The 240,940-nt window shown below is 37.6% G+C and overlaps 17 protein-coding genes across 54 annotated transcripts in view; 8 read left to right on the top strand and 9 right to left on the bottom strand.

The window, feature by feature from the left end:
* Positions 1-2,094: 2,094 nt before the first annotated feature.
* LOC104598976 (uncharacterized) lies at positions 2,095-10,107 on the bottom strand. 7 transcript variants are annotated; one of them, XM_088900048.1, is made up of 6 exons: positions 9,828-10,102; positions 9,349-9,603; positions 9,217-9,264; positions 6,271-6,420; positions 5,920-6,164; positions 2,095-2,271 (listed from the first exon to the last, which is right to left on the bottom strand). In XM_088900048.1, exons 4-6 carry the CDS (start codon positions 6,410-6,412, stop codon positions 2,224-2,226), a joined length of 435 nt encoding a protein of 144 aa, XP_088756174.1. In that variant the 5' UTR covers positions 6,413-6,420; positions 9,217-9,264; positions 9,349-9,603; positions 9,828-10,102; the 3' UTR covers positions 2,095-2,223. The 7 variants fall into 7 exon arrangements, 4 of the variants coding, with proteins under 4 accessions (XP_088756174.1, XP_088756173.1, XP_088756172.1 ...); XM_088900047.1 differs by lacking the exon at positions 2,095-2,271 and adding an exon at positions 2,280-4,611 and having other exon boundaries at positions 9,867-10,107; XM_088900046.1 differs by lacking the exon at positions 2,095-2,271 and adding an exon at positions 2,280-4,611 and having other exon boundaries at positions 9,349-9,529; positions 9,828-10,106.
* Positions 10,108-22,400: 12,293 nt separating this feature from the next.
* LOC104598977 (2-oxoglutarate (2OG) and Fe(II)-dependent oxygenase superfamily protein) lies at positions 22,401-35,336 on the top strand. 14 transcript variants are annotated; one of them, XM_088900841.1, is made up of 7 exons: positions 22,401-22,757; positions 23,280-23,311; positions 25,624-25,830; positions 33,462-33,551; positions 33,654-33,778; positions 34,012-34,110; positions 34,601-35,336. In XM_088900841.1, exons 1-6 carry the CDS (start codon positions 22,532-22,534, stop codon positions 34,085-34,087), a joined length of 756 nt encoding a protein of 251 aa, XP_088756967.1. In that variant the 5' UTR covers positions 22,401-22,531; the 3' UTR covers positions 34,088-34,110; positions 34,601-35,336. The 14 variants fall into 14 exon arrangements, with proteins under 14 accessions (XP_088756967.1, XP_088756965.1, XP_088756964.1 ...); XM_088900839.1 differs by having other exon boundaries at positions 33,462-33,778; positions 34,995-35,336; XM_088900838.1 differs by having other exon boundaries at positions 33,462-33,778; positions 34,810-35,336.
* Positions 35,337-40,055: 4,719 nt separating this feature from the next.
* LOC104598978 (xyloglucan 6-xylosyltransferase 2) lies at positions 40,056-41,959 on the bottom strand. Its single transcript, XM_010261317.3, has one exon. The coding sequence runs from the start codon at positions 41,584-41,586 to the stop codon at positions 40,237-40,239; it is 1,350 nt and encodes a 449-aa protein (XP_010259619.1). The 5' UTR covers positions 41,587-41,959; the 3' UTR covers positions 40,056-40,236.
* Positions 41,960-48,333: 6,374 nt separating this feature from the next.
* LOC104598979 (small ribosomal subunit protein eS21y-like) lies at positions 48,334-50,898 on the top strand. 5 transcript variants are annotated; one of them, XM_010261320.3, is made up of 5 exons: positions 48,334-48,517; positions 49,170-49,262; positions 49,408-49,540; positions 49,690-49,786; positions 50,198-50,898. In XM_010261320.3, exons 2-4 carry the CDS (start codon positions 49,213-49,215, stop codon positions 49,747-49,749), a joined length of 243 nt encoding a protein of 80 aa, XP_010259622.1. In that variant the 5' UTR covers positions 48,334-48,517; positions 49,170-49,212; the 3' UTR covers positions 49,750-49,786; positions 50,198-50,898. The 5 variants fall into 5 exon arrangements, 4 of the variants coding, with proteins under 4 accessions (XP_010259622.1, XP_010259621.1, XP_010259620.1 ...); XR_735455.3 differs by having other exon boundaries at positions 48,341-48,517; positions 49,690-49,945; XM_010261319.3 differs by having other exon boundaries at positions 48,341-48,517; positions 49,690-50,898.
* Positions 50,899-60,033: 9,135 nt separating this feature from the next.
* LOC104598980 (uncharacterized protein At4g15970-like) lies at positions 60,034-70,646 on the top strand. 2 transcript variants are annotated; one of them, XM_010261325.3, is made up of 5 exons: positions 60,034-60,429; positions 64,629-64,994; positions 66,175-66,656; positions 67,635-67,739; positions 70,242-70,646. In XM_010261325.3, exons 1-4 carry the CDS (start codon positions 60,178-60,180, stop codon positions 67,687-67,689), a joined length of 1,155 nt encoding a protein of 384 aa, XP_010259627.1. In that variant the 5' UTR covers positions 60,034-60,177; the 3' UTR covers positions 67,690-67,739; positions 70,242-70,646. The 2 variants fall into 2 exon arrangements, with proteins under 2 accessions (XP_010259627.1, XP_019053558.1); XM_019198013.2 differs by having other exon boundaries at positions 70,301-70,438.
* Positions 70,647-73,992: 3,346 nt separating this feature from the next.
* Positions 73,993-79,111, top strand: LOC104598982 (heat shock factor-binding protein-like). Its single transcript, XM_010261326.3, has 5 exons — positions 73,993-74,130; positions 76,691-76,744; positions 77,392-77,415; positions 77,505-77,547; positions 78,714-79,111. The coding sequence occupies exons 1-5, from the start codon at positions 74,008-74,010 to the stop codon at positions 78,857-78,859; spliced, it is 390 nt and encodes a 129-aa protein (XP_010259628.2). The 5' UTR covers positions 73,993-74,007; the 3' UTR covers positions 78,860-79,111.
* Positions 79,112-80,965: 1,854 nt separating this feature from the next.
* On the bottom strand, positions 80,966-81,655 carry LOC148801789 (rapid alkalinization factor-like). Its single transcript, XM_088902304.1, has one exon. It carries the CDS (start codon positions 81,534-81,536, stop codon positions 81,186-81,188), a length of 351 nt encoding a protein of 116 aa, XP_088758430.1. The 5' UTR covers positions 81,537-81,655; the 3' UTR covers positions 80,966-81,185.
* A 10,252-nt stretch (positions 81,656-91,907) lies between these two features.
* RAD9 (cell cycle checkpoint control protein family) lies at positions 91,908-104,878 on the bottom strand. Of its 6 annotated transcripts, none has more exons than XR_016084656.1 (11): positions 104,529-104,877; positions 103,867-103,986; positions 103,677-103,785; positions 101,861-102,112; positions 101,655-101,770; positions 101,333-101,397; positions 100,668-100,924; positions 100,437-100,587; positions 94,807-94,850; positions 94,471-94,717; positions 91,908-92,368 (listed from the first exon to the last, which is right to left on the bottom strand). XR_016084656.1 is itself a non-coding variant. In XM_010261329.3 (10 exons), the coding sequence occupies exons 1-10, from the start codon at positions 104,631-104,633 to the stop codon at positions 94,593-94,595; spliced, it is 1,344 nt and encodes a 447-aa protein (XP_010259631.1). In that variant the 5' UTR covers positions 104,634-104,878; the 3' UTR covers positions 94,367-94,592. The 6 variants fall into 6 exon arrangements, 2 of the variants coding, with proteins under 2 accessions (XP_010259631.1, XP_010259632.1); XR_016084657.1 differs by having other exon boundaries at positions 100,668-100,918; positions 104,529-104,870; XR_016084658.1 differs by having other exon boundaries at positions 103,867-104,151; positions 104,529-104,672.
* Positions 104,879-113,752: 8,874 nt separating this feature from the next.
* LOC104598985 (threonyl and alanyl tRNA synthetase second additional domain-containing protein) lies at positions 113,753-131,033 on the top strand. Of its 4 annotated transcripts, none has more exons than XR_735456.3 (8): positions 113,754-113,969; positions 114,067-114,213; positions 114,364-114,476; positions 115,810-115,902; positions 116,134-116,236; positions 116,352-116,426; positions 124,690-124,780; positions 130,671-131,033. XR_735456.3 is itself a non-coding variant. In XM_010261331.3 (8 exons), exons 1-8 carry the CDS (start codon positions 113,886-113,888, stop codon positions 130,728-130,730), a joined length of 771 nt encoding a protein of 256 aa, XP_010259633.1. In that variant the 5' UTR covers positions 113,756-113,885; the 3' UTR covers positions 130,731-131,033. The 4 variants fall into 4 exon arrangements, 3 of the variants coding, with proteins under 3 accessions (XP_010259635.1, XP_010259634.1, XP_010259633.1); XM_010261331.3 differs by having other exon boundaries at positions 113,756-113,969; positions 124,685-124,780; XM_010261333.3 differs by lacking the exon at positions 124,690-124,780 and having other exon boundaries at positions 113,753-113,969.
* A 9,015-nt stretch (positions 131,034-140,048) lies between these two features.
* LOC104598986 (extracellular ribonuclease LE-like) lies at positions 140,049-142,501 on the top strand. The gene is made up of 4 exons (XM_010261334.3): positions 140,049-140,252; positions 140,663-140,821; positions 141,669-141,861; positions 141,968-142,501. Exons 1-4 carry the CDS (start codon positions 140,145-140,147, stop codon positions 142,255-142,257), a joined length of 750 nt encoding a protein of 249 aa, XP_010259636.1. The 5' UTR covers positions 140,049-140,144; the 3' UTR covers positions 142,258-142,501.
* Positions 142,502-147,938: 5,437 nt separating this feature from the next.
* LOC104598987 (heavy metal-associated isoprenylated plant protein 35-like) lies at positions 147,939-149,967 on the bottom strand. The gene is made up of 3 exons (XM_010261335.3): positions 149,778-149,967; positions 149,600-149,675; positions 147,939-149,373 (listed from the first exon to the last, which is right to left on the bottom strand). The coding sequence occupies exons 1-3, from the start codon at positions 149,823-149,825 to the stop codon at positions 148,466-148,468; spliced, it is 1,032 nt and encodes a 343-aa protein (XP_010259637.1). The 5' UTR covers positions 149,826-149,967; the 3' UTR covers positions 147,939-148,465.
* Positions 149,968-157,532: 7,565 nt separating this feature from the next.
* Positions 157,533-165,573, bottom strand: LOC104598988 (uncharacterized). 5 transcript variants are annotated; one of them, XM_010261337.3, is made up of 7 exons: positions 165,299-165,573; positions 165,096-165,134; positions 164,957-165,010; positions 164,806-164,859; positions 158,309-158,362; positions 158,049-158,120; positions 157,533-157,884 (listed from the first exon to the last, which is right to left on the bottom strand). In XM_010261337.3, the coding sequence occupies exons 1-7, from the start codon at positions 165,356-165,358 to the stop codon at positions 157,771-157,773; spliced, it is 447 nt and encodes a 148-aa protein (XP_010259639.1). In that variant the 5' UTR covers positions 165,359-165,573; the 3' UTR covers positions 157,533-157,770. The 5 variants fall into 5 exon arrangements, with proteins under 5 accessions (XP_010259639.1, XP_010259641.1, XP_010259640.1 ...); XM_010261339.3 differs by having other exon boundaries at positions 157,533-157,878; positions 165,299-165,504; XM_010261338.3 differs by having other exon boundaries at positions 165,096-165,131; positions 165,299-165,504.
* Positions 165,574-170,272: 4,699 nt separating this feature from the next.
* Positions 170,273-175,096, bottom strand: LOC104598989 (respiratory burst oxidase homolog protein B-like). 2 transcript variants are annotated; one of them, XM_010261342.3, is made up of 12 exons: positions 174,957-175,096; positions 174,062-174,627; positions 173,806-173,965; positions 173,494-173,542; positions 173,099-173,212; positions 172,163-172,981; positions 171,975-172,070; positions 171,745-171,860; positions 171,529-171,631; positions 171,349-171,422; positions 170,742-171,256; positions 170,273-170,627 (listed from the first exon to the last, which is right to left on the bottom strand). In XM_010261342.3, exons 2-12 carry the CDS (start codon positions 174,576-174,578, stop codon positions 170,518-170,520), a joined length of 2,673 nt encoding a protein of 890 aa, XP_010259644.1. In that variant the 5' UTR covers positions 174,579-174,627; positions 174,957-175,096; the 3' UTR covers positions 170,273-170,517. The 2 variants fall into 2 exon arrangements, with proteins under 2 accessions (XP_010259644.1, XP_088757628.1); XM_088901502.1 differs by lacking the exon at positions 174,957-175,096 and adding an exon at positions 174,815-174,955.
* A 12,489-nt stretch (positions 175,097-187,585) lies between these two features.
* On the bottom strand, positions 187,586-192,150 carry LOC104598990 (putative xyloglucan endotransglucosylase/hydrolase protein). The gene is made up of 5 exons (XM_010261344.3): positions 192,017-192,150; positions 191,731-191,922; positions 191,517-191,617; positions 189,777-189,970; positions 187,586-188,099 (listed from the first exon to the last, which is right to left on the bottom strand). Exons 2-5 carry the CDS (start codon positions 191,918-191,920, stop codon positions 187,694-187,696), a joined length of 891 nt encoding a protein of 296 aa, XP_010259646.1. The 5' UTR covers positions 191,921-191,922; positions 192,017-192,150; the 3' UTR covers positions 187,586-187,693.
* An 8,058-nt stretch (positions 192,151-200,208) lies between these two features.
* On the top strand, positions 200,209-203,788 carry LOC104598991 (Actin-binding FH2 (formin homology 2) family protein). The gene is made up of 4 exons (XM_010261345.3): positions 200,209-202,260; positions 202,353-202,543; positions 202,643-202,878; positions 202,967-203,788. Exons 1-4 carry the CDS (start codon positions 200,507-200,509, stop codon positions 203,693-203,695), a joined length of 2,910 nt encoding a protein of 969 aa, XP_010259647.1. The 5' UTR covers positions 200,209-200,506; the 3' UTR covers positions 203,696-203,788.
* A 7,668-nt stretch (positions 203,789-211,456) lies between these two features.
* On the bottom strand, positions 211,457-214,389 carry LOC148801788 (uncharacterized). The gene is made up of 4 exons (XM_088900423.1): positions 213,897-214,389; positions 213,135-213,568; positions 212,966-212,996; positions 211,457-212,250 (listed from the first exon to the last, which is right to left on the bottom strand). Exons 1-4 carry the CDS (start codon positions 214,387-214,389, stop codon positions 211,457-211,459), a joined length of 1,752 nt encoding a protein of 583 aa, XP_088756549.1.
* Positions 214,390-238,330: 23,941 nt separating this feature from the next.
* The window catches only part of LOC104598993 (luminal-binding protein 4-like), a 2,956-nt gene continuing 346 nt past the window's right edge, over positions 238,331-240,940 (top strand). Inside the window, exons 1-7 of the mRNA XM_010261347.3 lie at positions 238,331-238,521; positions 238,640-238,907; positions 239,010-239,224; positions 239,362-240,084; positions 240,191-240,345; positions 240,456-240,538; positions 240,632-240,940. The exon at positions 240,632-240,940 is cut by the window's right edge and continues 346 nt beyond it. Of these exons, the coding sequence (XP_010259649.1) occupies positions 238,473-238,521; positions 238,640-238,907; positions 239,010-239,224; positions 239,362-240,084; positions 240,191-240,345; positions 240,456-240,538; positions 240,632-240,940 (1,802 nt within the window). The 5' untranslated portion in view covers positions 238,331-238,472. The remainder of the gene's footprint in view (positions 238,522-238,639; positions 238,908-239,009; positions 239,225-239,361; positions 240,085-240,190; positions 240,346-240,455; positions 240,539-240,631) is intronic.

Here is a 240,940-nt window from a genome sequence, read left to right as displayed (position 1 = left end):
ACATTTTTCTCATCCCATCATTCTATTTCCCTCAAAACAAATGAGAGAAAAAAGGAATATTCCTTTTTCTCATCCCCATCCCACAAACCAAACGGAGCCTAGCCGAAAAAATCACTAGGAACTCTGGAACTCTGGAACTCTTCCTCGAGTGGAAAAATCATCAAAGAACTCTAGAACTCTAAAACTCTAGCAAAAAAATCACCGGGAACTCTATAACTCTTCCTTAAGAGAAAAATCACTGGTAACTCTGGAACTCTAGTAGAAAAATCACCATAAAACTTATTAGGAACTCTGGAACTCTAGCAAAAAAATCTCAGGGTGGACAGATCCCATTGTTCTCCGTCTCTAGCTCCATGAGGTCCCACCCTAGGTGCTCTGCGATGGTGGAAATGTCGGTCGAACCCAGTTTACCACTGCATTGTTGGGAAAAGGTGCGAGTTCCAATTCGTTGTCATTTGGTACCAACCTGGGTGAAGGAGGTACAAATCTACAACACCAGTGAAGATGCTTGCGGCATGGAGGCTGAGCAGAGTACCCAAGTTGAAGATTGATCGGAGAAGGGGGAAAGTTAAAGACCGATGATAGGTACGAATAGATGAGAATGAAACTAGGAGGGAGAAGAACAAGGAGAGAGAAGGAGAAGGAGAAGAAGAAGAATAAGAGAGAAGGAGAAGAGAGAGAATAATGAGCGATGTATTTATTACATCGATAATTTCGATGTATTTATTACATTGATTATCGATGTAAATAAAATTATGAAATTTTACACCGATTTTCAGTGTAAAATTACATGTTTACCAAACGCATGTAAAATCGAACCAGGGTGTAAAGTTTACCCTAGTTCGGTTTTCCACCCCAAACAAACGTAGCCTTTGGCTCAATTTGGAAGGAGTACAAACACAAATATGTAATGTACAAAAAAAAATACAAAATACAAGGTTTTGCACTCTACATTTTTGTATTTGTACTCCTTCCAAATGGAGCCTTAAGATAAATGTCTCTTAGTTCTTTCATAAACTTCCAAAATAACTTTGATTCAGCTGTTTAAATTTCTTTTTAGTAGATATAAATTTAGCTTTTGCTTAGTTTTTTTTATTTATTGGAAAAATGAGTGGATAATTTTTATACTTTGATATGAAGAGAGACATTGATGTTAGTGAAATGAATAAATAATTAAAAAAACTTTTTTATCGTGAAACGATTCGTGTTATTTTAGCTGGTCTCATTGGGAGAAAATGGAGGTATTTTTAGTTAAATATGGGGTTAAGAGAAAAAAAAGTCAAGGAAATAAAAAATAAGGAAAGTTGAGGTGGACATTTTGTCATTGACCCCATAGTACACAAAGGGTATTTATAATTTACCTATTTTTTAGAGGACAATCACTAGTAAAACGCCACAACCCGGATGGGGCGGAGATCGGACTACAAGAAAAGTAATGCCACTAAAGATAGAAAAAAATGCCACTAAAGGCTATTGCGGCGTTTTCAAATTATGCCACCAATACCTGAGTTGGTAAAAGTTTTAGTGGCGTTTATCCTATTTTTAGCGGCACTTAAATAAATGCCAATAAAACTTACTTTCAGTAGCGTTTACCCAAATTTTAATGGCACTTTATGTAAACGCCAATAAAAACTATTTTTAGTGGTGCTTTATTCATCCTTTAGTGGCAGTTTCAAATGCTATTTTTAAATTTAATAATAGCATTTATTGACACATTTAGTGGCAATTCATAGTGCCACTAAATAGCAACCGCTATAGTGGCAATTATAAGTGCCATTATAAGGGTACCATAAAAGCGGCATTTTTAAATGTCATAAAATATTTATCTGTATAATGGCATTTATAATTGCCACTAAAAAGTTTTAATCATTCAATTCATTTACGATTTGTGGCATTTACAAGCGACACTAAATGTTTAAACATATTCATACATGCATGCTAAAAAATAATAAAAATGAAGCAATAAAAAAGATGTTGCTATGGTAATTGGACCTGTATCAATAAATATTAATTTCATCATGCCCTTTAAATCAAATGCATATTATATATTTAATTAAAAAATCAAATAATTATGAAATTTAACCAAATAAACCATTTTCATATAAAACAAATTTATCATAAAATGTTTATATATACAACTGCCACTTTCAAATCATAGATCCACAATGGATAGTCCAAAAACCAACAAAAAATAATTTCGCTCTATAATGTCCAAAATCTTCATCAAAATCCCAAGTATACATCTTCAATACCCTCCATGTTAAGAATTTCCTGAAAAAACAAATGCATCTTGTTAATAAAAACTAGATATAATATTATACCTTTGGATCTAATAATAGATGGCATAGAGATAGATAAACCGTTTGGCAAACATGCTTATCGGTTCTTCTTACATACGTGTTAATATTATGTGTGGGACCTAATAACACATTCAAATATGCAGATATTACTTGTGGGTCCCACTTACATCCTCCCATGTATGCCCTTCCTCTTTCTGTTTATAATGCAAGTTATCTTAAAAAAATAAACATTTATTGAGGTTGTTAGAATCCAATCTTTAAAAATAAATAAATAAACAGGATATCATCGAGAGCAACATAATTATCGAGCTATTAAACATTTACTGAGAGAAGAAAGGTTGGTAGAATCCAATCTGATTATCTAGTTCTATTGGATATTAGAATCTGCTAATGTCCTTGTTGTTGTCTGTTGACTGCCTTACCAGGTAAGAGGTTACTAGAGGAGAACTAGATTTTTTTTTTTTTTTTTTGGGCTGGGAGTTTATCTTGTCATGTTCTCAACCATTTAATCTCTCCTGGTTGTCCTCCCTCAATCTATAAACTGATTGGCGGATTTTGGCCTTTTGGGCTAATGTCCTTGTTGTTGTCTGTTGACTGCCTTACCAGGTGAGAGGTTACTAGAGGAGAACTAGATTTTTTTTTTTTTTTTTTTTGGGCTGGGAGTTTATCTTGTCATGTTCTCAACCATTTAATCTCTCCTGGTTGTCCTCCCTCAATCTATAAACTGATTGGCAGATTTTGGCCTTTTGGCCTTTGTTTTTCTACCTTTTGGCCTCTATTTTTCTGCCCTTTCTGCCTCTATTTATACAATAACAGACCAACACTGGGTAATGGCCTTTTGGCCTTACAGAGAAGACAGAAGGTCAAGGGCAATGTAGCAAATTAGCATTGGTGGAGGTTCCATGAAGCCAAGCAAATCATAGGGAACTTTTCTTTTTCTTTTCCTCTCTCTCTCTCTCTCTCTCACACACACACACTTTTGTGGTACTAAGTACTATGTACAGACTACAGAGTAAATCCACATGTTACCAAGTGCCAATAAGATGCCATCTCTCTAGTAAGGTGGTATCAAAGTTGTTCTTGTACACCAGATCAAACTAGGAGGCATGGTGACTGTGGTGAGCCAGCAGATCAAGTTCCAATTTTACTCACTTTTTCAGAGGAAAGCCTGCTGATTCTTGGCAAACCTACTAAAGATTATGGCAGTGTAAGCAGTTCAAATAATGCTCCCCTTATGATTGATATGAACACGATATGGGTCATCAATCAGAATTTGTTTCAAGCTTACCCTTCCTTAATCAGTCAACCCTGAAATGTCTACGAGGGTCTCAATAAAATGTATTTTTTCCCTAGATTGTGGTTGAACAGTTCCTTGCAATCATGCATTCTTTGCAATTCTGAAACCACCTTATCATGCATTCTTTGCAATCATGAAGTTGAACGGTTCCTTAATCAGTCAACCCTGAAACCACCTACTCAACCCACCACCATTGTGGTTGGACACAATTCTGATATAAATTTAAACCAACATAAATATCTAACAGAAAATTAATTAAGATCAAACTCGACCGACCCAGTATTTAGGGCTGCTGAGCTAATTTATATGGTTATAATGCAACCAGCAATGCATGGCTCAATAATTAATAAATATACCAGATTTGTTGACCTCTTGGTGTGAGGGTACCCTTTGTATTTTAACCTGTTCGACCAAACTCCTTATCCAAGTCTTTATTCAAAGAGTACTAGATGTAATTGCTCTACGCCTCTATCTCTACCTCACTCGAAAGGAATTAAAAACATAAGAGCTATTTATCTTATTGACAGAGGACAATTGTTAATGGAGAATACTGTTGTAAACCAGCACAATGACCACCATCCCTAAAAGCCAGCTGCAACTAATAAATAAAGCATGCATGTGGTGGGCTTTTGGCTTTTGCCTTTGAGATGTTAAATACATGTGATCAAATAAATCAAATTCACCAATCAAATCAAAACCTCTCCTAACAGCTAAAACTGACAAGAGTGTCTTTTCTTTAGGAATTGCCTTGTTCAAGTAGTGCACCCCACCACACCCTCCACTTCATACTACCAAAATGTGAATTTATGCTAACATTCAAATTAATGCCTTAAATGGTTTCAAACTAGCCATGTCTACAAATAGCACAAGGCAGCAGTTGCCTCTCTCACCACACTCTCCTGCACTCATCATCAACTATCCCAGCATCTACAGTCTCTGTGCAGTTTCATGGAAGTGCAGATTACTTCTAGATGAGGGACTAACTACTTTGATACCAAGTAATGCAGGATTGATCTGCAAAATAAGAAAAAGAAAATAAGACTATGAATCAGCAGCACCTAGGCTTCTCTAGGAGTCGGCACTTAGAGATACTATTAGGAATCATCAACTAATAGCTTTTAGAAGGAAGGTTGGCCAGTCCTTATATATATTTATAGGCAAAGATAGGAAGGTTGGCCAGTCCTTCTCCCTTATTTTCCTACTCCAAAATCAACTAAGAAATGCTACTAAGGCACTAACTAGGAATAGAACCAATCCTAGTTGGCTAAGGACTGGGGCTTTGACTTAAGACAAATCCTTGTTGGCTTAGGACTAGGAATAAAACAAATCCAGCTTGAATTGTGACCATGATCATGACCTACTAACATAACTCTGACTGACTGTTTACCCCCAAAAAAATATAAGAATTCAGACTGACTAAAATAACTCTGAACCAGTTAGGAAAACTATTAATGACTCGAAAAAAAACTTCAAAACATTTACAGAAATAATCCCACTACCCATCAATATATATTTAGAAAATCTCAGATCTGACATGTTAGCTCCTATATCACTTCCTTTCAGAAAAAATAATATATCTAAAAATAAACAATTATCAATATTTTTGGCATATGAAAGTATGAATATGAAGAATACACCCTCAATCTCTGGATATCAACAAAATGTCTAGGCCAAACGGATCAATAACCATGAAATATACAGGGGAATTTCTTGCTAGCTTCAGCCCTGAACACGACAAATAACATCACCTGTGCTCAGGATGAAGTTTTGAGGGTCTCAGTACCTCCTTTCTCAGGGGACCTCCCTCTGCAAGCACTCTACAGCAGCAATGGAGGTGATACTTATGCTTGGGCATTCAAGGCCACTTCTAACAATATCTATCTTGACATTGACTTGTGGGCAGGCCCTTGCAACAAATATAGAGCTAGAAGCTTAGGAATAAGGCCACAGTCAGGGCTAGGAGCAATAGCTTGATCATAAAATTAAAAAGTTGGTGAATATAAGCTTTTAACATTGCAAATTTAACCAAAATATAAACTATTTTGGGCTGTATTGTAATTTTATTATTGGGACATTGTTGTATTATATCTTCTTGGGTGAATGGATACCCAAGCTGCTGTAACTTTTTCAACTATCAGTGCTGCAACAATCTTTTGAATAATTATATCAGAGACACAAGACACACTAGATTTTATTGCCCAAAATTTACTACTGTCATCGACATCAAACTTCTGCATCATATGTATTTATTAATTAATTGCATGTGTCAAAATATTCATAAAAAATACTTATAACTTGATTGTAGCTTTTAAATTAGCATACCTTGATAATTTTCCATATTTCTTCCTTTTTGTCCTTAGGCATGGATCTCCAATCATTATATGTTATTGGTGCTAAACTTCCATTTCTTGTCATCGTGCCCATAAAGGTAATCAATTTCTGACTTGTATCTCCAATAACTTGTGTATATTTGTTTGATTCAATAGGAATTTGTTTTCCTTCAAACAATGTCCACACATCCAAACACCTTGTAGGTCCTCGAATTCTTTTATGTGAGGTATTATTGTCTAGTAAAAGTAAAAGAAATAACAACATGAAAAATACATTTATTTAAAATTAGGAAAAACAAGCATAAAATATATATAAAAAAAGCATGAATATAAATATATATACCTACTACACCACTATCACTTGAAGAATCTCGAGAGCCAGCTGATTGGGACTCAATTCGATGGCTAGAGCTCGGTTGGGATTGATTACTACCCCTAGTAGGAGTGCTCATAGGATGCCTAGCACAATTTTTGCCTTTTCTCATGGTAATATCTAAATGGCATGATGCAAAATACAAACCCAATATATATTATCTTGATAAGTGACAAATGCCTAAAAGCCATAGACAATTATACATGAAAATACCAAAAAAAGCATGAAAATACCTGAAATTTTACAGAAATTACAATAATTTTGCAAAAAAAATACATGAAAATACTAGAAGCTTGTTACCTTTGCCAACCAATCAAACCACTCCAACTAATATGGTTTTATCTTGGTTGTTGATCATATGTGTATATATAGGGAAGGGTGTCTATTCTACTAGTCGGGTTATCTAGTGAAGACAACAGAACAGCTAAGGATTTTCCACATGGAATGTTTTGGTTTGGGGTTCAAAATGGCCCCATATGGCCCTCTGTCCGGCCTCTGCTAATGGTCAATTTTAATCTTAAAACCCCTTGCTTTGTTCCCAGAATTGTTTGTAGGCAAATTTTCCTGGCAAAAGAACTAATAGAAGGTGGGTACGGGAATGACTTTCCCCATGCAGTGAATGGTAGGGCAGCAAACAGAACAGATGTTGTTACTAGATATTACATCATTCAGATTCAAATTTTGGATTCAAATCAGACTCAGATTGGATTCAGACATTGTATACCAATAATAAATTAAATTAAAATAATCAATACATTATATATAGTAATAATTTGAACTAGAAATGACTTTGATATTCTATATGATGAATAAGATGACTTAAAAATTACTTGTATGAGACTTTAACCTATGACGTTTTAGTAAACTTACAACATCCAAACCAATTTTACTACTAGATGCATATTGGTTCAAGGTGTGTAAGATAGTATTTGATCCAATTATAAATGAGTCAAATTCAGTTCACTTAATTGCATTATGTTTCGATTTGAATTTTGTACAAATGGATACTGTTACAGCACTAGTGAATGCCTCAAATGGCAAGGTCATCTATTCACATGGAAACTTATGAAGTTTGAGGCTCAAAACTTGTCTCCATATTCCTTCCCATCCTTTATTCATAGGAAAAATTTTGGCACAGTAGACCTTGCCCTGTATTCAAAATAGACAATCTTTTACAGACAACTACTCTATTGAAATGGTAATGTATGGCTGTTAATGATTGGGCAAAACTCTAATACGGGTTCGGTATATGGGGCTGATATGTACTATGGGATTGAAGACATGGCTGACCCAGACAGTCCCTCATCCAACTGATGGTCCTGATTGGTCACATCATCCTTTCAATAGCATGTCAGATATGGATTTAGAACTGCTTTTCCTGCTTGGCATAATACTGTTATGTTATTTCCAAGTTACTTAGGCCATGTTTGGTGTATTCCATGGTCAAGACATACAATCAAAATTAAAAGGGATGGTTATAAATGCTCCTATGCTTTGGGAGCAGATTGTTAGCAATTAAAAAGCAAAATGAACTTAAAATCAGTTTATTAGTGATAGGAATGTTTTGAGATATCTAATGTTAATTCTAGAAGTGACCATATTAAATTCAGTGTGGCTGGTGAAGCTAAGAGTGACACTGACTGACAACAGTCAAGAGAGAAGTTGGATATCCTAAAAAGGAACAACGAGTGGTCTAACATAATTATTTCCATGTTGTATCTTGTCTTAAGAACAAAATGAAAGATGGGATTCCTGCTACAGAGCAAGCAATACTTGGAGATGGAAATCTAATTAAGTTCTGAACTGATCTGTAATGGGAGACTCAACCCTTTAGCGTGTCCTTCCCCAATCTCTTTCCCCTTGTCTTGGACAAGCAAGCTTTGGTTTCTTGTACCCTCATTAGAGAAAAAAATGGCTTAGCCCATAATTTCAATTACTGTAGAGCCCTTACAGAACCTGAATTGGCTGAGCTATCCTCCTTAACATCCCTAATGGGAAGTTCACTACTAAATCCTACTATGAAAGGATGATTGCTGGATCTATGCCCTCTTTCCCCTTGTCTTAGACTAAATTGCTGTAGAGCCCTCTTTCCCCTTGTTAGCAATTAAAAAGCAAAATGAACTTAAAATCAGTTTATTAGTGATAGGAATGTTTTGAGATATCTAATGTTAATTCTAGAAGTGACCATATTAAATTCAGTGTGGCTGGTGAAGTTAAGAGTGACACTGACTGACAACAGTCAAGAGGGAAGTTGGATATCCTAAAAAGGAACAACGAGTGGTCTAACATAATTATTTCCATGTTGTATCTTGTCTTAAGAACAAAATGAAAGATGGGATTCCTGCTACAGAGCAAGCAATACTTGGAGATGGAAATCTAATTAAGTTCTGGATTGATCTGTAATGGGAGACTCAACTCTTTAGTGTGTCCTTCCCCAATCTCTTTCCCCTTGTCTTGGACAAGCAAGCTTTGGTTTCTTGTACCCTCATTAGAGAAAAAAATGGCTTAGCCCATAATTTCAATTACTGTAGAGCCCTTACAGAACCTGAATTGGCTGAGCTATCCTCCTTAACATCCCTAATGGGAAGTTCACTACTAAATCCTACTATGAAAGGATGATTGCTGGATCTATGTCCTCTTTCCTGGACAGAAAGATCTGGTTCTCTTCTGCCCCTCCCAGAGAGAGAGAGAGAGAGAGAGATCACCTTATTGCAGTAAGCTGAATAGGACCCCACAACTAAACCAAATACCAACATCAACAACTAAACCAATATATTTTCTGATGTATCAAATTGACAGTTAATACCTTCCCAATCCATCCCAATATCAACAACTAAATCAAATACCAACAAAGTTAACCATCTAATGCATGAAAATGCAGTTTGTGCAGGTAGAGTAGATAGACCAAATACGCACCTTCCTTCCCTCACTCAACTTTTGCCTTACTATTTGTCCTAGCGTTGGCTGAAAAACAGAGAACAAAGGAGATCAGACTTCAATCTCTATTAACAAAACACTTATTCAAGCATAAAAGGACTCATTTAATACCTTTACTGGTTGAGAGAACTCATCAATCACATTCTGAGCTCTTGAATCCTCGGAAGAGCAAATTCCAGGAGAAACTGGAGCTCCATCTGAACGAGTATTCACACCAGAAGTATTGGAGCCAACCGCTTAGGTTGTCTTCTTTGATGCCTGGGTGGAGTTCTGAACAATCTCCAGGTAAATACTATTGCAATAGCAAGCCCGGCAAGAGCCCCACGAGAACGAGAATTTTGATTTTGAAATCAAAGCAGCAAGAAACTCCAATAAGAAAAACAGAAGCTTGTGTTTAGGGGCTTATGCAACGAGAGAAGATAAAAAATAGAAAAACAAGTTATTCAATAACTGTTACAAGAAGAATGCCCAAATGTGAGACATACAGATTCGATTTGGCAATGACAAAAATAGGTTCTTCTCTGAACCCAAAGAAGCAAAATGATACCCAAAGAAAAAAGATATAAAATAGAAAAACAAAAAAAAAATACCTAAACTGAAAATGCCCAAATGTGAAAGAGATTGTTCACCAGTGTGATGGGAGACTTCGAGTTGAGAGAGTTGAATCGGCAAAGAAAAGTTAAGGTGCGGCTTTGAGAACGAGAATGTGCAAGTAGAGAGACTTCAACTCTGAGAGAGTTGAATCGGCAGAGTGAAGGTCCAGAACTCACTCATTGAGTTCTCGTTCGTTCCAGAAAGCGGGTAGAGAGAAAAGGCGCGCGGGAGGAAGAAATTGCATGCCCGCCTTTTTTTCTTTCCTCTGATTATTAGATTTTCCGGTTACATTCTCAACCATTGATTTTAATTCAAATCAATGGTTCCAATAAAATGATATATATCTTAAAAGTCTAAAATCACACTGGTGGCGCTTTAAAAGTATTTTTAATGGTAAGTTCATAAAAGCCCCTTAAAACAAAGATGTAGTGGCGTTTTATACATGCATTTTTATGACAATTTAAAATCAGACGCTAAGCGATTTTTCTGCATATATAATGGCAATTCTTAAAATCGCCACTAATAGTAGTGTTTAGTGGCACTTGAATAGATGTTACTATAGAAAACGCCTCTAAAAATGATTTTCTTGTAGTGTGGATTCCGTTAAGGCAAATTCGTACTTATATCGTTCCAACAATCTTTTGCAACCTTATATTGGGAATATCTCTCCATGAAGTAAAACACATAAGTACGAAGATATTTTCAATGCAAGGCAGTAAAGGCTGTTTGAATGGGTTTTGCCCTGATTAAAGCCAAACTCGATGGGGAGGGGTGGTGTCGGGGAGACCCAAAAGATTGTCAAATCCTTAACAACTAGTTTGCTTCATGGGGTATAAAAGGGAAGAAAAATACCTAATGAATTATGGGCCTTGGTAAATTTACAAATTGGTCCATATTTGCTAGCCAACTAGCGTTGAATTTTCCTTCTAGGTCATTTTCCCAAATCTATTGCATTCCAAATTATACAATTAGTTATGATTCATGGCCTCCTTGTGTGTGTGTGATACAGATATAATTCAATAAAACAGTCTGAACCAAATGAAAAGAAAAATCATTCCATGGTATGGGCTACTCTATTTGCACTCCTTTAAGGTGGAAATAAATTTGCTCTTGGAAAAGTTTGCTCTTAGTGATATGATCCACTTTGGATCCAGTGCATTTGGACTTGAAGGGATTTTTTCTTCAAGTCCAATTACATATTGACACATCACCATATGCTGAATTGGAGTAAACATGCAACATGTTGAAATGACAACTCTCTAAAAGCATTTTTCTTTGTTATTATAGCTGATAAGGGCAATTTTTTAGCCCTAATATCAATAACAATAATATTTTTTATATAACTTCTAAAGTATGTTAACTTTTTTAATATATAAAAAAGGGCAAAAACAATGTTCATCTTCTTCCTCCTTCAAACCACTGAATAAATCTATCTCAAGCATAGATCTCTACTTTTTTGTTCACCCTTATAAAAAGAAACACTGAATATCCATAAGTTCTGATTCACACTTTCACATGCCTCGCTTGTTGTATTGTTCCCCCTCTGATTATAAAACTTGAAACAGCTACGAACTACACAAAAAATCTCTACTACAAGACTATAAGCTACAGCTCTTAATATAATCGTACAAGAACAAGATTACAAGAAGAAAAATGCTTCTTCTTTTTTTCCGATTTTATTCAAAATTTCCCGGTTAGTTTTTCTTATAGGAAAAATTAATCCAAACCCACCACACCAAGCTCATATATGAATAAAAAAATAGAGAGTACAGAAAATAGTGAGGATTGCATAGTAGGGAATGATTCTAATCTTATAGACCAGTCTATCAGACTGTAGTCATAAATTTGAACTTCTATTTTTTGTGTGGCTATATTGAACGGTTTTATTTTGGTACTAGTAATTACGCACATGTGTTGCATGTGAAATTTTTTTCTTCATATTAATTACTTGAATTTTAGATATATCATAGTTAATATAGAAATTGAAAATTAACAAAAGTAATAGTATGATTAAAAATAAACTTAAATATTTATTATTTAATTATGACACAATGGGTTTCTTTTAAAAGTTTGATCATTTACCCACCATCTATATAAGAAAATATATTTGTTTTTTTATTAGTTTTAAATTAAGAAAAATTTATAGTCGGAGTCGGTCGTACATTTAAAATTAGGCTACAAGTTAGTCCATACACCAACAAAACTCTAACAACTAGCTCTACATTTCAAATTATAAAAATCATCACCATGTCATTAGAGGTTTATTTGGTTGTTGCCAACATGGGATTCTTAATCCATGTTGAACACGACAAAAATATTATATTGAAATTGCCCTTTAATGTTGGTTGATTGGAAAATAAAAAAAGGCTTTTTAGTCTCTCTCTCTCTCTCTCTCAATCTCTTACTATCTCACTCACAGTCGTCTTTATCTGCTCAACGACTATGTGATTTGAAAATAAATAAAAACGGTTTTTGCTTTATGTATTACGTTATCTTATCAATTTCTCTCACTATCTCTATTTGCCTATCGTTCTTCCTCAATCTCTCCCATTATCTTTCTCGATCGATCTCTCATTCTCCCTTAAATTATATCGTTCACCCTCAGTTTCTCTCCCGCTCCCCCTCTCATTCTTTTTTAATTTTCTTACACACTTATATGGCATTAATCAGATCGTATAAAAAAATGAGACCAACTTGGTATAGTTAAAAAATCATTACACCAATTTGATAAAAATTCACAATAAGCTCTTGGTTATGAAATTTACACCAATTGGAGAACGATAGAGATTGATGGAGAATGAGATATTGACCGAGAGGGAGAGTGAAGGAGAAGAATGAGAAAGATTGAGGGAGAACAATAAAGAGAGAGAGAGAGAGGGAGGGAGGGAGAGGTTTTGATTTGACTACAGACTGAAGTTGAGATAGTGGGAGAGACAGAGTGAGAGAAAAGGGAGTGAGATCGAGAGATAAAAGGAGTGGAAGAGAAACTAAAAACTATTTTCAGTATAGTTTTTTTGCTATGTCCAACATGGACTAAGAGTCCCATGTTGGCAACAACCACATAAGCATTTGATGACATGGCAAAGGTTTTTATGGACCAACGTACAACATAATTTTAAATATACAACCGACTTTGACTATAATTTTCCCTTTAAATTATATATTTCATTTACATTATATAAAATATTTTTTACTCATCACACTTAATTTTTGTTAGTCCATGGTATCATTTGACTCAAACCACTAACCCTCCATCTAAAAATAAAAATTGTTTGATTTTTAGGCTGACATTGAATTTTGTATTACATTTCCATCATTGATAACTTCATTTCTTATGTACAAAACTTACTTTTGTTCAATATAATGAATGCACAATATTAGAGATGTACCCAATATTTTTTTTATAAATATATAACATTAGATATGTGCCCAATTTTTTTCTATCTTTTTATTTTTGTGATTCTTTGTATTTTCTATTATTAAAAATTTTATTATTTGACTATGACATCATTTCATTTATAGGTAGATTTTGACATTGGCATTCCATTTTCATCATTAATAAAAATACTTTTTACATTTCATAATTATTTATTTTAATTTTTTATTATTTAATTTTGACATTATTTATTAATCCATTTGACCTTAAAGGGTCAAATTTCTTACCCACCACCGGGAGGGAAGAAAATAGTTTTGTTTTCAAATTACTTTTCAAAATATTTATTTTTATACTATTAAAATTAATATTGTGAATTTAATTACAAGAATTTAGTGGAGGAAAATATATCTTAAATATAGGATTTAATGAGAGAGAATAGGAAAACATTTTTATTTCCAATTGGTTTTAAATTTTACACTCCATTTCCATCATTAATAAAAATATTTTTTATTTATCATACTTATTATTGTTTAATATATATGTTAAAAATGTTTCAAACTTTTTTAATTTATATATTTTTTTCATTTTATTTATTTTATTTAATTGTGGAAACATGGATTAACCCATTTGACCCAAAATGATTTAATTTCTTACCATCACTTAAATGAAACCACTATTTTTTCTAGGTAGATTTTAAAAGTATAAGCTTTTATGTTATTGGAATTATTAATATATTAAGTATGGATTTAACTAATAGAACTTAATGATGAGAAGAAACGAAAATGACTTAAAAATATGATTCAATGAACATGAATGCAATCTAATAACTTAAATGTTAAGAGTTAATGAGTGAGAATTTAATGCATTGAATATTTTTAAACTCATTTAATATCAAGATCCCATTACCCTATTTGCCATCATTTTTTTTATCAATAAATTTAAATATAGAGGGATAAATTTTATCCTTAGAAAATTCCAGGAATATTATTAAGGCCATTTGTGCTTTTTAAAGTAGTATAGATATGTTGATGAACAAATGGGTTAGTAATTAATCTAAGAATCTAAACAATACTGAGAGAAACCATAAAGGAAATATGAGGATGCATCAATCAATCTTTAATTTAATTCCTCTAGGCATAAATCAACAAACAAAACCCAACCCACTCCATTCACCGAAGAGCTACACCTAGACGAAGCTGACGACATTGATGACGATGACAATCTCCTCATCATCTTCGGTCCTTGTGTTATTCAAAAAGCCTCTATTTATTCTCTACCACTCGAACGTACTCGTTAAATGTGATTTTTTCCTATATGTTGAGCCCTTATTTCAAGGAAACCCGTAAATCTAGAGTTGTCTCTCAAGATCTATAGTTGAGAGATAGAGAATCAGATGTTGGTCCGATCGCCTCATTAAATGCGAGAAAATTTATTTTGGAATGTAGGTCATAGGCGACTATGTTGATTTATTCTCTTCGTTAAATGTGTGGAAAATTATTCTGGAAACCAGATATTGGACCAACATCTGAGAAAATTTATTCTAGAACGAGTATAGAGATTGGGGGTATACCCCAAGAGGAAGAGAAAATTTATTCTCTTGTTTCCGCATTTGGTTGATTTATTTCCCATATTGTTTCTGCCTCTTGGGGTATACCCCCAATCTCTGGTTTTCAGAAATAATGACTCAGATCTTGACTTATTCTAGAACGAGTGCAGAGAAACAATTCAGATCTTGAGTTGGAAGAAATCACATTTAATGGAAGAAATTACACCCATAAACTCACATTGTGGGGCTGAGCCGAAGCAAGATGGAAAACATATTTATTAATCTTGAGAGATATTTATTCGGTGGTTTGGAGGAGGAAGAAGATGAACAATATTTTTGCACTTATTTGATATATTTTTTAAAAAGTTAACCAAATTTAGAATTTATTTTTATTGATATTAGGACGGGAAAGATAGGGAAACCAACACAAGGTTTGTAAAGGTTTCCCTACCTTTCCTTTTCTTTCCCTACATTTTCCTTCCAACCAAACATAGCATAAGAAAATTCAAAGCAAGGAGAAACTCAATGTTTGTTTCTCCAAATGTAGGACTGGGCTATTCAAGAAAGCTGAAAAACTAGGCCATCTCGGCCATCATCATTCTTCTTCATAATCAAAACCAGTAGCGCCCCGAGCCAAAATCATTTTCTCTCTGACGTTGATTTGGATGGTTTTGAATGCGATGAGACGCGTATGGGAGCACCAACAACAATAGAAAGAATCCATTGTCCCTTCTTGGTCTTTTCTTATGGATGAAAATTTAGTTGGAATTCTGCCTTCCTCTAGAGTTTGCAATATGTTGATATCAGTTCGAATAATTTTAGCGAAAGCAGTTGGTTGGGCTTTTCAAGACTATGAGAGTTTTTGGTGTTTAAGAATAGCTAGGAATGGTGACGGGGCGGAGCACCCCCTCCCCGTCCTCACCCCGAAGTCACGATACCTTGCCCCATATCTTTCCCGTCTCCGATGGCTGGGTGGGGCATCCATTCCCCATGGGGGACGGGGAATTTCCGGATTTTCTCCGCTTCAAGGCAATTACTTAAAAATTATCTATTTTATAGACAATTTATACATAGGATAAAGGAATTTGAGGGTATTTTATAATTGAATTATAATACTTTTGAGGTAATTGAAAAATAAAATTATGGGATCCTACGATTTTAAAAATTTAGGGAAAACTTAGAGATATTTTAAATATCAATATTAAACCTAGAGATATTTTACTAATTTACCTTAAAGTTTGGGATGGGTTCAAGGAATTATATTCAAAACCCATCCCTGCCCCATACCCGCTTCGGGGAAAATTTATTTTCCCCGTCGCTGCCCCGTCCTTGTTTAGGGTCGGGGAAAACCCGCCCCGTTCGAGGTGGGGCCCCGGTTTTATGGGGGAAATTGCCATCCCTAGGAATAACTTGAGTGGAGAAGTCTTTCCATCCATATTCACTGGGATGGGCCAAAGAATGCATCGTCGATGGCTTCTGCATTCATGAACGCTGGTGGATGTTGTTGGGCTAGGGTTCAATGGAGGAAAATAAAAAATGGGAGGGAGTTCTAAATGAGGAAGACTGGTGAACTCACTTAGAGTGTTTTGTCCTTTTATGTCTGGCTCAACAAGATGCCTTAAGTTGATGTGTTCAAATCATCCCCCACAAGATTGCCCCCCACAACGTCCCACAGCACATATCTGCCATATATTGGGAACATCTTCCAATGATAATACCAGAAATGATGATGTTATCATCGAGAGATGTTCTTGATACACGGCCGGAATGTGCTGTGGGACATTGTGGGGTGCTGATTTGATCTCTCACATTTGATGGCCAAAGGCCCTTTAACATTACATTCTACTCGGCTACTGGCCATTTCTGGTTGGTGGATTCACGCATTCCAATAAACCCACGGCTTCACAGAATGCGGATTCAAGAACCCACATCGGAAGAAGATGGATCAGACGAGAAAGAAGAAGGAGGTCCGACAGAACCACGAGCACAGCTCCAACGTACATTCCAAAGCATCGCTCAAATGTTACCCAAGAAAGGGATTTAGTGGCCCTAGAGTTACACCACATATCTTGCACGCACTCTCTGCCGCAAAACATGGCAGCACAAACTGGGGAACAGCGTTAGGATCTCCAATGATCTCTATGTTGTGTTTCTTTTCTTTCAACTGAGTTGACTATTGAATGATTCCTAAGGCTCAATTCAAAAAGAGTATAAATGCAAATATGTACAGTACAAATACATATAAAATACAAGGTTTTACGGTTTACATATTTGTATCTGTACACCTTCCAAACTGAGCCTAACAAACTAATACTAATACTCACCCATCACATATGACTCCATCGTTGAGTGTCGATGGAGGAGAGTCACCAGACTTTTACAAGAAACAATTTGTGTTCAGTTTATCCTACACCTATATCGATTATTGGACCAGTTGGTGAATGTCTCATATACTTTCTCAATTTGTCTTAAATGTAACATTTCCGAAACATTTCGGAAAAGCTGATAAGTATCCCCATGGCTACACCCATATATAAAGTAGCAGAAAAGTCACCCAGAAAATTCTCTGTTTTTTATCTCTTCTATAATTCAGTAATTGCATCCGGCTATTTGTAATTTTGTATTTTTAATGAGTCTATAGCCCTCGAACCCATATACTCATCCCGAAAAACCTGATCAAGAAGAACCCATATACGCTGTTTGTAAACAACATAGAGTGTTCTTCATCCTTAGCACTCCATTTTCAAGGGAGGTTATTTTACTGTATTTTCGTCAGAAAACCACAATCATTAGGTCCTTCCTAGCAAATGCATGATTTCTAAAAAAGAGAGTTCGGGTTTTAAAAGAGGGTTGATATAGAATAGAGAAGGTTTTCAAATTCAAAGGTTGGAAGCTTTTCATTTATATTTAGGGTAAAATACAAAAACCTCCCTTATAATTTCATTATAACAAATACCTCCCCTTAATATTTGAGAAATTTAACAAAAATCTCCCTTCTGTCATTAACCCAAATAGAGAATGTATACATTTACGAAATTACCTCTAATGTATCATTTAAAGATACTATATTTGCCCTCAATCAAGCAACATCTTGTTCAGATGCCTGGCTGCTACAAATCCCCTCAATCTTGAGTTTACATCTCCGCCTCACACCACATCCCCGCCGTGTATTGAGAACATCTTCTGATGATATACCAGAACCGATGATGAGATGTTCCCAATACACAGCAGAGATGTAGTGTGGCTCTCTGTGGGGCGGAGATATGAACTCCTCAATCTTCTACGATAATGTGGCTCTTTTCCTGTATCTCTGTAGCTAAAATCTGTAGTGTTTGTATTTTCGTCTTGAAGGTTGATAAATCCAGAAACCAACTCCTATCTCTGTGGGTTCTCCATTGTCTCTGGGACGTATTTGGAAAGACAGAGAATTTGTTGTTCGTGAAATGAAATCTGGAATTGCTTGAAATTTGATCATTGTTAGCATATAGTGCATGACATCTCTACCACATGAACCACAAATGGTGTCTCACTTTACCTACTTTCTCCTAAACAAAAAAAAAAGGCGTCTCACTTCTCCACTGACGTAAGTTTCAGCGGTGAAATAAGCAAAGGTGGTTCATTTCACCGGAAGAATCAATGGTGAAAGAATCACTGCAAAGCAACGTTTTCGAACTGTCGTTGATCTGGATGGTTGGACCGTTTGGTCCGGGAACATTCAGGTAACTGGTTCTGTTTTATCTCAAACCCGAAATTTGGTTAAAAACCATTAAAAAAATCAACAAACCATTGACCCAAGCGGTCGACCCATTCAACGTTTTTTGACCGTTTATTTATTTATTTTTAATTTTGCTATCAGAACGGACCGTTCATTCGAACTAGATGATTGAACCATCGACCCAGAAACCGGTGGCCAGAACGGTTCCATTTATGGGTTGTTTTTTAAAATGTTGCTACAACAAGTAGAAATATGTTATTCTCTTCCTTAGTCAATGGATTAGGGTTTCAAGGGTTAGAAGATTGAAAGAGTTGATGTTCTTTTGGGGTTTCTCTCTTTTGATGGATTTCGAGTAGAACTCCTCTCTTAGAATCGATGAAGTTTCCGAACAGGGTTTCTCTATCTTGGCATCGATGGAGTTTAGGGATGGGAATTCAAAGGGAGAGGATAAAAATCGAAAGGGGGTGTTTGTTGAATTTAAATGGGGTTATTTAAGTAATTTTGTATGTTAAATAATTTATAAAAGGGTAAAACTGGTATTGAAAACAAATGATGCATCAATCTAATGTTTTTCGTCTGGTCATCAGTAACAAAAGGGAGGTTTTTGTCAAATTTTTTAAAAGTTTAGGGGAAATATTTATTACAATGAAACTATAGGGGAGGTTTTTATTATTGTTAGAAACTTTAGGGAAAGTTTTTATATTTTATCCTTATATTTATTTTATTTAACCATGAAACAAGCTTTTAGAGAGTTGTCATCTCAGCTAAATTCCGTAATGTGTTGAAATAATGTAATTGGACTTAAAGATAATTCCTTAAGTCCAAACGCACTGGATTTGAAGTAATGTAATGAGTTGTCATAAAATACTAACAACAACACTAGGCATGCCTATCATGCTACACACATGATTAGTGATATTTCCTGAAAGTTTGCAGCAAACTTTCCTCATATCATGGAGAATGGCTATACCTAACAACATGCATGGGACCACACATATACATTTAGTCTTGTAGTGAAGCCTATAATAATTTGCATCTATTGCCACTTCAATGGGCTGGTCTGGTCGGTTCATCAATTAGATGTTCATAATGTACTTCTCCTTAGTACTCTTCATTAGACTATCTACAAACATCATCCCCTGATATTCCGGTTTTTCTGGTTCGACCGTTTGATCCAATCCAATTTTGAAAACAGTGGTCTAAAATTACAAATGGCCCTTTATAGACTTAAACAGCCCCATGAACATGATTATATAAATTATACACATATTTGTCGCGGCTTGATTTCAATGGCTCTAATTCTGATGGTTCATTAATTCTTTGTGTTACACATCTGTCCTATGTTATAATTAATGTATGTTGATGACATAATAATTATCGGAAGCATCCGTGTCACCATTTCTAAGCTCTTAGCTGATCTATTTGTTGCATTTGCCTTAAAGAGGTCTTGGTAGCTTTCATTTCTTTCCTGGGGTCCAGGATGAGCATACAACCTCTTCCATGCTTATCTATCACCAGCAATATGTCATTGATGTTCTCAAATGGTGTAATATGACGGAGTGAAATTTGTCTCTACTCCACTTCCCAACAACTATCGATTATTTTGAGAGGATGGTGAGCCTCCCTCGAATTTGTTTCTGTATAGAAGTCTTGTTGGGAGCATCCATTATATCACCTTTATTCACCTGGATGTGGCTTATGTTACGAATGAGTTCACATCCGCACCCCACAATGTCCTACAGTGCATCTCCGCCGTGTATTAAGAATATCTCCCAATGATAATATCAGACCTGATGATGTCATCATCAGGAGATGTTCCCAATACAAAGTGGAGATGCACTGTGGGATGTTGTGGGGTGCAGACCTGAACTCGCCATGAACAGGGTGACTCAGTTGATGCATTGTCCTACTATCTCTCATATGGCAGTAGCCAAGTGCATCTACACTATTAAAGGCACCCTCACTTTTTGGAAGTTCACCTCTCTTCATCATGTGGTTTACTCCGACTTTGATTGGGTTGGGTGTTTAGAGATCATAAGTCAATGGGAGATTTTGGTCTCTTTCCAGGCAACAATTTAATATCTTGGAGTACTAAGAAGCAATCCTCGGTGGTTCATTCCAGCATTGAAATGAAGTTCTGAGCGCTTGCCACTATGATTGTTGAGTTTATTTGGGTTTAATAATTGCTCTATGACCCCCGGCCGGGGTATGATAATGTTGGAGCACTTTTCTTGGTTTATAATTCAATTTTCCATGCTCGCACCAAACATGTTTAGGTATACTTCCTTGTATGATTGTAAATAAAGTTCTTGATGTTTGTTATATGTCAAATAATCAACAATTGCCCCATGCAATTTGGATCATATATAGGCATGACATTATAAGCACATTTAAAGCAATTGAAAAAAAAAGATTAATATCTACTTTTTATAATTGTCAAAATATTTATCAAAATTTTAATCCGGTTCCCGCTCGATGTATCCACCAAACCCCTTCCATCAGCTCGTTTTCGGTTGCTTAGGTACAGGCTTTACGTCATTGATCGAGCATTTACTTGTGGGAGTATTAAGGATACGCGTGTGAATGACTAATTCATTGGCTGTGTCATCAGTGTTTCAACCTTTTATGCCCTTTATATTTATCTAATTGTTATCATAAGTTGTAACCTCACATGTAACGTGTTAATCCCATATTCTATAACTCTATAAATATAGTTATGTACCTGAGTATTATACACGGTGAATGCATATACTTCAATCCTAAGATTATATTCTTATACAATTTAATATTTATAAAGGTTTTAAAATTGATTCGGAATTGGAATCGTTTTGGTCACTAGTTTTTAGGCCAGTGATTCAACCTCTTGGTTTGAATGAACAGTTTGTTCCAATTTAAAAAAAATAAAAAATAAAAAGGTAAAAAATTATTGAATAGGTCGAATGAATCGATGGTTCGACCACTTAAATCAGTGGGTTATTGACAAAATTAATAGTTTTTGGCTAAAGACTGGGTTAAGGATGAAATAGATCCGGTTACCTGGACAGTTTTCATGATGAAAGGTCTGATCGTCCGGGTTAACAACAATTAAAAAACATTGATATTTATAATTTTTATTAAGGTTTATATTATAAATAACAAAGTTTCAGGCTGTAATTATTATAGCTAGTTATAGATGTCAAGTATAAGCACGTCAGATCCAATTCTCCTAATTGGTTCACTTTTGGATTTATATTATTGATATTGGTCCAACCTATCATGAACCAGACCCGACCCATTGACAACTCTAGATTAATGGGTGGGGACAGAGCGTAATGCACATGAGGCCCACTAACCTTATTCACCTCATGGTCCCCACCTCTATGTTAGGAGACGCTGAAAAAGAAAAAAAGCCTACAAAAATGTTACATAACAGAGATAAACATCACAATATTAAATAAACATATATTAAAAACGTCTCCCATGAATAACAAATACAAGGACGGACGAAAGATGTTTCCAATACAAAGTGGGATGGGGCTGTGAGGTGCATTCTGTGGGAATAGATCTAGACTCGTTGAAGGAGGAATTGGAGTCTGTTCCTCACACTGACCTCACAGCCACATCTCATCTGCATTGAGAATATCTCCGCATGAACAATAAATATAATTACAGGAGATGTTTGCATCTCCCACTGTGAGGCCAAAAGATGCTGTGAGGTCGATGAGAGGCAAGCTCTGTGAGGAGAAGATTTGGACTCTTTAAGGAGGGGTAAAAGTGTACTTTACTAAATATGTTAAACACAATGGTTGGACAGTATATTTAAGTCAATTTATGTTTTAAATCAATTTTAGAAAATTCAGGATATGTTTAAGCCTTTCACCCAAATTATTAACATTAACGGTAGTTTGGGGTTAAAAAAATGTAAACCTGCACATACTTGTTAAGTGGCCGTGTGCTCCCTCCAGCTGGGCCTCGGCCTTTCGGCCCGAGCTTGTGAAAGAGGGGGGAAAGCAAGGGCTATTTCTTGCCTCGTGGCTCGCGCGTATTTTTTCCCTCCTTGTTTCGCGGACTCAGTGCACTGCAAATGGAAGACCAGAAGCAAATTTTAGAAGAAGTATTTGGCGAATCTTCAGATAAAGAAGGTGAAGGAGAACAGCAGTCAGGAGATTCCTTCGACGAGGAACAATCAGTGAACCAGAGCGAGAAAAATCCTATTTGGGAACGAATTGAAGAGATTAGTGGGCTATGGTTGTATAGAGACTTCCTCTCTCTTGAGCGCCAATCTTCGCTGCTGTCTGCAATCGAAAAAGGTTCCCCGTCGTGCTCTCTTTTCTCCATTTTCATGTTTAGTTACTTGTTATCCAGTTCATTTCTATGTACTGTCTCTTTGTGTAGTCGTGTGGTACTATGCTTTTGTGCCCTTCCATCTATCTCATGCTTATTTGGATTGGCTTGGACTCACAAATCAATGAATGTTTCATTGTTATTCTCAGCTCTCAGGTCATTTTTTTTAGAGGATATGCTATTTGAAATATTGGACGTACTGTCCCAATTCCCAAACACTCTTGGACGTTATCGTGTTTTTCTTTTCCTGTAAACTTATTATACACCCAACTCGGGAAACAGGAAAGATCTGCAGTCTTTGTTTGGAACGTTATTGCTCTAAGAAATATCAACTATATGTCGAACCACATGTTCGGTGTACTTATTCCTCATTTATCGTTTTAAGTTACATAGGTTTTTATTTTTGAAGTGAATCAAAGGAGTACGAGTTCACGGGTTGGTTTGAAATGCCAAATTCTAACATAGTTAGCTATCTTATGTATTTGCAGAAGGATGGTTCACTGAAGCTTCCCATAATCAGGTAATATTTTCTCTTTTTATGCTTATATAGTGCACATTTTTCTTGTGAGACTGTCCTTTGACAGTCTATTATAATATTATCTATGTTCACTGACAGAGATTTCTACAATAATTATAATACCACAAACAAGTGCAAGGGACATTCATTTTGTTTTTCCATCTTTTTGATCTTCATTCAATGACTTGATTTATATGCATGCATATCTACTGACTCAGTTATGACAACATAAGTTAAGAGACAAGACTGCATTACAGGCTTCCTAATTCAGTGATATAGTAATATAGTTTAGCAAATCCCTTAGATGTCTCAGTTTGGAAATAAACCACTCCAGTTGCCAAAACATATAAGTATTGTCATTTCTTTAAAATGACTTTTGGTCATGCCATATGAAGGTCTAATCACCCACTATCTTATTATCCTTAACCAACCACTACTGTTGGGCCTCAAGGAGCTTATTCTTGTGGAGGATTCCAAATAGAAAAACGTTAGGTGGTTGAAATTTAATTATTAGCAAATTTATCCTTCTGTCCTTTGGTTCTTCATTTATACGTACACCAAAGACAAATTACCAACTATACATGCTATTTTTTGTTTCCTTGAGGGTTAACATGATTCTATTTTATGACATATTGTTGCTTATGGGATGCACTTCTATGTGGCTACATTTAACTAGATATAATCTAGACTTTATTCATTCTCCTCTTCCCTCATTCCCAATACACAATTTCACTAAATATTGAACTAGTAAGGACTTGAAACTGAGTTAATTGGACTGACACAACCTCTGTAATTCATGATATAAAATGAGAGCTGTATATCTTCTGAAGTTGTTTGTGTTCTTAAACATCATATATCCTACTGCCTTTTGTCAATTTGATGAGTGTTTTAAAAGTGCAAGGCCAAAGAAAAGCACAAGAGCCTTCTAGTGTGAGGCACAAGGCAAGGCGTGTGCCTTTTTGAGGCATGGTGCAATTTTTTGAAAAATATCTTTTAAAAGTAGTGACACATTAAAAAATGCAAACCTTAATTCCAGAAGAAACAAAATGTTTTAAAAAGCCTATTGGCTCAAATTGAAATGAATAACCATAACATATAAAACCTATTCAAAGTGAAAATGTGGAAGCGAAGGCAAACATTTGTGGATTTTAGTTGTACCTAAGTGATTCAAGCACTAACATTTGGTGGGGTGTGGAACCCAATCTGCCTTTCCAAGACAAACTTTCTTGTTTGGGTTTTGACTCTAAACAAGGGTCTCTCAAGAGTCAACTTGGATAGGAGAGGGCTGCTGGCTGCATATCCCTGATCTGAACTGTGGCTTGTGTGGATTAGCACCAGAGACAATTGACCACATTTTTATCCACTGCCACATTGCTTTGAAGATTTGGGTTGGGTTGACTGGGTCATGCCTAGCTCTGTCAAGGACCTGTTTTACTGCTGGAAGCTGTCTAACCTGAAGAGAAGGGGAAAAAGCTGATCTGGAGCACCATACCTGCGGCTATTCTTGTGACCATTTGGTCTGAGAGAAACAGTCGTATTTTCTGTAACAAAGCAAGAAACTTAGACGATTTGATACAGATATCTGTTTGTAAGCTTGCATCTCGGTTGTCAGTTAGACCTGAGTTTAAGCATCAAAATGTATTTCAGATGCTTTACTCTCAGTCAGTTTGGAGTCTGTAATGAGTTTTCCCCTCTTTCTTCAGTGAGGTGTATTGGTGGGAAGTTGTTGTAAGGCTTGTAACCTTTACTTTTTTAATCAATAAATTCTTACTTACCTTCCAAAAAAAAAAAAAAATCAAGCACTAACAATTCAAGAACGTGAAACTTACAGTCTATGCGTAGAGGCCACTTGAGATCCTTTTTGCAAGAACTAAGGTTTCATGTATTTGATTTTTTTTTTTTTTGTTTTTGTTTATTCTAAAAGTAATAAACCATGACTAGTGTACACACATCAATAAAAGGTAATTTAGAAGTTGATCAATCATTATAAAGTTGTAAAACACATAGGATCTACAAAAAGAAAGGCATATTTAAATAAGGTGCATATCTGGGTTGAGGCGCAAGGTGCACCCGATGCAGTAGGCTTGTGACTTTCAAAAGGGGCTGTGCTTGGATTCAAGGGAGGATTTTAACCCATAAAGTCATTGATCAAATTATAAGAAAAATCATTACAACTAGGGACACGTGTATTTTGGCATGTGAGTTTCATGTTGTAGAGCAGGTTGTCATTACTGCTTGATGTGCTTAACAGATTAATTCTTTTAGTTTTTTTTTTTTGTTTTAAATTAACTGTGCTTAATCTACTTTACCTGTAGGCTATGAGGTTTGGAGATCTTCCTGCATGGGCAATTGAGCTTTCTGAATCTATTCGTAAAGCAGTTTGGTTTTGTGATATTTCTGAGTGTGGAGATTCATCAACATGTGATCAGGATAAGGAAGAAGTTTGCCCTTTGCCATCAGATTTATTGTGGAGAGAGCCCCTCTTTGATCAACTAATTGTAAATGTATACCAGCCAGGTGAGGTGCGCATTACCTACTCTATGATGAATTTATGACAACAATGACGTTGACAATCTGAATGCTCCACAGATCCCTCTGCACATATACATAACTTGTTAATCCATATTATACATCTATTGTGACTTTAGTAGTAATGCTCCACAGATACCTCTTATATGTTATGTGGTTATATACTTATATCTACAATGTTGTATTACTAATAAAGAACTACAATTATGTCACTGATCAAAAAAGAACTAGAGTTATGTCCATAGTAGAAAAACTGGATTACAACTCTATATATTACCTCCCTTAGCAACAATTTTAACCTTACATGGAGAAAAAGTCCAAACCATGTGCATATCTTAAACCATGGAAATCCTTCTTGGTAAATGTCCAAAAAACCAGCTTCCTCTTGATCTTCCCTATCACGACAAAGTTGATCTGACGTCTGACCAGCCATGAAGGACCAGAGCTAAAAAGTTCATAGGGATGAATTCATTCCTATTAAACAGAATGATAAAATGGATCATGATCACATGTGAGAAGGAAATGAGAGATTAGCTCCTCCTCTACACAAGGAATGTCTGGATGAGGTGACTGATGGTTGGTATGTTGTCTATATTTCTATCTATATAAAGAATGTGATTTATTTTTTATTGAGCAACAAAATTACCCTTGAACAAACAAATTTTGCTTTGGGCCCAGGGCTTTGCCCCCTCGCTTTGCTCACTTGCCTCCGGTCCAACAGCACCCCCCTTTTACTAGTTTTTGTTTTTCATCATTTACATTTATAAATTATATTATATTAAAAAATCTAATATATATATATTAAGTAAAGCAATTTTTTTTTTGATCAGCAAAGGAGAATTTTATTTGAAATTAGAGTTAAAAATTTTTACAACTTTGTGTATGGGATTAGAGCTCCCACACTATTACATATTTCTGTCCCTCTTTACATTGCAGCCCAAAACAATTGTTGTCTCAAAGCCCCTTGTTTAGCAAGATAATCAGCTAGCCCATTTGCACTCCTTCTAACCCATTTGAATTCAGCCTTTACCTCCCTTGCGACCTTTTCCACTTCCCTTATCACTTGTTTGAAAGTCCACGGAGTAGTTCTTTTGTTTTTAGCTCAAGAGATGATCACCTTGGAGTCCCCTTCAACCTCAATATGCCTCATTCATAGTTGCTTAGCTATCTTCAGTCCTTGTAGCAATGCCATTAACTCAGCTTTTAGAGAGTTGCCCAAGATCTTGAAAGATATGCAAAGATCTTACCCAATGAGCTACTTTAACTTTAATTGTTTCGATCACCTCCTTCATTGTTCTACTCTTGTCCAAGAATATTCTGTTATTCCTTTCTTCCCAAATCACCCAACAAATAGCTGCCTTTGTAGCTTTCCACATAGCCTTCCCTCTTTTCTTTGGTTGCCTCAAAAAGTCTCGGTTGAAAAGTCCTGCCACATCTTAAGTAAAGCTATTTTTACCGTACTGTTGCACAATTTAAACCATTCAAAATACCCTCTTTGGCACCAGAAGCAGCAGCCACCTGAGCTAAAAGTCCTGATAGATTCCAGACCTATATCTTGATCCTTGCATTTTTGACTTTCCAATCTGCCCAAAACTTTTGAGGAGCTTAGAGTTTGTTTGCCTTTTTTTTTTATCAGAAATGATAACTTTCATTAGAGATAAATTAACTTGAAATACAGAATTCAACCCTTATTAGAAAAGGTTGATCCAATAAACATCAAACATTACAGCACTGCCCAAAAAAGACTCTCCCTTGCAGTCCCTTGTTTTGCTAGGGCGTCAGCAAAACCATTTGCTGATCTCCTTACCCACTTGAACCAAACACCCACCTCCCTTGTTATGCTAAGAATTTCCCTTATCAGCTGTCTATATTGCCAAATTCCCAGCTGCTCTGATTGCATCCACCCAATTACCAATTTGGAGTCTCCCTCTATCTCAATCTGCTGTAGCCCCAATTGTTTGGCCAGTTTTACACCTTGATGTAGTGCCAAGATTTCCGCTCTTAAGGAATCTCCAACTCCTATTGAACCTGAAAACAAAGCCATTATCTTGCCTTCATTATCTCTGAAAACACCTCCTATACCAGATGGGCCTAGATTACCTATAGAGCTTCCATGAAAGTTCAGTTTCACCCTTTGTTGTGCCGGTGGGGGACCAAACTTCCTATAATACAGCTTTGGAAGTAGTAGTAGATGCCACAATACCCCAACTTCTATAAATGTCTTCAACTGAGAAATCCTTAAAAAGATCACAGGATTTCAACCAATGGATAACCTTAGTAGTTATTCCTTCTACAACCTCTTCCTTGGATCTACATTCAACTGAGAAATCCTTTAAAGATCCTATTGTTTCTTTCCTCCCACACTGACCACAATACAACGGCTCTAGTGGCTCTCCACATAATTCTTCCACGAACCGTTGGTTGCCTGTAAAAAGTTGGATCAAAGAGGTTCACCACGCTTGAGGAGGGAGTCCACCTTAAAAAGTTTGTTTGCCTATTTGTATGAAATTTTTAACTTTCTCTAGATTCCCCAACCCCACGCTGCCAAGCAAGAACTATTCTTCTATCCTCTCATCTCCTTCCTGCTGAGCCTCCCTGCATAGATAGGGGTGAGCATTATCCGGTCAAAACCGAAAAATTGAACCAGAAACTTTGGTTTTGGTTTTTTTGGTTCGGTAATTTCGGTTTTTGGTTCATTCAGTTCGGTTATTTTGTTTTTTTGGTTAATTCGGTTCGGTTATTTCAGTTTCAGTTATGTTTTTTGAATTAGAAATTTGGTTAACAAAAAAAAAACTGAATTAACTGAACATTTCTATATAACATGTAATATATAATATATAATGTTAATATATAATATAATGAAATTTGATATATATATATATATATATATATATATATATATATATATATATATATATATATATATGTAAAGAACACTGATGTGGACCCCACAGTATTCGTATGGCAGCAATATTTCTGTTAGATATGACAGTGTTAGTTGGTAGTTATTTCAACTTTATTATTAGTTATTTCTTATTCTATTTTCCATGTAAGCAATAAGGGCAATTCAGCCCTTTTACAGTTAGCCAATAGTTATAAATACTAAGAGAGGGTCGGCAGAAATTATGACCTACTCTCTCTCTCTTTTCTGAAACTCTCTTCGTGTACTTCTTTTCTTCCTCTCTTCTCTTCTTATTTTCAAATTTTCATCCTTTTTTCTTTTTAATTCAAGACTGATTGTAGTCTAGATCGACTACTTGGTATCAGAGCCGACCTAGGAGCTCTTATGCTAGTCTGATTAGGCCGACTACATGAGAACCACCTAGGTTTGGAAGTTTTTCAACAAGGAAGGAGGATCGGCTAATTCTTGGAGGTTGTTGGTAGTGTGCGGCTGCTACTAAAGAGATTGTAGAAGTCTGGGAGAGTTCCAACAGCCAGGAGGAATCAGAAGAAGCTTCGGATCCTCAAGATTAGGGTTTTGCATCAACCAGAAGGTGGCGGCCAGAGATTTTTTCATAAAGTAAGCTTTTTCTTGTGATTCTATTCAGAAAAGATAATCTTGGTTTAGTCTGAGAGGTGCGACTTCAGAGTTTTTGTGTTTTCTTTAGGGTTTTGAGAGAAAACCCTAAAATTCAGAACTGCTATTTGTTTCAGATCAGAATTTGAACTGGTTTCGTTCAGAATTTTGTTTCCTGTGTTCTTTGGAAGAACTAGGCCGGCTGTTATAAGTTGTTTGGGTGCTGTTTCTCCTATTATAGTAATTAACAAGTTTTTCTTATTAGTTCTTGATCAAGAATGGAGTTCAAGAGTCAAGGGGAAGGTGTTTCTGGGACTAGCAATTCTGGTACAATGTTTGAGAATACCTTTCAGATTACAACATTTAAGTTTGATGGATCAAACTACCTAGAATGGGCTCAATCGACCATGATGGCCATTGGGGGTAGGGGAAAACTGAGCTACTTGTTGGGAGATGTGAAAGAACCAACTAAGGAGGACCAAACCTATACCAAATGGGTTCAGGGGAACTATTTGGTTATGACATGGCTGTGCAACTCTATGCAGCCACATATCAGTCGGAACTATTTGTGGGCGAAAACAGCTAAGGAAATCTAGGATGCCATGAAAGAGACCTATTCCCAACCCCTTAATGTTGCTAGGGCTTATGAACTGAAATGTGAGGTTAACAACCTTAAGCAAGGAGAGAAACCAGTCTTGGTTTACTTCTCTACACTGAAATCTTTGTGGCATGAAATTGACCACCTAGAAACACTTGAGTGGGAAAGCCAGAAGGATGCACAAACTCATAGAAAGCAGGTTGAGACTAATAGGGTTTTTGAGTTCCTAGCTGGTCTGAATCCTAAGTATGATATTGTGAGACAACAACTACTGACAAGAGACAGTGTGACCCTATCACAAGTCTACTCCTTAGTGCACAGTGAAGAGACTAGGAGAAAGGTTATGATGCAGCATTAGTCCTTCCCATCAGCCTTGGCAGCAGTCAAACCTAAGTCCGGGGGTGATACGGAGAGGGATATAAAGAAGGAAGACAAACAAGATCTAGTATGTGAACATTGCAAGAAACCCAAGCATACTAAAGACACCTGTTGGAAGCTGCACCCTCATTTAGTCCTAGCAAAACTCTGAAACAAAAGGGGTAATGGTAATATGGCTGTTAATACTGATTGTGCCTCCTCATTGGACACAAAAGGCACACCCCTAGACACCCTAGCTGCTGTCTGGGCTGCCTTGACTCAGTTGGAAAAGGAAGTTGGCAATTCAGCTCAATCATCTCAGCCACCATCAGCTCCCACATCAACTTTTGCTCATTCAGGTACTCGGGCCTCAGCTTATCATGCTTCAGCTCCAGGTAACACTGAACATTGTTGGGTAATAGACTCAGGTGCATCTGACCATATGACTGGCTTGCCATCATTGTTCACTACCTATCACTTATCTTCTGGCAGAGATAAGGTGTCCATTGCTGATGGTTCCCTTGTTCCCATTTCTGGCAAGGGAGACATCAAGTTGTCTAATGCCATATCCTTATCTTCAGTTCTGCATGTTCCTAAGCATAATACTGATTTACTTTCAGTTAGTAGCATTATAAAACATCAGAATTGTTCAGTAACCTTTTTCCCTGACTGATGTGTTTTTTTAGGATTTGGAAACAAGGAAGGTGATTGGGCCTGGCCGTGAGACGAATGGGATCTATCTGCTTGGAGAGAGTTCACATTGGGAAGATAGTGAAGATAGGAAGTCTTTTGTTTCTCAGTCTGTTAGCCAGGTTATGCTTTGGCATAATCGGTTGGGTCATTTATCTTTTCGGTCTTTGAAGAGTTTGTTTCCTGATTTATTTGAGTCTGTTCAGATGTCCAATTTGAGATGTGAGAGTTGTGATCTTGCAAAGCATTGTAGAACATCTTATTCATTGAGTAATAAAAGAAGTAATAATCCTTTTGATATTGTGCATACCGATGTTTGGGGTCCTTATCACATCACTGCTATGGGGCGTACAAATATTTATTGTTGTTTGCTGATGATTATACCCGCTTTTCTTGGGTTTACCTTATGCATTCTCGAGATGAGGTTCCTACTTTGACCCAGATCTTTCATCAGATGATTTTAACCCAATTTGGGGTCAAAATCAAAATCTTCAGATCCGATAATGTGAAAGAATACTTTGCCAACCAATTAGCCTCCTATTTGCTTGACCATGGGATTATCGACCAAAGTACTTGTCCTCATACACCACAACAGAATGGGGTTGCTGAGAGGAAGAATAGGCACATATTGGAGGTGGCCAGAAGCATCATGTTTAACTCCAATGTGCCTATTCATTTCTGGGGAGATGCTATTTTTATAGCAGTGTATCTCATTAACCGAGTTCCTTCACAGGTTTTTGACATGAAGCCTCCATTTACCCTCCTATACCCTGATAAAGACTTGTTTACTGTTCCCCTTAAAACCTTTGGTTGTACTTGCTTTGTTCAGATTCTTGGACCTCATCGTTCTAATTTTGATCCTAAGGCCTCCAAATGTATTTTTCTCGGTTACGCACAAATTCAAAAGGGATATTGCTGCCAAGGGTGTTAGTATAAATGTACTCTTCAGCTTCAACTTACCCATCAACAGATCAGCAACCTTTCTCCACTCCACAATTGGCTTCTTGGCTTCAACCACCAGCACAGTATCTCAATGTTCTTTCCTGTAGTTAACCGTCAGAGTTGGATTGCTTTGACTGTGTGCCAGAGCGAAAAAACCTTGCTTAGGAACCTCATCATACTGATCAGGCTTGACTGATATTTCTTCTTCTTCAAGTGTCTCTCCTTTTCTTAAGTTCTTTTGATTTAGGAAGATCTTCAAAACTTCAGCAACCCCTTTCCATCCTTGGCTATTTTTTCCTTCAAGGAATCACACCATCTGTTTTATTCCTTAAGCAAAAAAGCTCTTAGAGAGCAATGAAGGACCCCTTGGCGTTCCTTTTACAGTCCTCCACATACCTTCTTCGTTCTTCCTGTACTTGTAGACCTTTCCTTGCAACTAACCTACTTCCCTTTAGTTGCTGCCTTAGACACAAAATCTCTCACCCATTCAAGCATCCATAAGCCTTCCACCAGTACTTTTGCCATCTTTCTTTTTTTCACCTCTAATGTAGTTGAATATAAATATAAAAATTGCTATAAAATAAACAAATTGTGCTCTTTAATGCATAAAATATTAGAAGTTATTTTAGTATGATAAACAGAGTTATAAACATAAAATAAAATAGAAAATAAAATTTAAAAAAACATAAGTCTCATATCAAAAGAATATATATGTAATAAAAAGAAAATATGTAAGTTGGCTATAAAATAAAATAAATTTTGTGTACCTACATACATAAAAATTTAAAAATAATATTTATACTTTGAGGCTTATGCCTCAAACCGCCTTGAGGCTTACACCTCGCCTCTTCAGCACCCAACACCTCACCTCCGCCTTTAGCCTTTTAAAATCTTGAATAGGACCAATCAACAGATGAACACTCCAACTCTTTCATAAAAAAGTTATAGCATTCCTTCCTTCCCATAACTCCATAAAGAATGAGATCATAGGTGGCAATATTAGCTTCCCATATCCAATACCACTAGAAAATCTATAACTGTGTAAAAGGACTTCACAGAGAAACAACCATCCAACCCTACTTTCCTAACTCTTGTATCCTGTCCAAGGCACAAAGAGGTTCTCTGAAGGCAAACTAAGAATTCAATTAGTAAATTTATTTCCCAATCTACTACATGATGCCAGAAGCAAGACGCCCAAATCATCTGCCCATTTGCTCTGCCATGAATAAATACTAATTAGAAATTTAAAATTATAGTAGAAATATAAAATTTGAGGAAACAAATCTGGAAAATCCGTGTTCCTCCCAATTTATTGAATGTGTCCTTTCTTACAATGAGTTTTTGGAATGTTTTTTTGCTGACCTAGCAGCATCATCAGTATACTACAGCAGTGTTGTACGAAGTGAATAGTGTTGCCTGTTGGCAGTTGGAATGGTGTCCCAAATATTAGCATGACTAATTTGACTAATTTGAGGTGTCCTTGTAATATCGGGAAACTAATATACTTTGAATTTATGCAGGGAATATGTGGACATGTGGACCTCATGCGTTTTGAAGATGGGATTGCCATTGTCTCTCTTGAATCAGCGTGTGTGATGCACTTTACACGAGTTAAGAATGAAACTAGCAACATTGGATATGATGGGAAAGAAGATACTCTTATGGTGAAGATCCCTGTTTATCTGACCCCAGGATCTCTGGTTATCATGCAGGGCGAAGCTCGCTACCTTTGGAAGCATGAGATAAACCGCAAGCCGGGGTTTCAGATCTGGGAAGGGCAAGAGATCTGTCAGAAGAAGAGAACGTCAATTACATTGAGGAAGCTCTGCCATGCCAAGTAAGCCTCTTTATGCGCCAAGTAGATGACATTTAGTGCATTGCTTGTATCAGTGTGTAAGCCTTAGGGTCTGGTTACAATATTGCTTTTCCCACCTTTTCTCTTCAAATATGTGTTTATTTTTGGCGGCTTGTTTTTACTCATAATGCTGGGTTCATGCAAATACAACTCAATTGAAAATAATTTTTTGGCTGAGGCTGATTACTCTACATGTTACATACATCAATGCACAGAAAAGCAAAGGTAAGAGAAAGAAAGGAAAAATTTCTCCTTCTACTGTCTTATGTGGATCATCAATCATGCGAATAGATCTTACATAACTTCGCTCTAAGGTGTGTCCTTTGGTCCATTTAGTTATTATTTATAAATTTATTTGAGCATAACCCAATGCACGAAATATGCGATGCTATGAGGATCCATAGCTCTTGACATGACTCATCTTCTGTTTCTGTACTTGCAGTAGTAGAGGGACTTGTCTCTTGTTAGAATACTGATGATTATTCCACCTTGCTGAAGTGTTTTACCTCGTAATCATAGCCATGTCTATTGTGAACCTATATAGTTCATTTTACCTCACTATCCAATGTATCCAGTCATCCAGTGATGATTTCACTGGGACACAAGAGTGTTCTATGAGGCCATCTGTATAATTTTCCGACTGTATGAAAGGATGCAATACATGCAAAATCAAATTGCTTGTATACCATATTCACGGTCTCCATCACCCATAATCAATCAAATTACTGCATCTTATTTAAAGTAGTGCTCAAAGTCCAATTGGTAGTTCCTCCTTACTGTTAGAATATGTGTGTGTTTGCCTAGGTGAGTGAGACCATATGACCGAGAAGGGTTGAGCGCAGGCAGATAAGTATGTGTAGCCAAAGGTTTTAGATGATCTGGCATAAGATGAAAAATTACTTCGATCTTCTATCAAGGTTTCAGTGCAATGGATCCCTGGGATGTGGCAAAATAGAAGGCATATATTTTAGCATAATCTTGAATTACTGTTGGAGTCTAATCTTGCTTTCCAGAAAATAGATCCGGATGACTTTCCTGAGGAGGTGGCAACTCAATATGTTTCTCTATGTGGCAAGTGCTGAAATAACTTCACACGTAGAAAACTGGAATGGGCAAAATATGCAGTAAATGCTGGGAGAAAAAGATTGTATTAAACAGATATGGAGACAAACTATCTGATATTTGTATTCTCTTGCAGGGGATGGTATTAAATTAATGAAAGCCAGAAACAGAAACAGGTTGAGCAGCATATATTTTTCCTTTAGTTAAGATAGTTTTTTATTACTTAGACCTGAGAGCAATGTTGTAAGACTCAACCGTTCACAAAACCAGAACAGGTTGTCAGGTCATGGGTCAAATGGTCTGACAGCAGGGTCAACCCAGTGACCTATATTTATAAAATATAAAAATATATCCATGTTATGACGTGTATAAGAAAATAAGTTGTGGTCAGATGGTGTGTGTATGTATACATATTTGAATCAATTTTCTAGATATACATATTTATTTGATGAATATCAATAAGTTAAAAAGACAAAAATAGACACAAATACCAATAAATTATAGTGTGTTAATCTATGCAAGGGAGAGAGATCACAGGTTCAAATCTCGTCATTTCCATTTTTATGATCTATAATAAACCAGCGTGACCTGGGTTGGTTGTTAAAACCCGGTTAGTTTTCAACAGTTCCTGGCCGGTTTTCAATGGTTCTCCTGGATTTTTGGCAGGGGAACTGTTTTTTCAGAAATTTGATTTGAAAAACTAGTGTTCCAAAAAACTGGAATGGCAACTGGTTTCTGGTTTTCATGGTCCGAACATCCAGTCTTGTCTGGTCGAAGTCTTACAGCATTGTCTGAGAGTTTGATCTAGTAGAGATGGATGGTCAGTATGTATTAAGTCTATGTTTAGGAGTGCTTCTGTTAAAAATAATTGCTTAAAAACAAGTACTTATTCAAGTAAGTACTTATTTGCATTTGGCACCCAACTTTTTTAAATGGTTATTTAAAAAAATAAGCGCTTATTTTATATTGGGTGTTTGGTAGTCTTTTTCTCCAATAAGCATTTGTGACCAATGTTTTAAAAAATGACCCGGAATTGGAACTGTTTTGGCCACCAGTTTCCAGGTTGACGGTTCGATTGTCCAGTTCGAATGAATGACTTGTTTTGACAAAAAAAAAATAATAATTAAAATAAAATGTCAAAAACCGTTGAATGGGTCAAATGAGTTAATGGTTTGACCGCCTGGGTCAATGGGTTGTTGATCGATTCAATGGTTTATTGTCAAGGATTGGGTTGGGGTAAAATTGAACCGGTTGCTTGGATGGTTCCTGGGCCGAACAATCCGACTGTTCAGGTCAATGGTGGTTTGAAAACCATGGTTGTGACTATTTTGCCCATTTTTTTTTTAAATTTTACAAAAGCACTTTTATGAAAGCATTTTTATAAAAGCACTTATAAAATTATTTTTACAAAAGCACTTTTACGAAAGTGCTTTAATAAACACTTTTACGAAAAAGTAATTTTATGAAAGCACTTTAATAAAAACATTTTTATGAAAGTATGTTTATAGAAGCATTTTTATGGAATTATTTTTATAAAAGCACTTTTATGGAAGTACTTTTATAAAATTCAATTAGATATAATTTTGGAAGAAAAAAATTGAATAAGTGCTTATTGTACAAGCACTTAAAAAAGTTAAAAATTTGAGTTTAAAAGTGAGTCATTATTTTTAAAATAAGCAATTATTTCGGATTTATTTTTCAAATATCAATAAGTACTTAATGGTGTGATCCCAACCCAAATAATCATTAGCACTCCAATTGAATATCAATTAGGTGTATGAGGCAGCCTCTACGTTCTCCACGTACAGAAGAGGAATGGGAATGTTAGTATTGTTTATTAGAAACCTTTTAAAACGATTTGGAGCTCAAATAAATGGGACAAGTCTTCGATGATGGATGATGATGAAATGGAGCTTGAAAAGAAATAAGGCAGAAATATAGTAAGACGACTTGGATTACATAACCTTGGTGTGGTTTTTGGCGGGCAAGCTGAGTTTATCCACTATTCTTTTTTGTTCCCTTTTCTATTGGAAATAGCCTTTCGAGCCATTTCATTGAAATAATGGAATTGTTGTAATATAGATTTTATATATCTATAGAATATAGAATGAAGAAAGACTTTATCAATCTTTACTTCATAGTAATTCTCCTCAGATGGCTGAATCTGTGATATGAGATTTTTAACAATAAAGTATATGTTTGGCATCGATGCTTGGTGCTGTTGATGTGTAGGTTGGAAGTACCGTTTTCTCAGAAAATGGTCTTTTTTTTGGTTTGAAAATGCTGCTGCCAGGTGACGTTTCTTGAAGCAACAACGACGTTTTCTATTCGGTACCAATGTTTCAGGAACCGTTTTCAGCACTGGTACCTATTATCCAGTGCTAAGGGTGATCATTTCAGCTCGGCTCGGCCCGAAAATTTCGGGCTTGGACCTGGGTTTTGTGTTCAGGCCCGAGCCCATATCAGACCCGAAAATAAACTTACACATTTTGTGTATAATGTATACATGTTATTTTACATTATATTATATATTTTATATATAAATTTAACATGACGTGTATAATTTATATTATATAATATATAAAATAAAAGTTTATATGCATGATATGTCATTTAATATAAAATATTATATATATGTAATGTTTTATATATAAAAGACATTGGCCCAGAATCGGGCCGGCCGGCCGGGCCCGGGCCTAAGCTATAGCCCGTATCATAAGTGAAAAGCCCCGGCCCGGCCCGGTCCATGATCACTCCTATCCAATGCCACGTCATGTCCCTATTGGTAGCAACGAGCTGCAGCTTCAGGAAACGCCAAATTCAGCGTTGCTCTAAGCCATGCCTTCTCGATTTCCAAGGTGTGGCTTGGAGTACCATTTTTCCATGAAAAATGGTTCCAAACAAACAAATGTTTCTTAGAGCACTATTTTTTCCGATATAACACTGATGTGTTGCCATTTTCTGGAATAGCGTGTTGATGCCAAACAGACACTAAAAATCAAGCAAGTATTCAGCGGTAGAGAGCTTTACCGTTCTTCTAGTTGAGTGGCCGTACTGCATAAACAATGCTGGAAAAATAAACAAAAAAGAAAGGTTTGCCTTTAGTGTATGATAGGGATAGTGGAGATTGGAGATCCTTAAATTATTAATATAAAATATTTATCTCTGCTCTTAACTCTTTAACTTTCTATAACAGTCTGGTTGTTGAGAAGGGATGGGATGGGAAAGGATGAGAAGAGAAGGAAAATTTTATTTTCTCATTTTGGCATTTTGATGTTTGATTGCTGAGAAGGGAAAATTATTGTTCATCGTCTTCCTTCGAACTCAAACCAGTGGTGTGGACGAGGTGAGTTCCAATCTCCCCCTCATTAGTAAAAGAAGAATGCCCAGAAAAAAAAATAACAAATAATAATATATTTATAAATTAATACTTCAACAGCATGTAGGAAGGGTTTGTCACCTTCAAAGTTGCAGAGGATACAAGGGCGAAGCAAGATCTGGGGTTGTTCTCATTGCCTCCGATCTTCACCCCAATGAGAAAACGTATAAAAATAAATTAAGAAAAAATTAAAAAGAATAATTGGGACCTGGTTTAACAAATCTGATGGAAGAGAAACATATCTCATGGGCAAAACTGATATGAGGGAAGAAAACTCTTACCTTGAAGCGGGTTTGAACCCAGAAAAAGGCATAAACACCTTGGCACGTTTTAACGGGAAAACAATGTTTTTTAGCTGACGAACGACTATGTTTGTTCAAGGTTCTACAAGCACAAGTATAGATCTGTAAAACATCTACCTCTATACCGCCGGAAACAATGGATTTTAGCTGACGAACAACCATGTTTTCCCGACGGCATGAGAAGATCGATGATGCCAAAAACGTGAAGAATATAGTCGCCTGAATTCTATAGTCATGAATCTGGTCTTATCTTGGCCGGATATCATCGGGAATGCTGTCGGAGACTTGATTGCTGTAGACGCAGGGAGACGGTGAGAAGATGGCTGCGGAGCTTCAGTCGAAAGTCTTGACAATTTTTTCTCACAACTTTCTCTTCTCACCGGGGTCGCACCATTTCAGCATGACCCCACATCCTTGGTTTTGAGAACCAACATCCCACGGTTTCCCATCCCATCACAGCGAACAAACACGTGAAAATTAAAATCTAATGAGAATATTCTCATTTTCCCATCCTAATCGCAGCAACCAAACGTACCATAAGATTAGCGCATCACTTCCGGGGGGAGGGTTGTCTCGGTCATGCATGGGAATGGGATTCGCTGTTTGAAATATGACATCACTTGTGTGTCGTGCTGTCTCTAATCCGCACTACACGCTAATGCCGTCTGTAATGCACATGGGCTCAAGAGTGAAGACGACAGGATCATGTTGATTTTTGGAACACGACGGCTGTTTTCTCACCCGAAAAGGGTTCGACTATGATATTGAAAAGATATGACATCTGAAAAACTTCTTACAAGTAGACTAAACTATAGTCAATCAGCAATCAAGTGTTATTTATCATGGGTGGATTTTGATTGATCAAAACTCTTTCTATACCATATCTTTTTCACATCATAAATTTTCCCTAAAAAATATATCTCTATTCTCTACTTTTCGCTTATAACACGGTATCCCCTTTGACTGACAATGAAATATTTCCCCCAACACTAACACTACAATAATTCTCATTAGGGCTGTTCATGAATAGATTAAATCGATCAAACCAATCAACCCAATCCAATTCGACCTGAATCGGGCCATGTGTAAATCAATCAAAACTGATCCGAGCCAACTATATTTTTTTTTCTGAGTGAAAACCTTCTTTCACATAAAACCATTTATATATTTTTTATAGGATTTTTATCTATTAAAAACATAGTGAAAAATTACTTCTGGGCTGTCTTTTAAACCGGTTGACAAAACCAATAAATTAACCCAAATCGATTCTTTACAGTAGGCTTAATTTTCACTAATATTGGACCAGTTTTGGATGACTAATTTATAATTTCAATTTGATTAGCCAAACAACTTGAAACCGAACAAAACCGACCCGACCCGTGAACACTCCCCCTTCTCTCGGTGATTTATTTTGGGGCCGGTGGCCAAATTAAGTCATCCGCATAAATAGAACATGGTTTCAACAGGTAGCATGCCGACCGAAAAATTTATGATTTAGAACACTGAGATCATCAAATTGGGGGTAAAAATAATTATAAGTAATGATAATGGTGATAACCATTGATTCAATTCCCATACCTACCATAACAAAAAATTAGCAACAAACATCAAATTGTACTATGATTTGATAACGAACAAAATCAGATGGGAAGCATCCCAACTCTAACCTGATCAACTAATGGCGCAGCAGCAGGTCGTCAAGAAGACGATACCTTGACAGCTTTGAATGCAGGATGAAGCAACCCAAGCTCATCCTTTACCTCAAGAGGATTGTCTGTCTCGTTTCGAGTCCTCTTGACCCTCCTGCTAGCCAAGGATTTGTGGGTGAACCCATAAATCTGTAGTATCTGATTGTCCCCGAAATTGAAAGCTCTGTCCATCTGCTTCAAGCATCTCTCCACTGGGTAATCCCCAAACTTCCCACATGGCTTGCAACCGACGAAATGGGTGACGAGAGGCCAACGGTGATCGCCGAGCCCCGGGTGGTAGTTCTCGATCATCTCCTCGTACCGATCGACCAGAATCCCCCAGTAGCCGTGTAAGTAGTAAGCGCTCTCGAGGTACACCTTGTCGCCCCACTTGTCTCTCTGTGTGACCAGAAGGTAAACCATGGCGGACTGATCATCAGCCTCGAAGACGGGTCGATCCTTGAGCTCCCTCGTGAGGATTTTCCCTGCCTCGGTCCTTATCTTTCCCTTGGGTCCCATTGGAGCCCAGGCATCCAGAATGTCTAGCGACCATTGACAGTTCCTGAGCAGAAAGCTACCAGTGTTCAGACCAATCCAGTTCTTTTGATCGTAGACCATCTCATTCCACCCGTGCATCACGAAATTGTGGTCTTTGTATCGCTGCCACGGGACCTCGAATGCCATGTCTGTGAACATGGCGTCACTGTCCATCCACCACAGGAATTCAACCTCCGGATGGGATAGCAGGAGCTTCCGAATGAGCGGAAGCTTCGCCCAGAACCCAGCCATCTCTGCGTCGAGGAGTGCCATGTTATAGAAGATCTCGATGCCGTGCAGCCGGCAGTAATCGATCTTGTTCTTGATTGATTTCACAAGGTAATGGTCACCGACTGGATTCTCACACGGTTTCGGGGAAGACCCGGTGACCAAGAGAACCCTAGGCTTGTTGGGGCCAATGAAATTCGGAAAATCAGGATTCTTCTCGAGCCAATTCGCTCGCTGCTCGTCCCAACCTGATATCTTCGGCCCAAGGCTATAAGGCTTGTTGGGATCGGGCTTTTCGTCTTCCTCCTCGTCAACCATCAGTTTGGATGGATCGAACGTGTTGTAGTTGTTGATATTCGTCGCATCCGTTGTCTGAGCTTCTTCAAGGACACGGCGAGGCTCGGCCCGCCTGCGGAAGTGGAGATGGTCTCGGATCTCATCGAAATCCTGCTCGGGAGTACCGGATTTTTCGGCACCAATGGTGCTGCGGAGAACGATAATAGTCACAAACAGGCAGAGGAGGGCAACCTTACCATGGCGAAGAGCTCTGTGGATCTGTCGAACAGGACGAGCCTCCAAGCAGCGTTCCAGCATCTTTGTTTTCGCTTAGATTTTCTTTCTTCTACTTGGCGTCACTCGATCAGATCAGAAATCCTAATTCTGAAACCCCAGATGGGTGGAAGATAGAGCTAGGATCTGAAGATGAGAGACTACAACCTTTGCTTCATGGGGAACTTGATAGATTCCCCTGCGATCTGTTCAAAAACATGAAAATCTGAAACTTGAAGGATTTATGGATTGGCTTTACTGGGTCTCAGTCTTTCTGTGTGCGTGTTTCGGGTGTGCCTATCCCACTCTCACAGAAGGGGCGAAGGTCGGTGGGTGGAGAAAGAAAGATTGCAGTTGCAGAGATGGGGGGAGAATGAAACAGAGGGAGCATTCAGACAAATTCCAGTGAGTTTGTTTTTCTTCATTTATATATATATAACGGGTTAGGGCCCCACCTCGTGTACTAGAACCCAGTTGTCCCATGGGAACACTTGGTGCAGTAGGACTGTAGGAGCTTACTGCTTACTAACAGGGTAATCATGGGTAGGACATCATAAATCATTGATCTCTTACTCTACTGCGATAACCATAACCTTTGCTTTTGCTTATGGTACGTTCTCACGTAAGAAGGGTATTTGCGTCTTTTCATCACTAACTTCATGCGAGTAGGAATGTAGGTGGATCACTCCTGATCTATAGCTATTAGCTAATGCATTTTGACTCGGAGGGAGTTCAGATTTTGCATTACCTCCAGCTTAGGGCCCCGTTTGGGAGGGCTTCAGCCTTCAACATTCATTGAGCTGTGCTGTCTCAGCTGCTTCGAAGCTTGAAGGACCTACCGAAATTAGCTTTATTGAAAAGTTGATTCTTTTTTTAGATCAATGTAAGTTTTCTTTTTGGTTTTATGGGTTTTCATCAAATATAGTTTCAATAGCTTTTAGTTTGATGCCTAACTTTACAGTGTTAGAAACCAAAATCCTCCCAAGATGTTTGGCATCGATGATGATTTTTTAAAAATCACAGCGTTAGAAGAATCAGCATATAAATTTCTGTTTGGTTAGTCGATTTTGATATTTTTAAGAAATTGGTCAAATATGATTGTTGAAGTCAGCCCTTTTCAGAGATTAACTTTCCTGATTACTAGCTGAATGACGTGGCACTGAATAATAACTCTAATCGATACTCAAAATTGATTTCTCAAAATTGACTTACATGACAGAAATGATAATATCAATTAACAAAATTTATCGATTTAAAAAAAAGGCACTGTGATTTTTGAAAAATTGATAAGAAAACATCAGCAATGATGTCAAACACCACCTTAATTTGCATTATTTGTCATTTCTAAAGAAAAAAAAAAAAAAGTTAATACATCAACGCCATGTAAATGTTTTGACCTTGCCTCACCAAAATCTTATTTAGTTGAGTTGATTTAGGTTGTGATTATTGGTGCCATCGCCATTTCCGTCTAAAACAATTGAAAGGAGCTTCCAGTTGTTCTATCCCACTGGTTGGTTGTCGGTGCCCCCGATACAATTGAAAGAGCACGTCACATGTTCATACCGACAAAAATAGAAGTTCACGCGGATGGTAAGCGTGTCAATTATTAGGATAGATTACATGGGGTTAAGGAGAAAAGTAGGAGACACACGATGCAGAATTCTGAATTCCAGCCCCCCGTGAATTTGGCATCAATTCACAAATCAGGATGCAGAATGCATTCCTCCGGTACTTTGGGCCTAATAAATTCTGAGCTGGGCTGATTTGTACTTCTCCCAATTTTTTATTGGGCAATTGACACCGGTGGATGTTCCTTCATGTCTTGTCGTTCATGATTGAGTTGATTCGCGACTCTCTGGCAAATGTAGTTCATGGCGCAGTTTTTTCGGCGAAGACAGTTACATTTTCTGGTAGTGGTTGTAATGTGTGGGGCTTTGCCGTGTTTTGTGGATTGGAGACCTCGGTTACAGTCTTTTTTTGAAATGTAATGTAATGGATTGGAGCTGTGCTTGTTTAGTTCTGTTGGTAATTTTAATTCACATTTATTTATATTTTGTTCTTGAAAAATTGTATTTTTGGATTTTTGAAAGACCTTATTGGCATTTTTTTGTATTGATTTCTTCAAGGAATGAAATATGCTTTTAAGTCCTAAAAAATTTCATTTTTAGTTATTCAATCCATAACAAAGTGGGGTTTGAAGAGAAGAAGGGTAATTCTTGCCATTGTCAAGAAGACAATCCAATTAAAATGGACCAATGGTTTTAAAAATATTGAAAAGGTAGTTTTATCATTTTCAAAAATTTAACTTGTAATAGAGATAACCAACGGATTTGCTAATGACGAGTATTAAACTGGAAGTTTTTGAGAATTCAGGCACCGTAGTGGCATGTTTTGAAGTTTAGGTACTAAAGTTAGACTAGCCCTAAATACTAAAGTATAGGGCATGGTTTTTAAAATTGACCCAGAGACCGAACTGGTCAGGGGTCCGGTTACCGGGTCAGATGGTCCAACTATTTGAATTGAACGTTCGACCCATTTTAACAAAAAAAAAAGAGGTCAAAACCATTCAAATGGTTAACCACCCGGTTCAGCGGTTCGCTGACCAAAATCAACGGTTTTGAGGAAAAATCTGGTTTTTGGGGAAAACGGAACCGATCACCTGACCGATTCCTGGTTTCTCTGGTTCGACCGCCCGATCCGATCCGGTTTTAAAAACCATGGTACAGGGTTCTAATCTACAATTTACCCTTAACCTGACATTGAATTAGACCTGATCCAAAATGGTCCGAGTATTATCATCAGATTGGATTGAACTTGCTCCATCTATAGTGAGCTCATATTGGAACAGATCGGATTGGACCAAATTCAGTCCAATTGACAATGGGTTTGGGGGATGGGCCATGTATAACCCAACGGAGAGAGAAAAAAGAATCTGTTTGCATAATAAATCACTTTCATTTGTAGCATTTTGAACCCATGGTTGCAATTAAAAAAGGCAGCTGACTCGATCAGTTACATAATTGCCTAACTGGATTAATCTATTATTGAATTTTTTGATCCGTCCAATAAATCAGAGGTTAGATTTAGTTCTATCTCCTTTTATAATTTTATTATTTAATTATTATATCATAGATTGATCCATTTGATTTAAATATTTGAACCATAAATAATAAAGAGATTCTACTTTTAGGTCAGTTTAAGATATTGTTCACTCTTATTCAATCATTTTAAGTTGCCATTAAGATTGTAGGCTTGAAAGCCCAGCCTGACCGAGTTTGAATCTACTCCTCAGAGAGCGTGCCACACACCTACCTCACAGCATATTCTAGTCATTGGGAACATCTCCCCGTTAACAAAAAATTACAATTTAGTAAATTATTTTTTACATATATATTTATAATAAATTTATATAAACATAAAATATTGAATTTTATTAACTATAAACTATTTATAATATCTCTTTATCTATGCATTTTTAATCTCAAACTTTACTTTAGGCAGAGTACCTAAGATTTTATTAACCATTATCAAAAAGAAGAAATAAAAGTATAGGGGATGACATTGCTTGCCTTACCCCAATCCCAAAATACAAAATTCTCTCCCTCACACATTCAGCCCTGCCCCTAACAAAATTAATCCGATAATAAACACAACAAAATACAGGACTCACCAAGGCAAGGTCAGACAAGGCAGAAAGAAGAACCCCACTTTATTAACCTGAACATAGTGAAGGAATAAGCCTTTTTTCCTCCACTCCCACGTTTGCAAGTAAATAAGCACATACTGGTAACTAAGTTTTTGGGAAAGTTGGTCAATGAGTATCTTTTTCTCATCGACCAACTTTACAATGTTCATTTAGCATTTACTAATGGGCCTCATGATAAAATAAGCTCCACTTCCTCGGGTAAAACTTACCCATCTCTCAGGTGGTAAGTAACTTTCTCACCTAGGGGGAAATTTTATAAAGCTTAATGGAGCAACTTTGTCCATTTTTATATTAGCTTCTTATGTGTAAAAATGTCATTCTGTTATTTACTTGGGAATCTTGAAAATAAAAAAATATGGAAAAGTGACAAAGAGGCAAATGAATGAGGCCTATGTGTGAGAAAATTGTACTTGCATGCAACTATGAACAACTGGATCATTAGCCCATCGTGTAAAGCCAATAATTTAGCTTGGGCAGAAGAGACATGACCATAAATTCAACTTTGGCATATCTTTCTATACATACATAATACAAGCATGCATGCTTACATACATAATTTATTAATTGGATTAATGAGGTTAAATCTATATCCAATCTGACTACTAAACCAATACTAGTTCTAAGACAAGAGTTTGAAATAATCAAATTGAGTCTGGACTGTTATGGGACCATATCCGAGCTAATTGGAATGTTAAGATTCAAAAAGGAACTTGGAATTGCTCCCCAATGCTCTTTATTACCAACCCCACAACACATTATAATTATGCATTGGGAACATCTCCCCTTTAATGATAACCTATAAGTGAATTTAGATCAGCTCCCCGAAGAGTGTGCCCCTCAATGTGCAATGGGAACATCTCTCAATGAGGCAGGCTTTGTTGGGAGCTTCCATATAAATGTAGGAAGTTGGGAAGGGAACTCGGATTTCCTCCCCATAAAGTGCTCGCCATGTCAACCCCAAGGCATATTGCAGCCATGCATATGGGAAGATGTTCCGAATATATGGCTGCAATCTATTGTGGGAGAACTCTATGGGGAGCAAATCTAACTTCAAAAAGCTGGCATTGTCAACCCATACAATGTAACAATTCTAGACTCTTTAGGTAAGAATGGAAGTTTCATAGGAATTTTAGGGTGCCTGACTTGTCCCTATCCTAATAGGACCCGTTTATCAAACCTTATAGGGTTTGGGTTTTGATCTTATGGTACCCAGTAGGGCCAGTACCTTATATGTGATTATAAACTCCAAGGTTTTTAAAAAACGAACCGGAAATAGAATTGGTTAGGGGATCGGTTTCCGGTTAAGCGGTTCAACCGTCTGGGTTGAATGGTTTGACCCATGATGTCATAAATAAATTAAAATAAAAAATATATTTATAAACAATAAAAAATAGCATAAAATTAAAAAACAAAAAATATAGAAAAATACAAAAAAAAAATAAAACTATCTAAATGCAAAAATAACAAAATACATAACAAATAGAAAATAACAAAAGTACAGAAACACCGTCCTCTCTGTTCCCTTTTTCTTCTTCTTCTTCTTCTTCACTGCAATAAAGAGTAGAATCGACAATCTCTGTTCTTTGTAATAAGGGTGGAGAAATTTTAAAAAACAATAAAATGAATAAATTAATAAAATAAAATCAAGAGTATGAGGGAGAATGAGAATGAGGACAAGAATCAGGTACAACAAATGGAGAGATGGAAAGGGGAGGAGGAGAAGTTCTCGCTGCTCGCGAAGTAGAGTAGATGTGCTCCTTCAAAAACAAAAGCAATAGATTTTTTGAGAAAAAAAAATATCTAAACTTATGTAAAATCACCGGCCGTCACTGCAAAATCGTTGACCGCCGCTGCTCCTTATTGCTCCTTGTTTCTGCTGATTAAAAAGAGAAAAGAAATCTGCCGTTGCAAAATCTCTGACCACCGTTGCTCTTGTTGCTCATTGTTGCTGCTGATTACAAGAAGGAAATCTGCCGCTGCTCCTTATTGCTGATTACTCACCGCAATAAGGCCTTTTGAGGAAGGAAATCCGGACGACAGTCGTTGGTCGTTGTGATTCATCGTCAGTCAACGGCGGTCGTGGCTGCCACAGGTCGTCGGTTGCACCGTCGGAGTATGAGAAGGAAGGTTGGGACTTAGAAGGCCCTAACTCGTAAGGGGGAATTGTGGGATATCAATGGAAATTTTTTTTTTTTTTTTTTTAAATTAGACGAAAATGAATTTTGCCTACCTGCGAACTGCTGCCCGGGTTGAATGGTTTAATGGTTCAACTGCCCGGTTTCACAAATTTTTGACTTTTTCAACAGTTATTTATTAAATGACAGTTTATAGTATAACCAAACTTGGGAGGTGAACGGTTACCGATTTTTTTAGTTCAACTGTCCAGTCCGATCCGATTTTGAAAACCATGATAAACTCATTAGAGAAATGTTATAAGGTTTGCCGGAGAAGTCATTAATTGTAACATACTTACTAGCGAACTTGGTCACGAGAACCAATTGTCCTCCCAAAGCTTTAGTAACTATTCTCTATTTTATATTGTTTTTCGGATGCCTAAGGGGTGGTTACCCCTTGTGGTTTGTAGTTTGTTTTTTATTGTAATTGTATATCCATTTTATTAAAAAAAGCATCGAAAGAATGCAAAAAAATATTGAAGAGGCAATTTTAGTAAATGTATCCATACTTAGGATATGCACGGAGATGGTGTAAAAATGATGATACATCTTGGAAATTCAAATATATATAAAAAAATATAGTATAGCTTTAATAACTCTATTCACCATAAAAATAGAAAATGTAAAATTGTAAACTATTGTAATATTCCAAGAAAACGTTCACACATACACATGCATATGCGGTTTAAGGTTTAAAAAGTAAAATTTTATTTATATTTCTTTTTGCATGGGTAATAAATTAATTAAACCCACTGATTGGATTGGAAGTATGATGACCGCAACAAAACGCCTAGTACTAGTTTCTTTCGTTAGTAAGAAATTAAATTACTTAGGACCCGTTTGATTTGTAGTTGGAATTGAAATCGGAATAATCCATTTGGACCCTCTACGGCTCTACAATTAAACAGGAATGGGAAAACCCAATTAAACAGTTGGAATGGAGTCATCTAATTTGGACCCTCTACGGCTCTACAATCCATTTGGGTTTTCAAAGAACTAAGTGGGCCATGGGCGCATGGCCACCGGTTTTTAACGACCTTCCCCTTCGCGCACTCTTCTGTTCTGAGCACCCGCGCAGCATTCGTCTACTCGTCGGGTACGTACTTCTCTATCCAGTAGTTTCAAGTAATGAAATTTCTGTTCTATAAAAGAAAAAAAAAAAAATTGCAAAGCTCGTTTCTTAATTCTGCTCTTATGGATCTATCTATGGCTTCCGTTGATTTTTTTTTCCCTACGTATCGTTCCCCTATATTTAGGGTTTTTGCGAGCAACTTTTTTGATTTCTTACCCACTATCTCTCTCCTCTTGCAAGGGCTTTCGCACTTAGATTAATCTATATTTTGGAAGTTAACGAGCTTATGCCTTTTTCTCTTTTAAGTTCTAACATGGTAACATTGTTGAATCGATTTTGTTTGGAAGTCGGGAGCTAGGGTTTAGTTAACATTCATGCTTCAACATTATAAGCAATTATTTGAACCCTTCAAAACCTAATATTGGGAAAACTTCCTTACTTCGTCCCCTGTTCTGATCATCAAGTATGAACCTTACCTTCCCAACCCATTTAATTACTGATGCAATATCATCAAATACTTTACTTTGACTGAGGTGATGCTCACCATGTTAGGGTTTTATGTGGGGCATGTAGTTGGCCTAATCCTGGATCAGTTGCTTAATCTTGATGTTCACATTACTTAGTTCTTTTCCCCCTATTTTCTAAAAGGTATATTGATCTCATTGCATTGATGCAGGTAGCTTGGTGTTCTTGTGTGGAGCTACCGAAAACTAGCCAAAATGCAGAACGAAGAAGGGCAAAATATGGATCTTTACATCCCCAGGAAGTGGTATGCTCACCTATCTCCCCCACCCTTCCCACCCTCAGAAACGCATACATATTATGCCAGAAAACTATTTTGTTCCCGAGGGAATTTGCTAGTGTATATGGGTGGAGTTATAATGCCGTGCTTTGATATACTGTCTGCCCTGCAGTTCTGCCACGAATAGGCTCATTACATCCAAGGACCATGCTTCCGTGCAGATTAATATCGGGCATTTGGATGAGAATGGCATCTATACTGGTCACTTCACCACTTTTGCTCTCTGCGGTTTTGTCCGAGCTCAGGTTCTTGTTTTCCTTTCTATTTAACTTGTTTTATGAACTCTTGTTGCTATATTTGGTAATTATTTGCATTTAGTGATTTCGATCGCCATTGGATTGATGCTCTTTGGCATTGCCTAATTATGTTGGTTTCTTTTTTTTTTTGTCTTTAGTATTTAGTGCTTTGGTTTCAGGTCTTGCTCTCTAACAGTTTTGGCTTAGCCCTCTACTGAAATGGGTAGGGGCGGGTTGCTATTCATTTATTGCCAAGTAAGAGCTTAGATTATTGCTTTTCTTTCGTAGTTGAATGGATAATAGGATTGACAAGGAAACATGGGGAATAAATAGACTGGGGTTATTTGTTGGCTTCTGTGGATAAATGGAGGGCAAGAAACTTTACAAGGAAACAAAGGATATTTGGTGGATTAGGTCAGTAGTTCTATACCCTGCAATTAATTGTTCTGGCTTCGGGGTCTTGCCCCTCTCTGTCTACAAACAAAGTACATAATTGTGATTGGATTGTGGTAGATGGTAGTTATTAATGGCTGTTTCTTAGCACCTTCTTAGGAATTGAGTAACAGTAAAGTATTTGAGGATGCTGGATTGATCTAAGGACCTCTAATGGTGTGAGATTGCATATCTGAATGAGTACTTCTCTATCAAATGACATTTGATTTGTAGGTTAACATAGGAGGCATATCTTTGCACAAGCCGCAGCCCGCAGGCGAGCCATGCCATGCCACCCAGCACGGCCCGTTTCAAGAAAAGACCCCAATGATGGTGAAACTCATATAATTGCGCCAATCCATATAATCATCAATGATGGACAAAAAAGAGAGCTTAAAGAACGGCGGCTCCTCCTCGCCCAAGGATTTGCTCTCCCGCCGCACTCCTCTGTTGAGAGTCTCTTCACAGGTGGTCTCTAACTTCTTCTCTAATAACGATCCTGAGTCGGAATGTCGGCCTTTTTCGTAGCTCCTAACTGGGTCCATGGCCTCGTCGGTTGGGGTTGCCGGTCTAAGATCCAACTTTTTGACGGATAATTCAACCGACAATTCTTCCAAGGAAAACGGTTCAGGGGATGGGGGTGAAAAGGATGTCCGGCTTAAGCTGCACTGTCTGTTGAATTTGGTGATTGCCCACTCTCCCATGTTTATATGTGAATACTTGAAGACTGAATTTGATCTCAATGCTTCGTGATTTATCATTGTGTATATATCTCCAGAGATTACTTTCTCTGTTATAAATCAGTGGGGAGATGCACATTGGAGTCGGGGGTTCTTGTTCAGTTCTTTGGCCTAGTAACTCTTGATAGTTGAATTGGCTTTTGGAAAATGCCAAAGCCAATTGATTAATTAGTTGATCAGTTTGGTTTTTGACGGATTTGGTTTATCGGTTTTTTAATATTTATAATATATATTTTAAATAAATATATAATAAAAATACTAAAATTAACTGAAACCTTACTGATGGCTACGAATTTTCAAAGATACTGAAGCAAGATCGAACAAGCAAGTTTGGTTAACCAAAATCCCGCTGCCACTAGGGGTTGGAGGGGGTCAAGGGAAAGGGGATGGGCTATCCCCTGTTGTGTAGCCCCATGAAGAAAAAAAAAATCGAACAAGCAAGTTTGGTTAATAAAAAATTTCACTTCAAATTATATTTTTCGAAATTGGATTCAGTCAGTGCAAAGTTCGTTGGAACACCCATAATATCCTTTGCATTGGGAATATCTCCCCATGAAATAAAGCACAGAAAAGGAGATGTTCCCGATGTAAGGCTGTAAAGGCTGTTTGAACGGTGTTTTAATGGGTCTTGCACTGACTGAAGCCGACCTCGTATTTTTCACACATTTGTATTGATGAACCCAAAATGCAACACTGGCAACACAACGCCATTCTACCAAACAGGCCCCATGTTACGAGTGTTTGTATTGACCTTGGATTTAACCTAGTCTCAGGCCTGAGTCCCAATTCTTAGATTGAGTTGGGTTGACCTGAAACCTGACCCAGCTCGCCCAACTTGTACCGATGCTTAAAATCATGGTTTTTGAACCGCTGTTGATTAGACAGTCGGACCATTTCGTTGAATGGTTTTTGGCCGTTTTTAAATTTTAATTATTTTTTATTTTTTTAATTTATTTTATCAAAACAGTCCATCCATTCAAACTGGATAGTTGAACTATTAACCCAAAAACCGATGGCCAGAATGATTCTAGTTCTGGGTCATTTTTTAAAACATTACTTGAAATAAAAGAGCTAAGCTACACAAAACGGGGTAGACATCACAAAAACAAAGATGATTAAATTGGCGATCTAATACCCTATTCCTATTAACCTGGACCCGTTGACCCAGATTGGCCAAACAGGCAACCAGTCAGCTGCAATATTTGCTTCCCTAAAAGACATCTAGACCAAACTGTAGACCAGTGTTTTAAGACTTGGCCCAAACTAGACGGTTGAACAAAACTAAGAACCGGTGGCATTTCCAAGTCCCAATTAAGTTGATGGTTTTTGCGGGTTGGGTGGACAAACCACTCGGTTAAACTTAGAGAGCATTCTGACTTTTACTCCGGTCCGAAGCATTCATCTATAATGGGTTTGACATTCCAATGAGGCACGAACCACGAACCAACATCCTTGAAGCAGTAAGCGATCACCTTCCCAATAACAGAGTTGCTCGAAGCATCAAAATTTATTTCATTTTATTTTAGGTTTCGCATTCTTGATCACCTTACCCAGAGTCCCAAATTATCTTTTCCCCTTTACCTTTATTGGATCCTACAGTAGGAAAGATCAATAAACTTCATGTTTTCAGTTTTAGCTACGATGCATTGGCAAAAGATATGATCCAAGCCCTATTCTCGACACCATAGACAATCTACATTAACTCTCAATCCTTATTTATTAAGTTTCACCTTACATGATAGTTTATTTAAGATTTTATACAGTGGATAATGACTAATACACCAAATGATTTATTAAGTTTCACCTTACATGAAAGTTTATTTAAGATTCCATACAGTGGATAATGACTAATACACCAAATGGGTGATGGCCTCTGATGGTGCACGATTTATTCGTTTTTAGGTGGATGGCAATTTGGACATTGGTCTACTTATGTGGTTGGTCGAATTGTAAGAGAATATGATAAGAGGATTTGCGGTGCTTTATTCGGTGTAGGCATTTCGATACTTAAGTTAGCAAAGAGTGATTGTGAGCTTGATAGCTTAGTGAGTAAGAGAGCTAGAGAGTTAATATCGCGCATACCTTGTAAATAGAGGTGAAGCCTTATATAGGCGAGCTACCATAGGTCTCACAAAACACATCCGAAATCCCCAGCCCGCGTTACCAGGAGTCCGTTTCGCACCCGAAGATGGACTTTGTGTGAGCTGATAAGTCTTATTGAGTCTGTCTGATCCGAGTGGGATGAGGAAAAGGCTTGCAGATGTGTAGTGTGATCCCGGAAAGGTCGGAGACAGCTAGCTAGCTTCTAGAAGTGGGTAAGATGAAACCTCGGCAGGTCAGGTCACCACAAGCTGCTCGGACCCCAATCTTGGTCGAGGTGCCCAAGGTACTCGAGTTAATCTGGCCTACTGAGGTAGCCGGAAATGCTGAGTTGTCATCTAGTCATCAGGTTGTTCCATGTGTCTGCATATTAACAGGTCGGGCCAAATTACCCATCATCAACCTCCATAGACTCATTATCTCATATGCTAATTTAATAGAGAAGCACCCTTTTGGGTTCACCCTCTAGACCATGTGACCCTCCCTACTCTCAAAAGGAATGGTGGAATAGCCTTTATCCAAATTTCCTAATTACTTAGATTGCGTTTGGTTTGAAAGAAAATTTAGGAAAAGGTAAGGAAACCTATACAAGGTTTGCATGGGTTAGTTTTTTTGTTGCAATATACAAGGTTTATAAGGAAACCCAGAACTGGAACTGCTTTGACCACCAGTTTCTAGGTTAGTGGTTCAATCATCTGGTCCGAACGACGGCTTGTTGCAATACAGTAAAATAAAAACTGTTGTCCGAGTCGAATGGGTCAATAAATCAACCACCTAGACAATGGCCGTTGACTAAATCAACAGATTTCGGGAAAAGGAATAGTTATGGGGTGAAACAGAACTGGTTGTCTGAACAGCATTTTAGGCCAAATGGTCCGAACATCCAGGTCAACAACGGTTCGAAAACCATGGTATAACTTTTCTACCTTTCCGTACCATTTCTTTCAAAGCAAATAGAGTCTTAGATTTCCATGTTTCCAAGTTTTCGTCTATGACACTCTAATTCTAAATCCTTCTCAAGTAAACTTTCAACCTACAAGCTTAAAGCTGTTAGGTGAAGTTCTAGAATAAAATTTTATTTTCTAACACCTAGTTTAGGGGTTTCTCACCTGCACACATTTTTTTCTCAAAATTAATATATATATATTGCAAATTCAACTTGATAGTTAGCACCCTATCCTCTTCTCAGAAGAGCTCATATATATATATATTGCAAATTCAACTTGGCAGTTGGCACCCTATCCTCTTCTCAGAAGAGCTCATATATATATATATATATATATATTGCAAATTCAACTTGGCAGTTGGCACCCTATCCTCTTCTCAGAAGAGCTCTTTAGCATGATCCCCCTCCGGGTTTAATAACTCTTGTTTATTTTTTCCCCTCTTTATGAACCACCGTCCACGACACACTATTGGTGAATGGTGACACAATAACGTGGAGCCATTGGCTGTCTCTGTTGCACTAGAAATTTTAACAAGAAGAGAGGAGACCCTGAGACCCTGATCATAAACAATTATCCAATTATTGCTTTGCCCATCCAAGACGAAAATAAGTTCGGATCTGCTTATCACAATACAATGCCGTCATGCTCATCCAGCTGTAGGTTGAGAATATGGATGGCCACAACACAACCAACGTTCCATGTGGCCAGCAATGCGTTGTAGTCAACAGATCCGAACTCGAGGAAAATGAATTGGCTGTGGAAACAGGCTAGACTTTGGGCAATATGAGTTTGATTTGGTCCAAAAAAGGAAATAATAAAAAAATAGAAAACTCATTTTCATGCCATGCTAACTTCAATTCATGAAATTTAGATGTTAATTTGAAGGAGAATTATATGTAATAATTGTTTAATCTTTAATGCACAGTTGCAGGTGTATTATTAAGGCTCAAGTTTACGAGGAGTATAAATACAAATATGTAGAATGCAAAACTTTGTATTTTATATGTATTTGGATTGTACATTTGCATTTATATTCCTTCTAAATTGAGCCTAAGGGGTTATGCATTAGTGTGGTTCATTTGAAAATAACTAGTAATTAAGTACATGTGTTGCATGTATGAATTTTTTTCATATCAATTACTTGAATTTTAGATATATCATAATTATGATAGAAATTGAAAATTAATAAAAGTAACAATACGGTTAAAAATAAACTTAAATACTTGTATTAAATGTGCACATGCAGAAATTTTAAATTACAATAACAATTATTATTACTACTACCATTTCTTTGAAAGAATGGATCACTGACCTACCATTTAAATAAGAAAATAGCTTTGCTTTAGGATCAATTTTGAATTATATATTTCATCTACACCATATACATAATTTGAACTTATCCCACTTAATTTTTGTTTGACATATTAATATATATATATATATATATATATTCTTTTGATTACTTATACTTTTTTTATTATTTTTTAAATATTAATTATTTAACTATTATATCATCGATTAATCTATTTGACCCAAACCACTAACCTACGACCCAAAAAGAAAACTAGTTTGATTTCTAGGTTGACATTAAATTTTGTATTACGTTTCCATTATTGATGATATTACATTTTATGTATAATATTTAATTTTGTTCAATATAATGAGTGCGTAATGTTATATATGCATCCAATATTATATTTTTATAAATATATAATATTGTATCTTATGTATAATATTTATTTTTGTGTTTCTTTGTATTTTCTATTTTTAAAAATTTTATTATTTGATTATTACATCATTTCATTTTTAGATCGATTTTAATTTTGGCATTCCGTTTTCATCATTTACAAAAATACTTCTTACATTTCATACATATTTTTGTTTAGTATAATGAATATACAATAATAATGACATGCCCAGTTCCTTTTATTTTTTTGTATTATATATTTTATTCATTTTAATTTTTTATTATTTAATTATGGAATTATTTATTAACGGATTTGACCCCAAATGATTGAATTGCTTAACCACCATCGGTAGGGAAGAAAATAGTTTTATTTTCAAAATAATTATTTTTATATTATTAAAAATAATGTTGTTGATTTAATAAGAGAATATACCTTAGATATGGGATTTAATGAGAGATAATAGGAAAATAGTTTTATTTCTAATTGGTTTAAATTTTGTATTTCATTTCCATCATTAATAAAAACATTTTTATTTATAATCAATGTTTTCAACTTGTTGTTGACCTAGTTGATTGAACCGTTCGAACTGTCACTCGGCCTTGATTCTGGGTTTGGTTTTGTTGAAACTCCACCTTTTGGTTAAAAATTGTCTAACTTGGGCGGTTCAACCACTGACCCGTTCGACCTAGTAACCAAGTTGTAGGTTGCACACTTAATCATGTGCAAACTTTTGGAAGCCATAACTTTGCACTTCAATGTCCAATTGGGTTTATCTTATTTTTTTGAGTAACTTTTCAAGATCTATACATCCCAATCTGGAATTTTCTAAGGACAAAATTTACCCCTCTATATTTAAATTTATTGATAAAAAATGAGAGCAAATAGGGTAATTGGTTATTGATATTAAATGAGTTGAAAAGAGATAATTTAAAGATATTCAATGCATTCAATTCTCTCTCATTAAATCCAACATTTAAGTTATTATGTATATATTTAATTATAGAATTTAATGATGAGAAGAAATAAAGAATCCTTAAATATATGATTTAATGAAGGTGAATGCAAATTAATACCTTAAATGTTGGATTTAATAAGAAATAATTGAATGCATTGAATATCTTAAAATTAACTATTTTCAACTTATTTAATATCAATAACTAATTACCTTATTTTCCCTCATTTTTTATCGATAAATATAAATATAAAGGGGTAAATTTTGTCATCACAAAATTCCAGAAATATTCTTGAGGCTATTAGTACTTTTTAAAATAGTATAGATATAGATATAGATAGATATTATGGCCATGGTGCTAGAAAGCATTATCTTTTAAGGTGCAATTTGATTTAACATTATAACGTGAATTGAATTGGGCCATCTCAACATTTATTGTCCACGTCTAAATCTCATAGTCCAACCCCCGCAGCAAAATATGCGAATTATTTATGTAAAGTCTTGCAATAAATTCTTAATCTTTTTTATAGATATCCCTATAAAAATAGACCAAATAGAGTGAAAGGTACCATACTTTATTGAGCCACAGTACCCAATAACCCTAAACAAAATCTTTGGGCTGTTAATAATTGATCTTAAAAATTTATAGAATATCCAGAGTTTATTTTCTATTCAGAGATATGAGATTTAATGTTTATTTATAGAATATCCAAATTTATAGAATAGCCACAGTACCCAATAACCCTAAATAAAATCTTTGAGAGGATCTGGTGTGATTTCTATGGCATGTTCTTCAACCATGCCTCTGTGGGGCCCGGTGGAAGGAAAAATTCACGTTTTATTGAGCCATAATGTAACTTCTAAAGGAAAATTATCGAAGTCTCTGGTCTCCCCTAGTTGTCCCCTGTGTTTGCCCTAATGTAACTTCTCCTAAGGCTGTTTGGTTGCGGTGCAAATTTATTTGCACTAATACAAATGTAAAAATTGCAAATTCTTGTATAATTTAGTTTTGGACTTTATTTTATTCTGCTTTATGTTTTAATTTACTTCATTTATACTGCAATCAAATGAAATAAACTAAAATTTGAAACAAAAATAAGTCAGAATTTACACTCAAATCATTTGCACTGCCATGGTTTTGCATTAGTGCAAATTTATTTGCATTGCAACAAAAGACAACCTAACATTCTTAAAAAATGATATTAATATATCATCCCTTTTTATTAGTTTTCTAGATGGAACATAATGACATAAGACATTTTTTAAAAGTCAAATTTATCCTTGACCAACTTTGTTCAAATATACATTTACTAAAATACCCCCAAAAGAATATATAATATTCAAGCACACTAATAAGAAATATGTTGTAAAGATTTTAAATATTGACGAGATCGAAATCCTGATAGATGATATGATCAATAGAAAGGCTTAAGCATATTGGTCCTCTGTTCTCCCCGTGTAATGCCTTAGGCTCTGTTTGGAAAGAGTACAAATATAAATATATAGAGTGCAAAATCTTATATTTTATATGTATTTATATTGTACATATTTGCATTTTTACTCCTTTCAAATTGAGCATTAAAACTTAAAAGTAAAGATATTTTGGAAACATTAAACATTTTTATTATTGGAAACTAATGGAAAGATTGCACCTTTTTCACAAAATGTTAGGGGAGTTTTTGTGAAAATTAAAATTAACACAAGAGAGGTTTATAAGATTGTCAGAAAAACGAGGGGAGGTTTTTATATTTCTTCGTCATTCGAACTGATAAGACCCACTCATTAACTCACATCTATCACATGTTCTTAAATAACAACGACGGCCCATCGTTTATAGTTTATACTCACCCGAGATTTGTTTACAATAAAAATTGTCTCAACATGCTTCCAACATGATCTTTTTCTGCAGACTTTGCACATCGAGACTGGATCTACTCCTCACATAGGGCGCCTCACACATGCACACATGCACACCCTACCATGCATTGGGAACATCTCCCATATTTATAAGTTATTATTCATGGGAGATGTTCCCAATGCACGATGGATGTGCATGTGAGGCGCCCAAGTGTGAGGAGTAGATCCCGTTCCCTACACATCTCACCTTGAATTTGGGATCCACCATATATGTTGGAATACTTTTTTGTTCTGAATAGATCTGATTTAGGTTCTACTCACAACAAAAAAGTATTGCGAATTTACATGGGCTCCCCACTAAGAGTGCCCCCATGCACATCCAATTGTGCATTGGGATCATCTCCCATGACAAATATGAGATATATTCCCAATGAATGGTTGGATGAGCATGTGGGGTGCATTTTGTGAGGAGCCAATCCTAACTCGCACATTGTGCTCATGATGGGATGCAAGGATGATGATGTTGAAACCTGTTGGAAGTTGGAACACTTTTTTGTTGTGTGTTTTATAGGACTTCAGATCTCCTGCCCACAAGAACTCTACCCACATTTACCTACAACACACTACCCCCGTGTATTGGGAACATCTCCCCATGTATAGTACTATGTAGGAGGATGAGATGTTCTTCATGTGTGGCTGCCATGTTATGTGAGTAGACATGGGCAGAGTTCTTTTGGGTAGGAGATCTGGGCTGGTTTTATAAGAGCAAGGATCTCCCGCCAACAAAATACGTTCCAACACTTTATTAACTTGATGTTGATACCACATGTCACATTGGAAACTGGAGCCAACCCATATAAAAGTGATGTTGATACCACATGTCACATTGATACCATATGAGATGTACTATGTTAGATGATATTGGTAGGGAGTCCAGATCTCCTTTCCACACAAATTCTATCCACGTCTACCCACATAACATCGCAACTACACATGGAGAACATCTCATCCTCCTACATATATTATTTGGGGTGTCAATGATTCGGTTAACCGAACCATGGCACTTTTTTGTAAACCGAACCGGTTTTTCCAATTCTCCAAACCGAAACTGAGTCGGTACCACCGGTTAACCGGTCCGTTGGTTTCAGTTTTTGACCAGTTCGATTCTTTGGTTTTTAGGTTTTTTATATTTATAATATATATTATACAAATATATGTATAATATTATATTATAAATATTTGAAATATATATATATATATAATATTTATAAATAGATCATTATAAATATAATATAAGTATATATTTTTGTATATAATGAATATATATAATACATAGAAAATATGTGACATATTAAAAATATATATATAAATATATATACCGGTCGGTTTAATCGGTTTTTTGTAGATTAACCAAAAACCGAACCAATCCTTCAATTTTTCAAAAATCTTGAACTGAAACCGAACCGATTGTTTCGGTTAACCGCATTTTGTAATTTGGTTTTTTCGATTCGGTTCGATTTTTCGGTTTTTCATCAACACCCCTACGGGCCGGAGATCCGGAGTCATTGGTAGGGTGTTGAACATATTTTTGTTGGCAGGTGATCGGAACTCGTTTTAGAGAGTGGGCATACGAGATTGGATGGAATTCTCTAAAGCCTCCGGTCCGTTGAAAATTTTTCCGAAACTCTCGATTCCGGATATCTCTGAGATACCGAAAATATTGTTTATACCTAACGGATGTAAATGCAGTAGTAATTTTCTAAATTATTAGATCACCTCAGCTAGCTCGTCGTGCGCGTCTCTGTCGGAGCCAATGGCGTCATCGACGAATTAACAAGTAGAGAGGAAAGTCTTCTCACTAGCTAACCGTTACCGTGTTTCATAAGCAGAGAGAGAGAGAGAGAGAGAGAGAGAGAATTCTGAATTCCTGATGTTCGAAAGAGTTCTCACTGGGATCGCAATGAACCGCTCTACCGTTGGAAACCCATCCGAAATATCGCCGGATTCCGGCTCTCTCGTCCGTCGAATACTGACGGGTATGATTCTCTTCGCTGCAGTGGCATTAACTTGTCTTGTTCTCTATATTGCGGTGGTCAATCCCGACGGAGTTCTTCCTCGCCCTTTCGGTGCCTCTTCCACTATTGACCAAACCTTCTCCTTCCACACCGTCGATTCGTCTCCGGTCAGTTTCTACGTCTTTTCTTTGAATACATATCATGTAAACCAATTTTTGTTCGAAATTGTATTCTTAATTCTTTTAGTTTTAGCGATTAAAAGCGAGTGAATTGAAGGTTCGTGAAATATAATCGATCCTTTATTACTTTTGCTGATTTCTTTTGTTATCATTTTGGCTTGACCTCGACGTTGGGATGGGCGGTTAGGAACCGCTCTTACTCTGTTTACTGTGCTGTGGGCTTGTGGCGCGTACTGCGGAGGTGTTGGTTACTGGGTTGTTAGTAAAATTCCTTACTCAGGGACAGAGAATCAGAGAGAGTGTCTCGTGTCTGTTAGCAGAGTCCTGTTCCGGAGATTTGTTTCCATTTTCTCTGCGCATTTCCTGCCGGCCGAAAATACGAGATAGTGTGACTGATCGGAAACCGGCTCCATGTCAACTAGATCTAACAATTCACAAGCTTTTTGTTTTTGGGGTGACAACAAAGCTCTGCAGTCCAGTCGGGAGACTATCTAAAACCGACAGGAGATAGATAGCTCTTTCACTGAACCGAGCTTCTTCTGAGTTTTTTGCCGCTGGGGTTAGGAGATGCGGTGGGGGAGCTAGACGTCGACATTTATCTGGACACGATCTGAGTTTCTGAGAGTCATGTTGAGGTCTGCCGAGTCGCTCCTCGACCTGACTCGGTCACGCAAATTCTATCTCATCAGTCGCCAGTCGCGTATTTTTTTTCATGGACCCATCACTGGCCAGTCTGGGATTTTCTCCTATTTTCCACCCTTTTCTAAGGATCCAATTCGTTTTGAATCTTTTGATTCAAGAGTTTTAGTTACTTTCCAATTTTAGGCCTATATTATTAATAAAATTACGACCATTTTATCATTTGTATTTTAAAAAGGAATGGGGTATACATGTCTTTTTATAAATAATATAAAAATAAGTTATAAAATGACTATAAATAAATAAATGGGATCATATTTGAATTTGGATTGGAGCATATATAATCCGGTCCATTTGTACGCCAAATAGGCCCCTTAGTTTTGACCCTTTTCTAGGTAAATCACTTACCCGCTAAACGCATTCGCTCATATAAGTGCTTTCCATATAATATTTATCCAAACAAGTGTATTTAATAATTTTTTCTATTATATATATATATATATTATTTTTAGAGAGAATGACGGTTGAACCCAGGGTTAGAATTTTTAGGCGCAAATCGGAATTGATGTCAATTTAGGGGTGGGTATTGGTGTTAGAATACCAATACCTCAGGCTCAAATCGGAATTGATGTCAATTTAGGCGCAAATCGGAATTGATGTCAATTCAGAAATATGCATTGGGCTTGTCTATACTTTTCTATTGTTTTTTTTATCATTTATTTATTAAGCATTTTTGTCGTATTAAATTTTAACAACTTTCTTTCAAAGTAGAAAAGTAATATTTTAGGATAAACTGCTAAAAAACTTGGAAAAAATATGAAAAGTTTGATCACCTTTTTTATTAATCAACTTCCCCTCCAAAATTTACCGGTAAACAATATGAATTTCCGGTAACCCTCCAAAATAATATGAATTTCCAATACTTCCAAGTTACATCCATTGGGGTTTAGACTGCGTCGTCTTTGAAAAGTCAAAACTGGTTGGATATAGATTCAGACGGCATAGAATATTGAAAACTTGAAATCGTTTTCATTTTTTCGTTGGTTCGGATTGGACGGCTGATTGGATATCATATTACATCAAGTAAAATGAACCCATAAGTGATTTTAAGACTTTCTGATTGTCTTATTTGTTTTGTAAGTCTTATATTTACAAACATTTGGTCTGCATTGGTCTGATGTTTGGATTGAAGACTTGAAGTATTGAACTCTTAAATAAGCTAAGGTCTTACTGATGTTGAGGATCCTTGGTGATCTGGGCATGGGCTCAACACCTCAGGCTCGAATCGAGCTCGTGGGCCCAAAAATAGGTGGGCCTCTTTAAAGACTCTGTAGTAGCTACTAATTTTCATTCACATGCACTTTACAATGGGAATCCTGTAATTAACTGTCTCATGGCTTAGCTTATTTGTGCAACAAATTTTATTTGCATTGTTGTAAATGCATGAGAGTGTAAATTCTGTTTTATTTTTATTTCGATTTAATTTGGAAGGAGTGCTAATACAAATATGTTTAGTGTAAATACAAGTTTAGAAATACAAAATACAGGGAATTGTGGTGTATGTATTTATATTTACACTGTTTCCAAACTATGCCTTTGTAATTGACCTTATCTTAATTGTTTGTGAAATGTAAAAAAAAAGGGGTAATAGCATATAAGGGCAATTTTTGGGGTTTAATATCAATAAAAGTAATATTTAAAAAAAAATCAAAAATATGTTAACTTTTTAAAAATAATATCAATAAAGGGTAAAAACACTGTTCATCATCTTCTTCTTGCCATTTGTTCACCAGCACCGCCGCCTGCCGTCGTACGCCACCACCCGCCATCGCTATCTGTTGCCGCCTCCGTCTCCGAAAACATTGCCAGAGGTAGAGGTAGCGGCGGCGACGCTGGTGGTCATTCCTCTGCCCAGTGCCGTCGCCGCTGCCACCTCTGTCTCCACCCACCTCCGACAATGTTGTCGGAGGTAGAGGCGGAGGTGGGCAGAGGTGGCGGCGTTGGGTAGAGAAATGACCACCAACACCGCCGCCGCCACCTCTGCCTTCGGCCACTTCCGGCAACGTTGTTGGAGGCGGAGGCGGGCGGCAGCAGACGGCAGTGGCGGGCGGCGGCGCTGGTGAACAAATGGCAAGAAGAAGATAATGAACAATGTTTTTGCCCTTTATTGATATTATTTTTAAAAAGTTAACCTATTTTTGAAATTTTTTAAAAATATTATTTTTATTGATATTAAACCCCAAAAGTTACCCTTATATGCTATTGTCCCAAAAGAAAAAAACTAAGAAAGTGATACTCCCTACCTTACATGAAAGAGAATGAATGTGCACATTTTGCAACAGTTTTTTAGACGAAAAATTTACATTGCCAATGGATGCAAATAAAACAAAAAGTATATACTTTGAATCAGATAAAAGTGTAAATCATAATTATAAAGTAACATATGCAAAATTGAATTGGGCACAAAATCTGTATTGGATTTAGATTTGCACTACAAACAAACAAATCCATTGGCTGCGTTCGTTTTCGGTGTAAATGCGAATCAATGTAAAACTCCATCGTCGGTTCACATTTACAAGCATTTGTTTTCAGTGTAAATATGAACCAGTGTTTTAAAAGGCGTGGGAGGTGTATGCCTGGAGGCACACTTCCAAGCGAGACACTCCCAAAACGCCCTAGAGCGTATGCCAGAGGCGTACGCCTCAAGTGCAAGAGGCGCTTTTTTCATGAGGCATGTTAGAGGCATACGCCTCAAGTGCAAGAGGCGCTTTTTTCATGAGGCATGTTAGAGGCATACGCCTCATGTGCCTCATGCACATCTTATATGAAAAGATAGGAAAAAAAAAAGAAAAAAAAGAAAAAGAGAAGGGAAAGAAAAAGAAAAAAAAAAGAAAAAAAAAAGAGAAAAGGAAAGGGAAGGGAAGGGAAGGGAAAAAAAGATAAGGGGAAAGAAAGTGGCTTGCCCCCAGCCCCCCTCCCCTCCGCCCCTTTCAATTAATGTTATGCATCTTTATTTTTCTTAATATAAAAGATTTTTATTAAAAAAAAAAAAACAAAGAGATCCCCCTTCCTCCTAACCCCTCTCCTCCTTAAGCCTCCTTATGTTTGGGAGGCTTATGCCTCACGCCTCTAGGTAGTGGAATGCCTTGGCATTTTAAAATATTGATACAAACCAGTATAAAACTCCACACCTGGTCCATATTTTCACGTGTTTGTTTCTAGTGCAAAGTTTATATAAAAAATCAATGTAAACCTTCTAATCGGTTGACTTTTCCATCGATTATCACATAAAAAAAGCTCCAATGGACCATAAGATTCTAAACCCATCGATTGACTTTTCCAAGAAGTGAGGTTTACATTGATGGTTTTTCGGCCGAAAACAAATGCAGCCATAGGTACACATTATATGACCATTTGGGTTGTGGATTTCAATTCCTGATTGCTTGATATGGGTGATTATCTGCTCTATGGTGGATTCATTTGCAAGAAGATTTTAGAACATAACAGAAAATTTGCCCCTTTTATTGAAATGAGATACACTTTTGTAGGATGATGAGGAAACAAGTCTAGAAAGAATTTTGAAGGCAGCAGCCATGGAGGATGGAACTGTCATCTTAACTACCTTAAATGAAGCATGGGCAGCACCTGGCTCAATTATCGATCTCTTTATTGATAGCTTCCGAGTAGGAGATCGAACCAGTTGGCTTCTGAAGCATTTGGTAGTTGTTGCTCTGGATCAAGAGGCATACACTCGTTGTTTGGTGATACATACCCACTGCTTTGCTCTTGTAACTCAAGGGTCAAATTTCACTGGAGAAGCTTATTTCATGACATCTGATTACTTGGAAATGATGTGGAGAAGGATTGATTTTCTAAGATCTGTTCTTGAGATGGGTTACCACTTTATTTTCACGGTACTTTCTTTATTCTCTTGCTTTATGGAATCATACACATTTAAGGCTGTTTCTCTCTTATTTTGCCTAAGTTTTAAGTTCAATGTTTGAGATTTGTGCATACACATTTCTTAAGTTGATTTCATCTTGTTTGATTAATTGGTTTCAGTTAGTACTTTTTCTTTTTCTTTTTTTTTTAATTTCAAATTTTATATTTGAATCAATTGCTAGCTGTTAGTTTGCAGTGCAAATATGGAATGAATACAAATTTTGCACCTTGTTCACTTTTGATTTGTGTTTATAACTATAATTTATACAAAGTTTGTATTTTTTTTTATCTCATTTGCACTCATTAGCAGTGCAAAGTTTACATCCCAGAAACCGATACAAAATTTCTTTACCTTCTTCATACTTCAATTCTCTCTCATATCAAGTGGGAATAACACCATCTTGCTTCCTACCACACTCCCAGACAAATAATTCTCCTCTCTCCATTATCTTTCATATAGAATGGGAAACATTTCATCTTACTTCCTATTGTACAAGCAAAACAAAGTCAAATCTAGGAATGGCAATGGGGCGGGGCACCCCCTCCCAGTCCCTGCCCCGAAGTCACGATACCTTTCCTGAACCCGCCTCGCCACCGAGCATCCATTTCTCATCGGGGCCGGGGAATTTCCAAATTTTCCCCGCTCCAAGGCAATTACTTAAAAATTATCTATGTTATGGACAATTTATACATAGGATATAGGAATTTGGGGGTAATTTAGAATTGAATTATAATACTTTAGGGGTAATTCAAAAATAACATTATGGGATCCTAAGATTTTAAAAATTTAGGGAAAATTTAGAGATATTTTTAATATCAATGTTAAACCTAGAGATATTTTACTAATTTACCTTCGAGTTCGGGAATTATATACAAAATCTATCCCCGCCCCGTACTCGATTCGGGGAAAAATTATTTTCCCTATCCCCGCTCCGCCCTTATTTAGGGTCGGGGAAAACCCGCCCCGTTCGGAGTGGGGCGGGGCGGGGCGGGCCCTCGGTTTTACGGGAAAAATTGCCATCCCTAGTCAAATCTAAAAAAAAAAATCCATAATTTGCACTCCTTAGTTGTTTATACCAGTACAAATAAACAAACTGAGCCTTTATAAATTTTAACTCATTTTGATTACATTTGTTTGGTTTCCCCTTTCAGGATGCTGATATAATGTGGTTCCGCAACCCATTTCCACACTTCTATCCGGATGCAGATTTCCAAATAGCATGTGATAACTTCATGGGCAACCCAAGTGATTTAAGCAACAGACCAAACGGAGGATTTAACTATGTCAAGTCCAATAAGCGAACTATAGAATTCTATAAATTTTGGTACTCCTCAAGAGAGACCCATCCAGGGTATCATGATCAGGATGTGCTGAACATGATAAAATTTGATCCTTTCATCACCCAGATTGGATTGAAGATGATGTTTTTGGATACTGCTTACTTTGGAGGGTTTTGTGAGCCTAGCAGAGATCTGAATCTGGTCTGTACAATGCATGCAAATTGTTGTTATGGCCTGGATAGTAAACTCATTGATCTCAGAATTATGATTGAGGATTGGAGAAAATATGTGTCTTCTCCACCAAATATGAAGGCCTCCAGTTTGCAATTCTGGAGGGTCCCACATAATTGCAGGTGCCATCCACAACTTTGGACTTTGTGCTCATTAACCTATCTATTCTTTTTAGAATTCAACTACGATGCATTCATTGATATTGGTTGCACTTTAAATTTAGATCTCAATCAATCCTTATGGGTGTCTATGAAAAATTGAAAAATCGAATCAAATCAAATCGAAAAATGTAGTTAATTAAACTGATTAGATTAGTTTGTTTTTGGTTTGGTATTTTTGAAAAAAAAAAGAATTGTTTCGATTTTTGGTTAATTTACAAAAAAAATGACGATTAATCGAATTGACCGGTATATATTATTTTATATATTTTTAATATATATCACATATTTTTATAATATTTATAATATGTTATATATTATTTATTATTTATAATATAATATTATACATATATTTATATAATATATTATAAATATAAAAAACTAAAGAACCAAACCGAAGGACTAGTTAATCGATGGTATCGATTTGGAGAAATGGAAAAACATGTGGTATTGGTTCGGTTTGTAAAAATTGCCTATGATTCGGTTAACTGAACCGTGGACACCCCTATCAATCATGTTAAAGTTTATTTACTTTTCACGGGTTCATGTTTTACTATTCAGTCCACCTCTAGAAATCTTAGCTCCATTGTACAAGTGGAATGAATCCTGACCGTGGATCAATGCCAAATCCATAAGCAGGATGCGATTTATAAGGGGCTACTAATAGACTAGGAGGGGGTTGTAATTTGAAATTTCTGAGGAAAAATAGAGTCTACTTATCCCTATAAATTATATCTTTACGTTTAACAAAGTATGCTTACCATAGGTTCACTCAATCACTTCTTTTGCTTCACAGAACAAAGGATGCATAGTAGAGTTTTGCCTTTCTTTTATGTATATGTGTTTATTCATAGATCAAATATCATTCATTATGTTTCATCCTTTTCTTCACCAAAGATGTTTATTACTTGTATTAATTATTTGGTTGGTATGTCCCTCCAGTCTTTCATCTTTCCATCCGCCTCCAAAGAAGAAACAACAAGAGCAGAACGATTGACAATCAGTTACAATGTATCTCATCTTTTCTCAATAGCCAGCTTTGCAAAGGTAAGCTTTTAGCCATTTTATGGATGATTTCCATTGATTTTTTTTTTCCCTGTGAATATCTGTCATAATTTCAAATATTAAAAAACATTTAAGAGTTTAGCTACGGTGCTTCATTAATATTGGTAGGTAATCGGTAGGTAATCGGTAAAGCCTTTTTTAAGGCTAAACCCAAAACCGTTGGTCTTAAATGTTAAAAAGATGTTTAAACTGAATTTACATCTGTACCCCACAATGCCTCACAACACATCTCAACTTGGGAATGTCTCCCTATGATGTCTTATCATCTTTTGTATTTGTCATCTAGAGATGTTCTCAATACAAGGTCAGAATATGCCACGGGGCATTATGGGGTGCAGATCTGAATTCTTGCAAACTATGGCAGATGTACTTAAATTTTGCCAAAAATTAATCTCTAAATAAATGTAATCAGATTATGCCAATGTTTTGAAAAACGGCTCGAAACCGGAACTGTTTTTGGCCACTGGTTTCTGGGTCGGTGGTTCAATCATCCGGTTCGAACGGATGGTCCATTCTGACAAAATAAATTAAAATTTAAAAACGGCCAAAACCGTTGAATAGGTCGAATGGGTCAACGATTCAACAGCCCGGATTTAATGGGTCATTGACCAATTCAACGGTTTTTGGCTAGGGACTGGGTTTGGGGTAAAACGGAACCAGTTGCCTAGATGGTTTCCGGGCAGAACGGTCCGACCGTCCGGGTCAACAGCGGTTCGAAAACCATATTTTATGCCATTAATAAATAAGAAAATAAAATGCTAAAGAGAGAAATATAGAGTGATACAAACGCTGTTTGACAATAAAATCACCCCCTTCCCCCGTTGTGCGATTTGGTAAATTGACTAAAATAAAATGAAAATTGATGCACGCGTGAGATTTTTGTTGAAGTTTAGAGGCAAGGCTTTCATGTCTTGTTTTGCCCTAAGGGTGGCTTGCTTGCAAACCACATAACCTTTTGGTTGAAATTCTTCTCCAAAGAATCCCCACTATTTGAAAAAGATGAATTTTATGCCATGTTTAGTATGCTAACAACTTATAACTTATTTATATTTGGCATCCAACTTTTTTAATTGTTTATTTTAAAAAATGAACACTCATTTTATATTACGTGTTTGGTGGTGTTTTTCTCCAATAACCACAAATTTCATCAGAAATTATTATTTGAAATCATGCCAATTGCAGCCTAAACTTCTGATATTCTCTGCTTCCAGCCCAAAAGGCTGCAACCGAGGTGGGTATTTGGTTAGTAGTGCGATCCCATGAAACATTTGTGAATTTTATGCTCGTTTTGGAAGGAGTACAAATGCAGACACGTATATAGAGTGCAAAGCCTTATATTTTGTATTATATTCAAACTAAGCTTCAAGGACAAAAAAATTGAGCTACTTTTTCTCTCAATAACACCACAAAATATATTACAGTGGAGTTTTACTCAACATCACCTAACTCGTCCAAAATAATAAATTCCCATAACATAGCCTTAGTTAAAGCCGTGAATCACAACTTAATGTATTGATGTGGCCCCATCTTGAATTGGATGAAGTGGCATTGTGGTGTGGCCACAAAATACATCCAAAGGCCATGATTGTAGGTTTTATATGCCATTGGGCCTAATGGATTCGCCTCGACCAACTTGGCTGTGCCATAAGAGCAGAGTCAGGGGTGGCGGGAGGAGCCATGGCTTCTCTATGCGTTAAAACAAGGTTTAAAAAACTGACTTGTAATTGGAACTGTTCTTCTAGGCATTGGTTTCTGGGTTAATGGTTTGACCGTTTGATTCGAATGGGAAGCCTGTTCTGACAAAAAGTAATTAAAATAAAAAACATTTAAAAACCGTTCAAACGGGTCGATGGTATGTCTGCTCGGGAGTCAATGAGTCATTGATCAATTCAACAATTTGTGGTCAAAGACTGGTTTTAGGGTAAAACAGAACCAGTTGCCTGCACGGTTCCTAAGCCAAACAGTCCGACCATCAGGGTCAACGGTGGTTTGAAAACATTGTGTGAAAAATCCCCATAATAAACACATCACACCATGTATTGACAACATCTCTCAATGAATAACAAAACACAAGAATGGCAGATGTTTCCAATGTCCGGCTATGCGACTGAACATGCTGTAAGGTTCAACATTTTCGAACCACTGTTGACCCGGATGGTCGGACCGTTCGGCCTGGGAACAATCCAGGCAACTAATTCCATTTTACCCAAAACCTGGAATTTGGTTAAAAACCGTTGACTCAGGCGGTCGAACCATCGACCTATTGACCCGTTCAACGGTTTTTAACTATTTTTAATTTTACTGTCAAAACAGGTCGTCCGTTTGAACTGGACGATCGGACTGTTAACCCGGAAATCAGTACCCAGAACGGTTTCATTTCCGGGTCGTTTTTTAAAACGTTGGTAAGGTTGATGTGTGAAACAAATAGGGAGTCATTAGGAAGATTCTTACTTTGATTAATTAATATATTTTTTTCTCTTCCAGGTTGTAAAGGAGTTTTATTAATTTTCTGTTCTGTGATTCATTGTGGATCGTATGAATAGCTGGCCTTTAACAAAGGGAGTCAAGTTTATCATCAATTGCTTCTCTAAAGGCATTAGGGGGAGTGGATGCATTGACGGAGGAAGGAAAGTATTCAAGGGAAGAGTTTTAGCAAATGGACTTTCATATTTCATGTATCATTTGGAAACCCCTCTTCCGGTTCCGCCTTTTGTTGTAACGCACGTCAACGTTTACTGTATAGGAATGTCGAAATTATGGGACATCTTATCTTATTTTGAGGTAGGTGGTAGATGCTTTTCAAGTCTCCCTCTCTCTCTCTCTGTTTGGTATGGAAATTGTTTCTTACGGGTCAGTATATATGATGTTGGTGTTTTGTTCTTTTCTTCACTTTTTCTTGTTTGGTTGAATGATTTAAAACCATTTCTAACAACGCTGAATGCCCTAAATTCTGTGAGAGCAGCTTTTGGAGAAGGTGTTCTACTATGATACCAAAAATCATTGTAATGAATCAACCGGGATCATGAAAGTGTTAATCGCGTGGGGTTTCATCAAAATTCACAAGGGGTTTTAATTGATTAAAGGTCTTTCCAATATCATGTTTTTCCGGCATCATAAAATTTTCCAAAAATATATATAATTTATTTATTTCCTTGTTTACTCTGTCATGGACAATCTATACTACTATTAGAAGTGTGAATGAGAGTGTGGGAATTTTGTTTGATTAGAATATCCCAACTTTTGAATTTGGCCTCTCTAATTGTAAAAACAAAAATGTAATTTGAACAGCCACTTTTTTCTCATTCAAATACCTATCACCAAGTCTTATTTTTAGGGTAATAACTCTCATTCTTTCATTGAATCCTATATTAATTAACCATATTAAAGAGACAAAAGTGTGACAAAGAATAATCATTTTTATGATGATAGAAATAAATTAAAAATTTTAAACCAATTAAAAAATAGAGTTGTTTTCCTATTTGGTGGTGAATCAACAATAGGGGTGCAACTTGGGCAGGCCCAACTTGAGCCCGAACCGGCCTAGCCGGAAATTTTACATGGGCTGGGCTTGGGCCCAAGAAATTGGGCTTTTTTCTTTTGGGGTCGGGTTCGGACTAGCGGACCTAGCCTTTAGGTAGTCCGACCCGGCCCGAGCCTAGCCCAATTATATACATTTATACATATATATGTGTATATATGTAAATGCTGCATATATATTTACATATATATATATATATACATATTTCTATATATAACATTTGTATAAATATTTTGCATACATATTTATATACATACATAAATATATGTATATATATTTGCATAAATACATTTATATATGTACAAATTTAGAGTGGGTTCATTGACCAACCCGAGCTCGGCCCAAGCCCAAGCCCGAGCTTAACCCGAGTGCATCAAATTATAGGGCAGGCTAGGCTCGGGTTGGGAAAATTGGGCTTGACCTCGGGCTTGGACCTTAAGCCCAAATTTTAGGGTCGGGCCTGGGTTGACCATAATCCCGACCCAACCCACCCAACTTGCACCCCTAATCAACAATTCAACTTTAAAAGTATAAAAAGCACAAAAAATTTTATAAAAAACATTTGAGCGCATTTCTAATATCATATATATTCATCATATTAAACAAAAATAAATATTATAAATAAAAATAATTTTATAAACATAAAAATATAAAAAAATATAAAAATTTTTAGAAACATATTATTTACTATTATGTAAAAGTGGTTACAGATAAACACAATTTTTCATTACTCATGTCTGGAAACTAAGTCAAATAATTGTTAACTACAAGCAGTGGTTCATTTGATTCTCCCAATTTGTGAATTGATACACTATAAATAGATGATTAATTTGTATTTTATTGTTAGGTCTGGAGCCAGGTTCAAAGTATAGATCCTACCGTAATATATCAAATTGGTTTTGAGGTTGTCAATACACTGAATATAAGGAGTTAGGAATAAGCCGCAACTTTAAATAACAAGGCGTTGATTAAAACTAATGTAATGTGTTTGAATATCAAACAAGGCGTTGATATTTGTTATTATTGTGCATTTCAAAAAAAATATTTGTTATTATATTTAGGAAAATCTATGATGCGGAAAAGATATGGTACGGGAAGAGTTTTGATTAATTAAAACTCATTCATGAATTTTGATAAATAATACCTAATTCATTATCACGTTTATGATTCTAGTTGATTGATTGGTCAGAAGTTTTTCAGGTATCATATCTCTTCTATATCATAGTCAAACCCATTTTTAGTTGACTGTCATTTTAATACCAGTTGATCGGTTGTATGTTTTTCTAAGCATCATGTCTTTTTACTATCATAGTCGAACCCTTTTCTTCGATAGTAATTATGTGTTAAAAATTCAGCAAAATAACTCTGGATTCTATACATACATTATTTTTTAATGCCCATTAGGTCACTTTATGATACCAATCAACCGATATCATTAATACTTCTCTTTTATCGAAGTGGGTTCTATATATCGCCCTATGAATGAAAATGGAGAGATATTCCCAATGCACAACTATTATGTCCTGTGCCTGTGGATTGAGATGTGGGAACAAGTAGTGGGTAGCAGATCCGAGCCCTAATTTGTCAAAGCCCTTCCAATATGAATTCACATCTGCACCCCATGGGCACATTTCAGCATGCATTGGAAATATCTCCTATACTTGCTATTGGGAGATATTCCCAATACACAGTTAGGGTATGTTGTGGAATACACTCTTTGGGGTGCATATGTGAATTCTTCCGATATCATGTCCTTTCGACGCACTCTGATTTTTGTTTGTATAATGTATCCGAGTCCCCTTTTATTAACTTTTGTTTAAGGCTACAACTTGGGTCGGGTTGGCCCGAACCCAACTCTAACCCAACCTAAAAAAATTGGGTTGGGTTGGGTCGGGTTGATGCTCGAATTAGGGTTGAAATTCATGAACCTGACTTTATTTCAAATTGGGTTAGGGTTGACCCCTTGGGCAACCTGACCTAACCCGAACCTAACTCTATAGTATATGTCATATATAAAGATATGTTATATATATTATATATCATACATTGATTTTTTTTAGATGTACGATAGTTGTATAGCCCTCACTACATACTACCATGTCTTTCTTTTAAGATAATCACTTCACTTAATCTTAAATGAAAAGATTAAAACCTTAATAACATATTTTATGTTTTTTGAATATTTTATTCTCTATGTCCTCTCTAATGTTTGACGCCTATAAAAAATCTATTATAAGTTATAACTCATAGTAAACTATAATCATTTCAAACACTTATTTTTCCATTTTGTACTAAAAGAAGCAATAAAAACATCAACAAACAAATACTAATAAAACATAGGACTAATATATATAGTGAAACATGAGTTAAGATTTGAGATTAAATAGTTTTATGAGATTTTAAGGGATGGGAAGAAGGTTGGATTGGGCCCAACCCAAAGTTGGGTTGGATTAGGGTTGAAGAAATTTAGTTAGGGTTAGGGTTGGATAGATTAGATTGAAGATTGGGTTGGGGGTTTAGAACTTAGTGTTAGGCTAGGGTTGGCCCAAACCGACCTAACCCGGCCCAACTTGCAGCCCTACTTCCGTTTTAGATGATCCCGACCCGGTAATGATCCGAAATGCAAATTATTCAAAGTCCATCCATGATGGCACAGGGGTGATTACGATGTAATATCAGGGGCATTTTTGTATCTGTAGAAATTTCTATTATATGTACGATTATTTCTCCTTCTACAACTCCGCACTCCACAGTGTTAAAGCGAAGTCCAGGCCATCCACCGAGTCTGAAAGCAAGGAGGAAGAGACTAGAGAGAGGTCGCTCGTTATCAAAATGGTAAATTTTCGCATATATTCAATTCCTTTCTGCAGAAACCATCGATCATTTCCGTCTTTTCTTATCCTTTTCTCTATAACTACCGACTAATCATGCCTATCTTCTCTTTAAATTTCCTAGAAACTGTTTGATACATGTGGAATGTCACCTGTACCCAGACTGAGTTAGGGTTTTCAGAAATTTTGGTTATATTTTTCAAAGCCTAGCATCTCCGGTTAATATCCTTGGTCATATTCGAATACTCTCGTTGATGCTCTCTTTTGTATGCTAACTTTCATATTTCCTTCGTTACTTGAATCTCTCTGAATTAGTTATCTCAGTCTTCTCCCATTTACGCATAACTAAACATCCGCTGCGTTTTTGAGCTCCTAAATTGTATGAGGGGTTTTAAAGGAGTAATGATGCCCGCATTGGAGAAGAATGGCGGAAAAGGTGCCTTGATCCTTTCTGGGGCATCCGATGGGATAACTTACTTCGTAACACATGCTTACATACACAATTTATACTTCAGTGCATGAAAACAATGGCATGTCTCAAGCGTCTACATACATTTGTTCAGTCTAATTTGATTGTGATTTGTGGGCTGTCTTCATGGTACTTTTTTGGTTTATTACTTCATTTGTGCTTTGAGGGGAAGTCTTAGTGTTGATTTTTGACGCCATATATCATGTAGCAATTTTGGTATGACAAAGGCCGGCTGTCTTGGATTTGTTATTTCCGGTCAATTACTACGAATGACTTCGTGTCTAGATGTTTAATCTTATTTTCAACTCATTAATTGTGAATAAGCATTACAGGTTGTACCACATTATTTCGTAGTACTGCTTCATTGGAATGTATTCATAGTCTATACACTTGTGATATTTTTAACTTGAAAATAAATAAAATCTTTTGTGGCATTATCCACTTCCCCTCTTTCTTTCCATTTTGTGAAGATGGGTTGAGAAGATATAGTTTAAGAATTAAAGAATTAGGGTTCAGTTTGAAGTGAATTAGAAGGAAAAGCTGCTTGGGTTAGTTACTAACATGAGTACCTTCTGAAACTGAAACCGCCTGAGAAGAAAAGTTTGTTTAAGCAAACTTCTAATTTAATAATAATATGTAGACTTGAATTAGGAAATTGACACAACTAACAATACCCTTTAATACACTAACTACTCATTTAAAAAACTGACATGCAAGAGCTCCATAAACGAAAAACCACCTAAAGAAATTCAAAATATAACTACTAGACATGTAGCATCCAGTCTCCCACAAAACTGACCCTGTCCCCAAGGTCATCATCACCTTGGCTCCCATATTATTACAATGGCTCTACTGACTGGATGAAAGAGTTGAAGCTCAGCCAGTGGGTAGTATGAAAAAAGGCCCATGAAAAATATTCCTAGATTGTTTTTTATTCTGATAAGCTTGTGTGCAACAATTGCACCTTATCTTCTAGAGTTTTTTATGATTATAGAATCAAGTTAGCTTTTTTGTTGTAATATTTCAATACTTTAGCCCAATCATCTTTTTCTATCATGATTTCCTCAGCTTGGTGGCTAGGAGTATAGGTGGCAATGGTGTCTAATGATTTTTGTTTTCCATTGTCATCATTGCTCTTGATGGGTACTATGTTTTGATTAAGGCTCAAAATTTGCTCCAACCTTTTAGGATGCCGTTTCTCTTGAAACTCATAGCTTTTCAGTAGATGCTGGGCCTTTTTTATCTCCTCCATTAGCCCAAGGGTTGTCCACTCTGATACCATTCTATTATGTGCTTTTTTAAGATAGATAAAAAAAAAGAGGTGAAATAGATAAGAGATTCTACTTTGAGGGTGGAAGGCCTCCTAGAATCTCTCAAGAGACCTTTCTTTTGAGACATTGGCTCCTTAGTTCTCCTGCCAATGGATCACTTGCATTTGAATATAGGCTTGATTAGGAAACTAACATAATTAACATTAACTGCATCCTTTAATACACTAACTAGTCAATTAAAAATCGTACATTTAAGAACCCAGTACTCCACGAAACAAAACTATACCTTAAGAAATTTAAAATAAGAATTAACTGCTGCAAACATAACAAATGTTGAAATAATATTTTTATGGGCAACACTGAATGGTGGGAATAAGGCTTGGGGCTTCTGGAATTGAGTTGCTATTCTGTCAAATGCTAGAAATTCTGCTCGTTTGATGCCATAATGTGGCCTCATACACAAAATTCAAATGCTCCAGGTTATATTATAACAGGGTGCATGTTCTGTACTGGCTCCCAACCTAGAAACTTTCATAAGAGGGTAAAAAGGAACTAAAACCAATAAAATTCCTTGGGACAGATCAGCCTGGTTGGATGATCCCAATCATTTTAATTTCTCATTGCAATCATCATTATAGTTATGAATATAATGGGCTTGATAATTGTGGAAAGCAGTTCTTTAGCCACCATCAGCTTGTTTACACTAATGCTTTAAAATTCTGAGCTTGTTTGAGTTCATTATCTTGTTACATACCATGGCCCCTCTTTGGCTATATTCTTTACGTATATGTCGTGCAGTAAGATTTGATTAACTATGGTGGCAGGATGGACATGATTCAGAAGATTCTAAGCAAACCACCGCCGATATGTCTGCTTTTGTAAGTTCTTAAGATTTTATAATGTGAGGGCTTCATTTTTAGGCATCTTATTTCAAGGGTGGAAGGAAAACTTAGTGCTTACTATCTGTTGTTGAGGATGGATTTGGCATGATTTGATTGCACATGCCAGAAGTAGGATGTTCCCTCTATTGATAGTCAACCAGATTTTTATACTTGGTTAGATCTTTGCATTCTTTGCACAGTCAAAAACTTTTGCTAAGGCTCAGTTTGGAAGGAGTACAAATACATAAGAAAGAATACAAAATATAAGGTTTTGCACTCTACATATTTGTATTTGTACTCTTTCCAAACTGAGCCTTAGAAGATATATGGCGTGGGTTATCAAACAATGATTGTTGCCTTGAAGGCACAGTTTTACACATTCTGTTGGTGGTTCTAAAGTTTCTAATCTATTATTTTCTGGAACTTTATTTGCTCCTTTCAATCCTCAAACCAACAACTGTGACTTGGTTAAAGAATATATAACAGATGGAAAATTCCAACAAGTGAAAATCACATTATTTTTTACTTCAAAAATGTCTGGAGGGGGTCTTCTGTTGTGCCTGTATCATGTCTACATGTACTATTTCCTCCAGTTAATTGGTGTATAGCTTTGGCCTAATTGGATCTTCTATTTGGTTTTCCAGGTGCAAAATCTTCTTCAGCAGATGGTGAGTTTCTTTCTTATTTAGTATGCTATTTCTATTTGCTATCCCCATAACCTGTATCCTCTGATTGTGCCTTTGTTATGGTTTTGCAGCAATCTAGGTTCCAGGCAATGTCTGATTCCATTATTACAAAGAATATCCTTTTTCCTTGGTTCAATATTGTGGATAGCCATGGTAGTTTCATGTGTAGAAATCTAGTACATTGGTACATGATAGCCGTACAACTTGTGTCAGTGTCAATCCGAACCCAACCTGGAAAAAGGTTGGGTAGCCGTACAACTTGTGTTAGGGTCGAGGCACTAGTCAACAACCTGACCCAACTGGAAGTCTAGACCTGATATGCTATATTTGTATTGACTTAAATATGTTAATATAGGTATGTATTTATGTATATATGCATGTCTATATAATATAAGAGGGTATGGGGTGGGTATTCTCTAAAATACTACTGCTATTGTATGGGTGGATGGTGGATGTGCATGCTTGTACACATGTTTTGAATTAGGTTCAAGTTTCAACCAAGCAAAATATCTGATCAGGCTGTATTATGATCGAAGACATTAATTTTTTTCTTTGTTGGGGGAGGGGGGTCATGGGGCTCTTCCCAATGGGGGGTTAGCCCGCCCCCCCCCCCCCCCCCCCCCCCTCCAAAGCCATAGCCCCTAACCCAGGTGAAGGCAGAGGACCAATCCATCCCAAATCTCTGTTACAACCAGCCAGCCAGAGACCTTACCAACCGAGCCAATTGGCACTTCCCATTTGGTTGAATGTTGGTTTGGGTTGAGTGTATTTAAAACAGGGCTTTGTTGGGGTTAATCTCAACCGACCAAACTACTTGCGTTGGATGGAGGCTATAAGGAGGAGTCTTTCTCCTGACTCTAATGCCATAAACGTGTTGCATATTCAATGAGTATCGTGATCGTAATTAAGTTGGCCCCTGCATGGTAATTAATGTTTCCATCATTAATTGTCCACTATACACCGTTTCTTTAAATTAGAAGATTGCAAGAAACAGGTAGGTCATTATGTGTAGTATTGAGTCTATTGACGAAAGGGTTGGCCTGCAAGATGCAATGGCAGGTCCCGACTCCTCTTTTGTATGTGTTTTTGTGGCACAAAAATAGCTTCCTTCTGTCATTATTGATGTGAATAGTTGTGATTTTGTGTCCCCTCTTCTGCTTTTGTAATCTGATATGGGATTTATAGGTTATTTCAAGTTATGAATATGTTTTATCTGTCTTTTTGCAACTGGGAATGATGTGAACGAATGAAGGAGCCTGGTTTCTTTAACTAGAAAGCACTCGATGAGATGGGCCAGCGAATAGATGAGCTGGAACAGAGCATCAACGAGCTACGAAATGAGATGGGAACAGAGGGCTCTACTTCTCCCTTGGCCCCTTCCAAGCCAAAGCCAGAAGAGGCCAAATCATCAGATGGTTCAGCATGATTCTAGGATCGTAGTTGTTGTGAATCCAAATGTCGGAGCCCAGCCCCACTACTTTGTGCTCTACAGATCTTAAAGAATTAAATTTGTCTACTTTCTTTTTTCTTTGTTGTTAACGGATGCTGAAAATTTAGAACTGCTAATTATTGTGTTTCATGAGTTTGTGACATAAAGCTTTTCTTTTTCATTTTCAATTTCTGTGACATGAGAGAGAGAGAGAGAGAGAGAGAATCATATGCTGTATTTGTTTTTTCATAGGCGTTGTGGTGTGTGGTTGGTCTGATTCTTGGATTGAAGTGTAGTGGGGGAACGTTGCATGTGGCGATGGGCCTTGCAGCTAATAAAAGTAGAACATCCACTTTGCTTGGGCGAGGGATCTGAGTGAAATTGAATATATGCGCGATAGCCGAAAGTGGAGAAAAGCGTAGGGTATCCTTGCTCAACTTGCAACCTCCGACTCCATCATGCAGATGCAGATGGAACTTGGTGTACTTGGGAACGGAAAAAGGCCCCAGCCCCATGTTCAGCGGTTGGGAAATGTCGGTTAGACCGATGGTTGGGAGTTGGGAGCTACGTCCTGGTGTGTGTGTGTGTGTCCTACTACTAGTCTATCACCAATAACCATTACGTGCATTGTTTCAGAATTCTCAGATGCCCCTAAAGCTGCCTGCACTGCTGTCTGTCCCCACGTCTGCATGTGCAGTGGTGTTGCCCTGTAAAGACTTCATGGGATGGGATGGCAGTCAAATGGCCATGCAGCTGGCCGTGGTTGCTCAAAAATGACACTCCACCCTGGTCGCTGGTCGCTGGTCGGGGTAATGATTATTCAAATCACCCAGGCGCTAGCACTCCTAGGCTTCCTCATTAAGGGCCCGTTTGCCTCATGGGAATAGGGTCTGGAATCTCATTCTCATCTCTGGTGGAAGAATGGCATGCATTCGGAATTTTAACCATATGAGTTAGAATCTAAAATTCATTTTCATCTCTAATTCTCATTCCAGCTTTTAAGCTATGGGAATAGCTCAATTCAATTTCTAAGGATTTTAAGTTACAATTGTAAATCAAACAGGCCATAACAGTTTGCACTTTGCAAGATCATTTTGGGTTGGCTGGCAATTATATATAGGAAACATAGGTGGAGACTGGGGAGCCACTGCCCACCACAGCTGGCTTTGATTTGATTATGGAGTCTGTAACGTAATACCTCCATTATTATCATTCATCAACCCCACCACCACCAATGCACAACAATGTTTTAAGCCCCCTGCTCTACACGCTCCGCCTTAATAATCATGCCATCCTCGTGAAAGCCTTCACTTGCCACAGATTTCAACCGTTGATTCTTGAGCGCAATTTTGTGATTTGAATTCTAAACGGTTGGCCCACTGCCCACCCTTCATCACCACCATCCAATTTTCAAGCACATTACCCATAACAAAAACAAAAAGTGTTTGTTTGTATCAAAAACTCTTCTTTCATTTCTTTATCTCTACTGCACAGGATCCAAACTCAAAAGTCGCTTCTTCATCTCTCTTCATCACATACCATTTGTTTGAAAATATCTTTACCAATTTTCTTTTCGAAAGACGAATTTGTGGCGTGAATGCGTCCTTCTGGTCATGATTTTTCAAAAGTCATTTTACTTGAGACGGAAGAAATCTGCCTTTTTCTCCTGCTGCCTTCCTATTCCTTTCTTCACAAAACCTTTCTACCTTGATACTTTGGAAAAGGAAAGATGGGTATTTCATATTTGACAACAACAATTCCAATTTCAAACTCGATCACATAAAGTTAGGGTTCCAAAAAGAAAATACTAGTTACAGCGCGATCAGTAAAAGTCCAGAACCAAAGGAAATGACATTAATAGACCAAAACAGAGCACAGCTTCATCTGAAAAGCCGAATAAAGAATGAGTACGGAAGGAGACCAACCAGAGAGAGAGAGCTTGGTCGTTATTGAATTGATCTCTGTTTTTTCAACCGTTTGATATGCGTTTTACGAGTTCCAATGACCCATAAATTCCTTTACCAACCAGAGCAAAAGCAACCCAGAATTAAAAAAAAAAAAAAGGAAAAGAAACAGAAGAAGAAATATCAAATACCCAGGAGATAAGAGATGAATCAAATATATATAAGTAAATAATAATTGTGAAGAAAAAAAAAGGAAAGAATTGTTTACACACAAACAGTCAATTATGATTATAGAAAGATCCCATGTAAATTCAAACAACGACCGACACCAGCTTCCTCCTCACCCACCATGTATACCGCATATTCCCAAGTAAATCCCAGGAAAGAAAAGAAGAGGAATAAATCAGAAAAAGAAAGAACTAACGCCGGCATCGGGTAATGGCGCTGCAACCGCGGTTGTAAGGATTGGCTTGAGCTCCGGGCTTGCAATTGTAGTAAGATGCGCCGCGTCGGGAGCAGGGTACAGTGTTTCGCTGCAGAGCTCCGTAGCTTATGTACTGGTTGGTCGCTAGAATGCGCCGGCTGATCTCGGAGTCCATCCCGAATTCGTCGTCGGCGTCCATGCATTCCCCCATCGAGCCCTGGCAGGTTGATATCGTCGGCAGCCAACCCAATTGGTGCTCTCCACTGGCATCAACGGCGGAGGACGATATAATCACAGCCGTGACGAAGACGCCGATTATCAAAAGAAACCCATGAGAAATCGCCATTATCGTCGTCGTGAATCAGCTCAGCTCGCTCTTTTTTTTCTTCCCTTCTCTCTTTCTCTCTCTCTCTAGCTTTTCTTGTCTTCTCTCTCCTTCACCGGCGCAGTGACAAGATGCAGGGTAGGCAGGGTCATGTGTTATAACATGGGTCCATGAAACAATTTGACACTGATTTCATGGATTATTTACGAAAATGGCACTTGGTGTTCCATCATTCCAAGGTCTACACTGTTATTTATTATTTTATTTATTTCAGCGTTGTTCTCGAAGAAAGAAACGCAGATAACTGTGAATTTTGATTGGTGGGTCCTGCTTCGAGATTAACAACTAAACGCTGCCTCTTAAATGGGCCTAGATTTATGGATCAACGTAGATAAAATATTATCTTTTTATCCCAAAATAGAGTTTTTTTTTAGGATAAATTACAAAAATTCCTGAATTTTATTTGCTACGACCCTTGAACTTTCAATTTGCAAAAGTATCCTGAGTCAAGTGAGGTAATGCATTAAATTGCCAAGATGTTTACTTAATTCTTTCTTATTTACTTTTTTGCCCTTTTCTCTTAAATCTTAATTAATAAAAAATACCTCCATTTTCTTAAAAAGAAATCAACTAAAATAACAAGAATCATTTAAGTAGTATAAAAAAGCTTTTTTTTTTTTTTTAATCTTGATTCATTTCACCTGCTGCATTCACATAAATATCTATCTTCATCTTAAAATATAAAAATTATCCTCATTTATCCAATGAATCAAGAAAAACCAAAGAAACCATAAATTTATATCTATTAAAGGGAAACCTCTACCATTTCAATTTGAAGATTGAATCTAATTAGAAATCTACAAAGATCTATTGGAGCAACTAAGAGAACTTTAATGTTATATTTAGAAAATTAATGAAATTATAAATCATTCAAATGAATAAGTATGTATTTGGTATAACTTCCGTTTATTTATTAAACGTTTGTAATTGATTTGTTTTCAAAATCGAAAAAAACAATAATGAAATAATTTATTAACAATTAAGCATCATTAGGCACCACATCAACAAAACAATGAATAAACGCTTACCCACCGGAGATAAACACCCGTGATTCTAAACACCGCCTAAAAAGGGTAATTTAAAGAATATCGAAATTAACAGATAAAACTCTAATAAAGGGAGCATTTGTTGCAATGTGAAAATTCAAGAATGTCTTTGTTGTAAATAAAAGTTAAGGGTGTTTGTCACTAACGCCATAGGTCTTTGTAATTTACACTTTTTAATTATTTTAAGATTCAATAAATTAAATGTCAATCTATAATTTAAGGTTAGGCGAAAGGGAGAAAAAAATCCGTCCTAGGGTGGCAGTTTCGTAATAAGAATGAAAAAAATGCGGGTATTAGTTGGTGGACCCAAGAGATGCTTAGTTGACTGTAGATTGGTATTAATTAAAATGTTAGAATAAAGGGGAAAGATAAGGGAAGAAGACGGCATCGATTCTCCTTTTCCCCCAAATCCTTCCAAGAATCAAGAGAGAAACACACGTCTCCTCCCACCTTTCCGTTATCGTTAACACGCTCGCCGTTAGTCTTGAGTTTAACCGTCAATGTTGCTTCTTTGCTCTCGGGTCAGCTTCAAGTCTTCAAGGAGGTGGGGTTCCTGGTTCCTCGTCCATCGCTGCTGTGCAGCTGTAATATGGCTTTTTCTTTCATGATCTATATCCACGTGTCCTAGTGCCCGTTTGGAAAGGCTTTCATTTTCACACAATGGCTTCCACTTCCTTACGGACAGCCTATTAGCTATATTCGGTGAGAATACCGAAGAGCTCAGATTCGCTGTCAATCAGCTAAGAGCTTGTTTGGGATGATTTCTGCGTTGACTGAACCGCTTCCAGAAACTACCGATAATAGCTTCAGCCTTCAGCAGAAAGTCTACTTTCTGGGTTCATGTTCATGTACTTTGTTAAATGCCAAGCCGCTTAGCCGCTTAGCCGCTTTGTGATAGAGGGCTTTCCGCCTTGGCTCATGGCTTTATAGTTTATAAGATAGGCCCCGCATAGAAAGTTATGTTTGGTGAAAACTAAAAAGCCCTGAAAGCCACTATATGCATTCAACCTGCTTAAAAATCGATTTTCCAACGAGGCTAAATGAAAACTCAGGATTCAAAACAATTGGATTCCAGTAAAAAGTGAAAACTAAAAACTCTCACAGTCACAAATGCGACTTCTGGCATTCCCAACTGAGCTTCACTTGAGAACGTTTGGCTGTGTTTGGTAAAAATCAAAGTCAACATGGGCTCTCCTAACATTCAAACCGCTGCTCAAATATGAATCCATTCTGCGAAACACACGGGTGCTTAGCCACCGCGGCTCAGTTATCACAATGCGTTCCAAACGTAGCCCTCCCAAATAGGTAGGGTGCAACTTGAACGGGCCCAGCCTGAAATTTTGCATAAATTGGACTTGGATTTTTGGTTCTCAGACTGGGTTCAGGCTCAAGAAATCGGGATTTTTTTTTTTTTTTTGATCGAGCCCAGACTAATCCTTAGGTAGTTCGAATTTGGCCAAAGCCTAACCCAATTATTTGGCCAGCTAGAATGAGAAATTGAGAATCTCATTCCCTCTTGGGGAGGTCAGAACCGCCATTCCCTCAGATGGGGAATATCATTATGCCAGGAACAGGATTTAGAATCTCATTCCACCCAACCAACCAATCAGTTGGAATCGATATGGACCATTTCAATTCCGATTCTAAGCCCTTATTCTTACGAACCAAGACTCTTAATGTTTTTTAATGTCTCCATAGACTTTGTATCCAAGGTTCAAAGTATTGAAAACGCCAAGTGTATCGAAAAAGCAATTTTAAGAAACATATCGGGATACGCCTTGGATATACATGCGTATCGGAGAAAAACTAAGATATACATAGATACGTTTGAAAACACTATAAATACTTTAATAAATCATAAAAATATATCAATAAAACTAAATATAAGACCTCAATGAAGTGTATATACATTAAATTAATATATTTTAATGATTTTATAAAGAAATATATTGTAGTTAATTATAATTTCATTAAAAAACCTATGCTTAACTACAACTTATAAATTATAATTCTTAAGTTTTAATGTTTTATGGGATGGCAAAAACCCAACTCTCCTATCCAAAAATTATAAAAAATAAATAAACATTATATAATATATTCAAAAAATAGTTATTAAAGAAGAAATTTCAATTTCTTTGTGGATATGTCATCCATAGAATTATAATATATTCAACCATTGTGATCAAATGATAAAATATAATTAATTAATTAATTAATTTTTTAATTCTAAAAATATAAAATAAAAAAAATAATTATTATTAAATAAGAATTTTCAATTGGTCTGTGGATATGATAGATCATCCATAGAATTATAATATATTCAATTATTGTGATCAAATGATAAAATATAATTAATTATTATTCTAAAATATAAAAAATAAAATAATATTAAAGAAGAAATTTCAATTGCTCTATGGATATGATAGATAAATCCATAGATTTAAAACATATATAGTCTTTATAGGTAGAGAAAAATTACGTTTTCAAATTTTTTATTAATTTATATTTTCCCCAAATATCTTCATGAAATTTCCATAAATTTATTAATAACACAAAAAAATTATGATTTTGAATGTAAGAAATGTAGATCAATATAAATTTAAACATTCAAGAAAAAAGAAATCACAATATATTATAAAAAATTGAAAAAACTTACCTATTTTTGCCATATTTTTTTTAAATTTGAAAAATTTTCAAAAAAATAACAATTCACACTTGTTTCTTGCAAATCTAGCACTCTAGGAATGAGGTTTGGAGTTTTAGAGTCATTTGAGGGTGAAAGAAGGCTTATTTCAGGGAAAAGAAGCTTGTTTTTCCCCTTTATTTTTTTTAGTTCTTTGGTATATCTTTTTCGTCGATACGCTACTGGTACGCCCCGATACACCCTCAATACGCCCCAATACTGTCCAATACGAGTCCAACATGCATGAAAAAAAGACGAGACATCCGATTTCTGTACATATCCTGTATCTATTTTTCAAAGATACGATACAATACGTCCCGTATCGAATGTATCGTGTCAAAATTTTAAACCTTGTTTGTATCAACTAAAAACAAGACGTCTACACATCCCAATCACAAACAAACGTGTCAATGATCTATACTATTACCAAATTACCACCAATTGACATTTTTTTTGTGATTGGAATTATATAGCATATTGTACACATCTTGTTTTCAGCAGATACGGAGTTGTATATACGCATATCCTAATTTTCCATTTTGTCCATATATTTCCAAAATAATACAAAATAAAGGTTTACACTCTATATTTGTATTTGTATTCCTTCCAAACTGAGCCTAAAAGGCAATAGTCCAGACTATACTATTACCAAATTACCACCAATTGACATTTTTTTTGTGATTGGAATTATATAGCATATTGTACACATCTTGTTTTCAGCAGATACGGAGTTGTATATACGCATATCCTAATTTTCCATTTTGTCCATATATTTCCAAAATAATACAAAATAAAGGTTTACACTCTATATTTGTATTTGTATTCCTTCCAAACTGAGCCTAAAAGGCAATAGTCCAGACTCATCTCATAAATATCTTTGCAATGCTCTTTGTGAAACAAATACTTAGAACTTTAGTTTTATTAAATTAAGGGCTTGTTTGGTTTGCAGAAATAGGGGTCTAGAATCTAAATGGGAATGGCTCATTTTCAATTCCAACTGTTTGATTGGATGGAATTGGGATACCATTCCCACCCATGGTGAAGTAGTATTCACCCATTTGAGAGAGTGGTCATTCTCTCGCCCTTTCTTGGGAATGAAATATCATTTCAGCTGATTCCAATTCTCATTCCGACTCTTGTTACAAATAGACTATGGTAATAGATCATTCTAATTCCGATTTCAACTATAAACCAAATGGACCCTTAAATATATTTGTTTAATATTATTATTATTTTTATAAAATCAGTTTGTATGGCTTTATAATATACGTGGACTTATAAACTAGTGCTTTTTATGTATACTTGATTATTCAATTTTTGTGCATCTAGTTATATGTTGAAATTTATCTTTATATTTAAATAGTTGAATGCATGCACATACTTTTTTTAATTTACTTTTTGTTTTCAAAATTTTGAGAATTATCTTCAGCTTCAGGCACTACATCTTCAGCAATTTTCCTTTTTTATTACTCACTACAAATTTACATGGATGTCATCGTCCTGTTGGGGAGTGATAAGATAACCCTGGATGTTTTAGAAAAAAATAAAATAAAACATGGCAGAGTGGGAACCCCATTTCTTTTTTGGGACAGGTACCAAATAAATCATAAAATAGTTATATGATTGCCACGTGGAAAGATGGCCAAAACCATAGTAATATCGGCAGTAGACCTACCATATCCAAAGTGCTGTCAGTATAGAAAGTGAGGGAAAAGAAACAAACTAGTCATGGGTGATTGGACCGGACAAAAGGGTCTAGAACAGTGGGACCCACTAAATAACAAGTCCAAAACCGAAAGTCCTTGTACCCTTCAATTTGTCCTTGTGATGACAAATTAGTATTTGAATTGTGATACCATCGTGATCATCATACGTGGTCCTTGGTCCAAACACAGCTTGCAAATGCAGTGTTTCTTAATTCAGACGACGTCCCCATACTTTGGGGGGTTGTTCACACGTTTGATATGACTGAATTGAATCACTTGTTGCTTTGTTGTTTCATGTTTGTGAGGTAATACAACATGCAGTAAATAATCAATCCAAATTCAGGGTCCATTATCAGAGAGTTGGATTTAAAATCTCTTAGAATTAAAATTGGAATCGGAATCATATATTTCCTCGTTTGTTTGGTTCAGACAAGAATTGAAATCAGATTCTATAAGATACGTATGACTCACAAGATGAATTGATGTGGATAAAGAAAAGTAGGATTTAAGGGGGTTTTTAAATCCTTTTTTTTTTTTGGCGGATTAGAATGAAATAGTCATTCTCAAGAGAATAGGCTGAAATGACCATTCCCTCAAATGGGAAAATTTCATTCCAGGAAAATGGGAATCAGAATCTCATTAAGTCCAATTAAGGCCATGTTTGGTTCAAATCTCATTCTTTCTCATTTTTATTCAAGATGAAATTCTAAAATGGAAAAGAATTGGTAAAAATAGGTAGAATGAGAAAATATTGTTATGAACCAGACATTTTTTTTCCTAAAAATGAATTCTTTTCAGACTAACAAGTGTCCTTTGTTGCTCATTTTTATTCTTAAAAAAAAAAAGTCGTTGATCACAAATTGGCCAGCCTAGGTCTCTAATAGTCAATGTTTACCAATTGGTATAGATGTTTTGTAAAAGTACTTTCATAAAAGTGATTTTATAAAAGTATTTTTGTAAAAGTGCTTTCATAAAAGTGCTTTTGTAAAAGTACTTCCACAAAAGAACTTCTGTAAAAGTGTTTTTATAAAAGTACTTTCATAAAAGTGCTTTCCTAAAAGTGCTTTCATAAAAGTAATTTTGTAAAAGTGCTTTGTTAAAGTACTTCCACAAAAGAACTTCCATAAAAGTGATTTTATAAAAGTGCTTTTGTAAAAGTACTTCCATAAAAGTGCTTTCATAAAAGTACTTCCGTAAAAATACTTCCATGAAAGTACTTTTGTAAAAGTACTTCTATAAAAGTATTTTTATAAAAGTACTTTCGTAAAAGTTCCTTCGTAAAAATGCTTTTATAAAAGTGCTTTCATAAAAGTGATTTAGTAATGTATTTTTATAAAAGTGATTCCACAAAAGTGCTTTTGTAAAACTAATTCCGTAAAAGTGCTTTTGTAAAAATACTTCCGTAAAAAATGCTTTTATAAAAGTACTTTCATAAAAGTGTTTTCATAAAAATACTTTCGTAAAGTATTTTCATAAAAGTGCTTTCGTAAAACTACTTTCGTAAAAGTGCTTTCATAAAAGTACTTTTGTAAAAGTATTTTCGCAAAAGTAAACATCTATGACAACAGTTTTATAGGTAGAGTTTCCTCAAAGAATGAAATGAGCAAGATGGGGCATGGTTATTTTTCATGCTGTAGGTTAGTCAATTTTTGTGCCATGGGGCTGATTTTTCATTCTAAAAAGAATGTGGCCCTTGGCAAAAATTTTGTAACCAAGCACTCTAATGTAATTCATTCTTGCCCGTTTTTGCTTAGAATGAACAAGAATCAAGAGAATGAGGCCCACACTAGTGAATGGATTCTTTCTCATTCTTACCCAAGATGAAATTCTAAAATGGAAAAGAATTGGTAAAAATAAGCAGAATGAGAAAATACTACTATGAACCAAACACTTTTTTTTCATAAAAATGAATTCTTTTCAGACTAGCACATGTCTTATGTTGCTCATTTTCATTCTTCAAAAAAAAAAAAAAAAATCGTGTCGGTACTTACAAACTGCTAACCTATGTCTCCAATAGTCAATGTTTATCAATTGACATAGATGTTTTGTAAAAGTACTTTCATAAAAGTGATTTAGTAATATACTTTTATAAAAGTACTTTCGTAAAAGTGCTTTTGTAAAAGTGCTTTCATAAAAGTACTTTCATAAAAATAGTTCCATTAAAGTGCTTTCGTAAAAGTGATTTCATGTAAAACTACTACAAAAGTACTTTTGTAAAAGTGCTTTCACAAAGGTAAACATCTATGGCAATAGTTGTATAGGTAGAGTTTCCTCAAAGAATGAAATGAGCAAGATGGGACATTATTATTTTTAATACTGCAGATTAGTCACTTTTTATGCTATGGGACTGATTTTTCGTTCTAAAAAGAATGTGACCCTGGAAAGAATTTTGTAACCAAACACTAAGTTATTCATTCTTGTCTATTCATATTTAAAATGAAAAAGAATTAAGAGAATGATGCCCAAAGCAATAAACTAAACATGGCTTAAATGGCTGGAATCAGAATGGACATTTGGATTCCAATTCTAGGCCTTTATTCCCAGGCTAATTCATTATAAAAGCAAAAAAGTAATAAATCATTCAGTTATTGGTTTTTTTCTATCAAACGCCAAACGACACTCGGAGGCCTGGACGGTTAATTGAAAGGAAGAAGAAATAAAATCAGAGGGCCACGTATGTATGTATGTATGGGAAAGAGAGAGAAAGGACCAAAAAGACGAAGAAGAGAAGAGGGAATATAAGAAAGAAAAGGAAGGGCGTTATCGGGGCGTTTAATGAAGGAGAGGAGCCAACGTGACGTGACCTGCACGCAGCCATTGATTGGGGCCCAGCGCGGATTGCTAGGTCGGTGTTTGCGCGTCCCGACTTTTAACCTCCATCGATCCAGTTGTCCCCCCCCCCCTTTTATCTTTAATCCATTTAAACCCTAATAATTAATTAGAAAATTCGAATATAACATTTTACAGAAAGTTTGCAAGTTGCAGCCACGTTTCCCAATCAACTGGATGCAATGTTTTAAAGATCGACACGAATGCCAAATCATTCTTGCCTTCGGGTTCCGAGTCACCGGTTCGACCGATTAAGCCGAACGGTACAGACCATATATCAGCATTCAGCACATATATGTACTAAATATATACATATAATAAATAATGTACAAATTAATTTTAGATATTTTATATTTAATTTATGTTTTTAATTTTTATTTATAAAAAATATTTAAAATTATAATTTGAGGCCAAAAAAATGTTTTTTCATAAAAATAGCGAGGCAAGACATATAGGCGCCTTGGTATGCATAGATCTTGAGAAATTACCTAAAATAAAAAAAAAAAAACTCAATCAGATATTGGAATGCAAAGTTATGACCTCCAAAAAATTTTTGTGTATCAAATGTGCAACCCGCAACTCGATACCATCTAACAGGTCTTGACTGAATCAGACCCAAAATCCTAACTGAATGACGGCTCGAACGATTCAACCAACTTCAACTGCGGGTTAAAAACATTGGCTGAATTTATCCAACAAAAACAAGAAAGAGAAACATCAATTGTTGGATGGGCCCAAAATTTGATACTTAACACAACCGAATCCCGAACACATCTTACATCTTTTTTTAATGTATGGCAATTATTCGGGCCCCGAATGGGGCGGTTTAATGGTATTAATATATTATAATTACCTTATGTTTAATATTTATTTCTGAAATACTCGAGTATATACGGTGACCTAGGGTTTTCACAATCCTATTTTGCCAAAATTCCCAAAACTCTTCTTTGATATTTACATTTAAATGGTAGAATTTTATGTATTTTTATATGGTTCTTCTCCTTGGAAAAAACATTGAAGATTCTGGATGAGGGTTGAATTCCTGCTCCGCCAGGGTGCCCTGCCCCATACCCACCCAGTGTCTATATTTGATGGGTCATGAGACTCGTATGTGTGTATGCGCATGCGTGTTGTATAAGAATTAAGGATTTTACCTTTGTTTTTTTATTGAGAAAACACTTGGATCAGACCAGATAAGGACCGGACCGGAAAAACCAGGAACTGGCCGGTTCCATTTTTCCCAAAAATCGGATTTCTTCCCAAAATCGTTGATTTTGGTCAGCGAACTGTTGAACCAGGCAGTTAACCTTTGAACGGTTTTGACCGTTTTTTATTTTTTTGTCAGAACAGTCCGAGCGTTCGATTCGAATGATCGGACCATTCGACCCAGTAACCAGATCCCTGACCAGCTCAGTCACCGGGTTGGTTTTAAAAACCATGAGGTGCACTATGCTGTATAACCCGGACCTAATAATACCAACCGCATCAAGACTATTTTTCTTGTGTTTTGCCAATAAAATAGGCCATAGAAAAAGTAAGTCAATTACACTGAGAATTAGGTCGCGAAGAAGAATTAAATAAAACTCAAAACAAAATTAAACCAGAATTTGTATTCTCCCATGCATTTGTACTAGTATAGATAAATTTGCACTACAGCCAAACAAACATAGCCTAAACAATAATTGTTTACCATGAAAGTTGCAGGAAAAGGATAGAATTTAAATATGGAGAAAAGAACGATAGCAGAATAGTATGACCAAATGAATAAATAACCGTACAAAATATACTATTTGGCTTTGGGGGAAAAGTGTAAAACAAACTTCGGAGAACATTTTTGATTGACTATGACTACGAGGAGAATACATTATTACACTGATAACAAATATATATATATTTATATTATAAAGCGGTTAGGTCCCACGTCAGCAACCCTCTCCTCTTATTCCTCCTGCTCTCCTCTCTCTTTAAACCTCTCAACCCCGCCTGATCGAGGAGGCCGGGTACTTGGAGGGGATGGAGAAAATTGCCATTCCTACCCCAAGGTTGTGTAGTTCCATAAAACAATAAGTTTTAGTCCAATTCCATGCATCGCATAGGGGCCCACTAATATATATATTGAGAATCAAATATCCCTATTTCTACCAAAATAAAAAAAAAATGCTATCAAAATCAAATTACAGGGAAATTTGTTTGTATTAGAAATCAGGACACAACTAATCGCCTCTAGTTGTTTTTTGGTATAAAGTAATTAGACAGGAACCCATACGGCCATACCCTTTCCTTTGGGATATATAGATGGAAAGACCACTTACAGGCAATAGAACATATATCGTTGCTTCAACATTTCATCATCTGATTTCACAAATTCCATAATAAACGGAACACACTAATACCTGGACGATGAGTCAATTTTGCCTCTTCAATATTCACTATTGGGGGCTAGCAGGACTCTGAAAGCTGAAACTAACAGACAAGAATTGGAATATACAATAACTCGGCCGCTAGTATCTTCTAACAGATCTGCTATACCTGAAACATCACATCAATTGATTGAATACATGGACAACTCATCGGGGTATTAGATGTCTGTCACATAGATGATGCCTACATAAATCTTTGCTGGATAAATCACACAGGAAGACAATCAACAGACACCTGCTTTTTAAGGTGGTGAGATCACTTTGACAACAAAATCAAGACTATCAAAACAGAACGTCGTCAAGTGAGAGTTAACATCTGGCTCTCTATTGAATGGTAGTCTGCTTTGAATGGCCACATACTGCATATTAGAGCCAAAGTCATTGACAAGAATCAGTTAGAAATGACATCTCTGTAACTGGCAGCTCCCCTCATGGCCTGCAGCCTGCTGTGAGCTAAGCCTTTGGGGCTTGACCAGGGGGTGGACATGAATTGAGCTATTCAAGCTCGGTTAGTGAAAAGCTCAATTCTGTTCGGTCTAAACCAAGCTTCGAGCCATATAATTTTTATTTTTTGTATGTATAATTAATAAGTTTTTATATGTATATTTTTTATTTTTATAGGAAGTTTGGCTCATAGTCAAGCTCAAACTTACATGCTGTTGAGTCAAGCTGAATTTGAGCTCAAGTCCCTAGCTCAAACCCCCATAGTTTTTTGGCGAACCAAGCTCAAAAAGCCAGATATCCGACTCGACTCAGCTTGAATCCACCCCTAGACTTGACTGGCAAAACACTTATCTTCTCTTTGAAGTGCTAGGAGCCATAATGCTAAAGAAGGTAGCTGTTCTTTCAATTCTTCAAGCCTGTACTGGCAAAGCCAAGTCTCTAACTTGGGAGAGCTTTGCTGTTTTCTGAATTGAATTAGTGTTTCTTCCTGATTCTTAAAAGTTAACACACCGTAATGATAGTCTATAAATAATCTTCTCCAGTTAATCACTACAAAGGTAGAACATATAGCTCAAACATCTCATCCTCCTCCCTTTGGGACAAAATCTTCCTGTACTAGGTGCTACTCCATCTCTGAATTCACTACTACATGGTTTGGGAATTTTTAATCATTCTGAATTGCTTCCACAAAGTTAGGAGCCTAGTTCCAACTTTAAGTGGCACTCTGTCTCTAACTATTTATCTATTATGGAAATGTTTATCCATGCTTTTAAGTATATATCTCCAATGTAGCATAGACTTGTATCTTTCATCAGATAACCAATAAAGAATTTTTTGATGAATTAACCAATAAAGAATTACATAGAGGTGGAAAGAATGCCAATACAAATAATTTGTGATCCATGGTAAGTACCAACATTTATGCAAGCAATTCACAAACTATTAATAATTCGTAATATAAGTAATAAAGGCTCTTGATCCCCTCCCAGTATGCACCCCAATGCTCTGGTTACTTAGAAACCTACCCCATCCAATGAGCTTCATTGATGCAACACATTAGAGGAAACCCCTACAATAGAGAATTGCTCAAGGGGACATAATTCTCACTTCATATGAAAAGCCAAAATGATTACACAAGAACCATTACCTGTTTATCTAAACCACAGGGCCTGATACATCCCACTATAGAGAGGCCCTCTTTACTCCTTCCCTTGCTAGAATAAGCAACCACAGTGGCTGATCTAGGATCCTATCTATGAGTTACGACATTCTAAATGTTTATAGTTATGGATATCGCCCTTGCATCAATTAAATCACTAAATCCTCTGCCAATCCAGAGCTGATAATTGTGTAACATGTTCATGGATCAATCTGCTGCTTTTTTATGCATAGTGTTATTTCTTCCAGAAGCATAATTGAAGATGCTCTAGTTTTTCTTCTCTTTCTTAACATTCTAAAACTTGTAGGATTATTCTCAATCTCTGATTGTCCCACATCAAACCTCAATCTGATATCCTTCAAAATGCTCAAAAGAAATCTAATCAACCAAATGCAATTCTCAAAAGAAATCTCTCCAATCAAAGAGATGTACTCAAATTGTATATTTTATCTTGGAGGCAAACAATCCAAGCCATTCAAAAACCGCTATAGTCATGGCATATTTTCAAAGTGATAAATGCACTGTAAACCATGAAATATTGTTGAGGAAAATATCCTTAGTTGAATGATGAAAAGTGTGCAAAGAACATAGTTGATGAGAGCACTTACAATAGAGAATATGCCATAAGGAGAGAAACCATTGCTTATGAGAGATGAAAGAGAATTGGCAACTTCTCTGCACCATTCTAAAATATCTGAAACATGTAGACCCATAGAAAGTGTTGTCATTCCTAGTATGGTGGTGTTGACTGAACAAACACTTCCCCTTCATCCTCTTCTTCATCATCATCACCTGCAGCTACCCAATTACTAGGGTGATGCTGTGACCATTTGTTATCATTCATCTCAAGCCTTTCTGAAAGAGGGAAACAGAAGAAGTTACTAGAAGGAATCAATACATTCATAAGATTTTACAAATGAAAAGCAACAAAAGAAAGAAGTTACTTTGATGTTCTTCCACATTATCCATCTCCATTGGATCCCGGATTCTATATTTAATCAAGGAAACACATGCCATTCTAAAAGGCATCAGTCCTATATTTAAAGCACCAACAAATAAAACAAGCTATATAATGAAATGTGCACAAACTATATATGCATGCAACTATGCTTATATAAGCACTAGTAAGTGTGAATGAGCTTTGCACGTGGCAATTTTTGATGATGATGATGACAATAAATAATATGTTTCTAAAATTTTTCTATGATTTTTTTATATTTTTGTCTATAAAAATTATTCTTATTTGTCGCACTTATTTTTGTTTAATATGATGAATATATATTAGAGATGTGCCCAAACATTTTCTACATTTTTTGTATTTTTTATACTTCTGTGTGTTTTTGTCTTTTTTAATTTTTATTATTATTTAATTGTGACATCAAGGGTTAACACATTTGACCCAAAAGGTTGAATTGTTGACTCACCACCAAAGAGGAAAACAACTCCATTTTTGGGTTGGATTTAAATTTGTATTTTATTTCTATCATCAATAAAAACAATAATTCCTCGTCACACTTATTTTTCTTTAATATGGTTGATTAATATAAGATTCAATGAAAGTATGGGAGTTAACACCCTAAATATAAGACTTAATGAGAGGGAATTGAATGATGAAAAATGTAGTAGTTCAAATTACACTTTGTGCCGACCAAATTAAAAAATAAGGGTATTCCGATCAATGATAGGATTCAATGAATGTTAATAGGAATTAATAATACCTTAAATATAAGACTTAATGAGAGGGATTTGAATAAGAAAAGTGGTTGTTCAAGTTACATTTCTGTCCTTGCAATTAGAGGGACCAAATTCAAAATTTGGGGTATTTTAGTCAAACAAAAGTTCCACACTCACATTCACACTTTTAATAGTAGTATAGATATAGATATGTAACCATCTTCCATACCATCTCTCACCCTCCCAACCTCCTGTGAGAATTGCTCCCACTCATTAAACCACTACAACAGAAACCTTAACAAGGACATATTGAACTTTGTAGTAAATTATAGATTCAAGAGTGGAGTATACACATTGATTTGGAAAATGAGCTACCATAAGATCGGCCTTAAATTTCCTCTCTTTTTGTCTTTTGGGTGGGAGGCTAATCTCTGAGAAACTTTTTGTTCTGATTGGTTGCATGTCTATTCTATGATTGCACAACTAATCCAGATGGTTGAACCAATTCAACTTTAATGGCCTATAGGCAAGATATAGATCACCTGCAATGATCTATATGGTTTTTGCTGAGAATCCTTAGGTTGATGATGATTTTGTGAGCATGATCAACTAGCCAATCAGTAGAAAAATGTTCTGCACTAATATTCTAACACAAGAAAGATATAGAATTGTAACAGATAGAGGTATATAAACATTATCATACCAGCTCAATGAAGCGTCAGCAAAATTTATGGGATCAACTACATGAATCCTGTTTCACCATTCCACTCTATTAAATTGTTAAATAGTGAGGCATTGATGTAGGACCAGCTTAATTCTAGTCCTTAGAGAATGTTGAATGGTCTTCTTTGATTAGAAATTTATGGCTGTTGATGGTTGTAATGGATTCTTAAAGGAACAAGAAAGAAAATAGGAATAGAAAAAAGAGAGAAAATACCTGAAATCACTCATAAGGTTCCTAGAATCACTCTAGGGTATTGGAAGTAACATAAGCTGAAGAAAACTCAATAAGATTCATTGCTCTTTATGTAAAACGCCCATACATGTTTATAGACTCTAAACTCATAATAATCCTAGGAATCAAACTGTTAGACTAATAATAGTCCCAGGACTCAAACCGTTAGACTCAATAATCCTAGTAGGACTCAAATTAAGCTGTCATATCCTATTTCAATTCAAAGAAGACTTAATAACTCTAATCCTACTTATGCAATGACTGAAATTTTAAACATAAACAAACTATAAATAGACAATCAAACCCAATTGTTGGACCCTGCAGAAAAATATAAAATGGAAAAATTATCCCCAGCGTCCAAAAATACAGAAATACATAAATTTTCACAAAATTCCAATTTGACTCTTCATCTCCCGCATCAGCCATCAATTCATTTCTCAGTAGCATTACTCTTCTCAGTCCTTTAACTTTCAAGGCAACACTTCTCTTACTAGTGCGCTAGGCGTTCTATGCACATCCCCAAGACCATCCCAGCCTACTAAATGTTCTGGTTTTCCTGATTATATCACATGAGACAATTGGTGCTTCAGTGAGGAAGAATTTGGAGATTTCCAGACATCATCTTTTTGGAAGTTTAAGATGTAGAGAGGGCTTGTATCCCTGGTAGGAAGTCCAACCCAATATATCATGTTATTAAGCCATCTCATTCCTACAATGCAGGAACTTAGAGAAGGTAAACCAACTGTTCCTTTTGAACATGAACAGTTGATCTAGGATGGAATCAGTAGAAAGAATGGAGATTTTTCTGAAGTCCAATTGGCATTGGGGATTGAGAGAATGGAGCAATCCACATGGAGAAGATTCTTGAAGGCTGAAGCAAAAAATTTGCTCTTCGAGAAAACCAGAATGCAAGGTAAAATATCATTGAAGATGAGGGAGATGAAGAAAGCCATGGTAATACTGGTAGGGGCTGATGTAGTTGAATGGTTTCGAGGTTGTTTGGATGGTGCACTTACTGCCAACAGAAATGTAGAATGGAGAAGCTCGAAGGAAGGGGATAAGAGGAGGTACACAGCAGAGAAAAGAAGTAATACTAAAGGCAGGTTTCTGGCTGCATTGGAAGTGTTCGGTGAAAGCAAGAAACATTAGTTTTCTTGCCTGAAGGAAAAAAAAAAAAGGTGTAATATGGAGGGAGATTAGAAGCATCTTGCAGGAGTTTCTGAAAGTGCAGAAGGAAGAGAAGTTTCCAGAGATTTCTCCAGAAGAAGTAGAAAGATTTACTTCTAAGAAAGAAATGGGGGTCAACTTGGTAGTGAATGGCCTAGGTATCAGGAAGCTAACCTGCGGAATAGAGAAAGATGAATGGGAAAACAAATTAGTAGCTGTTGTGAACAAGAAACCAGAGGATTGGAGGAGAATAGCAGAAGACCTAATCAAAGTATTGAGACTGAAGGGTCCTGTCTTAATTATTCCTTTTGAAGATTGCAAAGCTTTGATAAACTTGCTTGAGGATGAAGTGGAAGTAAGTGCATTGAACTTCCAGTTAGCAGAAGAAACAGTCACAGTTATGAAATGGTCCCCTAGCTCAAACTCAAAGGACTTAAAGTTGATGGATGGAATTACGGTCAGAATTGTTGGACTGCCTTTCCACCTAGGGAAGAAAGAGGCGTTTGAATCCATTGCTTCGTTGTGTAAGGCCCGACTTGATGGTGTTAGTAGGAATCTGCTGAATTAAAATATATATATATATGAAAGAAAGTAGTTTCTTAAAGAGAGAAGGAAGAGAGAAGGAGAAGAGAAGTTGAAAGAAAAGAGAGCAATAATCTGGCCGCCCTCTTCACTTATTATTTATACTAAAATAATAGAACAGTACAAAGACAACTATGCCCTTATAGGGCGGCAAAACATAAAACAATATATATAACACTCAAAAAACATAATAAAATTTGGACTCATATAACTACTTTGGTCCCCACCTCCTATCTAACAACTAACATAAAACGTCTACTCAGAAAAACATCATAAAACTAATTAATCTTCAACACTCCCCCTCAAGTTGGAAGTAAATGTCACACATTCCCAACTTGCGTAGATCATGTTCAAGCTTGTTCCTTGCCACCCCTTTAGTGAGAACATCAGCCAGCCACAACTCTAAAGAGACGTAAGACAAGCAAACTTCTCCGGTTGTTACCCTTTCTCTTATAAAGTGTCTATCAACTTCAATGTGTTTTGTCCTATCATGCTGAATTGGATTGTGGGCAATATTGATTGCAGCCTGATTGTCACAGTATAACATCATAGGTTACTCTGCTTTCACCCCAATCTCACTCAAAAGAGATCTAACCCAAAGAAGTTCTGAGACACCATGAACCATGGATCTATACTCAGCCTCTGCACTTGACCTTGCCGTAACCGCTTGCTTCTTAATCTTCCAAGAGATCAAATTTCCACCTACAAAGGTACACACTCCTGATGTAGACCTCCTGTCATCTAAGCATCCTGCCTAGTCTGCATCTATATAGGATTCTAGCTTCAAATTCTCATGATTTGAGAAAAGAATGCCTCTGCCAGGGTGCTTTTTTAGATATGCAAGTATGTACTGACTCACAACACTAACAGTGTTGTGTTGTGAAAAGAATGCCTCTCAATAGCTTCCCAGTGTTGAACCCGAGATGCATGCATGTACTGACTCACAACACTGACAGCATAAGAAATATCTAATCGTGTCATACACAAATATAGCAGTCGGCCCACCATTCTTTGATATCTCCCCACATCTTTTACCAATTCACCATCCACACCATTAATTCTGTGATTTGGATCAATAGGAGTGTCTGCTGGTTTGGTCCCCAGCTTCCCAGTCTTTCGCAGTAGGTCAAGTACATACTTTCTCTGTGAAATGAAGATCTCATGCTTGGATCTTGCAACTTCAATCCCTAAGAAGTATTTGAGCTCACCAAGATCTTTGATCTCAAATTCTTGCTGCAATAATTTTTTGAGATCATCAATCCCTAAGAAGTATATGAGGGCTGCAGTTTGTTGGATTGTTTGGGAGGAGAGAAACTCACGGATCTTCTCAGAAAAGGAGAGAAGCTTGGAAGTAATATTGGAGATCATCTATATTAGGGTGATACATTGGCTGAAAACTTTGGCATTGTTTGCAATATTCTCAGTAGATGAGATGCTAAAAAACTGGAAGGAGATTGCAAAATTAGCTTCAGCTAAGAAGGCATCAAACTCTTGTTGGATTCCTCTACCTCATGGCTTTATTAAACTGAATTTTGATGGCAGCAATATGGGTAATCCAGGCAATCCAGAATAGGGGGAGCTTTAAGAGATGAACATGAGAATCTATTAGCTATGTTTTCTAGACCAATAGGGGAAGGAGATTCCTTGAGGGTTGAGATACTTGCAACTCTTGAAGGGGTACAAAGAGTCAAGGAGATGCAATTTAGTAAGCTGATCATAGAAGGAAACTGAAGTTGTGGTGAACTGGTTAAAAGAGGAAAACTCTAGGATATGGAATTACAACAATGAAAAGAGAAATTTTAAGTGGCTGACTAAGGATATTGAAATTCAGTACAAATGGGTAAAGAGAAGTGCAAACTCACTGGCAGATGGTCTAGCTAGGCAAGGGGTGAACAGAAACTCTATATTTTGGGTCGTATTGTAATTGTATTTTGGTGTTCAATGATTGTTCTAGGGAGCTAAGACTGTTTAGCCCCCTTGCTTTGTAATTTTCTTAATCTTAATTAATACATTTCACAGTTATTGATAAAAAAAAAAAACTTGCAACAGAAGATTGATTATCAATTCACCCCATTAAAGATCAAATCCTAATTTCATTAAAATAATCAAAGTAAAGAATGATTTGAGAGGGCTTTATTTGCAAGATATGAATATATGGATCAGGACCATCAGTTCTATTTCCCAATGTCAGGATACGGATCAGGACCATCAGTTCTGTTTCCCAATGCAGATCCATTCCTTGGATTGTTTATCGTATTAATTCCTTCTGTAGCACGGTGTCCATTTATATTTGGAACCCTTTCCATTTGACCCTGTCTTTTGTCAACACCACCACCACCACTTTTGCCTGCAGTTGTTATAAATCAAGCTAGTTGAAGAGCCATGTCTCAATATTAGAAGTCAAAGTTGAGTGATTGAGAAACTTACCTGAAAGTTCAGACCAAATTCTGGTGTGATCTGATGGATGCTCGGAAACAGCCACTCGTGACCTTGCTTGTGGTGCTTGGGACCCTGTTACCTGATCAGCTTGACCATGTGATGCAGTGGCTGCTGGTGGATGTTCAAACGGGTTTCCTTCATGAAGCTGTGATACAAGCATGGTAGCAAGGACTAGTGTTGCCTCAAAGTCTGAATTAGACCCATCGTCTAGACCAAATTTTGGGATCATTAGAATAGGCCTGTTCCTCCAAAATCAGTTTGTTCAGAATCAAAATCATAATCCAATCATACAATAAAATTGCATACCAAAGAAAAATAAAAAGGAAAACAGAAAGTAAAGTTATCAAATCAACGATATACTAAATATTAGTTTCCCTTTCATCAATCCAACCAGTACTCATGCAATATTGAAAGTAAAGTCACAAATGCACAGTTAAAATTTGTGATTATGGTGTTCCAGCCTATGGCAAGATAGGCCAACCAATTAGACAATCTTCGTATCCAGTGCATGCATTAGTTAGAAAGCCACTTATCAACAACAATTACTAAAACTGACAGACTGTCACAAACATATTAATCCCCCACCTTAACCAAAAATGATGATGATGGTTATGATGATAAATGAAGTTAACTACATATTACAAATATCTTACTCGCCAGCTTTCTCAAAAAACAATTGAATGTCAACTTCACAACCCTCACAGAAGGAAAGGAATGCCTGCAATTTGGATGGAAACAAAACATCAATCCCTCACGTAAATCAAAATGGAACTATTTGGATGTTGGTGGATGAGTTGGATTAGAAAAGCATTACAAAGTAAGATAAATGTTAATGATATGGTTGTGATTTGCTACAACCAAACAAATGTTAATCATGACCAATGAGTTGCAAAACATCTTCCCTGTACAAATGATTTATCACCTATGTCTAAGTTAAACAGAAATAATTAGGTTGGAGAACATGGTTTACTATGCCTTCAATTCTTTCACCCCAAATGTCACATCCACGGGATCTCCAGTGTGTACATACTGCAAGAATTCTTCACTGGGGTCTATCCATAGCTGAGTGTGTAAGGCTGTATCGTTGTCGTCTGCAGTTAAATTACAAAAGAAGCATAAGGATCCACAGAAGATAAACTGCAGAAATGAGAATACAGAAAAACCACAGAACTTAAACTAACCTTTTGTTGGATCTATATAACTTCTAAGTTCAACAGCTTTTCCTCCTATTTCACTTGCAGCATCAGGAGGTAAACAAGCAGGATCGGTTGCAATCACTGTGATCTCTTGAAGAGAAGATTGAAAATTAGCTAGCAGTCTGTTGAAATCACGAGGCCTAACTACAAAATTACTTGGAAACCGTCTCCTATCCAGAGAAAGATGTTGTATGTCAGGCTCGACATTACAATTGATCCAGTATGCTTTCCTCATGCCTGCACCATGTTTCACAAAGAGTACATTTCAGTAAACAATCTAAGTGGTTTATAGCTAATATTAACTAGACAATGATATTAGGATAAGAGTTAGGGCACACAGCTTTGTTATGACACAACAAGTATATCAAAAAACCTATTTGGTTTTATGCCAAGGAGATCAACCATAGAAGTCATCTTTTATAGAGACAATTAATAGAAAAGTTAAGAAAGAAGAAGAGATATATTCATGTGGTATTTAGTGATCTAAATAATATATGATAGAGTTCTTATAAAGATAATATGGTGGGTTTTAAAAAAATAAAACAGTATTAGATAGGTATATGGACCTAATCAAGGACATGTATGAGGGTGCAACAATCAGTGTTAGAACGCCTTTGGGAGAGATGTTATAGTTTCCAATCATGATAGGACTTCACCAAATCTCAGCACCTAGCCCCTATTTGTTTGCATTATTAATGGATGAATTGACCAAACATATTTAAGAGGAGGTCCCATGATGTGTATTGCTTGCATTAATTGACGAAACCAGAAAGGCATTAAATGCAAAATCAGAACTGTGGAAATCCTACTGAACACCGTCTCGACCCATTGCATTTTTTGCACAAAGTGACAGTTCTCAAACTCAAACCTAATAGCCCCTAAATGCCTTTGAAACAAGATGCATTAAAATAATAGGAGCAAAAATTGGGCTGCAATTAGGACTGGAGACCAAAAGATATCTAAACATGACCTCTTGCACTACCTTGATTAGATAATCCACAGCAAGGGAGAGATTTAGGAGAGTGTTGTTGCATCTAGAGTCCTGTGTGATAGCAGAATATCACTTGTGTTGAAAGGAAAATTTTATAAAACAGCTATAATGATGCGGCAATATTGTATGGAGCGAAGTGAAGGGCTGTCAAAAAACAATGTGTCCAAAAAAGACTGTTGCAAAATGTTAATGTTGAGATAGATGAGCCAAAAAAAATATAGGACCAAAAATGAACTTATTTTAATGAACCTAAGAATGGCTCCAATAGGTGATAAATAAGGAAAAGTATACTAAAATGGTTTAGTCTAAAACAAACAAGACCATCTCTAGCACCAGTAGGAAGATGTTATCTGTTGCAAGAGTAAGGGTCCAGGGGCTATCCAAAAAAGGGTATGAATTGAAGAAGTGATAAATGATCAGGGCCTGTAATTTAACAATGGATACAGCATTGAACAAAGCGGAATAGCAGAATAAGATTCATGTAGCTGACATGTAGTTCAGACAGGGCTTAGTTGAGTTAGGACGGACAACTTCCCTCTCCAAAAAAGAACAAACACATACTAGGATAAACATATCATGCAATAAGGTACTCTCCTCTCCAAATTCAAATTCATAGATTGAAGTTAGGGTGGTGTCACCCTGGTGTTCTGCTACCACCCTATAAAACATGGACACACTAGTGGTCATACCAAAATGCAAATCACCCTGGAGTTTCAATGCCCAACCAGATGCTCACACCTAGGAAATATCCTGCCCCTAGATAATCAAGATTATGCGAAAAAAAGAAGAATAAGGAAAGAAGTTTAGTACCACTGTAGCATTCTAAAGTCCACTGCACTTTTGATGCGTCAGGGTTGGGCATATTGATGCAGAGACGATCAACACTTGTAATGGGTGTCCTGAGAATAGAACAAACAGCCTAAACTCACCTAATCAGTGCAACTGGCTTACCGTATTGCCCCAGATAATTTTATCAAGCATATTATAGAATGATGTATACCTTCAAAAGCATACTGCATTGCACTTGAGCAGCAGAAATTTTATAGACATCAAAGAAGTCGGGTTTCAATGTAATTGACTGGTAGGCTGACCTGGAGGAATTGATAGTGTGGAAAGACAGCTGCAAGAGAAAAGGAAATGCACTAACGATTAATAGAAGTAAAATCCTGCCTTCTCAAATTATTTATAAATACCCTCCTTCTCTATCGCTTTATATCAGCCTGAACAGCAACCAGCAGGAAGTAAACATGAGTGAGAGATACGAATTTCAGTCGCCTTTGGGGGTCTAAACCAAATTGTCAACGCGTGTGTGTTAGAGAAGAGGGCACAAAAACAAAAATCCAAGCCCAAAACCCTAGAAGGGTGAATGGACAACTTAATCATCATTTAATGCTAATTATCAAAAAAAATCATCATTTAATGCTTAGATTTTGAAAAGAATTAGAACAAACTTTGCTTACACTTACCTAATATAATGGTGGGTTAGAGGAGGAAAAGGAGAATGATTTAACCCATTATCGATGTCATAATTGATTGCTTTGATTGAAATTCAACTAAAGAAAGCACTCCCCTTGGTGATTAACGTTGATTCCACGCGGTTAATGAAACTTGAATCGTTACATAGAAGAATATTGCAGATAAGAGCAGGACATGAGAAGGTACCTGAGAAGGAGAAGCTTGTAGTGCAAGCTCGTGACCCACCCGCGCGAGGCAGGTGACAGACCGCGTAAAAGATTTAAGAACGTTACCACTAAGGCTCAGCTCCATTTTTTTCTTGCTACTACACTTCTCACACTGCTTCTGCTTTCTTCTGTCCTGGTTCGAGGTCGGAAATTTACAACAGACTCACAGAGGGGATGACCTCTGGTTTATGCGCTTTGCGCGGGAAGGATAGCAGATGCGTTACTGCGTTACTGCGTTACTGGCAGTGCCCTCTGGTTTAGAGCTGTCAATGGGTCGAGCCGGACAGGATGTACCAGTCTTGTCTCGAACCGTTCAATAATCGGTAACACACTACAGACCCAGAACCGGAGACCGGATTCAGTCCTCACATAATTCGTCCTCACATCGTGCTCAGAAGAGGTCAACACTCCGGATTAAAAAAAAAAAAAAGAAAAAAAAAAAAAGCTCCGGATTCTCGTAACCGTTCCATTTAGGTCTAGTGCTTTTGTAAGTACCTGGGTAAGTGCATTAATATTTACCTGCATAAATTTATTTACCCATGTTATTTTGATTTTCAGATTTTTATATAAATAATAAAATAACATTTTTACCTACAAAATGCAATTATTAAAATGAATAAAATAATTCTATCATATTTTATAAAAATTTCTCCCAATTTGAAAAGATGCTTATCCACCAGGGGAAGATAGATAAGTTTTACCCTGAAAAGTTATCCATTGACCAATTTAACGAAGGAGGCCTTAAGAAATTGTTTAAAACTCAATTTTTCTTAAATTCACTGTAACTTTTCAAAATGTCTTATTTTTTAAAACACCATTAATGTTTATTTTGACAGAAATTGTCCACAAATACAATTTTTATGACCAAATTACCCCTAAATAGCGAATTAGGGAAAAAGGGTCATTTATGGTTTGGATTTATTCTCCCGATATTATCCTTCTCTCATTTTGTTAATCACCCCTGTATGCCTCTCTCGCTCCAATCTTCCAGCCGCTGCACCATCTCTCTCTGTTTCTCTTGCTCAATCCCTGCATCCCTGAAAGCTCCGCCTCGTGGCCGAGATGTACGCGAAGCTGCGGATCGAATCCTGTCTGTCGCGACCAAAGGACAAACTCGATGGGGCAGCGTCATCCTCACCAGCCGGCTCAAGTTAAAATTCAAGAAGAATAAACCCAGTGTGGCGATCACCGAAAAACCGTCAGTCAAACAAGTTGGGAACAAGCATTCTCCACTTAAAAGAGAAGCGGTTACCAGAGCGTTGCAATGAAGAGTGCGCGTCCATGGCCGATTAGTTCCCGAGTCGTGCACTTGGAAACCGGACTTGTCCTCAAGTCGTGCACTTGGAAACCGTTTCACTAACTCAGACCAAGTTTCCCAAGTGGAGTCCCATGAAGGGGTACCATGCCAATGCCATTGCACTAGGACTTCAACTACTACCCGATTGCCTTATTGCTTTGTCATGCGGTGCCTCAGAATAGCAATTAGCAAGTGGGTTGGGTTGGAGTGTACCATCTGCTGTCGATTGTGGTTATTAATGTGGGCCTGGGCTGAGCTTGAGTTCCTAAAATCTTCTTGATGAGCTAAGAGACGTGGAAGACGAGATGGAGTTTACAGTCGGTAGAGAGGTCCGGCTGGTAGGCTACTACTCCAATGCGTTTTAAGATTTGGAAAGGCCCTTAGTAATTTATGAGATCTCTGCTCCAATGCTACTCTGCCCGTAAGGCTTTAGGCGCAAGTATACAAGCTCTCCCACATCAAATTGTCGCTCGCTTCGGTGTTGATCGGCTAATATTTTCATGCAATCTCTGCAGTGGTTAAGGGGTGTTCTGTAATGTGGATGAGAAATTGGTGGATGTAAACGGGTCAGGCCGAACGGGCTTGCGCATGGACTTTAGCCCGCAGGCTTGACCTTGGGCCTAAAAGCCCAAGCCCGACTATTTTATTGGTCGGGCTTGGGATTTGTCACAAAAGCCCGGCCCCGCCCAACTTTTATATCCTCTTTAAACCCTAATAGTCCTAAATCGACTACTCACTCATCTCATTCTCACCCTTTCAGCCTCTTAGGTCTCAACTCTCAAGAACTGGCGAACTCAACACCGGCGCCACCAGTGAACTACGGTGGTGAGTTATCTCTCTCTCTCTCTCTCTCTCTCTCTCTCTCTCTCTCTATGTTCCATCTTCTCACTTCTCATTGTTCTCATTCTCACCAGTGAACATCAGCGCCACCAGTGAATTCCAACTAACTCGGGTGAACTCATTATCACCAGTGAACACCGCGCCACCAGTGAACTCAGGCGAACTCACTATGCAATCTTTAATGAAAGTGAAAAAAATCATTGTTAGGTCGGGCTTCGGGCTTTTTAAGAGGGCCAAGCTCGAGCCAAATTGTAGACTCATTGGTTGAGCCTGGCTCGAGCTCGGGCCTGAAAAAATCCTGTTAATGAGGAGTAAAAGCCCGGCCCAACCCTGCCCATGAACAGGTAGGTCTAGTGTGGACTGGTCCACACCACACCCTATGGCAGGGACCAATCTATACCACACCACAATCCACAACTATTATGAATTGTGGACAAATTGTGTGGATTGGACCAGTCCACACCCATAGTGGCATTCTGTAGGCATGGTGTGTGGACTGTCCACACCACACTTTTTAATTCCATGTATCTCATATACATTTATGAATGATCTACACCAACATTTTAAAAAACAACGCGGAAACGGAACCGTTCTGGCCATTGGTTTTTGGGTCAACAGTTTGACCATCCTGTTTGAACGGATGGTCCATTTTGACAAACAAATTTAAAAAAAAAAAAAAAACTGTTGAATTGGTTGCCAAGGTCAACGGGTTACTGACTTTTTCAACAGTTTTTGGCCAAAAACAGGGTTTGGGGTAAAACAAAACCACTTGCCTGGACAATTCCCGAGCTGAACGGTCCAACCGTCCGGATCAACAGCAGTTCGAAAACCTTGATATACATAGTTAATCATAAATATCTAATTTTGCATTTTATATGATAAATGCATCAATGAATTAATATTAACTAATAAATATTAATATTTTTATAAAAACAATAGTAAAATAATGAAAATTTTAAAAAATGTATTTTAAATATTATTTTATTGATAAAACATTAAAATTAAAAAAAAATAAAATAATTAATATTTTATTGACAAAAATATTAAAATATGAAACAGACAATAGGATTTCAGCCTTTCAGGAAAAGTGTGAAGTAGAAGATCAAAAATCAAGTGTGGATGGTCAAAACCCCTTGAATCTTCTGAGTCCATGCTGACCCCTGCTACTGAAATAATGTGTTCCAATACACTCGACTCCACTTGTGGCGAGCTTGCATTCACTCAATTTGGTGAATAACTTATGCATCCACATAGTTTCAAGAGTTAGCTTGAGGTGTGATATATAGTCCATCGTTGAGCTACTATAAACGAGAATATCATAAAAAAACACAAGAACGAATCTTCTCAAATAATCCCTAAATACTTCGTTCATGAGTGCTTTAAAAGTGGAGAGAGCGTTGCTCAATCCGAGGGGCATCACCAAGAATTCATAGTGACCCTCGTGAGTTCGAAATGCCGTATTGTGTTAATCACCTTGCTATAGTGGTATCTAGATCGTAAGTCCAATTTGGTAAATACCCAAGTTTCGTGGAACTCATCAATTAGCTCATCCACTATGGGAATGGGAAAGCGGTCGGGTATAGTTTGCCTTGTTTAAGGCTCTATAGTCAATACATAGACGCCAAGACCCATCCTTCTTCCACACCAGCATAATGGGGAGCTGAAAACGAGCTTGTGCTTGTTCTTATTATTCCTTCTCTTAACATGGTTCTGATCATTTCTTGGATTTCCTTATTGAAATTGAGGGTACTTATAGGGCTTAACATTACATTGACAGGCCCAACTCCATTGACTAGGGTTATTGCATGATCTCTGCTTCGGACAGGTTGTAAGCCCTTGGGTTCACTAAACACATTTATGTAGTGTTTTTTAACCGTGGTTGACCTGGATGGTCGGACTGTTCGGCCTGAAAACCGTTCAGGCAACCAGTTACGTTTTACCCCAAACCTGAAATCTGGTAAAAAACTATTAAAAAAGCTAATAAACCATTGACCCAGGCAGTCAAACTGTTGACCCATCAATTCATTTAACGTTTTTTGACCGTTTTTTTTTATTTTGCTGTCAGAATGGGCCATCTGTTCGAACCGAACGATCAGACCGTCAACCCAAAAACTGGTGATCAAAACAGTTCCATTTTCGAGTCGTTTTTTAAAACGTTGCATTTACGAACTGTTTTAGGAATTCTGTAATCTCAGGAATGCTGAAAAGTCATGATGACTTTTAGACAATTTCTCTTCCATTTATTAATTTATTAATGGACACAGTCTGGTCAGACCCAATTAATCATGATTATAGCTTATACCTATAATTAGGGTTTGGGTTTAAGAGAGTTAAAATAATGTGGATTAATAGACTATAAGTCATGTGTATAACAAAAGTAAAATCAAGTTCGGTTGACTCTAACCCAATCCAAATTAAAGTTAAGTTGGCACAATTCAACCCTAACATTAACCCAATTGTCAACCGATCCGACCAAACTGTCTAAACCTTTTGAAATAAACTCTTGAACAAAGTAAAATAAATTAAATTAAAGTAAACGGGTAAAATAAAAATCTATTGTCTCCATAATGAATCTGATCATCGCTTTATCTCGACATCTTACTCAATTGTATATACTTGGCCTTTGGTTGTATTTAGATTGGTTCAATTAGCTTACATTGAAAGTTGATATATAACTATATATACATGTCTATATGTATAGACATTATAAAGCAGATATTTGCTTTGATTCCATTGCATGTCATAAAAGTGAGATCCAAATAACTATTTTTTGGTATTGAAATGCATGCCTTTATGCCCTCACAAGGCTTTAATTCTATTTTTTTTTTAGTATAATACTCTTTTCAACAACAATCTAATAACTCTTCTCCAAAGGTGATGTAAACCAATAGCGGGACTTAAAACTGCACCTCTTATATGACTACCTGAGTTAGGTATCAATCAAGCTACCACTCAATTGGTAAATCCAAATACTATATATCATATATGGTTAATATTTAATAATTGTCCATATGTATAACAGGTATTCTTACACTTATACGTATTTGTATAATTAAGTTGAGTTTAGATTTAAGTAAAGTTGGGATAAGGTCATATTAGGTATGGGTTATTTAAGGAATATACTAGTAGTCTAATTGGACTAACTCCAAAAACGATAAAGAAAAGCCAAAGTTTTGATCAAGTACAGTTCAAGTTTTGAAGGCTGCGTTTATTTTCAATACAAACATAGAGCCGGTCTATTTATGTACCCCGGTTCGTTTTTGTGAGTATTTGGTTGCCATATAAAAATGTAATGATTAAGATGTCAAAAATGTTTTTTTTTTTTTTTCCTGACATCTTTGTATCGTGAAAATAGCACATTATTGTATCCATTTTTTGTATACAAACTTGCGCTATTCTGATAAATGGTGTGTTTGACCAAAAATTTAAGGTATTTAATGATGGGGCTCACATTGAATAATGCAGAAAAACGGGTTATACTTTAAATTCATGAACCGGAAAAAGAATACTTACAGAGAGTACATATTTACATTTGCATCGCAATAAGAGTATATATTTGTGTTTGCATCACAACCAAACACAACCAAAGATCCAAACCCAGCCTCTCTAAAAAAAATGGACTGGCTCGGTTGGGTCGGGCTCGGATTGAGCCCGCCAAGGTTTGGGAATTAGGGTTTGGAGGAATTTTCATTTAGTTGCAAGATATTTTCATCTTATTGTTTTGTTAAGTGGCTTCTGGTAAGTTTAATGTATCTATTTGTGAATTAATTTAATGGGAATTTCTTGTCCAATGAATTGCTTAATTATTATTTTTTTTCTTTCGGCATATTTAGAAACTTGTGCTGAATCAAACCACGATTTGTATTAGGGTTGTTGAATTACTGTATGTAGTCACTTTGAGCTCTCGGTCATAGCCTTAATCTGAGAGCTACCATATTTGTTTAAACGTTGTTTTTGCTTATAATCAAACGGATTTATATTGATACTTACTGAAGGAATTCGTTTTTTCCTCAATTGTTTCAATCTTCTTCCGCCGAGCCGCTAAAACACCCACCAAAATGCAGAACGAAGAGGGGCAAAATCCCTAGAAAATGGTATGCAACGTTTCTCATATACTTGTTGTATCTTAACACTCAAAGGTCAAAGGCCTATTTGTTCTTGCTTTATTTGGTTTCCACAGTAATTTAACGGTAATTAATTGACAGTAATTATAATTTAATAATTACATCTATTAAATACATTTCTTTTAATTACATTTATTTAATTACTTTAATGAATACAGCATTTTATTAATAAACTATATTTTAAATATTTTTACTGTTAATTAACAGGAATTTAAATAATTACAGTATTTATTAAAAACAGTAATTATATTAACAGTATTAATAATTAATGGTACTTATTTTTAAACTGTAATTAACAGTAATTATAATTTAATTAACCATGTTTTTTAATAGTTACAAATACAGTAATTTAACAGCAATTTATTTGTTTTTCAGTAATTTAACAGTAATTATAATTTGCTTTTCAATAATTATAATTACAAAACAGTAATTTAAAGTAATTATAATTTGTTTTTAAATAAATACATTTCTTTTAATTTATTTATAAGTCTTAATTGTTTCATTCTTGGTTAACAAAACCCGTGCTCACTAGTTAAATAAAACAGAGGAAAATAAAGCAAGCGGATACCATTGGCTAGCTCATGGGTGACGGAAAAGGAACCATAAAACAAGGGTAAATCTGGTATTTTAAAATGTTAATACAATATGTCAGACTTTTCTTTCAAAAAAACAAAGGAAGGGAGGTGTTTGGACCTTTCTTTTTTTTTTTCAAAAAGTCACGGGAGATTTTTTTTTTGTTACGATAGGTTTATCAGAAAACCTAAGGGAGGTCTTTATATTTTACCCAAAATTATAAGGATTCAAAATGGGCTTTCCATAGTGCTTATTAATCTATTAATGGGATTTCTATGTTTGGGAGTGCTTATTTAAAAATAAATGCTTATTTTAATAAGTGTTCATGGGCATTTGGTGAAAAAGCACTTATTTCAAATAAGGGTAATATAGTTATTTTTCAAATGTTTGGTGGGCTAAGATATGACAGAAAGAAAATAATAGTTTATTGAATAATGACTTAAAAAATAAGTCTAAAATTTGGGTTTCTTGAATAAGTATTTATTCTCAAAATAATCAGGTTTATAGTTTAATATCCCAATTTTTGAATGAGGGTGTGAAACTTTTGTTTGACAAAAATATCCCAATTTTTGGATTTGGTTACTCTCAATTATAAGGACAGCAATGTAATTTGATGCACAACAACTTTTCTCCTCATTCAAATCCCTCTCACTGAGTCATACATTTAAGTTATTAATTCCCATTTACATTCCTTGAATATAATTATTGACTAGAATATCCATATTCTTGAATTCAGTACCTCTTTAATGACACAAAATATAATTTGAGCTATTACATTTTTCTTCACTTAATTGAGTCTCATGAAGTCTTATATTTAGTTATTAATTCCCTTTCTTTTCATCAAATATTATATTATTTATCCATATTAAAAAAATAAATGTGACAAAGAATAATTGTTTTTTATGAAGATAGAAATAAAATACAAATTTAAAAATAAAAACCAACTAAAAAATGAAATTGTTTTCCTCCTTGGTGGTGAATTAACAATTCAACATTTTGGGTTAAGTGTGACAATTCTTGATGTTATAATTAAATAATAATCAAAATTTAAAAAATAAAAGCATAGAGGAGTATGAAAAATACAAATGAAAATTGTAAAAAATATTTTGACACATTTCTAACATCATTTATTCATCATGTTAAACAAAAATAAGTAGGGGTGCCAATGGACTGGTTTTGAGTTGGACTCCGTCCAAATCAAAATCCATTTGGATGGATTGGATGGACCAATAAGATATATTGAATTTGGATGGACTAGACGGACCAATATGACATATTGGATTGGACATTGTTTGTCCATAATGAATTTTTATTGGATTGAGCCAATATCTAGTCCATTGATAGAAGATAAGAACATTGGTGTCAATGGACCAGGTTTGAGTTGAAACCAATCTAAATTAACAGGAATTTGAATAGATTGGACAGTCTCTGGACCAATCCAAAATATTCATTAAACTGGATTGGACCAGGTCCATTTGTAATGGACTCACATTGGATTGGACCAAATCAAGTCCAATTGACACTCCTAAAAATAAGTGTGACAAATAAGAATAATTTTTCTGGAGATATAAATATAAAAAAAATTATATTACTTACCATCATCATAAAGAATTGCCATGCCAACAAAAACAATTGCTTATTTGTTATTTTGAGTCTATTTTGAATAAGCACTCCCAATCTTGGATTTGGTTTTAACCATCAAAATAACATTGGCATATGTTTGGTTCCGTGGGCATTTCTTGAAAGATATTTTTTTAGATAAATGTTTATCTGAAAAGCGCTACTTTAAACATTTTTTGCCTTTTTTATTTGGTTAGACATTTTATGGGTGTTTTAGGTAACACCCTATAAAGTTGCTTTCTACAAGAATGTGTTTGGAACCATGGGCCTTTATTCAATAAACGATGCCACATAGACACCACGTCAATATTTCCCCTTTCATATTTTTCCGTATGCATTGAGAATAGAAAAATGTGATTTCAGTTTCCGTGCATGCCTACCATTTTGAGATGTTAATTTTTAAAGCTTCTCCCAATTATTAAACGCTTTTTCACTATTATCATGGATGTGATGCCTAATAACACTTAATTGTCATAAACAATTACAATTATTATTTTTTTCGATTTTGCAAGCAAATAATAAAAACATTGAGTTAAAAAAATGCCAATGGAATCAAACATAAATTTGGCTTTTTTCCAAATGCCTCGTGCATGTAAATAAAAGCATTTCAGATTTTTAGTGGATAATTGATAAACTCGAGTTTCACGTGCAATGACACCAATGCTTAATGTGGCGGCGCTTTTTCAATAAACGCCCACGTAACCAAATATATATCAAATTTATATAATTTTTCTTTCAGGGAACCGACCGGCGGTCTGGCCAATCTCCAGGCTCCAGCTGAAGGACACTGAAACTGAGCGTGCTTCCGACCAATGGGTTACTCTACTTTCGTACCGTCAAAGTCTTCTTCCCAGAGAGCCGGAAGCATTGAGATTGAGGCACCATGGCGTTATGCGCGACGAAGCTCGCTTACTACGACGACATGTGGAAGCTCCAGTGCAGGGCGGCCCTCCTCTCCTCCGTAGAGGTCTCTCTTTTTCTCTTTCTCTTGCATCGAGTCCATGGTCTAATAGCATATATTTCCAATCCGAGTGATCTCATAAACCCTATTTCGATTTCTAAAGGGTGACGATGGTCGACGCGCTCTCATCTTGGATTCCACCATATTCCATCCCCAAGGGGGTGGTCAGCCATCGGATACTGGTTTTATCACTGACGCTGGTTCGAATTTTAAGTTCGTCGTGGAAGACGTTCGGTTGAAGGACGGATTGGTGAGTGGCCGTTTCTCAACTCAATCGAATTGTTCCCCCCCCCTCCTCTCTCTCTCTCTCTCTCTCCTTACTTTTATATAGTGGATTATAGTTTCCTGGTTCTTTTTCGGGTTCTTTGTTGCCTCATTTTGAGATTCATTCTATTGATAGGTTTTCCATTATGGTTCTTTTGAGAACTCTACTGGAGACTGCAGTCCCGAACTCGAGGAAGGGCGAGAAGTTTGTTTACATGTAGATGAGCCACGACGCAATCTCAATTCCAGGCATGAGTTTCTCGGGAGCTTATTCTTTGTGGCTTCTTTACTCGGTTCTATTAAACGAGTTAGCGTTTCAACATGAAATACTGCTATTTTTGGTATTATGAATTATGTGGGCCGTGTTCTTATTTTCTTGTCATTTCTCACTATGTTGAGTTTCACAAGTCTTTGTTTTAGGTGAACTCTGTTAGTCTGTTGTCTGACTTATGTTCGTCCTCACTCTGATGCGAGGATTGTTTCCTGATACTATATACTGCACAAGGTTTTAACATAGTTTCAAAAGAAAAGAGAAAACTGCTCCGCGGCCTAGCTCTGTTATTATTTGCTAAATCTGTGATTTCCTCCCTTGGGGGAATTCACTGCGTTCATATGATATATTGATTGTCTTGGCGGATGTATAATTAAATTGAGAATTCATGATAACCTTGCATTCGGATTACCTAAGCTGCTGTGCTATTTGCACAACAGACTCATGGAGGAACTTTTTCAATTGGTGATTTTCCTTCTTCACCTTTTGCCATCGCAAGGTTGTAGTTAATCAGAAACTTATCATTAACTATGCTAATCTAGGTTGACCTTTATGTTCATGATCTGTTTTCTGTTATATTCATAATTCCACAAGGAAATGAGTAAATCTAGAAGGATTAGTGTTTGTTGTGAAATGATAAGCCCAAGATCTGAAATGGTTGGCAAATAGAGAAATAGAAAGAAACGAAAAAACAGAGTAACTCGAAGCAGACACAGAAATTTAACATGTTTTGGCCTTGATGTCTACGTCCACGGGAGAAGGAGCAGAAATCCGCTATAATCAACAATGAAGTAGTGCAAGTATGAACAACCTCTCAAACCCTAGCACCCTTTATGCCCAAAACCGTCTCTCTCTCTCTCTCTCCCTCCCTCCCTCTCGATCTGTCTCTCTTGTCAAACCCAAGAAACAGGTACAATATATACAGGACACACATAAGTGCAAACTGGTCGGGTCTGTACCCCCTTTAGATTCTGCTCCATCAATGTTGTGCCAGTAATGGAGCAGGCCACAACCAAGAATCCAAGGCACAACACAATAGATCCAAAAGAACTTAGATAGTTTAGCGGAAATGAATTTTAAAGTAATGGCTACTTTTTCTTTTAATTTCTATAAGAAGTTTTGTCTAGTTGTTTATTTAATTTTAAATTATTATTGTGTTGCTGAAGCATATTACCCTACACTTGAGTTAATGAAAACAAGAACACATGAGTTACAAATATAAAATTAACCCTCTTTTTAGGTAACCATAATAATTAGCTTGTGAACTTATGTATAACTTACTTGTTTAATTCATTATCTTATTCTATGCAGGTTGCATTCAGCAGGACATTTGTTAGACATATGCATGCAAAATGTAGGTTTGGGGCATCTAGAGCCAGGGAAGGGCTATCATTTTCCTGATGGGTATTGTATCAGAACAGCAGCAAGACACAGATTTATAGCACCTAACATATTAATTTCTCTTTCTAGAATAATTATGCTGGATATTTTTTAACAATCTCAGAACAGAAATATTATCATTTGAGCTTCTTTGTTCTTTCTGTATCCTTTCTTTTTATAAAGCATACTTTATTTCTTCTATATGGATGTGAAGCTGGTTTCTCATTTTAACGTTTGTCTAGGTCACATTTTCAGGCCATTTGTTGAATATAAAGGAGCAATTCCACAGAGTGAACAGCAAGATAAACAGAAGGAACTAGAGATAGAGGCAAACTTGTTAATATCTAAAGGAGGGAAGGTGTGCATCAGAATCAGTTTTCTTATAGTATACTCACTTGCTCTCTTCATTTTTTTTTTATCAGCCTCACCTGCTCTCTTCATTGAGTGTGACAAACACTGCATTCAACTTTCAGGTTTCTGCTGCTGTTTTATCATATGAGGAAGCTTGCAAATTGTGTGGTGGATGCCTACCTGATTACATTTCCAAGGTCAGAAATGATGAATTTATCTAGGAGTAGTTAATGTTCATAGCACACAATCTGTGAATCATGAATTGCTGCTTTTGTATATTGGTATTAGATTTTAAAAGGAAGAAGGTGCAGTTCCTGTGTGGAACCATCCCATGTTTCCTAATTGCAGTCCAGATAGAGAGAGAGGGAGAGGAGACATAAAATAGGATGCGATGCTTGCGATGATGAGCTAGGTAGCTTTTCCATAGAAGTTTATCATGATGCACAGAGGAGGTTTCGCCAGAAATCTTCGAAAAGGTGGGATTTTGGGAAGCTGATAATTGGTACAAGAGGGGAGGGGTTGATGCAAGAGTAAGAAAGGAGTTTCCCTACAGCAAAGCAGCGACAGCGGGAACATGGCTGGAGTTTGGGTATTCAGACCTGATGAGAGTCAAAGGTAAATGGGTTGTTAATACAGAGGTGGTGGGAGTAGAGGCAAGAAGATGCTTCCTGTAAAACTGTTTGGTCGGAAGAATTCCAGAGGGGATGGATTTACCGCAAGTAGATATGTGGGTTAATAAGATTTGGAGAGAAGTGGGAGGGGTAAGGGTGAAAAAGTTGGTGGATGAACTCTTTCTCTTCATCTTTCCCTCGAGAGCTGAAGCGGCGCGGATCCTTAGAATTGGTTCATGGACATTTGGGAGATCTAGTGTGCTATTGGGCTAGTGGGGTGTGAGTGCTTGGTGCTTTTGTCCTGAAGCGGAAGGTGATCAGGAACCTGGTGAATCGTCCTGGATTCGTATCTTTGGTCTCCCATTGGTGCTTTGGTGTCCAAGTGTAATGAAGGCGATTGGAGATGTGTGTGGGGGGTTTATCGAAACTGATGATTCTCCTCAGGAACTAGCGACTTGTGAGTGGGTACGAATGAAAGTGAGACGTGCAGGTAGTGTTCCTGAGAAGGTGGAAATCGTTGTTGGTGAATCCATCTTCACAGTGTGGGTGTGGCATGAAAAAAATTCTGACGGTCAGAAGAAGGGTCATAGGAGAAAAGATGAGTGAAAAAATCCAGAAAGAGCAAGGGCAACATTTGGCTTTGTCAAAAAAAAAAAAAAATCTTAGAGGAGGAAGGGGAGAGTAAGGGCCTGCTCATTTGCTCTGAAGTCTGACATCTGAAAGTGCAATAATTACATTAAGAGGTATATTGGTATTGGTGAACTTTTCTTTCCTTTGAACTTTGAATGCAGAGAATGTTGTTCTAAACTTTTAATTCTGAATTCTGAAAATTATCAAATATCTTTGACCCCATATATGAGAGTTTTGTTTGTCTTTTTTGGGGGATCATTGGAAAACAAAAAAATGTATTATTGCACTTTAAGAGATAAGAGGAAACGAACAACCATTTTTCTCTTAAAGTTAAAAGATTCCTATTAAGAGATAAGAGTTAAGAGGAAACGACTAGGCCCTAACTGTTTGAAAAACAATGAGGGTAGTCCATCCATTGCCGGTCTGACAAGTTTCTCAGGGGAGGGAGGCGGGGGAGATGACGGCTAGGGTTACCGAGAGGTGAGGGTGGTGAAAAAGGAGGGAAAAGGGTGACCGTTCGATCTCTTTGTTTTTGGATGGTCAAGATGGGGGACTTAAGGGGAAGTTGATGGTAGGGTCCCAGACTCCAATTTTAAATCAAGATGCTAATCCTCTTAGTATTGAAAATTTGAAAGAGTTAGTTAAAGAGTGCCTGTTAGAGCTCCACGTGGTGCAAAATGTGGAGAGGGTGACATGTACAGGGGTGGCCCATAGTCCGGGGTATTTATCTAGTTCTCCCAAAGACCCGAATATTTTAGGATGGACCACTCAAACCCGTATAAGGTTGACCTTAACCTTAAAGACTCCAAACCTGACTCCAACACCTGCGCTTTGCTTAGACCAAATTAAAAAGGTGAGTAGTGAACCCAGACCAGAGACCCACTTTTCAAGCTCTTCCTCCCCGATTCTGGTTGGACCAAACTGGCTCAGCCAACTTGGTCATCGACCTCAGGCTGCGAAAAACCGTGTCTCCTCTTCGTCTTCTTGGGTAAACTTCAAACTCTTGGGGTTGGGAAAATTCTTGGGGGTTTCGATGGGAGGTCTGGAAGAAGAGACAATAAAATATTTAGAGGGAATTGAACAATGAGTTTTACTGGAGAGAGGAAAGCTTGTAGCTAAGAAGGGTGAAGCCACTTCAATAAAGAGCCGGGAAATCCTAAGATTAACGTGGGGGCTGAATGACAAGGCAGGAAGAGGGGTAAAAAATGCACTAGTAGGGGGTGTGTGCCATGGTTTACTCTTGTTTTGTTTTAAATGGAGTTGAATTTACTCTCTTGGAATGTTAGGGGCTTAGGATCAGGAAGGAGAAGGGTGGTGGTGTGTGATGTTCTGAAAAGGTCCAGATCTCAAATAATTCTCCCATAGGAAACTAAGTCGGAGTTGATGGATGCCACTGTAATCAGAAGTTTATGAGGGGATGGTCAGGTGAAATGGCTTTCGAAGCCAGCAGTGGGTAGTGCGGGGGAGCTGGTGATAATGTGGGATCCGATGAAGTGCAATGTCACCTCTCAGTAGATTGGAATTTTTTCAATTTCAGTAGTGGTGGATTTGGAAGGTGGAGAGAAATGCCAAATCACAAATGTGTATGGCCCAACTGACAACAATCAGAGGAGTGAGTTTTGGGAGGACTTAGCTAGGGCTAGAGGAGTGTTTGATTGCCTGTGGGCGATAGGGGGTGATTTTAATGTGACACTTTCAGCTGAAGAAAAGAACACAAGGGGAAGGAGATCCAGATCGATGAATATGTTCACTGAGTTCATTAACAGTTTTGGTCTGATAGACTTTACCTTTGGTTGGTGCCCAGTTAATTTGGACTAATAATCAGGAGACTCCTGTTCTGGTTAGGCTTGACAGATTTCTTGTGTCGTCAGGGTGGGATGACATTTTTCCAGAATTCAGACAAGTTGCTCTTGTAAGGCCTGTTTCAGGTCATTGTCCTATACAACTGATTAGTGGCCCTCAAGAAAGGAAAAAAAGGTTCCCTTTAAATTTGAAAATGCCTACTTTGAAGAAGAGGGTTTCATCCCCTTGTTAAAAGGGGCTTGAAATGAGTGTCATGTGACTGGGTTGAGCTCCCATAGACTGGCAAAAAGACTGGGGGTGATTAAAGAGAAGGCTAAAGTATGGAAGCTGGAAAACAAGTTGTCTCTGGAAACAGAAAAAAGGCTTGCTTGAGCTTAATTGAGGAAACTGATAGAGCAGAAGAGGTGGGTCCTATTTCTCAAGATCAAAGGTTGAAGGTTGGGGCTTGGAATGAGTGTCATGTGACTAGGTCGATCTCCTATAGACTGGCAAAAAGACTGGGGGTGATTAAAGAGAAGGCTAAAGTATGGAAGCTGGAAAACAGTCTCTGGAAACAGGAAAAAAAGGCTTGCTTGAGCTTAATTGAGGAAATTGATAGAGAAGAAGAGGTGGGTCCTATTTCTCAAAATCAAAGGTTGAAGAGAGATCTTGCTAAGGCAGTTTATATAAGATTGCCCACAAGGATGAGATCAGTTGGAGGCAGAGGGCCAAAATCTCCTAGCTATAGGTACAGGAACACAAGTTTTTTTTTTCCATAAAATGGCAAATGCCTGAACCAGATTCAAGGAAATCAGCAAACTGGAATGTGAAGGAAGAGTAGGAGAAACAGATGCAGAAATCAAGGTCATTGCTACAGCTTTTTATAAAAATTTATATAAAGAGCCATGGACTTTTAAACCTCTTCCTTTGAATACCCCTTTTAAGAGATTGCCAGATGAGCAGAGTTCCCTCTTAGAAAGGCCTTTCACTGAGGAGATTAAGGATGCAATAAGAAATATGGAGCCAGAGAAATCCCCCGGTCCCGATGGTTTGACCAATCTTTTCTATTTAAAATGTTGGGACTTTATCAAGCAAGACCTTCTGAGTGTGTTTCAGAACTTCCATAGTTTGGCATCCCTACAGAGAAGCCTGAATAATACCTTTATTTCTCTCATTCTTAAGATTGCTGGAGCTACAAACTTAAAAGACTTCAGGCCAAAGTTTTCAAGGCACCAAGGCGAACCTAGGCGACAAGGGAGCGCTTAGTCGCCTAGGCGTCGCTTAATGTCTAAAAGAAAAATAAAATAAAAATGGGATGAACCCCAATTTTGCTATTGAAATAGAAATATAGAAGGGCAGAGCCCCCATCTTTCTTCCAAAAAAAGAAATAGACCCCTATTTTTTGTTCCAGAAGAAGAAGAAGAGAGGAGGAGGAGGAAAGAAGAAGGGGCGGAGCCCCTGTTTTTGTTCCAAAAAAAGAAAAAGAAAAAGAAGGGGCGGAACCCCTGTTTTTTGTTCCAGCAGCAACAGAAGAAGAGGAGGAGGAGGAGGAAAGAAGGGGTGGAGCCCCTGTTTTTGTTCCAAAACAAGAAAAAGAAGAAGGGGCAGAGCCCCTATTTTTTGTTCCAAAATAAGAAGGGGGCGGAGCCCCTGTTTTTTGTTCCAAAAGAAGAAGAAGAACGAAAAGTCATACCTTCTGTGATCGATTTGCCTTTCTTCTTCAAAGACATACAGGTTGGAACTTGACGGTGATACCTCTTGAAAAGCTATACCTTCTCAGCTTCGTATATTTTATTTATCATAAACCTTAAAAAGACAAGAAATTAATAAAAAATATTATAATATGAAAGAAATAAAAATAATGATTCAGTGCATCATGTCTATATTTATATTATAGACTTAAAATATAAAAAAATATTAAATATGAAAAAATTACAACATGTTATAGATACATCAAATGGCGTTTGGGTGAGGCAAGATCCAAAAAGTGCCTACACGCCTAGGCGCCCGCTTAGGTGTTGCCTTGACAACTATGCTTCAGGCCCATTAGTCTCCTAAGTAGCTTCTATAAGATTCTTTCAAAGGTGTTGGCTGAGAGGATGAAAAAAGTTCTATCGAATGTAATTTCTGAAAATCAGTGTGCTTTTGTCCCTGGTAGACAAATGTTGGATAGTGTCTTGATTGCAAATGAGCTGATTGACTCTAGAAGGAGAGATGGAAAACCTGGTCTAATATGCAAATTGGATATTGAGAAGGCCTATTATCATGTCAACTGGAGATGTCTGGATTTTGTCCTGGCAAAGATGAATTTTGGTCAGAGGTGGAGGAATTGGATAAAGGTATGTGTCACCTCTCCAAAATTCTCTGTCCTCATTAATGGGCAAGTGGTGGGTTTCTTTGAAAGCTCCAAAGGAATTAGATGGGGGGACCCTCTCTCCCCTTTACTTTTCATTTGTCTGATGGAAGTGCTCACTCAATTCAGTAAGCTAGCTGCCTCTGAAGGTTTTTGGGATGGTTTTAAAATCTGTCTGGGGGGGGGGGGGAGTTCACATGCTCCAGTTTGCTGACGACACTCTTTGTTTTATTGATGCTGCTCCTGATCAGTTGGAAGTGATGCTTGAAATTCTATGCTGGTTTAAAGTTGTGACTGGGCTGAAACTGAACGTAGATCTGGGAAAGAGTGTTGTCTTCCCTATCGATCAGGTTGATAACCTGGAATCCTTGGCTGAAGTGTTGGCCTGTCAGGTTAATTATCTCCCAGTAAAATACCTGGGGCTCCCCCTTGGAGCTAAATGTAATTCTGTCTCGATCTGGGAACCTATAATTGAAAGGATGGAAAGGAAGTTGGCTTCTTGGAAGGCCAAATACCTCTTGGCTGGAGGTAGAGTGACACTTTTGAAGAGTATTCTCTCAAATCTCCCCACCTATTTTCTTTCTCCCTATCCCTGCCAAGGTGGCTAAAAAATTGGAAGCTCTTCAGAGGAATTTCCTTTGGAGGGGGTGGGAAGATGAAAAGAAAATTCATCTTGTTAAGTGGGACCAGGTGTGCTTGCCTCTAGAGGAAGGAGGTCTGGGTTTAAGAACATTAAAAACTTTTAGTACTGCCCTCCTGAGTAAATGGTTGTGTAGATTTGGAACTGAGAGGAATGCTTGGTGGAGGAGTCTAATTGCAGCTAAATTTGGGGTGGATATTGGAGGTCTTTGGACCCTCTGCAGAATTGGGGTTGTTCCCTATGGAAAGGAATTCTTAAATCCCTCCCGGTTTTCTCAACTGGGTTAGATTTTAAAATTGGTAGAGGAAACAGACTGAAGTTCTGGAAGGACCAATGGTGCTGCTTTATCAGTGTGTTGCAAATCCAGAAATCTCAGTTACTGATTCCTATGCTATGAGTGGTGGCTCCATCTCCTGGAGTCCTCTATTTAGGAGAAACCTTTTTGACTAGTATCTGGAACCGTTTGTGGAGTTCATGCAAGTTCTACAGAGGCAAAGCATTTCAGTCGATTTGGAGGATGATTGGAGCTGGAAGTGGAGTGCGGATGGTATATTCTCAGTCAAGTCTATGGCCTCAAAGCTTAGTAAGACTGGGGTTGCTGACTTCCCAAGAAAACAGGTGTGGAACTCAATCTGCCGTTCCAAGGCAAACTTTCTTGTGCGGGTTTTGACTCTAAACAAGGGTCTTTCAAGAGTCAACCTGGATAGGAGAGGGCTGCAGATCCCTGATCTTAATTGTGGGTTTTGTGTGGACTAGTAGCACAGACAATTGACCACCTTTTTCTCCACTGCCACTTTTCTATGAAGATTTGGGTTCATTTTCTTAAAGCTGCTGGGGTTGACTGGTCATGCCTAGTTCTGTCAAGAACCTGTTCTACTTCTGGAAGCTGACTGGCCTGAAGAGAAAGGGGAAGCTGATCTGTGGCACCATTCCTATGGCTATTCTTGTGACCATTTGGTCTGAGAGAAACAGTCACATTTTCTGCAACAGAGGAAAAAATATTGATGATTTGATACAGATATCTGTTTGTAAGCTTGTTTCCTGGTTGTCAGTTAGGCCTGAGTTTAAGCATCAAAATGTATTTCAGATGCTTCACTCTCAGTCAGTTTGGAGTCTGTAATGAGTTTTTCCCTCTTTCTCCGGTGAGGTGTACCGGGAAGTTGTTGTACCCTTTTTTTTCTTAATCAATAAATTCTTACCTTACCTTTCAAAAAAAAAAAAAATCACAATGAGGCATGGTTTTAGATTTCTATGTCAACTAAGCAAGGATCTTAGAACTTTTATCCACTGGTTTTCCTTATCAAAGTTGTCTCCAATAGGTCCTAATCCTAGCACAACTCTTCCTAAATTTTGCGTTAAGTACTGTTTACAATAATGCCACCCAAGAAAAGGAAAAAAAAATGAAGAAAATCCATTGGTTTCTATGTCAACTAAGCAAGGATCTTAGAACTTTTATCCACTGGTTTTCCTTATCAAAGTTGTCTCCAATAGGTCCTAATCCTAGCACAACTCTTTCTAAATTTTGCGTTAACTACTGTTATTATTTTCTTGATTTTCCATCTGAGAACTGAGATTAGCTTGCTTATCATCAAACAAGTTGGTTAGCCCTGTTGGTTGCCTTACTTAGTTGGAAGGAATGAGTTACTTGCTACAGATTGAGAAGTTTTTAAGGGTTACATATTGCAGATTAAGATGTTGGGAAGAATCCATTTCTGTAGAATAGGAGGTTTTGGGTGTTGTCATGGAGATAAGTGGCAATGATTGGCTTTTAGAATGCAGCAGCTATTAGCAACTAGGAGGTGATCTAAGTTCCAAGAAAAATGAAGTATTTTTTGGTAGGGGATGCAAAATGATCCAAAGGATATAATAAAACCAATGTTCCAAGGTGGGGGCTTAGAAAGAGGAAATAGCAGGTATAATGTTTTTAGTGGAGGAATACTTGCTCAAACACTATGATCCATATTATTAGTTGGTACATGTCAGTCAAATTACTAAAGAGTCTTTATTGATAGTGTACCCTTTGGTGTCAGAGGTCTCCTTATGGTTAGTGGCATTGATTTTGTGCTTTCTTTCCTTGTGTAATGGTATGTAATTTCTGATTCTTTGGCAGTAACCACTAAGAACCTTGGATTTGCCCTTAATGCAACTTTGGTTGAGAGATGTTTACCCGAGTCTCAATTCATCTAGCCATTCCAAAATATAAGTTATTAGTTTAAGTGCATTTTTTCAAATTATTTACATTAACTACAACTTAATAAGTAAATTCAGAAAGGAAGTGATGGTGTTTGTCATCTCAATCCAGGCATTATATATGTGTCTGTAATACACAGCCTAGTTTGGTGCTTATGTTCCACTCTTCTACTCAAAGATCCAATTTATTTCTTTATTTATTTGTGGAAGAAACTGGATGATTTTTACAAATACGTGCAACTCTTGCAGAGCAGCTCTCCTCGTATTGTAAACTTAGGTGAAAACCCTGGATGCCCTTGTGGAGGGACCCATGTTGCAGATATTTCAGACATCAGGAGCTTGAAGGTACTAATATTAGAGTGCCTTGACTTCTCATCCTTACAATCTCCAAATATTTTCTAACCTTATGCCATCTTTATTTATGTATTAGTAACACCTTAAAAGGTCAAAGAAGACATGGATTGTGTTTTCTCCATCTTTGGATCCAAATAGTATTGTGTGAAATAAAAATTTGTAAAAGCTATGTAAAGAATTCTATAATGTTAATTAGTCTTCATCCTCGTATCTCTAAATATTGTCCTACTTTATGTCATTGTATTTATAGTTTTATATGAACTGTGTGGTAGAATATGTAAGAAAAATACTGCAGTTCATGTTAGCCTTGTAGAGGTACTAAAAATTAATACTAAATGTATTAGAAGAATTGATGGCTTCAGTTCCTGCATCTATGATCCCCACCTCATAGATGACTCTTGTCTACATGGTGTTGTTTCTATGACCTACACAACTAAGGAATCTATCACATTAGTTACCACTTCCATTTTGAGATCCTAAAACCAAATATAATGCCCTCAATATTGACAAATTCGTTGTTTCTTTGCATTGAGATCCATTTTGTCATCTTCTTAACGGTGGAATTAATTGTTAACTGCAGTGATAAACTTTGAGAAGTACATGGCCAAGGCCTTTTTAGTGGTCACACTCACTGGATGAAACATAAGGAAGAATTACATCACATTTCTGTGGTGTTTCCAATCTGCCTGTACTTTAAGTAGATAGTGAATCTTCATGAAGACCAAGGCAGGTGGCTCTGTATATAATACTTGTCTTCCACGTGTGGTTGTGGTGGAAGGATATTGATATGCTATATTTGGATGTCCAGAATCCCAAGTGCCTTGTGAATTCTGATTTGTAATGTACTAGGTTTGTCTTGATTTGCATGGAATTACTCCTCTCCAATTGGGTAAACCCCATGGCAATTTAGATTCTGAGGAATCAACAATACTATGATAGAAAGGAAAGTTAGGAAAATGGTGAAGATGGATCCATGAACCTAAAATATACATCTATGGATTCAAGCCCAAGTGTATCAAGTCTTTGAATGAAAGCACAAGGACCATCCCAACAAATCCAGCTTGAAACAATTCAATCAAGTTCTCCCACTGTAAGACAATGGGCTTATGAAAGTCCATAAACCCAGTTAGTCTGACCCGGACCCAGACCGTGCTGGTCCGGTTCAGCCCAGTTTACAAGATAATCTACCAGGCCTGACTTTAATAAGTGCCTGACAACTGGCCACCTAGGCTGATATTACTTTAATGTCTGTCAAGAGTGTTGGAACAGACCAACAGAAGGCAGTTAGTCAGTTTTACAAGAGGAGGCTACATCAGCTCAACTAACCAGCCACTTGTAATAACTGCCATCCACTTGTAACAACTGCCATCCAATTGGATTGTCAAGACTGTTGGAACAGACCAACAGAAGGCAGTTAGTCAGTTTTACAAGAGGAGGCCACATCAGCTCAACTAACCAGCCACTTGTAACAACTGCCATCCACTTGTAACAGCTGTAACAGTCAAGATTGTAACACTATAAGTAGTAGAGCAGAAAAGGAAGAGAGGAGGACTCTTTCAGCATTAAACTCTCTCTCTCTCTCTCTCTCTCTCTCTCTCTCTCCTTCCAAGAATTCAGGAGGTTGGCCCCTCGAAGAGCCCTGAGTTAGGCAGGTTCCTAACAATTTGGTATCAGAGCCAGCATGACCAACACAAGAAACACATCAGTAGACACCCGAGTGGATCAGATGGAAGTCGAGATCCATCGAATGTCTTCAGATCTCAAAGAAATGAAGGAAAGTTTCATTGCTCTCCTCCTTCGACTAGAGCAGGGGGCAACGAACATTGACAGAGGAAGCCAAGAAGAGCGCAACAATGAAAACAGCCGCAGAACAGGGGCGACAACAAGAATAGCCAAAATCGACTTTTCCATCTTCTCAGGCGGTGACCCAACTCCCTGGATTCTCAGAGCAGAAAGGTATTTCGATTACCATGAAACATCAGGGCAAGATAGGGTAGCTCTGGTTTCTGCGCATCTCGAAGGGGAAGCCATCCTCTGGTTTCAATGGTACCGAAGGGGGCACCCTCGTCAAACCTGGGCAGACTTCACAGACGCCATGACTGTCCGTTTTGGATCATCTGGGTTTGAAGATCTTGATGAAAATTTGGCAAAGCTGTGGCAGGTGGGATCAGTAAAAGAATACCAGGTGGAGTTCGAAAGGCTAGTCGTGAGAGTCCAAGGGTGGACGGAGAAGGCATTGGTGGGAAGCTTCGTCGGCGGCCTAAAAGAAGAACTGTGACTGGAAGTGAAAGCGATGCAGCCCACTTCGGCCATCAATGCGGCAACACTAGCAAGATTGTATGAGGACAAGTTCAGCCAAGCAAGAAAGGTGCAGCGACCATGGGGTCCAGAAGCAAGAAGGGAGCAAGAAAAGACAACAGCACCAGACAAGGAGGAAGGAGTATTGGGCCCAGGCCCACTGGTTTCTTTCAAACGGCTGACTTGGGCAGAGATGCAAGCCCGCAGAGACAAAGGTCTCTGTTACAACTACGAAGAGAAATTTGGGCCGGGCCATCGCTGCAAGAAACAACAAGCGTTTCTCCTCCAAACAGATGCCGAAGAGGAAGACGACATCCCCGGGTGCGGAGAATCTAACCCAGGATGGGAAATATAGTCCAATGGCACGCCTGAAATATCCTTACAAGCCCTTACGTGACTTGCATCCCCTCAAACAATGAGAGTTGCAGGGCTGATTCTAGGACGCCAAGTGTCAATCCTCATAGACAGTGGCAACTCCCTTAACTTCATAACTCAAGTCTTGGTGAATAAAATGGGACTTTCGGTGGAACCAACAACGACCTTTACGGTTCATGTGGCCAATGGTAACAGCCTCTCTTGCAATAGCATTTGCAGGGGCCTACCACTAAAGATTCAGGGTCATCAGTTTGTGGTGGACCTATATCCTCTCCATCTCAGTGGAGCAGACGTGGTGCTAGGCATTCAATGGTTCATGCACATGGACTCAAATTTTCCTACTTAGATTTGCAATCAAATTTTCCTACATTAGACCTTGAGGGCAAGGTCGCTCTAAAGGAAGGGGGGATTGTCAAGACTTTTGGAAAGACCTACAGAAGGCAGTTAGTCAGTTTTACAAGAGGAGGCCACATCAGCTCAACTAACCAGCCACTTGTAATAACTGCCATCCACTTGTAACAACTGACATCCAATTGGATTGTCAAGACTGTTGGAACAGACCAACAGAAGGCAGTTAGTTAGTTTTACAAGAGGAGGCCACATCAGCTCAACTAACCAGCCACTTGTAACAGCTGTAACAGTCAAGATTGTAACTATAAGTAGTAGAGCAGAAAAGGAAGAGAGGACTCTTTCAGCATTAAACTCTCTCTCTCTCTCTCTCCTTCCAAGAATTCAGGAGGTTGGCCCCTCGAAGAGCCCTGAGTTAGGCAGGTTCCTAACAATGTCTAAAGAATGTTCTTGAATTTAAAGAAGTAAAATATTATAAATATTATACGTAGATTATCATTTTAATATAATCCAATTTTCTTGCTGATCAAATAAAAAAAAGGGCCCCTACCCACATGGGGACCTCAATACACTTAACAGATAGCTTATCAAAAAAATACACTTAAGAGATCCTAGGGGTGTTCAAATTTGGTTACCAAACCAAAAATCAAACCAAATAAGGCGATTTGGCTCGGTTTATTCGATTTTTGGTTTGGTTTGGTTTGATAATTTTAAAAAATATTGGTTTTTGGTTTGGTTTGGGAAAGTTTTTCAACCGAACTGAAAACTGAATTAATGAAATAAATACATATATTTATATTTTAATTATAAATGTTGATATCTTTTAATAATAAATATTAGTACAAATATAACATATATGTAATATTTTAATTAACCAAATTAACTGATTTAAAACCGAACCGAACCGAACCGAATTGAATTCAGTTTGGTTTGGTTTTTGAAAATGGCCTAAACAAAATGTCGGTTAGGTTCCATTTCCGAACCGAACTGATCAAATGAACACCCCTAACTGATCCACAGCCAATTCTTCTTCTTCTTCTTCTTCCAACTTGATCTCTCCACTGCCTTCCTCCCTGGACACGTTCTTACACCCACCACAGTGCTTCAATTATTTTGTGGGATCCTCAAGATTTGCTGGCCTGTCCCCTCTACCCATAACCCCCCATCCCTGGTGATGACGGGATTTGATCCCAAGTCTCTACTACAACCAGCCAGAGACCTTACCAACTGAGCCAGATGGCATAGTTGGGACTTGGGATCATCAAGATGCTAGTTTGCTTAACTGCAAGTATTTTCTATGTTATGGCAATTAATGTGGTATAGATTTCAGCAAGTGTCATGCACCTAAGAACGTCTATGGGTTGGGTTTGGTATGGGTTTGGCTCAACCTGAACCTGACTTGACCAAGTGGAATATGATCACCTAACCTGACCCAACTCATCCCATGAACAGTACAACTATCATTAGCAATAGCTATATCTTGCAGTTTTTCTATGCCACTATGCCACTATGTCAATGTGTCAAGTTTGGTGCAAATCAGCCTCAACCTGAAACCCAATTAAGTCTGACCCTAACACAAGTAGGGTCAGGACATCATTACATGCATCCTCCCTTTGCACTCATATGGACTTCTTTGAGGTTGTTAAACAAATAAATTTTAGTGTATTATGTTTGGCATTGACTCTATGTTCATAAGGTATTGATGCTTTCTGCTTTTAGGTGTTTGGCTCCTGTTGGAGCTACTGAACTGATTCTAGTGGACTTATTTTCCTTCTATTCTATCTTTGTTATTGTTTTTGTGTCATTTGGTGGCTTTTTTGGATAAGTAACAGTATGAAAGACCCCTTGTCCTGTAGTTCTATATCAAACTATTAAGCTACCTATTCACTTTTTCTCTTGTATTGTTCCCTTGATCCTTGTGCTTGTAATCTTCACTTTTAACATGGTAGCAGTCCTTTTAAAGCCATTTCATGCCATTGTCATGTTACTGATTTAAGATAACTTGAATGATTTGTTTCAGATCCTTAAGTCTCATAGCTTTAGAACAGCTTTTAGGAACTCATTTCCTGCCTGGAATCCGCATACAAAATCATAACCATCATTCCATCATTTTATTTTATTTTTATTTTATATGGTCCCCCACAATGGGGGGTAGCCCATCCTCCAAATCCATAATCCTCTAACCCTGATGCAGGTGGGATTTGATCCCAAGTGTCTGCTACAACCAGCCAGAGACCTTACCAACTAGCCAGTTGGCACCCTGCACCATCATTCCATCACCTGCCTCCTGAGTATTATTAATTTTTTGAAATCCATATAAGCCTTGTTGAGTCACTCTTATCTGTTATTTCAAGCTAAATTATGAACAACTCCATTAAAGAATTTTGGTCTGTCATCTCATCATGTGAACACTACCTGCAAATGTTTGGGCACCGGGAAAGAACTAGCATAAGTAGTTCATGGAATAAGTTTCCAGAAGCATTCATCTAATTGGTATGTTTTGGCATGCCAGGCTATACAATGACCAATTTACTTGATCCCCTAACTGAAGTGGGTTATTTCTCCAGTAGTTCTTAAAGATATTGTAAAAATGCTACTCATGCGGTAAACTGAAACTGCTAGTGGCAAGTGAACTGGTATGGAGGATGAAATTTGTTTGGTGTTTTTTTACGAAGTCTGACAGATCAAATAGAGAGGACAAAACTCCAATGCCTTGAGAGCAAGATTTATGTATACATTATTATCTAATTGTGACAAGTAACTCTCTTACTCTTAGTTCCAAGGTGGTTGGATATTCTTCTCGCTATTAGGTGATAATATTTAGTCTCATATCATGCTGTCTTTTCATGACTCCTGGCAGGTTACTCAAATTCGGATAAAGAAGGGGATGACAAAAGTATATTATAGCATTGGCCCCTGATTCTGCAGTCTTGAGGTTCTTCTTTCTGAACCATTGAGTTGGTCATTAGTACTGTAAGCCTGCTTATTGGGACTTGACATCATCTCTGCCTTTTGGAAACTGCAACAGACACTGGTATCATCTGTAATCATGTCATTAATGATTTCTGTTACTGGTAGCAAGTGACATAGTTGTATAGCTTAACAACCAATCGAGGATTGGGCCAATTTGGGTTTGGAAGGACTCAGCAATCTATCTGGATAGGTATTGTAAAGAGCATTATAAAGTCAATTTTAAGATATGTATTGCAATATGCTTACCAAATGCATGAATATAGTTGGAAATTTGGATGTGTGGATATGCCAAGGAAACTCATAAATCCCACAGAATGTATCAATAACACTGGATCTAGAACTCAAATTACCATGAATAAGGTATAGATAGCACATCATATGTAATTTAATAATTTATGTCAAGTTCAAGCTAACAGGAAAATTGTGAAATGATGGTAAATGGTAGAGGAATCTTGTATAAAAGTTAAAACATATTATGGTTTTCAAAAACGGACCGGACCGGACGGTTGGACCAGAAAAACCGGGAATCGTTCAGGTGACCGGTTCCGTTTTTCCCCAAAACTGGATTTTCTCAAAAACTGTTGATTTTGGTCAGCAAACCGCTGACCCAGGCAGTTAACTGTTTTTGACTGTTTTTTATTTTTTTGTTAGAATGGGCTGACCATTTGGTTTGAACGGTTGGACCGTTTGACCCGGGAACCGGACCCCTGACCGGTTTATTCTCTGGGTTGGTTTTAAAAACCTTGAAACATGTTATTTTAATATGTTAAGAGTACAGTGTAATGGTGAAAACTGTTGCCTATCATGTGAGCAACCCATGTTCAAAGAATGAGCCAATAAGAATGCAATTTAATAGGAGTTAAATGCTTGAGTAAATGGAAGATGACAGAGATTTGTAGCATTTAAAAAAGGGAAGTTGACAGGGGTTTGGGCTCCCATTTTTTAGGACTTAAATGCAACAATAAGCATGAGTTAATGGATGGTTTTAGGCAATTTAATAGGAAATTAATATGGTGAAACAAAATTATGGTAAACAAGAGTTAATGAAGGAGTTTAAGTGATATAATAGGAGTTAAATGCGGTTGTTAGAATCTAAAAAATATGGTAGTTACTAGTTAGATTATTTCACTTTATTAACTAAATAAATAGAACTATATAAACTCAGACCTAAAGTAATAATCTCGAAGGGAGCCCCTTCCCAAGTGGTGGTTGTTAGGTCTTTCCAAGTTTTGTTCTTGCCATCTGATAATACAAAAAAGATTGAGCCCAGATGGACCTCACTGTCACTGGATTACAGAGAGAGAGAGAGAGTTATAATTTTTTTGAAAGATTTTTTGGCTGGAGCAGTGATACAATGCGCGGTGTTGGAAGTTTTGAATTGTTGTAGGTGTATGGTGGAATTAAAATTTCTGAAGTGAGTTTCAGTGAGATTTTTCCTATTAACTTGAAGATAATAACTTGGTCAGACTGGTTCGATCTTGATCTACTCTAAAAGCCCCACTGATCCTGGTTTCCTGGTTTTTAAGCACTGTTACCGCTTGCCAAATCAAAAGAATTGCAGGAATGAAACGGTGAATGGTGCAGGTAGGAGCCATTATTGTCAAGGTTAAAAAAAATCAATAGACCTGATGCGCACGAAGTCCATTGGCCCAACAAAGACAAAAAAGGAAAAGAATAAGACGAAAAACAAATAACGTGTGGCTATGCTTTACTTCATTACTTTATTACTTGATTACTAATCATCCCACGCGAGTTTGGAATTCCATCCTCACGTGTTTTATGGTCTCTCAACTTTCAATTCAATATTCAAGGGTCAAGGCGTAGCAAGAAGATGAATGACATATCGTTATCTATCTCGTTTTCCATCCATATTATCTAATTCATCCACAATCAATCGTTTTTCTCTTTATCTACATCAGCTGCAGCTGCGTCCCTATAAAAAGGTATTGATGGTTAGAGGTGTAAAGTGGCCATGTTGGGCCGGCATAGCACGGCCTGCAGTTGTTACGGGCCATGCCATCCTCTTCGGTGAAAAATTTAGGGGTCGGCCTAGCACGGCCCATGGACCAGGCCCGTGCGGAACCGTGCCTTGAGTCAGGTCGGGCTGTGCACCGGGCCAAAGCTGTTTATTTAAAAAAAATGACAAAAAATTTAAAATTTTAATTTTATATGAATTTTGTATATATAATTGCTTATATATACAATAATTAAATAAATTAGTACAATAAAATTAAAAAAATTATTTATTTTATTAATATATTATATACTATATATAATTATAATTTATATAGTATTATATAAATATATATAAATAATATATATGGGCCACTCGGTTGTGCCGGCCCATGGACCTAAGACCCCAGGCCCAGCACAGCCCGTGGACAGTCATGTTGGGCCAGTCCAAGTTAGTGCCGGGCTGGGTGGCATGACCCGATTTACACCTCTATATGGGATCACGAGTCTTCTCACCAACCAACCATCCTCTCTTCAGGTTCTAGTTAATCTTTGGCCTCTGGGATTTGGGCTCTCAACCACTCCTCTCTCATAGACACACAGCATGGCTTCCTACGTCCCTATAACTTTTCTGGCACTGTTGTTCATGTTCGCATCTCCCGTGGAGGCGATTGCCGCTAATGATTTTGATTTCTACTATCTTGTGCTCATGATGCTCTGCTCTCTCTCTCTCTCACTCACTCTGTCATTACATCTACAGATGATAAAATTAGTAGTATCTGTGGGCATTGTTTACGAGTTTATTTCTTCTTTCATATGGTATTGTGACTGGTTTTATCCTTGGCTTGATATCTAACATGAGTGTAGCATGGTAATTATTTGCAGTGACCCGGTTCTTACTGCAAGCAAACCAGTTCAGGGTGTTGCCTTCCCAAGAATGGCCAATCTGAACTCGACTTCTTTGTCAAAGGCCTCCAGCCTTACTCTAATGACGGCAAGGCTTTTACACAGTGCAATATGAGCCCCTTCTATCTTGATGAGGTTCGTTGATTTACACTTTACACATCAAATTAATGCTTTTCGAGTTCAAACTAAGTTTATATATATATGATCTCATGACTGGATCATCAATGGAACTAATTAGCAGAGCTGATCGTTGTATCCATTATTAGCATTATCTTCAAGGAATTTCTAACTAGATTGTGCACAGTTTAAGTTCTCACCATGATTACATTCTCTTATTCATCCCATGCAGCTCTCGGACTTGAAGGAGGACTTGTATAGCTACTGGCCCAGCATCAAATGCCCGAGCAGAGAGAGTCGCCAACTGTGGAAAAATACATGTAAGGAGAAAATAGGTTCATTTTTTCAGTAAGGAAAAAATGGGCTTGCCCGGCCATTTAGCTAGCTAGGCTTCACATTGGTGGTAAATAGGTTCATTTGTTAAATGGGTGGGTTGTAGCTCAACCCATAGTCCCATACCCACCCACCTGCCACCTTCTCATTAAGGAGAAAATATAAGATCTTGGTGCAACAATGACCATTAAACTATTCTACAAGAATTTAGAAATATGGTTTGCTTATGGCTACTTCATGCCAGTCTTTTTTATATTAATATTAGTATTATGTTAAATTTAATTTAGTGGACAACTTCACATATGGGATAAAATGGTCAAAAGAGGAGTATTGGCAAGTCATAAAAAAGGGTAGATTAGGAGATTATACTCACTCTTTACTTTGGAGTTATCACACTATAGTACTCAAACTTCAAAACGTGTCACTGTAGTAATTAAGTTCTCGAAAGTTGCTAATTTAGTTCAAAAATTCTTAATTGGTGTTAAATGACATGCAAAAAGACATAAATACCCTTTATCTTTTGAATAGGTGAGATAAACATAATTTTGAAATCACCAAAGTAGTCATGCTTAAATCCATTTTTCACTGTGATTCAGCATTACTGTTCACTTTATGCCATAACCTTTCTACAGAAGGACTAGTGTTTTCTGTTGGAGAAGTTACATGTGAAAACATCGCAAAAGAAACAACACCTTTGCCAGAGAAGAGGGATTTATACCCCCGTTGTTGTAATCCTTTTTTCCAGTTATTCAATAATCCATAATAAAAAGGGATTTAGACCACCATTGTTGCTGGAAAAGATGAGTAATTCTCGTCGTTGACGGGGATTACAATCAAAGTAAATAGTCTTAGAAATATTAAAAAGGGCAATTTTGGTATAAGCTGCACATGTCGTCACGTGATACAGATAACTGATGAATTACTAACATCGGATACTAAATTGGCAGTTTTTAGAAATTCAAGTATTTTGATGTTCGGGTACTAAATTGAGGCTAACTCCAAATTACAAAGTATTAATCTGAAATTTTCCCTTGTAAAAATTAGGGCTGTATATTTATCCAAAGCATTACTATTTGCTACCTAAATTGTTTTAAGTTTTAACCAACTTTTTCTTCTCTATCCCGATTATAATTTGTAAAATGAGAAAATTTTCATGTATATATGAGGAGTTGCTTTTTTTTTAGCAATGGAAAAGACTTCTTACCTAACATGTAAATCCCTGTTTAAAATGAAAAAATAAAATAAAAAAAAAGAAAACAAGACAATAAAAATATAAAATGTAGACTTGGAAGGACATCAAAGATCTGAAATGTAAACCATAAAAGCCTACCACCAATGAAACGGGTCCTTCCACAAATGAAAACCGTGAAGACTAGCATGGAAATTAAGGTACATTCACATGAGAAGGAATAATATAGGAATAGTGGTTTAACATTGGCCACCTTTTAGAACTGCAGACCCTCTGTGGTCTGGCCAATAGGTTGTCTCACATGCATTTTGTCCTATTTCCTATCAGCCTCTGCTGACTGACTAACCTGAAAAAAAGGGTTTGTTCCGCCTTTTAATCAGATTAAAGATTAAAGCCATGGTTTTATATTCTTAAATCTTAACTAAATTTAACCTAAATGTAAGTCCCTTGTTGTTTGGATGTTTACTTCAAAGAGAAAAAAAAGGCAAAAAAAAAAAAAAGAGTGGTTGGGGCACACCCATTTTTTATAGGGAAATTTAGAGTTAAGTTCACCTCAAGGGTTTTTATTAGTTTTTTGAGTTTTATTTGCCAACACCTCCACCTATGATTCATTATTCCCTTAAATGTTGATTCGTTCTCCCACCTGTTCCTTTCCATGTTATGGACACACTGCTTGACAGCGCACTGCGGCGCAATCATAGGCAGCAGCACGCACAGTGGCCACACAGTAGCCTGGCAGCGCGCAGCACGCACCGCCCGACAGCGCGCAGCACTAGGTAGCAGCACGCACCTCACGACAGCAGCACTGTGAGACGCACGCACCGCCCAGCAGCAGCACTGTGAGACGCACGCACCGCCCAGCAGCAGCAGTAGGGCGGGGCCCACATGACAGCTCATCAGGGTGGGTCCACACTTATCTTACCACATCAACTCTGCTCACCAACTCGCCGCCAGTTTCACCATTCCTTATCCCTTATCCCTTATCCCTTATCTTATCTTATCTTCTTAAGTAAGAGTTGTATTACCATTAGGAGTAGGTAATTAGGAGTAGGTAATTAGGAGTTTGAGTTTGAGTTGGATTACCCTAGCCTAGCCGAATCCAACAAGGAATTTTCTTCTGTAGTCTCCTATTTAAGGAGCTACGAGTTGAAGTAAATACATTTAGTTTTCCAGTCAAGAGAAGAGTAAGGAGAGTTCGGGTGGTCTCTTGGACAAATCACCCATTCAGAGAGTTCGGGTGGTCTCTTGGACAAATCACCCATTCGGTTTTCCACAATAGGTTCTGCACGCAAGGGAAGGCACAAGGGAAAGCAGGGCTTTCTCCCCGTGGACCGACCCGTGACGAGATCCTACGCCCGGGACCATAACATTCTGGTATCAGAGCCAAACGTCATGGGCGATATGGAGCAGCTATCATCCAAGGTCCACGAACTGGAACATAGTCTAGCAGAAACCAGCATGGAGGTTCGTGAAGTCAAGGAAGATGTCCGGGAGCTGTGACGCTTACTGGAAGCATTCCTCTCCAACAAAGAAAGGAGTTCTGAGGGAATCGCCAACACAAACAGTCGCCGTCCGGACTGGGCAGAGTCATCCATCGAACAACAGATCGCTGCCCCAACAGTCGCAGCTATTCCCAAGTATAGCCGTTTGGAGTTTCCCTCATACAGTGGCAGCGGCGACCCACTGAGATGGCTGTAGCGTTGTGAGCAATTCTTTCATAATCAGCGAACGGAGGAGAAGGACAAGGTCAGGCTGGCCGCGTTCCACTTGACCGAAGAAGCGCAGCTCTGTTCTACCGAGTGGAGTAGGAGGAACCAGGTCTTAGTTGGGATCAGTTCAAGTCGTACTGCCTCCTTCGGTTCGGACCCCCATTAACAAGCAACCCCTTGGGGGAACTCATTAACCTCAAGCAGACCGGGACCATAGCAGAGTATCAGCGGCAGTTCCAGACCCTTCTCGCCAGGGCCTCTTCAGTACGCCCAGACCAGCAGGTGGATATGTTCACAGTTGGTCTAGTCGAACCCATGAGAGTTGATGTAGAGATGCAGAGCCCGCCTAACCTGGTCACGGCAATGAATTTAGCCCGAGCCTTCGAGCGCAAACTGCAGATTAGCCGAGGGCCGTCCAGCATGGGATGCCCAGTAGCGGTTTGGACAAACCCGAAGCCTACTGGAGGAGGGAGGACCTTCGCTGGCAGCCAGCCCAGAACGGTAGCCAGAGACGAGCACCAAGTCCAGATCAGCATCCAGTGTGGGGAGCAGCATTGGTATACCCCCTATTAAGCACTTGTCCAGGGCTAAGATGGCAGAACGCGGGGCGAGGGGGCAATGTTTTAATTGCGATGAACTCTACTTAGCAGGGCACAGGTGGAAGATGAGGATGAGGATGAACCCCCCCCCTTGGGAACCCAATCCAGGAGGGCAAAGCCATTCCACCTATCCAGGATTCCTTTGACGGTGTTTTCGACACCCAATTCGAGCTTGAGGACAAGCTCGTAGTCCAGGAGGGGTGTGATGTTATGGACACACAGCCCGACAATGCATTGCGGCGCAGTCATAGGCAGCAGCACGCACTGCCCGGCAGCGCGCCGCACGGCAGTAGCACGCATCGCACGATAGCAGCACTAGGCAGCAGTACACACCTCACGACAGCAGCATTGCGAGACGCACGCACCGCCCGACAGCAGCAGTAGGGCGGGGCCCACACGACAGCTCATCAGGGTGGGTCCACACTTATCTTACCACATCATCTCTGCTCACCAACTCGCCGCCAGTTTCACCATTCCTTATCCCTTATCTTATCTTATCTTCTTAAGTAAGAGTTGTGTTACCATTAGGAGTAGGTAATTAGGAGTTTGAGTTTGAGTTGGATTACCCTAGCCTAGCCGAATCCAACAAGGAATTTCCTTCTGTAATCTCTTATTTAAGGAGCTACGAGTTGAAGTAAATACATTTAGTTTTCCAGTCAAGAGAAGAGTAAGGAGAGTTCGGGTGGTCTCTTGGACAAATCACCCATTCGGAGAGTTCGAGTAGTCTCTTAGACAAATCACCCATTCGGTTTTCCACAATAGGTTCTGCACGTAAGGGAAGGCGCAAGGGAAAGCAGGGCTTTCTCCCCGTGGACCGACCCGTGACGAGATCCTACGCTCGGGACCATAACATTCCAACTATACAAATTGTACTAAAATTTATGGGATAGACTTAACAAAAAAATCTTCTCAAGTTTAGGGGGTGGATCCAACAATAAAACCCCCCTTTTTTATAAAAGGTACACATCCTTTGGTGTTGTCAATGAGTCGGGTTTGGTTTGAGATATCCTATACCAATTCCATCCCAGTAGGCTTTTATTTATTTATTTAATTTATTTATGAAAAACTAGGGCTGAACCAATGGGTTGGGTCTATCCTGATGGAACTAAATTGATTGAACATAATTATAACAGTTTTGGTTCCATGATTTGTCTTGATTAATTATTGGATTGATTCTCATTCTTATTTGTCCAAAATTCATTCAGGTTTGGAACCAAACATTTTATGAAATATGTAATTTTTTTTATCTTTCTTGTACCTTTTTTTTTATCATGTTTCATGTTTGAAATAGTAAATTTAATAAATAATAAATAAGATAATATTAATTAAAAATGTTTAATGTATTAACATAAAAATAAATTAGTATTATTTTGATTATTGTTTTCAATATAATGAGATCTATGATTTGATCCCAAATAAATAATCGGTTCAAGACTGATTCTATGTGATTTACGTGGTCTACGTGGTTATTTATTATTTATAATAATATAATTATAGTTATTTTATTTTAAAAAATATGACCTAATTTATTATTGTATCTCTAAATGACATTTTTTCGTTGGGGATTCATGATTCCCTTAAATGTTGATTCATTCTCCCACTTGTCGCTTTCGAATTATACAAATTTGGGAGAATGACCAATCAGCCCAAATCAGAATTTTATAGCCCCAAAGTACAGAGGGAATGCATCATGACCCTGAATTGATGACAAATTCATGGACAAGAAACACATAAATGGGATTGGTTTGATAAATTTGCATTTTAATATCAATTTGGGTCGAAATCAAGGTCCATTGCTTATAGTTGGTCTTGAGTTGGCTTTAACCTAACCCAATCCATATTTTACAAGCTTACACCCAAAAAAATAGGAACACAGGAATCGTTCAAAAGAAAAAACAAAACATCACATCAACTGATTTTTTATATTCATATTTTGTTGGGTATCTGTCTATGATATAAGGGAGGGGAATCGTTACAAACATTCACTATTGTTTGGGGAGATTTAAGAATGATATTATTATCAGAGAGAATAATGATAGATATTATTATTAAAAAAAATAAAATAAAATTTAACAAGATTTTTTATATTTTTAATAATTTAATTTAAAAATAAATAATCGTATTAAATGAAAATAGAAAAAATTCATTACTGTAGTGAGAGTATATGCATTTGAAAAAAAAAAAAGCACCAGATGGTAGGATCTGGCATGGATTGACAGTTGACAACAAGGATGGAGGGTCGGCTTTCTGGATTTATATGACTGACACAGTGACACCATGGACCAATCCCACGAGGTTTAAACACCATCCCACGAGCTTCATCTTGTGAGGAAAGAACAAAGTGCCACAGTAGATGAGACCACAAACAAACGTGCTCTCAGAGCCTCCCCTCAGTACCCAGAAGTCATATCAAGCCAACCAGTGGACTGGACGATCATCCATCACTCTTTGCTTTCTGTTTTACTATATTAAGGCATCGCTCGGAGGTTTCTTCTCATCGAGCGAGCCACAATCTCCTCTTCAAATTGTTGGGGTCTCATTCTCAAACTGCAACTATGGCTTCCTACATCCTACCTATTGCTCTTGTGGCCTTGTTCATGTTCTCGACTGCCTTGCAGACTACTTCCATTAAGGACTTGGATTTCTACCATCTCGTGCTCATGGTACTCACTACTCTCCCTTTTTTTATCTCTCTCTATTGAATTCACATCATCTCCGCCCCATAACGCCCCACAGCATACCCTCGCCGTGTATTAAGAACATCATCATCATCGTCGGTTCTGATATTATCATCAGGAAATGTTTCTAATACACGGCGGGGATGTGCTGTGGGGTAGGACATTGTGGGGCGGAGATGCGAGCTATTCTCTATCTTTCTCAATATCAGAGAAGAAATCACATATCTGCCAATGATGATATCATCGATTCTGGTATTATCATCGGAAAATATTCCCAATATACAGCGGGGATGTGCTGTGGGGCGGCCCCTTGTGGGGCAAAGATGTGAACTCGTCAGAGAATTAAACCTTGTTGCTTGATTTCTAACTTGAGTATTACCGTAAAAAATTTGCAGTGGCCAGGTTCATACTGCAAGCAAACCAGTGCAGGCTGTTGCATTCCGAAGACTGGCGGTGAGCCCGAGCTGGACTTCTTTGTGAAAGGTCTCCTGCCTTACTCAAACGATGGGAAGGCTCTCACGCAATGCGGGATGAGCCCATTCTATCTTGACGAGGTGATATTGAGTTTACCAATTAAAACTTGATATGGTTGTTATAATCACACCCCTTCATTTCATTTTAGGGCTGCAAATAAGTCGGATCGTATCCAAATTAGATCCGGTAAGAGTCGGATTCAGATATTTCCTTGATCTTAATAAAATCAGATCCAATAAAAAAGTCGATCCATTTAGTTAATGGATCAAATTAAAACATAACTCAATTCAATTCATTGCAATTAAGATTCAAAATTTCGATACAATACACTCTGTATTGGCATATCATATTGAATCCAAAACCCCACGTAAGGGGTATTTCAGAATTTGGCCATTTTAGGGGGTAGGCATGCCCATAAAACCGACCCCTAAAACAATTTTGAAAAAAAAAAAAGACTTGGGGAGAATGACGGTTCAGCAGTACAATTGGGGTGGGTGCCAGATCGAAATTGATACGAATTCACGGGTGAACATTGGAGGGTTTTTGACATTTTGAATATTTATAACTTTGTAGTTAAAATCAGAAACCTGCATTGTGCCTGCCCGTACTTCAAAAAACTAAAAACACTCAAGAACCCACATGGCCACAACACAATCGGATCCATTAGTTATGAAATATTATATAATATATATTATTTATATAATTATATAGTATATTCTTATATATTATTATATTATATCATCAAGCTTTTTTTTTTTTATTACAATCCAAATCAAATCAAATGTTCGATTCTTATCAGATTCAGATCGGTTGGATTTCTTATCGAATGGAATCAATATACCCTTTACTGAATTCAATCCGATCCGTTTGCAGCCCTACTTCATCCTCATCTGATCCACTGGATTAATTATGCTTTATTTCATGCAGATTTCAGACCTGAATAATGACTTGAATAGCTACTGGCCTAATATCAAATGCCCAAGCAGCGAGAGTCGTCACCTGTGGAAGAATACATGGAAAACATATGGCGTCTGCTCTGGCCTCAGTGAGCACGACTACTTCAAGAAGGCGTTGGACCTTCGATCAAAGATCGACCTGCTCTCAATCTTCAAGAAACATGGTGAGCTTCTGTTCTCTTCCAATGGGTAGTTTGTACTTTGTACAGATTTCTGCAACATCATAACCATACTGCTTAGTGCTTACACAGTGTGGGAATGTATGTCCAGGGATCATTTCTACAGACTATGCAGATTACAGTCTGGCCGAAATCAAGCAAGTGATAAACAGAGAATTTGGAGCCACGACTGCCATCAGTTGTAGTAAGAACCAGTGGGATGAAACTCAGGTTTATGAGATCTATTTGTGCGTTGACAGAGAGGCCAGAAACATCATCCCTTGCCCTGTTCTACCCAACTTTACTTGTGCTTCTCGGGTTGTCTTTGGTTCCTTCACCTACGACATGCTCAAGAATGTTTCTTCTCTGGCTGATAATCCCATTAGAATGCGCATCCGCTGAGGAAATGGAGCTCAAAAGCAATCAGTAATCAGTTGTGGTTTCTAGCAATCTCTGTTTTCATAATAGGTGTGGTGTAGAGAATTCAAGTCAGGAATCTGGTCATGTGTCAAGGGTTGGATAGACCTGTGCTGTCTCCTTCTTGCAAATGAGTGTAATAGCTGGGATAGATTATTAAATCCTTGTAAAAGTTTTTGATCTTTGTATTTCTACCAGCAGAAATAAAGAAGAAAGTTATGTTTCTCTATTGGGTGAAAGAATTAATGTCTGTAATCAACAACAGCACAAGATATATATGAGCTTGATAAATAGGAATGCAGCCAAGAACAGAGATTGAAGACTCAACCCCAATACGAAAAAGATACTAGGAATTGGGTTTCAAGCCAAGGACAAAGGCAAGAGGCAGAGTGTCTGTTCTAAGAATCATAGAAAGAACAGGCTTGGGTAAAAGAATTAAGAAGAAAGCTATGTTCTTTATTGGGTGAAAGAATTAATGTCCCATAATCAAGAATAAGCACATTTACATATAAGATGACTATGAATATGATAGATAGACCTGCAGCCAAGAACAGAGATTGAAGACTCAACCCCTATAGGAAAGATACTCGGAATTGGGCTTCAAGCCAAGGACAAAGGCAAGAGGCAGAGTGTTTGTTCTAAGAATCATAGAAAGAACAGACATAGGTGAATGGATTAAGAAGAAAGCTATGTTCTCTATTGGGTGAAGAATTAATGTCGTACAATCAAGAATAAGCACACTTAGACACAAGATGAATATGAATATGACAGATGGGCCTGCCGCCAAGAACGAAGATTGAAGACTCAACCCCAATAGGAAAGATACTGGGAATTGGGTTTCAAGCCAAGGACAAAGGCAAGAGGCAGAGTGTCTGTTCTAACAATCATAGAAAGAACAGACTTGGGTGAAAGAATTAAGAAGAAAGCTATGTTCTCTATTGGGTGAAAGAATTAATGTCCTATAATCAAGAATAAGCACATTTAGACATAAGATGAATATGAATATGATAGATGGGCCTGCAGCCAAGAACAAGACTCAGCCCCATTAGTAAAGGTACTAGGAATTGAAGACTCAGAGTGTCTGTTCTAAGAATCATAGAAAGAACAGACTTCAGTCTGAAGACTGTGAAGCAACTGAAGGTAAAACTTACTTAGGTTCCCTATAAGTGAATTCTCTATCTGATTAATCAAAATGGACCCTGAATGACTTCCAGTGAGAACCCAGTTTGGGTGCTGACACCATTTTCACTGACCTAAATCATGAAGGTTACTTTCTCATGCGTGATGATAATGTGCAATCATAATCAAAGCCAACCAACATGGGCCTTTTCCACCAAAAAGTCCATTTGGCCCACGTCTCTCCGTATCATTTGGCCCACCTACAGCTTTTAGAATTTATTTTTAGGGTGAATTACAGTGACCATTCTGTACCCAACACTTGTCCCCTTGTACTAATCTTCTCAATTATTAGTCCTTTGTGTTTTCATATAATGGTAGAAACCCTGATGATGTTTTATAGTGAATGAGAAATGACTTAGGGTCCGTTTGGTTCACAGTCAGAATCGGAATCCTTCGGAATTGAAATTGGGGGGGGGGGGGGGTGGTGGAATGGGATTCCGATTCCACCCAACCAAACAACCCTTAATTGTCTACACATCACTTCTGTGTTCTTCAAGCAAAAGTCCAGATTGGTTAATGTTTGGGATCATAAATTCCGTCTTTTGAAAACTCTGTGCTATACCACTTTGATGGCACATCTCTCTCTCTCTCTGTATATATATATATCGGTGATTTTTCCAAAATTATTTGAAGCACAAAAAGAGTCTCCTAGTTCATGTAAAGATTCTTGTCCCAAAACACATGCACACGTGCAAAATAAGCCTATTTGAAAAGGTAAGTTTTATACTAAAGAAATTATGACTTTTAACAACCAATATTACTCGTGAAAACCACCAATACAAGGTGGGGGTGTATATGATTGATATGGACTGTCTGATTGAACACGTGGACAATACAGTGGGTCCTCTATCTGTTGGATGGTGGGGATCAGCCACAAGATCCCACCATGCATAATTGCATATGTATGGAAGAAATAGTTGGTTCAGGTAGGAAAGCACCCTACTTTAACTTACTAACGGATCAATTTCTCAATTGATTTACAACTTTTAAGGCATCTAGGCCTGTGCAAAAGCTGGGGAATCAAAAATTAAGTAACTTTTTATTTAGATAATACTATTTGAAATATTCCCATTAATTTATTAAGCCACCACTTCTCATTATGAACCTACTTATTTTAAGATATATACTATTACTTCATCTCTAATCGAGTACTCCATGCTCCTCCATTGCAGGTCTGAGCACAGAATAGGAGACACAGACATCATGAAGATGCCACTGTAACTGTAATCTTCATAGGGAGCAACCAACACTCACCAAAGCATCAACTGTGTGTGAGATTACAGGTTACAAATGAAAACTTGTGGTTAATTAATAACATATTCCTTTACTGTATATGTAGTCACAGTTAACTGTATATTCCCATTATCTATCATTTTTTCTTGCCATGTACAGATGATTTGCCTTGATGAAAGCTCTCCTATTGAGCTTTATCTATGTGCCACTTAATTTCTATGTAGAGGAAAAGACAAATCATAGTACTACTACATTTCTTCCTTCTACTGCTGTAACATTTTATGTTTTATATGTGATATTATCTCTTGTCAGCTTCTGATCTCCAAATGCGTAATTCCATATGATCTATACTTACAGAAAGTCAGATTATTTCAACTGAGCAGACATGTCAGTTTCTGGGTTGAGTTTGCTGGATATTCAATTCCTTATACACTGAATTAAGGATTCTGCAATCCAAGGGATTTAAGCCAGGGGTGGTTCATGTAAATGATCCCAACAACCTCTTCCATGGATGCCAAGTTAATCATGGAATCAACAAGTAGTTTGTCCCCATCCCATCAGTCATTCTGTTTGAAACAGTTACAGTTCCTGGGTAAGTTGGCAAGTGTTTACTTCTGTAAACTATTCAATCTGGCTAAATTAACAGTGTTTATTCTCAAACTATTCGACCTGGGTAAATTCAAGATTGGTTTATTTTAGTTGTTGGTGGGTCTGGAATCACCATTATTATGATCACCATCAGGCTGATAAAGGAATAACACAAATGTCTATTCCAATTCCCAAGTACTAAAATAACAGTGGATTCAATGATGATGATGGTGGAAATGGGATAAGGTTATACAGCAAACAAACAACTAAAAGGTTGTATTTGTATATATAGGTGGCAAAGAAGACCAACAATTGCAAAGAAGATTGATGGATTGAAGGAATCAGATTCCTATAGAGAAATTGCAAAGAAGATGTATTGAACAGAAAATGCTAATATATTTTCTTTTGGGGTAATGATTTTTTGCTTATGATATCAATGTTCTTGTACTCATAATACCTTTGTTATTATCTTAGTGGGGACTACTGTTAATAGAGAAATGATTGTTTGGCTACAATTTCTCCCCTACTCTGGGAGGACCCACCATTAGTTCTCTGTTTCAATTTCTTAAATTAGTACAATGGGTACCCGATCATGGCCTGAGTGCTGGCTATTGATAACAAAAGCCCATGGCTCCTCTGGCTTGCTCAGAGGTGTGGATTTCAAGACCCAGATGTCTGTTTGATTGGCTCTGCAAATTTTTAGGACCAATACAACCAAAGTTAGACTCACATGATAACAGTGCACAGATCCCTTTTTGGGTGATGGAAATATGATGATAGAAGGGGGGGGGGGGGTTGCTTTGGGCTTTGGCCACCTTTACTCGAGAAGATTGAGAATGTGTATATAAATTATAAACCCATCCCTATTTTTGACAAAGAAAAGTTGAGTCCTTTTTCTGCAGATTCTGTCGATGACACCCTCACAACAAAGTACTGAGAGATAATTAATCCTTCCACCAACTATCTGGGCATCTGGGTATCTATTGAGTATTGATAAGGGAGAGTAGAATAGTAGAAAAATACCCTATCTTATTATTTTTTCTCTTCTCTTCTTTTGATAATTAAGCTAGCTTCGTATGTCGACAGCTCAAAGAATTTCTCCGATGAGAAACAAGAGCTGAGCAGAAATGAAAAGATAAGGATCTAAAAATGTCAGACATGATCAAGTGGCTGGGGGGAATAAAAAACAGAAGAGGCTTCTAGAATTGGGAAAATATGCAACAGTGACTCGGTGATCTAAGCTTTTGGGTATTTTATTTATTCCAGTCACAATATGTGAAAAGATTAGTGTCCATATTCTCTTCAAGATTTGTAAGGAATGATTCCTTGTGAATTCTACACTGGGGAAAGGTGATTGAAATACAGAGGGATCCATTCCAATGCTTGAGACAAGTTTCGGACGGGTGGCATGTCAAAATGATCGGTGGACTACATTGAAATTGATGAAAAGTTTTTCAGAGTCCTAAGAGTTGGACCCACCCAGATGGTTGAACCGGTGACCCAGTGACTCAATAATGACCCTTTTCAGGTCTAGTTAACTGGTTTTTCACTGTTTTAATGGACTTATGACCTAGCTAAACGATAAACTATGACCTAGTTAGTGAACATTCCGAGTTTTGCTGGAGTAACAATTTTTGTCTAAAAACATCATGAAAAAATTGAATATGGTGCAAATTTTCAAGTTCTATTCTTTATTTCTATTTATTCCCATAGACACCATCAGGCACCACGTAGGAAAAGAACACTTGTTCCAACAAAAAAAATGATTAAGAACGCCAACCATTTATCACCTGAACCCAGCCAAGAGCCAATCAGATAAGAAATTGTTTAAAGTCTTAATTAAACACTTACACGATTTTTCTTGAAAAATACAATGTTTTAAAAATCAACCTGAAGGCCAAACCCTTCGGGTGACGAGTCATCGGTTCAACTGTCCAGATTGAACAGTTGAATTACCTGGGTTGAACAATTTTTTATCATATCAACGGTTTTTTACCAAATGAGATGTTTCACACAAATCAGACCCAATAATGGCTCAAACGGTTCAACCAAAACACTCAGCAATAGATTGAAGACAGAAAAACAAAACAACTCCATGTCTTAGTCTTATTGCATTTGTTTCCTATTCATTAACCAAAAGTCCAAGAATCCAGATATACATCAAAGCTAGGATTGTAGTAATTCTCCCTCGGTGGGCTTTGTCTAAACATAACCATCCACCCCATCACTGTCTAAAGAGAGAAAATGGGGAAAGCCAGTCAAAAAATAAAGTCAACCACAACTTAGCAAACATACAGTCGTACACACTATCCTTTTCTTTCTCTTTAGCCTCTTAGCATGGTTTATTGCTTTTAGAGAATGAGGCAGTAAGCAGGTGGCAAGAAGGTGAACGCCAATATGCAACCCTACAAACTACTAGCTTTCAAATCAAATCAAAAGTGGCCTAGTGGGTATCTACTAAGAAGAAAGAGAACACTTGGTTGGCAAAAGCAAAAACCCTCTATTAAGAAAGAGAAATTTATCACCCATCACACAAATTTAAAGGCAGTATTAATTAAAAGACAGCTTTTCAAAAGAAAAAGCTTACCCCAAAAGCCAAAGCCTGGCCTTTATCACTTAATCTCCACCTCATAATAAAGTAGAGAGAGAGAGATGGAGAGAGAATGTGTTAAAAGAAGCAATTGTACCAAATAGATTTTAGCTCCCTACAATTTATAGAGACAGCTCCTGGCTTAAAATCAAACCCACAAACAGTTCATAAAAAGCAAGAGAACTGAGAACCAACCCCTCCAGCAACCCAACTTGGACAGTTGTTCTTGTCTCCACCTCTTTATCAAAACCTCCTTTACTTAAAGACTTAAATAATGTGATTATGTGTCAGATAGAGAGGAGAGAGAGAGATCTTATGTCTACACTAGAAAGTACAAAAATCTACAACATTACAAGACTAAGAAGTAAGAACTCTCTGAAGCTAAAAAAGCAACAAGAATAAACCAGAACCCCTCAACCAAAAACTATCTTACTTCTCCTTTCCCAATACTAACCCTACCATTACTTTCCTTATGACTTATGTACATGGTTACAGAATTAACTCTCTCATTCAGTCGTTCTCCCCCAAAGCTAGCTGATACGAGTGGTATAAGCTACGTGTAGACAGAACCCAACATGCCCAAGTCGGTTTTCGACGAACCCATCACATGATCATGCACCCATTAGGATTCTCATCGCTGAACATCTCGAATGAATCGGACGGTGGTGCTGGTGCTGGTGCATCGTAAGAGCCTGGGTGAGTGTACGTGAACGTGTACTGAGGTGGTGCTGGGGGCACGTAGTAGGATGCACCGTAGCTAGACGAGGGGTATGCTGTATTGTAACTTACGGCATACACTGGAGGGGGGCAATACGCACCGTACGGGTATACATGCTGACGTGGAGGGCTGAGATTAATTGGCACGGTGGTGGGACCAGTGTGACTAGGGCTTGCAGCATTCGGACCAGGAGTAGTAGTGGGGGAGGTAGAAGGAGATCCTCCTGCGTTGGCTGCTGCTGTGTCGCCGGTGGCTTCATCTCCGCCCTGGTTTCCATTCCCTTTCTGCCCCTTCTTTTTCTTCTTACCTCCATTACCACCGGCCCCACCGCCACTTCTATCGGCGGGCCCGTCACCATCACTGCCCTTTTGGTCAGGCGGTGGAGACTGGCTCCCAGCCTGCGAGTTTTCCGGTTTCTTTTCGTCGGGCTTCGGGTCTTTGTTTTGTCCGGCGGTGCCATTTTTAGCGGGTTTCCCGCTTCCACCTTCGCTGGCTTTGGCGGTGGTTCCACCACTTTCACTGTTTTTAGCGGATGTGGGTTTTGCTTCGTTGCTCTCTGCTGCTGCTTTCTTTGGGCTACTGTCAGCATTGTTGTTTTCATGGCTTTTCGAGTCGTTTGGTTTCTCGTTGTTCTTCGCTTTTCCAGATTTTTTCTCTTTCTTCTCAGCTTTTTCAGGCCAAAGCTCCGCGTGCTTCCCTGTTTTCTGCAGTTTCTTGATCAGGGTCTCTGCGTCGACGTTTCCAGTCACTACAACTTTGTGTTGCTGGGAATCGACAGTTGTGGTATAAACACCTGGAGAGACAGACACAAGGAAAAACAAACCCAGAAAAGGTAAACCCACCGGAGACAAGGTAAAATGATCAGAGAGAGAGAGAGCAAATTAAAAGCCGGAAACAGATGCTTAGCAAGAAAACCCAGATGCAGAAAACAGATAAACTACGAGATTTGAACCCAGAAAGAGATGAAAACGAAGAAACCAAAAGAGAGAGAAAAAAAAAAACTATTGTTTTGCTCGTACCTTCGATACTCTGTAGAACCTTCTTGACCTTTCTCTTGCAGCCTTGACAGTGGATGGACACTTTCAAGAGATGCGTCTGGGAAACAGAAAAGAAAAGAAATCTTAGAAACACTACACAAGTTTAGACTCAGATTGGAAAAGAACGAAGACATGGGTATCGATATAAATAGTAATTTACCTCGTATTTCAGCGGTTGTGTAGCTTCTTCAGCTCCCGTTGTTGCCATGAGAGAGAGAGAGAGATGAATATGAGCTTAGGAGGTTGGTGGAGAAAGAGGAGAAAGCGTTTGCGTTAAGACTGTTTAAAGAAGAGAGGAACACTGAAAGAGGGACGAACGAAGGTCACTTAACATTTTAGAGAAAGTTGGATAGAGTATAAAAGTTGGTGCCTGCGAGGTGGTGAAGAGATTGGAGAAAGGGAGTCCGGATTTTCTGTAGAGAAATGCAGTGAGTTAATTCTGCACCACCTATCAGAATTTGACACCTGTCCCCTAAATGCTCATCAACCCAAATCCCCAAGCAGCTGTCCAACGCTAATAGGTGAAGGAGCCATGTTGTAATTTTGTGAAAAAAACCGGCAAGCGAAAAGACAGAGAAACCCCGTCCTCTTCTTTTTGACAAGAAAAACAAACAGCGATCTCTGCGGATATAAAACTGGTAATTAATCGAGTAATTAAGATTTAATAATACTTGTAACACAAAATTAAATATATAGATTAAGTTCTTAATCCCGTTTACTTGACTTACTATTCAAATATGCTTTTCTTATTTTGAGTGGAGAGAGAGAGAGAGAGAAATAATAAAATAATGTGCCTGTAGAAGATAATTAATAATATAGTAATATACCTTCCTTTTTTGTTTTTTAGTAGAAATCAGAATTTTCTGAACCAATAAGATTGATGGTGGTTGGAATTTGGAAATAATAGTGTTTACTTAAAACTTTCTATTTATTCCCATTCAAGCTGAAGTAGTGCCTCTAATCACTTCGCCATTAACACATAATTAGTGACCTCGATCTGCTTAGGAATTAAACACCCAGTTATCAGATTATAAGGTGGGTGAAACCAAATGATCCTTAATTCTTGTTATCAGTTGAGGGAGTGAATGAATGAACGAATTGGGTGGTTGAATCAAATGGTAAACGAGAGAGATAAAAGAGATAAAGGGTGTCTGTGTCTGGTGATTTAAGTTCTCTCTCTCTCTCTGGTATCTGGATGAGTTTCAGTGGTTCAGGGTTTTGAAGCAAGTAATGATTAAGGAGAGAGGAATTAAATAAAGAAGAAAGAAAAGTGAAGGTTGTGAGGGAAGACAAAGACTCCATGGTACTAATTCCATTTCCCCTCGAAATAAAAGGTTCCTGAGTTCCTCTTTTACCGAGACATTTGATTGAAGTTGCTTTCATTGTCAATTGCAAATAAGTGATGATGATGAATAAATTGTTGCCATGGCTCTCCTTACATACAAGTCATTACGTATTAATGCATCAATGAAGAGACAGACAGAGCTAGAGACAGAGAGAGGAGGAGGAGGAGAAGATATCTGAGATATGAGTGCAATAAAGGAGAGAGAAGACTGAAGAGATGGAACTGGTATCAAAGTACAGTCCATTGTTCAAGAATTAAGAGACTTTTCGGTGGTAGATGTCATGTTATTAAGCGAGCCACGCATAAACCCTGCATGAAAATGAAGAGACCGCGGGTCTACACTCTACAGTTTCTCTCCCCAGAGCTCCAGAGGTGTTCGACGTTTTGGCTCTTTTTTAAAAGTTTCAATTTTGAACTCACCCTCCATGTACGTATCAACTAATAAAGCTCTCTCTCTCATTCAGTCACTCTACTTAATGTTTCACATACTAAACTCAAGCAAATAATAATTATACAATGGTAAATAACACTTGCCTCGTCTGATATTTCAGACAAAATCAGATCTCCGTTCTGGGCTGAGGGAGAGAGATGGAGAGTATCAGAGAGAAAGAGAGAGAATCTACTTTACAGAACGACACGTGAGGTTGTACCCAAAATGTTTTGACTGCTTATGTGACATGATTTTGCTGTATTACACCAAAGATTAGTGCCCTGAAACACTCACCCAACAGCGGATCACAGCCTCATGAAACGAAGAGATCCTCTTTGTTTATTAGGCCTCGTTTGTTTCATGGGCTAAGTTAAGTTGATCATTCTGATAACTGATCAATTTCCCCTCCTTTATGGGTCTCATGGTAAGCCCTACGCATCAATTGATAATTGCATGGTTTTCAAAACCGGACTGGACCGGACGGTCAGACCGGAAAGACAGGGAACCAGTCAGGTGACGGGTTCCATTTTTCCCAAAAACTGGATATTTGCAAAAAAATGTTGATTTGGTTAGTAAATTATTGATTTGGGCGGTTGAACCGTTTGAACCATTCAACGGTTTTGACAATTTTTTTAATTTTTTAATTTTTTTGTTAAAGCGGGTCGATCGTTCGATTTAAATGGTTTGATCATTTGACTTGAGAACCAGACTCCTGATCGGTTCGTTCTCTGGGCCGGTTTTAAAAACCTTGGATAATTGATCAATTTTCCTGTTTATACACCTCTATAATGGGTTTAATAGTAAGCAATTTTTTTCGAGAGTATTGATGATTACCTATGTAACTGATATCCTTTTGAAAGGGTAGGTAAGTTATTTATTTATCCGCCGAAAACTCTGTTCCCCTCACACCTCTCTTTTTATCATGATAAATGGATTTGTATAATAATGCTAGCATCAGATGTGTTTGATTGCAATGCAAATGCAAATATGTATATTGTATATTTATCCTTTTTTCAGTTCACGAATATAAACATGATTCACATTTTAATCCATTTTTGCACCCATCTTGTTTGTTTAAAATCGGTGCAAAGTATTTGCCCATCATTAAATACTCCAGCTATCTTATATTCTGATGTCTTAACTTTGGTCAAAAAATTAATTATCAAATGAATACAAAATTGTATCTAAAAAATAGGTACAGTAATACTCTCCTCTCAGAATACAAAAGTATCAGAAAATATATATCGCAAATACTCTCAAGCACGAACTAAGTACATAAATAAATACTCTGATTCAACGTTTGTATCGCAAACAAACGGAGCCCAAGTAAAAAAACACTTACCCATGTAAATTCACTTAGGCCCGTTTGACATTCCATTTGCCCATTGGAGCATTTTAACTGCAAAAAGGAAGATAAGTCATTAAAATAAGGAATGCAAATGCAGCATTAACTAGGTAAACGAAAATGAAGGGAGTTCTGATTTATCTTCTGAATTATAAGCTCAAAGAATTGGATGAACATGTTGATGCAGTGTGGAAGAAGATGAGGCGTGATCAAAAGGGATCCAAACAACTCTCTCTCTCTCTCTTCCTCTCTATCTCTCATAGATTCACGCACGCAAACAAACAAAACTAAAATTGGACCATGAATCTACCAAATGACATTGCACGGTAACCAAAAGCCCACCAACCACTCGATGGAAATCGGAAAAGAAAGCTTTTGATGTTCATTAATCATTTTATTGAAAGAAGTTTGATTCCCCCAGCAGCAGCTTTCAGCTTTCAGCTTTCAGAGTGTATAATTGACATGGACAGGCGAAAGAACTAACGTGGCTTGCTCATGACTCATGAGAGAGCTCAGAGAGAGATGGCGGTACAAATTGCCTTGGACAATCTCAACCGGTCCCATCGTCCCTCCCAGCAGGAAGGTGAAATCATCTTCAAAAGACAAAAATACCTGTGTTCAAAATTATAGCTAGTCTGCACTTTCCGTCGCTTTTGGTAACGGAGAATATACAGACGACAGGGTTGTGAATTGTGATGATGAAAATGAAATTATCTGCAACTAATGACGGAAGTAAAGTTTGATTTTAGCAACAACAACAACACTGATCGCTTTCTCACTCCTCAGCTCTCCCCAAATATCTGATTTGAATGAATGTATTGGTACCGTCCGAAGTCCAGATGCATTCATCAAAAGCTAAAGATTCACATTGTTCAATGATGTGGGTATGCAACCAATGGAAGCAAAAAGAAACAATGGAAGGATCAGAAGTAGTATAGAGAGCGATAAAATGCTCAGCGAAAAGTTTTTTCTGTGGATCCGATCGCACAGAGAATCAATCGGTTTTGGATATAAATTGAACCAAAGAATCTAAATGATGAAAAAGTGCGCATTTCGCAAAAGCTAAGGCTTAGGCTCCTGGAGTCATTAAATTGCCACTTGCTACCCATTCAAAAGAATGGAAACTCTTACTCCCCCGTTTATTTTCCTAGTGGGGGTAAATTGGTCAACCGGGTGATTGACCAACAACTCATTTATTCAGGTAAGTGAAAACAAATAAGGCCTTGATCTAAAGGCCCCATTCACTTTTCCGTAAGTTATATATCCGAATAAACGCAGTTATCTGGATAAGTTTTTCTTGGGAAATACTTACTTACCCGGATAATCCCAGATGGAAAAGTTATTTACCCACCTAAGAGATGGTCCATGAATAACTTCCAAACCCATGAATAGCTTCCAAATCAAACCCAACTTCAAAAAATTGCCATAATTGTATGGCTAATTACTTAACAAAAAATCAGAATTGTGTAAACAAATTTTCTAATTCAAGACTGAGCAAATGGATGATGCAGAGAAACATGTTTGGTGGTACGAGAGTACCATGAAAGCGCGGGCAGAGAAACTGGAAAGCTTGTATACACGAAGCCAAACAATTACAGTCACGTAATGTAACAACATTCACAGCTTACAGTGTGCTTTCACGCTAGTGGTACTACGGAGCTTGTTTGTTTCAGCTTTGTAGAATGTGAGTAATGCAATTTTATTACAGTCTTGGGGCACATTGGTATTGGTTGCAGAGACGTGGGACAACTTCTTAATTATTAGTCAAACAGTACATCTATTCAAACTCTGTTTATGACTACAAAATAAAAGAGTGGTATAACATGATAGCAATGGGAGTAGGAAGGAACGACTTCTCTCACTTTTGTCTTTTTCTCTACTTTTTTCTCAAGCCAATAGCATTCCCAATGACTTCTGGATCATATCTTTGAACGTGAACCATAGGCGTTGTAGAATCCCCTCTTTACAATACAAGCACTTAAGATTGGGGTATTTATTTGAAGCAAAGTTCTTTAGGCTCCATTTATTTGTAATACAAACGCTGAATCGGGGTATTTATGTATTGTGGTTCGCGTTTGCAAGCATTTATTTAACATATAAAATAGTAAGAATTATCAGATCAAAAATGTATTTTCTTACATTTTTGTACTCTGGAAAGAGAGCAGTGTATTTTTTTGATAATCAACTTTTTAACCAAAGTTAAGGCATTAGAGCATAAGGTAGTTAGAGCATTTAATGATGCAGCCCACACTTAGCACCGATTTCAAACAAACAATATGAACGTAAAAACGGTTTAAAATTTGAACCATGTTTGCATTTATGGACCAAAAAAAATGATAAATATGCAGTATACATATCTGTGTTTGCATTGCGAAGTTGCAACCAAATGCAGCCTTAAGGAATTTCAAAATTTTTGTTAAGAACTTTGGCTCTATTTTCTGTTTCTCTTGTATTTTCTATCAAATTAAACATGTAAATGGAAAAAAAAAAACCAAAAAGGAATAAAAAAGAATATCACGACGGTTAGTGAATTAACAAATGTAACCTTTGAATGTGTGGCATCTACAAGTTTGGATCTACTGGCCACATTCACTCAGCCGCACATTGAGAACATCTCTTGTACTTTATATCACTAATACTCCCAATGTACGGTTGGGTAAATGTGGCTAGCAATGCCTTGTGGTCAGCAAATCTGGACTCGGCATCTACATGGAACACTTACAGACATTAACCATTTGGGCATGTGCAGACTGTACAAACCATGGTGCATTCACTAACACTGGCTTACATGTTAAATTCAAATATTAAACAAATACATTAAGGTTTGCTTAATTTTCATGGATTCACATTTTACAAGATGTACTTTTTTATAGTTTTTGAAGGGCTATACAACAGTGGGCAGCCCATCCCCCAACCCGTAAACCCCCCTTATCCAGGTGCAGACGGGATTCAATCCCAAGTATCCGCTGCGACCAATAGGAAACCTTACCAACCAACTGGTTGGATGTACTTGCCATCACATTTAACCAGTCATGTCTTTTGCTACATAGTTAGTGAGATGCACTATAGATTTTGCTATATTAATATGGTTTCCAAAGATTTAGGTTTCTACTTTATTTATAGCGTTGTACTAAAGCTTAGTAGACATGCTAAACATTTCTCTCTTTCCCATTGAGTCAAATTTAAGAGAGAAGCATCCAGACATCCCCTTAGTTGTATAGTTTCCTTTTTCTCCCTTATCTAATTATTCTTCAATTTTATAATATAGGATATCAGCCTATTTGGATATTCTATTCTATTCTACTTGTTCCACACTTCTACTGTTATATTACCCATTCTGTTCACATGTTACAATGGACCCATCATATCCAAAACCATAGAGTATGGACAAACAACTCCAAGCAATTTCCCTACAAGAACTATAAAAGGGGGGAGGTATAAAATTGTAAGATCCAAAGCCCAGAAAGGGACAATTCAGGCCCAAAACAGATGCCCAAAGATCAAAATATTGATATGCCAAATATCCAAATATGGGTATCGGTGTTTATCGATATGGCCAATATCTTTTTTGTTTTTTGTTTTTTATTTTATAATAATTAGAGAATTGGGGAAGAGGTCTAAGAACTTTTAAAAATTAAAAAAAAAAAAAAAATTGTATCAGTATATCCAAACATATCCGGATAAAATGCTACTCAACAGCAATTTATTGAAGGTTGAAGGAATCTTTCCCACCTTATAACAGTCTAGAGCAAGTAATTACAGTATTTTTTACTCTATCTTTCCTTTCTATTACCTACCTAACATACCGCATGGCCTATTTAGATTATAGCTCTGAAACTTTCATGTCCCAAAGCAAAAAAGAAAAGAAGAAAAAAATCCTTTCTGTTTGTGCATTTTGCTGGTGCAGCGACTGGTGAATTATTGTCTCATCATCCACAATAAACCTACTCGTATTCAATGCAAGGGCCTCGAGGAGTTGGAAGATAGAAACAAAGGTTAGATCATCAGTGGTTTGATCAATGTGGCCAAAAGATATGGGCTCATGGAGATAAACTGTCACTGTAAATTTTGAGCCTTATTAGACATTTACACATCGACCAAAAGCCCATAACCACAATAAGTCTGACTCTGTAAATACAAAATTCGATGGTTACAAACAAGGTTCTACATATCGAGGGCTATCGGCCTGTATTGATGCTTTTTTTTTATGTTTTATTTTTTATTTTTTCAAAACTGGTTCAGAGGAATTGATTCAAGTCCTGGCTATCCTCTGAACCATGGCCTGACCTAATACATTACATGACGAAATTTTAATCTTTGGTTACAAATTGGGGGAAGTGAAACATGGGCAGAGGGATGAGTGAATTCTCCTGAAGATAGGAGGAATATTCGAAGGCTGATATTTCGTGCCAACTATTCTGATTCGTGACACGATCACTGCTTTAACCATGTCAGAGTCAGACCACGGCTGAGCTCTCATTTTCTCCAAGGCAACAAAGTTACAAAATACGACGCAGTTTGTCTGGAACAACTGGAAAACTCAACTGTCCCGTTGGTAATCAGGTTATTTCCTTTTCTTTATGAAATATTGAATTGAATGCCCAGACAGATGTGTTAATGAATCTTATTCAAGAATCAACATCCATCCAAGGCATTCCTGAGTAAGGTGAACAAATTACAAAACTAAAACCTGCTTGCCCCCTGTTCAATTATTATGGATTTGGACCCCATCCTAGAATTAAAACAAACTCATCTAGATGTTTAAAATTATAACTATGAAACTCAAGAGGAGATGTAAGATAAAACTAGCCAGATAATACTTTTTCTCAAACAGTTGGTGCAGAGAGAATTGTCTTACAAGAGATGGCCATGGCCAAGTCTTAATTTAGGAATCATTTTCATCATCGCATTTTCTCAAACATGATGAGAAAAATAAGCACATAGCATCTTCCCCATCTCACCCCGAAGGAAGGGAATGAGACAAAAGGTTCTTATCAGAGATAAGATTGGAATTGCACAAGATAAAATACAATTTATTGTTGAATGTCCTCCGTATTCTCTTGTGCTGGAGCTGAATTTTCCTCTGCATTATTTACTTCTGCTTCAGGATTTTTTGTTTCGTCCACATCTTCTGACAAATCCTGCAGCTACAAGGACTAGAATGATCAGCTGAGTAGGTCAATTCTATGCTACAGCAAAATGGAAGGTTCTATTATTTACAAGTGTGAATAAGTTGCCCAAAGAAAACTGAAAACATGACATAATATGGACCACACTGAAAAGATAATAGCCACCCAAGTTAAATCACTACCCCCAAGTTCCTTAGATTAGCAGCCACATCCTCTTGTTGCTGTTGGAGAGTGGTTCTCAGTTCTTGAAATTCCTAATTTTGTTCAATCAATCAGTGTTAAACAAATGTCAAGGATAAGTGAAAATCGCACGATCAGCGATCAGCATTATGTCAATGGCAAGAATAAAGTTTAAAAAAAACTTTGAAAAGAAAAAAGAAAAAAAGTTGCCTGTGTGATAATGGAAAACAAGGAGAGAATGGCAAGCATCAGTTGGACTTACAAATCTAAGTTGCTCCACTTCCACATTAAGAGATTTCTTTAGTTCTGATAGTTCCTGCATTACAAGTTGCAAGTAAACAATTCAAGTGCAACTGTAAAAATCTTACAATTAATGAACAAACTGTTAATCGCAATGGTTTCTAATCTATTATGCACAAAAGGTCAAGGCATTTATGATGTACCATATAACAATTAATCCAAAAATATCATTTTCCATCTGGCAGAGGGCTCAGTTGATGTAAAATTTTAGAAATGCATAATTTCCCCAGTTTTATGGTTACAACTTACAATCTTAATATTATTTTGCACGGATGCAACATTGAGCATTCTCATCCTTTTGTCTTCCCAAATAGAATTCAGCCTAGCTCAGACCCAGTGAATTTCCAACTATACTAGGACCTATTTAACTGGTCCAATTAAAAACCAGAGACAAACAACTCACTTTTCCAAATTGAGGGAAAACGGGACAAAACATTAAGCAGGTTCCATGACTGAGAATTTTGGCAAGAATTAACCTCATCAAGTGTAAATTGGAGATAAAAGTAGCTATTTCAACGTAGTATGCATTATGATTGAAAAACTTCAACTCCAAGGTGCTACATTTTTTAACAAGAAATTTTGTACCAGGAAGAGGGAGCTTTTACAGAGACAGGAATGAAATGGTAAAGGAAAAAGAGGCAATAGATTCACAGGACACACTTAACATAGCATCATTGCAACAACCATGTTTTTAATGCAAATAGGACTGAAACTTATTAGACCACACCAGCAAAGCAAGTAGCACCAAACAGCAACAAAGCCCTCTCAATTTAGCTGACAGTGTACTGAGCTTCTTATGAAACCTTGCTAGGCCATTCTCATCATAGTTCCAGTTGCCATTTTTTAGGCATTCGAAATTACACTGCAATTTACAGCAACTAGACACTGGTGCTAAACTTTTATATTCAAATCATGCACCGAGACATTGTTTTCCATCACTTCCCAATTAACAGAGAAGCAATATGATTTAAGATCAATCAATTAGCTTCAGCACCGACAGTGGTGTCATTCAGTCATTCACTCCCACAATCCCCGTAAGGGGTACCCAAAAATAGAGCCCACAAAGCATTTTTTTAATCAGGCCATTTTTAGTGCTGTAACTTGGGAAAGACTCAAGTTGAGCATCTGATAAATTTTCAAGGGGCCTGACCTGAGGACCAGGACCAAGGTTCAAAGTATCAATACATATCATAGTTATCACACGATATATTTTGGTTTTCTAGGCCACCAATACACTAAGGCCCCATTCATTTTCGAGTTGGGGGTGGAGGAAGTTGACCAACTTTCCCATGTTCCTTTTCAGGTAAATGTGTGACCCACAGTAATGGCACTTTCCCCGGGTAAGTTTTTTGGCCACTTACCCAGGAAACTCTTACCCTTCTCCCAGGTGGGTAAGCTACTTTTCCTCTTGAGAGGAAAGACGCTGAAATTTAATGAGACAAAAATGTGCATTAAATAGGCACTAAAAACAAAAAGGTAAAAGGATAAAAATGGAAACAGGGAAAACCTACCTGTGCAGAAAAGAACAACAGTAAATGAACTTACCTGGGAAACACTTACCCGGATAAGTGCATTTACCCAGGTAAGTGATGTACCTGAATAATAAGAGTTGGGTGATTTTAATTGTTTATTCGACATGTCCACTGTCAAATTGCCAAACCAAAAAAGTAGAAAAAAGACTATCAATAGAAATAAACTCTCGACCTTTGAACCTTGGACAGGACTGTTGCATTGTAAGATTTTCAAATTGGGTATCCAAGTTGTAACTAGTCATTTTTTCTAATTTTAACTTCCTTTCAAGTTTTTTTCTGTAAAAGCCATGACAAATGATATAGAAGCATCTGAAAGTCCACTAATGCAACCACATATTAGTTTTTCACTGGGTTGTCTAGTTCATTGATGGTTACTTTGAGTATTGAGCATTATTAAGTGTTTCTTTTTAATTGTTATGTCTTAAGTCTACTATGGTTTTTGACTCTTTATTTCTCTTAGAATTTGGTTGTTAATTAATAGATATAGATGGTAGCATACAAGGTATAAAGTTTTAAGTCTTAGTTTTTATGAGAATCTGCCCAATGTGTCTCTTTGCCCATTTACTAAAGTTTCCACATAAACTAATGAAGAAGCATGAAGCATTTTTTTAGTTCATTTCTTTATGAAGCTTATATCTTGCAATTGTATTTAGTGATTCCCATCCAATTAAGCATGTATCGTATTCATACAGAGCAGCATAGTAGTAAAGATGGCCAATTGGTGCCTAGATGTCTTCACCTGCCAAAGCTAGTCAACACCTATGCAACAAGTAAGCACTACTAAGGTGACACAAATAAATAAACATAAATATATTTTACAATGTACATATAACACACAAGTATTATGTAACGCTTTTTTTTATTTTGAGAAAAGAAGTATTATGTAACTGCTTGTTAATTACAAATTACTAAACTACAAAATGAATCATTAAAAGATTTGATTACAACTTATACCTAATTTTCAAAGAAATGATGATTTTTAAATGGTTCAACATCAAGTACACATGCATATACAAGGATTAGGTGCCCAAATTCTTGGCTGTACATTCAATCATGACAACCCAAAATTTCATGCATATACTCTAGAAAGGTGACAATCACTCGTTTGCCCTCACTTAGTGCCTAATTAGCCATCTAGACAATGAGTCAAATGCATAGGCTGTCACCTAGCTAATGCCTAGTTGATGCTTTGACCACACTGTTAGAGACAACAAATGGTTCCATCTCCCATGGCAGAGTGATTCTGGAGTGATCTAGGATTATCCCATCCAAATATTGCAGGTTGAGTTGCATCTCAGATAGGGAAGTCTCTAAATTGGATAGGATCTATTATAATTTTGGCATATAGACAGATAGGAGAATTCCTAAATCATCTCTGTTCAATCACCTAGTCCAATACAACCCTATACTCCGCCAAGCATTGGCGCTTCTCCAAGTTATCATAACCATCCAAATTAATTTAAAAGCATAGTTTTCAAGGCACCAAGGCGAGGCTAGGCAACTGGGGGGCACCTTGTCGCCTAGTCGCCTAGGCAATGGATTTTTTATGTTAAAAAACATAGATCCTAGGGTAGTTCCCTAGGTACCATAACCATATTTCTTTAATAATTATTCATGATTTTCATAAGAAAAGTATAAATTTCATATTAAAGTATAGAAAATCAACATATTCATGAGAAGAAAAGGATGAAGGAAAATAAAATTCAAAAAATATAGGGGCTGAACCCTTATTTTTGTTATAGGAAAGAAAAAAAATAAAAAGTATTAGCAGTAGTAGTAGAAGAAGAAGAAGAAGAAGAAGAAGAAGAAGAAGTAGAAGAAGAAGAATATATGGAAGAGGAAAATGTGCTGATTAGATAAAATTTTTAGTTCTTCCTTACTTTTTGGTTCAGGTTTTTAAGTCTTTGAGGGTTCAATACAGCATTTAGCAATGTTTGTGTTGATTAAACCCTAATAAATAAGAAAATAAAAAGAAATTAGTATATAAATACACAAAATGATTATTTTAGTTTAATAATGTCTATTTTATAATTATAATCTCAAAAAAGAATGAATAAAAAAGTATTTTATAGTAGGAAGTAGAAAACTGTTAGGCGATTAGGCAAGGTGAGCCTCAAAGGGCGCCTTGTCGCCTAGGCGTCGCCTTGACAACTATGTTTAAAAGCTGCATAAAAAAGGTTTTACTTTTGACATGACACAAAGGCCTTCAAGCAGAAACTTATCCAGTGAATACAGTGTGGTAGGCAAAAATGTGGGGCCTTCTTTTTTTATTGGAAACAGTAACTTCATTACAATATTAAGTACAACTGTCAACCCCTAAACAGGTATTGAGTCCCCAGTAATCTTTATTACAAAACTGCCCAAAACATACCCTCCCTCACAGTCCCTTGTTTAGCCAATGTGTCAACAAAGTCATTAGCTGATCTTCTTGTCCATTTGAAGCAAGCACCCATCTCCCTTGTTATATTGAGGATTTCCCTTATGGGCTGTCTATAAACCCAGGTTCCCAACTTACCTGATTGCAACCAACCAACCAATCAAGCACCAATCCCCGCCATTCCATTTCCCAATTCCCAATCAGTTGTGAAAAGGAATCTGTCTAACTTGCAGCAAGTGGGGACTTCTTGAAAATTTGACCAAGTAAAATTTGCCTTCTGAATAGGTAGGTCCTGCAACTCAAAGGTTTCTACAAAGAGGTTAAACTTCCTCACTGCTGCTAACTCCTCCCAAAGTCCTTCCCTTTCCTTATAAGAGGTGATCGGTGGGTCCATACACATTAGTTAAAACCGATTCCCAATCATCCACTCTCCTCTTCAGCTTTATGGACACTGAATACTTCCCAATTAACTCCTCAGTACAGTCCAATTCTGCATTATAAGACAGATTCCTGAAATTCTTCCAAAATGAACATCACAAGCATAACATGAAAAGGTTTTTTCTGTCCTTACAATTTCTTCAATCCTTATATCTGTTTAAATTCCACAGGAAATAGAATGCCTTCATTGCAGCGTTATCAATGCAGTAAAGCAATGAATAGCTGTTTTAGCCTCACTAACAATGTGATGACTAGTTGATTCCTAGGTGCTAACTAGTTGATAAAAAAGGATATGTTCTATATTTAAGATATTGAATCAATCTCATACCAAAATACCACTGATTCAAAGAAGCTTAAAGTTGGTCAAAATGTTGTACTTTGAAAAAGTCATAAGTTCAACTTGGCAAGGAGTCGCCTAAGGAACTAGGCACCCTTCACTGGGTGCCTCACCTAAATGCCTTGACTTGCAGCAATAAGGGCCTGTCTAGGCAACTAGGCACCTGGCTTGGCAACAAAAACGACAAGGCAGGCACCTTATTATAATATCATTTATATTGATACATCTTATTAATATGTATGTTAGTGCATTCTATCACATATACGCTTTGTTTAAAAGTTTTGCTACTGAAATTTAAAAGATCAAAGGATTTTGAGAAAAGAAAAAGAAAGAATAGAATATTTATCAAAAAAAGTAAAGAACAGAAGTATAGAGAAGTTTCTTTTTTTGTTTTTTGTTTTTTTTTCTCTCTCTTACATTAAATAAAACAGCAACTCTGCTCTTGCTTTCTTTTTTCCTCTTTTACTGTCCATCTTGAATTTTTATCATATAAATTGCTAATGGATATGAAATTGCTCTATTAAATACATTATATTAGTATGATTTTTCAAAATAATGAAATTAATATATTTAAAAGATTTTCATCTTTTAGATATGATTATTTGCAATGTTTTAAGAGGAAACTTAATATTATTATTAAAGAGAATTGCTATTTTTCCTATTAATATTCATGCTATGAAACTAGGGAACTAGCCAAAAGTCAATTCCTTATTTTATAAAATTCTTACCGCCTAGGTCCTCAGTGTTTCCCAAAATTGCTTAGATGCCTTGGCAACTATGACTCTGATATAAGTTATTATTTTCAAGTCATTTTGTTCATCATGATATAATACAACATCAAAGTCATCTTTAGTCCAGTTTATTAGTAACATACAGTATTCTAATAATTTTTAGTTTAAGTTATTAACCATATTGAATATCCAAATTTTATTCAAGTTCCATCTGATTTTACTCAATTCGTTTGCAGGCCTAGACATTTCACAAGGTTAACAATCTAAGGTTGATCTAATCCCAGCTGTTAATAATATATTGGTCCCAAATCATTTGAGGTTTTCCTTTTTAAAACAAATTCAGTTACAGGTTTTCTTAATGACCAGTAATTAACCAATTTCTGGTGACAATAATGTTGCTTCCAATGCTATGCAAAAGTAAAATAAATGTGTTCAATTTCATATGATGACCAAAATTCCCAAACAGGCTATTAATACATAATTCTTATATTCGTCCACAATTCTTATGCTCTTTTTATATGATGACCATTTTCTGTTAAAAGTGTACCTTCACTGATTCTGTGTTTTTGGCTGCTACTTATATTCGTTCACAAAACATAATTCTTATGCTCTTTTTAGTTTAAGCTTCAACCAAGTGCCAAGGGTCTAATATATCAAATACAAGGGCAATAACCCCCACCCTAGTGCAGTTCCAGTTTGGATGCCAAGTCGCACTTCAATTTGCAAGCCATGAGATACATTGCCACCAAAGTGTGGTGAAAAAATAAATTATATACTTAAATTCAGAGTAGGCCTAATCTCCAAAAAAACGTAGAATAAGAAAGTGAATGCATTTTACAGAAAGCAGAAGGGGTTGGTTCCAAGTCTACAGTTTTTATTGTTCAGTCCACCCCAACAAATCTTAGCTCCACCGTACAGTTGGGGTAGGTGCTAGCTCGGAATTGATGCCGGGGTATTTGAAATTTTGAATTGTTGTACGTCTGCAGTGGAATTTAGAATTCTGAGGTGGAGTGCAGTATAGTTTTTACAAGGAACAATACTCACATCGCGATAGATTTTAACTTGAGTATCTAACTTGGACCTCCAGTTCTGCAAGTCCTGCAATGTACCATGAAGATTTGTTTTAGTAAGGAGAGGAGTTAAAAAGAGAGAGGAACTAAAACAGAAAATTGTAACGAAACCCCTCGCAAATCACCTGCTTTAACCCTTGAATTCTACTTAGCAGCTCCGATCTAGATTCATTCAATTCCTGCAAATAAAATGGCCCTATTATCAAGAGCATATTTTAGTCAAAGTAAGGGGGGGGGGGGGGCAAAACAAACTCTCCAACTTACGGCAATCCTTGAGCTGATAGGGGTCATGTTTTCTTTCTTCTAAGGACACAAAAAAAAAAAACAGAACAGGCAAAGTCAGAAGGAGTAGAGCGAAACTGGGAGTTAGATTAAGATGTAGATCTGTTGCATTCAGGTACTATCCGGGCTGCAAGAACAAAAGAAAGAAATTGCAGAACTAACTGATACTTGACGGAGAAAGTTACCGAAGAAAGAGGAACAACGGCCGGAGCTACAGCAAGCGAAGCCGAATCAGAATCCGCCATTAAAGCAGCAGCAGCAGCTCAACTCAGTGGATATATGGATGGACGAATGGAGAGGATTGTTCTCTAGGGTTAAGGTTTCGTGTAGCAGATTTTCAGTCCTTGTTCAACGTTGGTGGTTGCTACTTGTGACAGTCTCACTGAGCTGAAAATTTAAATGAGGAGAGAGAGAGAGGGAGGGAGGGAGGGGAAAGGGGAGAGAGTAAAAGAAGAGGAGAGTGGAGATTTGTTGAGGGGGAGTTTGGTGAGTTTAAAATTGTGAAATTGATTTGATAGAAAGGCTTGGTTGGATTTGTGCGGGCGAATTGCAATTTCCGATCTATCTGGATCTATGGATTTCGGAATTCGTTGTGGGGTCCCGTTTTTGAATCTTCCGCAGTCCGCACCCCCACTCCCTGCAAATCACGTGAAAATCCCACACTATTCCCTTCGAATTTGAAAGTTTAAATAAGACCTTGTTTTCGAGTGAATCGGGATCTGCTATTCTAACATGATCCGACGCCGCACATCTCAGGCAAGGGAATTTGCATGAGCGTGCCGCCGTTCACGGGTCGGGTTGAGTTGGTTTACTATTTTTTTTTTCAATCGACCCAATCTGGTTGGGTTGTCTAAAGATTAAATCGAAATCGATCCTTTATTAAGAAAAACCGAGCTAGTTGGTTTTAGTCGGTTTGGGTCAGTTTTGGTTTAAATATATACATTTTTGAAATATATATTTCAGCTTTATATATATATATATATATATATATATATATATATATATATATATATATATATTTCACAATATATTTATTGAAAATACATTTAAAATTGAAATATATATTTCGGAATATACATATTATATATATAATATTTCAGTGAAAATATATTTATAGATAACTTGGTTCAGATCGGTTTTGGTTTTTGACGTAACTGGTTCCGGTCACGTATCATATATATATATATATATATATATTGAAAATACATTTAAAATTGAAATATATATTTTGGAATATACATATTATATATATAATATTTCAGTGAAAATATATTTATAGATAACTCAGTTCGGATCGGTTTTGGTTTTTGACGTAACCGGTTCCGGTCATGTATCATTTTTTCGTGATGTGTCAATTTTTTGGCTAAGTACCTCGTCATCTCGTATGCTCCCATGTAGTCGGTGATTCAAAGGTTGAAGTGGAGCTCCCTGGTGGCAAACTGCCTAGAGGTGAGCTACCTTGATGAGTTGCCTGGAGGTGAGCTACCTTGATGACGAGCTCCCTAGTTAGTGCAACCCGACTACTATTGGCAGGAGGTGATCCGGCTACCAGTAACGACGGGAACTGAATTGGCTACTCCCTGCTGGCGATGATCTGCTCATCTTTGTAAGCGGCAGAAGCTGAGGGGCCTACGAGAACCAAATCAGAGAACGTGGGGGTGTTTACCTGGTGAGGTCACTCTGATGGCTAAGTTAGCGCAGTATAGTAGTAGAGAGCTTGAAAATGATAAGAGAATGAGAGAGCTAAAGAGCAGAGGTTACCCATCCCTTTTTTGCATCATCCTTGCCTCTGGGGGGTGAGGTCTTTATATATTAGAGTCCTCGTGGGTTAGGTGGAGAAGTTTCTGGATCCTAGTTGTGATGGGGCTGGCTTGCGTGTTAGGTGGATGAAATGCCATCAAACGGTAATATTGTCCCTTCCCGTCAGAACTGGGGAGTTGGTGAGCTAATATAGCCGTTACAAGTCACAATCCCGTAAAATGCGGGGTACGGTGGTAAGTTCCTCAAGGTTGTCAGATTGGCGCCTGTGTCAGGCCGCCAGGTCGGTGCCTGGGCCAGGCCATTAGCTCGTGAAAGAGCCAGGTCGCGCCAGGGCCAGGCTGAGAGCTCGTGCCAGGGCCAGGTTGTGCCAGGGCCAGGCTGCCAGCTCGTGCCAGGGCCAGGTTGTGCCAGGGCCAGGCTGCCAGCTCGTGCCAGGGCCAGGCTGCGAGCTCGTGTCAGGGCCAAGTTGCCAGCTCGTGCCAGGCCGCGTCTGCGTCAAGCCATGCCTGGTGGGACACCATCAACTTAGCAAAGGCAAGTTGTTGTCAAAGTGGTCCCGGGTGTCGCTTAGTTGTTCTGAGGTGCCAGGCTACATGATGGCGAGCTGCCTGTGAGTGCTGCATGGGGGCGAGCTGCCTGTGACGAGCTGCCTATGACGAGCTCGAGCTGCCTACCTGTCAAGGGGCTGCACTTAGTTGGCATGAGGTGTCAGGTGTCACAATGTCATTGGAGGGCCAAATCCACCCTTATCAGTTTTCATGTGTAAAAACTGAAACCGAGCCGAATTATCGATTTACCCATCTTTCCAACCCGAAACCGACCAATGGTGAAGAAAAACCGGCCAAATTGGATTGGGTCGAGCCAGGTTGGTCGGTTTGAATTTATTTGTGAACAGCCCTATCAGCGTCCCATATCCCATCCTAGTCGTGTATTGAGAACATCTCCTCATGACAAATACGAGAGATGTTCCCAATGCACGCTAAGATGTGCCTTATAGGCGTGCCAATCTGATGCCTAATTTGAGTTGTAATCGAGGCGAATATGCAATAGATAATCCTATCAAATTGGATGAGTCAAGGTAGAATAACGAGTAGTGCATCGAGTAGATCTGCAAGCAAAACAATGTCAGAGGCCCAAGGAAGGCACTCCAATGTTTAAGTTAATAACAGATGGTGAGATCAGTTGGACTAAGCTATTGAGAATGAGCTAGTCCGAGCCGAGGAAGAGGTGTGAGAGTACGAAAGCAAGTGATAAGAGAGTGAAAGATAGCAAACCTTGGGGGGAGATGCCTTTAAATAGCCGAGTGACGTAGTACACCTAGACATGCTCCTTGTGAGGTTTTAGGGAAAAGGTTGCATGTTGAAGTCTTTGGAAGTCTCCACCCTCCCCGACGAGGGTGTCTATCTATAAAGATCATGTTGGTGCTTATTCGTGAGGGATTATACTTCCTTAGAGGTTCTCACTTATGGGACTATCCGTCGTCCTTGGTATGCGGCGTGCTAGTCTACTAACGGGGTCCGAGGAAGTTGGATGGGCTTGAGACACAACAGCATCCACGTGGCGACTTTGATTGGCTGAGACACGACCCTAACACCAATCCCCTAGTTCTAAAGTTGAAGGAGAAGGGTCCTTGACTACTGCTACAATGAAGTTGAAGAGCTCCTGTAGTGCTTGGATGAAGAACTTCAGTATTTTTGTTGGATCAGTCGAAGTGTGGTCGGACTGAGTGAGGGCACCACGGTGTCGGTTCAGAATAGTTGAATTTTGACCGTTGATAATACGACCCAACGGTCATCGTTTCATCTACTCGAGGTTACGTGTGTGCAGAGTGCGGGGATGTATCAGCATCGTTCAATAGGCTCAATCTTGACCATTAGTTGTGAGGCCTCTATATAGGGAGAGGGGGCAAACCATTTACTTTTCTGCCATCAACCTTGCTCACAATCCAGTGCAACATGACAGAACTAAGCATATTGAAGTTGACAGGCACTTCATTCAAGAAAGAGTGGCTTCTAGAGAAGTGTGTCTACCTTTCATCACCTTTGAAAGACAGTTAGCTGATTTCCTCACCAAGGGCATTTCCAAGGCTAAAGTTTAGCATGATATTGGCAAGCTTGGCATGATTGACAGTTATGCTCAAATTGAGGGGGAGTGTAGAGAAGATGGGCCGAATGGCCCATAGGCTGCTTATCCTTCTTTATTTTTTATGTTATTTGCTGTAATGGACCTTAATTTGGGCCTTATTCTTTTTTGTGTTATGTTTCTTAAATTTCTACCCAAATAGGGGCCTCTCTGTAAATTATTAAAGTTTAACTTAATGAAATGGAATTAGGGGTGTAAGAGAGAAGGTTATGTTCGAAAATCTCTCTCTCTAAACTCTAATTGCCACCACCTTCTTCTTCTTCTTCTCTCCTCTTGAAATCTGATTTCTGCTACTTTCTTTTGAATTTTTACAACTTTCTAAACAATGCTTTCTTTTCAAAAGGTTGTTTTTCTTCTGAATGATATTCTTATTTTTTAGTTTTCTTTAAGTTTTAGTTTTATAAATTTATATAATTTAAAAAATGAGTTCTCAAAAAACACATTTAAACAGGTATATCAGTATCATATCGAAATGTTGATCCATGGTCTCAACTACCATTGTAGTTGTACATCAAGAACATTTCACCACAAAGGACAAAGGAGATGTTCCTAATGGCTGCAATGGTTGTTGGGACCGGTGTCTGGACTAGATCCAAATACTATGATGACATATGTGGTGTCCGATCATATTAGAAGCATATTAGGAATTGGGATTTTCTCCTCACAAAACACACCTCAGACTAACCTCACAGGCACATCTCATCATGTACTTGGGAACATCTCCCATGAATATTAGACACAAATATGAGAGATGCTCACAATGTGCGGTTGAGACATGCTGTGAGGTTGGTGTGAAGAGCAGATCCCGACTCACATGTTGGGGGCAGATCTGGACTATCATTGGTGGGGTAGTGACATGTGGATCCTCACAACTCCATGAGTTAGGAGTTGGCATCTGCTCCTCATAGAGCATGCCTCACGGCGTATCATAGCAATGAGTTGGGAACATAATACCAAGATTCAAATTTAAACAGTTGATAATCCGGACCCTCCCTCCCACCCTGAAGAAGACAAAGTTTATTCTTATTTCACATTTCCCTCTTATTGGATCAGTCTCTGCTTGGATCAGAGGAACCATGTTCTTTTGGCTTAATATTTCTTTAAGCCAAATTTGTTTTAAAGACAAAAGGCAAATTTGATTGGAGTGGTCACAAATTTGTTCTAAAGCCAAATAATTGTTTGCAACCCCAATTACAAAATGACAAATCTTTTTCTGTTTTGAGCTCATTTCAGCACCAAACCAATTAAAAAGAGTATTGATCAACAACAGATAAGGTGAGATTAATCAACAAAAATCACATCCACCCTTCGTCCAACAATTACTAATTCACTAATTTGTAATGAAATTAGACACAACTAACTGCTTACAAATTACAAGTGTCTAACTAAAAAAAAAAATCAAATAAAAAACAATCAAAAGAAAAATATCACACTGTGTGGTATATGCACTACAATATTATGTACTAGGTATATAGCTAGCGACCCTGTGCAAGCTCTGAACTCAAAAATTCTCCTTGTGGAAATCAAACCTGGTCGTCGTCTTCCTGGAGAAGTCTTGTGCTAACCGTCGTAACTCGCCGGTCAATCCAGGAGCCCCACAGTAGAACACCCCTGCAACAAATTAAAACCCATCGTTAGTTGGTTCTAAAAAAGCCCAGTGATCATGAATGGAATTGTTCTGTGTTCAGCGTTCAGACGATGGAAGGGAGCTAGTTAGTTGCTTACCGACGCGCTGATCAGTGTGGTTAACGGCGACGTGCTTGAAAACATTCCGCCAGTTTGGCCTAGCGAAGTGAGTCTTCACCTGTGTCCCGGATACAATATCTACACCACTCTTGGCATGGTGGAGCGATTGGAGCATGGTGATGAGCGCCGACCGAGCATCACCTTCCTCGTAGACACTGGTGCAGTAGTTGTGAAGCTCGATGACCCCATCTCGGTCATACTCTGCAACCTCATTCAGTACTCCCCTGAACCATTCAAATGAGCCTTGTTCACGGGTAACCCAGTAGAAGTAGGCTCGTTTTGTGGCAAAAGGTTTCTTCTTGTTGTCCTTGGATCCAACTTCTACGGCACCTTCCTCAACGTCATTCTGTTGCTTGATGTTGTTCAGAACGTCTTTAACTATACTGATCAGTGGTGTGGCTCCAATCCCCAGCCCAACAAGGAGCAGGACATCATATTCTTTGTAGTCCTGTGCCGGGGCTCCATATGGACCATCAATCAACAGTCTTGGCAACCTGCTTGATTAACAGACATCATATGAGTTTCAGAGTTCAAACTGAAAATTAAAGCACAAAGAACACTCATGGAGTACTGAAGAAAACTTTACCTCGGGGGGTTGGAGCCTGTTTTAATATCAGCTCGCAGAAGCCCACTCTGGTCTTCGGTTGGGGGTTGACACACCTGCACGTGTTTAGACATGAAAGATTATTAATTGCTTGCTAAAACACACACAAGAGAGAGAGAGAGAGAGAGAGAGAGAGACAGTCTGCAATCGAATTGATCATACCTGAGCAAAGACAGCTTTGAGCTGCGATGTCCAGTCACCTAATGTGCGAATATGAATGCTCAGATAATCATCTCCGGGGGCTGATGTAATAGAGAAAGGATGCCTGAAGAAAGAACATAGCAGAAACAAAGCATGATCATCAGTAACGACTTCAACCAGCTGCAGAATTTTTATATGGTAGAAGCCAAACAGAATTTTGCTCAATTATGTGTGTACCATTGCAAAGAAGAAACAGCGGAACAGTTGACAAAGATATATTGCCCGCTTCTGTACTTAAATCCTTGGGGTTTAGACATATGGAGTGCTAACACATTTCCTGGATAGACGGCAACCTGGGGAATTGAAAATGAACAGAAGTAAGCACAAGGAATTAATGAATCTCCACTGTAATATCTTGCAATTGATAATATAATCTTGGGTTTTAAGAGAGATTTGATCTTAATTACCTTCAAAATCTTAACTGTCTTATAGCCAGACCGGAAGGTGCGAATCAAGCGCTCGCATGCATACAATGTGACTGGTACTGCGAGATACATCCATGTCTGCAATTGAAATACAAGTAGAATTGCTTCAGATTTGGCCTTAATCGAGGATCCAAATACTGTACTAGTAAGTGAGAGTTAAAAATGCTTACAGTTTTCTTGTACCATTTCTTCTGGAGGTAGAGGAAGTAACCATGAATGACGAACAGGACGTAAACAATAACAAACAGGTGGTGGGAGTACCAGAAGGCATTGAAACCAGTAAGCTTCTTGAGGGATTTCGGAAGCCTGAGCCTGTTCTTTCTGAACCAAGGCTGGGCTAATACGTACGCAATGATCATGAGCACCAGCATCGTGACCCCAGTCCAACCCTCCGTTCCTTTCACAAACCACCAATAGTTAGGAGGGCGTTCCTCACCGAAGAAGGGCTTCATCGGCTCATACTCTGCATCTGTGGCGTGTAACAGACGTGGGAAATCGCAGGTTATGTGAGCAACGGCGTGGAGCCCTACTCCGATGGCAATCCCCAGAGCGACGACCTTGTGGAAGTTGATATTGTCGTCGAAGGGAATAACCATTCCCAGCTTGGTTTTGCTTCTGAGCCATGTTATCGTGTTTCTGCAAACCGGGAGGAGAATGATGGCCATGTTGAACTTGGTCGTCTCGGCTCCGCCCTTGGCCGTGGTAACACAGTAGCCCATGATATCGAACACGGCCCGATGCTTGTACTGGATGAACTTCCATGTGAAGAGGCCGACGCAGATGGAAACCCAGAGCGCCAGCACCCAAACTCGCTTCCAGTTGTCCTCAAGGAAGTAAGCCGCCTTCCGGTAGTATCGCTTGATGGGGTTGGGCTCTTTGGTCGGAACCAGCTTTTGGCTCAGCAATTGGCTGAGGTTACGACTCTGGGTCATCCCTAGATTCGTCGACTGACTGGGCGCTTGCAGCAGTAGCATCTCCAAATTGTAGACCTGTTGGACAGTCCCATACGAACATCGTTAACACAACCCAGAAGCTACGAACAGACTGTACAGATTTCTGTAAATTTCAGACTTGCTTGCAAGAAGAAGAAACCACTAACAACCGACCTCAATGTAACCCAGGTTATTAGGGTCCAACTCTTCCATGATCATGGCCGTGTACTCATCAACTCGTTCCAGAATGCTTGACAGCTTGTTAGCCGAAGCACTTAGCGTGATCAGCTGGAAACAATTCACCCGTCAGCATCATTAAATCATATTATTAGTCGATCAATTAAGCACCGAAATTTGACTAAAGGCTAAGTTTGGAAGTGCTTGTTTGAAAAATAAGTATTTATTGAATGACATGGTGGGCCAGTATTTTATTCTGAGAATAAGCACTTAAGCTTATTTTCCAAATGCCAATAATTACTTATTGTTGTGGTCACAGTTCAAAATAAGTACTTATTCGAAAAAGTACTTTTTTAAGCACTCCCAAACTTGACTTTTAAGCAGTTTCTAACCTCTTTCACTTCTTCTTCCGTGATTCTCCCGTCTGCATTCTTGTCAACCCTGCATAGTTAATGCCACCAGCTAGCTTAGTTTAGGCTTAGAATGATCACATGCATGCTTCTAACATTTTCCTAGTTCTATGATTCTATCAAGAGTTTGCGAATTAAATCCGGTGGTTCGGATTTCAGATCATCTTATTATGTTTGACTTTGACCATGGTGCATCCTCCTAGATCTCCTTGACCAAAATGACCTCCTCTTAACGACACTGGAATTAATAATTTTAAGGGTATTGAGGGTAATTCAAGCAAATATCTCTCTTACATGTCAAAGAACGTCTGCAGCCTGGCGTCGAAACTCTGATCGGTTATCTGCTCCCAGAACTCTCGAAGCTCGATTTTGGTGATCAAGTGAGACACTATTCCTCTCCTACGAGCCAGTGCGTCGAATAACTCAGTCGCGAACTCGCCCGAATCGTTCATTCCTGGCAATGAAATCAATCACACCAGAGTCCATAAGCTTTTCTGGTTCGCCACGCACACTTAGAGAAAATAGGAGAGATAAAGTCAAATGATTTTACCTATGCATTTACCAAACCGGGTCCTGGGAAGTGAACCGTCTACCTGCAACTCGTTAAACCGCCTTTCGACCTCGGCCCAGCCATCGGAGCCGACGTTCTTGGTGATAAACTGGAGGCCTCGTAAGGCACGGGTGGCTCCCGACTTGGTTCGATCGACCCTGTTGAACTTGTTGTTGGAAGTAATGCGCCGGAGCTCCTGTGAGACCTGCCGTATCTTCATGGAGAACTGGGAGCCCAGAGAAGGCCGCCGCTCCAGACGGCTGGCCAGTAATGCCGTCTCCGGGTCACCTCCCTTGACGTTGTGAACCGAAACCGAGTCGTCTCGGACGTCCAGTGTTATTTCCACATAGTCTTCCCCGTCTTTGAACCTTGCGCTTCGTCTGTTGCTGCTTCTCTTGTTGCTGGTCAGGGGGCCGCTCAGAGGGCCACTGAACCCAACTCTCGCGCTTCCCGTGTCCGACTCGGAGCCCGGATCGGTTTGGTAGCCTTGGCTTCCTATTTCACTCCCTACACCCATCTTTTCTGGAGTCTGATCGATCGTCCTCAGAACCTGGGGGTTCGGAATTCTGCAAGAAAGCACAGATATCCATGCATCAGTAGTGTTTCAGTTTATTAAGAGAGAAAACCAGAGAGAGAATGTTCAGAGAGTCAACAAATAAAAAAAAAAAAGTGTCGCATTTTGCTCAGAGCTAGGGTCTCAGAATTGAAGATGAAGAGTTCAACAGAAAACCCAGATAGATAACACTCCCTTACACGAATTATATAATGGAGTGATATCAATGTTCAGTGACAATGTTCGACGTTATCTTCAAAGAAAAACACAGACAGAACCCGATATTACGGAGAAAATCAAAAGGGTAGAGTGGAGATGAGAGGTTCGGCCGAGTGGTCTCACCAAGAATTATATTAAGAGGTTGTTGTCGACGAACACAAGACAAGAACAAAGAAGATCTCTGCCGGCCTATTACGTATGTTGTCTGCAGACAGAAGATGGGGAGGGGCTTGGGACTGAGAGGAGTTGTTGGAGAATGTTGAATGGGTGGAGAGGGCTTTTATGGGTGGCGAGGTGGAAAATGGAACGAAGTCAAAACAGAGAGAGAGAGAGAGAAATCTAGGGGCGTAGTCCGGTGGTTTGTTTTTTAGGGGAGTTCCGGCTTCCACGCTTGCTTCAAACTTCCAGCGTAGCACCGAAAGATCCCAAGTCCCAACCAACCAACCCAAACTCGTCAAAACACGGAAACAAAAAAAAAAAAAAAAAAAAAAATCAATCCGAGTTTTACCAAATTAGTGCTGCATGTGTTTATACACGAATTTTATAGAGAAAAGTTATGAATCTAATTTTTATCAATTTTTTAATAATTAAATTCATTATTGAGATATAGACATAAAATGGGAAGAATAAGAAGTTGGCAAAATACTAGTTTATGATTCGTATACAGGTGGTTTGATTAGACTAATTCTTTCACCAGGAGAAATATATAATAAACTGGATGATATATACGGTGGCCTCGCAACTGTTCTACTACTACTACTACAGCATGACTCATCAATGGAGTCACAGACTCACAGGCCGTAAGGTAGTCAATCTGTCCAGCCCACGTTCCCACCCACGAGACCGAATCAGCCCCCACAACATCCCACAATACATCTCTGCCGTATATTGGGAATATCTCCCGATCATGATATCATCGTTCCTGATATTATCATCGGAAGATGTTTTCAATACACGACAGGGATGTACAGTGAGACATTGTGGGGGGCTGATTTGAACTCCCCACCCACCAGCCCGAGTCTTCTTTGGTATTCCAATATTCTCAACTCAGTTCACATCTGGGTTGGGTAGTTCCGAGTTTTGTCCGATCCTTGATAAATATGGTCCGTTTGGTTTGCAACAGGGGTTTAAAATCGGAATTGCAATCATCCATTTAAATTTCAACTATTTGATTGAATGGAAGTGAAATCTAATTCTCATTCTTATTGAATGGTATTCTTGAAGTTCAAAATACCCATACACTTTGTGTTGATTCGGTGGATGGGGTGTATCAATACCCCCGTATATAGCAGATGTGATGCAAAATTTTGATCTTTTTTTTTTCTTTATTTGAGAGAATAGTAATTCCCTCCCCCCTCTCTTGAGGACAAGAATCTCATTTCAACCAATTCTGATTTTAATTCCAATATCCATATGAATCAAACAGGTAGAGAAACAGATCATTCCGATTCCAATTTCAAAGAATTTCAATTTCAATTATAACTATAAATCAAACGGACCCTTAGGTTCCCTGAAATAGAACTGTGTTGCTGTGTGACCTCATATGGGATAATTTTGTGATTTGGGTCTCTCAAATCATAACCTATACTTAGTCAAATATGGATAGTGTACAACACATTATCCACCAGATTCAAAATTATAAGAAATAGGATATCTTTGAGTCAATGTAATTAATCAACGGAAGATGTTGGAGTACTGACCTTGCCATCTAAAGTTTACAACACACTAGAATTAGATATTGTCATTGATAAGACTTTGACAATAAGAGATGGTTTTAAAAAACAACCTGGAAACCATGGTTTTCAAAACCGGATCGGAAAAACCAGGAATCGGTCATTTGATCGGTTTCATTTTCCCCCAAAACTATTGATTTTAATCAGCAAATCGTTGAACCGGCCGATTAATCATTCAAACCGTTCGAATGGTTTTGATCGTTTTTTAAATTTTTTGATTTTTTTGTCAGAGCGGGCCGGTCGTTCGAACTAGTAACTGGACTCCTGACCGGTTCATTTTTAAAAACCATGCCAAAAATGAAACTATTCTGGCCACCGGTTTTTGGGTCGACGGTTTGACCATTCGGTTCAAACAGACGACCTGTTCTGACAAAATTTAGAAAAAAATAAAAAAGAATTAAAAATAAAAATGGACAAAAACTGTTGAATGGGTCGATAGTTCGACTGCCCAAGTCAACAAGTCATTGACTGATTCAACGGTTTTTAGCCATAAACCGGGTTTGAGACAAAATGGAAACGATTGCCTAAATGGTTTCTAGGCCGAACAATCTAACCATCCAGGTTAACAACAGTTTGAAAACCATGCAATAAGAAAGCTTACTATGCTTAGAATGCCGAATTCACATCGGGGGCACTCCCACAACGTTCTACAGCACATCTCCGCCGTGTATTAGAATTATCTTCCAATGATAGTATCAGAAATGATGATATCATAATCGGGAGATATTCCCGATACACGGCACAAACACAAAAATCAAGAATAAATGGTTATGGGGATGTGAACTCTATAATGTCTGTGTTGGATATCTGTTAGTCAAATTAAAGCTTGGAATAAATGCTTTTGGCGAAACCTTGACATTCATCAAGAGTCAAGACACGGTTCATTTGATTGAGGGTAATGGTCACACAACACAAAAGTCACAAATTATACACCTGGGTCGGGTCCTACTCCTACCTTACCTACCGCGATATGTATGCTGCCCGTGATCGATCAGAATTCAGACAGACAAAATTGGTAAAGTTGGGTCAAGTGTGGGACATCCATGGACCACGGCCATGTATGCAATTCAAGAAGCTATCTAGAAGAAATCGGCTTCAATGCTCACAAGATTATAAAACAAAAAGCTTACAGGTAGGAGGATATTCTCAATGTTAAGGCCGTAAAAATTGTGTAAATGATATGAGTATGGTCTTATAAGTATTGAAGCCGATTTCACCCATAAGGCATGACCTATGTTCATGTACAAGTTGTGGTTCGACCAGAACTCATCCGAATAAGTTGAAAGAAAAACAAAAAATGGTTGGGAAATTTTTTTTTGATTTTTTTGGGCCAAAATTAAAAAAAAAAAGAAAATCATTAATGTTAAAAAAAAACTTTCCTAATCATATGGCTCTCACACAAACCAAGATAAATGATAATTTGATTAAGATTTAATCAAGCACCATCATAATTTTCCCTAATAATGTGGATTAGTTAAAGAAATTGGATCATAATAAAGGGCTGGTGGAGGAATATTGAATAGTTTATGAAGAAAAGAAGGAAAGTAGTGGATTACACGATTAGGTCATTAAGCTATAATTGATAATCCATTGGATTCTGTTCAGTTTATTATTTAATATTGTATTACCACCCTCGAGGTGGGACTGTCCTGTCGGTCGGTCCAAACTCCAAACACGGTTACTTGGTTTCTGGGTCAATCTGTTTGACCCCGAATTACTAATATCATGTGTGGAATAAGGTCCTAAGCTAGCTATAAGATACAAACTACATTTATAGGTACAAATTTGAAACGGATTATTTGGGTCCATACGCAGCAGTTGACCACGCCCGCCAAACCTATTCTTTCTATCTCTCTCTCTCTCTCTAAATAATTAAACCCACCAAACCCAACTTGGTGTTTATAAAATAGTCACAATACAAACACGTTTATTGATTTGGATAAGGCTATTCCTCAATCTTGATGATGAGTTAAGGGTCCAGATTGATGGGCATGTGGCTACAAGCCTATAGGCTACATGGGTTTCTTATTTTCTTAATACTAAAAGTTTTCGAATATTAGTGCGACGATGTAATCGAATTCAAATTATCTTATTTTCTTAATTTAAATTGCTTTTTGTTTCATTCAAATTTTCATTCTTATTAAAACAAGTTGTTGATGAATCGGCTTGATATTGACAAAATCTTGTTCTAGATTCGTAATCATGGTAGTTGATAAAAGAAGAAGTTATCCAGAACAACTGGGCAAGGTCATTTTTAGGGTAGAGATGACGAGAAGATGACTAGTTGAGGTCCAACGGAAAAGAGAATGAATAAAGGAGATCCTTTGACAGATTACCAGGTTTTGATTCTGTGCCCACTGAGTTTCACTCAAAACCAGTCAAATTTGAAGGCCAATGTCAGTATTTGAGCTTAGAATTATGAGAAGATGTCAATTTTAGAATCTTCTTTGCCACCTAACCACGAGTTGCTTCCTCAAAATTTCTCCCGCCAAATTCCTCATTGTTCCTCCTATTGTTTGGAATCGGTCTTTAGGTCAGTGGTTCGACCATTTGGTCTAAATAGATTGATCAGTTACAATTTAAAAATAAAAATAAAAATAAAAACAGCTAAAAATCGTTTTTCTGAATCAAAGGGATCAATGATTCAATTGCCCATGTCAATGGGTCCTTGATCAAATCAACGATTTCTTACAAAAGAACAATATTCAAGAGTAAAACGGAACTGATTGTCTGATCAGTTTTCAGCTTAAACGGTCTGATGGTCCGGACCTAACCACGGTTCAAAATTCTGCTGACCAGACCGCACAAATGTTGAAATGATCAATATAAGATGTCATGTTGGTTAATAGAGTAAGAACTGCTACACATCAGCTATAATCGTCATCATCTTGATCGTCCTTGATCGGGTCAAGCTGCTGCTTTTCACATCTATTTAGTGAGACCTTGGTAGTTAGGGTTTCTATCTTTCGAAGGCTTTTTTTTTTTTGCCTTGGGTTGATGTGTGTGACAAAGAAAGAGAAAGAGATTGTTGGTTTAGAAAGCGATGGAGTTTTTTACACGTGGCAACTGAGGTGAAAGTTGTTGAATGGGTTTTCTCAATAAGAAAAGCAGTTTCCTTTAGTAGGATGAGCTAATCTCCCTCAACTTTCCGTTTCACTCTTGTCATCTTTCAAACCAAACATAGTTTTAGGGTACTAGAATTAGAGTTGTTTAGGTGGAGTCATATGCAACACCACAAGTCTTTATCCAGTGCTATAGAGGTCAATTCCACTACACAGATGACGTAGCCTTGGGTTAAAACTGGGAAATCACAGCCTCGGATGTATTTTGTATGTAGAAGTATCAATTGGACTGGATTTAGTTCAATCCGATCTAGTTTAATGTGAGTCCATTATAAATGGACCAGGTCTAATCCAATCTAATGACTGTTTTGGACTAATTTAGATTGGTTCAATTCAATGTCAGAACCGTCCAATCTATTCAAATTCATTTTGATTTTGATTGATTTTAAACCAAACATATCTTATATCAATGGACCAAATATTGGTTTAATCCAATCCAATCCAATATAAATTTGTTATGGACAATCCAATATATCTTATTAGTCCATCCAATCTGTCCAAATTGATTTTGGACTGGATGGGGTCCAATCCATTGACACCCTTAATCTCATCCAATTCGATTCACTACTTTAGCTCAGGTCTACACCAATCGGTCGAGCGCTTTAAAACCTGGATGAACTGGGTGCTACCCAATAGGGCTGTAAATGGATTGGGACAGCGTAGAACCGGTCTCGAACCGATAAGAAATGTCAAGGTCGTGGAACCGAAGTAGACCTATGGGGTTTATAGTTTTATAGGTCTATGGGAATCCTAAAACAAGAATCGATACGATTTGGTATTCAATCCCATAGGGTTCATCGGGTCGGACCCAAGCCATTGACGGCCCTACTATTTACATGTGGACATTTTACATTATCGAAGCTTTGTTGTGTAGCTATCACTCTATTTAGGGTGGCATTCTCACGGGTCCTCAGTGTGAAGTTGGACCAAAGCCGAAAAAGAAACATGATAAGATAATGGATTATAAAGTAGAAAGTCTGCCTCCTATTTCTTTTCCTTCTTTTGAAGAGAGAGAATATATTCATGTGTTCCTTTTTCTTTTATTTTTTACACGATTAATGGACCTTACAGGTTACAGGAGCTTGTAAAAAGGTGGAGCACTGGTTAGGTGAGAGAACATTTTGCTGCTGGTAACTCTTTAGAATTTCTCCTCCTCCTTTTATCAGTCTACTACTTGTTCTCGATTGACCTGACAACATTTTAGGTATAAAACAACAAAGAGAGTAATAATAACAAAGACAACTAACAGCCCCAAGAGTCAGGAAATAAATATAAGGAGGAAAGTTGATTTACGACTCTTGAGTGTTGGTTTATAGAGTTAAGAGGTAAAAACAAAAATCTCGGAGATTTGACTGTCATTTTGCCAAAAGACCTAATACAGTGCAATCAATTACATTATCAAACAACGCTAAACAGCGGTCTTGAACTTTCGACCTTGTGATTAACTGCCACACGCTCTAACCTACTGAGCTGCTGCAGCTATATATTTCTTATCTTCCAAATCATTATAATGTCTCTTTCAGACTTTCCTCGAAGGAAATGATATTATTGAAAGGATAATAGTCACATCATGTATTGGCAAATTTTCATGGGAGATCCGTTAATATTGAAATATGAATGCAATTTAATTTCTTTCTATGGGACCTACCAACTTTTTTGCCCCCACTTCCGAGGCCCAAGCACATTGGTTGTAGATATCCTGCCTAAGGTTCAAAGTGTCAACCCTTATCGACTGATATGTATCGTGCTGATAGTTTAACAATACAATCCTATAGAGGTTGTATCGAATCAGCCACTGGTTCAGACAGTAGCCGGGCCTTAAATTGATTCCTCTGAACTGATTTTGAAAAAAGATGTGAAACATAGAAAAGGCAACGACGCAGGCTGTTAATGTATCGGCCCGTGAAGATATTCAGAACCTTGATCTTGCCCTTAAAATTCTATTTAGTACTAGAAAGGATACACAGAGGATCGTTTTATCTTAATCCACTAGAGAATTAAGTGCTTAACCTTTTCTTGCTTTATTTTTAATGTTTAATTTAGTGTTAAATCTTGAATAATGCAACGAAGGCCTGTTTGGGAGGGTTTAGTGAGTCCAGATCACCTGCCAACAAAATACATTCCAACACCCTCCCAACATGATCGGACACTACACATCTAATACATGGTGGGTTCCCATCTCATGATGAGATGTGCGGTGTCAAATCATAGTGAGAGAGTGTTGGAACATGTTTTGTTAGTAGGTTATCCCAACTTGGGTTTAGCTTCATGGTACATAAATAGCAGTTTTAAGCTTTTAGATTGGTTGCTTCAACTGCTATGAAGAAGAGGAAATGGAGGAGACTTATTTGGAGAGCAGCCTTAAATGGGTGTAATTTAGGCTCAATTTGGAAAGAGTACAAATACAAATATGTACAGTACAAATACATACAAAATGCATGGAAGTGTATATGAAAAATATGTAAATTCTTATTTAATTTTGTTTTGGGTTTTACTTTATTCTACTTCATGTCTTGATTTACTTTATTTGTACTGCAGTCAAACAAAATAAGCTAAAATTTGAAACATAAATAGGAAGAATTTACACTCAAGTCATTTGCACTGCCATGGTTTTGCATTAGTGCAAATTTATTTGCATTGCAACCAAATAGAGCCTTAAGGATTAAATTTGGCTTCTAAATGGGTTTTTACTAAACATTAATTACGTAGGCTCAGTTTGGAAAGAGTACAAATGCAAATACATACAAAATAATGCAAAATATAAGATTCTGCACTCTACAAATTTGTATTTGTACTCTTTCCAAACTAAGCCTTATAAACTTTGGGTGTAAGTGTAAATTCCATCTCAAGTCAAAATAAACTATTTTGGAAGTGAAAACCACCCAAATTAATTTGGAAAGGCCGGAGACAATTATATACAGTGGGTTGGGCAAACTATCACAAATGAACACACCATGGTTCCACATACATAAAATATGGGTTCAATGTGGGCCCCATTGGTATGGAGCTGTTGTGTTTATGCTTTGAATTATTTGTGGCGATTCGCTTCATGAATCCATTCTGAATTAATTTGAGAAAAATTCGAAGGTAAAATTTCATAATGGTTTGTGGTGGAAGCGTAGGGTTTGTTTAGCTTATGGATGTATTTCATCTTTGGGTGAGAGAAGCGTGAGAGATTGGATGCATTTGGGTTTAGGGTTTTTTGTGAGTGAAATTGTAAGTGCACAATTCTGTATTTCTTCTCCATTACTGACTATATAGGATTTCTACTACTACTCCGCCCATGAACATAGGGCATAAGTCGAACCACGTAAATTTGTGTATTCTCTTTGCTTCCTTTTCTTTCTTTGTTCTTTTCATCTTTGGGTGCCATTTGAATATATTTTTCTTGAGTTTTCCACAATAGGAACATTAACGTGTTCACTTGTGATAAGTCACTCACCCAATCTATTGTGCATGATTTTGGTTACGTTATTGCTGTTTCCACTTGACAAGATTTGGATTGATCAATATAAAACAGGCATACCTTAAAAATGCATGTGTGAAAGAAATTTATATTAATCAATCTAAAAATATTTGAGATAGAAACAATATGAACACCAAACACAACCTTTGCCTCCGGCTTATCCGATCTCCTCCCAAATGGGCACGTGAGAAGTAGCCCTCTGTGTATGGTCTCTTCCAGGAATAAAGGATTTTGCACGTTACAATCTTTAATCCAACGACCAATAATAGAAATTACGTATAATATTTGAGTACTGAGTACAAATTAAGCATAACTAATCCAAAAGCAGCTTAATATAATCAATTAATTAACCAAACTGGGGAGCAGACGCTTGTTGTTACCTCAACCTTGCTTTAATTGTTGGTGAAACTATGGATTGCCAACCTGGAATTCTGATTGTCATCATCCAATTCTCATGGAATATGGCTCCTTACATCCTGGTTGCAACTTACAATCAATAATCAAATGGGGCTGCCAGCCAGGATGAAAGATTGCAGCGATCAAACCGGAGGTCTATGGTCTGACTGTCTAATTTGAACGTTCAATTGAAGTTATATCTATTCTTATGGGATCTTTATAATATTGATTATTATATTTTTATTTTTTATTCTATTTAAAAATAAAATAATTAAAATTTACAATCATATTAGAAAATACTTGAACATACTCAATCAGTAAGATTCGGAACTAATTTAATTTAATTTTAAAAACACACAACATGGATACGGCTAACCTATTTGACCCGAACGATCGAATTAATATACAAAAACGATTTGACCTCCTGGTCAGTTTTTAAAACATATTGAAATAAATATTTTATTTTTATTTTTTTTTTCATATTAAACACAATAACATGGACGCAGATCCAAATCAATACATCCAATTTGTATCCAAAGCTTTGATAACTGCATCAGATGCGGATGTAGCTGGATGTGATCCAATTATAGCCCAATACTTCTTACCTTAGGAAGGGTCTGCACCTAAACTCAGAAAGAGCACATGACTTCCAATTTCCAAAGGCTCGGATCTACTAACAAGAAGCTGTTCCCACATCCTTACTCACGGGATATGACAGCGGCATACTGTAATCTGGGAATATCTTCTTCTTTTTCATAAGGAAATGTTTCCAATATATGGTGATAATATTCTGTGGGCAGAGATGTGGGTAGCAGATTTAGAGTGGACTTCAAACCATATGGTCTAATGCATATCTTTTAGTTGACCTGACAAAAATGACCAAACCCGTAGGTTCAACCCAATCCGAAAACAGGGTTAGAGTATCATATCTAGCCACCCAGATTCAAGAGTGGCATCACCTGTTCCGACCCAAAAAATTAGGTTGGGTTGGGTTGAATCATGGGTCAATTACATAATTGACCCAATTGCCATGTCTAATTGAGACTATTTAAATATTTTAATTCCTTTAAATTTTAATATTTTAATAATTTTTAATTTCAATTATTTTTAAAATTGACCTGAATTGACCCATGAATCAAACCCTAACCCCCGAAAGTTTAAGATTAGGTTTAGCATTTGCTGGCCCCCGCCCAAAATGGAATCCAACCCGAAATCATGAAAACGATCGACCCGACCCGAACTCAACCGGGGCAACCCAAATTGTCAGGTCTATCTTTTTAGTGCTTTCAATTTCAGGACCGTACACATATTAAAATAGAGCATCCTCGTCATCCTCCTGAAACTTAGGCAAGTTTGTGGGGGGGCTCCACACGGTGACAGGGTGGGGCCCATGTCACCCCTAAGCAGAGGTTGCATTTTGCAAAATTCTAACATCAAGTAGCTGTTATGGCCCATAGAGAGAATAGAGAGATGGAGAGAAGAGCCCTGGTTTTTCCTTTCACCACCGATGGATGGCATCAGAGTGACGATGAGATCATGTCACACGTAATTTTAGGGTCCGTTTGGTTTACAGGATTAGGGGTCTGGAATCAGAATTAGAATGGATTATTTCGATTCTAACTGTTTCTATTTGGTTGGGTAGAATCAGAATTCTATTCCTATTCTTGCTGGAATGTTATTCTCATATTTGAGGGAATGACCATTTTCTATCCCTCCCATAAGAATAAAATCACATTTTTGCTGATTTTAATTCTCATTCTCATTTCTGTCTAAACCAAATAGAAGGAATAGACCATTCCGATTTCAATTCTAATTCCGACTATAAATCAAACAGACCCTTAATATATTTCCCTCTCATCCGATCATTGAAAGAAAATCAATTTCCCTTACAAAGTTGCAATTATTTCCCTCCATTGTATTCACATTATTATATTACTGCTGGGTGGGACGGGGCTGAACGCGTTTCTGCATATGTTTTTCCTTTTGTGGATACTCAATTCACTATTCCAATTTCTCAATTCCAAATTCCAAATTGCCGTCTCAGCTTTTCAGTTCTCACTTCCCACACTAACATAGAAACAGTTATAAAAAGTGGGCCTCCTCAACTCCAACTTCTTCGGTCTTTCTATTTTGCATTCTCATATATCAAAATTAGAAAAATCGGGAATCGGTCAGGTGGTTGGTTCAATTTCACTCCAGAACCATTATTTTCTTAAAAACTGTTGATTTAGTCAGCAAACCACTGTTTCAGGTGGTTGAACCGTTCAACGGTTTAGCCATTTTTTAATTTTTAATATTTTATTAAATTGGGGCGTTCGTTTGGTTTGAATGGTTGGACTATTTGACCTGGGAACTGGACCCCTGATCGATTCGTTGTCTGATTCAATTTTGATAACTGAAAAGTTGGCTAAGCCCTATATCAACTTATGATGACTTGGTATATGTTTGCAGTTGCAGTACTGTTTTCTGAGAAAACGGTATTGTTGATGTGTGGCTTGGAGCACTGTTTTCTCAGAAAATGGTGCCTTTTATTTTTGTTTGAAATCGTTGCTGCCAGGTAGGATGTTTCTTGGAGCAACAACAACTTTTTCTGTTTGGTACCATTGCTCCAATAAACATTTTCAGCATTGGCACCCATTATCCAGTGCCACATGACTGCCTTGTTGGCATGAACGAACTGCAGCTCCAAGAAACACTAAATTTGACATTGCTCCAAGCCATGACTTTCCGGTTTTCGAGACATGGCTTTCGAAACAAATGCCCGTTTCTTAAAACACCATTTTTTCCGTTGTAGTGCTGATGTGATGCCGTTGCTCCAAGAAATGGCAACGATACCAAACAGCCCCTTAATTGGTAAGATCTTTAACTTGTTATACCTGGGATCAAATTCAGACCTTGTTGTGTAGCCCCGTGAAATGAAAAAATAAATAAATAAATAAATAAAAGTTGGTTAAGCTCTAGGGGTTATTTTAGTGGTTAAAAAAAAAGGTAATTGTGTTTCAATACCAAACCACCTTTTTTTGGAAAATGTAAATATTGATTTTGAACCATGGGTATTTTGATATGTATGATTCTGGTTGTGCTTTGAATCATTATGTCTGTTGTTCATTTTTTATATAATCAATTTGTCTACTATCATTCAACTTTCATGGTATATCTATTGCCAAAAAAATAGGAAAAATATAAAAGAGTGGATTATCCATCCATACATTTGAATTAAAAATGTTTCAAAAAGAAGTGGTTAAACAGTGTAAAGGAATGAAGATCCTCCATAGCTAATCGAATTGTCAACTATTCACTTTTATACAACATATGAATATGGTTCTAGATACATAAATAAATTATTTTTTGAATCATATCATTGTGTTCAAAAAGCCATCTTTAATAATGCACAAGAAATAGGGATTTTATTAATTCTAAAACAAACGATTTATTAATTCTAGTACCAATAATTAGGGGTGAGCAAAAAAAACTGAACCTACTGAAAAAATCGATTGAAACTGAACTAAAAAATCAGTTAATCGAATTGGTTGGTTTGGTTTCAGTTCAGTTTCGGTTAACCAATATAGAAAACCAACAGTTAACCGAATCGACCGGTATACATATATTTTTATATATTTTATATACATATTTATGTATATTATATTACATATATATTTTTTATATATTATAAATTAATAAATATGCATTATATATAAATATATATTTATAATTTTTATTATATATTGTAAAAATTAAAAAATCGAAAAACCCATGAACCGAACTGATGGTTAACCAAATAGATCAACTGGTTAATCGATAGATTTTGATTACCGATTTTCTAAAAACCAGTATTACCAGTTCAATTACAAAAAAATGCCCCATGATTCGATTAAAACCCCTACCAGCAACAAAATCAACAAAATGAAAATGCTTCCCAAATCGTTGATTGGACCTATGAACCAAATGAAACACTAACACAATCACTAATGGAACACCCCACTTTTCTTTCATTGAGTTCCAACTGAAATTTTGAGAGAGAAAAGACAATAAATAATTATATAATTGTATGTACTAGATTGAATATAATATAAGCATACAGCAGATAACAGTTGACTAGCTACAATCATAACACACACGACATAATCTCCTTTCCTCTATGATTTAGATGTCTCTGTTTCTAGCACACTCGGGAGGGACATTAGGGTACCTTGATCTATCGGTACAATAGTTATATATAGTGTATTTCCTGCGGACCCACTTAAGTCTCCTGTATTGTTGGCCGTCCAGGTCCCTGAAGGCTTTCTGGTCCCACCAACTCCTTCCCCTGGTGTTACACACCCACAGGGAACGGGGTGAAGAAGCATCACAGCCGTCCACGTGGAAAGATGAGTAGGAAGCAACAAAGGGAGCTTTGCTCCAATCAGTTTTCTCCAATCCTCCTCTCGTAGCCCAGTCATCAGCATTCCACAGGCTTGAGTAGATCTTCATTGGTTGATTGAAAGGGTACCTCACACCCAGATCCTTGCTGTTCTTGAATATCCTTATGGGCACGTTGTCCACAAAGAAGCTGCCACGTTGTATAAAGTTACTGTGTCACATACAAAGGATAACAACTACGTGGCCTAACGGAAAAATTATAACCGTGTAATCTAAAGAATCATTCAACATAAAAGCTTAAGTTGTTAGATAAGGTCTTTGAATACGTTGATATTCTCCAACATGCACTGCATTGCCTATTGTATGTTGAAGAAATGATTTTATAGACTACTAGCTAATGGGCTTGGCTACCCATCAGAGGCCAATTTTTAAATGGCTTTGAAGATTTTTATTAAGGCCCCCATTAAACTATTGTAAATCACTTATAATTGCATTTACTTGTATTATTTTTGTCCAGGTTAGTTTTTCTTGTTTTTTATTGTTGTTATTGTACTTTTTTATTTTTAATATCTGGTTAATGGGAATTTTTGTCTCATTAAATTTTAATATCTTTTTCTCTAAGCAAAAAAATAACTTATTCACTTAGGAAAAGGGTAGGAATTTTTTGAATAAGTGATCGGAAAATTTATTCAGGAGAAAGTGCTATTGAGGGTGCAAATGGATCAGATCATGATTCAATCCAAATTCAAATTCAATCCTATTTTATCGGATTTAGATATTCCTGTAAGGTAATTGGATAGGATCATTATTTGGATTACCCCCTATCCAATCCGATCTTTCTCTCTCTCTCTTTCTTGTAATTTTGTATTTTTTATATTATTTATTTTTATAAAAATACACATATATATAATGAAAATAGTTGAAAAAATATTTGTATTTTTTATTTTTCTATATATAAACTCTTATGTTCTTTTTCCTTTCAATAACTTATTAAAATTTTCAGAAGTCAAATCGAATCGGATCAGATTCATATATCTAACATTCTTAACGAATTTGGGTTCAAATAGATGTTTGTAAGATCCGGTTTTAAGATTTGTATTATTAGATTACTCCATTCGAATCCAATCGGAACCGTTTGCATCAACTGCCATTACCACAAATCCAACATTTACCTGAAAACCTAAAAACAAACGGTGCCTAATATCGATCACTATCCATCTTTATGGGTTGGCCCACTTATACTTAAGACCTTTAAATCATTAAATGTTCCTTTGCGTGGCCCATGAAGTGTCTCAGCATCTAGGGCTGCCGGCCGAGCTTGCGAAATTGGGTTTACCTTTAAATCGCTAGAATATTCACTATGTAATCATGGGTAGGGACTCACGTAAAAGCTGAATTTTGGCTCAATTAATCATCAAGATGGGACCCATGAAACGGTGGGTCCTGATGACTATGTAAGACAGATGGCAAGTTATAACCCCATATTTCATTTTGATATAACCAACCCTCCAAATCCAAAATAAGATTCAAGCCAATGTTTTAAAAATTGACCTGGAATTGAAACCAATTTGGCCACCAGTTTTCAGGTCAGTGGTTCAAAAATAAAAAACAGTCAAAAATCATTATTTAAGTCGAATGGATCAACGGTTTGATTACTAGGGCAGATGGTTGCTAACCAAGTCAACGGTTTTAACCAAAGAACAGATTAGAAGTGAAGCAGAACTAGTTACCTGAATAATTCTCAAGTCAAATAGTCCAACCATCCCGGTCAATGACGGTTCAAAAACACTTATTCAAACCTTCCAGTTCACCAGGATCCAGCTGATGGGTGCTATAAATAACAGAAGGAATTGAGTTAAGAACTTACACAATGTGATACATATTCCACAGGACGGAGTAGGTATGGAAGTGCTTGGTTGGATCAAACCACAGATAGATCCTCTGCTCTCTGTCTCCTTTCCCTCCGGTAAACACATTTGTCTGCAAAATGTGGGGCTGCCCCGTCCTGTTCCCTAAGAACTCGAAGTCTATCTCGTCATGTTCTGTGCTCTGTGACGAAAGCTGCCAAAATGGAAGCAATTGTATTTGAGACAGTGGAAAACGGGATCAAAAGCAATTAACAAATACGCATAGTGTAAGCTTCTATCTTTATGCATATTATGGAATCGATTTAATTGTTGGGCCACTCATTTTTCTTTGGGTAAAATATAAAAACCTCCCCTGAGGCTTCTGTCAATCATAATAATCGCCTATAAGATTTATTAAAAAAAAAAACCTGCATTTACCTCCCTTTTGTTATAACATTGGCCTAATGCATTAATTTTGTCATAAGTACTTATTTTGCTTTTATAGATTAAAAATTATTAAAATACCCACAAAAAACTTTTTTAGTTAAAAAAATTCTAAAAATGTTAGTCCTAGTAAAGTCTAGAAGGGCAAATCTGGTGTCCTGAATTATATTGAAAGATGCTCTAATAATCTAATAAGTTGTAAAATAATTTCATAACTTTAAAGTCTCCATTACTGAGAAAAAGATGGAAGGGAGGTATTCTTAGGTGTTTGTTAAAGTGAAACCTTGAGAAAAGTTATTATGATCAAGGTTTTTAAAATTGAATCGGACAATGAACTGGTCAGAGGTCCGGTTTTTGGGTTAAATGGTCCAACTGTTTGAACCAAACGGATGGTCTGTTCTAATAAAAAAATAAAAAATGGCCAAACAGTTAGACGGTTCGACTGCCTGGGTCAATAATTTATTTTTGGCGAAATAATGATTATAAAATAAAAGGGAACCAATCACCTAGCCAGTTCCTGTCAAATTCGATTTTAAAAACTTTATGATTGTCAAAACCTTGCAGGGGAGGTTTTTATATTTTACCCTTTTCTTTCAACAAGCGAGTGTGAGTGTGACCCCATCAATCATGGTTTATCAAACAATCCCGACCACATGGATAATGCGCTCTCGCTTTTAAGGCTTTTCCACAACTTTATGGGCCCTTTAGAAGTTGATCGATGCGATATCAAATAGCAAGTAAACTGGCGAGGATATTCTAGATGGGCCAAAGTATGGTTAGAGATGGAAATTTGATCGACCCAGCCGGGACTCTGATCCACCCCGCCCGGTCGGGGTTGGTTTTTGATCATTGGTCGGGTTCATTCATAATGGGGGTGGTATTTGTCGACCCCACCCCGATAAATAATATGTATATATAATATACTATTTTATATTATACAATAAAAAATAAATTATATACACATATTAAATAACATGCATGCAATAGGTTTTTTTTTTTTTATAAAAAAATTGGTTTATAGGTTTGAAGGTTTGAATCATCAGTGCTGGGCAGGGAAAATTCGAGGATTTCTATTTAGGTTGAGATTTTCAACCTCACTAGGGTAAATGTGCTCGGGGTGCGTAAAAACCCATCCCGCCCCGCCCCACTCCATTGCCATTCTTATGAAAGGTACAATAAGGCCAGCCTTCTAGGTATTGGGCCTAAAATTAAATTATTAGACAAAAAATGGGGCCCATTGTCTTGAACGCCATTTGATGAATGATGACCAAGGTAAGACTGAAGAGAATAAAATGGAGATAGGGAGAGAAACTCACATAGAAGGCGGTGACAATACCGGCAGAATCGCCTGCAACCATCTTTATTCTCATACTGAAATGCCCAAACAAGTAGGAGCTTCTTGATTGAAATCCAGTTCCTTGTCACAATTCACAAAACTAAGCTTTTGAAGCCAAAGAGCTAACTACATAAATAAGAATGACAAAACTGTAAAAGCTTTGAGGAACTTCATCATGGGTCTGGACTACTGACCACTGTGTTTGTCGAGGACGAGCTGAACCCGGGAACCGCCATGGATGTACCTAATGTGGTCGGCAGCCCATGTGGTCACATAGTTCTTCTGAAAGGGCACGTCTACAGGCTTTCTAGGGAGAGCGCAGAATACGTATCCAAATGATCCATATGATAACATCAAACTGACAAACAACTCCTTAATCCCCATCTCTGTTGCAAATGAGATAGAGTCATAGAACAGAGCAAGAGAAAAAATGAAGAAGAACATGATTAAAACATATTTAAAAAGTGAAGAAGAACAGACCTGAAGATGATGAAACCAAGCAAAAGAAATGAATGCATATGGTAGAGAAGAGGTGATGGAGATGAAAGTTGGGTATATATATATAGAGAGAGAGAGAGGAGAGAGAAGGTGGAGCCCAAGAGGGAAGTTTGGGAATGTTTGTTGGTCGGTGGATGGAGACGGAGAGAGGGACAAGGGGCTGGGGTGTTTATGTTGATAACTTTGGTGAAGTGGTCGAAATTGGCTTATGAGAGTGGCGGCCGCGTTAGCATTAATAAACCGACGGTGTCATTGCTTCACAGCTCACAAGTGCCACCAGAAAATAGTTAGGGTCTGTTTGTTAATAGATTCAGAATTAGAATGTAAGGTTCAGATCGGAATTAGAATCAGTTGGAATTAGGGTTGTTTAAGAAAAACTGAAAAATCGAACCAAATCAATGAGACCGAATTGTATGTACATATTTTTATATATTTTATTTTATCTATATATTATAAATGAATATATATATATGTATTATATATATATTTATAATACATAATATATTATTTATTATTTATAGAATTATAGTATAAGATTTTATATATATTTCTAATTTTTTATTATATATTTATATATTTATTTATAATATATTATAATAACCGATCAATCGGTTAACCGATCGATATCGATTACTGGTTTTTCAAAAGTCGATGCTACTGATTCAGTTTAAAAAATTGGGCCATGCACGAACTGTGAGAACCCCTAACTGGAATGGATTCTCATTCCCAAGGGAAAGGGAATGACCTTTTCCTCAAATAGAACCATTTTGATTCCAATTCCAAACCCTTATTACCATGATCCAAACAAACCCTTAAAATTGATTGACACCTACTACTGGATTGAAGGAATGAATGAATCGGAATTGAGCTGTAGGTTGTCTCTTGTCCGGTCTATGACCATCTATCAATTTTTCTATAGTTTTTTTCTCAACGGTTGTCTTGAAGCGTTAAGGAGCAAGGTTCAAATTGATAGGAAATTAGAATACGTCACGAAAACTCAAATAAAAAAAGAAAAAAAAAATCGAAGTTTTAGATGATTTATATCTTAATTCTTAACTTATTTTGTTAATATTTAAAATTTATTTTCGTTTTTTATAATATGCGGATAGGTATAAACTAGAAAATTTAAGCTAAATTCTAAAATGTAATTATGATAAGTAATTGAAACATGGTGTCATGATAGAAGAGAGTACAAAAGAGAGTTGAATATGGGATTTGACCGGAGAGTATGAATTAATTATAGGAGAAAGAATTAATGAGAGAGAGAGAGAGCTTTGGATTCAAATTGGAAAAGTAAAAGCAAAAAGCAGAACAACATGAATTTATCAAATTTATTTTTTTTATACAAACATGAATGAATGTATCAATTTGATACGATTACATATCGGCCCACATCGGCCAATGCGGTCAACATGATTGGAATAGAATGAGTGTATCGGCCATTCCACACATATCATGTGCCAGTAAGTTTCGAAACGATATTTATCAATATTTCACTAGGTTCGAAACCTTCAAAAAGAATAATGCATTGGAGTTTATAATATATAACTAGTCAGGACCCATGCGAAGCATGGTAAAATTTGAGAAAGGAGATTTATGACATTTCTAATTAAACCGTGCTCATCTAAGTCTAATTCAAGAATTTTTTTTTTGAGTTATATTTAGTTATTCTATCATAACTCAAATTGCACTTTAATGAGAGTGGCTAATTTTCTATGCTCTATATAAATTTGTATTATTTTTTTTATACATCTTAATGCTAAACCTTTTATTAATTTTTAAAATTTTATGGTTTGTAATTATTTTTGTATTGCTTTTAGATAAAAGTATTTTTTTTGTTTGTAATTATTTCTGAATAAAGTTGGTTAAAGGTAGATTTTAATGCATCACATCAACATTTTCTATTTCGAATACTAATATAAGGAAAATATCACAACCGTTTTTCAAAACAATATGGGAGCAGGTTTTTGTTAAGGTCAAAACATATATAGGGGAGGTTCATAGGATTGTTAGAAAACCTAAGGAGGTTTTTATAATTTTCCCTATTTTTAAATAGAATTTAATTTGATTTTAAATTAATTAAACTATATTTAAGGTTAATATTTTTTTATTAATTTTTCTTTTTATTAATCCTTATTATATTTAATTGATTATATTAAGTTTTTATTTTTCAATGAATTTAAGTTCATTAGTAAAAATTAATTACAAAACCAATAAGTGCTTAAAAACAAGTGCTTATTCCAATAAGCACTTATTTGCATTTGACACCCAACTTTTTCAAGTGCTTTTTTTAAAATAATAAGCGCTTATTTCATATCGGACGTTTGGTAGTCTTTTTCTCAAATAAACATTTATGACTATTTTGTCCTTCATTTTCTGTCAAATTTTTAAAATATACCCTTATGAAAGTACTTATACTAAATTACTTTTATAAAAACACCTTAGTGAAAGCACTTTCATAAAAATACTTTTAAAAAAGCAATCGAAAGCACTTTTATAATAGTATTTTTATGAAAACACTTTAATAAAAGTATTTTTATGAAAGTACTTTTATAAAGTTCAACTAGGGATAATTTTATAAGTGGTATTTTAAAATTCAGCTAGGGATAATTTTGGAAGAAAAAATGAATAAGTGCTTATTTTAAAAGCACTTAAAAAAGCTGGAAATTTGGGCTTAAAAAATAAGCCCTTATTTTTAAAATAAGCACTTGTTTTGCGCTAATTTCCCAAACACCAATAAGTGCTTAATGGTGTGGTGCTAGCCCAAATAAGCACTTATTTTTAAGCATTCCCAAACATGGCCTTAACTGGATATTAGTTTTTAATTTATCTTATTATAATTTATTAATTTATTTGTTTTTATTATATTAATAATTATTTTTATCTTATTCCAACTTGTCGTTTACTCAGATGAAACCATTCGGACCATCACTCGGCCCTATTTCTAATTTTGGATTTCATAAAACCTACTATTTTGTCAAAAACCATTAATTTGATCAAAACTCGTTCAGTCTAGGCAGTTGAACCATTGACCCTTTTGGTCTAGTCATTAGGTCATGTGTTACATTATACAATAAAACTTATAGAGGACTTAACTTTGTGCTTATTAGGTGATCTTTTTTCATTTTGGGTAACGTTTCATGCTCTTTGCAACCCCATTATACAAAAAAAAACCTCTTTTCTTGGTCTCAAATTTCAATTTATAGCTCTTTTATTTATAAAAAATTAAAAACTAAAACAAAAGGTACAAATTGAACCTAAAATAATATACACACAAAAATGTAATTATATTATATCATATTATACATATACAAATGGATGATGTGTCATGATTTGATTTGTCCAACCTGGACAATTGAAACGTTAACCATTGACTATTCAACCTCCAAGTTGATTTTTAAAACATTGATTTTATTTGTTAGTGAATTAAATAATATTTATTTTGAAATATGAATAACTTAATTAATTAACTAAAAAATTAATTATATATTTAACCTAATAATATATCATTGAATATCTCCATTTCAATATAATTATTTTTTATTGATAATTATAATTTAATATAAGTACATCTAATGTATATAAAATTATACTTAAATTGAAATGAATGCAGATATAGATATAGTTAACAAATTTTAGGCAATTTAATAGAGTAATGAAGAGGAGAGAGAATTAATGGCATGAGTTATTGAAGGAGAGAGAGAGAGAGTTAATGGCATAATTAATGAGAAGAGATAATTAAAGGAGTTAATTAGAATTGAGAATGAGGAGAGGGAGTTAATGAGAGGAAATAAAAGTCTTAAAGCTTATTAGCCACTTGAGTTATTTTGTTCAATTTTAAAATGAGAAAAATTAAAAAAAAAACAGAAAAAAGATAAGTGCTTCTCAAAAACAGCCAGAAAAAAAAAGAAGATAAATGCTTCTCAAAATAACCAAAAATCATGTAAGTGCCAACTTGACAAATTCCATTTTAATATATAGATATAGATGTGGGCTCTACCAAGAAATTCAAAGTTTTGAGTTCTAGAGTAATGTTCTTTCTATACATAAGGGGTCTAATGAAGTGGCCTATAATTTTTCCCCAATGAGGGGTAGACCATCCCCAAACCTAGTGAAGGCTAGATTCAATCCCAAGTCTCCACTACAACCAGCCTAGAGCAATGTTCTATCAACATGGTTTGGCCAATCTCTCTACTTATGCCTTTAGGTCCTCCAGGAGCAAAGCCAAGGGTGGTAGAGGGGAACCATCCACCCCCCCCCCCACCAATGGCTTAAAAATTCTCATAATCCCCATTTAACTCCTAATTATATTTTGCCCTCCCAATCTATGTTTGACCCTTCTAGCTCGGCCCTTATTCTTTTTTAATACAATGGAAGAAAAATCTAATACAACCCATGAAATGCACTATTCACAAGATCACAAAGTAAAATGTAATCTAACTCACAAGAAGAAACAAGCAGGTTCAAATTGGTGTGGTCGTTCATTCATGAACCAATCAACAGCTTGGTTCCCTTCCTTACGAATATGGTTGTACTTGATTGTGAGGTTGGATTCTTGGATAATACATACACACATTACACTTTGATTGATCTACGTCTCAAATTTGCTTTTATAATATGATGTTGTCTAATATGAGGTGTATCAAACTGACAACACAATCAGATAAATCCTTGTCAACTAGACAAAGTCGAGATGGAAGGAAGAAATCATGCAATGAGGTAATTTGCAACAATAAAGAGAATCAAAGGCATGAGGAGATATTCCCCAGGAAGACACTTTGACGCTCAAGTCAGTAATAGGAGTTGAGAGTGGTTGGGGTGAGTTGTTGAGGGTGAGTTAGTTCAAGTTAAGGAGGTAGGTATGTGAGCAAAGAATACTTAGGAGTAAAAGTCCTTCACCTCGAGGGGGAGATACCTTTAAATAGCCAAGTGCCCGAGGTCCACGGAGTTGTTGGGATGAGGTCGCCCACCGAAGTTCTCAAAAGTCTTGCTCTCCCCGACGGGGCATGACTCCTTATCTGTGCAGGACTCTACTCACCCATGATGCCTTTTCGTGACACGGCTGTGAAAGCGTGTGCTGACGTGAACTGAAGACGTTGGCCACAGAAACTAACGCGTGGCAGCATTGGACAGCTAAAGCATCACCCAAATAGCAGCCTGGTCCCCTTCTCTGTGGATATGGTTGTACTTGATTCTGAGGTTGGATTCTTGGATAATACACACATACACATTACACTCCTCGATTGATCTATGTCTCAAAGTTTCTTTTATAATCCACAACACACTGATTATAATCTATTAATCTTCATATCTCCTACAATAATGAAATCAGTATAGTTTAAGGACCTGATTAGAACAACAAATTGCTAGTTATCTTTAGGGGAACAACAAATTACACTCCTCGATTGATCTGTGGGTAGGTCCTTGTGGGCAGGATATCCGAGAATCAAAATTAATTTTTATCAAGTTAGTTATCTTTAGGAGGAGTGGCCAATGATTAGAACAACAAATTGCTATTTGAATTAGGTTAGTCCAAACCCAACCCAATATTATGTTTGGTATAGGTAGGTTTTGTCCTGGGCCTGGACTGGGCTGGGCTTTGGGCCTATGACTTTTAAATAAAATAAAAAATTATGTTATACTTTTATAATATGATATAATATAACAATTTCGGGCTGGGGTTTGCACGCCGTGTGATCACCACTAGGTGCACGGATTGCTTTTGCCTATTAACCATCACCCTTTTTTCTCTATGCGTAGAAGGAACATAACCTTGGACAATATATTTTATGTAGAACTAAAATAAAATTATAAATGGATTTTTAAAAGAATACAACTAACAAGCTACACTAGGGCCCATCTCGTTTAGTGGATATTATTATTAAATTTATGGTAGGCCCAATTCTCCAACAAATAAGCTGAAAATTGAAACCAAGACTCGGCCCATCTGCAACCCTACTTGTTAGGTGTGCATCATTTAAAATTTATAACGTTTTCAAGAATTGGGTATTTGTGTTAAAAAATGGGGTTTTGAAGAGTTCAATTTTTATCCTCCTTTAAAGATGCTATGAGTTTTTCTTTCTTTGTAAGGAAGACCCACCCATGAGGATGAGGGACCATAGAGCTAAAGTTATATTTAGGTCTGTAAATGCATTTGATCAGATTGGATATATCTAGATCCAAATCAGTAAATGGATAAAGTATTCAATTTTGATGTGATTTGGGTATTGAATATTAAATAATAAATTAAATTAACATGGTCAGAAATTTATACAATATTAATAAAATATACTAAAAATGACTTTGATATTGTTCACCATGAATAAAATACGGGTTTGTTTGGTTTGCAAGGGTCTAGAACCAAAATCGGAATGACTAGCCATTTGGTTGGGCAGAATGAGATTCTAATTCCCATTTCTAGCAGAATGGCATTCCCTCATTTGAAGAAATGGCCACTCTGGCCTTCCCCTTGGCCTTGGCAATGAAAATCTCATTCCATCCGGCCAAAAAAAAAAAAGACAAGCAACTTACAAATTCCACAAACCCTATTTCTCTTACTTGACACCAACCTTCATTGGGAGTCATGCATATCTCATGGAATCCAATTCTAAATGCCATCTCAAACAAACAGGCAAGGGGAATAGGTGGTTAAAATTCTGATTTCAAGAGATTTTGATTCCGATTCTGATTAGGTTCAAAATATCGATACACCCGATATGCCGTTAGAGGCATATCGGGCTATACCGGTACCTTTTTTTTTTCAAAACCAATTCAGAGGAACGGTTTAAGACTCCTCCACCCTCTGAACCGGTCAAAACCCCGATACACCCTCTGTAGGGGCATATCGGGGAGCTCCCAAAACCCAATACGTGTCGATACTTTGAACCTTGCCACAAACCAAATGCCCTAAACAACTCAGCATCAAAGTCACCTAAATCATCTGGCTATCAATGAAATTGGGATATAATCCAGTTTTCAAAACAAACTTTCTATGTATAAAAGAACTCTTATTAATAAAATATAGAGGCTTTTTATCCTTAATTTCAGATCAACTGCCATGACCATCATTCCAACAAGGCAACAGCCACAAAATATCGAAATACTGATTAAGCAAACATTTCTTTTTAATCATGTTTCTGACTTTCTGCAATTGTTATAGTTCGGTAGCAACCACGAATTGCTCTTGTGTTTTTCCATGTCACCATCATTTCACGGGACAAATTACAATTTTGAAGCAAATGAGCTTCAGCTCAGAATTTAAAACAAAAAGGTTGCTAAAAATGAAGAAAAGGGGGTTTAGCTAGTAGGAAAATTAAAGGCAAATCAACTAATACAGGTCGCCACTCGCCAGATATCATCCGGAGAAGAACAAGAAGTGAGCCTAGGTCTGATTTTGACAAAACAAAGAGAGTATCTTGGTCTCATCTCAATTTATTTAAGAAAGAATATGTTCTCCAGCTGAGGAGCTACACCTACATATGTCATGCCAATATCAATAAAACAGATTACTGTATACTCTCTGACATGAGATTCCAAGTTCCAAACACTACCCAATAAGAATAAATACATCTCTCTCTCTAACACAAAGAGCAACCTGGTATCACCAAACCTTATTGAACAAAACATCAAGCTTTTAAGCACTACATAATGTTTATTATACATGGGCCAAGCTCATGAAGAGTGAGAAAGAGACAAGTAACTATTCTGGTGTATATCCTCTCTCTCTCTCTCCTAACTCAAACTTCAAAATCAAGATCCTGTCTACTTGTCTTAATGTAAAGCATCACATGAGAAGGTGATGGACCACTCACTATACTTGTCCCCACCTCTGCGTCTTTAATGATGGATGGGTATTGGGAAGTTGGAGAAAACTTACACTGTCACCCTCTTGAGAGGAAAGCAAGTCCAGCCCATTATAGGGGCCCACCCCCACAGACAATTTTACGTGATTTCATTACTTTAATTTCCATATTATTATTTATATGTTTATTTTTAACTTTTAGGCCCATGAATCAGTCTTATGCCTAGATTTCTAGACAACCAAATCAACACTAAAATCTCAAAAATTGTCATGGACGTGTCCGTTGGATGCAGAAGGAACATTTTCATTCTTCCCTCTGACAGAAAGATAAACAGAAAATCAGGGATGATAAGAAGAGTTACGGTAAATGTCTGGGGATTTCTGGTTTCTCCATGATGAGATATGAATTAACAGTATCTGAAGGAAAACTTTATGGGGTTTAGGAAGAGATCAGAGTTCATGAACAAAGGAGTAAAGAAGGGCCAGTACGATTGCAACTGCCAGGTTCAGGGGTTCCTTGGAGTAGCATTAAAGGCTCTGCATTGGATCTTCTCCACTACATCCACCCTCACCGCCCGGGTAAATTCCCTGAGAAAAGAAAACAGAAATGATGAAGGGAGAGTTATAAGCACAAAGTGGATTGATCTCTTGATTATTTTGAGCTGAAGAACATGGGCTCTGCTCCTCAGATCCTCTTCACCTTCCTACTCGTATCAATTCTTAACCCCCAGCTTTTGATGTCTGCTGCTTCATTGAATGCAGTAGATTATAATTCCGGTGAACGTGGGCTGCAAGAGTTTTTCTGGTTGGAGGACACTGTGGAAAACCAGATTAAAAAGGTTTCGGGAAGGGATGAGAATGAAGAGATGAAGGCCATCGTCTTAGACAAGTTCAGGTTCCTGCTTGGACTGAACAATGCCAACATACGAAGACCAAGAAAGCATCACACTAGACATGCATTTGCAGCACCTTCTCCAGCACCCTCAGTTCAAGGTGAAGCTCCAGCTCCTGTTCCTATGGCTCCTATACACGTGCAACCTCATCATCATCATCATCATCAACGTCCATCACCTCGTCCAAGTCCGACGCAGCCACCTCACAGTGCTCAAACTGGGAGTAGGAATAAAGCTAGAGTCAGAAGAATTGTTATAGCAGTTGTTGCATCTACAGCAACAACCTTGGTTCTCTCTGTTTTTGGGCTCATCTTTGCTATTTGGAAGTTCAAAAGATGTTTGCCAGGGAGATCAGCAAGCACAAGTAGATATAGTACAACAGAGGGCGGATCCAGACGGAGATCAAAATTTGAGAGTTCCCCAAATTCAATAAGCAAGGTTAGTTTTGACCCTGGCCCTGATCTTTTCTATTTAAACTCATTAACACCAGTTTCAGAGCTGGAAGCTTCTTGTGTAAAACACACTTGCGAAACTGTGGCCATTTCAACCAACCAAGAATCATCAAAGTCTTCATTGGTCAAAGTAGATGAATCATGCAGAAGAGAATCGATAAAAGCAGAATCTGATTGTGTCAGTTGTTCTTCTGCTGAAGAAATTCTTTCTGTACATGCGCGTGTAGAACCGATTGACAGTGGCAATTGTTCATCTACCAATGAAAGTGTCCACCCTGAACCCCTCTTCTCTGATAATGAATCATTTCACTCCTTATGTGACTCGCATTCATCAAATGTGAGGCTTTCCAATGCTTCAGATGGTAGTCTGAGTGATCCATCAGAGGTTGGTTCTCTGCAAAGCTTCTCAAATGGATCTTCACCCAGTCATGATTTAAGAGAACCTACTCTGCCCCATTCAGTGAAGTCACCATCTCCTACAATTACTCCAGGTCCAGAACCACCTCCAGATTCAAATTTACACTCTTCTCCCAATTCTTCAAATGATATTAAACAAAGCACATTAATATCCCCTCACTCTTTGAATTGTCAGCAAGAGGTGCCTCCCCCTCCCCCTCCTCCTCCTCCTCCGCCACCACCTCTTCCAAATACACATTTTTCTCATTTTAATTTTCAAACTTCTCAATCATCTGGTACAACAAGAGACAGACCTACATTCTCGAGTTCTTGTACAAAGCCAAATCTATCATCACCTCAGAATTCAAATTCATCTTCAGGGTCAAACCAAAGCCCATCTAACAACAAGCCCTCTTCTCCTAGCCCTACACCAAATCAAACTTCACCAACTTCACTGGGTGAAAGTATTCCTCCACCACCATGCCCACCTTTGCCACCTTTCAGGCCAACCCCATTTACAAAGGGTCAACCACCACCACCACCACCTTGCCTATTTCCTCAAACTATGCCAATTGGAAAGAATGGAGCACCACTGCCAAAACTGAAACCACTTCACTGGGATAAAGTAAGAGCCGCCCCAAATCGTTCTATGGTATGGGACAAGTTGAAATCAAGTTCATTCGAGTAAGCTGCCATTGAACTTACCATTTTCTTTCCTCTCTAAAAACTATAATTTTTTTTGTTTAATTGAACCAACTAGTTAGACAATGAAACAGATTAGATGAGGAGATGATTGAATCACTTTTTGGGTACAATTTTCAAAGTTCAAGCAAGACTGATGAAGCAAAAAGCAAGAGCCCATCACCCAGCAAACATGTTCTTGAACCTAAGAGATTGCAGAACTTCACCATACTTTCAAAGGCTTTGAATGCAACTGTTGAGCAAGTATGTGAAGCACTTATTCGAGGTAGTGTATCTAGAACTAAAAAACAACTCAAACAAATTATAAAGAGAAATAATTGTTTTGACTGTAACAGTATTCTGGTATTGTCGGTGGATAATGCAGGGGATGGATTGTGTTTACAGCAATTAGAGGCATTAGTAAAAATGGAGCCAACAAAAGAAGAAGAGGCCAAGCTCTCAAACTATCAAGGAGACATTAACGAATTGGGATCGGCAGAGAAAATTGTGAAGATGTTGCTTAGGATACCCTTTGCCTTTCTGAGGATCGAGGCCATGCTCTACAGAGAAACTTTCGAAGATGAGGTGGTCCATCTCAGAAAGTCCTTCGCAATGCTAGAGGTACAAACCAATGCTAGACAACATCATTAATCCAAACCAGTCATTTGGGATTGTTTACACCTTGGTCTTACGTTTTTTATTTCTTCAGGAGGCCTGCAAGGAACTGAGATCGAGCCCGCTGTTCTTGAGATTACTTGAAGCTGTACTCAAAACGGGAAACAGGATGAATGTTGGGACGATCAGAGGGGGTGCCAGAGCTTTCAAGCTCGATGCCCTCCTCAAGCTTGCAGATGTGAAAGGAACTGATGGGAAGACCACATTACTCCACTTTGTTGTCCAAGAAATGATACGATCAGAAGGAATCAGAGAATCTGAGGTCATTGTAAAGAAGAACAGTCCAAAATTTAAGAATAAAACTGTTGAGGAAAGGGAAGAGGATTACAGAAGAATGGGTTTAGACCTTGTTTCTGGTCTGAGTGTTGAGCTCTGCAATGTGAAGAAGACAGCCACCATAGACTTGGATGTGCTGGCAAGTTCGGTCTCAACCCTATCAGATGGAATGGTTAAGCTGCGGCATCTAATATACGAGGATTTGTCTATAGATGCTCAAAGTGATAATTTCGTTCTCTCAATGAGATCCTTCCTGAGTCACGCAGAGAAGAGTATCAAAGAGTTACAGGAAGATGAAGACCGAGTTTTACTGCATGTAAGAGAAATCACAGAATATTTTCATGGGGATGTGAGCAAAGATGAAGCAAATCCACTTAGGATATTCGTGATTGTGAGAGACTTCCTGGGCATGTTAGATCGAGTGTGTAAAGAAGTTAGAAACTTGAAGACCCCAAATGGTCAAAACCCTGTGGCTCCCTTCAGATAGAAAAGAATCAGCTTGTGTGCAGGTCTGTATTTACCAAAAAACTAAAATGTGTAACCTTTTTCATACGGGTCCTTCGATTTTTCTTAGATTCAATTGCTTGCATCTAACTGTTTCATATACGAGTTATACGAGAACTAATCACATCTTTAGTATCCTGGTTTTGAACTCAAAATCTGTCCTGTCTGTCCTGTCCACGAGACATTCCAACTATTCGTAGCCTTGGTCCTCTGTCTTTCACATTGACCGTAGAGTCTCCATCAACATCAACATCAAAGATGATTCCAACTGCGTAAACCCCTGATATGAAACCAAACCGAAATTGAAGAGCTAGTCCAATGCTTGTAGTCACCTCACCTCGAGGCCTCTGCTGCACAAATCAACGAATACCTCAAGCTCGCTGCAATTGTTTGTCAATCTGAAAATTTCCCGGACCTGAAACGCTGAAACTATTGACAGCATTGTTCAACTTTAATACCCCATTTATTAAATCGGTAGAATTCCAGGCTTTCCTTTCACTCATCATTCATCGATTCATTTGCTTGTTTGTTTACAACCCTAACCCTGATCATGGCAGTGCTGTTGTCTGAATTAAAGTGAAAGATCACCTCTTTCTCTTTGTATAATCTTCAACGGAGGGATCAAGGTTGTCATAACTGAGGACCCCACCAGAAGTTTCAATTCCCACCCTTTGCTGAAGCCCTCAAACAGCAAGTAAGGATGTAAGCGGTGATACATCAGCACCACGTTGGAAAAATCGGTGCTCCAGAAAATCGTAACATATTTAAAACTGTTTTTTCATAAAATCCGGTACTCCAAATTATACATTGGAAATCGAGAAAGTATAGTGTAGGAAAACACGGATGTTTTCTCAATTTGAAGCTTGTTGCTGTCAATGAAGCCATGATGTGGTAGTGACGTGGACTTCCTAAGATGAGTACCAATGTTAAAAATAGATATAAAACACTAGTATCAAATAGAATGTATTGCTATTGCCCCAAGACCTACCTGACAACAACATTTCCAAACAAAAAGAACATTGTTTTCTCAGAAAATAGTGCTTCCAACCCAAACATATATAGCATCGGCATCGATGCTAAACATATACGTGACCATAGGCCGGGCCGGGCCGAATTCAGGGCCCATGACATTTGTTTATAAAAAAAATATTAAATATATATAAAATATAAAATTTATTTTAGACATTATATAATATAAATATGAATTAGATATGTCATACTATAATATTCATATATAAAGTATGAAATATAATGCGGGGTACAACTTGAGCAGGCCCACTCAAATCAAATTTACCCCCAATTTTATACTGGCTGAGCTTGGATTTTTTATCTTCAGGCTGGGCTTGCATCTTAAAAATTGGGTTTTTTTTTTTCATTTTTAGACCGGATCTAAACCTAATCCTTAAACCCAAATCCAAACCAACCATTGCCGCTTTTCCACAATAAATGGGAATATGGGATGTTTCATGGAATAGGGTCTCAAGATGAAGCTAGATATTAGAGAACTAAGGCTATGTTTGATTTGAAGGAAAAAAGTAGGAAATTTTTACAAATCTTGTATAGATTTCCTTACATTTCTCTTCCTTTCCTTACCTTTTCTTTCAAACCAAACATAGCCTAAGGATCCTACTTGGTTGCATCTCTTTATAAGGATTGGTTTCTTAGCACATAAAAGTTTATTCCTTTTGTGCTAAATTTAAGATAGGATTGGACTTGGATTTGGAATTTCGGGATTTAATACAGGCTCGGTCTAAGTTCGATTCTTACTTTTAAGTAGACCTATTCATGGGCCGGGCTCGGACTTGACTTTTGCCAAAATTTGAATGGAGCCCAACCCGAAACCTGACCCGTGAACAAGTCTACTTGTAAGTGATAGGATTGGGCCCGAATTTTCCTTAAACCCATCCAACCAACCCGACTTGCACCCCTTTCTACTACTCCTTTAGGGGTGATTATGGGCCAAGCCTTGGCCGGGCTTAAAACCTATGCCTGGGTCAAGGCCTACCCTAGCTTGGACCTTGGGCCTGAAATGTAAGCTCAGGTTGAGGAAAAGTTTGGGATAATGAAACATTCTATATAATCCAAGATATCTGAATCGGATGTGATATTTGATGGTTACGAAAAACGCATATATTACAATTCAATTGGTTTATATATCAGAATATCACGATTTGAAACCAATTTGATTAAAGCATGCATACATATAATTGGATGAGATCGTTTTAAGCAATTCCCAAACTCAATCTAATTAATAAATATATCAAATTTCAGGTATCTGAACCTAATTCTTTGAATGTATCATCTATATAAAAATAAGTCCAAATAGTTCATTTCAAAATTTTTATGACATGTTACATGGAAATTTCAACTAATTGCATTAAAGATCTTATATAGACTACTTTTTATATTTTATTGTGTCATGTTTCATAAGGTATACTATTATTAATTAAGGTATACTATTTTTTTTTTTTTTTTATTTTGGTAATTGGCGATATGCCGAAATCCCCCATAGTGTCCATTTGAGAAGCGTGGCACCACATTTATAATCTCCCTCTAATTTGACGTAACAAGACTCGAATCCTCATCTTTGCTAGAACGAACCAGTTAGCATACCGATCGAGCCACCCCTCAATTGGTGTAGCTATTGAGACCTAGGATCAAGCCCCATCTTCACCCAGGTTGGGTAGGATAGGGTCAATGGGTCAAGTCTAGGTAAAATCAGAACTGACCTGACAAGAAATATTAAGGAACGGGAACCACACTAGACCCTATATAATTTTAGACCTAGAATCGAATCGATCAGTTCTTGTGACAATTGGGCCTGACCCAATGGATATAATTATAATAAACCTACTAAAAATATTACATATGTATTGATTTATCTAATATATTATAAATTTAATATATATGACTTGCGTCAAGCCTAAATCAGTTCAGGACCGAGTAGAACTGGTTCTTAACCGACAGTAATTAAGACAATAAATCAGGAACTAGAACCAATCCATCGGTACTAGAATATAAATATATGATACAAAAGAAATGAAGTTGTCAATTTTTTACCTTGCATCAAGGTGAGAAGAGAGGCCACTCGTTGCCCTTTGTCAACGTGTGGGTGAGACCAAGAGAGATCATCACTATTTTGATTGTGTTAGTGATGAAGAATGCATCAATAAATCATAAGTTGGTAGAGGTGAAGGATTCAAGAGATAAAGAGAAGTGAGGTGTGTTGTCTGTAATCAAATGGTTTCAAAATGGGTTCACTTGCCAATGGCTCACAATTGGCAGTTTCACATTAAAAGAATATCAGTTCATAGGATGTGAAGTTTCGAACTAATGGTGCATTTGGTTTCCAAGAAGGGAAGGGAAACATCTTTGGGGAATATTTGGTTTTGCATATGTTTGTTTTAAAGGAAAACCTAGGAAAGAAAGGGAAACACTAGGGATGTGGGTTCCCAAAAATCAGTAAGCGGGGTCGCACTAAAATGGTGAGACGCTGCTGAGAAAAGAAAGAATAGGCAAGTGGTGAGAAAATATTGTCGAGAGCCACTTTCACAGATATTGTCTCCTTCCTTTGAGCCGTCCAGCGGTAACATCTCCGGTGTCAACTTTGGCATTCTCGTCAAACGGTAAGCTTAGATCCGGCACCATCTCATCGTTTTTGTTCATTTTTATACCGTTTTTGACCTATTCCGTTGGATGGGTTCCCTTCGAAATCTCACCACCGGCTCCCTCCATCCTTGTTCGTCTAGATCTAGCTCCTAACATGTTTAATCCAGATCTAGCTTCTATACGGGCGACCATTTGAGTTCGTTCACCCAGAGCTCCAGATCTGGCTTTTGAAATATGTTTGTTCCAGATCTGGAGTTCCTCTTATCACCAGATCTGATATTTTTGTGACCAGCTTTTGATTCAAATCATTTTCTTTTGTTCGATTGATCTCAGGTCTGATATCTTTATATTGTTATTATTATTATTTTTTGCTTTAGATCATCACAAACAACAAACTTAGTTTATATGTTTCATGTTAAATTTTCTAAGAAAACAAACACAGGAAAATGAATTTTGATAATACTAGTTTTCGGGAAACAAACTTTAGATGCAAAAATGGGAAAAATATATTCTTTTCTCATCTCGTCCTTTCTCAGAAACCAAATGTACCATAAGAGAAGGATTACAAGAATCTCAAACCTTCACTAATAAGACACCAAAGCAAGAGATTTAAAAAAGATTTTGTAGAAACCCACTAGAAGTAAAATTTTAGTTAGGATGGGACTCTAACTCTTACCCTTTCTATTTCTTTTTAGTCATCAAATTACATAATTGCAATTATACTCGAAATTTAGAAAGAAAGATTGACATAGCAGTAGGAGACGAAGAAGAAGAATCTTGAGAGGTGCCAATGAAAGGACATCTTTCTCCATCAACAACTAAATGTGAGGAGTGGGATGATAAAGAAAATATATCAGAAGAAGAACGAGATTGGTCTTGAATTCTTGAAGTTGTTGGTTGAGATTGAGATGGAGGAGTTGACACAAGAGAGGATGAAGAAGGGGAAGAAAATTAGCGAGATAATTACGCTATTGCTTTAGGAGTAGCATCACCATCACCTCCTCCACCACCATCAAATCCAGGGCCAGCTAGAGACGTAGAAATGTCTGAGGTGTTGTTGAACGTGATCAAGAGCCATGGAGGTAGAGGTGTTATGAGAGTGATAGAGAAGACATTATACATGACTGACCTAAATCAGGGACATAACCTTTTGATAATGCCCTGTAAGCAAATGGAGGAGTTTCTGGTGAGAGAGGAGATGGAGAGATTGGTGAACGAGATGGATGCAGGGATGAAAGTGATGGTTGTGGATCCAAGGTGTAGATTTTGGGCATTAAACTTTACTCGGTGGAACTCTTTCAGCAGTGGTTACTCTTATGTTCTGATTGGAGTGTAGAACAACCTTGTTGCTTAGCAAGGGGAGTGGCACCCCAAGATTTACCCAATCCAGGTCTAGTCTTTTCGTCTCCCACAACCCACCCAAGGCTCCAATCTTTGCTTCACCAACAAAAATGATCAATAAAGAATCGAAAGAAGATGAAGAAAAAGCAGAAGGGGTTGTTAAAATTATTATTGTCGATCTATAGTCTACACTACAGAGTTTGATACTTAGTAGCAAGAGAAGGGAGTCTATTAGGCCATTGTAATTGTAAGAGTTATATACGGTTTATTTCACTAGGCTTCTCTGACTAATTATTTTGATTTGAGATCTCTTGTTTGATATTTGGATTGATTGTTAAAATCAAATGTTTTAAGGCCCCGTTTGGTTCACAGGAATAGGGGTCTGCAATCGGAATCGGAATGGGCTATTCTGATTCCAACTGTTTGGTTGGGCGGAATCAGAATTCCATTCCCATTCTTGTTGGAATGGCATTCCCCCATTTGAGGAAATGGCCATTCCCTGCCCCTCCTTTGGGAATGAAATCCCATTCCTGCTGATTTTAATTCCCATTCCCATTCTTGTTTAAACCAAATAGACTATGGGAATGGACCATTCCGATTCAGATTCCAATTCCGGATGATTCTAATTCCAATTCCGATTTCAATTTCGATTCAGACTGTGAACCAAATGAACCCTAATACTTTATGGATTTTCTAAAATTGATATATGCTTCATTATAAACCAGACTAACTTTCTAAATTTGGCAAAACTTGTTTTAACCACAAGATTGTTCAAGCCAACTTATATGCAAAATTTCCTCTCCCGATAAGAAATTGGTCCATAAACATTTGTCAGCCACCACTACTATCATTCTTCTATTATGAACATAAAATTTATTAATGATCAAAATTAAGTTATAGAATACAAATGTCCCCTACATAATTGTAGGAAAATCATCATCATCATCTAAGCCTCCCATCTATTGTTATTTGTTAAACTATGGGGCATGATTGTAGGATAATGATAGTCCAAAATGTAATGAAATAAAGTAAAACCACCAAAACCAATGTATAAACTAGGGACAATTGCTACTGAATCCACCAGCCTATCACCTCTCCAAAGGGATGGCCATCACCTATTGAATCCATTGGTCCTTGGATTATGATGACTATAATATGAAAAATTTCGGAAGCCAAAGGTGTGTGTTTTCCATTGATACCTTATGATATTTATATACAAACGATGGAGTTCCTTGCTCCCCAAAACTTTCTAAAAACAAAGGTCTTCCTAATCCAAAAAGAAAAACAAAACAAAAAGACTTCCTAATTGTACAGGTAACATACAGATCCAAGACTCTCCTGTAACATACAGATCTGGGACTCTCGCGAGTCTTATCTCCGTATCTCCGTACAATACTCCCCCTCAAGGTGGATGAAGATTGCGAATGCTCAACTTGGGAAGGAAAGAATCAAACTGTTTTTGTCCGAGAGCCTTGGTGAAAATATCAGCAAGTTGTTCACCGGTACGTACATAGGCAGGTGCAATAGTGTCGGCTTGGAGCTCATTGCGAATGAAATGACAATCAACTTCAATATGTTTGGTTCGCTCATGGAAAACAGGGTTCATGGCAATGTGCAGAGCAACTTGATTGTCACAAAACAGGCGTATAGGTTGAGGATGAGAGATACCCAAAGATGATAGCAGACCTTTTAGCCACTTCAACTCAACTGGCAGTAGCCATTGACCGGTATTCAACCTCGGCAGAGGAACGGGAGACAGTATGTTGTTTCTTAGCCTTCCAAGAGATGGGGGAATGGCCGAACATGATAAAATACCTAGTAAGAGAGCGACGAGTGAAAGGACAACTCGCCCAGTCGAAATCACAGTAGGCATATAATTGTAGATCACTATCAGAGCGCAAAAATATTCCTTGACCAGGACGTCCTTTCAAATAACGAACCACACGAGGCTGCATCCCAATGATCAACACGAGGACTTTGCATAAATTGAACCAGGACATGGATGCAATAACTGAGCTCCGGCCCTATAATGGTTAAATAAATCAAACGGCCCACAAGACGTCGATATCGTTCAGGGTCATCCATGAGTGCTCCATCAGCAAGGGCAAGTTTATGATTCTGAGTAATAGGAAAGTGAGCAGGTTTGGACCCCAATAAGCCAGTTTTGGCAATAATATCAAGGACATAATTTCTTTGGCAAAGAGATATCCCTGATGATCCGCGAGTTACTTCGATGCCTAGAAAATATTTAAGAACACCCAAGTCCTTCATGTGAAAACACTGGCTCATATATTGTTTAAATTTGTGTATGAATTCCGGGTTATTCCCACTAACGATTAAGTCATCAACATAAACCAGGACATGCAAGACAAGCCCCTTCTTGCAATATGTAAATAAGGAATAATTGAAATAGCACTGATCAAACCCAAACGTTTTCAAGGCAGAACTTAATTTAGAAAGCCAGTTCCGAGGGGCTTGCCGTAGACCATACAAAGATTTCCGAAGCTTGCATACCTTACCAGTCTCGAAGGTCAAAAAGCTTGGAGGAGGTTTCATATAGACCTTCTTATGGAGATCACCGTGCAGGAAAGCATTGTGGACATCCATCTGATGCAATTCCCAATGTTGGGCCGCAGCAACTGCTAAGAAGGTTCGAACTATGACCATTTTAGCCACAGGGGCAAAGGTTTCATTGTTATCAAGACCTTCAACTTGAGTGTTGCTCAAGACTACCAACCATGCTTTAAATCTTTCAATGGATCCATCAGAGTTGTACTTGATTTTGTAGAGCCATTTACATCCGATTGCCTTTTTTTCTAGGTGGGAGGTTTTCCAAGGTCCATGTCCCATTGTCTTCCAAAGCTTGTATTTCTTGGCGCATAGTCTCGTGCCATCGAGTATCAGTCATTACCTTAGAAAAATGAGTAGGTTCTCGGCCTATAGTAACAACTGCCAAGAAATGCCTGTGTTTCACCGAAAAGTTATCATACGCCACATAATGAGATATGGGATAAGGAGTACCTAAGGATTGAGATGATGCAGGAGAAACAACAGAGGGGTCTAAACGATGAGCAGAGTGTGTGACAAAGTCCTGTAAATAGCTAGGGGTCCACTTTTCTCGATGTCCATAGCCTAATAACTCCGTGGTGGGCTGAGGAGCATATGGAGTTTCATTATTCCTGCAATCTGTATAGCTCCTTGTCTCATCAGGGGGACCTGCCTCCTCATCATTACCCGTGTTCTGCTGTCCTTCTTCATCAATCGTGTTGCTCCCCCTGACTTCTATATGAGGTGACTCAGATGCCATGTCAGGAGGAGTGGTCGCAAAGTTCGGTGGTTGGACAGCCCAAGGCAACCCAACATTTTCTTTGGCTATGGGAGGACTAGTTACTGAGGGCTGATGTTTTGGAGTGGCAAAGGGAAACTCAGCCTCACTAAACATCACATCTCGTGAGACGAAGTAATCACCAGACTCAAGATCGTATAATTTCCACTCATTTTTCCCAAAAGGGTACCCAACAAAGACAAATTTCCTACTCCTAGTGGCAAATTTGTCACGGACCCGAGTATGCGAAAATATAAGTAGAACTTTGTCCAAATAGCATATCGTATGGTGTTTTACTACCAAGAAGGGTCGAAGGTGTCCGGTTAATCAAGTACCCTGCGGTCAAAACACACTCACCCCAGAAACTGATCGGAAGATGTGCTTAAAACCTGAGTGCTCTGGCCATATTCAAAATATGACGATGTTTTCTCTCCACACGACCATTTTGTTGTGGTGTTCCAACACAGGAAGTTTGAAACAAAATTCCCTATTCGTCAAAATATGATTTAAATGATTTAAACTCTGTGCCATTATCACTTCTTACCACCTTAACCTTTTTATTAAATTTCCGTTCAACCATTGTACAAAATTTTTTGAGTGTTCAACCAACTTCGCTCTTTTCAGCCAACAAATAAATCCAAACTGCTCGAGAATAATCATCAACAATTGTCAAAAAATATGCAACACTACAAGATGCAGGTACTCTATAAGCCCCCCATAGGTCACAATGAATCAATGCAAAACAATTAGTCACTTTATTGATGCTTTGAATAAAGACATCTCTAGTTTGCTTTGCCTTCAAACAAACATCACAAGTTTTATTCTTACTATTACTAATATTAAGAAGTAAGTTAATCATCTGATAAGAAGGGTGTCCCAATCTTCGATGCCACAAATTGCATGACCCAATTCCATCTGTCTTGTAGGCACGAACCGGCGCCACGCCCTTGAAGACATAGACCCCATCAAGCTATTCACCCGCACCAATCAGAGTCCTCGAGATGCAGTCCTGTATCACACATAACTTATTAGTAAATGTCACAATACAATCTATGTCACGAAGTAACCGACCTACTGACAATAAATTACAATTGAGTTTTGGGACATATAATACGTGCAACAATTTAAAATTATTTCCAAGTTCAACAGTGTCTTCTTTCACGGCCTCGATGTGCGCACCATTGGGTAACCTAACAGGACAAGGTGCAACATCGTAGGTGTCAGCGAGCACATTTAAATTCCCTATCATGTGATGTGACGCCCCAGAGTCAATAATCCATTCAGTGGAGTAATTCTTACTAGAGAGTTTTTCATTGGTCCTAGTTTTGTAAGCATTAAGCATGTTTACAAGAGTCTGCCATTGCTCGTCATTAAGCCCGCTCAGTTTGGTCCGGTCTCCGTTAGTCACAGCTACATTAGCAGCCTCCTCATGCCCTGCTGATGACTGAGCAGCATGAGCCTTTGCCGTACCTCGGCCACGTCCACCCCCTTTTCCTTGTCCTGCTCCACGTCCGGTCGATGTACCGTGGGGTCTGTCTCCCCACCAATCAGGGTATCCAATTAATTGGAAGCAACTCTTTGCTACATGGCCAAATCGATCACAATTGTTACACACAATTGTTGTCTTTTGAAGTAGCTTTATTTTCTCGCAATGTCTGTGAGGCTTGTGCTGCAAAACCAACTGCATCTGTCTGTTCCTCCTTACCTCGTGCCAACGATCGATGTCGATCTTCTTGTATGATCATTGAGTAAACTTTATTTATATTTGGAATTGGCTCCATACTCAATATGTTGGAACGCACTGTTCCAAATATATCATCGTCCAAACCCATCAGAAATTGGTGGATTTTCTCTTCTTCTCTTTATTTAACCAGTTTGGCTACCGCTCCACACCTGCACCCGCATGTACATGCGGGTACCTTAGAGTAGCTTCCTAATTTGTCCCACATTCCCTTCAATTTTCTGTAATATGCAACCACTGTCTGTCCATGTTGCTTGCAGTTAGCAAGCTCAGATTTAATCTGATAAATCCGGGGTCCATTGCCGATCGAGAATCGTTCCTTCAGATCATCCCAAAGTTCTTTGACCGTCTCCATATACGTGATAGTTGAACGCAGTGATGGTTTGATAGTATTGAAAACCCAAAGCACCAACATCGAATTCACAATCCACCAGAGATCGATCGTCGGAGTGTCGTCTTCCGGCTTTGTGACCTTGCTTTCGGTGAAACCGATTTTTTTTTTGGCACGGAAGGCAGTTCTCATCGCCTTTGCCCATTCATCATAATTATCTCCTCTCAAGACCATTGGACTAATAATAACTTCAGGATTATCTGATGGATGCAAATAGAAAGGAGAAGACGGTCCAACAGACTTTACTCGAGCTTTCACCGTTCCTGTCATTGTTGGCAACCATGGTGACCGATCAGCAAGACTCGTTAGCAGTAATATCGAGTTCTTGAAGAAACAGGAAGAATCACGGTGCAAGAACAAGTGGATCACCGCCGTAGTATTTGATTATCCTCTGAATCGTTGACTAGCATGAACGAGCTTGGTTTATCGTAGTCAATGAGCATCGGCTGTTGATGCTGTTGAATATAGTGACTCGCGCACTGTTCCGATCCTTCTTCAAAAGTAAAAGAACCAGGATACGTGAATAAGGAGAGACCTAAGGGATGGAGATTATTATAGTATGTCAGTTCCTTTGTAAGACTGCAACTGGTCACTGCTATCTGCTGCTACGGAGGCTGCGACGCTCGGTGGTCGGTGGATGAACGGTGAGAGGAAGAATGAAGAGCGAATCAGTAAACCAGTGGATCAGTGAACAAGAGGAAGAACCTGGCAGTCGGTGGTTCCTCTATGCCACGACTGCAGCGACGGCACCCGGCGATCGACAACTCCTCTTCTCTCCAGTTGATAGGAAAAGTCTGTAAAGACCAGAATAATTGAAGTCTCGAAGATAATAAGCTGTGGTCGGATCAAGATCTACAGAAATAACCATTGGTTGCGCAACGAATAGCAACCCACTCTGATACCATGAAAAATTTCGGAAGCCAAAGGTGTGTGTTTTCCATTGATACCTTATGATATTTATATACAAACGATGGAGTTCCTTGCTCCCCCAAACTTTCTAAAAACAAAGGTCTTCCTAATCCAAAAAGAAAAACAAAACAAAAAGACTTCCTAACTGTACAGGTAACATACAGATCCGAGACTCTCCTGTAACATACAGATCCGGGACTCTCGCGAGTCTTATCTCCGTATCTCCATCCAATATAATACTTGATGAGAGATTATGATAACTTGATAAGTTCAGCTATCATCATATTGCAATAACTTTGAAAATAATAAAATAAACTACTTCCCAATACTTTAGTCCATGGTTAAGCCATCCATTAACAGACATAAATAGGCACCACCATATTTTAGTCCCAACCATAGTATTGTTCAGCCTATTTCTGGAAGTTGGGTTCTATTTGGAGCCATCTTTTGAATTAGATATACTTTAGAGACCTACTTCCTTTCAAACTTTAATGACCAGTTGAAACTTGAAGCCATTATCCCTTTGATTTGTATTAGAGTGACAATATGTATTTGAAAAGGGGAAAAACAGAAATAAAAAAAAATGCAAGTATTAGTCAAACTAATTGCTTAGAGAAAGGGGAGTTGGCCTTTGACATAGTGGAAATCATCTACCTAATAATCAAAGCTTCATTTGCGAGGAAGAAATGGAAATTCGATTGATCATGACTTCAAAAATATAAATATATGATACAAAACAGAAATGAAGTTACCGATTTATTACACTGCATCAAAGTGAGAAGGGAGGTTACTCGTTGCCCTTCGTTGACGTATAAGTGAGATTAAGAGGGATCGTTGCCTTGCCCTTCACCAATCACCACTATTTTGACTACATTAGTGATGAAGAATGTGTCAATAAGTCAAGTTGGTGAAGATGAAGGATTCAATAGATAAAGAGAAGTGAGATGTGTTGTGTGTGATCAAATGGTTTCAAAATGGGTTCACTTGCTAATAGCTCACAGTTGATGTTTTTACATCAAAAGCATATCGGTTCATGGGATGTGAAGTTGCTAACTAAGAGAAGGATTACAAGAATCTCAAACCTTCACTAACAAGATACCTGAGAAAAATATAAAAAAAAAATTTATATATATATTTTTTTGGTAATTAGAAACTTCTTTTCATTAGAAAGAACAGAACAGAAAGACAACACATAGCAAACAAAGAAAACACAGAAAACAGAAAAAAAAAAAAAACTACAATGAATAAGAACACAACAGAAAGAAAACTACTTAAATCTAAATTCTGTCAAGATAACATCAGAAATCCACATTGGGCTTGCATCCAGCCCTTCAAAAGATGATAGTAGTCCTCTGTGAGCAACAAAATGGACAGTCTTGTTAATGGATCTATTCACAAAAGAGGAGACAATGAACTCTTTAGCTAGCTCTAGACAAGCTAGGATTTGAAACTGCACTTCAGCCGCACAACCAAGGCCAATAGCAGAGAGGTAAGAGATGATCGATTTGTTGTCACTTTCTATGATTACATTTGGGGACTTTTAAGTATTTAGCCAGCTTCAGACCTTCAAAAGCTGCAGAAACCTCAGCATGGAGATGGGAAAAGCTAAAATAGGACCTCCCTTGGAAGCAACAAAGCAGCCTTCACTATCATGAATAATTAAACCAAAAGCAGTCTTTCCTTCCTTAACAAATGCTCCATTTACATTGATCTTCGTCCAGTTCTAAGATGATGGGGACCAATGACTCAGGGAATCACTTTCAATCTTAGAAAGGGGCGGTGCTGGTGATGAAGCTGCTAGACTTTGAAGATTTTGCTTTTGAATTTGTACCCTGCTAATAACATTGGTCAGATTTGCATTAGAGCCGTTGAAAACATCATTCCTCATTAGCCAAATGTTCTACAACATTATAGCAGAATACAAGAGTAACTCCTCCTTTCTTTAAAAGAGGAGCACTTAGTAAACCAGTTTTTAAGCCAAGTCTTAAAATCAAAGTGACCAGTCACAGAAGGGAATACTAGTCCTAAAGGACTCCCAAACCAACAACTATGGGCTAAATCACAAGTGCATAAAGCATGAAAGATTGACTCTTGATGTTGGTTACAGATAGGGCATAAGTCCTCATACAGGATTCTGTTTTTTTTTTTTTTTTACTAGATTTTGCTTAATAGCTACTACATTCAAACAAACTTTCCAAAGAAAAAGTTTTAATTTCGGGGGAGCTCTTAAATTCCATATAGCAGCCCATAACTTTTTGTCACTCTCAACTCGAGTCAAGCCTACTGATTTTTTATAGAAAAATAAGCAGATTTGACATTGAAATAGCCTTTCCTATCCAAGGTCCATACTATCTTATCCTCCTATTCAAAGTGGGGAATCTTAATTTCTAAATTTTTTGTGCAATTGGAGGAATAAAAGAATATTTTACTAAATTAATATCCTAATCCCTAGTACCTAGCCTGAATAAATCACAAACCTTTTAGGCACTTAAACTTGTTGGCCTTGGCCCTATTATTCTAAAAGAAGGGATTATCGGAACCCAAGTGTTGTCCTAAATGGATACCTCTTTACCTGAACCTATAGCCCAACAGACACCTTCTAACAGAACCTCCTTGCCTTTTAGAATACTTTTCCAACCCCAAGACCCCAAAAGATTGAAATTGTCATTGAAGAAAGACTTTCCTTTTATATATTTTGCTCTCACAACCATCTAGCTTGTTCCTACTCAATTGATCCCAACTCAACTACCTAGCCCTTTTGTCATTTCCCTTTCTCTACACCGAAAACTTCTCTAAAGCTTCCTAATCTTTTCACAATCACTAGGGGAAGGAGGAAACAGGACATACTGTAAGCTGGAAACGCATTCAGAACTGCCTTTATCATAACCTCTTTTCCAGCATGGTTAAGAAGTTTTTCCTTCCAGCTCCGAGTTCTGTTTTGGATTCTATCAGTGATATACTCAAACATCCTATTCTTTGATCTACTAAAATGTAAAGGGAGGCCAAGGTAAACATAGGGCTATGAACTTCTTGAGGTGCATTATTTTATTAACTTGGAATAGCCTCATAGTCTTTGAAAGTATCCAAAATTCTTTGTCCTTCCTCAACATCTGCTTTAGTGAAGATGAAGCTATCATTTGCAAAAAACAAATGGGATATTGTTGGACACCTATGGTTTAACTTGACACCTAAAATCTTCTTATTTTCAACAATTCTATTAATCATTCCAAAAAAAGACATCTACACATAGCAGGAAGAGGCACGGAGAAATGGGATCTCCCTACCCTAAGTCTTTACTAGGGTAGAACCTCCTACTGGGGGAACCATTTATTAGGATTTCGTAGGAGACTGAGGTAACACATTCCATTAGCCAAGTGTCCAAATTTTCTTCACACTTTCTTATATTTTCTGCTGACTTGTTATCCTTTACTTTCAATGCCCTGTGAAGCTTTACTTCAGCTTCCTCAATGCTTTTGGTAAGCTGCCCAAATTCAGATTTATTCCACTTCTTGAGATCAATCTTCAACCATTTGCATTTTTTCCACAAAGAAATTTGGCTATAACATACATATTCCTTTTTCCAGACTTCCTCTACTACCTTCCCATTGCCCTCATGTGAACTCCACATTTCCTCATCTACGTTTACTTTGGAGAGGGTTTGAATCCAAAATTATTGGAAGGTGGTCTGATCCCCCAAGTGCCAAGTGGAATACTGATGCTTCTTTAAATATGTTCCTCCACTCCAAATTGCTTAAGCTCTTGTCCAACACCTCTTTAACCATACCTAAACCCGATCTCTTGTTCCACCAAGTAAATTTTGGCCCAAAGCTTTTAATATACTCCAAATCCAAGTCATCTATTACCTGATTATTCCTTTGAAGCTCCTAATGTTTGAGTTCCTTTCCACTAAGTTTATCAATCCTACTTAGAACAAAGTTAAAATCCCTTATGCACATCCAAGGACCCGTCATAGATGAAGCTAGACTCAATGGGGCCTCAAAAAAGAATTTTTTATCTTTTTTCCTTGGTTCCCCATAGAAAAAAGTACAATGCCAGTTCCCAAAGACCTTATCTGAAATGGTACAGTAGTTAAAGTTTTTTTTTTTTTTTTTTGCAACTATTTTCACCTTTAGCTCTAGAAACCAAAAGAGGATCAGATCTCCCGACAGACCCATAGGGTCCACTCCCCAATATCCCTAATCTCAAACAATTTTTAGCTTTTTTCTGACAATCCACAAGGTTGTATTTTGTTTTCAAATGGAACATAAATTTAATGGTTCTCTTCGTTGAACGAACTATGTAGGGGGATCCTAAACCCTAACAATTCCAGCTTGCAATTTTCATTTTTTCTTCGGTAGTTGTTTTGGGACAACCACCAGGACCCATATATTCCTAAAATCAAAAAAATATAACCCCCCCCCCCCCCCCCCAAAAAAAAGTAACATTTTAGTTAGGTTGGGATTTTAACTCTTACCCTTTCTATTTCTTTTCAGCCATCAAATTATAGAATTGCAATTATACTCAAAATTCAAAAAGAAAGACCGACTTAGTAGTACTAACCTTATATATAATATATCTTAGAGCTATCAATGGGTCAGGTCTTGGTCGGGACTAGTTAGAACCGAAACTAACCCAAAATGAAAAATTAAGGACCTAGAACCGAACCAGACCTAATATGGTTATACTTTTTAGACCTAGAACCAAACCGATCGATTCTTGGGACAATCAGATCTGACCCAATGGACCCGATCGATTATAATAAATAAATAAATACATTTAATATATATATATATATATTAAATATTAAATATTATACATTATATATTATCTGTATATTATATATAGAACTTATTTAATATATTGTGCAATATATATAATGCAGAAATAGAAGAAAAAGGAGAAGATAGGAGAAGAGAAAATAAGAGAGGAGATAAGTGAATTGGTGGCAATACAATCTCATCCGGCCCTAGAATCTAATATTTGTATTAACAATATGAACTTACAGCAAAAAACTAGAATTCTCCTGATTAGTGATAGGACACCTAGATAGTACAAATAAAAACCAGCTTAGGCCCAATAACTAAAGGCCCATAACAGACAATGGAACTAGGACAAGGAATGATAAATAAGCCCACTAACACTTAATCACTTGACCCAACACCCCCCCTCAAGTTAAGCATGGATGCTAGTCATGCTTAGCTTACCAAGTAAGACTAGGAACATCACTAAGGATAATCCTTTTGTCAAGACATCAGCAAACTACATCTCTGGGGTGTATAAGGAATGCAGTTCGCCCGAGACAATTCTCCCTCTCACAAAGTGTCGATCAATCTTAATATGCTTAGTTTTATCATGTTGTACTGGATTATTTGCAATATTGATAGCTGCCTTGTTGTCACAATACAACTTAAGAGGATCATCAACTTTCACTCCAAGCTCACTTAAGTGGGTCCTAAGCCATAGTAATTCTGCAACACCATGTGCCATGCCCTGATATTCAACTTCTGCACTTGATCTCGCAACCACATTCTGTTTTTTACTTCTCCGCGTAACCAAACTCCCCCCAACAATGTACAATATCTTAAGGTAGACTTCCTATCTCCAATCACTTTAACCCAATAAGCATCAATATATGCTTCTATTTCAAGTTTATTGTGCCTCTTGAACATAATTTCTTTTCTTGGACATGTCTTCAAGTACCTAAGGATCCTTTCAATAGCTTTCATATTAAGAATCTTGGGTGAATGCATAAACTGGTTGACAACATGCATTGCATAAGCTATATTAGGCAGGTAAGAGATAAGAATATCAATTTTCCCACCAGATTTTGGTATCTTTCTTTATTAAAGTAGTCCTCACCAACTGATTCTTGGAGACAATGATTCTTCTCTATTGGAGTATCTGTTGGTATATACACACATATATATATATGCCTTCTTATGACCTTGCAACTTCAATTCCAAGGAAATACCTCCAATGGCCTAAATCTTTGATCTCAAATTCCAATGCCAAGAACTTCTTCAATCTTTTTGTTTCTTCTAGATCATTCCCTATAATTACCATATCACCTACAGAGTATAAGAGTTGTAAGCATGTTACCCTGTTTCCTTATGAGCAAGATATGATCTGTACCACTTTGAGTGGACTTTCTTCATGGCCCCACAAAGCCTCTCAAACCAAGCTCGAGGAGATTGCTTAAGCCCATATAATGCTTTCCTTAGCCCACAAAGCCTCTCAAACCAAGTGGACTTTCTCATGAAAATCATAGCCAAGCGGATGATTCATAAATACCACGTCATGTAGATCACCATTTAGGAAAGCATTCATCACATCTAACTGATGTAGCTCCCAAGAAAAATTTGCAGCTAATGACAATAGAACCCAAATTGTATTAAGCTTTGCAACCGGAGCAAAAGTCTCCTTGTAGTCAATCCCCTCCTTCTTAGTATACCCTTTTGCTACTAGTTTGGCCTTATATCTTTCAATGGAACCATCCTCCTTGTGTTTTACAATGAACACCCACTTACACCCCACAATTCTCTTCCCTTTTGGTAGATCCACTAATTCCAAAATCTTGGCATTCACTAAGGCTTTCATTTCCCCATTCATTACCTCTCTCCACCTTGGGTTAGACACTGCCTTTGAGTACCTTGTAGGAACATGAACAAAAGAAAGAGCAGACACAAAGGAATAGTAACAAGGAGATTAACAAGAATAAGAAACATACTTAGCAATGGGATATTGAGTAGTACAAGAACGAATAGGCTTATAAAGAGCAATGGGAAGATCGACGTCAGAATGAGTGATAGGGTTACCTAGACCCACTGAGACAGATTAACCCGAGTCCGATTGGTGGTTGCCAAAAGTTGGAGGATCTCTTTCCCTTCTTCTATAGGCAATTCTCATATCTTTCTGTTGTCTATTAACGGCATCAGTCACATCCTCAACATTAGGAATAGTAACTGGTTCAGTAGGAGTCTCACTAGATTCACCTAGACAGCTAAAACTAGAAGGATTAGGAGGAGAAGATGGAAAACTTGAAGCGGAAAGTGGCACAAAGAAGGAACGAGAGGAATCCTCTTCCATCCTACTAGTCTCCCCCTGAAGAGGATTCTTGGAGGACTAAAAATAAGGCTGAGACTCGAAAAACACCACACCTAGTAGGAACATGAACAAAAGAAAAGACCAATCCGGCGTGATTGCCGGACTCAATGGGGCTCGGATAATCAACGAACCCCCTGATTCCGATTTTGATTGTAAGTCAAATAGACACTAAGTAATCACTTGATAATTTTTTGCCACTTGTCCTATAAATGCTCATGCCATGCTTGTCTACCCATAAAATACTAGTGGAGGGGGCCCTGCATTGCAGGGGCTTGCTCATAAACTATCAGGCTCGAGCTCGATTCAAATTAGAGACTTGAGCTTGAGCTCAATCTCGAATCGAGTCAAAAGCTCGGAAGTTCGAGTTCAGCTACCTTTGATTGCAGGTCTCTTAAGCAGCCAAGGTGTCGAGCCGATGTCTCCCTCAATTGTCGAGGTGCCAAATCAAGGTCTCCCTCAACTACTGAAGTGTCGAGCTGAGGTTTCCCTACCAGACGAGGTGTCGAGCTAAGGTCTCCCTTAATTGCCGAGGTGCCAAATCAAGGTCTCCCTCAGCTACTGAAGTATTGAGTTGAGGTTTCCCTAGCAGGCGAGGTGTCGAGCTAAGGTCTCCCTTAGTTGACAAGGTGTCGAGCTGAGGTCTCCCTTAGTTGTCGAGGCACTAAGCCAAGATCTCCCTCAATGACCGAGGTGTCGAGCTGAGGTCTCCCTCAGTGGTCGAGGTGTCGTCTAGCTCGAGCTCGATTCGAATTAGAGACTTGAGCTTGAGCTCAGCTTGGCTCGTTGCAGGTCCCCTAACAGCCGAGATGCAGAGACGAGGTCTCCCTCAATTGGAGAGAGAGAGTAGCATTCTTGTAATTTATAAGGAGAGAGAGAGTTGGTAGGAGAGAGTGGCATTTTTGTAATTTGAAAGAAAAAAAGCAAGGGAGAGAGAAACAATTGGTAGGAGAGAGTGGCATTCTTGCAATTTGATAGAAAAAAAGGCAAAAGAAAGGGAGTTGGTAGAGAGTGGCATTCTTGTAATTTCTATGAAAAAAGGCATAAAATACTATTAGATTCCATTTCCCTCATCCTCAGGCCTTCTAGCGGAGGGGGCCTGCATTGTAGGGGCTTGCTCATAAACTATCAGGCTCGAGCTTGATTCGAAATAGAGACTTGAGCTCAAGCTCAAGCTTGGCTCGAGTTAAAAGCTCGGAAGTTCGAGCTCAGGTACCTTTGATTGTAGGTCTCTCAAGCAGCCGAGGTTCTGAGTCGAGCTCTCTCTCAATTGCCAAGGTTCCAAATTGAGGTCTCCCTCAACTATTGAAGTGTCAAGTTGAGGTTTCCCTAGCAGGCAAGGTGTCGAGCTAAGGTCTCCCTTAGTTGACAAGGTGCCGAGTTGAGGTCTCCTTCAGTTGTTGAGGTGCTGAGCTGAAATCTCCCTCAATAACCGAGGTACCGAGCTAAGGTCTCCCTCAGTGGTTGAGATGTCGTCTAGCTCGAGCTCGATTCGAATTAGAGACTTGAGCTTGAGCTCAAAAGTTCGAGCTCGGCTCGGTTCGAACTCGACTACCTTTGATTATAGGTCCCCTAGCAGCCAAGATGCTGAGCTAGGGTCTCCCTCAACTGGAGAGAGTGGCGTTCTTGTAATTAATAAGGAGAGAGAGAGAGATGGCATTCTTGTAATTTGTAAGAACAAGAGAGAGAGAGAGAGAGTTGGTAGGAGAGAGAATGACATTCTTGTAATTTGAAAGAAAAAAAAGCAAAAGAGAGAACTGTTAGTAGACAGTGGCATTCTTGTAATTTCTAGGAAAAAGGCAAAAAATACTGTTAGATTCTATTTGTCTCGTCCTCGAACCTTCTTACGTACACATTTCAGCTTAATATATTTATATTGATGATTAAAAGCAAATTTTTAAGACAACTATAATTGAATTGAATGCTTACTCAATGTACTCACAAGAGTGTACCTACTAGATGGGGTCTCAGTTAGGGCACATCACATTTTTTATGAAGGCAGTACACCCTCATAATAAGATTGGTAAGTTTGATTTTAATCATCTCATAAAAGAAGTTTGACGTCAATCATAGCAAACAATGCTTTCTTTGTCTTTTTTTTTATTTATTTATGGGAATGTGGTCAAATTACTCCTCTAAACTTTGACTCCAACTATTTTGCTCCCATAATTTTGATTATTTACTAAAGCCTCTGCCCTTGGTTGGTGTAGCCTTACGTCAAGAATAATGATACAAACAACAATTTTTTTGGGTAAATTATAAAAAACTCCTTCAAATTTAACAAAAACCTGCTTGTACCTTCCATCCATCTTTGTCCCAGTAACGAGACTTTTAAATATAATTCAAAATGTCAGATTTACCCTTCTCAATTTGATTTAGGGATATTTTATTAAAAGTGAAAAATTCTTTTAGGAGTATTTTAGGGATTTTTTTGTTTGAAAAACTAATGTAGTAATCCAACGTTTTCCATCCAAAACAATAACAAAAGGGAGGTAACTGCAGGTTTGAGCTTTTTTATATTTTTTCCTTTTTCTTGAATTTAAATAATTTCATTTTTCGACTGTCCAAAATATCTATTGACTAAATGAAAAGAGTACAAATACAAATACAAATATGTGCCGTGTAAAATTTGTATATGATATTTCTAACCTTGTATTTATAGTTTTGCATTCTACATATTTGTATTTGAACTATTCCCAAGTTGTGCATATTTAGAATTTTGTTTTTAGTTTTTACTTCAAGTAAATGAGAAGAAAGCCCCCATCATCACCATTCACCAAGGAACACTGAATGAGTTCGAATCTCCTACACTCAAATATGTGGGTGGGGGTGCACTTCCATTAACAAATGAACACGTCTTGTGTTCAGAGTGTGGACCCCACTCACATGCGTGGAGTGAGACGAAACAGTAAAACTTCTATTAAATTGATAATTTACTTTTTTTTTTAAAAAAGATTTAAAGTGAACAAAAAGAAGTGGAATTGACCCTGGACTTCAAACGATGAAACCCTTCTTCAAGCTTCAGCCATTAACCATCAAAAGAAGACCTCCTTCAAGCTTCAGCCAAGGGCGAAAAAGCTATAGAAAGCACTCATTTGCAAGTTGCTTCCTTGAATTTTTATGGTGAAACTTTTTGAACTGTGGGATTCAATATTTCTTCAAATCTGGTTTTTCTTCTTCCGTCTTCGATCAAGATCAAGAGCGGGATTTGGAGGATTCATTCAAGACAAATTTGAGTTTTATTCTAGTTTCAGTCAAGACCGAGTTTTCTTTTTCCACCTTCGGTCAAGAGTGAGATTCAAATAAATAAGTCACATGTTTTTTCTTCATCCCAAACTTGAATCTTTCAAGATTAGCTTGAAGGAGGGTTTCATCGTTTAGAGTCTAGGGCAACTTTTGGGCCCTAATATCAATAAAAATAATATTTTTAACATAATTTTTATAATAGGCTAACTTTTCTTTAAAATATCAAATAGGGGCAGAAACACTATTCATCTCCTTCTTCTTCCAGACCATCGAATAAATCTCCCCACCTTCGATCTCTCTCTCTCTCTCCCCCTCTTCTTTTTCTTCTTCCTCTTCTTCTTCTTCTCTGCATCTGAGTTGTTCCAAACTCAGAGTAGAAATGCTATGAATTATTCTTTTGAAGCAGTTAGAAGAATACATGAAACACCGCACTAGGTACATGAATCGGCGGTTTGGTTCCAACTACTAAGCCTGTTAGAGGTATCTAAAGCAATTTTGAACACCATTAAAGCCTAGAAATCAAGATTGGAAGAGGTCTAAGAGTATGCTAAGTGGATAAGCGAGATACACATAACAAAATGCAAAAACGCAGGAGTGGGCTTCACCATTTTTGCTTGCAGCAAGCCAGCAACTACAATGGTAAACATAAAAGGAGAGATCTGTTATCAATATTTATTAATCTTGGGGGAGATTTATTCAGTGGTTTGAATGAGGAATGAGATGAACAGTGTTTCTGCCCCTATTTGATATTTTTTTAAAAAACATAAAAGTTAGCTTAGTTTAATAATTATGTTAAAAAGATTATTTTTATTGATATTAGGGCCCAATAGTTGCCCTTATCGACTACAATCCTTTTTTTAAGCTAAAAAAGATAATTATTAATCTAATGGAAGTTTTACCATTTAGTCTCACTCCACGCATTCCACACTCTGAACACAAGACGTGTTCATTTGTTATTGGAAGTGTGCCCCCACCCACATACTTTGAGTGTAGGAGATTCAGACTCCCCTCGAATCTATAATGTGAAAACTGAAACAGAGATTCAACTAATTCCCAAACATGTCCAAGAAATTCCAAATTCCAAATTGTAGGTCATTTTCTACAAAGATTCATTACAATAAGTAAGTTTAGGGATGTAAAGGGGTTGGGTTTAGTACAAGTTTGCCTTGACCCTAACTCGACCCTCTAACGTTCCTACCTGAACCCAATTTGATTGACCTTGCCTTGACCCTATAAGGGTGAACTAGATACCAACTCGACCCAATCCACAACCTTTCAATTGTATTTTTATAACATAATTTGAAAACCTAAAGGCCATTAATTTAGGTAAAGGTCAAGGTTCAAGATATCGATATGCCTGATACGTCGATAGAAGCATATTGAGCAGTATCGGTAGTTTTTTTTTCAAATCTGGTTTAGACGGGCCAGTTTAAGGTGGTCTGTCCGCCCCTTGAACTGGTCAAAACCCCGATACACCCTTTGTAAGAGCTTCCCAATACGATACGTATCAGCCAATACGGGTTGATATGTATCGATGTTTTGAACCTTGGTTAAGATTTGGTGTATAGGTTCTAAAGTGTCATTTTTATGGTTATGCCATTGGCAGGAGAAGAACAACCAAAATAAACATGAAAAGAAATCTTCCACGTCAAAAATATAGAGTTAGAAGTCGTAGCAAATTTCAAGAATACTTCTCTATATGTCGAGGTATCATGACCTAACAGGATGGATCAACCAAACCTGATGAACCTGATCCAAACCTAACTCGGGTTAAAGGATCAAAGCCCTATGGTCGGCTCAAACTCAAATCTTTATATTTACATGTAAATAGGTCTAGGAATTAGGCTACCCATACTCTATCTCATATCACTAAGTCTATGGTTTCTAGTTTGCTATGTTCGGGTAGCCCACCTGCCTCAATACCACATATTTTTACATATTTTTTGAGTAGTGTTGGTTTTCTTTTAGTCATAAAAAAAGCCATAGAAAGAGCAAATTCACCATCCACCATTTGAAATTTGATACTAAACATCTAGTTTGCATCAGTGTGGGGCGCTGATGTGATCTCTTAAACATCAACCTCAAGAATTTGACATGTGGCAATTTTGAATATTGAATCCATTTATAAATATGTGAGGATTTATTAAAGTAATCAAGAGGACTTTAATATTTTGAATGATAAATCCTTTAAATAAATAAGAAAAGAATAATTTGAGAATATAAAAAAATTTAATCAATTAAATTTTGTCAAAACATCAGCAATTTGCATCTCTGAGGGTGTATAAGGAATGCAAAATCGCCCGAGTCAATTCTCTCTCACAAAGTGTCGATCAATCTCAATATGCTTAGTCCTATCATGTTGTTCTGGATTATTTGCAATATTGATACTAGTCTTTTTGTCACAATATAACTTAAGGGGACCATCAACTTTCACTCCAAGCTCACCTAGGAGGGTCTTAGGGCATAGTAGTTCTGCAACACCATATGCCATGGCCAGATATTCAACTTCTGCACTTGATCTCGCAACCATATTCTGCTTTTTACTTCTCCACATAACCAAATTCCCCCCAACAATGTACAATATCCGGAAGTAGACTTCCTATCAATCCAGCCCAATCAGCATCAATATATGTTTCTATTTCAAGTTTATTATGCCTCTTGAATAGAATTATTTTTCCTAGACATGTCTTCAAGTACCTAAGGATCTTTTTAACAACTTTCATGTTAGGAATCTTGAGTGAATGCATGAACTGGCTGACAAAATCCACTACATAAGATATATTAGGTTGGGTAAGAGATAAGTATATCAATTTTCCCACTTGATTTGGGTATCTTTCTTTATCAAAGTAGTCCTCACCAGCTGATTCCAGGGGACAATGATTCTACTCTATTGTAGTATCTGTTGGTCTACTCCCCATCATACTTATCTCCTCTAGAAGATCCAGAACATACTTCCTTTTAAGGGTGAGCATTCAGTTTATTCGTTTAAAAATCAAATCGAATAAACCAAAAATTTAAAAACCAAAATAAAAAAATGAAAATTGAAACTGAAACTGAATTACAAGGAAACCAAAATAACCGAAACCGGAATTATCGGTTCAATTTTCGGTTATTTTGGTTAAAAATCAAATTTAATTAATATATATAATATTATATTATATATATTATGAAATTGAATTTCATTATAATACATTATATAATATATTAATATATAAATATATAGCTTATTATATATTAAATGTTATATATTGTATATTATATATTACATATTATATAATGAATTCAGTTAATTTGGTTTTTTCGGTTAACCGAATTTCTAACTCTGAAAACTAAAACCAAAAACTGAAATTCCTAAAAGTCGAACTAACCAAACCGAATTACTAAAAAAACTAAAAAAACCAAAACCAAAATTTTTGGTTTTATTTTTCGGTTTTAACTGAGTAATGCTAACCCCTACTTCTATATATATATATATATATATATATATATATATATATATGCCTTCTTGTGTCCTTGCAACTTCAATTCCAAGGAAGTACCTCATATGGCCTAAATCTTTTATCACAAATTCCGATGCCAAGAATTCTTTCAATCTTTTTGTCTCTTCTGGATCATTCCACATAGACTATAAGAGTTGTAAGCACATTACCCTGTTCCCATATGAACAAGGTATGATCTAGACCACTTTGAGTGTATCTCATTTTCTTCATGGCCCCACAAAGCCTCTCAAACCAAGCTCGAGGAGATTGCTTAAGCCCATATAATGCTTTCCTTAGCCTACATACCTTCCATGAAAATCATAGCCAAGTAGAGGATTCATAAATACCTCCTCATGTAGATCACCATTCAAGAAAGCGTTCATAACATCCAGCTGATGTAGCTCCCAAGAAAAATTTGCAGCTAATGACAATAGAATCCGAATTGTATTAAGTTTTGCAACTGGAACAAAAGTCTCCTTGTAGTCAATCCCCTCCTTTTGAATAAACCCTTTTGCTACTAGTTTGGCCTTATATCTTTCAATAGAATCATCCTCCTTGTGTTTTACAATGAACACCCACTTACACCCCACAGTGTTCTTCCCTTTTAGTAGATCCACTAATTCCCAATTCTTGGCCTTCACTAAGGCTTTCGTTTCCCCATTTATTGCCTCTCTCCACCTTAAGTCAGACACTGCCTTTGAGTACCTTGTAGGAACATGAACAAAAGAAAGAGCAGACACAAAGGAATAGTAACGAGGAGATTAACAAGAATAAGAAACATACTTAGCAATGGGATATCAAGTAGTACAAGAATGGATAGACTTACAAAGAGCAATAGGAATATCCAAATCAGAAGGAGTGATAGGGTTACATAGATCCATTGAGACAAATTAACTCGAGTCTGATTGATTGTTGCCACAAGTTGGAGGATCTCTTTCCCCTCTTCTATAGGCAATTCTCATATCTTTCTATTGCCTATTAATGGCATCAGTTACATCCTCAACATCGGGAATAGTAACTGGCTCAGCATGAGTCTCACTAGATTCACCTGGACAGATAAAACTAGAAGGATCAAGAGTAGAAGATGGAAGACCTGAAGTGGAAAATGGCACAAAAAAGGAAGGAGGGGAATCCTCTTCCATCCTACTAGTCTCCCCCTGAAGAAGATTCTTTGAGGACTGAAAATAAGGTTGAGACTTAAAAAACACCACATCCTCGGTGACATATTTTTTCTTGGTAACTGGGTCAAAGCACTTGTAACCTTTTTGTTTGGGAAAGTACCCTAAGAAGACCTCCCTTGTAGCCCTAGGATCCAACTTTGTCTTCTTAGGATCCTTTACATGAATGAACTACACACAACCAAAAACTCTAGGAGGAAGAGGGAAATTTGGGAGATTAGGACAAAGGACAGAAAATGGAATTCTCACACCCAACACCCTAGATGACATTCTATTTATCAGATATGATGTTGTAAGAACTGCTTGAGACCAATAGTTCTTGGGAACCTTGAGCTCAAACAGTAGAGCTCAAGCTGTCTCCAATAAGTGTCTATTCTTGTGCTCAGCAACCCCGTTCTGTTGAGGGGTACTAGTGCAGGACGATTGCTGCAAAATACCGACATCCTCCATGAATAGATTCAAGGAGCTTTCAAAGTACTCAACAGCATCGTCTAAGCGAAACTACTTAATATTCTTGCCAAACTGAGTTTCAATCATTTTACAAAATTCCATGGTTTTCTGTGGTACTTCATCACGCTCTTTTAACAAGTAGATCCATGTGCATCGTGAATAATGATCAATAAAGCTGATAAAATAACGAAAGCCATCTATAGAACAAGAGGTGAAGGGCCCCACACGTCATAATGAAGTAAATCAAAAGGAGCTTGAATTTTATTACTAGAAATTGGATAAAGAGTTCTACATTGTTTTGACAACTAACACACTTCAAAGACTAAACTCTGACTCAAAACACACTTAAACAACTCAAGAAACAATCCTTGCATCAAAGAAAAAGATAAATGACCTATTCTAGCATGCAACAAATGTAATCTAGCTATTGACTCCTCATTATCCCAACCACTAAAAGCAAATGACTGTAAGGTTGAACTAATGTCTGCATCAAAATAATAGAGACCTCCAGACTCATGACCGCTCCCAATCATTTTCTTGGTCAGCCTGTCCTAAAAGATACAATGTGTAGGAAAAATGTTATGCTACAATTTAAATTTTTCGTAAGCTTGAAAACAATTAATAGGTTTGAAGCAAAATTAGGAACATGAAGAACATATTTAAGAGAGAGTTCCTTGCCTTGGTTAATCTCCCGCTTTCTAGAGATGGTGGAGAGGGAACCATTAGCAACTCTCATCTTATCTTGGCCAGACATTAAACAATAAGAAGAAAATAAGGAAGACATGTGTGTTGTATGATTAGTAGCATTGGAATCAATAATTTAAGAGTTAGATACTATAGGACCAATCACACTATAAGCATAGGCAGTACCTGATTTGGCAAGAGAGGTAGATGCATGGGAATTGTTCCTCAGCCAGCTAAGGATTTTTACCTCATTGGTTGTGAAATCAAATGATGTGTGGGAACTAGTAGTTTGTCCCATTGGGGGAGGAGCAACTATAGGTGTGTCCTTTGGGCTTTCACCATCATTATTTATGAAAACATTTCCACTTGTTGTTTGGCTCCTCCGATGCTTCTTGTCCTTCCTTAATGTCGCTAGTTTCAAGTGAGGATATAGAATCCAGCAAGTCTCTTTCAGATATCTATCTCCTCCACAATGGGAACACTTGAGGTGCCTCTTATGTAAATGCTTTCCCCCCTTTTTGCTTAAAGATATCAAGGTTGAATGCTCAATAGGCTGCACTTGGGTGTCTACTTGCATCTCTTTCCTTCTAACCTCTCCATTCTTTTCAAGATAGTCAACATGATGTAAATTTGGAAGCTCATTTCTTCCCAAAATTTGGAATCTTATACCTTCATATATCGAGTTTAGGCCAACCAAGAACTTAAAAGCTCCGTCATCTTCTATTTGTTTATCATGCCTCTCCTTATCTCTTGCATTTTCCAAATCAAGTACAAGATGGTGGTCCAGTTCTTCCCATAGACATTCTAAGGTTGCAAAATAAGTTGCAACAAACATATCCCCTTGCCTCAAGGCAACAATATCTTGGGTTAGTCTATAGATTCTTACATTGTTCTTCCGTTGTCTGTAGCTATTAGACACCTTCTCCCAAATCTTAGAGGTTGTAGGGAAGTGCTAAACAGCCCTTGCTACCCTTGGAGTAATTGAAGCAAGCAGCCAAGACATAACAGTTGTGTTATCCTTGCGCCAAGTTGAATATTCAACATCATTCTCTTTATGTTCTTTCTTTTGTCCATCTATATAGCCCATATGTTCTTGGGAATTAATAAAATGTTTGGTTGAAGCAGACCATTCTTTGAAGTTGTATTCGTCTAACAACACATTGGTGATTTGTAGACTGTGCAGATTTGGGTTTTCAAGGTTTGATGATCTCCCACCAGTCCTATTGTCCTTAAAGGACACTTATCCTAATATTGTGGACATATTCTACTTCTAACAGCAATCTACAGCTGTAATCTCAAAGTGAAAGACAGGTTTTAGACCTATTGGAACTGATACTAAACTGAAAAACAAGGTTTCAGACCTACTAGAATTGATAATGGATTGGAAAAAATAGTCAATACCCTACTGAGATCAACCTTTTGTAATTCTTGAGTCCCTCCCACACCCAATGGATGTTAGAAGAGGCTTTACAACTAGAAAAAAAATCCACTAACCTGAAAGTAACCTCTGCACTAAAATTTGTAACTTAGAAGTTGTAACTGGTCTGAACTGAGAGTAGCTTTTGTAGACAACTCCAACACTTTTGGAAGTCAAATCTAGGTTGAATACACTTCTTACAATCTGTTCTAACTCTCAAATAGCAACTAGGATTGTCCACTCAGTCCTCCTTCCAAGATCTATTCTACATAGATCTCTCTAGTAGTCGAATGGCTACTGACTGCTGTAGAACACTAGCAGGGCATAAATGGGCTAGTGAAACTCTCTTTGGTCCCTACACCCAAAGAGAAACCCTAGACATAGACCTTTTTGTGATCAATGATCAGTCCTAAGGGTTTCTTCAGAGTAGCCAATACAAGGAGAGAAAAAAAATGAACAGAAGAGAGAAGAAACTAGATATAATCAGTCAGGCCGATTGGTGCTTTAGTACTATGTTTGCTGAAGTGCAGAAGTAGAAGAAGAAGGAGAAGAGAGGAGAAGAGAAGAGAAGCGTGAATGGGCGGCTATACAATCTCAATCGGCCCTAGAAGCTAATATTTGTATTAACAATATAAAATTATAGCAAAAGACTAGAATGTCCCTAATTAATGATGGGACACTTAGACAGTACAAATAAAAACCAGCTTAAGCCCAATAACTAAAGGCCCATAACACACAATAGAACTAGGACAAGGAATGATAAATAAGCCCACTAACACTTAATAACTTGACTATATATATATATATATATATATATATATAGGGTCAGGTCTACATCAGTTCAGGATTAGGTGGAACCAGTTCCGAATAGATAATAATTAGGACCTAGAACTGACCAGTTGGTTCTAGTTCCTAGAACTAGAACTGGCCCAATTGATTCAGGTTTGTCAAGTTTAACCCAACCCATTGACAGCCCTAATATATCTAATATCTCTCCCTCCTAAGTTATTTTAACAGACATTCCATATTCATTTTGCAATCAAATTATGGTTTGTCAAAGTTTATTTAATTTCTACAGTACAATGTAGGTAGTGATCAAGAAGATGAACCTAGTTTCTGAGATTTAGTAGGAGATGGAGAAGAAGTCTTGAGATGTGCTAATGGAAGGGTATCCTTCTCTATGAACAACTAAACACAATTTTTTATGAGAGGAGTGGGATGATAAAGAAAAGATATCAGAAGAAGAACAAGATCTATCTTGGATTCTTGAAGTTGTTGATTGAGATTGAGATGAGGAGTCAGTAGAAGAGAGGATGGAGAAGGGAAAGAAAATTAACAAGATGATTATTGCTACTGCTTTAGGAGTAGCATCACCATCACCTCCTCCTTTGCCATCAAGAGGCATTGCTGAACATGGACAAGAGGAATGGAGGTACATGTATTGTGTAGGTGATAGAAAAGAGACATTGTAAGACTACCTTGAGTCGGGGACATAACCGTTTGATAATGCCCAGTAAGCAAATAAAGGAGGAGTTTCAAACGAGAGAGGAGAGGGAGAAACTGAGGAAGGAGACAAATGCAAGGATGAGGGTGGTGGTTGTGACCTCATTGCTTAGCAAGGGTTACTCTTATGTGCTAAATGGTTACTCTTATGAGGGTGGTGATTCTAGACACTGAACTTTTCTTGGTGGAACCCTTTGGCAATGGTTACTCTTATGTGCTAAATGGACAGTGGAACGACCTAATTGCTTAGCAAGGGGAGTGGCACCCCAAGGTTCACTCAATCTAGGTTTGGTCTTTTCGTTTCCCACAACCCACCCAAGGCTCCAATCTTTGCTTTGCTCTTAATGTGGTTCCCCTTAAACTAAGCCAACAAAAAAGAAAGGGAATATGAAGAGAAAGCAGAAGGGTTCACCTTCACCTCTTCCTCTACCATCAAACCTAGGACGAGCATATGACATAGAGATGCCTAAGGCATTACTGAATGTGATCAAGAGCCATGGAGGTACATGTATTGTGTAGGTGATAGAGAAGACACTGTACATGACTGACTTGTACCCAAGACATAACTCGTTTGATAATGCTTAGTAAGCAAATGAAATTGGTGGTTGTGGATCCAAGGTGTAGGTTTTGGACATTGAATTTTACTTGAGGGAACTCTTTCGGCAGTGATTACTCTTATGTGTTGAATTGAGCATGGAACGAACTCGTTGCTCATCAAGGGGAATGGTGCCCCAAGGTTCATTCAATCCAGGTATGGTCTTTTCATCTCCCACAACCCACCCAAGACTCTAATCGTTGCTTCGCTATTAACATGGTCTCACTAAACTAAGCCACAAAAATGATTTGAAAGAGAATAAAAAGAATATGAAGAGAAAGCAAAAGGGGTTGTCAGAATTATTATGGTTGATATATGGTCTATACTATGGGAATTTTTATTATTATCTACAAATTAATTATTTATTATGTTACTTTTTAATTAATGACTTTTATAAATTATTAGTTATTAATTTTCATTTATTTTTATAAAACAATAAAAAATATTTGTCATGAATATTTAATAATTTCATTAATTTTCACATAATAAAAATATCTGGAATTGATTAATCTTTGCAAAATAATGAAAATATATTTTTTGATTATTATCTGAAAATTAATTAACTTGTTAAATATTCATGAAATATTTTCATTGATTTTTAGAAAATAATTTTTATACTTTTTCAGAAAATAATAAAAAATTCATGAATATTTAATAGTTTCATTAATTTTAGATAATAAATTTACCATATGGTCGATACCTAGCATATATCCCTTTGATCATTTTTGTTATAAAAAAAATTGGATATTGGGTTTTCGCAAGCATGGCACAGGTCCTGCTATAAATCTTTAATGCTGTGTTTGGTTTGAAGGAAAAGGTAGGGAAAAGAAGGGAATTTTCCTATCTTTCCCTACCTTTTCCTTCAAACCAAATATAGCGTAAATGTTTAATAGGAACAAAAAAAAATATTTACTTGAACTTGATTTCAAAATATTAATTTTCATTATCCGTTGGATTAAGAATTGGGATATTGGATTATTGGATTATTGGATTCGAAATCGATCCATTTAGACCCCATACACCTCGTGTGTGGGTCTAAAGTTCTAAACTCGCTCCGCTCGATTCGTTGCTACTAGGGGTGAGCATTCGAAAAAATCAAAATTTTAAAAACCAATTTAATAATATGGTAAACCGAATGAAAACCGGATAAACTGAACCGAATTTCTTTTCGGCTATTTCAGTTAAAACCGACTCAGCCAATCCAAGAGAGAAATGACAACTACTACTTCCCTTCCTGCCGGCTGCCGGCTTATATCCGGTGGTAATCAACCATCCATCCCGACAAGCGAACTATGCAAAGCTGTTAATGACTGCCGAGATTCTCAGTTTGAACTTCATTTTACTTTTGATGAAGGGAAATTTGGCCCGACCTCGCGATCGCCCGACACGTGGTAAAGGCAAGTAGCTCGGGACAGTAGAGCGCCCAAAGCGAACATCGGAAGCAAGTCCAAGCTCACTACCGAGCCCGAACTCCAGACCGCTATACTTAGTCCGAGCTCCTTGTTAAGAGCGAGCTCCCTGTTAAGAGTCCGAGCTCCCTAAGTCCGAGCTCCCTACTAGGAGCCCAAGCTCCCTGTTAAGAGCGAGCTCCCTGTTAAGGGTCCGAGCTCCCTAAGTAAGAACCCGAGCTCCCTAAGAGCAAGCTCCCTGTTAAGGGTCCGAGCTCCCTATTAAGAGCGAGCTCCCTACTGAGAACCCGAGCTCCCTGCAAGGAGCACGAACTATATTGGGCCCCAAGCCTCACAAAGCTGACCCGAGCTGGCCCATGGCAGCTCGGAACACTCCAAACCGAACTCAAGACACCTCGCTCACCACTCCAACACTTCACTTCCAAAGAACCAGGCCAGCCAAACGTACCCGACACCAAAGACGTCCATATCCAAGGGCGACGTACCTGACTGATTTGGGATCTGACGCCTGACAGCCGCATTTCAAACGGCTTCCTGCTACCGCCACCTGCAACCGTCGTCACTAGCCGCAGAGACGGCTCCGACAAAAGAAACAGTGGCGGTTCTGTCCGGCCAGAGGAAATGACATCCGAACTAGCAGGAGTTTAGAAGTAATCATGCCTGACCTAACGGAAGCTTGGAAGTGAGTGCGCGAGGTGGTTATAAAAGGCTTCTACCCCCCAGGAGCGAGGTATACTAACTTTCACGCTATCTGGTTTATCTTGCCTTTGAAGGATTCTAACTTGCGCTTCGGAGCCCTTACGCCAGGTTCTCCCCGGAGCTTCTCTTCTCCCTCCGTTTCAGGTCCCTGTTACTCAGTTCAGAGGCAAGATCATCGACGGCTAAGACCGACCAGATTGTGCATCATCACCTTTGTCCCTTACCTTCCACCAACCCCAAAAAGGAAAAAGAAACAACTTGCCTCCTTCGATGTAATGCTTAGACTTCATTGCCTTGTCTTTGCAAAAATGCACGAAATAAAGCCCCAATAGAAGAGACTACTACAGAAATATAAAGCATTCTAACGAAACGAGAGGGTTTTTGAGGGACTCGTTCATCGGCCAGCTGCCTTCTTTGGTTTCTTCTAACTTCCGGTCATTGTCCTGGGACAACGGCGGTGCTCGGCCAGGGGAATGCCCGGTTTTTCTCGACGATGGGCTGTGGCCGATAGTAGATCAATAAGGCCTAGGGTCGACCGAGCGTGTTGCCGACGACCTCGATCTCCGTCCAGAGCTATCGCCTGGATCTCACCTTAATAGCCCATTGTTCGCAGGAACCTGCCGTCACGTGTTGTGGCTCATTTCTTTGCTATGGACTGACATCTCTGCATTATCCATTTTCTTGCCGGGAGAGGACTCATATCTTCTGCGGGGAGACCGGCCCCCTTTTTCAGTCCTTCTGGCATTTCCTGGGGACCCTAGCCAGAGACCTGTCCACTCTCTGCCGCACTTCTCTGTCGTCCCGGTTCCTCTCTTCGTCGTCTTTCCTTTCTGTCATGGTCGCCGTAGAGACGCTCTCGTTTAAACTACAGATTTACATTTTAGACACTTCTTCGACTGCATTGACGGGAGCTTTCTTCTCGACAATCTCTTCTACAACACTTAGTAAGAGGACCGGAGCCTGGAGCCTGGAGGAAGATGCAGTGGTAGCCGACAGCCGCGACACTCGGCAATGACGACAAGCCTTCTGTTAGTCAATCAGTCTCTGTTCTAGAGAAGAAGAAGAAGAAGATACCTTTTGTAAGCCTGTAACCGGAGGTGAAGAAGAAGAAGAACGACGGCAAGTCGGCAATACAGACTCGACACTCGACGACAACTGGCAGTCGGCAATCGACACTCGATTAAGCCAAAATAAAAAACCGAATAATAAAATCGAACCCGACCAAAAATCGATTAAGCCAAACCGATTAAACCGAAATCAAAATGTTTTTCGGTTTTAACTGATTTATGCTCACCCCGGGTCGCTGTCAATCCAGAAGTTTCAAGACATTACAGGACAGGACTGTCTCTCGGTTGAACTTGCCAAATGGCAAAATCTCATTCGTCCATATACGTGGAAGGACCAAAGACCCAAAAGGAACGCGGCAACTTCCTCTGCGTGCATCTTTGATTACGTGGCTACCATTCATTGGTCAGAACACTCTAGCTGCACAAAAACCGCCAACTACACGGAGAGTCGGAGACTATAAAATTTCGATTTTCGACCACGAAGGTCATCTCTCCCTCAGCTTTCTGTTACGAACGAGAAGAAACTACTCTCTAGTCTCTGCATTCTCTTCCATAGAAGTTCAGAACAGAAGAAAGGCCAAAGAAGCGAAAGATCTACTACAAGCATTCAACGAAGATGGGGGCAAAATACAGGGCAACAGCATTGTTGGTTCTCTTCGCTATGGGTAAGATGCTCGACGAGCTTGTTTCAGTTGTTTGACTGCAGAGTCTCGCTCTTCTTCTCTCACTGAGTCACTGTTGACTTACTTGCTTTACCTTTTCTTCTTCTCTTTCGATATTTAGAATTTCTGTTAGGATTAGCTGTGGCTTCTGAAGAATCTCCTAAGCTCGGGACTGTAATTGGTATCGATCTCGGGACGACATATTCTTGTGTTGGTGTCTACCGGAATGGACACGTTGAGATTATAGCGAACGATCAAGGGAATCGGATCACCCCCTCGTGGGTTGCATTTACAGACTCCGAGCGTCTCATTGGGGAGGCGGCCAAGAACCAAGCGTCTCTCAATGCCGAACGGACCATCTTTGATGTTAAGAGACTTATTGGGAGAAAGTAAGTGAGAGAACTATTGACAAATGCATGTTGCTTCGATTGAATTTGAACCCGCTTTTCGGTAGTCGTAGTTGATCTGAATTCTCTGGAAAACTCTGGCAGGTTTGATGATCCGGAGGTGCAGAGAGATATCAAGTTCTTGCCTTATAAGGTCGTGAACAAAGATGGCAAGCCTTATATACAGGTGAAAATCAGAGATGGAGAGACCAAGGTGTTTAGCCCTGAAGAAATCAGTGCTATGATACTGGGGAAGATGAAGGAGACGGCTGAAGCTTATTTGGGGAAGAAAATTAAGGACGCCGTAGTTACTGTTCCAGGTAGGTTGAACTTGAACTCCTATTTGAATCCTGTTGCTTCTTCCCAGTTCCCATCAGAAAAAGAAGAAGAAGAAGAAGACAGAGACTTGTCTCCTGTTTTTAATGAATATTGCCCCCCTGTTTCCCTCGTTTTGCAGCTTATTTCAATGATGCTCAGAGGCAGGCCACCAAAGACGCCGGCGTGATTGCTGGACTCAATGTGGCTCGGATAATCAACGAACCCACGGCTGCGGCTATTGCCTATGGTCTCGACAAGAAGGGAGGAGAAAAGAACATTCTGGTCTATGATCTCGGTGGTGGTACCTTCGATGTCAGTATCTTGACGATCGACAATGGTGTGTTCGAGGTGCTCGCTACCAGCGGAGACACCCACTTAGGAGGAGAAGACTTCGACCACAGAGTGATGGACTACTTCATCAAGTTGATCAAGAAAAAGTATAACAAGGACATCAGCAAGGACAACAAAGCTCTGGGAAAGCTCCGTCGGGAGTGCGAACGCGCCAAGCGAGCACTGAGCAGCCAGCACCAAGTCCGCGTCGAGATAGAATCCCTCTTTGATGGCGTCGATTTCTCGGAGCCATTGACGAGGGCGAGATTTGAAGAGCTGAACATGGATTTGTTCAAGAAGACAATGGGTCCCGTGAAGAAAGCTCTGGAGGATGCAGGTCTGAAAAAAACGGACATTCACGAGATTGTGCTCGTTGGAGGCAGTACTCGTATTCCCAAGGTCCAGCAGCTTCTGAAGGAGATGTTCGACGGGAAGGAACCCAACAAGGGTGTTAATCCTGATGAAGCTGTTGCTTATGGCGCTGCCGTTCAAGGCGGAATTCTCAGTGGTGAAGGCGGAGAGGAAACCAAAGGTAATGAAATTGCTCTGCTCTGCAACTTCCTTTTTTATTTTTTTGGGGGATGAAATCATGAAATTTCCGTTTTTTTTTCTAAGCATTTTGGTTCCGTTCGTTGCAGACATTCTTTTGCTCGATGTTGCGCCACTTAGTCTGGGGATTGAAACGGTTGGTGGGGTGATGACCAAATTGATCCCAAGGAACACCGTCATCCCCACCAAGAAATCTCAGGTTTTTACGACCTACGAAGACCAGCAAACGACTGTGTCGATCAAGGTAGGGAAAAAAAAGGATTTTTTTTCTTTGTTTTTTTCATTTGAGCAACAGGTTTCGTTAGTTGTTTTGGCAGAACTGATTAAATCTCTGTTTCGGGAAAAAAAAATCAGGTCTATGAAGGTGAGAGGAGCCTAACCAAGGATTGTCGCGAGCTTGGAAGATTTGATCTCTCGGGCATTCCACCTGCTCCAAGGTGATTAAAAGCATTATTCAGATTAACATATGAATCGGAATGAAGAACTCAGACACTAATTATAAGTGATTTGTGTTTTAATTTGAATTGCAGGGGAGTACCACAGATTGAGGTTACGTTTGAGGTGGATGCGAATGGTATTCTTCATGTGAGGGCGGAGGACAAGGCGGCCAAGAAATCAGAATCAATCACCATAACAAATGACAAAGGGCGTCTCAGCCAGGAGGAGATAGAGAGGATGGTGAAGGAAGCAGAGGAATTCGCAGAGGAGGATAGGAAGGTGAAGGAGAAGATCGATGCGAGGAACAAGCTGGAGACGTACGTCTACAACATGAAGAGCACTATCAACGACAAGGACAAGCTCTCTGATAAGATCGATTCCGATGACAAGGAGAAGATCGA

Source organism: Nelumbo nucifera, chromosome 3, assembly GCF_055504915.1.
Source record: "Nelumbo nucifera cultivar China Antique chromosome 3, China Antique-T2T, whole genome shotgun sequence".
Classification (NCBI taxonomy): domain Eukaryota; kingdom Viridiplantae; phylum Streptophyta; class Magnoliopsida; order Proteales; family Nelumbonaceae; genus Nelumbo; species Nelumbo nucifera.
This window is presented reverse-complemented; position numbering and strand designations above follow the sequence as displayed.

Coding starts and splice junctions, on each gene's coding strand:
- LOC104598987 (XM_010261335.3), bottom strand. CDS start 149,825: ATGGCAACAACGGGAGCTGAAGAAGCTACACAACCGCTGAAATACGAG. Junction 149,676..149,777: donor CACAACCGCTGAAATACGAG/GTAAATTACTAT, acceptor TCTGTTTCCCAG/ACGCATCTCTTGAAAGTGTC. Junction 149,374..149,599: donor GGTTCTACAGAGTATCGAAG/GTACGAGCAAAA, acceptor CTGTCTCTCCAG/GTGTTTATACCACAACTGTC.
- LOC104598985 (XM_010261331.3), top strand. CDS start 113,886: ATGGCGTTATGCGCGACGAAGCTCGCTTACTACGACGACATGTGGAAG. Junction 114,214..114,363: donor TTCGGTTGAAGGACGGATTG/GTGAGTGGCCGT, acceptor TTCTATTGATAG/GTTTTCCATTATGGTTCTTT. Junction 116,237..116,351: donor TAATATCTAAAGGAGGGAAG/GTGTGCATCAGA, acceptor TTCAACTTTCAG/GTTTCTGCTGCTGTTTTATC.
- RAD9 (XM_010261329.3), bottom strand. CDS start 104,633: ATGGAGCTGAGCCTTAGTGGTAACGTTCTTAAATCTTTTACGCGGTCT. Junction 103,987..104,528: donor TACAAGCTTCTCCTTCTCAG/GTACCTTCTCAT, acceptor TTTCTCTTGCAG/CTGTCTTTCCACACTATCAA. Junction 94,851..100,436: donor AGAACTGATGGTCCTGATCC/GTATCCTGACAT, acceptor GATTAAATATAG/AATCCGGGATCCAATGGAGA.
- LOC104598986 (XM_010261334.3), top strand. CDS start 140,145: ATGGCTTCCTACATCCTACCTATTGCTCTTGTGGCCTTGTTCATGTTC. Junction 140,822..141,668: donor GCCCATTCTATCTTGACGAG/GTGATATTGAGT, acceptor TATTTCATGCAG/ATTTCAGACCTGAATAATGA. Junction 141,862..141,967: donor CTCAATCTTCAAGAAACATG/GTGAGCTTCTGT, acceptor ATGTATGTCCAG/GGATCATTTCTACAGACTAT.
- LOC104598977 (XM_088900839.1), top strand. CDS start 22,532: ATGGAAGACCAGAAGCAAATTTTAGAAGAAGTATTTGGCGAATCTTCA. Junction 22,758..23,279: donor GCTGTCTGCAATCGAAAAAG/GTTCCCCGTCGT, acceptor ATGTATTTGCAG/AAGGATGGTTCACTGAAGCT. Junction 23,312..25,623: donor CTGAAGCTTCCCATAATCAG/GTAATATTTTCT, acceptor CTTTACCTGTAG/GCTATGAGGTTTGGAGATCT.
- LOC104598976 (XM_088900047.1), bottom strand. CDS start 6,412: ATGAGAAAAGGCAAAAATTGTGCTAGGCATCCTATGAGCACTCCTACT. Junction 6,165..6,270: donor AAGTGATAGTGGTGTAGTAG/GTATATATATTT, acceptor TACTTTTACTAG/ACAATAATACCTCACATAAA. Junction 4,612..5,919: donor AAATATGGAAAATTATCAAG/GTATGCTAATTT, acceptor CTTATTTTGCAG/ATCAATCCTGCATTACTTGG.
- LOC104598989 (XM_010261342.3), bottom strand. CDS start 174,578: ATGGGTGTAGGGAGTGAAATAGGAAGCCAAGGCTACCAAACCGATCCG. Junction 172,982..173,098: donor ATAACCTGGGTTACATTGAG/GTCGGTTGTTAG, acceptor ACTGTCCAACAG/GTCTACAATTTGGAGATGCT. Junction 170,628..170,741: donor CCACACTGATCAGCGCGTCG/GTAAGCAACTAA, acceptor AATTTGTTGCAG/GGGTGTTCTACTGTGGGGCT.
- LOC104598990 (XM_010261344.3), bottom strand. CDS start 191,920: ATGGGGATTAAGGAGTTGTTTGTCAGTTTGATGTTATCATATGGATCA. Junction 189,971..191,516: donor GTATTGTCACCGCCTTCTAT/GTGAGTTTCTCT, acceptor CCATTTTGGCAG/CTTTCGTCACAGAGCACAGA. Junction 188,100..189,776: donor TGGAATATGTATCACATTGT/GTAAGTTCTTAA, acceptor ACAACGTGGCAG/CTTCTTTGTGGACAACGTGC.
- LOC104598988 (XM_010261337.3), bottom strand. CDS start 165,358: ATGGCGGATTCTGATTCGGCTTCGCTTGCTGTAGCTCCGGCCGTTGTT. Junction 165,135..165,298: donor CCGTTGTTCCTCTTTCTTCG/GTAACTTTCTCC, acceptor TTGTGTCCTTAG/AAGAAAGAAAACATGACCCC. Junction 158,363..164,805: donor AAGTTAAAATCTATCGCGAT/GTGAGTATTGTT, acceptor CTTGTAATGCAG/GAACTATCAGAACTAAAGAA.
- LOC104598991 (XM_010261345.3), top strand. CDS start 200,507: ATGGGCTCTGCTCCTCAGATCCTCTTCACCTTCCTACTCGTATCAATT. Junction 202,544..202,642: donor ATGTGAAGCACTTATTCGAG/GTAGTGTATCTA, acceptor TGGATAATGCAG/GGGATGGATTGTGTTTACAG. Junction 202,879..202,966: donor AGTCCTTCGCAATGCTAGAG/GTACAAACCAAT, acceptor TTATTTCTTCAG/GAGGCCTGCAAGGAACTGAG.
- LOC104598979 (XM_010261318.3), top strand. CDS start 49,213: ATGCAGAACGAAGAAGGGCAAAATATGGATCTTTACATCCCCAGGAAG. Junction 49,263..49,407: donor CTTTACATCCCCAGGAAGTG/GTATGCTCACCT, acceptor TCTGCCCTGCAG/TTCTGCCACGAATAGGCTCA. Junction 49,541..50,197: donor GCGGTTTTGTCCGAGCTCAG/GTTCTTGTTTTC, acceptor TTTGATTTGTAG/GTTAACATAGGAGGCATATC.
- LOC104598978 (XM_010261317.3), bottom strand. CDS start 41,586: ATGCTGGAACGCTGCTTGGAGGCTCGTCCTGTTCGACAGATCCACAGA.
- LOC104598982 (XM_010261326.3), top strand. CDS start 74,008: ATGTACGATTATTTCTCCTTCTACAACTCCGCACTCCACAGTGTTAAA. Junction 74,131..76,690: donor GGTCGCTCGTTATCAAAATG/GTAAATTTTCGC, acceptor CTATGGTGGCAG/GATGGACATGATTCAGAAGA. Junction 77,548..78,713: donor TGATTCCATTATTACAAAGA/ATATCCTTTTTC, acceptor ACTAGAAAGCAC/TCGATGAGATGGGCCAGCGA.
- LOC148801789 (XM_088902304.1), bottom strand. CDS start 81,536: ATGGCGATTTCTCATGGGTTTCTTTTGATAATCGGCGTCTTCGTCACG.
- LOC104598980 (XM_010261325.3), top strand. CDS start 60,178: ATGTTCGAAAGAGTTCTCACTGGGATCGCAATGAACCGCTCTACCGTT. Junction 64,995..66,174: donor GTTACCACTTTATTTTCACG/GTACTTTCTTTA, acceptor TTCCCCTTTCAG/GATGCTGATATAATGTGGTT. Junction 66,657..67,634: donor AGGGTCCCACATAATTGCAG/GTGCCATCCACA, acceptor ATGTCCCTCCAG/TCTTTCATCTTTCCATCCGC.
- LOC148801788 (XM_088900423.1), bottom strand. CDS start 214,389: ATGACAGGAACGGTGAAAGCTCGAGTAAAGTCTGTTGGACCGTCTTCT. Junction 213,569..213,896: donor CTACTCTAAGGTACCCGCAT/GTACATGCGGGT, acceptor TTGGCCATGTAG/CAAAGAGTTGCTTCCAATTA. Junction 212,251..212,965: donor GAGGACTCTGATTGGTGCGG/GTGAATAGCTTG, acceptor ATTTGGACAAAG/TTCTACTTATATTTTCGCAT.